Source organism: Carettochelys insculpta, chromosome 26 (assembly GCF_033958435.1).
Source record: "Carettochelys insculpta isolate YL-2023 chromosome 26, ASM3395843v1, whole genome shotgun sequence".
Taxonomy (NCBI): Eukaryota; Metazoa; Chordata; order Testudines; family Carettochelyidae; genus Carettochelys; species Carettochelys insculpta.
This window is the reverse complement of record NC_134162.1, coordinates 15809670-16032794: the sequence shown is the minus strand read 5'-3', so window position 1 is coordinate 16032794 and position 223125 is coordinate 15809670. Positions and strand designations below refer to the sequence as shown.

The 223125-nt window shown below is 43.0% G+C and overlaps 2 protein-coding genes across 12 annotated transcripts; one reads left to right on the top strand and one right to left on the bottom strand.

Annotated features, from left to right (window-relative positions):
• The first annotated feature begins 6669 nt into the window (after positions 1–6669).
• Positions 6670–28225, top strand: PHTF1 (putative homeodomain transcription factor 1). Of its 7 annotated transcripts, none has more exons than XM_074977895.1 (19): positions 6670–6777; positions 7338–7413; positions 8698–8754; positions 9951–10020; positions 13533–13691; positions 15154–15316; positions 16021–16149; positions 16861–17014; positions 17883–18056; positions 18136–18213; positions 19515–19724; positions 21536–21580; positions 22780–23052; positions 23716–23847; positions 24051–24137; positions 24810–24965; positions 25332–25427; positions 26052–26177; positions 26625–28225. In XM_074977895.1, the coding sequence occupies exons 2-19, from the start codon at positions 7369–7371 to the stop codon at positions 26643–26645; spliced, it is 2175 nt and encodes a 724-aa protein (XP_074833996.1). In that variant the 5' UTR covers positions 6670–6777; positions 7338–7368; the 3' UTR covers positions 26646–28225. The 7 variants fall into 7 exon arrangements, with proteins under 7 accessions (XP_074833996.1, XP_074833995.1, XP_074834001.1 ...); XM_074977894.1 differs by having other exon boundaries at positions 21536–21664; XM_074977900.1 differs by lacking the exon at positions 13533–13691 and having other exon boundaries at positions 21536–21664.
• Positions 28226–28365: 140 nt separating this feature from the next.
• On the bottom strand, positions 28366–222417 carry MAGI3 (membrane associated guanylate kinase, WW and PDZ domain containing 3). Of its 5 annotated transcripts, XM_074977892.1 has the most exons (23): positions 222038–222417; positions 123567–123683; positions 112756–112875; positions 108427–108636; positions 107505–107679; positions 104891–104970; positions 99129–99186; positions 89157–89261; positions 88595–88689; positions 87412–87600; positions 81972–82580; positions 77964–77995; positions 70929–71085; positions 65311–65402; positions 62782–62974; positions 59154–59342; positions 50387–50572; positions 40949–41051; positions 39444–39570; positions 38699–38842; positions 33913–34051; positions 31768–31857; positions 31196–31330 (listed from the first exon to the last, which is right to left on the bottom strand). In XM_074977892.1, exons 1-22 carry the CDS (start codon positions 222366–222368, stop codon positions 31808–31810), a joined length of 3501 nt encoding a protein of 1166 aa, XP_074833993.1. In that variant the 5' UTR covers positions 222369–222417; the 3' UTR covers positions 31196–31330; positions 31768–31807. The 5 variants fall into 5 exon arrangements, with proteins under 5 accessions (XP_074833990.1, XP_074833992.1, XP_074833991.1 ...); XM_074977889.1 differs by lacking the exon at positions 31768–31857 and having other exon boundaries at positions 28366–31330; XM_074977891.1 differs by lacking the exon at positions 31768–31857 and having other exon boundaries at positions 28366–31330; positions 222327–222407.
• Positions 222418–223125: the final 708 nt, after the last annotated feature.

Here is a 223125-nt window from a genome sequence, read left to right as displayed (position 1 = left end):
ACGTCAAATAATTATATCATTTTCCTCTTCCTTGAATGTCCTAGTTCTTTCTCTGCAGAAACTTGACCTGTTTGAAATGTATTCTGTAGCTCTATAGTTATATAATTCTATAGTATTCTAATAGCTCAATTCTCTAGTGTTGAAAAGTTCTCTTCCAAGATGGAACACTCACTGAAGTGTTCCATGGGGATATGTAATCTGTACTTTTTGCCATACAGAAAAAATGTTAAATTGTCAACTGTTTTCCTACATGGAGTACTCATTCCCAGTGTTTTCACATATTTCTAGTTTGTCAGAGCTGTATGATAAATACAAACTCAAGTCCTTCATTTTACTCATTCTGCCATTCACATGCTTGAATTTTACTGGGCGATAAGCACTTTACATTTATTGTTATAAATGCTAAGTGTACGTAGCCATATTGTTTTTTTCTTTTCAAAAGCGCATGAGGTGTGGGAGGAATATTGTCTTCAGCCAATGAAAAGGCACCTTTTTTCACCTGACAGCTTGTACTGTAAAATAACTTGTGTTGATCTGAAAGATTTCTAAACATTATGGCCTTCCATTCATAGATATAATTGTTATGATCAAATAGCACATGTAGCTGAAGAGTTAGTATTATTATAGTACTCTTCAACTGTCTAAAGAAATACTTATATTTCTAATTTCTTTGTACAACATGTAAAGAGATTTCTTATATGATTTTGTGATTTTAATTTGATTGGCAGCTAATATATTTTCTGTGGGTTTTAATTTATCTCAGTTCTTTGCATAGAGAGGACACATACAATTGCCTGGAAGACTGTTTGCTTTGTGCGACCCTAGTATATTTATTGACATTTAACAGGAAAGTTTTAAAGAGGTTTTTATAATGTGTAGTGTAAACAGAACCTCTGTGTGAATAATCCTTTCACCCGTGTATTTCTTTCAGTAGCTGACTGTACAAGTGTGTCAAACTGTTAAGCTATTTCTTTGTAAAATAGTACAATGGAATGCATAGATTTTTCCCTGTAAAGTATTTTTTTAATAAACCTGATTTCATCCTTTACTTCAGTCACTCTCGTTATTTAAAACTTCTTTAAATTAATAGCAATTACTCGTGTCTTGTGATCAATGGCAAAAGTTTAGACTACAAAATTATCTTCTCTTCTAGGTACCTCTGAATGCTTTCTTCAAAGATCAATGAGGCTGGTAATATCTGAGGTTGATTTTGTCCCCAAGACCTCCTATCACCTTCCTTTTTCATCTCCTGAGGTTAGCTTGTGTTTCACTGGGATCACTTTGTAGCATGCTGTAAGTACAGATAAACAAAGAACCCTAAGATTTGGCTTTTAAACCAGAGAAACGTGATGGCTTGTGGATGGACATCACTTTGTACGTGATGGGGAAATGGCCCCTTCAGCTACATGTTCTAGTCAGACATATTATTAAAGGATAAAAGAAATTTAGGGGTATCTCCCTACTGTCTGGTAAATGCTGGCTACATGTAACATTGTATTCTTAGAATGGGGCTGTTAAAATCCTCTAGTAGTCCAGAAAAAACAAAATCTAAGCCAGTTCAAAGCAAACAAAATTAGTGACTATTGTAAAATGTTTAACTCCATACCCTATTGAAAAGGTAGAAAACTAAAGCCTGCCATCACTGGATCTTTTAGTTAGGAGGGGAGAAGGAGAAACTACTGTTGTGGTGTGTTGCTTAAAATGGCAATCCGGGAAAGGTGCCAACAATTCTAAGGCTATGTCTTATTCACCGCAGCACTTCATTAGTATTCTCCGATCAGGATGATTACCATGCCCCCTCCGAAGACAGGTGCAAGTGTAGACATAGGCTAATGGAACTAAAACCTCTGCAAGGTTTGATTTTTAAGTTAATGGAGCCTCTGCCAGAATTCCTTTTCCTGTATCCAAATATTGCAGACCATCCCTGCCAGGGATGACGACAATGATAATGATCTCTTATTCTTTCAAAGTATTGGGAGACAATGTCTGGCTTTAGAATGCACCATAACTGCACCAAATTGCATTTTTGGAAAACTCCCCAGAGCCCTACAATGGATTTATCCCAATTCCTTTCTAGTCTACTTCAGTTTGAACACTGTGTAACAGTACATCTCTCTCCACAGGAGGTCCTGCTTCTCCTTGGATATTTTAGTTAATGTTTGTAAAAATGTAATGCAAAAAATGTGAACTGATGCTGAGTCAATATTTCAAAGTGGAGGAAATTATTGCATCTGCACATGCATGGCTGCTGCTGATCTTTAGTCTGCTTACACTGAATGGCCACTACAACAGTAGGTAAAACCTGTAGAACACTGTCTCTACTACGTTCTGTGAAATAGCCGCTATTCACTCATGGTGTTATTTATATATGGCAAAACAGCATATCTGCATGTAAATTAAATGTGTCACAGTCTGTTCTCTAATGTCCATGGTAAGGCATACAAAGTTAAGAGGGCAATTTCTGTTGGCACATCACAGAATTTCATCTAGACTAGTAAGATATTCATGAGATAGCGTAACTTCAGATGTGCATGCATTCAGAAAGATCAGCGGGGATAGCTTGGTGGGTATACGCTGTTATTTATAGTCATAGGATTGGAGAAGATCTCAGGTCATTGAGTCTAACCCCCTTCTGAAAGCAGGACCAATCCCAGTTAAATCATCACAGCCAGGGCTTTGTCAAGCCAGGACTTAAAAGACCCCTAAGGAAGGCAACATAGACTTCCCCCACTGCTACTTGAGACCATTGCTCCTTGTACTGTCATCTGTCACCACTGAAAATAGCCACTCTCCATCCTCTTTGGAACCCCCTCAGGTAGTTGAAGGCTGCTATCAACACTCCACCCCCTCTTTTCTTGTGTAGATTAAATAAGGCTAAATCTCTCAGCCTCTCTTCTTAAATCATATGCTCTGTCCCCCTAATCATTTTTATTGCCCTGCACTGGACTACCCCCAGTGCATCTATACCATTTCTGTAATGGGTGGGGGACCCAAAATTGTATGCAGTATTCCTGATGCGGTCTCACCAGTGCTGAATAAAGGGGTACAATCACTTGCAATGCTCCTACTAATGCACCCCAGTATGCGGTTAGATTTCTTGGCTATAAGGGCACAGCATTGGCTCATATACAGTTTCCCATCCAAGGTAATCACCAGGTCCTTTTGTGCAGAACTGTTTAGCCAGTTGGTTCCCAGCCTGTAGCGGTGCTAGGGATTTCTCTGTCCTAGGCACTTGTCTTTGTTTGAACTTCAGATTTCTTTTGGTCCAGTCCTCCAGTTTGTCTAGGCCTATCTGGACCCTATCGCTACCCTCCAGTGTATTAAACTCTCCCCCTAGTTCAGTGTCATCTATAAATTTGTTGAGGGTGCAATCCATCCCCTCATTCAGGTCATTAGTAAAGATGTTGAACAGAACCGGCTCCAAAACTGACCCTTGAGGTATTCCACTGGACACCAGCTGCCAACCATAAAGCCTTTCATCACTATCTATTGAGCTTGGTGATTTAGCTTGCTGGCAAGGATACTGTGGGAGGCCATATAAAAAGCTTTGCTAAAGTCAAGGTATATTATATCCACTGCCTTCCCCATAGCCACAGAAACAGATTCCTCATCATAGAAGGCAATCAGGTTGGGCAGGTATGATTTGTCTTTGGTGAATCCATGTTGACTGTTCCTGATCACTATTCTCTCCTTCAAGTGCATCAAAATGGATTTCTTGAGGATCCCTCCATGATTTTTCCAGGGACTGAGATTAGGCCAATTGGTCTGTAGTTCCACAGATTATCCTTCTTCCTTTTTTTAAAAGATGGGCACCACGTCTGACTTTTTCCAATCATCTAGGACCTCCCCCAATCACAAGTTTTTAAAGATGATGGCCAAAGGCTCTGCGATCACATCAGCCAACTCCCTCAGCACCTTAGGTGCATTTGATCCTGCACCAGGGATTTGTGTGTTTCCATCTTTACTAAAAAGTTCTTAACCTGTTCTTTCTCCACTGAGAGCTGCCCACCTCCTTCCCATACTGTGCTGCCTAGCATTCTGGTAGCTGATCTTGTCTGTGAAGACAGAGGCAAACAAAAAGCATGGAGAGCTTCAGCTTTTTCTAAATCGTCTGCCACTAGGTTACTACTCTTATTCAGTAAGGGTCCCACACCCTCCCTGGACAGCCTTTTATTGATAATATGCCTATAGAAACCTCTCTCATTCCTCTTTACATTCCTTGCTAGCTGCAACTCCAGTTGTGCTTTGGCCTTCCAGATTACACCCCTTTAATGCTTGTGCAATATATTTAAACTCTTCTCTACTCATCTGCTCACGTTGCCACTTCTTGTAGGCTTGCTCTTTGCATTTAAGCTCATCAAAGATTTCTCTGTTAAGCCAAGATGGTCATCTACCATATTTCCTTTTTTGTAAATGCACACAGGGATGGCGTGTTCCTGTGCCTTTAATATGGTTTCTTTAAAATACAGCCAAGCTATTCAATTATCTGAATTACTTTTCTCCGGCAATTTGTGGAGCCCTGCAGGTGTTCTATTATCTTTAAACAGAGAATGGTTTCCTCCTCAGAGGCACTTATGGATCCTTTGACATGCTGAAAATATATTTTGCAAACGTACAATGACTGGTATTTAAATTCAGATGAGAATGGTATGCGGAAGATTTTTGGACTTTTATCAGAGTAGAAATTTTTGCTTGAGTTACAAACACAGATAGCCGTAAGTGACTGGTAATGTTAAATCAATAGCATAAAAACGTACATTAGCTGACAAAACTGTACACTGTCATTTCAGTCAGAAGCCACCAATTTCCAGCTCTAAAGGCAGCATTGCTGCCAGCAGCAGTGCAGAAGTATGAACAGCAGTACCACAACTCCTCCTTATGATAACCTTGCAAGCACTCCAACTCCTTTTTGGGTCAAGATCCTATAATTACAGCCATAAAATTTCAGATTTAGATAACTGAAGCCATGAAAATTTCAATGAACATGGGATTTTAAAAATCATAAATTGACTAAAACAGTCTGTCAATTTGGTTGGGTCCTACCTATAGTAATCTTGAATGTCTTAGATTACTATTATCTATTAGTGGGCATGTCATATTTCTGTAGATGCTCTGAAGGATATTCTCAAATTTCTAAGGGATTATATAGTGGCACAGTAACTTCCATAAACCTTCTATCCTCTGTGTTAGAGTCTTTTTGGAAATCTAAAACATTCCAATAAAGTAGTGACTGCCCTTTGATCAACAGTTATATAAATGTTACTATTTGATCTATACATTTCTCCTACTGGAACCTTGTTTGTTCTTGTCATGACTTTGACCTCTTTCTTTTTTTCTATTTAGAATATGTGTAAATACTTTACATGGCCTACACAGCTACTGAATACCCTCCTGGTTTTACACTGAGTTCTTCTTTGGGTAGCTTTGCCATATAGTCCTTTTGTTTTAATAACTAAGTTAGTGTATATGCAAGGTCCATTTTATACATGTACCTGTGCCAAATTATATTTGCACTTTAAATCACTCTTTACAGTAAATGTGTACAAACTGCCCACCATTTCAGTACTATTTTTGCTATCTTCCTCTTTAATCCAGTGGCCTACAGTACACAATATAAAACAAAAGCTGTCAAGGAAATCAGAAGAAAAAAGCATATACAGGTTGAACCTCTGTAATCCAGAACTCTCTCATATTGCAAATTCCATAATCCAGCATGCTTTTTTTAACTGGATGACCACTTATGATGGGTGTGGCCTCAGTCCTGGCTCTCAAGAGTTCTGTACTGTTATTTAGCTGAAATTTACCTCAAATGTCTTTTCAAAGCCCAGTAAACAGAGGAAGTATTTGTAATTGTACACGACAATATGACCTCCTGTGGCCCAACAAATTCTCTTATCTGACACCTGTCATGTCCCGGGGTGCGAGATTAGAGAGGTTCAGCCTCAAGTTAAGACATGCTTTTGTGTTTGCACACTGCACTGCACCTGTCTCTTGTGCCTGCTACTGCCTGCAGTTCCGGTTCTGTTAAGGCTCACACTCTTGGATAATCCTCTCCAGTGGCACATTAACCACTGGGACAGTGTATGCAGCACAAGTAGGAGCCCTGAGGAAAAAAAGGGCACCCCTGCCTCCTCACTAGCCCGCCTGCTGGGGAAGGGGGAAAGAAGCCCCAGTGCCCCAAATCTGCTTCGTGGTTAGAGCACAGATGGGCACAATAAGTATCCATACCCAAGCCCATCTCCCAGGCAGGAAGATTGGGGACGGGGACCCTCCCCCACTTGCCCTGGTGCAGAGCCCTACAGACCCCCAATATGCCTCCGACCCTCTCCGATCTGGTCGGTGCGCACTGTGGTTGCTGCTGCGCGTTCTGACTCTCGTCCCTCCGTGTGCTGGTGTGTGTTACCTGGAGCAACGAGGGCGTTAACTGTGCTCAGAATTAACTTACAGCGCCCGCGCCCGCGCCCGCAGAATGACCTGTAGATTTCTTCGCAGGAAGACGCTTTTCGATGCAGTGGAAGAAGCTACCGCTTGCCGAGAGCTGCCCGCGTCCCGCGAAGCCCCCGGATTTAAAGCGGCTACTGCAGACCGCGCCGTACGCACAGGGCTATAGGCGAGTGGGCGGTGCGCAGGCGCAGTGCGCGCAGTGCACGCTGGATGACGTGGGCACAGGCTGCGGGAGTCACTGCCGCCCCGCAGCCAGCGCTCGGGGCCGGCGCCGAGGGGTGATGGTGCTGCGCGCTGTGGCCGCCCCGCCTGGGGCTCCCGCGCGTCCACTAGGTGAGTTGGGCTCTCCTGGAGACGGCCGCGTTCTGGGGAGGCGAGCTGCGGATAGGTATTCCGCTGGTGTTGTCTGCGCTCTCCTTCCTCCCTCTTCGGCCGGGCGAGTGCGATGACTCAGCTCGCCCGCAGCGCAATGGCCGTGGGACGGCCAGGCCGAGGTAGTCGAGTGCCGCTTTACGAGCTGGGCTCGTGCTCGCTCCCTCCCTCCACTCTCTACTGTCTCCATGGTAACAGGAAGCCCGGCCCGGACTGAGGCCGCGCTGCGGCCGGGGCGTGGTTGGGGGGGAGGCCGGAGCTGGGCAGGCGGTAAAGGGCCCTGGAGGGGGGCTGGACTGGAACCAGCCTTGCGCTGGGTCGGTGGGCGGCGGGCGGCGGGCGGGGTGCTGGGCAGAGGCGGTTGGGGGCCCGAGAGAATGCGGGTCTGTGCCGCGGGAAGCCTGCGGTGCTTGCGGAGCTGGGCCCGGCGCTCCCCGGGGATGGCTCCAGTCCCTGGAGCGGCGCGTCCTGCCCATGCAGGTGTGAGGGCAGCGCTGTGCGCCGTGTTCCCTCCCTTCCAGGTCTCTCGTCTGTCGGTGGCTGAGGAGCCCGATGGCCGCACGTGGCAGAGATGCCATAGCCTGGTACCAAAAGAAGGTCAGTGGCCGGGCGGCCGAGCCGCGCCTCTGCCCCCTCCGCTGAACCCCGCCCGGGGCGAGCTCTGTCGACAGCGAGACCGTCCCGCGACCGTTGCCGCAGCTTGGGCTGATTGACCCTGGGCGGCGCTGTCTGCGAGATGGGCGCGCCTGCCGGCGGGGCGGTTGTGCCAGCTCACGGTAGGGAGGAGCACAAAGCACTGTCAGTGAGGTCGGTGCGATTGTTGCCGCTCCAGCTCACCCCATTCTCCGCTCTGTTGAAAAAATGCCTAGCCCAGAGCATGGTTTTTTAATCTTACCCTATGTCGGCACTGGGGACATGTGTTTTAAAGCTATATTAAAGGGACATTGAAATATTGTTGCTTTCTCAGGATATTTGTCATCTTGCTGTCGTTGACGGATACTGGCTTGATTTAAATCAGTCAACTAATCAGATTTAATTGTTTTGCAATTATTACTGAAGCCAGTTCCTACTTCCATGTGCCTTTGCTCAAGAAAAGTTTGATTCTGCTTTTTAAGTACCAGTAGTGTTAATTTGCAACTAATTATAGCTATTATATTAAACACGTAAAAATGTGTCTTGTTCTCCTGAATGCAAAGAAGAGCACCAACCAAATGTAGCATTTATTTAAATTGTTAGAGCTTATGTTTTACTCTTGTTTATCAACTTTAATTTTGAGTAGCTTCAAGCTCTGGTGGGTCAGACAACTGTCAAAACAAATGTTTCAATTTTAGTAAAATAAAAGTACATTAAACTTGCTGCATGTGACTTTTGAGATCAAAATATTTTGGATTTTTAACTAGCGTGTTAAAATATTTGAACTGAATGTTTCTAGTTACCAGGTGGTGGTTCAGGATTTAATATCTAGTATCTCTCATTTTGCTACAGTTTATTTATAATTTGGAAGAGAATATAAGCTTTCCTGTTTTTCAAACCCCCAGTTGGTTTCTTAACTTTGAATGTTTGAAGTCATTAAACTCAATTGAATGTTTCTTGAAGTCTGCCCAAAGAGGCTAGTGCTGCCAAACTGGTTTAGCATCTTTAAGTTAGCAAGTGGCTTTCAGTTATCTGCCTTTTAAAAAAATTGGTGGGACAGGTGCATGAATTAATATGTAAACTAAATCACTTTAATAAGAGGATGGTAAGTTTAGGTCTTAAGCTTCCTAATTTAAGATTTAACTTAAAATTTAAAGCAAAATTAAATCACTTGCTAAAACAAAGTTTACTCACTGCTTTCTTGTAAGTTGAAGGATTTTGTCCTTTAAGGAGAACTTATTTTTTCAGATTGGAGCCTATGACCAACAGATATGGGAAAAGTCTATAGAACAGACTGAGATGAAGGTACCATTTTTTCATTTAAATTCTTTCAAATTGCTATTTGTCTCATGTCATTTATTAGCTACCTATGATGTGGCTGCACCAATTCTGCCCAATTTTGATCCCGGAATCCCATGCCATGAAAAACATTCCATGCTGTAGATAGTGTACAGTACAGTTTATTGGAAGAAAAATCCATTTGCACTTATTTTACACACTGCCAAAAGTGGTAGATATTTTACAGAAAACATAGAAAAACCTAGTTTCTGCGACGAAGAATTGTCTCATCAGATAGCTTAGGTATTACCAAACAACTAGTTGTAACTATTGGTGGTGGTTATGGAGGGTATTACCACAACTCTAATTTAACCATAACGTTCTTGATTTAAACTCAAAAGCTTAATAGTATTTATTCTGTTTCTCTATGCCTAAAATAAGCAATTTGCTACAGGCAAACAGTACCAAGTTTTTACGAGCATTGGATCAAGCTAGTTACAAATTGGTTAAACCCTTGGATCTGCATTAGTCAGCTCCCACTTGGCAAAGCATGTATTAGCAATGAAAAGTGTGGTTTTTTTCCTCTTCCCTTCTACCCGCCGCCAAAAAAAAACTCTTTCAGAAACAAGTGAAGTCACTGCCACTTACTACCAATCTATCCTTATACAATAACTCATTTGTGAGTTTAGATCTTCCCCTTTGCCCAAGCCCTTCAATTGGTAGGAGTTGCCAGTTTTGTTTTTTCCTTACCCGTAGTCCTTTTACAGCTCAGTTCAGGTATCTAGTGGATATCCTGAAGTGACACTCCCTTGAAGCTTTTGCCAGCTCTTGCTGCTCCCTGTCTGAGTGTGACAGCTCTTATCCATGCTTCCTGTATTGGATTTATCTTGTGCCTTTCCAGGGCTCATGTGCCCTCTCAGTATTATCTGGGAGTCAGCTGACCAATCATGGGCACACTAATCTTTCCTCTTAACCTTGAGGAAACTACAGGGGCTCTAATTGTAGTTGCTATAGTATGCTGATTTTTTTTTAAATAGAGAGGCAAAATAAGCAAATATTTAATAGAGGCTCTGACTATAACTTGTCTCCAGAGGTGCACTAGAAGTACTGAATGAAGTTCCTGAGGTTAGAGCTGGAGTTATGGTTTCTGAAGAAGTTGGAGTTGAGGGAGAAAACACTTATTTCCTTGACAGAAACTAATCCGTGTTTTTTAAATTTTATAGGGCTTCAAAAACAAACCCAAAAAAAAGGGCCACATACAGCCTGACCTGATAGATGTTGACTTAATTAGAGGTAGGTATCCTTTCAACAACACAGGTTACATAAAATGCCCCAGGTTAAATGAATCCTACACTACTTGCTTTATGCAGTAGTACAGAAGTGGAACTTTTTTTGGTTGAGAAGGCCAAAAAAAACCTTCAGATATGACACCCACCCCCAAGTGAGAAACAGGAAAAATGCACTCCCCTCAGCTCCAGCCCTGGGACAGGGTGGCAGGCACCAAAGGGCTTAGGTGTTATCCCAAGGGCCAGATCAACTCTTCTGGGGGCCCAGGGAGCCCCACAAAGCTTCAGGGTGGGGCAAAAATGTAGGGTTTAGTGTGTGAGAGGCTGTTGGGGAACAGGCTGGGATTGGGGATGTAGGGTCTGGGTGGGTGGTAGGACACAGGAGGGGTTTGTGGGTGGGGATGTCCAGGAATGAGGGAGGGTGCAGGGTCTAGATGTGGGGGTGGCAGGAGCCATATGTAGGAAAGGATATGGGAACAGGGCATCTACCTTGTGCAGTTCTTGGGTGGGGCACTGGTGGCAGTGCCTGAAGGGAGCACTTCACTTCTGGATGCAAAGCTGTTTTCTCCCCTTGCCATGCAGAGTTCATGCCAAGTCTGGCCAGCAGCTTACCTTGGTCTAGCCCCAAGGTCTTGGGGCTTTCCCCGACCAATAACCCAAAGGGGGAGCTGGTGCTCTGGCCATGACATCTCCCTGCATGCTGGCTCACTCTGTTGGAGGAGGGATGGCATCTTATCAGCTAGAAATCAAAGCAAGCTGCTAGCTGGATCGGACCTGAGAGCTATAGGTTCCCCACCCCTGCAGTGGTGGGGAGGAGGAATATTTTTACTTGTCTGACAATTTAATACCACAGTTTGGTTTCTGAAAGGACAAGTGTTTAGATACTGGGTCAGCAGAACTGGAAGTTAGAAGGCCCAGAGCTCGTTGCCTGGCAGAGGGACTAATGGCCCGCTATGACCAGTGTGTGTGATCAGCTAAGGATCTGAGATGGCAGAGAATGCTTTGGAGGGGAGGAGTGAAAGGCAGTTATTGCATGTTTGTTTTGGATGACAAGTTATTGCTGACAAAGCCAAACAGATGGAGCGCTGGGTTGAGCACTACTCCGAGCTGTACTCACACGAGAACGTTGTGGTTGACGCAGCAGCCCTCGATGCCATCGAGCTCCTACCAGTAATGGATGAACTGGATCAAGAACTGACTGTGGATGAACTGAAGAGAGCCATCGACAGCATTACCGCAGGAAAGGCCCCTGGTCAGGGTGGTATACCACCAGAGGTAATCACATGTTCCGCGGACACACTCCTGGAACCCCTTCATGAGCTACTGTGCCTGTGCTGGAAAGAGGGTGAGGTTCCACAGGATATGCGCGACGCTAACATTGTAACGTTGTATAAGAACAAAGGAGACAGAAGCGACTGCAACAACTACTGTGGAATCTCCCTCTTAAGCGTCACTGGTAAACTGTTCACTCGCCTCATCCTTGGCAGACTCCAGAAGATTGCTGAGAGGGTGTACCCCGAATCGCAGTGCGAATTCCGCGCAGAGAGGTCTACCGTTGACATGGTCTTCTCTCTAAGGCAGCTGCAGGAGAAGTGCAGGGAGCAGAGAAGGCCACTTTACATAGCCTTCATGGACCTGACCAAGGCCTTTGACTTGGTCAGGAGGGATGGTCTGTTCAAACTGCTCCACAAGACAGGCTGTCCTCCACGGTTACTCAAGATGATCCAGTCGTTCGACAAAGACGAGAGGAACCATCCAATATGACGGCGCATTATCGGATGCTTTCAGAATCAGGAGCGGCGTCAAACAAGGATGCGTGCTTGCTCTGACATTTTTCGGGATCTTCGTCGCCCTCCTCCTGAAGCATGCCTTTGGATCGTCAACAGAGGGCATTTTGCTGCACACAGGATCTGATGGGAAACTGTTTAACCTTGCAAGGCTGAAAGCTAAGTCTAAGGTGCGAGAAGTCCTCATCAGAGACATGCTGTTCGCAGACGATGCTGCTGTAGTGTCTCACACAGAAGACCAGCTTCAAAAACTGCTGGATGGGTTCTCCAAAGCGTGCAAGGACTTTGGGCTTACCATCAGCCTAAAGAAGACAAACGTACTCGGTCAGGATGTTGCTGAATCCCCATCAATCAGCATTGACAACTATACGTTAGAGGTCGTCCACGAGTTCGTGTACCTCGGGTCCACCATCACTGACACCCTGTCATTGGACACTGAGCTAAATAGGAGGATCGGAAAAGCGGCCACAACTCTGTCCAGACTCAGCAAGAGAGTGTGGAACAACAACAAGCTGTACACTCTCACCAAAATGCAAGTCTACAGAGCCTGCATCCTCAGCACCCTCCTTTATGGCAGCGAGACTTGGACCCTGTATGCCCGCCAGGAAAAGAGGCTGAACGTCTTCCACTTGCGCTGCCTCAGGCGCATCCCTGGAATATCATGGAAGGACAGAGTGACCAACACCGCCGTCCTCGAGCAAGCTGGAATCCCAACTGTGCACACCATCCTCGGGCAGCAGCGGCTCCGCTGGCTTGGCCACGTCCACAGGATGAACGATGGAAGGATTCCAAAAGACATCCTGTATGGCGAGTTAGCCTCTGGCAAAAGACCTCCCGGACGCCCCCAGTTGCGCTACAAAGATGTCTGCAAGAGAGACCTCAGAGAGGTAGACATCGAGCTGGACAACTGGGAAGAACTAGCAGACGACCGCAGCAGGTGGAGGCAGGGGTTACACAAGGGCCTTCAGAAGGGCGAGATGAAGATCAGACAGCTGGCAGAGGAGAAGCGAGTGCACAGAAAGCACAATAAGGACTTGCCAGACACCCACTACATCTGCAAGAGATGCAGCAGGGACTGTCACTCTCGTGTGGGTCTTCATAGTCACAGTAGACGCTGTAAATGAAGTCCTCAATTGAAACGTCAAAGGGCACGATCCATAGTCTATGCAGACTGAAGGATGCCTACTTTGGATGACAGCTGACTTGAGAGAGTTGGAAATGGGTCAGTGGGCTAAGAGAAGGAGTTTTATGCTTCTACAGTGGCTGAAATTTGGGTTCTTAAGTCAAACTTATACTGTATTATGAGTTTTGCCTAGGCTAGGAAACAAACTTAGAAGTAAGGTTAAGATTGTCAGCTCTTTAGTGGAGGTCACGGGCAATAACAAAGCTAGTTCCTGATTACTTAAACAGACTAAATGGAGACACAGCAGAGGGTCCAGCTTCCCCTGTCATTGGGGCTCTAAGGCTTCCCCTCTGCACGAATGCTGAGTGCAGGATTCCCCTTATTGCTGGCAGCAGCTTGGAGCTGTGGGTACCCCTCAGCACCCACTTGTAGCAGCTTGGTGATGCAGTGGAGTCCCTGACAGCTCCAGCCCTGCTGCTTCAGTGCTGAAATGAAAATGTCAGGTCTCTGGAAAGCATGGATTCTAGGACTTCTCTAATCTTAGTGACAGTCTTAATCTTGATTAGGTAAAATTTGCATTTGAAATGCTTACATATGTGTATTTTCAAGGGTCCACGTTTGCCAAAGCCAAGCCTGAAATCCCATGGACGTCACTAACTAGGAAAGGGATTGTGCGGGTTGTGTTTTTCCCATTGTTCAGCCATTGGTGGATACAGGTTACATCCCAGCGTATTTTTATGTGGCTTCTGGTGCTTTACCTCATGCAAGGTGAGCATTGGAGGGTGGTGGTCCATGATCTCTTGTTTGAAACATTTTTCAAGTACCATGCTTGAGTGACACTATCATCAGTGCTTAAATAACTGTGCTACATTTAATTCAGCAAAATGAATAAAGGGTGGTTGAAGCAGTGGATCAAGACACAATTCAAAGAGATCTGGGTTAAATTCCTGTGTAACCTTGGACAAGTCTTTTAGTCCAGTGGCACTCAACTTTTCCAGACCAGTATATTCCTTTCAGAATATGTGTGCGCCCTATATTTCACTGCACACTACTTGCTTAAAAATGACTTGCATAACTGTCATAGCACACTTACTGAAAAAGGCTTACTTTCTCATTTCTCCATTAAATCAATTGTAATAGAAAGATGCTTCCTTTTTCATACATGGTATGTTTAAACAGTATAAACAAATGATCTGTATTAAACTTTAGCTTATACTGACTTCGCTAGTACTGTTTACATAGCCTGTTGTAAAAGTAGGCAAGGCAGATGAATTGATGGCACATACTGGAGTCTTCCGGGGTACAAGGGATACACATCACTGGTTTAGTCAGTACATTCTTGAGTTCACATGTGCTAATGAATTAGTCCCATTTTACAAGTGGAGAAGCTTAGGAAGGCAGCACCATATAAAAATTGCTAAAAAGGGATTTCCAGTATATTTGGCTGAAGCTGCTGTGGGCGTAGTTCAGGCAACTTCATCTCCTTATAAGATATGCTCCAGCTCATCTAGAAGGTGAGAGTTTGCAGGAATTGGATGAAATTATCTGGCCCATTTTACCCAGGTGGTCAGTTTAGATGGTCAAAATGCCTTTTTGGCCTTAATCTGAGAATTCAAGTGGTGGTGGGGGCAGGGTGTGTGTGGTGTTTGTCTTGGTCTCCATGAATTTTTTTTTCATGTAGCTTCAGGGATATTTTCTGGTTCTTCATGCTGGGATTGGATTCCCTTCACCTTTTTAAGTGACTTTTCCAGGCACAGTGTGGGTGAAACTTGCTTTGCCACTTTCCATGCTGGAGCTGTTCTGTGAATAAGTTGCTTATCCTACGCTGCTTTAGCAGAAATCGTGAAGATGCTGTGTATCCTGACACGCCACCTTTCTTTGTACCAGTCCAGTTTTTGAAATAGACATTTCTTGAAGTGGTCAGAAATTGCATCCTCAGAGGAGTGCATGGCTTTCACAGAGCACATTGTGGCACAGCAAAGTAATGGCACACATTTAACACAGACCCACAAAAGGGATAATGTAATCACAAATAACACTGCAGAGAGAACGAATGAGTAGTAGTAGTAGTAGTGCCATAGTTATGTAGGATGAGGGCAGAGTTCCCCTTTGCAAAAACACTTAAGGTGAGCAATATAAACCACGGGGACAAACTAAAACAGACTTATTTCACCCTTTCATGAGGGCATTAAAAGTATAGCTTTTGCATTTCATACTCTCCCCTTTTCAGTGATAGCAGTTGCGTTATATTTCATGTTGCCTGTTGTGAGCGTGAGTGAAATCATTGGACCAATGTGCCTTATGCTATTGATGGGAACTGTTCACTGTCAGATCGTGTCTACCAGGACCAGCAAATCCCAAGGAACCAATGGAGGCAGCAGCAGGAGGAGGAGGTGAGATCAGAGTACTAATTGTGAGTCTTGGTAGGAATCAGAATAATATGTCAGTGTTAAGTCATTGGACAAAAGTACCGTCTTGCTGGCTTTAAATAAATAGTGAGATTAAAATGCAGGGGCATGTGTATTGCATGGTTGATCATGGATAACACCTCCTTTCCTCAACACCATCAACTCAAAGTCTGGCCACAATATTCTCTTTATTCTGTATATTGCAGTTGGACTGTTCTAGTCAAATCTCCGTAGTTCAGCTTTTCTGTAGTCAAGAGCAAAACTACATAGCACACCCTAGGGAGCTTGACCATTAATTGAGACCTTCCTTCAAAAGGGGCAAAAGGTGACAGAACTCTGCGACATGAGTGTTTGCTCATGTTTTGCTGCCTGGGAGACATTGCAGCTTTTATTAAATTTAAAACTGCCTCCTGTCAGTCTTGGTGGCAGACCCTCCCTCTCTCAGCAAAGGTAGCTGCCATGCTGACTACATTTACACACACAGTTTTCAGATGGTCATTCCACTGCATATTCTCCCCTAGGGTCATATACATAATTCTTGTTGATGCTAGTAATTATGTGCATATTGAAGGGGACTGATTCAGTATCTGCATGCCTAATTTGTCAGAGCAGCAAGTGCATTTTAATTTTTTTAGGGTTTTAAAGATGCTTTCTTGCAACTTAATTCTCACCACTCAATTTTTAAATAGAAAATTACGCAAACCTTTGGGAAGTGATGGGGGCAGAGATTCTGGGAGTTGGTCTTCCTCAGACAAAGCCAATAAAGAAGAAACTACATCCTTCATCAACAGCTTGGCTGACCTCTTCTTCCGTAGAAGGTACATATGGTGCATTAGGGGGGTGAGAGTGTTTGTTTGTAATGGTAGTATAAAGTTCTGAAAGCTCAGTACCAGTCACACATCCACAAGCTGCACATCTTACAGCTGTCAAACAAAATTCAAGTAGCAATGTCATTGGAGGAAGTCTGTCCTAGCTGAGTCCATACATTTGTCCTCATTCTGGATATAGCAAAAGTTTTGGTAGTCTAGTTGAGGCGCACAGTTGCAGAGGGCGTTAACAGACTAGAAAGCCCTTGGTGGCTCTCTCAAGCACATGTACTCAACACCCATGTAGGTCCCAAGTTACATAGCTCAGTTTAAAGTTAACTTACCCTTTGTTCAACCTGGGAACAGGAGGAAGCACTACTTGTTAGTCCCTTCTGTCTCTTCCCCACAATTTTTTTAGCCATGTGCTTAAACTTGCCTGATTGTTGAAGCCTCCTTCTGAGGCAGGATGAAACCAGGACAAATGCAAAGTACTCTTATTCAGAAGGAAGAAATAATTGCATACATACAAAACAGGTAATGAGAGCTGGCATTTGATAGGAGTATGTTTGTAGCACTTCATCGTCCTGCTTGAAATAGAAATAATTCTGTAGCCTCTCAGCTATTGTTTAATGCTACATCAGACAGACAAAGGACAATAAGTTGACTCTTGTCAAGAGCTTTGCTGTGAAGTCAGAGCCCTTCTGTTGCATTTTGATTCCCCAGGTTAAGGAAGGTGAAATTGGTGGCAGATAAAGGGACTGAAACCGAAGGTGGTGTGAGCTCTGTGTATAGCAGCATTAAGCACAGACTTCCCAGATCTGAATACAGGCTGCTGCACTTCAAAGAGAGACTCTCAGATGGGGAGAAAAGTCATCAGGTGAGACTGAGTCATTACACTTCTATATTGATTCTTCAGTGTTACAACTGAGTTGGTGCTGGCACCTTAACACATGTGCATATATAAACCACTTTAATTTGCAATAGAGCACAAGTATGCTAAACATAGAAGCCTGTGGGAAGAATTAGTGAGGCCTCTTTATACTGAATGATTGTTTCTCTGAATGGCATTCAATACAAAGATTGAATATAGACATTCTACCATGTAAAACATCTCTCCTGCAAACAATTCAGTGCATTTTCCTTCTCTTGGAAGATTATTCACTAATCACCTGATGGAATTTTTAGATGAACTTTAGTTTTGTTTAATCTTTACAAAGCATTAAAATGAAGGCTTTGGAATTGGTGTAAGTCAGTTTCACAAGAACACGTGGAACTGATTTGCTTCAAAAGCCTATAACACATGAAGCATTTAGGCATTGAGAGAGGGAATAGATCTAGTGGATGGAGACAACTTATGTCCATGCAATCATGTCCTGTGTCCAGGGCTGCACAAAGCCTTGTGGATGTCACTAGTCTTTCAGACATGAGGTTGTGGAAATAGTTCAGTTCCTGATCCCTATCTCCTTTAGCTGCTGAAGTGTTGGGATATTTCTTCCCCTCTCTTTCCACTGCTGCAGTGAGACTGGTCTGGCCCATAAGTTGCAGAAGTTGTGAGTCTTTGACTCACTGTTCTCCTTGTGCTTGTAGATGTAGTTTCCTTCTTACTGACTACTTTATTAGGCTTGAATTCACACTTAACCACAGTATGGCAGTGATTAATGTTGATCAGGTACTCCTTGATGCAGAGCTGCTTAGTTTTATTAGCCCTGTTTTCTAGTTTGTTTAGATGGTTGCTTTTCTTCCAGGATGGCTGCACACGGATGGAGGGCCTTTCTGATGACCTGTCAAGTGAGGAGGATGCTGAGGCCATGGCACAGAGGATTTTATTGCGTAGAAGTGTAGAAGGGGCCTCCAGTGACAATAGCTATGAAGATGGGCATAAGAGACCTCTTAATACTTCAAACCAGTCAGTTTCACAGGTAGTTCTTTTGGGTTACCTTAAGATTCCACAAAGTTTACTGTTACAGGTACTCTATTTACTATTCTTATTTATGGCAGGTCACTCAAGCCATTAAAGCTACCAGAGAGTCTGATAGTGTGGCTGAATCGGAACTAGACTCAACAGCCTTTAGTCAGGTAAATGTGTCAAAATACCAGAGACCTTTTGAATCATTTAAGATAGAGTGGTTCATTTGTTTTGTTATAGGCTTTTTATACAGTGCTCATCACAATAATCAGTGCCTTGCAGTAGTGCATTGAACATGTGGTTATGCATCACTTCTGTCTCTTTCATCCTTGCTTCATGGGGATAAGCATATGCAGTGTCTTGCTTTGGCAGGATTTGTTTAAATAGCTCCATTGCTGTCTATTTGGAGCAGAAGCTTGTTGAATTTTGTGATGGTCCGTAGCTCCCTGAGGGGTGAACTTTGGTCTCAGACCAGTTTCTGAGAAGGCTGTGTTCCACAGGTGTATGTAACACTCAAAGGAGCAAAGTTGATCAGTCTTTATTCCAGAGCTTTAAGCAGCCTGCTAGCAGTTCTGAGCTGTTAAACTTCATGTTGTATCTACAGGGAAATGATCAGTGGGAAACCAGGACTTCTTATACAGACCTGTGTTAGTCACAGCTGCAAAAAAACCCCCCAAAATTCCATGAGCAGTCGATTAGGACATAATTCTGTGCGCTTGTGGATCATAGCTTTGCTTCCAACGCTAAGTGCTTTAATTATTAGATTCCATTGTCTGCCTGCAAGTCCAAAAGGCATAGTGGTTGCTGCAGTATCCAGGGAGAAAGGGTAAATGTGTCTGACAGTGGGCCAATAACACTTCAGAGTTACCATCCAGCAGGAGACTTCATGGCCCTTGCCTGTGTGTTTGGGATTATAGTCTTTCCATGTAGCAAAGCAGGAAAAAAATTTAAATGAATATTCTACTGCTAAAAACTGAGGGTTTTTAGAGCTTTGCAACTGACCATTTAAAAAAACTCCATAATTTCTCTCTCCAGTGTTTTGAACATAACTATAAAATTCAGTTGGCATCAGCAGCAGAGGCATCTGCTCATTAGAAACTTCATGTTGGAAGGATAGTGTACTGGACTAAACAGGCATTCAAAAAATAAGTTTCTAAAAAATCTGGAAATGTCCATTCTAGGTGAATAAATTGTTAGTAAACTCTGTCCCGCAATGAAGACTGATTGATTGTTAACGTTGATGCTGTCTTTTGTGCCTTCAGAGTTTTCATGAAATTGAAGGTGGGGAACATTAATGGCTTGTTGCTGTGAGTTAAAGTTGCAAAAGTATCTTTGTAGATAGTCATTTTCTGTTCTAAGTTTATCATAGGGGGGTGGCTTTTCCATGAGATTGTGACATGAAGACTGAAAACTGATTTTTGTGATTGAAGGCTCAGTATGAAGTTAATCTTGTAAAAAATTTTTCTAAAAGGAATCAAGGTCTTGTTTTAGCGGTGGATCCCGGAGCTGCAGTGTGTCTCGGAGAGACTCTGAAAGCACCCGCCCTGACTCTGAGACAGAGGACATGCTCTGGGACGATCTTCTGCATGGGCCAGAGTGCAGGTCTTCCTACACCAGTGACAGCGAGGAAGGGAATGTAAAAGGAAGTAAACGGGACTTGAAAGAGGATGTTTTCCAACAGGTCTGTTCAATTGCTTGCAGTAAAAGAACCTATGAAATTTCTCAATATAACTTGCACCCTTCTAAGATAAGAAATTCTGTAACTTGTGCAAACACATTGCCAGATCATTACTTCACGTGATCAAAAGGGATAAAGTCATCAGCTAGTGTCTTTCCTGAGGATGGATGCAGTTGAGCAGACGTCAATACCTAGACTCTGGTTGGGTTTCTTTAATGTTTTTAACCACTTCCCCACCCTATTTTTTTTTTTTTTTTTTAAGGTGCAGGAATGATCTGATGCACAGACAAATTCTGGGATTCTAGTTAGAAAAACATGCTGAGGTAAATAGTTTACAAGTTCAAAACCCCAGCTGCAACAATTCTTCTTATAAAAGCATCAGCCTCTAAAATGTAATATTTATTTATACCCTTGTTCAAGGGAGTGCATATACACTAAATCACAGCTTGTGATGCTTTGAATCTAGCCTTTCAGTCTTCAATGTTCCTATCCTATCCCTTTGGGGGCTAGTGCTAATAGTGTGAAACTTGCAGGCAGATAAAGGCCATAATCAATAAAAGGGGATTTCAACTAACCGACAGCCAAAAATATGGGAATGTTACTGCAGAATGGGATGCAGAGCAGGTTTGACAAGTTAAATGACTGCTTCTTGGAGCAGTCTGTCTTGGAACCTGCAAGTGTAGAGTTGGTTCTTGATTCAGGCTTAAGGGCAGCACAAGATCTGATCCAAGAGGTGAATATAGCTGCGACACATGGTAATAGTGACTACAACAAACTTTAACAGCCAGCAGGGAACATCATGGTAGCATTTAAGAAGGTGAATTACACAGAATGGGAGGAAGTTAAACATAAGGTACAACGTCCAAAATCAAATTCCGTCAAGTTTCATAGAACCTTTTTTAAAGACCCCATAATACTCTAAATGCGTACACCAAACTAAACAGGACCGTGGCTAAACTAAAAGTAGTAATTAGAAGTAAAACTTAAGTCCTGAAGAAAATAAAAGGAGCATGAACTTTGGCAAGAGGATTTTAAAACAAAAAAAATCAGAAGCCTGTTAAACAACCAATGTGGTCACTGACTGAGAGGCTAATAAAAATGCAAGGATAAGGCTGTTTCAGGGAAAAACAGTTTCTCTGCATGGCAGGGAATAATGAAATTCTCAGACACAAGCCATTTTTTTTTTAGGCTACCAATCTGAGGAATAGGTCTGAGGTGTTTTTGGAAAAAATTGATTTAAGCAGCAAGTAACCAGAAACAGAGGTGAGATTGGATTTCTGAAGGAATGCAAATGTGAAATTTGAAAGTTCATGACTGGCTTCTAACTTACCATTTAAATCAGCTTCTGTACCAGGTGCATGGAAGGATAGCTTTAATGTCCATTTAAAAAAAAAAAAAGTGCGGTTGGGGTGATCCCTGCAGTTACAGGCCAGTAAGCCCAACTTTGTTACCTGGCAAATTGGTTGAAATGATCCTTAACAGAATGTTCATCTTTGAACTGGACCATTTTTGCTGGGAAAGAGTCAACATGGCTTTTGTTGGTGAAACAATTTACCCCGTCTGGTAGAAGTACTCTTTGGGGGCGGGGAGAGAGACATGGTCAGTGTGCTTGGCCTTTGACAACCCCTCACTAAAGGGTCTAAGCAGAGTATGCTGTCAAGGGATAAGAGGGAAGGTCCTCATGGATCACTAACTGATTTAAAAAAATAACAGGAGAAATAAATGGTCATCTTCCACAGTGAAGAGACATAGTTGTGCCCTCCAGAGCTCTGTGCATAGTTAGTCTTCAGTATGTTACATTTTTTCTTCTCCAGAACCATTTGTTTTGGCTTCAGAATACAAGCCCAGCATCTGCAAAAGTAAGTGCCCTGATTTGGGAAGGAAATGAGTGCAAGAAGGTGGATATGTCTGTACTGGAGATCAGTGGGATTATCATGAACAGAGTAAGGACTGATTCTTTTTTCTCCCCCACACCATATAATAAGGGTATGTCTGAACTAAACAGTTAAGTTGACATGTTTAGACTAATGGCTACAGCAGTAATTCACACCACAATATTTTGTCAGTGTTGTGTGTGCTTACCAAGTGCACTTGCACCCATCTAGTGGAGGAAGGGGGGCATGAAAAGCAGAGGCTCAGTTGTGCATGCCTCTTTAAAAATAAATCTCCTGCAGAATAAGGAGCTCTCAGCTGGGCAGCAAATGTCCAGCTGTCAATGCTGTCGGGGGGTCCTAGCTGGAACACCCTCCTCAATTTCAAAACAAACACTACAAGCAGTGAAATTGACACATTACTTCATGGCTCAGACTTTCAAGTTGCCCTGCAACAGGTGGTGCACATCATCTTGAGGTGAACTTACTCAGCAGGCATAGTGCACAAGTTAGAGGGGGAGGAAGAACGCTGTAGGGCATCTAGTGGAAGAACTGAGTTAATAAAAGCTGCCTTACAGTAAGAGCTGTGCAGGGTAAACATGCCTAAATTGTGATGTATCTACAAGCTTAAGTCAAAGTACCTTATTAAAGATGGCCCTAAAGACTCCTAATTAGTAGTTAAGAAATTTAAGAAAATACATTAATTGGAAGCAGATAGGACAGGACTCTGGAGAATAACAAACTGACTGTTTACATAGTGCCTTATATCAGTAGATGTCAACATGAAGCAAGTAACATTCCCTGTCCTGAGGAACAGGGTTGGAAGCTGAGTGCAGTTAAAAATTAGTGGCTCCTGGCTGTTGCTCTGCCCTACTTTGTTTTCCTGTAGCTTTTTTTCCTAGTATTTTCTAGTTTAATCTTGCTTTTTTCCCCATGTATTGTTATACTCAATGGAAGAATTCTACCAGAGTGAAGAGATGAAGTGTGTAATGGCAGAACTTGAGTTAGCTTAAAGTCACTCTGAAAAGAAACCATGTTTTCAATGTTGAAGCAGGAGGTTATGTATGTACACATTGGTTTCTTAAGAGTTTTGACTTGAAGGTTTTCTACATTGTACCTACAGTAATTTAAAAAAAATAGTATGTTAAAAACCAGTCTAATGCCAATGATACTTGCCTATTTTTCAGGTAAATGCCTATCAGCAGGGAGCAGGCTATCAGATGCTGGGCAATGGTGTCACCATTGGGTTAGCATTTCTTCCTTTCCTCTACCGGCTCTTCCATACAAAGAATCTTGAACAGCTACAATCCATTTCAGTGAATGAGCTTTTGAATATTTTTTGTGGAGCTCCTGCCATCACCCCTGTCATTGTCTTGGGGGTGATTAACTTCCTTGAGCGTCTGTGCCTGACTTGGATGTTCTTCTTTATGATGTGTGTTGCTGAGAGGACATACAAACAGGTTGGTCTAGAAGTCAGGAGTTACTTTTTTATGAACATACACATAGCTTCCTATCTCGAAGCTGTAAGACATGGGGAATGCTGCGGTATCTTGAGCTGCTGTGCTTCCCCCTAAGAAAGGCAATGACTAAGTCTTGGAAGCTTATCTCCTTTGTAGTATTCAAAGGAAATTAACCTTTAAGCACTTCTTGTTGTGCAAGTTTGAGGCTAGTTATAGCACCTGAGGAATTTATTAGCCCTATCAGTACTGGGAAGTCTAGTTACTTGTCTTGAAATGCAATAATGAATGTGATGTAAGATGGAAGATAATTGCCCTGCTCAACTTGATTGGCCAAAACAGGCTTCCTCTGTTGGGCTCCCACCATAAGAATTTGTATCTGCCATGTTAATCCATGTGGGAAGGTGGCCAGTTTTGCCAAATGTCCTACTGTTGACACTCTTGTACGAGATTCAACATGGAAGGCGTTATTGTTGATATAGATGTTAGGGGAATCACTTAAGTGAGCCAGATGCTAAAGCTGTCAGGGTTTCCTCTTGTGCAAGAGCATCTTTCCTACCAGTGGCAAGCACAACTTGTCGAACAGCTCTCCTATACAAGAAATACCTTTTATGGATGCTAAAAGAAATCAATGTGGATTCTTCACTGACATGCTTTTCCTTGCAGCGATTTTTGTTTGCCAAGCTTTTTAGTCACATAACATCTGCTCGTAAAGCAAGGAAGTATGAAATCCCCCACTTCAGGCTCAAGAAGGTAGAGAATATTAAGATTTGGTTATCACTGCGCTCCTATCTAAAGGTAAGTCCTGATCCAAAGAATGCAAGTGTGCAGTTAAATTTTAACAGACTAAAGTAAATAGTGTAAAAGTTGGTTCAAGGTAGATCCCAGCTGCTGGAGCTTAAGATATTGCAACTTCCTCCTGGGTAGCTAAAACCTATTGGTATACTTGGTCTTACTGAAATTAAGTTTTCAAAACTTGATTTAATCATTTGTTTTCACAGAGGAGAGGCCCCCAAAGATCTGTGGATGTAGTTGTGTCTTCAATCTTTTTATTGGCTCTATCAATTGCTTTCATATGCTGTGCACAGGTGAGATTAACATTTTCTGTGAATAATAAAAAGCCAATGGAAGAATTCTTCTATTGAGTATAACTGGTAAGGAGGTGGAGTTTAATCCTGAAGTAGATAAGGCTTTTTCCCTTTTTGTAAGCAAGCTTAGTTGTTAGCAAGTTTGCAGAATAGTTTTATTGTGCTGCAGATGAATAATGCATGCTTACTATGTAGTTGCCTATCACCACTGGTGGCTTTGTAGGGTTGGGATCAGATTTCATGGGTGCCGTGTTACTCAGGCAACCACTTCCTCTAACCTCAAAAAGCATTTACACTGTGCAGCACTTGTCAGTATCTAGCTGCCAGAAAGCAGGAATGAAGGGTATGAATTTTTTTAAACTTTCAGTGATGCCTGGTTAACTCAGCTGCTGTTTTGTAACTTCATGATTACTGTACACAATCACTAATAGAGTACAGCTGTCATGGTTCTAGTTCCTGTTTCCCATGGAGGATGACCTGTGTTCATCAGGTGGACAGGGGACAGACTGGTCTCCTCACTTTAAGGACTGTTCTAATTTTGTTCATGTGTGTTTGAGGTAGTGTATTGCTCTGACTGACCACTGTGATCACCTGGACTACAGCTGCTTCTATATATTGACATTTGTGGAAGGTGAATAGGAACACTGAGTTTCTCTATTTTGTTTAAAACAGGTTTTAAAAGGCCACAAAACATTTCTGAAAGCAGCTTACAATTGGGAGTTCCTCATCTGGGAAACAGCTCTGCTCCTCTTTCTACTGCGCTTGGCTTCACTGGGCTCTGAAACCCACAAAAAGTACAGTAATATTTCAGTGCTGCTCACTGAACAGGTATCACAGCTGCAGTTCACCTTCCCTTCCCTTGGGTCTACTGTCTTCTAGTATGAAAAGGGTCTTCTTTAAAAGTAGCTAATACAGCAGGCAAAGGGGAATGAGTCAGTAAAACTGGCTTTTTTTCCCGTTTTTGTTGTTGGCTGGGGGCGGGGTCAGAAGAACCCAATCCTCTGGGGGGAAAACGGGATGGTTCTGTTATCTGTTACTGCTGCATTTGAAGTCAAGATAAATGCTATTCCAGGGGTAGGATAATGACTTTAGCATAGGTCTCCACAGCTGACTCAGTTCCCTGTGTTGTAAACACCCTTGTGACTTGGGTGAAAGGCTTGGATATAAAATCTCTCAACTTCCTGTTTGTCATAGATCAATTTATACTTAAAAATGGAAAAGAAACCAAACAAGAAAGAACAGCTCTCTCTAGTGAACAATGTTTTAAAACTGTCTACAAAGCTACTGAAGGTGAGTGTGTTTAACTCTTTGCTATGCATTATAAGACAACAGGTCACTAACATGCTGAAACCAGTGTCTCTCATGCTGGTGCATATAATTGCTTGCTTGTACTCTCTGGGGTGGAAGCCACCCTTTACACAGTGCACAGCACAATTGTTGCCCTGAGGAACACACTTTGATGTGGTCAATAGAAAACTCTCAAATGCATGATTTCAAATTGCACTTAACTCCCTCTGGCCCATTGTGGCTTAAGTTCACCTCCCCATCTCCTCCATGGGTGTGGCCCCTAACCCCCCCAAACTTACCTTTCCAAAGGAGCTGTAGGTGCTCCTGCTGCTTCCCTGGCTGCATAACTTGCATTCTGCTTGGGAAAAAGCCCCTCCCCCCCAACTTATGCAAGGGTGTGTGGGAATGCAGCTCTCACATAACTTGAGGGACTACTGTAGTTGCTGTACCCTCAGGGAAGAAGCACCAGACACCAGATGTACCCAATGGGTTTTGCAATATCTGGTTGGCAGAAGTTTGTCTAGGGTATAGCAGAGGTAGCCTTTTTGTTTTGTTATGGTAGAGTAGGCTCCCAGTGTCACTGACAATGCAGTGTAGGTTTAACTTTTTTTGTTTTTTTCATTACAGGATTTAGACACACCATTTAGACTCTATGGCCTGACTATGAACCCTTTAATCTACAACATCACAAGAGTTGTGATCCTGTCTGCCATCTCAGGTGTTATAAGTGATCTTCTTGGCTTCAATATCAGAGTAAGTGCAGCTGCCATTTGAGGTGGTACGGAGCATGTCCTTAGACTGCCTACTACCCATTTAACTTTAGGAAGACCTGGCTCTTATTCTAGTTTTGCCACTAACTTGCTGTGTTTCAGTCATTTCACCTCATCTGTGCTTTGGTGTTAGTCAGGATGGCAGGAACAGTGAGTGAATCAAATCACATGAGCACACAGTTTTTTTGGGCTGTAGTAGACAGTCCTGTAAACTTCAAGCTTTTGGCTCCCTTGGAAGCAGAACTTTACTGACTGTTAATCTGCTTGCAGGCCTAGCCCATTGTCTGTGTAATAGGATACATTTAACTCTGCTTCTGAAAGAAAGCAGTTGCATATTCCATTTTTTTCCACTGGCTTTAATTCATAGTATTTCTTGATGTGTTTTATTTGAAATGTCAGCTCAGTACTAATTCCTCATATGTATTTCCAGTTATGGAAAATCAAACCCTGAAGTGGCCAGCTATCAAGGCTCAGCCCTCAGTGCTGGAAGGACTGTTGGACCATCACAGAAGCTCACTGGATAGAGCAAGATATTGGCTTGAGGTGGTCCTAAATCTGGCACATCTTATACATGTCTCAAAGGTGTTCTCACTTGGCCTAGCTTCAGAGCCTATAGAATAAATTAGTTTTAATATGCAAGGGTAACCGAGGACCTGCATCCTAAGTAAAATGTGATTTATCTGTCTGCAGTTGAAAGGGCATTTCTGTACTAACAGCCTGGAAGTCTGTACAGAATAGCTCAGCCATAGTCTTGTTAAAACATATTTATATGGACAAATCAGTTGCTGCAGCAAGTTGCTTGTTACAAGGTTCTCCATTTCCTGTTTAATATGCAACATTAACTTCTGCAGTAGGTTAGTACTGTTTCCTTATTACTACTCATGTTAAAATAGGGTGTTAAGGCCTTGACCTGAGCACTCCATAACTATCCAGACAAAAGCATTATAGCTCAACAGAACATTCCAGGTGCTGAACTTTAAAATTCTATATTGATACTAGCTTGATGATCTCTGTTCTTAATCAGCTGCATCCTCCTCCAGTGCCCTGTTAAGTGTGGATGCCTTCTAGCTTCAAGTAAAACAATGTTCAATGGGATATAGCTGCAAAGTTTGCTTTGGACTTTGCACCTTCATCCTGTGCTAGTGTGGCTTCTTATGAAGGTTAGTCCACCCAAGATAAATATCAACTCCAAGGGCACTTAGCAGTTAAGGCTCTCTTTCATCTCCATACAGGGGGAGAGGTAATGTCCTATAATCTTCAAAATGTTACTCTTGGATAAGACAATGCGGGGGGGCGGGCAAAAGATTCTTTAGCAGGGAATATGGAAACACTTCTATAACTGGCCAATCTGCAAAGCATCAGCATATGAACAGCTTTTTACCACGCAGGTGGCAAGTAGAAAACTTAAAGCAACAGTTGTGTAACACTGAAATCTTTTGGTACTGATTTGATTAGAGAGGTGGGTCAACGGAGCTGTTAAAGTATTCTGGTAAATATTAATGCTCTATCTATACTGCCTTACCTTTCTAAGAGAGGTAAGTATTCAGATGTGGAAGAACAGAAGATTCCCCTGTTCTAATATGCAGCCTTCTAAAAGTATAGCAACCTTTTATGTAACACTACTGATTACACCTTGGATAAAGGAATAAATGGTGCTCTGTGATAGAGACTGAAAACCAGCAAGAAGGAATCTAGTACTAATCTCAGATGGAATGGGAGGCTGACAGTCATCACAAGTGGCAAAGGAAAGAACTTGAAGGCCTCAAGGGGAAGTTCTGTACATGCAGCTTGCGGTTTTTTTCTTATGCTGGTGACTTTACTGGTTTCTCAAACTAAGAAATAGGTCAGAGGACTAATATTGGCAGAGAGAAGGATAATTTTAACTCCATTCCGTCTCAAACCATAAAGGGACAATGACCGGTCTTTTTTATAGCAAAGTGTTTATGCAAAGCTATTTTCTGTACAATAAAAAGTGACATATTAAAATACAAATAAACTCATGGCATAAAATGCCAAACTACTGACACTGTACTTTGCATAACTGTAGTTGAACTTTTTAATGACAAATGGAAAAGATTTATGGGTAACTTGGGCCATACTGCTCAAGGATATTTTTCAACAATGCTATCTTCTTTTAAACTGATATTACAGCTAACATTTTACAGTACAAAAATGAGCAGGCTCTGAAGGGGAATTTTTTAATATCTATATAAAAATAATGAGCAATTTACAGGTCTCTAATCCAAACCTCAGAAGTATATAGAAAAGTGCTGTACAATATATAAACATTTACATCCAGTACATCCAGCTGTTGCTTAGCATTCCAAGGCCACATTGCTAAATCATATACAGTAAGTACAGATACAAGTTTTTTTGGAAAAAAGACTCAGGACACCAAATCAAGTCACTATGTTAACAAACAGAAAACATCATTTGGATGGATGGGTACTTAACCAGTTCAAGGGTGCTCATTCATTTTCTGAGTTTGGTGCAATGTTCAGAACAGGCACATACAACTTACTGAAAAGAGGATGCCACAGGGTCATCAGTCAAGAATACAGGATTAATATCTACATTGTCGAACCAAATTTTCACAGTCGTAACACTACACTATTGAGGATTTGTACACTTTATGCTACAGAAAACTGATGGCTGCATAAAATGTGAAACAGCAAAGGACAAGTACAGGTGTGCTTGAAAATCTGTTTTAGAACTGTTGGTTTTAAAGCCTGCTGCTTAGTAGTTAAATTCAAGCCTTTTTTCCTTAAAGTTTGAGGTTAACCAGTTTAAAACACTTGCCTATATTCTTAATGCATAAATCATTAGCTTAAACAAAGGTCCAGCAACTGAGCTTGACTTTCCTTACCTTTTATCCCTGGTGTAGTCTTTGAAAATCTGACAGATCAGGAAAGGAAATCATTAAGAATGCTACTGAGTTAAATTAATCCCTGAAATTCCTACAGACTTAGTATAATTACATAACTGATATACAAATAGCTAACATTCCTTAATGTTAAATACATTGAAGTCCACACTAGATATTAAATTTCATGTACCCTGTATGTCATCTCACTCAACTAAAAAAATTCACAACACAAAGGAGAATACTAATAGGCACAGGTTCAAGAGACTTTTAAAAGAAGCTGTTGGTTGGTTTGGTCTTGGTTTGCAAGAGCAGGATTTGTTTTAAATATTGCTTTTATAGATAAGTACAGGACATTTCAAACAGTATGTGGTGCTCTGACACAGCAGCAGAGGGGGGTTGGAAAGCACAGCAATGAGTCCAATCCTTAAGTCCACAGAACGGACAAGATGAAATTCTGGCCCCACTGAAGCTAATGAGTACTTTTCTTGGAGTAAGAATTCACCTCTTAGTCTTCAAAATCTATCTTGCAGATAATTAAGTACCTTACATGAATAAAGCAAACTATATATATTCTGGTAATAAAAAGTATAACTGCAACACCCCATCAGTAACACAAACAGAATTCTTTTAAAGCAATTTCTCATATTAGAAACTTGGAAAAGAATCTCATGGGTCAGCATCAGTGGCTCATTTGCTGCCATGGAATTGATGGAACCAGCACACTTAGCTGCTTACTGAAGACATGAGCACTTGAAGGATCTCTGTACAAACATGCAACATGCCTTTGAGGAGGGAAAAAAGCTAATTTTCAAACAAACAATCTTGGCTTTGCTAGGTCTGGAGAAACATGAGAAGGATGAAATTGATTGGTTACAGTAGATAACTTGGCACAAGAATGCGAGTCATGATCACATTGACAATACAGGCATTGAGAAATTTTGTTCAGACACTCACAATACTATCTGAGAAAGCCTTAGCAGTGCAATGGAGAGAGAGCAGCAGGATACTGCCTTCAAAAGGATGAAGGGGACAGCAGCTTATAGAAGAGTTGCTCAGAAGCAATCCAAAACATCCTTCATGCAGCTTATTTAAGAACACATACAATGGACTTTGCAGCTGTATGTACAGTTTCTCAAAAATGAAAACCTTGTGGGGAAAAGATACGTTTAATTGACTATTAGAAACCTGATTAAAACACGTTCTAAAAGTGTTTGTCAGTTAAACCCGTTTTTCAGTGATACCTGTTGCTTTTGTGACTTTACTGGCACTTGGTACCTTCCAAGGCCCAGGAGTTATTGGTGCTTTCTTGACTGGAGAGCTGCTTTCAGGTTTTGAAATTCCATCATCTTTGGTTTCATCAACTGGCTCCAAGTCTATTTCTGGGTGATCTTTATTCAGAATAATTAGATCTTGTGTTTCGAGCTTGTTTTTTTCCTCTTGAAAAAGCTGTGAAATATCAGAAAGACTTGTAGCTTTAAAGTTGCTACAGCTTGGCTCTTGAGCATTGGCTTTCTTCACTTTTTCATTATCTGTTTTCCTAGGCTCTGTGGTGTTACTTAATGGAAGAGTCTCTTCATCTGTTTTGTGTGTGTCTTGAGACCACATCTCCTTCCTTCCCGACATGGTGGTCTTTGTGGCTTGTTGTTTTGCTCTTGATTTTTCTGTTCCATCTTTGAACTGCTCAGTAGTTTTATCAGCACCAGCTGCTTTATCTTCACGATGTAACTTTTCTAATTTGTCCCAGCTTTCTGCTTTTTTAGGATGCTTTTGCAGATTGACCGATACGCCTTGGTTTCCTCTGGAATTTTCTTGTACATAAACACTGTTCGAATTGATTTCTGAGTGTGGGCTCTTGGAGTGATCTGCAAGATTTGTCTCTCTCTCAGCTCTTCTTGGACTGTGGAGCCCTACCTGCTGAGAGGCCCCAGCTATGCCCAGTTTTTTGGGATTCTCAGATCTGCTTCTAATGGTGTCATCGGTTACTAATTCTACATGGCTTTTTGTCAGCTTGTACCCTGAAGTGGTAGACAGGTCCCATCTCTTCACATGCTTCTGGGTAGAAGACAGAGCCTTCAGGTCAGATTGGTTTTCAGTTAAAGTGCTTTTCTTTTCAGGCACAGTGTTATTCTCTTCTTCCAGTTTCTCAGATATGTGAACATTCATTGAAGTGTCTTCCAATACTGGTAAATCACAGATTGCACATGTGGATAATGGAGACTGTTCATCATATATTATATTTGCAGATGATGGATTAAAAGTCTCTTGATCATCTGGAAGGGAAGAAGCAGAGTGGTATGACACAAACACATTTAGCCTATATTCACACCAACATTTATCTAAATGGTCTATTAGTAGTAATTTCCAAAATGTAATCTAACCACTAGGGTTTGTTTTTTTTTTGTTAAAGTAAATATTAATTTGTATCAACACTCTAAACACCACACTTCCTCAATTTCAAACATTGTTTTTGTAAAAATACAGCCTAAGAATAGAGGTAAGATCTTTTGAGGCTGGAAAGATCTGCAAGAACAGTATCAGGGTGCATCATAGCTTTAAGCCTTACATAGCAGAATCACAAATTAAAAATCCCTAACTACACTGTTGCAATTGATGCTAAAAGAAACAAAGGTAGTGAAGTTATTTAGTGTTTTTTTTTTTTTTTTTTTTTTTATTAAAAAAAGATGAAGCACAAGACATGCAGATTTACCAAATCTTTAAGGAAAGACCAAGAAAAGCACTGAAAAGCCTTAATGCTGCTCAGGTTTCACGTAGGAGCACAAACTGGAAGGAGCCAGACCTGAATGAGGGAGAGAAAAAGCCCAGGACTATATACCAGAAAGCAAAAGATTTCACTGGAAGTGCACAAATCAAATGCAGAACACAAGAGCCAACATAGTGATAGCATAGAAATGCCACCCCCACCCCTTAAATTACGTGACAGCAAATGAAGAAAAGGGGAATATTACTGATGGTTACCAATATACTTATGGCTTTGCAAAAAGGAAACCAGCTCTCAAGGCATATTATGGTGAGCTTAAACACCTATTGTCCAACAGAACTGAAATTAATTTAAGGGTGGCTCCTTTCTCGTTTGTACACACAGATTTGTTTTTAGGGAAGACAAAGGCATACAAGATTTACAAACTACACACTTACAGAATCTGGCCTAGCCTAACAATTCAGCAGTACCTTAAGAGATCTGTTTTCATTTTTCAAAATACTAATTAACTGTGCCTTATTAACATAAGGGCAAACTCACTAGGATACATGTGATCTCAGTATAAGTCACTTGAGATCATCTCACAAGATAGTAAGGCTGCAGTTACACTACACTCCCCTTTTGGAAGGGGAATGCAAATGAGGTTCTGATTTACATGCTGTGTGCCTTATTTGCATAATAGCAGCCACTCATTGTTCTAGAAGTGCCTTTTTTGGGAAACAAACCAAGCAGTGTAGATGGGGTTCCACTGAAAACAAACCCCATTTTTGAAAGAACCTTTCTTCCTGAAAAATGAGGAAGAAGGGTGCTTTCGAAAGCCAGGTTTCCTTTCAAATGAACTGCACCCATAGTGCTTGTCTCTCCTCCCTGCCTGTGAAACAGCACATCGGGAACAGCAAGCAGCATTCAATATGTAAATCAGTGCCTCATTTGCATTTCCCTTCCAGAAGGGAAAGTAGCGTAGCTGCAGCTTGTCTTCCTACCTGAAAATTCAGAGATAAACTTTGCTCCAGTGCAACTTGGCAGTGCTTTTTTAGAACCATCATGTTCCAAAAAAAGTTTTTCTCTACCTGATTTCAGGAGAAGGGAATAATATAAGAATAACCATTTTTGAGCAATTTCTCTTTAAGCAGATGAAGAATCTTCCACTGTATGCTAGAATGCTCCAGACAAATTTGCAGAAGATAATGTATGCTTGAAAGTTCAAGTGGCGGGCTTTAATTCATGAAAAGCATGGGCTTTTGTAAGAGGAAAGTGGCTCTGTTTCAATTTTACTACAGAGCTGTTATGCCAGGAGGAGGATCCTTACATAGTTTAAATACTTTTGTGGTAAAAGCCTGACAGCAACTGCAAAGGACCAAAAGGATATAACTGGCAGTGGGAGGAATAAATTCTCTCTCTCTCAAAATGCTCTCCTTTGAAATATTTCAACAACCACACGCAGTTTTGATTTGTGATGTTGGAGCATGCCCTAAAGTCAGACTCAAATTTTAATCAGTTCTAAAACACTGTTTTAAGCTCTTGCAGGCATTTCTGCCCAAGCAATATGCCTGTCGATTTGTGCTTGGTTTTGCACATCCAACAGCAAATAGTGACTGTTAATGTTTTCTACTCCAAGAACAAAACTTTCACTTTTCCTTCAGAAGCTGGTTTTGAAAAAACTGATGTTATAGTTTAGAAGATTCATAAGAGAAACTAATGCACCACAGAAATAATCATCTTTGCTGTGAATTTTCACAGAAGCCCTTTAACGACACCATGACATTTTTATTCTAATGTAAAATTAAATTAATGCCTTTAATTACTATATGTGTGGAGGGGCACAGAAATCAAGTTGGAAATAGACAGGCACCATCAAACCAAATAAGGAATACTTGTAAAAACATTTCTTCCCAGGTATTGCCACATAATACAGTTATTTTGCTGAAGAGTTTTTTTTTCTGGCCCCATTCTTTGTGCTTGTATGAAAACAGGCAGCTCATCAGCAGAAATGGCTTGATATTCCTAAATGCTCTTAGTGTACCAGCAAAACAGCATCCAGCCTTTTCAGATATTTATTTTAGCCACCTTCCCATTTCCCCCTCCATCTCCTGGAATCCCATCCAGACAAACTGGCGCAAATCTGTAACTCACCATGATCTGGTATTAAGCCAGTCCCTGGTCTCAGAAGAAGAATAACTTTATTTCCTCCTGCTTGAATCAGCTCAATAGCTCGTGTATGAGTGATACCTTGGGTGGGTTCACCATTGATTTCAACAATCTGGTCACCAACCTGAAAAGACAACAGACAGGTTAAACTTCATGAAAAGCTGCTACTGAACCTGGATCCTCCTTCAATTTAAGAAAAGCCTAACTACAGCTTCTCTTTTCCCGAGTCCTTTCCCTTATTTGAAACCTGTACTCAGTTCTAGCACCAGTGATCCTAAAGCTACTAATGTATAAAATTCATACAATTCAACGAGCTGGCTGTTCAATGAGTTCTTCATGTAGATACTCTGCTGAGCTGGCTTCACGGAAATCTCTCATGTCCTTGAAATGAATCTTCTGTTCAACAGATACATCCCTCATCTCCAATACATTTTTGCTCTAGAGAAGTAATTTGTTGATGCTCTGATACAAACATGCAACATGTAGCTACTTGAAATCATGTTGTGTAGGTGCTTAAAATAGATTATGAATCTATTCTACAATTATTATGAATCTCCTTCTACAATTAATAAGCAGCCAAACTTGCTTATTTAATACTAGCAGATTCACCCTGCATTGCTCAGGTCCTTAAGTTGTTTTTTTTTTTTTTTTTTGGGGGGGGGGGGGGAGGGGGGAAGGAGCTCATAAAAGGAAAATGTAGATGCTTTATTTAAATAATTGTGTTTTTGCAAAACAAGTTATTTTTGTGAAGTTAATTTTTATTTCAGATTTCTTTAAAAAGGGATTGTTTATCTAATTAGCTATTTTTAAAAAAATGGGGATTCTATTGTGTTTTTTCTTCTTTCCTATAAACTCATTCACTATGGTTTATCAAAAAGGGCGACAGTCAGTTTGGTTTCTAATAACATTTTCTTCTAGTTTTTAAACTTTAAGCATTGATTTACCTATGCCAATACAAAGCGCTGCTCCTAATTTCTTTGTTCATCTCCCTTCTGTAAACTGAGAAGCAATTCTCATCCAGGTTCATCTTATTTTCTAGCTTAGCTGGGTTCAGTCTCTTTCAACATTACTCTGGCCTTGTGTACACTAATCCCTGTGTCAATCTACTTCACCTACACAAGCAGTTTGCTTTAGCTGACACAGTGGTGCCTTGCAAACAGCAAGGTCAGAGGGGGATGCGCTCCTGTCAATGCCAGCTACTCTTCTAATGTTGCTGGAGTACCAGCGTTGACAGGAGAGCATTTGGAGACTTGATATATCTAAGCAGACATGATAAATTGACAGCTAGTGGATTGATCAGTGCAGCACTGATACCTTGGCTTAGCGGGGACAAACCCTGAGTAATGTTGATTTTGATGAGTTTACTTGACTTGGTGATTGTATACTCTGTGTGTGGTTTTAGAGGCAGCCATCCCATTCTTCTGGTACAACCAACCCTGGCATTGCTTTAAATCAGAGGAAGCTGCATATCAAATTTTTTTTGGTGGGGGGGGAGGGATGGTGGGGGTTGGGGGCAGCATATGTCTCCTATTAAGAAAGGATTTATTCTGAGTGGGAGAGATCACTGTATGACAATACTAGCTCATTCCTGATTAGTGAGACATCATCTTTAAAGACACACATTTGTTAATTTGCACGAAACAGATAATGGATATCAGAAAGCATTTGGGTTCTAACCCGTGAGAAACCATGAGGTCCATCTTGAAATGAAACCGATTTTCCATTAGGTGGCACTATTGCATTAATGTTGCAGCTCATAGCACATGTACCTTGGGTCAATTCCATAAAGTTTTCCTGAAGAAAGTAATTAGTTACTATTGCAGAAGTGAAAGTCTAACACAGTCCCATACAGACTCCTGTGATCATGGAGAGCTAATACAATCATAAATGAATTAAAAGAACACAAACCCATTTGGAAAACATCGGGTAAAGGTGACAATTTACTATTTAATGTTCAAACCTGCTACAAACTAGTTTATTTGAGCTCCTGTCCATATCAAGGCTCCCTCTGAAAATATAATTTAAATTAGGTGTGGGGAAGGCATAGGGCCATTTCAGGACTTGAGCTGGGAAGACAGGAGAGCACAGAATAGTCAGTCAGCTTATTTAGGCACTCAGGCATGCTGCTCTGGCCAGGGAGAATCTGGAGGTACCTCCTGCTGCCGCAGTCCAGAACCAGCTCCGTTTTCACTAAAATGTCACACTATGTTTTGTCATGATCATTATTTCCTTTCATCTCTCAGCTCTGCAGCAGCAGCTATGAGAAGTGGCCCTTGTAATATTCAGGTACCATTAGAGATGGTTGCAAATATTTTCCAATGCATGGCATGTAACACCACTACCTTCTCTTCAGGCTTGATGGTCCTTGGGGCTTAAGATTCCAGTGGGGATGGCTCCACTGGCCTAATCATTGAAAACACTGATACTGATGGGACTCAGCTGTCTGCCTACATTAGTGCTACCACTGCTGAAGATGTACGATGATAAACAGGTGCCAGTCTTATCTAGGGAAATGCATGATCAGAGCCCAGTGGGCACAGAAAGCAAATTCACCAACCTTTTTCCCTTTCAAAGGCTTGGGGAACACCTCCTGCTGCCAGGGCACAGGGATGAGGCTGTTTCCTTAGGAACTCATTTTTCAGGATTCTGTAGTTCAGGTGTGAGACTGAGTGCTTCAAGCATGTGAACAGCTTTTAAAACAGCCAGCTAATCCAGAGGGAAACGGCTTAGCCAACTTCCCCTGTGTGGCAGCCAGCTAGCATGGAGCTCTAAAACGGAACACTACCTGGCTCCATAGCAGACTGCTAACCATAATAGCGGGCTGCTCCAAGCAGACTGCTAACCATGAAGGGAACCCTGCTAAAACCAAACGCATCCCTTATTTTCGCTGAACAGCATCTGCAGGGAAACATGAAAGAGCTGGATGCCATCATCCAGTGAAAGTGCCTTTAAGGGACGAGAAGGGAGGACACCATAGTTTTGCTTTCTCTCTGTTGAGAGGAAGAAGAGCTCTTAGGCCTGACCTATTGGATTGTTGGAGAAATGAGAATGTCACATAAGTAGTAGAACAAAACAAAGAGGTTCCAGCGTGAGGAAGAGCATTTGAAAAGCCTCAGTCAGGTTTACCCTCCTGCCCACCCCCACTCTTTGGGACAAAAGATCTACCGGAAAAAACAGCAAAGTGTGCTGGGGTCATTTTTGAGAACAGAGCTCAAACAATGTCTACAGTAGACAGAGTTTATAAAGCTGAACACAGCCAGAGTTCAGGGAATTGCATATATTTGATTCTGTTTACTGCTGTGAAATTTCTCCAATGGAAGTCCAAGACTTCAACCTGAGAAGTCTTCAGCTGCTGGCAACTTGAAAGCAAAGCTCTGTAGCTTAGCATAATCCCACTTAAAAGGGTAGTGCAAGAGAAAACAGAAGCACGGCCCTAAGACTCAAGCAATCTCCCAAGCATAAGAAAGTCTTGAAAATAATTAATTAGGTTAACAAAATGGTTTATTCGGTGATGAGCTTTCATGGGACAGACCCACTTCTTCAGATCGATTTAATTTCCAATACAGACTGACAAATACGGAGGACCAAAAAAAAAATTGCAATAAAAACAGACAAATAATTATTTCAGACAGGACAATTAACATCCCCCACCTCTCAGCCCTTCCTTCTATCCTATTTGATTTGTCAGTTTTTATTACAATTTTTTTCTTTTCCTTTTTTGGTCCTCTGTATTTATGTCAGTCTGTATTGGGAATGAAATCAATCTGAAGAAGTGCGTCTGTCCCACAAAAGCTCATCACTGAATAAATCATTTTGTTCGTCTTTTAAGTGCGACATTTCTGCTGCTTTGCTTTGTTGGAGTACAGACTCACACAGCCACCTCTCTGTTACTAATTATTGTAAATGGTAAGAATCAGCACATTAGTTAGAATTTTGCATCCAATTAAGCCTGACACTGGCCCTTAAAAGTAGTTGATGATTAGCATCGTTTTACTGACTAGAAAACTGACACCAAAAAAAGATGGCGTAACTTGTGTAAAGGGGGTATGAGCCATGTCACTAGTAGGAATGGAATCAGAGCTCAAGAGTGCCTGATTCTTCGTTCGAGGCTCCAATCAGTAAAGCATCATTTGAGGGACAGTATTTACCGAATAGCATTTGTTGCCACCCTGCCGCCTTTGCACAGATTTGGTTTGTTTAGGAGACAGTATTTAAACATGGAGATCCTGAGACACAGCACACAAGAATTAACATTAGTATCTCTTGGTAGGAAAGGAGCTTGGTTTGGAAACATTTTAAAATCCTATGAACAATGAAAGCTGAATAGAAAAGCAGAAGGTTTAGGTGCTCTCACAAACCCACATTTACCCGTGTTCTGGGAACTGTCCAACCAACTTGCATTTCATTGTGTTATTTTTAATCTGAGCTTCAAAACACACACATTCTGGCAGACTACTGGCTATAAAGAAGACTTCATCATTGGAAACATCTATCATTATGACTTTAGAGGAGATGGCTTCTAGCTTTCTTGGGGAGTGTCAGTGCTGCACAAAGAGCAGTTTTCTTTCCCCCTAATATGTTGCTGTAAAATTTATTTCCTGAAATATTAAAACTATCAACACAGTTTGCTACATCTCTGCAATTATGACTCTTACTCTGGCAGCAGTGTAAGTAACTGTTCTGTGTGTGCTGAGACTAACCACTCAGGGAAACAAATTCCTTATGTGGGTAATTAACATCTTTGAAGTCATCAGTGATCTCTGACACTCACATGAATTCTTCCATCCTTAATGGCAGGCCCATCTTCAGCTAGTCGAAGAATGAATAAGCCCATGTTGTACTCCTTTCCTCCACGAAGACTGAATCCAAAACCTCGAGGGCCTCTTTCCAGTTCCACTGGATAACAGCCAAGACTCTGCATAAGAATGAAATAAGCAAGGAGAACAATTGTGAACTGAGGAATTTTAACTCATTATAAATTTCCAACATTTTCAGGAAAGGAAATTTAATAAAACCAGAGGAATCATTTCAGTTTCACATACAGGCCAGGTGTTAATACAAAGCTAAACAGGGATGTGGTTTTCATTAAGTGTAACATGCAATTTAACCTGATTCATCAAACTCACAGTTCAGTATGAGGCAACTGTACCCAGCCAAAATCTGCAGAGCTGTAGTTTATGTATGTAGGAACTGTTTTTCCATAATAGAATGTTCCCAAAATTTTAGCATAGTTAAATTACACAGGTTTGTTGTTTCTTTCATAACTATAATGATCAGTAACATTAAACAGGACTAAATTTATAACAAAAATATGAAGTGTTAGCAAATCTTATCTTCCCTACTGTTAGACACATGGCTAGTCAGCAGCACATTCTTCACATAAAGCGTCTTCTCAGTACCATACCTCTTAAGGGAAAGTTTATCCCATACTATTAGCATACAAATGTCAGTGGCAAAGAAGTTCAATAACACCAGGATCTTGCAGAGACTCCTGACTACTAAGGATAAACGCCTACCTGAGAATGACGGCTGCCTACAACCGAGAGAACATTGCCATCAGGCTGGGACAAGTACTTATGCTCAGGCCAGAGAAGCCTGTAACTGTTGGAAGGTTCTCTTTCAGCTTCATCTTCTGCGATTCCCCTGTAAATGGAAGAAAAATCAATTGTACAATAGCATTTTCTTATGCAAAGTTTATACATTTCAAAAGGTATTTGGAAATTGTTTTTTTATCCGTAATTTATAACTTTAACCCACTGCAGCACTTTCAACAGTGAACCATCAATTATCAGTCTGTTGGTGGGCAGAAGAGGTTGGATCAGCTGTTTCATCCCGAATTAGGAACATCTGACACTAGAGTCTTCTCTGAACCGAAAGGTTGAAAGGGTACAAAAAGTAGCAGTTCAGTTTTACTCTCTGTATTCTGTGCTCTGTCCTTGTTTGGATAGAAACCCTCTCTCCTCCCTCACAGGTGACAGTCTCAACAGTCTATAAACATCCTGTTAAACATGAGCTCAAGTGTCCCCAAATCACATACAGAATGTGATCAGGTACTTCTGCATAAGGTAACAAACATGCAAAATCCTGGAAACAAATCACTCTTGAGGATTTAATCCCTGACACTCTGCCACCATCACAATGATTAAACAAAATCAGTGCGCACCATCCAGAAAATGATCACATAACTGCTAAGAATGGTGCTATGTCAGCATCAGGGCGATTTTTTAACTGTAGCAGATAAGAACAGGTCATTCACACAGCTACTTGCAGTAGTGCCCAGGGTAAGTGCTACAACACAAACAGGGTATGGCTGATGTGGGGAAAACAGAAAATCTAACATGGACATCTATTCATTGTGGTACAGAACATACATTGGCTGTGAAACTTGGCAACGGGGTAGCCGTTTAAACACCTTCCCCACTGTCAACATCTCTGGGATCTCATAAGCCGTTTGTTGATTGGGATTTTACTGCGTGATTTCCACTAAGAAGTTGTCACTCCTTGGTCTAAGAGTGCTGAAGGGATGAAGTATCACCTCTGATCAGAGCTAGCCTTAAATATCTGTCTTCTGATTTTTGGTGGCACTGAACAGCCTAGCCATACAGGAATGACATATCCAATTTCTACTCAACCCCTTCAGCAGACACCCTTCCTCCTTTAAACAGGATAAGGACAGTTTTTAGTTATGAGTGAGCATACTCTGTATCACACATCACCACAGTGTGTACCAAAGACAGGGCATAGCAGCAAAATGAGATAAGGGCCAAGCTATTACTGAGGCAACAATTGCTCACAATGTAAAAGCTCCAGTGAGATCCTCAGAATGATGGAATGGTTCTGCCATTTTTAGATGCAGTCAAATGCATTGCCCTGGTTGATGCTCCCATGTGCTAAGATGAGGGCTTGCTGCAGGATACAGGCAATGTACCTCCTTTCCCCTCACTGCTGCACTACCACACCATCCAGGCTTATTCTTTGTTCATTTTTGGTTCCCATCTGTCTCAAAATAAAGGCATCCTACCTGTCTGCTGTTGCAGGGTTGGCTGAGGGTGTTCCCATAGGTCTGTGCTGTGGGGCTGGACTTTGTCTGGCAGAATTTGTTCCTGAAGGAGGGCCACGGGGTTCTAATAAAGTCAAATGAAATACAATTACAGACAGACAGACCTCTAAAAGAGAAGTTACTCACCGTAGTAACGATGGTTCTTCGAGATGTGTCCCCGTGGGTGCTCCACGATAGGTGTCGGGATCGCCCCGGCTCCGCAGGTCGGATCTTTCCAGCAGTTTCTGCTGGACCGCGCGTGCGCCGCTCCCTTGCGCGCTCCCGGCCACGTGCGCAATCCGGTCCTCGCCAGTTCCTTGACCAACCGCCTCAGATGCTCCTGAAAAATACTAAACAGAGATCCGAAGCGGGGAGGATGGGCGGGTGGTGGAGCACCCACGGGGACACATCTCGAAGAACCATCGTTACTACAGTGAGTAACTTCTCTTTCTTCCTCGAGTGTCCCCGTGGGTGCTCCACGATAGGTGACTACCCAGCAGTAACCCAAGATAGGAGGTGGGTAATTGGTTTATGTGCAGCTTGTCCCCGAGAGGACTGCTGTCGAGAGACGGGTATCCTCTTGGAATACCCTGTGAAGGGCATAATGCTTGGCAAAGGTGTCATAGGATGACCAGGTCACCGCTCTGCAAATGTCTTTTAGCGCAATGCCCTTGAAAAAGGCTGTTGATGCCGCCACCACCCTAGTGGAGTGAGCCCTAGGCGAGGCCAGCAAAGGAGTCTTTCTAAGTTCGTAGCACATTGTTATGCAGGATACGATGTGCTTCGAGATTCTCTGCAAAGAGAGACCTTCTCCTTTTGATTTGGGAGCGAGAGAGACTAGGAGTCTATCCGTTTTCCAGAAGGACTTAGTCCTGTCTATATAGAAAGCCAGCGCCCTCCTCACGTCCAGGAGGTGTAGGCGCGCCTCTTTGTTGGAGTTATGAGGCTTTGGATAAAATGAGGGTAAAACTATAGGTTCGTTAATATGAAACTCTGAAGAAACTTTGGGAACAAAGGCTGGATGCAGCCGTAAGGTTACCGCCTCCTTGGAAAATACTGTGCAGGGTGGCACTGCCATAACTGCTGCAAGCTCGCTCACCCTGCAAGCTGACTTGATTGCAAGAAGGAAGGTCGTCTTTATCGTAAGGAGACGGAGGGAAACCGTGGCTAAGGGTTCAAACGGTGGTCCCGTTAGCACATTAAGCACCAGGTCCAAGCTCCACGAAGGTGGAAGCGGTTTCCGAGGGGGGTATAGGTTTACCAGCCCTTTGAGGAACCTGGTAACCATGGGATGGGCAAACACCGTGTGCCCTTCCTCTTCATGTCTGAAAGCCGATATAGCGGCAAGGTGGACCTTCAACGAGGATAGGGAGAGTCCGCCTCTCTTGAGGTCCAGTAAATACTCTAGTATTACAGGTATAGGCGCAGCAAGGGGGGCTAATTGCTTGGTAGAACACCATGCAGTGAATTGAGTCCGTTTTTGCTTATAGGTCTTCCTGGTGGAAGTCCTCCTGCTACTTTCTTGGACTTGTTGCACTCCCTCAGTACACGTGCTCTCTAGCGAGCTGAGCCATGGATTAACCATGCTTGCAGTCGCAGGCCTCGGGGGTGTGGATGCACTATGGACCCCTGGGCTTGCGTGAGCAGAGCTGGCGCCACCGGGAGGGGCATCGGTGGACGGTCCAACATGCGCAGGAGTAAGGGGAACCATTGCCGTCGATCCCACGTTGGGACTACTAGGATCATTCGGGCTCTCTCTCTCTCCTGGCTTTCTACAAGACTTTGTGGATAAGCACTGTGGGAGGAAATGTGTAGAGCAGGGGGTCCCTCCACGAGATCGCGAATGTGTGCCCCAGGGACCCCCGTCCCAGTCCTGCCCTGGAGCCGTATTGTGGGCACTTCTTGTTGCGTTGAGTGGCAGACAGGTCTACCTGGGGAAAACCCCATGCGTGAAAAATCGGAACGGATCTGCCACTCGTGTGTGAGTGCGAAGTGCCTGCTCAGCTGGTCTGCCTTCACATTGCAAGTGCCTGGTAAATACGAGGCTTTCAAGGTAATATTGTTGGCGACGCACCAGTTCCACAATTGGACTGCTTCCGCACATAAGGCACGGGACCGAGCCCCTCCTTGCCGATTTATATAAAACATGGTGGAGGTATTGTCTGTACTGATCCCGACTACTTTGCCTTGTATATGGTCTCTAAAGTGTTTGCAGGCGTTCAACACTGCTCTGAGCTCCAGTATATTTATGTGCAGTGACTGTTCCGTGGAGGACCACAGCCCTTGAGTCACCTTTTCGCCCACGTGTGCTCCCCACCCTATGTGGGAGGTGTCGGTAGTGAGAAAAAACAGATATTTGTGGTTGGTGAAAGGGCACCCCTTTTAGCATGTTCTTGGGGTTCACCCACCATTGCAGGGATCTGCGCACCTCTGTCGTGGGCGACACCACCCTGCAGACGGTGTGTGCTGCCGGTTTGTAGACGCTCGCCAGCCAGTGCTGCATGCTGCACATATGCAATCGGGCGTTCTGTACCACAAATGTTGCTGCTGCCATGTGGCCCAGCAGCTGTAAGCATGTCAGAACCGGCACCGTAGGGCTGAAGGTGATGACTTGCACGAGAGAACCAATGGCGCGAAAGCGGGCATCTGGTAGATAAACCCTTGCTGTGATGGAGTTTATGCGTGCTCCTATGAACTCTATGTCCTGTGCGGGGTCTATCTTTGATTTTGCCAGATTGATGACCAGGCCCAGCGAAGAGAACGTGTCTGCTGTGACGCGTATCATGCACAGTACCTCCTCCTTCGAGGCCCCTTTGAGTAGGCAGTCGTCCAGATATGGGAATATAAACACCCCCTGTCTGTGCAGGTAGGCTGACACCACTGCCAAGGTCTTGGTGAAGACCCTGGGGGCCGAGGAGAGGCCGAACGGCAGAACCTTGTACTGAAAATGTTCTTTGCCTACCATGAACCGGAGAAAACGCCTGTGAGCCAGGTGAATAGTTATGTGGAAATACGCGTCTTGTAAGTTGAGAGCTGCGAACCAATCTCCATCATCCAGTGCCGTAAGCATAGAGGCGACTGTGATCATCCGAAAGCGTTGCTTGCGCAAGTACCGTTTGAGGCCTCGAAGATCTAGGATGGGCCTCCAGCCTCCTGTCTTTTTCTCTGTGAGGAAGTATCTTGAGTAGAACCCTTTCCCTCAGAGTTGCTCCAGCACTCTTTCCACTGCCCCTATAAGCATAAGATGGTCTACCTCCTGCTTGAGTCTCACTTTGTGGGAGGCGTCCTTTAGGTGGGGTCTGGGTGGAGGTCGTGGCGGTGGGAGCGACTGGAAGGGAATTGCGTAACCCGTGGCTATGATCTCCAGTACCCATTTGTCTGTGGTGATCTTTTGCCACTGGTCGTAGAATGGTCGGAGGCGATGGTGGAATAGTAGCTTCGGATGACATTGCGCGATGGTAGTGATAGTGCAGCCCTCCATCTGTGTGTCAAACTTGTGGCCTTTGGCCCTGCCCCGAGGACGCACGGCACTGTTGACAATGTCGCCTGGGAGTTCTGTACTGTTGGTGCTGTTGATGTCGCCCTTGCTCGTAGCCCCTGTGGTACTGGGGACGCTGTGGTTGATATTGGTATCGTCTTTGTTGGGGGATCAACGATCTTCGCCTGCAGATCCCTCGGGATACCCGATGTCTGGAGCCAGGACTCCCTGCGCATGACCACTGCCGTAGCTGTTGAGCGTGCTGCCGTATCTGCTACGTCGAGGGCGATCTGAACTCCTGTCCCCGAGGCTGCGTGGCCTTCCTGCACGATGGCCTTGAGCACCAGCTTCTTGTCCTCTGGAAGCAAGTCCATGAGGGAAGTCAGCCTGGAGTAGTTGTCGAAATTATGGTTCACTAGATGCGCTGCGTAATTCGCCATTCTCAACAGTAGGGTAGAGGAGGAGTAGACCTTTCTGCCAAACAACTCTAGTTTCTTGGCATCTTTGTCCGTTCCCCCTATCTTGTACTGGGAAGTTTTCGACCTCTGTTGAGATGATTCCACCACCAGAGAATTTGGTTGCGGGTGGCTGAACAGGAACTCCATGCCCTTCGCCGGGACAAAGTACTTCTTATGCGCTCTCTTGTTTATAGGCGGAGTGGACGCAGGGGTCTGCCATATTGTTGTGGCGGACTCCATGATTGCTTCATCAAGCGGAATAGCTGTTTTGGAAGAGGCCGGAGGTTTCAAGTTTTTAAGGAGCTTATGGTGTTTCTCCTGCACCTCTGCTGTTTGGATGCCCTGCGTGAAGGCCACCCTTTTAAACAGCTCTTGGAACTGTTTGAGATCGTCCGGAGGATGGACGTCCCCTGGGGCTGTGGCCTTGTCAGGGGAAGATAGCGAGGAACCGCTAGGGTAAGCCTCTCTGGACCCCTCTGGGTCCTGTTGACGGTGATACATCCTCTCGCTAGATACTTGTGAGGGAAAATCTCGGGGTTCCAGAATCAACTCCCCCTGAGATATCTGCGTTTCCGTCCCCGTCCGCGATTGCCCTCGGGGATACTGAACCGTCTGGGGGGATCTGTCCCTGGGAGTATGCCTATGGTGTCTATGCCCCACGTGATAGGGGCGACCATGGCAACACGGGCACTGTTCCGGAGATGGAGACCTGGACCACTCTAGAGGCGCATACCCCCTGCGTCTGGGGGAGCGAGATCGTCTGGGTGATTGAGATAATGGAGAGACTGATTTGTGGCAGTACTCCAGGGGTTCAAAGCCCAGGAAGGGCGATGGTGGTCTGAGCCACGGTGATGCTGGCTGTAGGAACGGGGATGGGGGCTTAGGGTATACTGGAGGTGACCCCTGCCGCCTCATTGGAGTCCGCAGCATAAGTGGAGGGCTTAGAGCGAGTAGCCCTGCGGCCCTGTCTGGAGAACTGCTGCGGTGCCAGGTTTTCTGTGCTGCCTTTCCCCTCCCCTGTAGGGCTGGCTCCGCCCCTTTCCGCATCGGGGATCTTGGCCCCGCTGTCTGCGCTGCGCTCGGCACGCTCTGCTGCGGTGCTGCGCGGGTGGTCTCCCCCGGTGCCTGCAGGCTGCGTGCCTGCGAGCTCTGCACCGCCGGTTCCCCAGGGGTCGGTGCCGCCCGTTCCGGCGCTTGCCTGGCTGCTGCCTTGCCTGCGGTGCGGGGCGACTGTTTGATTATCGGAGGCTCAGCCTCTGCCACGTGTGTCTCCGCGCCGCCGCCGCTCAGCTGTGACTGCGGCTGGGGGCTATGCTCTCCACCCGTCCCGCTTGCTGTGGTTGCCGGCAGGGATCGGGTTGGTGAAAGTTTCCTCCCTTTTTGCGCTGATGGGGTTAGGGAAGCAGCTTTCCTTTTATGGGCCCCTGTGGGTCCGTCCTGCTGAGGCCGCTCCGGTGCGTCTGGCTGGAGGGCCTTGTCACAGAGCAGCATTTTCAGCCGCATCTCTCTGTCCTTCCTTGCTCTGGCTGTGAGCTTTGCGCAGAAGGAGCATTTCTGGGTGACATGAGATTCCCAGAGGCACTTAATGCACTGACTGTGCCCATTGGAGGCCAGCATCGCTTCGCGACATGACTCACAGTTTTTGAATCCTGAAGAGGATATTGTGGTGAGTCTTTGAGTTGTTAATAGGGTACTTAGCACCTTCTCTGTGCCTGTTCCCCTCTCGGACTCAGCCTGCCACGGCAGGAGGCCTAATGGCCTTACGTCCCCGGGCCTCCACTGCTCCGCTTGCTACTAAGGCTGCAAAACTTTAGTTTTTACTCTCTTTTCTTTCTTTTTTTTTTTTTTTTGAAAACAATAACAAGCTAACTTAACCTAAAAGACTGAAAAAGAAACTCTAAACACTTTAAAAACATTAAATACGCTAACTCAAGCTGTAGCCTGAGCGGATTCCATCTGCAGCCGATGGCGGTTAAAGAGGAACTGGCGGGGACCGGATTGCGCATGTGGCCGGGAGAGCGCAAGGGAGCGGTGCACGCCGGCGCATGTGCAGTCCGGCAGAAACTGCTGGAAAGATCTGACCTGCGGCGCCGGGGCGAGCCCGACACCTATCATGGAGCACCCACGGGGACACTCGAGGAAGAAGACCAGAGTTGCCTCAGGGTAACAAGCCACACAAGAGGATTAATTGCTGTTGAGCATTCCTGACTCCTCTCAGTAAACAGCAACTCTCGCTGTCAGCTGTTCATACTGAGAACCAGGGTTTTTAAATGTAAAATTTCAGAAGAAACCAAATTTCTGTTTTTCTTACAGTAAGTTACGGGCACGTCTGTGCTATGCAGCCAAACACACACAATACATCTCTGCTGGATGACAGCAAACTGCAAGACTGATGCTGTGCTGAAGAGGTTCAGAAAGCATGAGTGGAGATTTCTAGAATCAGTTCCAGAAATGAGGGTATTTGGTTAAGTTCATCCTTCCCATGGAAGGACTTTCTGCTACATTAAACTACATTATTCTAGGAACGACAGTACAGATTAAGTTGGCGACTCAAGTGGATAGACATTTAGATTGTGATCTGGTAAAGACAGTGTCAGAGCTAGGCACAGTCACCAGGCAGACTGTTCCTCACCACCCCCAGTATCTCATGGTGATTTAACAAAAAGATCAGCGTAATGCCTGCCCCACCTCTATTCCAGCTCCGCTGTTGAACAGGGTTTGAGCCCAATCCAGCAGGGGCCATGCAGCTGCTACAGATGGGACAGGGTTAATTCATAGTGGAGAAGACCAATCACAGGCACTCTTAAAAGGTTACAAATGGTTCCTGAAACTATTGAAAGGACCAGTCTATTCAGTATTTTACCAGCCAGCATATCAGAATGTTCTCCCTCTCCTCAAAGAGCATCAACAGGCAATTATCCTATAATGACATTTTAACAAAATCCTTAGTAGCTTTCCCAAAGCAAACCTGTCTCTGACACAGAAAACATTTACTTCATGTGTCTGATCAAATGACTTAAAAAAAAATCCACATTTTGAAATACAAAGTGACTGCTGCTCAAACAGCAGAGGAAACTATATTCCACCAAAAAGCTTTCAGAAACTTAAGCACTTGCGTCCAAAAGAAATTTAAAGATTACCACAGTGTCCCACCACCCCTGCAAACTGCCAGGGACTCACTGGAAGCCTCCTCATCATGCAAGCTGGCCCACTGCTGCCAAAGGCTGCCTGCACCACATGAGCTGCCCTGCCCCACCACCAGAGGTCTCCCCCTGCTGCTGGAGCTACCACCATGCTAGGGCTCGCACCACAGGAGGAGCCACGTCCGCCACTGCCACCATGTGTGCTTGTTCCACCAAGCGGTGCACCACATATGCGGTTCTGATGAGCCGCTTCGCCACACCACGGTGTTCAATTTCTCTCATGTGGTGAACAGAAAGCATATTGTACACCATGGTCTTAAAGGGCAAACATTAGCCTGGAATGAACATTTACCAACTCTGAAAATAAGGCTTATGTCAGAAAAACATCACAGGTATCCCATCCAGTGTTGCCACGAGTGAGGGGGGTAAATTCATTTCTGTGTAATAAATCAAAACACACACACAAGTAATTATGCACCTTGAGATAAAGGAAAACATACTGCTGCTTCTCAGTATGGATTATTAAATTAGATTGCATTTCTCAGCTATGCCAGACCCTGCAGAGTTCCTCAAAGGGCTGTCCGGCCTTATTGCTACGATATGTCTTGAAGAGGGTTTTCCCCCTACGGAGACACTTTGGCCTGGGTTTATAATATGTTTTTGCCATGTTTTTCCAACACTGATTCCCACTCAGGTCCATGATTTTTCTTTGATTTTATCTGCAAATCTCCTTTCACTGATGAATGCAGAGAAGCAAAGATTAGTGTTTCTACATGGTGTGAGAGAAGGGGTGTTACATTCAGATATTAATCACAGAGAGAAGGTTGATTATAAACTAGATAGAAATGGACTTCAGCATAACCTCAACTTAAACTTCAACTGCATTAAGAGCAGGATGATTGCTCTGAGCCGCATCTCTCTGGCCTGAAATAAATTAGACTTGATAAAAACAAAAATTTCACTGAAATATAATGGATTTTATAAATGAACATTAATGAGTTTCAAACATTAATGAGTACGTAAATTAAGTCTGATATTCTATATGAAAGTCTGAGATATCATGTTAAATATTTGCAGTGAATGTGAAATGAGAGGAAATAATCTGTTAGCTTTATCCTCATGCTGCCTTTACATTTTATTCAAGAGCGAAGAAAGCCATCTTACTGGCAAAATAATTATAGCAACTTTAATTAAGCCTACAAGCAGCAATCCAGAAAAAATGCAATAGTAAGCAGGGTTGGAAAAACAGTCCCTCTTCAAATTATTGGATTTTATATATTTATAGTCAACTACTTGTGTAGAGAATAGAGTATTGAGAGCAGTACTGCATGGGAGCTTTCAGTAGAAAATGCTGTCTCTGAAGGTGGAACTATGGCAACACATCATTTTCCTGCTTAGAAGATTTGACTGTTTTGTATGTAAATCTGCTACCAACTTGAGAGGCTTGGCAGAAAAAAACCCAGAAAACAGGAATTGTATGATGAGACAAGGCTTTTCTCCAAATGTATTTTTAGAAGAGCTAAGGGCCACAAAATTTTTCCAACATGTCCCAGAAATGCAGCATCAGGCAAATCTGTGCATTTTCACAGAGCAAAGAGAAAACTGACAGTGCCCAGCAGACAAGCATGTCTAAGAATCAGATATTTACTAAGCTTTAGGGTGCTTGATTTCCATTTGTTGATAGGGCCCAAGAGGTACAGCGGCCCCCATGCTATTGACAATGCCTTTCTAGGCTAGCTGGCAAAAGCACCACCACAATAAGAACCTTTTAATTCTGGGGCAGGGGTTCTCCTACTTGTGAATTTCTGCAGTAGCAGAGCACTAGGATTCCAGGTAAGATCAGAAATTCAACCCAACTTTTCACTGACATCACAGAATGCAGGAAATTTCTTCCCCATTCTTCAACACAAGGATTCAGATCTCTCACCCTGAAAAGTGCTAGAGCTGGATGGGGAATAGTTCCAGCCATGACCACTCTGTCTCTCTCTCCCTCTCTCTCTCTGACCTATATGGCTGCATATTCATGAGAGTATGATTCTCAATGCTTAAGTCTTGTCTTTTCAATAAAGCCAACTCTGCATCTGTCTCATTCCCTCCCTGACTCCTCTGCATTCGTGTACAACTTCCATCAAGCAAATGCAAAGAACTTCACTTTGTGCCACTCACTAGGTGGATCATACTCCTAAAACTTCTGACGTCCTTGTGTTACCTCCTTTGCACTTTGTTAGTGAAAGATATAAAACCAGATTCCAGGCTTTAGTGAAATACTTGCAGCTCATTTGTCATAATGCTCCAACATTAGTGTCTGCACTGGGGAGAAATAGGCATGTATTCTCCTTACCTTCCTCAGCAATGACAGTCAGGGTGACCACATGGCCTGCATCTTTAATCAGTTGCACTATACTGTCATGGGAGAGCTCTATGATTGACTGTCCATTCACAGCTGAGATACGATCTCCCACTTTCAGCTTCCCACACTGATCAGCAGGGCTTCCTTCAATAACACGCCCAATCTTGTGAGGAATCACTAGGGAACCAAGAAAAAAGGCACGTCAGCTTTTTCAGCATACATTTACTTTTAACAGAAAGCCATGGCTACTGTTCATTGATATGAACTACTAAAAATGTAAAGAACTGTTGTTAAACGGTCTCAAATCAGAGTGGCTCTAACAGTGAGCACTTACACTTTGAGAGGAACTAGGTATTCAGTGCCACTGCGACCAGTATATTGGAAGCTACCTAAATGGCAAAGACAGGGTTGGGACAGAGAATGCCACATGCTAGAGATGGATTTTGTGATGGCATTTCATTTTGTTGACAGCGAGAGTTCATTGCTGTTATATCAGAGAGCAAGTTAAAATCAAGAGCCTTCGTAAAAATGGGTATGAATTACACAAAGTTCTCTCTCCCTAGTTTACATGGAAGAAGGCAGTATGACAGCTAATGACAATAAATCAACTCTGTTACACTGATCTGCAAGACCAACAGGAATGAGGAAAAAAAGACTTGATCTGAGTTTCTGTGTATGGCTAAACCTGTAACTAGATAAAATAGAGTGAAAGAGGTAAAGCACTGTTGGTTTCATGTCCAAAGTGGTTACTTGGTGCATCAAGCTGACAGATTACAGGAAACACAACATTACTTATGCATATCCGTTCTTCAAAGATTTTAAAGTTTGCCATTATGAAATGTGGTTAAGTTTCTTACCATACCTCCTTCCATTTCTGGGTGTGCAATTATAGGCCACATGGCTATAATCACATCCTTGAGGTGACATTGATAAGAAACTTTCACCACTGCCAGTCAAAATCCATCTCTGGCTTTCAGGAGACAGCCATCGTGTGAAGAGCTGCAAAGGATCCTGTAGCCCAGACTTGCCAGATATCACATGATTGATGGGGTAAGTGGGTGGCTTTAAACAACATCTAACACCCTAAAATTCCTTAGCCAAACTATCAGTAGTATTTTCAGATTTGTCACCTGATGTACATAAGCACTACATTTATAGGGCTCCACTGCAGCTACCTATCCAGACAAAACTCAAGTCTTACAAGCCATGATTTAAAAGGACTGCAGCCAATAGGTAACATGCCATGGCACAGAAGCAGGGGAACAACAAAATAAAGAATGATTTCAGGAAAGCAGACTGACAGATTCAGGGCACTGGTAGGTAAGTTTGCATGGGAAGCAACACTAAGAAAAAACAACTGAAGACAACTGGCAGTTTTGCAAAGAGATGTTATTAAGAGCACAAAAGCAAACTATTCCACTGCATAGAAAAGATAGACACTATAGCAAGAGACCACCCTGGCTTACCCAGGAGATCCCAATGAGCTAAATATCAAAAAGGAGTCCTACAAAAAGTGAAAATTAAGTCAAGATACAAAGGATAAATGGACAGATAAATATTCAGGGGCAAAATCAGAAAGGTCAAGGCATAGAACAAACTCAAACTAGTGTGATAGACCCAGGCCAGCTGGCTGCTGCACTCGAATGGAAGGTAACCAGTAACCAGGACCTAGACCAGTGCAGCACAACCTGGCAGGCACCTGCTGCCCCTTAAGACTTGCTGGGGGTTTAAAAGGTGCAGGGAGAGTGGGAGCCTCAAGTAGAGAGGTGCAATGGGTGAGAATTGAGGACAAAGAGTATCATGCAGGAGTAGGATGGACTTTCCAGGTACCAGAGGAAAGGTACTGAGAGGGAGTGTTTGGGGAACTGGCCCAGAGAAGAAGCTGCCTGACTGGGAGTAGGGAAAACCCTGTCTGTTGCTGCTGTCTGATGGTCCCTAGGATGGAACCATGGAGTAGCAAAGTTTCCCCCAACCCTCAACAAGCCGCTGCATGATAAGAGAAACCAGGACAATGGAGGGGTTTTCACCCCAAAGTGAGAACTAGACAATGATGAGGAGGGCTCACTAGGTTGTGACCTTTGCTTCTAGTAAAGGCAAGGAGGCTGTGCGGACGATGACAGTGAGTCTGGGAGGTAGACACTATCCACCACGTGCACATGGCAAAAGCTTTGCAATGCCAGCTAAAGACAGAGAGCAACAAGAAAACAAAATCTAAAAATACATTAGAAGCAAAAGGAAGACCAAGGACAGGGTAAGATAGTTATTCAATTAAGAAGGAAAAAACACAATCTGTGGAAATGGGAGAAATGCTTAATGACTTTTGTTTCCATTTTCACCAACAAGGCTGGTGGTGATTGGAGGCTTTACATACTGAATTCTGGAGACAATGAGGTAGGTTCAGAAGTTAAAAGAGGAAAAGAACAAGTTAAATATTCCACCCTCGGCAAGTCTGCGGATGACACAAAACAAGGGGGAGAGGTAGATATGATGTGCTTAGTGCTGCCGTAGTGCAAATACCTGCTCTCAAACAACTGTACATTTTCGGTGACTTCAATCTGAGAGTTGGAGCCAATTGTGACTCATGGCCTTCCTGCTTAGGCCACTTCAGCGTGGGTAAAATGAATGAAAACAGACAGCGTCTTCTCAAACTTTGCATATACCACAATCTGTGCATCACAAACACATTTTTCCAAAACAAGCCACAGCACAGAGTGTCATGGAGACACCCACGCTCGAAACACTGGCATCAACTACATGTGGTCATCGCTAGACGTGATAACCTCAAAAACGTCCTTTTGACATGCAGCTATCACAGTGCTGACTGCGATACAGATCGCTCGCTAGTTTGCTCCAAACTCAAGGTGATTCCCAAGAAGCTGTACCACCCTAAACCAACTGGAAGGCCCCACATTGATGCCAGAAAGACAGCAAACTCAGAGAGAGCCAAAAAGTTCAGAAAGACCCTCGAGGAGAATCTGTGCAGCAGCCCTGGGGCTACCAATGTGACATCCAGATGGCAGCACCTGAGGGATACAATTTACCACATGCCCTTGTCGGTGTTTGGAAGAAGAGCCAGAGTACCCTGCAAGCACTCAGAGCAGCCAGAAAAACAGTACAGCAGACGGCCAAGCGCTGTGCCAACAACTACTGGCTCTAGCTATGCAGCAGCATCCAGACCAGTGCTGACTTTGGTAATCTCAGGGGAATGTACGAGGGCATCAAGGAGGCATTAGGACCCACCCAGAACAAGATGGCACCTCTGAAATCCCAATCTAGTGAAGTCATCGCTGACAAAGCCAAACAGATGGAGTGCTGGGTCGAGCACTACTCCGAGCTGTACTCACGTGAGAACATTGTGGTCGATACAGCCCTCGATGCCGTCGAGCTCCTACCAGTAATGGACGAACTGGACCAGGAACCAACTGTGGATGAACTGAAGAAAGCCATCGACAGCACTGCAGTAGGAAAGGCTCCGGGCCAGGATGGTATACCACCAGAGGTAATCAAGTGTGCCACAGGAAACTCTCCTGGAACCCCTACATGAACTACTGTGCCTGTGCTGGAGAGAGGGAGAGGTTCCACAGGATATGCACGATGCTAACATCGTAACCTTGTATAAGAACAAAGGAGACAGAAGCGACTGCAACAATTACCGTGGAATCTCCCTCTTAAGCATCACTGGTTAACTGTTCGCTCGCGTCATCCTCGGCAGACTCCGGAAGATTGCTGAGAGGGTGTATCCTGAATCACAGTGCGGATTCCGCGCAGAGAGATCTACCGTCGACATGGTCTTCTCTCTGAGGCAGCTGCAGGAGAAATGCAGGGAGCAGAAGAAGCCACTCTATCTTGCCTTCATCTACGTAACCAAGACCTTCGACTTGGTCAGCAGGGATGGACTGTTCAAACCGCTCCACAAGATAGGTTGTCCGCCACGGTTACTCAAGATGATCCAGTCTTTCCACGAAGACATGAGAGGAACCGTCCAATACGATGGCACATTATCGGATGCTTTGAGCATCAGGAGCGGCGTAAAACAAGGACGTTTCCTTGCTCTGACATTGTTCGGGATCTTCTTCGCACTCCTCCTTAAACACGCCTTTGGATCTTCAACAGAGGGCATCTTTTTGCACACAAGACCTGACGGGAAACTGTTTAATCTTGCAAGGCTGAAAGCTAAATCTAAGGTGTGGGAAGTCCTCATCAGAGATATGGTGTTCACAGGTGACACTGCTGTAGTGTCACACACAGAAGACCAGCTTCAAAAACTGCTGGATCGGTTCTCCAAAGCATGCAAGGACTTCCGGCTCTCCATCAGCCTAAAGAAGACAAACGTACTTGCTCAGGACATTGCTGACCCTCCATCAATCAGCATTGACTACTATACATTAGAGGTCATCCATGAGTTCGTTTACCTCTGGTCCACCATCACCGACACCTGTCACTGGAGACTGAGCTAAATAGGAGGATCGGAAACGCAGCCACAACTCTGTCCAGACTCAGCGAGAGTGTGTGGAATAACATCAAGTTGTACACCCACACCAAAATGCAAGTCTACAGAGCCTGCATCCTCAGCACCCTCCTTTACGGCAATGGGTCTTGGACCCTGTATGTTCGCCAGGAAAAGAGGCTGAACATCTTCCACTTGCGCTGCCTCAGGCGCATCCTTGGAATATCATGGAAGGACAGAGTGTCCAAAACTGCCGTCCTCCAGCAAGCTGGAATCCCAACTAAGCACACCCTCCTCAGGCAGCGGCGGCTCTGCTGGCTTGGCCACGTCCACAGGATGAATGATGGAAGGATCCCAAAAAACATCCTGTATGGCGAGCTAGCCTCTGGCAAAAGACCTCCCAAACATCCCCAGTTGCACTACAAAGATGTTTGCAAGAGGGACTTCAGGGAGGTAGACATCGAGCTGGACAGCTGGGAGGAGCTAGCAGACAGTCGCAGCAGATGGAGGCAGGAACTACATAAGGGCCTTCAGAAGGGTGAGATGAGGATCAGACAGCTAGCAGAGGAGAAGTGAGCCCACAAAAAGCGCAGTAAGGACCTGCCAGACACCCATTACACATGCAACACATGCAGCAAGGACTGTCACTCTCGTGTGGGCCTTCACAGTCACAGTTGACGATGCAAATGATGATCCCAAATGGAACTACAAAGGGCGTGATCCATAGTCTACGTAGACTGAAGGATGCTACTGATACTGGTATAAAAATATCTAGGATAAATAGCTGGTATAAAATATCCCACTTTTACTTCGCCATGCGTTCATTTTAAGATGTATGTAAACAACTTGGAAAAGGGGACAAACAGTAAGGTGGTAAAATCTGCTGATGACACAAAATTACTCAAGATAGTCCAAAACAGACTGCAAAACGAACTCATTAAACTGGGCAACTGGGTAACAAAATAGGAGACAAAATTCAGTTTTGCTAAGTGCAAGGTAATGTGCACTGGAAAACAATCCCAATTATATACACATAAAATGATGGCTATCGTGGATAGTTTTTTGCAAATACATCTGCCCAGCGTGCAGCGGCAGACAAAAAGGTTAACAATGTGAGGAAGCATTAGGATAGGAATCGTGACTAGGACAGAAAATATCATGGCACTATGTAAATCCCTTGTTCACTCACACCTCAAATACTGCATGCAGCTCTGGCTACTTCATCTTAAAAAAAACAAACACATTAGAATTGGAAAAAGTAAAGAGAAAATCTGAAGGGGATCTTACCCATGGGAGCTCATTACTTAAATAAATCAGTAAATAGTCTTTAAGGTGCTACAGGACTGCTTATTTTTTGTGAATCTAAAGATTAATGGGACTACTACCTCTCTGAAACAAAAATGACAAGGAATATTAAATAGCTTTAATTAAATATTTAATTAAATATTAAATAGGTTAGGACTGTTTAGTTGAGAAAACGGGACTGAGAAGAAATAGGATAGAGGTCTGTACAAACATTAATGGTATGGATAAAGTGCATAAGGCAGTGTCATTTACACCAACTCATAACACAGGAACAAACGGTCACCATATAAAATTGTTTGGCAGCAGATTTAAAGCAAACAAAAGGAAGTGTTACTTCACACTGCTCACCACAGTCAACCTGTGAAACTCTATGCCAGAGGATGCTGTGAAAGCCAAGACTGCAAGGGCTTCAAAATAGAGCTAGATAAGCTGAGCATGCCTAGCTTCATCAATGACCAATCAGCCAAGATGGTCAGGGTCTCTAGCTCATGATCTATGAGCTGAGCCTCTGACTGCCAGAAGCTGGGATGAAAATGACAGAGGATAGATCACTCAAACTGCCCTGTTCTGTTAATCCCCTCTCAAGCATCTGGCTTGGCCATTTTCAGAGGAGAGGGCTGTGGGACAGACTATTGGTCCGACCCACTATGGCCATTCTTACATAAGATGGGGCAAAGAGGTTCCGGCCCAATGCAATACACTGATATGCCAATGCTTCTTGTTTACAAGCATTAAAAAGAGCCTGGACTGCCACCTTAGCACTTCCAATGCTGAAATAGGGATTCAATTATTTTCCGCTATTTCCCATGAAAAACTGATTTCATTCAGTGCTATTCTCCTGTTGTATACAAGGCAATACTGCACACTAGACTTCTGCTTATTAATCATTTTGCTATCATCATCATCATCATCCAGCATTGACAAGGCAACAGAAAATCAATCCAAATAGGTAGTTTTCTGACACACGGCACGATAATAACCCATCAGAGGGTGACAGCTCCTGTCCCAAGTGTTACTATCACAACTGATTTTATAAAACAGAAGTCAACATCTGAATATCGAGCTAGCACTGTAGTAATATTCAACTCCACCAATGCTGACTTTCACAATCTTCACTGATACTTTACACTTTCTTTTAAACATTAAAGATATTCTGCTTTAGCCAAGTCTTCACATCATTTCAAAACAAAGTATCTATCACAAACACAACAAAATGAGACTTTTTTCCAGTCAATGCTTTTGTCTGCATTTTTGTTTTTCTCATAGTATAATTAACAGAGAAATAAGGCAGAGCAAAACTTCAATGTAAACTGCGTAAACGTAAACTGCGTAAAATGTGTCAATGTCAAGGGAAACCCTTTGCTCATGCAAATATTCAAGTAATAGTCTCCAAAAGCACTCATTAGGGCACTTACTGGGTAAGTGTTACACCGCATGGGACAAACAATTTAAGTATGGTATTTGAAGATCACAAAGGTAATAGATGTGTGTATTGACATCTCAGTGGGAAAAACAAAGTAATTTGCCACATACCTGGGTATATCCACTAGCATCCCTTTTGCATTGCAAAGCTCAGCCCAGCTTGAAGTTCTTCATTCTCTATGAACTGAGACACCCAGACCCATCCCTCCATTTCTCATAAAGGGCAATAATACAAGCTGTCAACCCTAGTTATAGACGGACAGACATACGTATGTCTCTTTTCATTTTAAAGGGGCACTACACAAATTTTGGCCAAAATTATGTGCGCGTGGGATCACTCAATAAGGTCAAGAACTGTTTTTGAAAGGCAGGAGGAATATCTGTCTCTGCAGAGGTATGATAACTGCTACCTACCTGGCCAGGCCTTGGGAACGTGACAGCTGTGATCATAATTAATATAAAATGTATTTGAGGAGGACTCGATGCTACTTTTAAATTCATCTAGTACTAGGAGTCAGATTTTCCCATTAGAGAGAATTTCAGATGCCTCCCTCAAGCTGCTTGTCTCCTCTTGCTACTTACAAAATACTTTATGATTTTCACTTGGTCCACTCCACTGTTCATCTACGCAACCAATCCACCAGCCAAATCCACATGAAGAAACTTAAGACACGCTACATTTCTAAGGATAATACTTCTGGTTCCTATCATGTCACAAGGCAGATGCAGAATGTTCTTCTGACAGTGATTCCTGCACTGCCTCTTTGAAGTACTGAGACCTGAGAAGCCAGAGACCTGAGTAAGGAGCTATATACCCTGAATGGATGTCACAGATTTAAGTTTGGAACTATGCTTCTATCAGCGAGAGATTTATCCATGCACTAACTACCCAGAACACAATGAACCTCTCTGCTCTGGGCTGACTGCTGGGAGCCCAGCAGAAGTCATGAGCGAAGGCTGTGATGAGAGTCCAGGTGCTGGGCCTGATGGCTATGAGAGGAGCGTGGCTTGGAAAGAGGTGGCCCCTTAGGAGTGCCCATAGACCACCAGCAGAGGGGCTGGTATTTACTTTCCCTGGTCTGGCAAACTCCTTTGTTCAGGACTGGTCAGTTCTTGAGGGTGCTGGATGAGGCAGATCCAAACTGTAGATGATTTTATCTATTGGGCACTACTGCCATGAGAGTGTAAAGTGTGTATATATTTCTTCTCTGCATCCAGTTGTGTGGTAGTAAAAAAAAAAAAAAAAAATGGGCAAGCTAATCTAAACTGTGTATTCCCAAATGAATGGTGAATAAATTGTTTACCTGCATCTATTCTCGACTACACTGGTGTATCCATTCCCACATCAAAGTATGAGCACCTTACACACCCTGGAAGTTATCAGGTCCCACCAATATATTTTTTTCTTCTCCCTGCCCAGTACTGGTAATGAATGTCTTCCCTGCTCCCTCTTAAATTGTCACACATGCATAACACTGACTGTTTGCAGCTTTGGTAGAAGGAAATTGAGTTAAACCAATTCATCTCCCCACAGTCTGGCAGCAGTGGAGCAGGCGACGTCAATATACAGGGTTCAGCCCTTACCGCCAGGAGGTGGTTTGTTTTTTGAGGTGAGGATGACAAATCCAAACCCTTCATTCTCTTTCCGCTGTAGGAGGACATCATAGGCCTCTGGGGACAGTCTGCTTGTGACCTCTACCCGGCTCAGCTGGGGAGATCCATTCTGAGTGGAAATGGGCAGGTGTGGTGACTCGTCCTCCAGCTGTTTCTCAACTACAAATACGACACAAATAAAGCATAAGGTAGAATCAGTAAGACAGCTATAGAGCTGGGTATCTACAAAGACAAACAGAATCGACTGTTAACAGAATAGAGAAGCACTTCCCCTCCCCAAGGGCTGATTAACAAGGTAATTGAAACCAGAGGAAATCAGACCACAGGGTAGAGTCATTTACATTTTAGGCCAAGATGGCTACAGAGGTTTAAGAATGTGTATGCAGAGAGAGTTTAATGTTTGCCAACTCTATCCTGCAATATGCACTTATAACCAGTGGTGAAAGTAACTATTTCTTCACAGCACGTGGAGCACAACAGCTCAGGGGGAGCTACATGATCTCCATGGAACTTCACCCTGCTCGAGGCTTGGGACCACCACACTCTTCTCCTCTACTCCCCATCCCACAGTTCTTGTGGGACACTGCTGCCCCATCCAGCAGAGAAAGAGAGGAACCCCTAGCACCCCCCACCCCCTACACTTCCACTCAGTGGCATCAGTGGAAGTGGGGAGGGACAGCTCAGTGGTTTGAGCATTGGCCTGCTAAACCCAGGGTTGTGAGTTCAATCCTTGTGGAGGCCATTTAGGGACTAGGAAAAATAGATGTCAGGGATGGTGCTCGCTCCTGCGAAGAGGGCAGGGGACTGGACTAGATGACCTCCCAAGGGGGGTGTGTGTGTGTGTAAGTAACTTCACTTTCAGAGGGAGGGAACTTGTTCTTCCTTGCCTCTGAGGATAGAACAAGAGGCAATGGACTTAAATTGCAGCAGGGGAGGTCCAGGTTGGACATGAGGAAAAAGTTCTTAACTGTCAGGGTGATCAAACAGTGGAACAAATTGCCAAGGGAGGTGGTAGAATCTCCATCACTGGAACTATTTAAGAAGAGGTTAGATAGATGGCTGTCAGGGATGGTCTAGAAAATGCTTGGTCCTGCCATGAGGGCAAGGGGCTGGACTTGATGGCCTCTCGAGGTCCATTCCAGTCCTACTCTTCTATGATTCTATCATGCATCTCCTCCAGCTGCATACAGCACCAGCCCTACTGGAGGACAGGTGGTGTTTCTACTCCTTCCCACTGGAAAGGGGCAGCAGCACACAGGCGAAGGAGCAGAACAACATCAGCTACTGTGCCACTTCCAGCCTTGCCCTCCTATGAGGCGGCTGCTGTACAAAACAGGAAAAGATGCAGCTCCATAGAAGCATAAGGGGTGGGGCTGGGGTTTCTGCTCCTTTCACCATTGGAAAAGGCAGCAGCAGCATGCAATCAGCAGAATTCTGGCAGCTCCTCCAGCTGCTGTACAACTCCAACTCAGACCCCCAACATCCTGTTCTCCTGAGAAGCAGCTTGTGGAGTGGCTGGGGGCGTCTTTCCAGTATGCCATGCTGGCTACAAATAAATAGCTTACTGGTATGGCATATCGTTCCAGATTCCTGAACCTTCTCACTAAAGCCCCCCACGTGCTAGTAGATGATATCTCAATTTTATAGACAATGACCCAGAAGCCACTTGATTTGTCAAAAAGCACAGTACGTCAACGACAGAATTGGAATTTAGGACCTTTTAAGGCATACATGCTCATACATAGCCCCCTAGGTCATGCTGCTGGGTCCTATTGGCTCACTTTCACCTCTGCTTCTAACTCAGAAGGGAATATTCTGGTGTACGGCTGCCCAGAGGCAGCAGAGAGCTCAGCTGCGGATGCCCTTAATGCTAAACTCACCTTGGCTGTCTCTTTAGTTGCTTGTTTTTTCTGTTTGGTGTAAGCACAAGCTATAACAAACTCACCTTAAAATGGAACTACTGTTATTTTCATTGCAGAGAAAGTCAACTATTCATTTTAAAATGCATACCAATACTTTAAACAGCCATTCAAACGTTGAAGTACAGCTTCTTGGATGGAAAACTAAAAATCCCAGCCCTGAAGCACTTTCTGTGAGGGTAGGCCACATCAGGAAGTTCAGAGTAAAATAAAGATGTGCAATGATGGGATTTCTCTTTCTTTCCTTTTAAATTAAATCATGGAGAAATAAACAGAGCCCAGAGGCAGTACTGGCCCTGATGCAGATAAAGCCAGGTAAGCTTTTCAAGATCTGTGAATAAGAGTCACTCTTTCAGGAACATGTTACAGTGTCAAAAATCAACCAGAGAGGTAATGCAACTGGAGATGTAACAACAGAAAACTTATTTTCCTGTGATTAATTTCATCTTTTTTTGAGCCTTTAAGTGGCCTCTTCCTGTGGTTGGATGAATCTGCTCTCCTGGCACAGTGCTATGACAGGCTGGCAGCAGCCACCAGGTACAGCACCAATATAATACAGCTGTAGTTACCAGGTGGATAATACCTAATTTAATACTTGATGTATTTTCACTTGAAACAAAAAATGAGAAAGATGGGCTCATGAAGTGGCTGCAATCTGCATACAAATACACAGGCATAAAAGGTCATTGTGACTTGAATCCCTGCCCATTTTGGTTTGGCTGGTTTCTTTGTGGCACCTGGTAGAAACACCAGGATTATATTAACTCACTAAAAACCCCCATGTGCTAGTAGATATCATCCCAATTTTACAGACAGTGACCCAGAAGTCACTCAATTTGTCAAAATGCACAGTACATCAACAGGCTTGGAACTGGAATTTAGGACCTTTTAAGGCACACATGCTCATACATAGCCCCCTAGGTCACGCTGCTTCCTGTCTTCATGAAAGTGAAATGGAAGATGTTATGAAAGTGATACGCTTTGTATTTTTTTCTAAATTTATAAGATTATAGTTATCTTGACTGCAAGAGCCATGAAAGGCAATAGGATTTACTAATGACATGGTCAGTGACAGCCCAGCTGCACAACAATCCTTCTGCATCTGTAAATTCCATGGCCACCAAATTGCCTACACAAGGCTGCTCTAACTACCAAATGAATTTTTGCTTTTAACTACATAATGCACTTAAACTTGCTGCACAAATTGTAACAAACCTCAGAATGTAACGTGTCATAATGCAGAAAGGAGGTGTGTGTGTTACTGCTGAGGTACAAAGAGCCGCAAGTGGCGTTAGTAACTGATGTTTCTGAAGTACTTTCAGATCCTCCAGGCACTACAGAACAAGAGGGTATCTATCTCAGATGGGGATTCTCAGAGCCCCACACCAAATGGGCACCCCGCTTTTTAACCCCACCCTCTTTACTCCAACAGTATTTTCTTGCTACAATGTTATTTCACCCCATTCATATGGAAGGAGAGCTGACACTCAGTTTAGGACTCTGCTCATTCCTGATCTAGGTCGTTCTGTTGTTGTTGTCCAGCTTCACAAAAATTATCTGATTGTGTCCACAGAAACATTCCTTTACACTAAGTCCAGGAAAAGGGGCTCTAATGGCCACTCTACCAGTCTCTGACAAATCTAGTGTAACTCAATTTAGTCTGGACACCTGTCACATACCGCCAAAGAAGATCTTCCTCCGGACAGTGAGCAGCACCTGGCCATTGCGTGCAGCACTAGTCATTAAGTCCAGAACCTGTTTGTGTGATTTCCCTTTAACAGGGATTCCGTCGATGCACATCAGCTCATCTGCAGCTCGGAGTCGACCATCCTTCTCTGCTGCTCCCAGTGGAATGATGGCCCCAATGTATATCTGTCAATGGAGCGTAATCATTGGTTTTGAGGGTGTAGAACAGACTGTGTAATATCTCAATCCCCAAATAAAGAGGATCTTTCTACAGGGTTTCCTTTAAAAATTTTCTCCATTTCAATTTACACAAGCCACAGAAGGCCAACATCATTTGCATGTATAGAAATGAGCAGAGTGATGATCCTAAATTGCTCATAGCTCCACATTGCAGTCAGGGCATTGCTATGACTATTACCAACACAGCTACAGCTGCTAAAACCACAAAACAGTAGAAGACAAAAAGGTAAACTGGCTTATATCCTCTAGACAAAGCACACGGTTCTTCCTTTCCTTAAAGGTAAGTCAGAAAACCAATGGCACTGGAGCACCAAAGTGAACAGAGAACACATTTTAAATTCACATGAAAGGACGTGCTCTCTCATTCTCTCTATCCCCAAAGCTTTAGAACCTCTGAAGGATGGTGGTAGAGGAAACACTCATTGCCACTTGCTCAGGGACCGAGTTCTACTTTTCTGGGTGAAGCTGTACCTCGGCAAGTGCAAAGCAGAGCAAAATTCCATAGAACGAAGCACAGCATGAACAGGGGTTCTGCGAATTTCCATTCTTGTCTTTGCCAATCTGCATCTATCCATATCACCCTCGTAATCCTTGTCAGAAAATCCCCTCTTAAGCAGAGGCTGTGGCAGCTTTCTAGAAAGAAGCCAAAAATCTTAACCAATGACCTAAATACCATATCTGAACTCTAACCTCCAGAGGCAAATGGATTATAAAAACTAAAAGATTATAGTCTTCTGCTTGCTTCCTTCCCTTCTGATATACAGTAACATAGGCAAGATGGTAACAGAGAAAGTGGAAGGTGACTTTTCTGGCCTCTCCACTTGTTTATTTCCCAGTTAAACTGACTGAAATGAGCATTACCAGCATGCAATGGTGCCAACTCTATTACTAAGATTCGATGCTATAGCGTGCAAAGGTTTGGTGCCAACTGCATCTTTGAGAGTGTTCTCAGGACAAAACAATTAGAGTGTGTATATGCTCGATGGAGAATTACTGCTGCCAAGATAGATTCTAGACAAACCGAAAGTGACAGAGCCTAGCGGGACTGAAATCAAGCATGAAAAGGAAAGGCAAGAAAGGTAACAAACCATTTTATCTCCTTCTGTTGGATTTCACTGGCACTGGATTAAATCCCTGTTTTTAAACAGAACTGTTTCTTTTTAAAATCTGATCTCACACAGCACACCAAAAAGCTCCACCTCGCAACTTACTTCATTAACTACTGCTGTTGGTCCTTGCTGCTGTTCCTCATCAGCATTCTATTGAGAACCAAGCCACATTCAGATCTCTCGGGACAGATACAATACATTTGCACTACCGGCAGGAACACAGGCAAGTTAAGTGCCAAACAAACAGAGAAGTTTTTTTTCCCAAATCGAATCTAAACCGTAACTTTTTAAATGTGCTTGTAACTGATGCCCTTTTCTCTCCATCAAGATACCAGTGCTGCTACGGAGGAGTATACCAGTGACACTTGCAGAAACCCAACAACTGCTGACTTTGAAAAGGAATTGTCTGATCACTGAATAATTATATAAGTTAGCCAAGCTCCTCAATAAATATAAAAGGACAGCCTGGTCAATTTGTTTATCCTTTTTAAAGCTTTAGCTCAACATCTGACTTCTGAAGTACTTATTTTCAAGTTGCTAGAACAGACCTGAGTTCCCAATGGAACTTGTGGAAGGATGTCCCCTAGATGATGAGCTCCTCGTTGAACCAAAATTCTGTGAGTTTTAATCAGGCAGCATTTGAATATTGAGTGACAGTAGTGACTGTTCAGCCTGCATGGGGACCAAGCAAATGGGATTTTGCCCCAAGTTTCTCCAGCCAACTAAACATCATGAATGTCATCAACTGAATAAGCAATGTTTGTAGGTCCTCTCCTAACATCCAACCCTACCACCTTCCCATTCTGTTGGATGATGTGAAATTGTACTTTGAAGGTTATTTTTCTTTAAAGCTAAAAAGGCAGAACCAAAGTATCTTTGACTTCCATTGTCAATTATCTACTGCCCGCTGGTAACCAATTTCCAGCACACTAGCTCTCAAAGCATTTTGAGAAGGCAACCTGAACCAGGAATGAAGTGGTATAAAAACATACTGCATCTGTTTAAGGTGACTATGGTATCAACATACAAATAGCAATTTATGATGAAGATGGAAATGAAACTCACCCTCTTAAGTCAAGATGGGGAAAAAATTTAAACTATGGCATAAAGAAGACATTACAAGAACTGCAGCACAAGCTCCCAAAGTCCAGGTAATGGATTAAGTTCACTTACTGACTGGTCTGGTCCATCCCCTCCAAGCACACGGAAACCAAATCCAGACTCCTGTTTTCGCAGGAAAACATCCAAATCCTTTGTGTTTGGAGCTAGTAAAGACCAAGTAATATGAAGAGTTGATAGGAGGTTACAAGTGATTATTGGAAAGGTGATCACAATGTGTTTATATCTTTGTGGGGGGAGGGACGCGCAGGAGCCGCCCTGTGGCACCTTAAAAGCTAACAGATTTATTTGGACATCAGGTTTCACGGATACAGCTCACTTTGTCAGCTACAGCTGACAAAGTGGGTTTTACCCACAAGACATTATGCCCAAATAAACCTGTTGTCTTCAAGGCACCACAGGACTCATTGTTTTTGCAGATATAGACGATTACAGTTACCCCATAGATTTATATTTTGTTTAGTCAGCGCAGCTGACAACCAATTATAAGTTTAGAGCATTTCACTGGACAGAACAGAATGGTCAGATGGTGACATTTCTTACCAGAACAAAGTCCTCAGTGAAATTATCTTCCCAGCATCAGGAGTGAAAAGTGTAACCAGAAACCTGCAGACCTCTGTCACTCTAACACTACTTCAGAGATGAAAACACCTTCTACCATTGTGTTTGCATGGTTGGGATTAAGGTGCTGAGCTATCGAGAAAAACTCAATGTACACAAATCCATGGGTTCTGAGGGAATTAGCAGATGTCATTGCTGAACCTTTGGCCATTATCTCTGAAGACTCTTGGAGATCGGGAGAGATCCCAGATGACTGGAAAAAGGCAAACATAGTGCCCATCTTTAAAAAAGGAAAGAAGGACAATCCAGGGAACTATAGAGTGGTCAGCCGTACCTCAATCCCTGGGGAAATAATGGAGGGGATCCTCAAGGAATCCATTTTGGGGCACTTGGAAGAGGGGAAAGTGACCAAAAGCAGCCAACATGGATTCACCAGGGGCCAATCCTGCCTGATCAATCTGGTTAGCTTCTATGATGAGGCAACAGGTTCTGCGGACATGGGGAAGTCAGCGAAAGTGATATACCTTGACTTCAGCAAAGCTATTGATATAGTCTCCCACAACATTCTTGTCCCTAAGTTAAGAAAATATGGATTGGATCCTTGGACTATAAGATGGATAGAAAGCTGGCTTGACAGTTGGGCCCAACGCGTAGTGGTCAATGGCTCAATATCTGGATGGCGGTCAGTTTCAAGCGGAGTGCTGCCAGGCTCGGTGCTGGAGCCAGTGTTGTTCAACATCTTTATTAATGATCTGGATGAGGGACTGGATTGCACCCTCAGCAAGTTGGCAGATGATTCAAAACTAGGGGGAAAAGGTAGATATGTTGGAGGGTAGAGAGAGAATCCAGAGTGACCTGGATAAATGGCAGGATCAGGCCAAAAGAAATCTGATGCGGTTCAACAAGGGGAAGTGTAGAGTCCTGCACTTGGGGCAGAAGAATCCCAAGCATTGTTACAGGCTGGGGACTGACTGGCTCAGCAGCAGTATGATGGAAAGGGACCTAGGGGTTATGGTGGATGAAAGGCTGCATATGAGTAAACAGTGTGCCCTTGTAGCCAAACAGGCTAACAGCATCCTAAGGTGCATTAGGAGGAGCATTTTGAGCAGATCTAGAGAAGTAGTTGTTCCCCTCTATTTGGCATTGGTGAGGCCGCATCTAGAATACTGTGTCCAGTTTTGGGCCCCCCAGTATAAAAAGGATGTGGATGTGCTGGAGCAGGTTCAGCAGAGAGCAACAAAAATGATTAAGGGGCTGGAGCACAAGGCCTATGAGGAGAGGCTGAGGGATTTGGGCTTCTTTAGTTTACAGAAGAGAAGACTGAGGGGTGATTTAATAACAGCCTTCAACTTCCTGAAGGGGAGCTCTAAAGTGGAGGGTGAGAAAGTGTTCTCAGGTGGGTCAGGTGGGACAAAAAGGAGTAATGGTCTGAAGTTGAAGAGCAAGAGTTGTAGGTCAGATATTAGGAAAAACTACTTCACCAGGCGGGTGGTGAAGCATTGGATTGTGTTGCCTAGAGAGGTGGTGGCTTCACCATCCCTCCAGGTTAAGTCCTGACTTGAGAAGGTCCTGGCTGGGATGACCTGGGGGGGGGGGGGTTTGCTCGTGGTTGACGCATGGGGCTGGACTAGATGACCTCCTGAGGTCCCTTCCAGCCCTATGATTCTAAGTCTAAGGACATGATAGATATGATTTTGATAAGAAGAAGATGGGTAACATCTGCACAGCAGTGCTGAACTTTCCAAGGAGCTGATATAGACTTGGACCACAGTCTAGTGATCACAAATGTCAAGATAATACTCAAGAGAAAGTGTAAGACAGTTTAAGAAAAGAAAAGACATAGTGAGGCTAGGCGAGGAAGAAATAGGGCATGCGTAGAGCAGTGCTCAAAGAGAACATTAGGAATGAGGCCACAGAAAGACCTCGATAGAGTGAAAGGGATAGCCACAGTGATAGAAGAAGTAAGTGAGCAGACTGTTCTGGAAGAAGACAAGATCAATAAGAAGTGGATTATGCAGGAAACACTGACGCTGGTCCAAGAGAAGAGAGCGTTGAAAATCAGAAGGGATATTTCTGACAGGGTGGAATGCAATGAGATAAGGAAAGCAGCCAGAAAGGGTAAGGCGAAATGGTTAGAGGAGCAGTGTGAAGATATAGAGAGACATTACAGCAAACGTAAGACCAGGAAGGTGTATAAAATGATTAGGAATATTAATACGAAGTGGCAGCTGAAGCAGATAGTGATCAAAGATGAGAACGAAGGGCTGCTCATAAACAAGAAGATTGTGCAGCGATGAACAAGACATTGCACCTCTCTCTACAAAGCACAGTTGGACCCAAGTGTCTCAGAGACTGATCGAAGAACTGAAAGAGATAGTTCCATTGAGCACTGAGAGCGAGACTGAGATTTCAAAGAAGGAAGTCAAAAGAGCAGTGAAATGACTAAACAACAACAAGAGATCTGGAAATGACAAGATCACGGGAGAGATGATTAAATATAGCAGAGAAAGTAGGATTCAGGAAATACACTCATTATTTAATGTATCATGGAAAAAAGGGAAGGCACCTAGGGAATGGACAAGATCCATGCAAGTGACAATACACAAGAAACGAAGTGCACTGGAGTGCAAGAACAACAGAACAATAACCCTAACAAGTCATCTAGGCAAGGTGCTGATGATGATACTGACAGAGAGACTAAGATTGCAGACAAAAGAACATCTAGGGGATGAACAAGCAGGGCTCAGGAAAAAATACGAGTACCATACAGCGGATATTGGCGCTAAGATTGGTAGAGGATAAAGCTCGATCAAAGAACAAGAACATATACACTTGCTTTGTTGATTTCAGAAGGCACTTGACAAAACAGATTAGAAAGTGACTTGGGCAGTGTTAGAGTCATACAGAGTGGATAGCAGACTGATATGGTTATTGAAGGATAGTAATGACAATGCAGAGGCGAGAACATGAGGAAAGCTGAGAATCTGGTTTAGAATGAGTAATGGTATGAGAAAAGGATCTCTGATATTGCCCAGTATCTTCATCACACAACAAGAGTGCACGATGGACAAGATCAAGGAAGAGGTAGAAGGGATATCTGTGCATGGGATAAGATTTAAACAACTTGAGGTTCATGGATGATATAGTTATCATTGAGGAAGATGAGGAGAAGCCTGCAAAAATGGTGCAAGTGCTAAACGAGGAACGGAAGCAGAACAGACTGATTATGAACATCGATAAAACAAATACAATGGTGTTTGGAGATAAGGAAATAGGAAGGCAGATCTGTGTAGATGGGACTGAAGTAGAGAAGTTCACGTACTTGGGGAGCAACGTAACATACGTTCAAGACTAAGTAGGAAATGGGGAGTAAAATAGCGAAAGCAAGAGTGAGTTTGAAGGTGATGGATAAGATATGGAAAAGCAAAGCTATTAACTTAGGAACAAAGCTGAACATCTGGAAAATGCGGGCATTCAGCAGCATGTTGGATGGATGTGAAACATGGGTGGTAACGAAAGATTCAAAAAAAGGTTGTTATAGAAAGATCCCGAGAACAGGATGGGTGCAGAAGGTCACCAATGAAGATTTATATAGGAAGATACAGCCAAAAGAGAACCTATTACAGAAGGTTATACAATGGAAGTTACAGCCATTTGGGCATATTTGTAGAATGAATGACGAACAAAAAGATGAAGACCCTGATATTCGGCATAACAGACGGTTCAAGTAGGAGAGGCAGACCCCACACAGAATGGGTAGAAGATATAGTAGATTGGTGTGGAGCTGGTCTACAGAAACTAAGCCACCCCTCGCTGGACAGGGAAAGATGGAAGAAAATAGTGAGAGAGGCATCAGACACCAATGGTGCTGAGCCCATGATGGTGGTGGTTGATGATGATCTAACCCACAATGTTAAATTACACATTTTCCTCCAGATACGCTTTTGCTCTGCTCTATGGCCATTGAAGTTACGGTTCAATTATTACATAACAAAACACTGAGTATTTAGAAGTTGTACTTTTATTAAGTGATAATGATTCTGATTATTTCATTATGTGAGAAGCCTCTCTATAGTCAAAGTAAAGTCAAATTTCGAAGCTCGTACTTGAAAAACTGTAAGAAGTGTGGACAGAAAGAATGGGAGTAACAGTAATAAAATGTTGTCGACAGTTATGTAATATTAATAAGGTCAGTGTTGGAGAACCTAACTACTGATTTCCAGTTTCATGAATCAAACTTATCACTGGGTAATACATGTTTATCCAGGGAAAAAAGGTGAAGGTTAATTTTCCTCTCAAGTCAGATGTACTAAAATGAAGAGAAAGGAAGAAGCTGCTTATTGGGGTACCAGGCTAACATTTAGTACAGATGTTCCGTACTCCAGGCCACCTGCTTAGGGAAAGGACATTTTTCTGGGCATGGAAATTATTGCTTTATCCAGAACCAATCTTTCAGACAAACAATGCAAATCCCATTACCAGCATATTTACATCATTCTTCTTAAACACTATATAAATGTATGGCTGAAACACTGCATTTGTAGCATATTTGTTTACAGCAATAAATTCACAGGCAACAAGCCCTTGGTCTCTGGTGAAACTGCTATGCATCATGTGTAGTTCTGCAACCTTTTATTTTCACATTGCAGCCCATTTGCTGAGGCAGCACCCCCTCCCTTTTACTATAAAGCATTCCTGACTGGCTGTTGTTGCGAGTACTTGAATCCCCACAAATTCTTCCAGGAGTTGGATTTACTTTATATGGCATATCTACCATACCACATGATTTTGGTTCATCCAGTGTTTACTGTCAAATTAGGCAGCAGTCCTGTGTCTGCATTTGTTCTAAAACACTGTAAATCTTTGCTAGTATGCAGGCTATGCTATACACGTAAACAGAGTACTGAGTTTTGGTCTCAATGGTATCATTAGCTAGGATATAATCACACAAAATACTAAGCTTATTTTACCTCTTCATATTCTTTCTGAATATGCCCTGAAGAGCACCAAGCTTCAGACTTCCGTCTTCAAGTGGGTACCCAAGAAGGAAATACAGAACACATCCAGTTGTATTACAGCATATCCCCAGTATAAGAGGTCTGTGTACTTACGCTTATCTTCAAATATTGTCTTAGACTTCAGATAAACTTCTGAAGGATCTAGTTTCGGAGAGCCTGACCTCACAGCAGCAGGTGGAAATGGAATCGGCTGTGGAATGGAATCACTGATAGCCTCTAAGCTTCCTGAGTTTTCCTGCTTATCAGTTTTCTGAAACACAAATAGCAGAGTAAGAAAGGTATTGTTAAATTCAAACCTGTAAATAAACTGGTTTAAATACGTTAAAAAAACCAAGTAAAATAGTCAGCTTGTAATACACAGCATACAGCAACAACATTTACTCAAGTTCAATCCAGCAACTCTCAGTAAGACATGGGCTTCATACACTGTATGCTTCTGTTCAGCCTGTTCAAAATTTGAGGAAACAACAACTCTTCTGCCGGAGAATGGGCCTGGAAACAACATAGCTGAAGTGGTCATATTCAGTACATGAGCACAGTTATGTCATTTCCCAGGTACATTGCCTATATTGTAACGTTCCTTGTGTGAAAGCATTAATTGGTACATACAACTAAAGTCAATAAAAGGACTTAACATATGAAAAGGGTAAGGTTTTTATATTTTTCTCCCAGATGATCCCAGATCATCTTTCAGGCTGACACCTTCCAAACTCTGGTTTGCAGAATACTACAGGTGGGCAGCAGAGAGCTGTCTGGTCACCTTGTGCTGGTCCTCCTCATTCGAAACTGACAAATAGCATCAGAAAACTAAAAAAAAAAAAATTTAAGTTCTTCACCAATGTCAGTTTTCCAAATATGTATCTGATGCAATCATTAACTGTGGAAAATATAACTAACCAGCAGGCCCCATGTTTTCCACACTATGGAAGTTCTGAGTCCATAGCTTAGGCCGCCCCATACAATCAATTTATATGACTCTTAATGAGCTTTTTAAAGTGGTCTTTTTGAACATATCTTCTTTCAGAAGGGCACTGAACTATGTTAATTTCATTTGTTTCATCTGAAGGTGGAAAACATCATTAAGTAGGTTAACTTGGCATTTACAACTGAAAACAATTGGAGTATGTGTTCTGAAACTTTGCACCTTGTCAAAGCAGGTGCTGATCTCTGATCAGTGTAGAGATGGGCAGCATGGAGGTAAGGAGTTTTGTGGCTTTTTCTTACTTACCTTCTGCATGAAAATGGCAACAGAGTACTTTCTACACTAAAGCAATCTCACCAGAAAATAAGGGATTAGTGCACTAGAAAAGGAGAAACGCTCTCGGCCATTTTCTCTCCTGAGCAGCAACATGTTTTCAAAAGAAATGGATATTTAACACATGTAACATCTGTAATTAATTGGAACTGACTAAACTGCCGCAAACAAAACACAGTAGTAGATTGAGGACTTTTTGCTCAAAACATCTGAGCTATGGAGTTCCACTGGAGAAAACAAATATCTACCTATGTTCTAGAAAACGGAGAGCAAGTTGTTTACATTTGGCCCCCCTTTCGGTCCCTGCAATTAGCTGCCGCCCCACCTGGCTAAGAAAATTTCTGTTATGCTCACATGAAAAACAAAACCCTTTTGGCACGTGCCAATCTATGTGAGGTGGCAACAAACTGCAATGGTGCAAGGATGATGCACACAATGGGAGAGAGAATACCCACTGTACAGATGGAGGTAAAGTATGTTTGAAAAGCCACCTTCCACAGCCCTCCCAGGTAAGTATTAAAATTTAAAAATCACACTGTTTAAAGAGCCCTCCCAACTCCAGAAGTCCCAGGCAGTTCCTGTTCCTGTTTCAAGAGCCCAAACCAGCTTGGGGGTGGGGGAGGACAGCTCCCTGTCCCGACCCCCCATTTTCAACAAAATTGCACTTAAAAAAAAGCCTGGACATTCTTGGAAAGCTGAAACAAGGGGCTGTGCTGGTAAAAGCTTATCCCCACTCAGCAGCCTCTGCAAAATGTGAGAAGGGGACCAGAAACAGCAGAGAGGTGGGCCGATGAGCCAAGAGAGGGCCCCCACAGGTGCGGGAGGGAGGGAAGGAGAGAACAAGAAATTAAGATGGCTTTCTGCCAGCAGTGAGGCACGCTGCACAACACACGAGAACAGCTGCGGACAGAAGCTATAGGGAGGCAGTGGAGGGCTCCCAGGGGGAGTGGGAAAAGCCACTTGTGCTGCACCCCTCTTTTGAAATGTCATGACCCCCTCCCCCCGGGGATGGCCCCCACCAGTTTGTGCACACCTGTTCTAGAATCTGAATCCTGGAAAGAACTCTGAGATGCAGCAGGAAGCCAAGGGATAAGCATAAAGTCACAATGTTGACTTTCTGATGTCTGAGTTTGTTGCTAATGGTCTCTTTTAAATTAGTGCTCACAGTTTCATCCATTTGCTGCACCCTAGAAATTTTAAAATCTACAGCTCTATTCTAGCTCCTCTGCAGAAGCTCAGCATTCATTAGCACAGAACTGAGGTTTTGTTTTTATATGGAAGCCAGGTTCTGCTATTTTGCCTTCACTCAAGAGCCCTTTAAACAAACACCTCATCCTCGGAAGAAAATCACCCTGAATGAGAGGCAAATTATTCAGGAGGAATGAAAATAAAGTTAAAAAAAAGCTGAAACACTTAAAACCGCTCTTAAATATGAGAGCAGGAAGGAGTCAGAGTACTACACACAAGTTACATTGCAGGCATCGCCATGGTTTCAAATCCTCATTTCAAAAGGCATATATAGCAAGACGACTATTTGCTCTGGGCAGAAACCCAACGTAAGTTGTCTCCGCATGGCAGGGCATGTGTGTTTTAATATAAACAAAGTTAGAACAGATTCAGCTCTGCCCTTTTGAGAGCACAAGAAAACACTCCAGAAGGTTCAATAGTTTAAGAATTTTTTACGTCTACAGACATAAAATCTTGGCCTTTTTAAGCTGCACTAATTCACAATGAGAATGAATGCCACTGGGCATCTGATTTTATTCAGGGTAATTGCCACTGCACATGCACCATGTCAGGAATACCATCCCTGATGTTACCACAGCAAATCTGGTGGCTGACCGACATAACTTTGTTCTCACCCACAATTATTTCCAATTTGGTAACAATTTATATCTCCAGATTAGCGGCACTGCTACGGGAACCTGCATGGCCCCACAGTATGCTACCATTTTTATGGCCAACTTAGAACAATGATTCCTTAGCTCTCATCCCATTACCCCTCCTTTACTTACGCTAAATCGATGACATCTTTATCATCTGGACCCATGGTAAAGAGCCTCTGGAAGAATTCCACAGAGATTTTAACAACCTGTATCCTATCATCAATATCAGTCTTGACTACTCCTCATAAGCAACACATTTCCTGGATAACAGTACAGATCTCTGATGGTCACATCAACACCACTCTCTGCGGGAAACCCATGGACTGCTACACTTACCTACATACTTCCAGCTTCCATTCAGCACACACCACACAATCCATCTATAGGTCAAGCACTTACCTACAAATAGCATCAGCTCTGATCCTACTGACAGAGACCAAAAACTACAAGACATCTACCAAGCATTCATAGAACTTCATTACCCACTGGGAGAAGTAAAAAAACAAATTGACAGGGCCAGACAAATACCCAGAAACCAGCTACTTCAAGATAGGCCCAAGATGATCAGTAACAGAACACCACTTGTCATCACCTAAAGCCCCCAACTCAAACCCCTGCAACGCATCATTAAAAACCTACAACCTATTCCGGATCATGAGGCTATACTCTAGAAGACCCTAGGTGACAGGCCTGTCCTTTCCTATAGGCAACCTCCTAACCTGACATATTCTCACCAGCAATCCCAGGCTATATCACAGTAATACTAATCCTGGAACTTTTCATTGCAACAAACCCTGCTGCCAACTTTGTCCACATATTTATTATGGGGATACCACCACTGGACCCAACCATGTTAGTTACAAGACCAAATACACCATTCTCATGCACTTCCAGCAACATTATATATGCCATTATGTGCCAATAATGCCCTGCCACTATGTACATTGGACAGACTGGGCAAAACCTTTGCCAAAGAATAAATGGATACAGAGCAGACATCAAAAAACTCAATACACAAAAGCCAGTCAGTGAACATGTCAGTGGAGTGGGCCATTCTGTTAAAGACCTGAGAACTTGTGTCCTGGAGCAAAAACAATTTAAAAACAGATGGGAGCAAGAAATTTGTGAGTTGGAATTAACATTCAAGTTCGACACAAACATGTGGTATGAACAGAGAAATCAATTACTTCACGCATTACAAGGACTGCTTCCCTTCCTTTGATGCTTGTAATTATCTCAGGCAGGACAATTAATATCCCCCCGCCCCTCATCCTCCTATGTCAGTTTTTATTGCAATTTTTTTTCTTTAAGTCCTCCATAATTATGTCAGTCTCTATTGGTAGTGAGAGTGATCTGATGAAGTGGGTCTGTCCCATGAAAGCTCATCACCAAATAAATAATTTTGTCTGTCTTTAAAGTGCTACATTTCTGCTGTTTTGTTTTGATGCACTATAATGTTATTTAAGCATTTTTACATGTGCTCAATATAGCATATTGACATTGACCCACAGGTGTTTTAAACTGAAAAGTTTTTATCTGGAAAATAACTTTTCATCAGTCTTTTTTCTGTTAAGGAATTAAATTAGCAAATGTTTTGCAGTATATGTATCAGAGGGGTAGCCGTGTTAGTCTGGATCTGTAACAGCAATGAAGGGTCCTTTGGCACCTTATAGACTAACAGAAAAGTTTTGAGCATGAGCTTTCGTGAGCACAGACTCACTTCATCAGATGCTGGTCATGGAAGTCTGCAGGGCCAGGTATAAATGAGCCAGAGCAAGGCTGGGGATAACAAGGTTAGCTCAGTCAGGAAGGGTGAGGCTCACTACCAGCAGTTGATCTGGAGATGTGAACACCAAGGGAGGGGAAGCTGCTTTTCTATTTAGCCAGCCATTCACAGTCTTAAACAAAGGCTTATTTATACCTTATCCTGCAGATTTCCATGACCAGCATCTGATGAAGTGAGTCTGTGCTCACGAAAGCTCATGCTCAAAACTTCTGTTAGTCTATAAGGTGCCACAGGACCCTTCGTTGCTGTTGCAGTATATGTTCCCTTTTAAATGTGGAGAGCTGACACATTCTTGTTATCTCTATCATTAACTGCCAGCAACAGTCTTGCCTTCAGGTTAAACATGAATTAACGTACTTGTACAGTGCAAACATGGCTAAGAATTTACTTCTATACCTTGGGAATGGAGCATTTGTTAAAATGAAGTGAACTGCACTGCAGAATTCTTCTTGCTGAAATGATAATTCCGGAAGGCTTTTTCTACCTCCATTAGAAGGGCATTTATGGGTTTTAATGAACCCTATGCTGAAAAGCAGTCTCTTCAACAACATAAAAACATAAGGTTCCCTGTTAACCTTTATTCTTTGTTCTCCAGTGTATTTCATTATGTGAAAGGCTGTTGAAGAGGGCAGGGATACCTGAGTGGTTTGAGCATTGGCCTGCTAAACCCAGGGTTGAGAGCTCAATCCTTGAGGAGGTCATTTAGTGATTTGGAGGAAACAGAATTTTCTTTCCACAAAATCCAATTTAAATCAAAGACATCCCTAGTCAACCAATCTTTTCCAACAACAATGAATGTCAGAAACAAGGACACCTTCACGACATTGGGAAATACAGCATGCCTACTCAAACCTAATAGTAAAGGGTGATAAACTATGCACTCAAGAGGGGAACACAGAAGTTTATTTTTGGAGATTTCCCATAGGTAAAAAAAACAAAACAAAATTCTTTCAAAGCAGAATGCAAACTTCTCAAGGAAGCTATGAACACACAGCGCATGCAATTAGAAGAGAAAAATGAAACATGAGTTTTCCTTTCAAACAGCCACCCTGCCAGCTTTTACAAGGGACATTAATTTTCACCAGGTAGCAATGCAAATGATTATTTTTTATTTTTTTTTTAATCAAAACTGACTCCTACAAAGACATCATGACGAGGGTGACAGACTGGAGTGTGAAAATCGCATAAAGTACGTACAAGGGCAGGTGTTCTATTAGGGGTTTACTTTTTTTAAATTCATACATGGTTTTCAGATGTAGTTTAAGTGTCAGACTCAGGAACATGAAGATACTGGAGTCAGAATGTGGTGTTTACTTGCAAGCCACCAAAGCTATCTGCAACCTCACAATCAAGCTCTTTGTACCTTTCTTGTTCTTCCCTGATTCACTAAACCTGGAAATGATTCCTACTTTGACAAAACAAAACAGCAGAAATGTAGCACTTTAAAGACTAACAAAATTATTTATTCTGTTACTATCCTACTTTGACAGTGAATGATGACTGATTCAGCTTCTCTTTTAAATGATGTTGGTACTTTAAAAGGAAGCTCACAGCTGTGTTCAAGGCTGCTTCATTTCTTGCATGTCTATCAATATGAAAAATCCTGCACTTCTCTAAAGGCAGAAGCACAATAATCAAGTTATTCGAGTTTCTAGACAGGGCACACAAAGGTAGCTTCCCTTTCTCCCTATTAACCATCACTGTCAACGTAGTGAGAAACAGTTCCGTATACTGACGTGACGTGCACAATAAACTGTGATCCTTAGAAGTGATCTCACTTACTCCCGTGAGGTAGAGGGTAAATACAATTTCACCAGATACACTGGAGGCCTGTTTCTGATGAAAGAGAAAAATAGGAAATTTTTTCCTTACAAAGGTAACAAGCAAAAGCCCCATCCAAAGATGTGGAGAAGCAGAATGTAACTGGACGACTAAAAGCCACAAACAGCCTGGTACAGCTGATCAGAATTCCCTGCATCTTGTACAAACAGTACAGAAATCAACAGATGTGTATTTTAGCACATTCCATGCCAGTCTGGCAGAGGACACCTGTCCCTGAATATATAAAATAACTCAGGGATGAGTAAGTTAGTTAACTGGTTGCTGTGGAGACCCATAAATCTCTTATTTTGAGTGTGAAAAAACCAAGTCCATCCATCAGCACTGAACACAAACAGAAACCGAACAACATCAATACTCACCACTTTCGCAGCTTTAGCAGGTGAGGGTGGACCTAAGAAAAACAGAAAAGTACCTAAATATGAGAAGCAACTATTTATTAAAAGCCTCACCATTCCACATCGAACAGATCCAATACACTCAACTCTTACTCTTGGCTTGAAACTAAATATTTTTCATTCACTTCCTCTGTAAAGGAATAAGTTTTATAGTATATTTGAAGATTCTTTCCAAATTCTAAGTGAATATTTACTTGGCCAGCAATACTGACTGGCAGAGGACCCCTTAATTGAAATAGCCCCAACATGAAACATTCATTTCTAATGCTGCCAAGGCTCATGGTTTGATGAGATTTACTAAGGCAAGCTAATGAGTTTGACAGGTAGAAAACAATTTACCCACCATGGAAATCCGATTTATTTCCTCTTTGCTAGTCCAACTGGCAATAGTAACACATATAGCAAAGACTTCGGTGTCCTCGCAAACACTTGGTAGGTGTTTTGAGGTGGTTTTTCCTGAGGCTGAGAGAAGAGCCTGAAAGAAGCTGCAAGGGTCAGATTTCACCTCACAAAACACTTCCTGTAATACTGGTCATCACTGACAAGGCTCTGTTGTGCTGCCCACGGGGCCATTGTTGAATCTCTGGTAGCTTTCCAGATGAACATATATTAAGGAAGAGGAGCTCTCATGATAGTTGCTTGTTCTTCCAGGTTCTCACTCAAAAACGAATGAAGTCAATGGTAATCCGTTCGTTTATTTATTGGGCATTGGATCAGGCTCTTGCCTATTCTTTTCCAACTGGGTTAAATATGAGCTAGGCAAACGTGTTCTTTTTTAGTCTCTCCACCTTTTGTTATGTTTGAGCAGCTGTCTCATAAGGTTACAGTTAATAGTACTCACTGCCATGCAGGGCAGCAGAGGTGTAGAAAGTATCCAAAAAGTTTTAAGTTATATGAGTAAAAGTGCAGCTAGGATGGATACAAGTTACCGGTGTCTCCCCGGAAAACTACATGAGAAAAATTACATGCACACCTCACATCTAGACTGTACTCAAGTATCCAGAAGTGGTGCTTTTCCCACTTCTGCAGGGCATTAAGGGTAGAAGGGGGGCTTTCAGGGTTGGTGACCAGCATAGCATCTTTACCATTTATAAATATTCACAAACCACTAGTCAACATGAAAGTAGCTACAGTGGAACTGAATTCTGCCCTCCTAAAATGCAGATGTGAACACTGTGCTTGATTTCTGCTTATCAGAAAAAAGGCAACTTTATTATGCTGGCCTCCAGAGTATTAACAGGTAGTCAGTCTATACCTTAGAGTAGGCGACAGAGGGAAAGTAAATGCTGTGGTTGTTTAGTTGGGAAAAGCAAATCAGATAAGCACTTTTCCTCTGAGCAGAGTGCTGAAATGGCTACAACACAGCAAAATGAGTATAAACAATAATACAGGAATGATACTTTACTATAAATCTTATTTGCTCCAGCCAGCACTTCTGAGAGGTGTACAGAGAAGCAGAGACAGAAGAGTGAGCAAAATAAAAGCTTCTCACAGTTTGCTTCTCACAAAAGATACCCTATTTGCTGACATGAAGGCCATTCTAGAGTTAACAGCAATTCAAACATCAGCTGCTCAGAAACAGTCTAGAGCAGGCATGTCAAAATTAGAGCCTACTGAGGGCCGCACAAATGAAAACTGATAGCTTTCAGGGCCACCAAAGAAAATGTACTTCTTTTGGGAAGGTGCAATTATTTATTTTTATAGATTATGTTTTAGGTATATTTTATATTTCTTCAGGTCTTGTTCGAACATAATACAATAATATTGAGAATTTAATCCTTAATATGAATTTTGACTGCCTTGTAGGAATGGAGCCAAAATGTACATTTTCTTGGTTCAACAGAACACATAACAAAAAAGGTTAGTTAAGCATACATTTCTCTGAAACCTATTGCTTTCAGTGACTGATAACTGCATAGAAACACGTGAGAGAAGTGCCAGGTATCACCAGCTTAAAACAAAAACCCACACCTGAATTGTGCCCAGAACACCTTGGTTCTTAAAGTCTAATGACGTCTTTTCTGGAGAGTTTGTCTTCAGAAAACCTTTCATACTCAGGACAAGACAACCCAAGCAAAAGTGTCACCAAACACTGCCACAAATCTCCCCTCACCGATACGCTAAAGGGCAGATGGGCTGGCAGACAGAGGGTGGGGCCTTGATCGGGCTGGCACCCAAAAGGGGACGTGGCATCTTGAGAGGCGGGTGCTTCGCTAAAGCATTGGCACCTGGGGCAGGGCCTGGACTAGCTTCTTTATGGCTCAGCCATTATCTACTGCCACTGGCACCATCTGAATCCTTGTGAGAACTGACTGGGCTTGACCCCTCTGTGAGAGCCCCTAAGCACTTACCCTCAGAGTGCAGTGACTGGTGACCCCCTCAGCCTATGCTGGCGGTGCAGAAACTTAGCGGGGATAGTTTGTGCCAGCTGGACAAACATGAGCAGCTGGACAGGTGTGGGCAGACTGACCCCTCCCCCCTGCCAGGAGCTGTTGTGGCAGCCTTCTGAGGCTATTGTAGTTGAGGGATGCAAAACAAATTCAATCAGGACACACACAGCTCACAAGCCACATGTTTGTCATGCTTAGTCTAGAGAGAGACATCTCTTAGGACAATGCTCTGGAGAAGAGAGCTAGGATGGAGGAATTCAATTCTTTTTCTGACTATGCTGAATTACTGGTATGACCTTGAATAGAGCACTAACTTCTGGGTCTGTTTTTGCAGAGGCGGGGCAGGGGGGTATTCATTATTGTAAACCTAATTATTATAAATAATTAAGTATTTTGAGATGTTTGGACAAACCAGGTCATATAAATGCAAAACGTTATAATTACTACATTATGTATTCTCAAAAATAGCCAATTATTTTATGGGCTGATATTATACACTGTTTTTGTGGCAAGCCCTGTGAGGGTCTTGAATAAAACAGCTTGTGCTCTTTTTGTCTGTCTCTGTTGGCAACATAAAGGGTGACAATATCTGCAAGATATACTATTGCAGCAACGTGCAATATGCTAAGTACTAAACATCTTTAAGTAATGTGTAAATATGCTCAAGCTTCAGGTAACAGATATAAGAAAAAAAACAAGGAGTAGAGGGTACCAATTACCTCAGTAATAACCAGAAAACTGCACAGAAAGGACCCTGTCTGGCAGTGAGCAGCCCGAACCTTCAGGCAAATGGATGTTACTTATCAGCTAGTGTATATGTGGAGACATCAAGCCAGACAGCTGGGAGGAGCTGGCAGGAACTATACAAGGGCCTTCAGAATGGTGAGTTGAGGATCAGACAGCTAGCAAAGGAGAAGCGAGCCCACAGAAAGCACAGCAAGGACGTGCCAGACATCCATTACATATGCAACAGATGCAGCAAGGACTGTCACCCTCATGTGGGTCTTCACAGTCACAGCCGACACTGCAAATGAGGATGCCAAACGGAACTATGAAGGGCGCGTTCCATAGTCTACGTAGACTGAAGGATGCTACTACTATATATGCGGAGAGCAGACATTCCAATCTGCAATGAATGGCAATCAAGAGAGATATATAGAGACAAAAAGGAGAACTTTACAGAGTTCCAGGTGGCCAGGCCTGTGTTATCTTAAAAGAGGCTTCCCACCATGACACCTGTGATCATTTTCATACTACAAACCAAAGCCTGTCAAAAGCAGACAGAAGAAACCTGATTTACTGCTGTCTTTAGGTGATATATAGGGCATACACCCTTCACCCTAATATTCCCTGAAGAGAGATAACATGCTGTGTATTCAGTAGCAGCTAACAATCAAACCTGCAGTAGACCAGAACAGGATGCCCAATACCAGGGGTGTAGTTGAAACTTAGAGCTATTTAGCAAATTGAGTTGACAGTCCCTTTTCTACTTACTGAAGATCTGTACAGTGCTTAAATACCGCATTCTTAATACCTTCATATTAGACAGGTTATACTGTAATGAAGTATCATTCCTACTCACCTCCCCTTAAGATAAGCAATGGGACTTCTGCTCCCAATGGAAACTGCTTCAGCACTTCTACCACCTGCAGATGTGTCAAGTTCTGTACGTTCTGATGGTAAATCTCTCTGATTACATCCCCCTTTTGAAGGCCATGGCACCACTGGCTGTCTAAAATCATCTTCACTTTCTGGCCTGTAGGGCTGTCTGCGATTGCAAACCCAAACCCTTTAGGGCCCTTGACCAGAGGAATAGTGATTAGTTCTGACTGGGAGCCTCCTGTAGAGGGCATGGAGATCCTCTGTTCAGTTGGGTCCATGGAAGGGCTGTTCAAGCGACCATTGACCAAAATGTGACCTGGTTTCCCATTCTGGTCTAAAATGACTGTTCCAGGTATTAAATCTTGGCTGGTTACACAGACATTTCCCTTGTTCACTGGTTGGCCATTGATAATGGGTGTAGCTGAAACAATGTCTACAGCAGGGTCTTCGTTGTCGTCAGGAAGTGGGTAACCGCGACACAAAGTCATATTCACATATTGGTTAACAGGAACTAGCTGAAACATCTGCACAACATCTGCATGGGTATGGCCAAGGACACAGTTGCCATTTATGTCTACAATGACATCACCTGTTACAAAAATGAGTTGAACATCATTAAAATCAGAAACCAAACCATATCTACTTTTCATATTTTCTAATTAAAGGCAAAGAATGAACCAATGACTATCCCCTTAGTAACTAAAAAGCAAGCGTCTGGACAATTATTTAAGATTGTAATGATTAAGGGGTTGTGTCATTCCCCTTACCCACATGATGCCAAAAAAGTAGTTATTTTCTCTTAGCTGAAAAATGGACTAAGTTAAACACAGTTCTAAATATATAAAATTTAATCTGCCACAGATTTAGAGAATGACTCTATATGGGCTTCAGAAAAGGCAACAGTGCATACATTAGCGCAAGCAGCTGTTGTAATCTTTAATTCATATTATATAACAGTCTGATTATGATTATTGAGTTCAATCAGGTTTTTTTCCCCATTGGGCTGGCTGAACTCAAACTAAGATTCAAAACATACAGGTCCCTGAGAATCTCTTTGTATTTTGATTTTCCTTTGATGGAAAATACATTCTCATTTATGCATATTAAATAGCAGAAAGTTAACATTTTGGAAGTCTGTTTCACCATGTCTATATGCACCTTTGAACATGGAAATATTTGCAGAGAACAAACTGGCCAATCACTTAGGCTTTTTTTTCCCTCATAAACAGTAACCCTTATATAAGCATAATTATGTATGGACATGTTTGTGTGTGTGAAGATCTCTAAGCACCATATGATAATGGTAAAGTACTATCCTCATTTTTATATGTGGGAAAAATGATAGACCAGACATGTACTTTGCCAAGGTCAAAGCACAAGTCAGCAGCGCAGTTAGGAATCAGCAACCAAGGGTGGTTTTTTTTTTTTACAAGATTAAGTTACTATCACACCACTATTACTACTACTACAACATAACACTATCCAGTTATTTTCTTACCCAAACAAAGTGCTTCCAATAGACAGGGATATAGGAAGCAAATTTTAGCAAAGGCAGTATAAATTATAGGTTTCAAAGACCATTTAATTAAGCCTTTGTAATTAATATACATTATGTGTTTAATTCCTCACAGGGTTTTCTCAGCCATTTTCCTCCCCACTTGCCCAGTCTGTGTTGCTGTGTTCACTCCTGCTTCTGTTCCATTGTCAGTTTTAACATCTGGCATTTCTCTTCGGATAGCGACCACTCAGAACATAAACATGGATCCAAATTTGCTTTGAAGCAAAGAAAACGTTCTGTTTTGACCTTACATGTATACAGGGAGCAAAGACCATTCAGTAGCTCAGACATAAATCTCATGATTTTTTTTTATATCAGTTGTTTATACAAAAGATTATTCTTTTACCGCTCCTTTAAAAAGCGGGCAGCACAGCTGAAATAAATCCTTACTTTCCAGGGTGAAGACCACATAGTCACAAGTGTTAATGGAGCAAGTAACACAAGTCTATTATACAGCACTTTTCATTAACAGATGTCAAAGTGCTTTACAAAGGAGATCAGTATCCTCTGTGCACCATACTCCCCATCATTTTACAGATGGGGAGGGTGGGGCACAGAGTAAATGGGATGTTCCCAACTCACCCAGTAGCCTAGCAGCAGAGGCAGGAATAAAATTCAGGTCTCCCAAGCCCCAGGCCTGTCCTCCAACTACTAGACCTCAGGAAGCCACAGGAAGTGTTTCATTCAAATAATGCAATATTGAATAAGTATTCCACTGATACATTGACAAACTGTTTTACACTTTTTAAAAATTTAAATGAAAGAACTTGAGAAAAATGGAGGACAAGCAACATAGAAAAGGAAGATGTAAGACAAGTTCTTCCACGGCCTTCACATAAGCAATTTAAACATACAAAAATAATATGCCATGCCATATAAGCTTACTGTTATGTCATGTATGGGTAAGATAAACCAGAATTTAAAATTCAAAAATCCTCCAAGAATGAGGAGCAGCTGTGACCTTTCCCAGCCCAGCCCAAAACTGGGAAAAGGGGAGACAGGGAGGGAATCAAGAACTGAAATAGTACGTGTCAACAGTCTTGAAGTTACCTCAATCCTTTAAAATAGTGGTTACTACAGGTGCCTTTGAGGGGGAAAGCATGTTCCTGAATAACCTTATTGTTTATTATAAAGGCTACTGGGGGAAATCTCTATTTACTGTATTATTCACTGGTATTAATTAACAAGCACTTACAGAAGGTGAAAATCTTGCTTGAGCTGAAAAATGCTGCTCAGTGTTTGACAGCATTTGAGCAATGGAAACAAAATGCAGTGCTGCTCAATCTAACTGTCCAGTCTGCACTGTACAGGAAGTACAGCTACCTGCATTTGTTTAAGACACTATTGTCTTTATGGAATCAAAGAGTTAAGTGATACAGGGACTAAAAATCCTAGTCACTACGCAGAAGGAGTTGCTAGTAGCATCCAGTCCGTACTGTCCTTGCTTCTGTGTTCTGTACAGAAAATGACGTACAGTTCACACATCTCAAAAACCCAAATGCTGAGGACTAAAAAAGTCTCACCAACACACTGAGTTCTTAACATTTTTTCCATTAGTTTCTAACATGTTTTCATTCATTCATTCACATGGCACAAGAACTACTCAACTAATCTAAAGAATCCAATGGAAGACCATTTACTCAGTGCCTGAAATTCCTCAAGGCTCTCTAAGCACATGAGTTCAGAGCTAAATTATTAAGCAATCTAACACAGGTAAAAAAAATTACATACTGACACCAACTGAATGTGTCATACAAATTATTTCCCTGGTAGCAATAATGATTTGGTGAAAGGAACAGAACACTCAAGAATATATCCATATTTCTAAATGTACTTAAGGAAAAAAATTATACACTAGACAAAATGTATATATTTCATCTTATGTGGAAGCTACACTTGTTAAGAATCCCAAGGAAGACTGTGGTGGTCTATTAAAAATCAACATGTATGATGTAATCAGTACACAGCCTTCATTGACCGAGATCTGTTTCCAAATACTAGACCAGTGATACTCCAACTTCAGGAACCACATTACCCATCAGCATTACTCAAAAGAACTTGAGTAGCATTGATTTACTTACTGTTTCAATATACACCTGTAGTATGTGAGTGGAACACAGTAAATTCTTTCATGTCTGGCATTTTGTTATCCAGAACTCTCAAATAACTGGCATTTTAAATCGTAAGTAAATTTTAGTTACATTTTCCATAAGTACAGTATAGTGAAAGTAAATACAAATAAATACAGCAAATGCAGTATAAGTTTACAGTGTATATTACTACTGTTGGTAAATAAAGCACTCTGCATATATTTGTTTAATATCTAATCTCATTTTTCTTTAGTATTATGCATTGCTTGGTATACCTCTCTATTATCCAGAATATTTGAATATCTGGCAACCTCCTGGTTCCAGGGCTGCTGGCTAGGAAAGTTTACTTAGTTTTTATATATGTATTTATTTTCACAATAAAATGACTGACCAAACATTTTATCAACTACAATTAGTTAATACAGTAAATACATCTTGACTGGTTAATAATTAAATCAGCGTTTATCATCATGTGGTGCAAAGAGATGCAGGATACATATTAAACAACTACTTTCGGCTCACAAGCTTCACACTGAATATCACTGTACTGGAGGCAAAATCCGAACAATCTAGCTGTGACTAGGCAACGTATATGCATTAGACTGAGAACTAGACAAACTAGGCCAAACCTGCATCAGAAGCCAGTCCAATGTCATGTTAAAACTCTGTAAGAAAATCACTTTAAACACTTCTAGATTCACCAACTAGTTTAACAGAACTAAAAACCCAGGTTTGTCTTGGCAATATTATTACATTGCCTACAGCCTCAGCATGAAAACCCTGGAAGCTAATAGGTCTCCAAAGAAACATTATAGAACACTGGATTTCAACCTTTAAATTCTAAGCCTATCAGCTTCAACTTCGTTAGTAACAATTATCTACAACTGGCAAAGGAAACAAAGCTCAGAAAAAGCCTGGAAAAATAACTTGTTGCAGTTTATATCAAGACAAAAATCAGACATAGGAAGTCAGGTTTAAAGATTTACACTACAGGTTGAAGTGCTCTAATCCAAACCTCTCTTACTTGGCAATATCCATTTACGATGGGTGTGGCCAAGTTTCCCCATGGCCCCACACAGTTTGTTTGCAGCCACCAATTCTGGCTCTCAGTATTTGCTGCTGTTTTTTACCCATGTCTTCTAAGAGCCCAGTAATCAGTTAAAGTGTTGGTAATACCGATAGACAATATTGACCTCCTGTAGTCAGGCAAATTCTCTTGACCAGAACCCATCAGGTCCCAAGGGTACCAGATTAGAGAGGTTCAACCTGTACTATCACCTTGAGCTAGCTCATTAAGGACTATGATGTAATAAATATTACATAATTATTCCTTCTCCACTCTATTTGTTAAACTCATTTAGTGGGTCTTGTCCTAAATTAGAGCATAAGTTTTTGTGGGAATGGACTGCTACTTTCTGCTCCAAACAAGAAATACCAACAAACAAAAGGACCACAGGATAGCTCAAAAGGATCCTTCACCTGGTCCACTGGTTGAGCTCAATCTTTAACAAGTAGCAAAACATCTGTAATAAACAGAAGCACTGAACTCAAAATTTTCAAGATACAGAACTATATAAAAATATTTGCATCTCTTCCAGTGTGTGTGCATGCAGATATTGCATAATATTTTCCCTACTATAACGAACAGCTCCAGGTTAGGGAAGGTTTCAAAAGGAACGTCTGGAGGTGGAATCATCTATTTCCCCAGGGCCCATCAAATTCTCTCTCATTGGCCAAGCAGCATCACTTGAAATGGAGAAAAGCTATTTTACCTGGTGCAATTTTCCCATCCTGTGCAGCAGGTCCATCTTTTAGCACATTTTTCACCTGGAGGAACTCATCAGGCCTGTCACCACCAATGATCGTGAAACCAAATCCCATAGTGCTTTTCTTCAACGATGTCTGGATGAGGGCTCCCATAAGTTGGTCTGGATCTCTGGTGAAAAATGATTTCTCCTGTTCTGCACATAAAGAGAATTCAACACATTTGTCGTCATGAGCAATGCCACTGAGAAGCAAGCCATGGGTACATCCAGATAGTTTAACAAGGTAAGAAAAAAAGGTCGCTGAAAATACCAAATTAACTTAAGGTTGCCAAACAGGATGGAGGGAGACGAGATTTTTTTTGCATGTTTAACTAAAACCACCACCAACTTCTGAGTTATGGAGAGTGGGAAAAAGGCACCTTTTCAAATCATGTCAGTTTTGAAAGGATTAAAGATTGACAATGGTATGGTTATAACCCACTGCAAAGGTTAGTGTATGTACTTGTTTTGAAAAAAACTGGCTTTGATTTGAGAAAATTAGGAACACTTAAAATTGTACTGGAGCACGCAATATTCCTTATTACATGTTCACACATGCACTCGGATGTCGTGTGTGTATAGGCAACAACAGTGCATTGATAAAGCTTTATAATGTTTTACATGCACAATGCACTTTACAAATGGTTGTTCCGTGGTTGCCACCAGGATATGTTACAGATGTGTTATGGGAACCGATCAGTTAAATGACTTGTCTCTAGTTCCAGTTCCCTTTGATTATGTGCTCCAACATCTTAACATGGCCCAATTCAAACATGGTAATGATCAGAAACCGAAGAGTTCAGTGCTGCTGCTGATTCACAACATGCACTCTGACTGGTTCTCCCAACTCCCTTGTTATCTAATCAATCGGTGGTTTACAGAATGGTCAAGCTACTTAAGACTACCAGCTTCAGAATGGGTTAATTGCTTAAGCAGCTGTAAATCTTAGATCAGTTTCAACTGCAAAAAAGCATTCGCAAACTAATATGTCAGGAAAAAAAATTAGGATCACACTGAACAGTTAAACTAATGGCAAAAAACACAAAATGAAGATCTACTTTAAGTAAAACCCACAAAATTTCACTTTTGAGACTACTCTCTACTCATAATGACAATACAGCTACAAGTGAAGAACAGACATTTGAAGTACCTGGTTTTGAAAGACGAGCATCCATCTGTCCCAGCTGCTTTTTTCTCTTGGCTTCCAAAACTGGATTTTCAAACTGGGTTTTCTGGTTAATGTGACTGCAAGAAGATAGAAACAATGTTAGAATATCAGGACAAAAAGCTTTATTCCAACTTCACATGAAAACCAACCCCAGGTGGTTTTAGTACAAATATTTTGCTTTATCTTAGATACCGAAGAGTGATGAACACTAAGATATTACATTTAATTTTTTTTTATCCAGACACGGATTTACTTTTCAAAGCCATTGATGTTTTTAGTGCCTGTAAGATGCTTGTAGAAGCAAAATTAATCAAGTTCAGGCACCGCAGTAGCCTTTACATATTTCAGCAAAAACGAGCTCTTCACTAAATTCCATTTTATTTTACAAAATTTGTGACTTGGCCTCATTTTTAATGGATGTGCAATGTTATTAATAAAGAGCTCCAATTATCAAATCACAGAAAATGACTAAGCTGGCACTCAAAGCTTCCTGAAAGTACAGGAAATTGGTTTGTCTTTAGATAGGCTGAACCTATGCACAAACCTGGTCATAAAGCTCTGAGCAAGTCTGGCATTTAGACCATAGAGGGAGAAGACAGTCTGGGCAAATTTCAGCTTGGTGAACACAGGCTTTTTGTACATCTCTTTCCTACATCAAGGGAAAAACACACTATATTAATAAGCTAGTATTGTGCATATCCCTGTGCGGCACAAGAGATTATAATACTGGGTTTATAGTCCAGCAACGGTGCAAGGCTGGGGAGCTGGAAAATCGGCGGTTGCATTTTGTGTATACTTGAGAGGCTTAGGCATAGTACTCTGGTAGTTCAGCTGGCTGTGTGACACCACCTGCTGTCTTGTTGGGTGACAACAGGGCCTAGGGGTAGCTGGCTGAATGGCCAACAAAAACGCGTGAGAGGGATCAGCCCAGCTAAACAGTAAGGTTTTTATGGATAAGTCTACAGTAGGGAAATAAGTTGATTTCAGATATGCAAGTCTAGCTCTGGCATTTGTGTAGTCAATCAACATATCAGAATTCACTTATTTCGAAGCCTGAGACTCTTTAGTCTAACATCATCCCTTAACGTGATAGCATGGAGTACAGGGGTTCATGGCTGAGCCCAGAGAGGTCAATTCTGCCATAGCTTCACCAGATCTGCAAAATCAAACCCCAAAAGATTGACTGAAGCACTTTGATTTTTGGTCAGTACAGAGAATGCCTATGAGCATGACATATGCTTTACCCTTAATGTTTATTAGATCATTATTATTTCTTACGTTACCTACGCTCTCATTATTGCAGATGGTATAATCTAGTTCCTCTTATTTTCTTTTAAAAAAAAGTGACTGAATTTTAAACCAGGAAAACCATAAAAAGTATACAGTAATAGAATTTTTAAAAAAAGCCAAAGATTTTATCCCTGAACACTCAACTCTCCCTCATATCCAGTGAGATTTGAGGGCAACTGCACCTGTATTCCCACTCTATTGTCCTGCAATGGAACCTGTTCTTAGGGTTCTGACTTCTCAGCTGTTGACTCTCAGAGACATGTCTCTCTCCACCTCTTGAACAGGGTTCTTGCAGGCTGTATAGCTCCATGACTACATACTGCCTAAGATGACCTGCTTGATCTCTCTTCTTAGACACATTACACAGCTTACTTGCCAGAGAGCTCCTTCTAAATGCAGTTAAGATGCCACAAAACTCTAAAAGTACATTTATTCTTAATGTAAAAGCATTACAGAGAAAACATTAACAACAAAAGAACCTACAAGCATACAAATAAGTTTACTAGAGATCGCTCCAACAAGGGGTCTGACCAATGAACTCCTTCTGCTCAGAACAAGAACATCCATGGATCAGTGAGTTACTTCTTCATGCCACCAGGGCCTTTTGAGTATGGAAAGAGGTCATTTTTTACACAAAGATCACCTCCCTGGGAAGAAGCTTCAGAAGATCATTGTTTGCATTCCCCATCCACCTATGAAACCAATTTAACTAACAGTTTGCTATTGTTTAAAAGAATCCTTCAAAGCTAATAACACTTCCAAGATATAAAATCAGTCACGCCTCCTAGACAAATTACATACAATCCCACACTAATACAAACATTTGCATTTTAATGCAATGAGCTTGAGATGCTCCAATTAAATTGAATACTGCAAAAAAACTACAATGACTGTCTGTTACAATCTGTACAAAGTTCTCTGAACATATGGACAGAGGTTATGTGATTTGACTAAGGTCACACAATGATGCAGTGGCAAGGCTGGAACAGAAACCAGATATAACTAATCAGTCCCAATTCACCATATTTCCAATACTTAGCACACTATGTATCCAGTCAAACAGACAATGCCTATGCATTTTCTGAACAGGTCTTGAAAGATGAAATGACTGAGTTGTTGCTTTACTCCTTTTTCAATGAAGCAAGGAAGAAGAAAATTCTCTCGGTTCAACCATTAATTGGACCTAAAGACTTTTTGATGTGGTAGGTCCCAACTCAGTCCTCCTATGCATTATTTAAAAAGAACAAACACCCTCTGCTATTCCAACATTTAAAAAGATCTAAAGCCCTTCCAGTTCCAGCTCACAAACAGGAATGTGGATTACTTCTGAGCTAAAAGGAGGAATTTAAGCACTTCATATTGCTAATGATTTACATAGCATGGGATTCTTCCTACACTAAACCACTGGCAGCTTAAACATACTGGCTATGTTTGTACCACCATTCCTCTTTCGAAAGAGGCATACGGATGAAGGAAATTGAAAATACAGTGAGGCACAGATTTACATATCTGGCACCTCATTTCAATATTCTTCTTTCAAAAGAAAAGCAGTGTAAATGAAAGAACCAAGAGGGGGGTTACTTTCAAAAGAGCTGCATCTACACTGGCTTTTCTTCTTTCAAAAGAAGCTCTTTCAAAAGAATGTGCAAATGAGGCACCAGATATGTAAATATGTGTCTCATTTGTATTTTCAATTTCCTTCATTTGCATGCCTCTTTCAAAGGAGGAATGGTAGTGCAGACATAGCCACAGTGACTCAGTTTCAGATCTAAAGGGTAAAATCAAAAGACAGGCCAATTCTCCATTTCCATTTCAAGCACAACCAAGATAATAGGCTGTGACTGGAAGCTAAGCAATGTGCGAAGTTGACAGTTGTACTAGGATGAAAGGAAGTGGATTTCAGAGCAGTACAGACATCACAGGTAACTTGGTCTATGAGGACCTCATTATGATGGAGTTCTGCAACAGTAGCCTTTTTTTCCAGTTACATAATAAGATTTTAGAGAAACCTCTTCAATGTACATGTTTCTTAAACAGATTACTGCATAGTTATTAAAAGCTGATTCATTTATAGGCCACAGTGAAATGAAGAGGAATTATTTTGGCTGATCTGTGTATTATTCAGAATGCAGATACACGTTTATATTTTCCATCTACATGGAAATACTCCAATGCGATTTTTGAAGGAAATCAGAATTTAGAAAGTAAATCACTCTGAACAGGTAGGGTAGAAGCGGAGCCATCTCAAAATAATTTCAAAGCAGCATCTGAAGGGCCATTGACCCTGCAAGATTATCAATTTGATTTCATAACAGATAGACTTCTCACAGTAAAAGCACTTCATGATTATTTTGGGGCATGACTAAGAACTTTCAAACTCAGACACTAAACTGCCATCATAAATTTAGTTTAGCTTCCTATTTTTTGCCTTTGTTCCAGCCTTTTAAAAAAGCTTTTAACAACAGATAATCTTTAAAGATTAGGTTTAAAGAACAGCTATGTAACAGTTTTGCCTTTAGCTATCTACTCAGTAACAGCAAAGGAAAAACTGAATTTTACCTTTTTTTAATTGTCACTTTTATCTGAATCCTTATAAATCCCAGGTTTTGCTCTGCTTTTTGCGCCTACCAGGTTGAATATTTCTGCTTATAAAATATGGCCTTTAAAAGAAGCTATGACATTTTGCTCCGGGCTCTAAGGTTCTCAGGTGTGAAGATCTCCCTCCTTTAGTCTCCCGCTTAATAGGCAATCACCCAGTTTTCACTTATTTTTCTGGTGACTCCCTATCATACCAGAAGCAGCATGAGCAGTAATGTCACATTTGCACAGTAGAAATGATCAATAAGGATTTATTACCCCTTCAGCTTCCTTCAAAACACAAAACCTTAAGTTACTCTATCACATGGTAAAGAACATTGCAAACAGCATTGTCACTGTAAGTTAGGGTTAAGCACACAAAACGTGCAACAGGTATGAGTATCTCTTAAATAAGGAATCTTTCTAAGAATAAATCAATATCGCCTCTATAGCGTATGTGCATGTATGCACCATCTTGATTAAACCCCTCTTAGTTTTTCATCCAAAAACATATGAACATGCCAGAAATTTACTTACAACTCACTGAAGAAAACAGAAGCTGTTGACCCATCTAGAATTACTGAAGCAATACTCCCTCTGAATGCTTTTGGAATATTATGACTCGTACACGTTTTATGAGTCTACAAAACTCCAAAAAAGGAAGTTGTGCACCAAGCATCAGAAATCTGTACTACTGCATTTTTCTGCAAATTTTCTGTCAATGTTATTCATCTTGAATTTTAGATTTTCATCCATGCTCCTTCACAAATCAAAACCATTGGGTGTCACTATCAGTAAACACAAGGAAGCCATCTGGTGTAACAAGTACAGCTCCAGGGAGCAACCATTCAAGCAGCAGACCTTCACCTCCATCAGTCTACTCACTGCAGATTACTGTGCTGTTGATGAAAAACTTCAACAGGCTGGGAATCAAGTCAGTCTCCATAGTGCACCCACCTCTGCTCACTTATACCCTGAGCACAGCTTGGATTGTGAAAAATCTAATACATTACTCTATCACAAAGCAACTTGCCCTAGTATGGGACTGAATATCCCAGGGATTTCATCTAGGAAACAGGCCCTTTCCTTTCTGACATACTGATTTCAATACAGATAAAGTTAGTATGACTCAAAGTCACTGCCATACCAGGCTTCTTGTGTGCTGTGATGACATAAAATACTTTTTGCTTAGTTGCAATTTGGCAAACATTTCCATCACCAGTGGCAATAAAGGACAGCCATGTTGGTAATCTCTTGAGAGCTGAATGTAGTGTTCCTCACATCTGGGGGACACTGGACTAATTCAGGAGGGCTTGGAGCAGAGGGAGGATCAGTGCATGTGCTGCTGTATGTTAAGAGAATACTACCCATCTCCTTACTTGCTCCTGTCGTGACTGTTAATACAGCTGGCTGCAAGAGCAGCTCACATTAGCAATCCAACAGAGCAAGCTTCTCTTCTCTGTTCCTTTGGAATCCAGATCAACATTGTTTGACGCCAATCAATGCCTTCCATGCACACACTGCAAGCTTCAACCTTGTGATGATGGTGGGGTGAGCAAGGAGGAGAATGGTTAGGGAAAGTGGGGAAGCAGAGGAAAGTCAGAAAAAAAAACCTCAGAGGAGAGAAAAAAGGAAGAAAAAGATGAGAGAGGCCAAGCAAGAGAAAAATAGAACAGGAGATAGAGCTGCTACTGTGTGAAGGCATGCTGTGAGAAGACAGTGGAAAAGGAGAAACATCTCTTCCTCCCAGATTAATGAGGTAGGGATACTGGGGGCAAAATCTAACCCCCAAAAAGTTTAATGATGGATTAGATTTTAAGGCGGAATCCTCCACTCCCACTCCCCTTGTATCCCCCGGGGACAGATACATTTGAGTTGACAGGGAAGTGAATAGAGAAGCTTGCACTTAACCGTGCTGTACCTATTTTGGGTTGCTTTCCAGACCTGTCCGCCTGAAGCCTTTCACCAGCACTAACAATTTTAGACAATATTTTCAAATGATAAATTACCTTTTCCTTTGCTGTCCCAGAAAATTTACAGACTAAGTTAAATTTTAATATACAAGGTGTGTAAAACAAGCTTGAAGAATACCCTCCTTATTTTGTTCAGATCTATTAATGAGTACCAAATAAAAGGATTTGTTATGAGAAACAAAATCCCGTGCTGGTCTGGTTTCTTTGGGACTTACATCCCTCAAGATAATACTGAAGTTTTACCATCATCTGATAGGATCTCTCTAAATATCAATGCAAAAGGAAATGGATCCCCAGTCAGAGAAAGTCAAGATGATGCCAAAAAGGTCTCATGATTTGAAACCCAAATATTAATCAGGCCTCAGTTTTTTCCAGAGTACATTAAACTTTGTATTGTTAGAAGACGCTGAAACCTCCAAAAACAACAACAGGTGAAAATACTTCCAAAGTGAATGAGATGAGAGAATTCTAAATCTCGCTGGTGGCAAACGTTACTACTAGTAATGAATTTTTATCTGCTTCTTTGCATTATTGCAAAGGGCCCATTTAAGTTTCTATACAGACTGAAATTTCATTCATCATAGCAGTCTAACCTCAGGAAGTGACACAATGGGTTCTCCACACCAGAAAAAGGCCTCATCATACTTCTGAGGATTTTCCCCCCAGAAACAGAGTGGAAAAGCAGACAAACAGGAAAGATTCTTAACACTGCAGCCCACTCAGTTAAGGTTTTTTTTTAAATGCATAGATTTAAGCAAAAATGCAATATTTATCTTTGTTCAATAGATAATCATAATTAGAAATAAAATAAAAGGGAGGTTTCTAGAATTTAAGGGGGATGACAAACTTGGCTGATCTATCATTCCAGAGTGACCCAATACAAAAAACTGGTCCCTCAAAGTTTAGGCCCACGTCCATGTGTCTCAAGCGTCTCAGAAGCTCTGCACGTGAAGTCACTAGTGCCATTTTACTTTACACCTGCATAATTTATATAAATATTACCTGCTTCATCCAAAAGACAAACAACCTTGGCAGTTCTCTGATGCAGCAGAGCAATGAACACACACACAGCATCTCAAATTTCACACTTTGGCTACGTCTACACGTGCCCCAAACTTCGAAATGGCCATGCAAATGGCCATTTCGAAGTTTACTAATGAAGCGCTGAAATGCATATTCAGCGCTTCATTAGCATGCGGGCGGCAGCGGCGCTTCGAAATTGATGCGCCTTGCCACCGCGCGTCGCGTCCAGATGGGGCTCCTTTTCGAAAGGACGCCGCCTTCTTCGAAGTCCCCTTATTCCCATGAGCTCATGGTAATAAGGGGACTTAGAAGTAGGCGGGGCCCTTTCGAAAAGGAGCCCCGTCTGGACACGCAGCACGGCAGCAAGGCGCGTCAATTTCGAAGCGCCGCTGCCGCCCGCATGCTAATGAAGCGCTGAATATGCATTTCAGCGCTTCATTAGTAAACTTCGAAATGGCCATTTGCATGGCCATTTCGAAGTTTGGGGCACGTGTAGACACGGCCTTTAAATCATAAAGCAGATCACTTGAGGGATCAGTCACTAATGAGCCACCCTGCCCCCAATACAACATTGTAGAAGTAGACTTGTTTAAGTCTACAAGGTTGGGTGCATGAACAACTATACCTGGGCTTAATTTTGCATCAGAATTACAATATAGGATTAACAGGGTTAACAACTGACCATCCAAACACTTGGTGAAGCTCAAATATGACTATAATCCAAATATTATGTACAGTAACTAGCGGGTAAAAAGGAATCTACATTGCCAAAAATAAAAATCACCCAGTCATAAAGATCACCTTTTTTTTTTTTTAAATCCTGTGGCCAAGTGCTCTCTCTCAGTTATTTTCCATTAATAATCATGAATTTATCCTTAGAAATTGTCAAGATGGCTATTCACTATGGGTATTCCTCAATTTGGAGAGCTGTTCCTGGGTCCTGATTTAATATCATACCAAAAGAAATGTAATAAATTAAATTTAAAGATCCTGTATTTTCAGTATTTACATGCCAGACGTTTTATTCTGGAATCCAGACACAAGAAGTCTATCTAGACTTTTAATCACATCTGAGGCGTTAACCCAGGAGCAAACTGGAACAAAATGTTAAATGCCTAAGATGTATACAGGAAAAGAACCCACATGACAAGATGAGAGAGAGATCCAAACAAAAACCAGTTCAGATGAATGCATCTCCATATAGGAAAGAGGATATACATTTTCAATTTATATAGTTCTCACACACCATTTTTACATATTACTGCACAATTGGTAATGATTCCAATTAGGATTCATTCAGCTTTTACTCATAGGAAGGCACTTGGTTGGAGATGCTGCAGGGAGAAGGGAATATATTTGCATATGTGCTAGTTACATCTTTGGCTTGGGGTGGAAGTTAGAGATTCACCTAGTAAGAAAAAGGACAGCTTCCTTCCCATGAATCCTGACCTGCTTGCTTATTGCATATTTTTGGGAAAAAAAGGTGACTTCTCCCATGCAATTCTGCTATAGTGAAATAGAGTCTGTCCTTGTAATAGAAAGCTTTTCAACCAAGTATGCACCCAAGAGAAATGTCAAAAAGAAGATAGGTATTTAGAAATCTGATCATCCTTTTAACTTACACAGAAAAGCAGGATTCCCCAGACTGCAAACCAGCTCCTTTAGTCAGGTTCTTTGAATATTACCCTGATCCTGAATAAGCTATCAGTAATGTACAATGTGATGTTCACATTTTCTTGTAACTTTGACGTGATAAAACATACACACACACCCCAACTTTGAGATACCTACTTGGAACAGCAAAATTTTTTGAGTCAGTTGCCAAATACTATCCAATCCATACCATATCAGAGAATGCTGCAATGTTCATGCTCACACTGCTTCACTTCAACAAAGGAATAAAATTAAAATGACAGCTTCAACAGGGGGCAGGGGCAAGAGTAAATCTTCATTCTCTTGTCATGGTCCAAATTCTAATACTTACCTTTTTTGTTGCTACTCTTTCAAAACATTGTATGACTTACGTCACTTGAAAAATTTGTTCTTTTATTGTACTTTTTATAAACATGACCCAGTTTGCTAATGCAATAAAATGTGATGCTTGGAATTTACTCTTTTCCTGTAATAAGAATAGTAGAATGTAAATTCTACAGAACTGAATATTTAAGAGTTTACATCACAGTCATGAAATCACAGAAATCCAAATATTCTGCTCCTTTCTCTCAAAGGGTAACTGCAATTGAGAACTAGAAGTTTAGTTTAAAAAATTTTACAAAACCTAATCTTAATAGCTTGTTTCCCTGTAATACATGCAACTCAAACAAGTCCTCTGCCAATTCACAAGAACAAAGAAATTCAGAATGAGTAACTTATTTTCATTATCTAAACAAAGGAAAAATTAAAAGAACACAATTATGACCAAAAAATCAGATCAGAATCAAAAGGAATTTCTACTAAGACTTCAGGAAAGAAAACCTGCTTGTTAAAAATACAGAAGTATCTTGTTCACCAGTTATATTCAGTTCAACTCCAAATTTACCTGTACAAAGGGGTAGAACCAACTGTCTCCCCATGAGAAGCTCAAAGATTCATCTTTGAAGCATACTCCACCAACTATTAATTTCTTAATACTTGAAACAGAAATGCAACTATAAAATTCAGCCTAAAGTTTTGAGCTGCTTTTGACATAATATGCTTATTACTCAAAATTCACGCTACCTATCTTAAATACCACTTTGTAAATTTCAAAAGGGCAGCTGTAGATGTTAATACTGGGCAATAAGAAAACAGCTTAGCAAAACCAACATTTATTTCTTCTCCTGGCACCAAATGGATGTACCTTACTTACACCCATGGTATTTATTGCTAACGACTGGAGTATCAAACTATTTATTAGTCTGGACAACATTAAAAACAACGGTGCTGGCTCTGCAGATCTCTCACTAACGTTTTTCCCAAGAAGTGCTAATATTTTCAAATCTCTGCTAATCCTTCTCTTGATTGAAGGTGGTTTTCCTTCAAAAAAAAGTTAGCTGAAGAAGAATGAGTAAGTCAGTCACAGTAATTTAGGGGGTTTCTGCTCTGGTGCTTTGGAGCCCCATAGATAAGGAGAGAGCAGTTTCCTGCTGGTTTGTGAATGGCAAATGTTACTGTTTTAATCAAGAAATTCTATTTTAAACCTATTTTAGAACAGAGATAAATGCTCTGATCTTTTAAAAACAGATCATGCAGTGTCTTGAATTATGACAATAACGATGTTAGGAATTGACCTCTTGGGCAAGTTATTAGTGCCAGATAGAGTTCCTGTTGTAATAAGCTTCCTTAGTTTATAAAAGAGAAGTAACATGGACAATTGTCAGGCAGCGAACCAAAGTGTATCTTAACTGTTTTTCAGGGCAGTGTTTAGTATTGCTTCCTCTTCTCCAGAGGAGATATCCGTGGGTCTCACTTTGCATGAAGGAAAGCTACATGCAAGATTATCCTACATATTAGCTTCCAGTAATAATGCACAATTTGGCCACCAGAACTGATTCTAAATTTGCACTTGATAGACAATAACTAAACAAGCTACATTATAATTTCCATTTATTGCTCCATTGTGCCTCACCCTACGTGATGTTTAAAAGAAGTGAATAATTGATGTAAATACTTACTCAACATAGTATGTTCCATATTGAGGGTCTTCGATTTTCTCCCAGCCATAAGGAAGCTCTGTAATTAAAACAGAACAATCAACAAAATTCTGCACCTTAGTGGAAAAGTATTTGAAAATGTCAAAGTTCATCTGAAAAAGCAAGAGACAAGATTATGGACTGGTTGGAAATATGACATTTATATATTCTCATGGGTTACATGCTTCCATTTCCCAGAGGGAAAATGCCCCCTGCCCCCATCCCTTTTGCTGGTCCATCTGAGGAGACTTATACTATAACAAAAAAACAACAACAAAAAAATGAAGTGCTAACTTGCAGATAGAAGCAACAAAATAGCTGAAGTAACAAAAGGAGGAAGAGACAACAAAGGTCTTATTTTACTAGGTGAAGCCAATTATAGATCAGGACTCCATGTTTGTCATGGAGGTCACGTATTCTGTGACTTCCTGAGAGAACACCATGACTTTTGCAGTGGCCAAAGTATTAAACCTCAGGGTAACTGCTGAGACAGCCTGGATCACTCTGGAGCAAATTATTTGGGAAGCTGCTACTGTGGCGGCAGCAGCAGTTAGCTGGCCCTGGGGACTGCCCAAGTAGAGATCAGGAGGGAAGCAGAAGCTGTAGCTGGCTTCCCTGAGGTTCAGTCCCAAGGCAGCAGCTGGAACGGCCAATGGACCAGAGTCTTCCCCCATTGCAGTGGTCAACTTGGCTACATCATGTTACAGAAATCTTTCAAAAGAATGGGCCAGAAAAAATAAATAAATAAATAAATAAATAAATCAATCAGGTGTCATGAGGACTGCTCTTTCAAAAGAAGGGCCCAGCAGAGCATCTACACATTTGCTTCTAAAAGAAGGTGCTCTTCTTGAAATGGGAAGAGAAGAGCGATTTCAAAAGGAGTGCCATGTTCTTTCGATTTACTTTCAAAAGAACACTTTTGGTGTGTAGATGGCTCCATGGGATCTTTCGAAAAAGCCCTCTTCTGCCACAAAAACTTTCCAAAGAACTTGCTAGTGAAGACACAGCCCCTGAGGCTTCTTCTCCCTCCCAGTGAAAAGGACAGGGCACAGTCTATGATACATTTTTTTTCTTGTCCCAGCCCTTGACTTTTATTTAAAATACCCACAATTAAACTATAACCTTAGTTATAACCAACTTCATTTGTGTACTTTTGCTTTTAACTCCCCAGTCTGCAATTAAAGGAGAATAATGTCTATGGCTGACCCATAGTTTGGAAAGAAAGAGCTAGACAACCTTTCCCAAAGGGGCACTTTCAGTCCACCTCATCCATAAAACAGTCACACTGTGCTTCCAGAAACTTCTACTGAGTGGCCTACATTCAGATCTGCAACTTCTTTGTTACTCCAGTTTTACGCACACATCCCCCTTAACTCCAGTGATTTTCAAGCCTGACCTACAGTGTCTCTTGCTACTCTACACCTAATAACCTGAATCAGAATCAAAGAGGCAGTACAGTGGTAACAAGGGCAAATGAAGATTAAGAACGTGTCATCCGCAAGCTCAGTTCCAGTTACGATGGTTATTATTTGAATCCAACTTTCAAGAGTAACACTGTGCATTGTATCCACCCAACACCTGTTACAAATCGGGACAGAAACCCATATCCTGAAAGTTGCATGAAAAACAAAAATGACACCTTTACCAAATAAACGTTCATATTGAAGCAGCGTAAAAATCAGAAAGTTCCCTTGCTTCTCAACTCCAGCCACATTTTTACAGGATGGCTTCTAGAATCAGCGTATTACTGGCTGAATTTAAGGAGCTGTCACCACAAAGGCTTGATTGTTACAGCTTTGTTACTTTAATTTGGACACAGAAATGTAAAGAGAGATGCTGTTTGAAACGAGCTCAGTTTGGAAGTTCAGACCAAATGGAAATATTGTTCCATGTGCAACGCAAATTGCCTTTTATTTTTCTTCAGATGTCTGATTATTTTGAAGGGTAAGATTTCTATGTAATTATTCTGTTTGTTGTTTGTGCCTGCTCCAGGCTTGAAGTTAACATGAGTTTTCCTCCCCACGTGGCAGCATGTTGCCAATTATGAGTATCAATATAGCTCTGCAGAACTTGATAAAAGCCCCAGTGGGACGGCTCATTTAAGTGTTGTTCATTAGGATGTCTCGCATCTCTCTCTTTAAAATCCCTTTTTTATCCCACCTTCTCTCAGTGGTGGGCTTTACATATGTTTAATAAAGCAGCAGTATGAAAAAGTGGCTCAAGATGGCTTCATTAAGAATATTTAGGAAAATGAGAGGTTATTTTCAGCCTCCCCTGAGTACCTATCATCACTTGTAACATGGGAGATGATTGCTGCAGAGGCAGATTCTCAGTACATTTTTATTTTATTGGCTGGCTACCCTGCCCCACTGACTTGCAAATGTCTGCAGGATTTGCCTGTAGGTTGATTACCAAGATTATCACGGATCAGATTCACATTGGCTGCGGCCACACTTGTCCAAAACTTCTTCAAAATGGCCATTTGGAAGATTACTAATGAGGCGCTGAACTGAATATTCAGTGCCTCATTAGAGTTAGGACGCTTCCGGCCGCAGCACTTCGAAAGCTCTGCTTTTGAACACTCGAGACTCAGCGCGGCTGCATGGGGGTCCTTTTCAAAAGGACCCCGCACCTTTCGAAATCCCCTTATTCCTCTCAGCGGAGGGGAATAAGGGGATTTTGAAAAGTGCTGAATCCTTTCGAAAAGGACCCCTGTGTCGCCGCACCAATCCGCGAGTGTTCGAAAGCAGAGCTTTCAAAGTGCTGCAGCCAGACGCGTTCTAACTCTAATGAGGCACTGAATATTCAATTCAGCGCCTCATTAGTAATCTTCCAAATGGCCATTTTGAAGAAATTTTGGACAAGTGTGGCCGCAGCCAATGTGAAATCCTGATGCAAGAGGTGAACATAAACAAGTCAGCTCTGATACTTTCTACAACCAAATTATGGCACAGACACCTTAGTTACCTCCTGCCAGAAAACCTGCCAGATCCCTGCATTATTTTAAGAAAGCCAATTGGAGTACAAAAAACTAAAAAGAATAGAAGTCTCTTGGATTTAGTGTGGAAAATAATGTATTGAAGAATTAAGTGGAAACACTGCTGGATCCCTGCTTGAGCAGTCTTAAGGAAACAGGAACGTGGATGAAATGGAAGTTGGACCATGCATTAGCAGTATCTTGAGCTGACTACAAATACAGTTTGGTATTCCCTGAAGCCCTGAACAGGCTAGACCAACATTATTTCAGGCAAGTCACAGATTCACTCTCTCAATCACCAAACTGGTATCTATGGGAACCCCTCTAATTTGGCACCCTCAGAAACTGCCCTGTGCCAAACATGAAAATTTGCCTGACCATGGGAGGCCAATACTGTCTAGCAGCATTAACAAACATTTCCACTCCTTTCTGGGCTCTTAGAAGACACTTAAGGGTAAATTACAGCTAAACAACAGCACAGGACACAGAACTAGGACTGGTGGTTACAAACAGACTTTATGAGACCCTAGGAAATTTGGCCACACCCATGATAAGTGGTCATCCAGCTAACTAAAATTATGCTGGATTACAGATGTTGCCAGGATGAGAGGGTTTGGATTAGAGAGGTCTGTACAGGTTGAACAGTGATATAAGAACAGCTCAGGATTAGCATGTTTGAAAATGATTAGCTGTGGAAATTCTGTATCACGGATGAACAAGCTTCGTAACACACAGGACAAAAACTGCCGACTCTTCCTTCCCCTAACAGTGACTATAGAACAGGTCATCTTACCCATGGAACCGAAGAACCAGTTGCTATCCATGTTATTTCAAGATAACAGTTCCAATAGCACTGAATCATTACTCAGGGTCAAAATGTACCATATTTCTAACAAAATTAGGTATCTAGTTGGTACTGCAGACTGGCATTTGCCTCTTCTCTATTTAAAGGATACAATTTTGCTTGAAAAAAGAAAGCACGATGGATAAAAACTTTAACCTGGGAACCCTGCTTAAATTATGATTTGCAAACATCTGTCACTCTATAAAGCAGGAAAAGTCTGTTTGTTTCCACCCACTAAGTTTTACTGAGAGAACGCTTAACCTCTGCCACCATAGGGAGCCATGAGACAGCTGAGGAAAAATTAATTCTCCTGAGCACTTGCACATCTCAAAGATTCAGACTTCTGTTAAAAAATTACTCACATGAAACCTGACAAAAAGGGAAAGTTTAAATCAAATTAATTTCGACAGGGTTGAGATGCCAGAGGGATATAAAGAGTATAAGGATTCTTTAGATATGTTCTCATATTTTCCGGCATCTAAAATATGTAAGTATTTATATTGTATTTTAGGGCTCTATCCTAAAAGGAAATAAGACACCAATGCTTAAAACATGCAAGCGTTGCAGAGATTTTAAAATACTCCTACAATAAATCCATCTGTTATTCAGCAGTCTTGCTCCCAAGTATTTAATGTCTAGTGCTCTTGGCCCAATAAAAGGTAAATTCCTATGAAGACCATAGACACTCCCATCTCTTCAATTAAGGGCTACTGTTTACCTTAGTAGCTCTCATAAGCTACGTCTACACGTGAAGCCTACATCAAAGTAGCTTATTTCGATGTAGCAACATCGAAATAGGCTATTTCGATGAATAACGTCTACACATCCTCCAGGGCTGGCAACGTCAACATCAACGTTGTGCAGCACCACATTGAAATAGGCACTGCGAGGGAACGTCTACACATCAAAGTAGCACACACCGAAATAAGGGTGCCAGGCACAGCTGCAGACAGGGTCACAGGGCCGACTCAACAGCAAGCCGCTCCCTTAAAGGGCCCCTCCCAGACACAGTTGCACTAAACAACACAAGATCCACAGAGCCGACAACTGGTTGCAGACCCTGTGCATGCAGCATGGATCCCCAGCTGCAGCAGCAGCAGACAGAAGCCCTGGGCTAAGGGCTGCTGCACACGGTGACCATAGAGCCCCGCAGGGGCTGGAGAGAGAGCGTCTCTCAACCCCTCAGCTGATGGCCACCATGGCGGACGCCACTATTTCGATGTTGCGGGACGCGGATCGTCCACATGTGCCCTACTTTGACGTTCAGCTTCGAAGTAGGGCGCTATTCCCATCCCCTTATGGGGTTAGCGGCTTCGACGTCTCACCGCCTAACGTCGATGTTAACATCGAAATAGCACCCAACACGTGTAGCCGTGACAGGTGCTATCTCGAAGGTATTGCTGCTACTGCGAAGTAGCGTGCACCCGTAGACACGGCTATAGTATAGTATCCTCTTGCCAACAACCACCAATACCCAAAGCATTGGAGTGTGGCACAGAAGCCTCTTACTAGAATAGCTTAAGGATTCATTACTGGCAAAATCCACAAATAAGGCCCCTCAAACTAAGTCAAACTGACTAGATAGCCAGTTTTGGTCAGTAAACAAGCAAATACAGCTGATTTCTTAGGAATTCTATTTGGTTTCAGATGAATTTGACCTTGAAACAAGAACTTACATAAACTGCTATTCCAGGTTGCATTTGGAGGCACAACTGAGTTATTTGGTTAGTCTCAAGTGGCAGAAAAGAAATGAAGGCTCTGGAATAAAACTAACACCATTCTAGAAACACGTTTTGTGCCTTCAAAAACTCTACTGGTAACGTGCAGACTGGGTACCATGTGAGCCTTGTTGTCATGTAAGAAATACAACATCCAAAGCGTGCAAAAAATGTAGAAGACAAACAGAATTCTGAAACATCTCACCTCCATCCTCACAGTCTTCAGGAGCTTTGGCTTTCTTACAGAGCCGAGGATCAAGCCAAGTGGTTGTCTTGGTGTTGTGACTGTAGAATATAGGACAACTCAGTGAGGAACAGAAAAACAGAAGGAGATACAGGAGAGACGTGAAAAGATGCCCAAAACACAGGATTTAACCTGTTACACTTGGCACCTCTCTTCCTACATCTCCTTCCACATGCAAATCTTTGGTTGTAGCTCAGTGTGCCTGAAGTTGTCACCTGTCACATCAAAATGCTGCCAAAGAAAGATACCACTTAAAATAGTTACTACTACACACTGGAGGCTCGTCACTGACACGGGAAGTTACAGAGTTGCCAACATTACTTAACAGTGAAAAATATTTCTAAGGTGCATATTAACAACCACAGCCTAGACAGTTTTACTCTGAAAGTAGCAGGCTTGATGGGCATGAGGTAAGCCTAGGTTACACCTGTCAAAAAATATTAGATACCTCAATAGTCAATACAATCTGTGTATGGGGCAGAACTCAAGCGGCTCCGCAGAGCTCTGTAGCTGTACCTGAGAGTTCAGTTTAGAACAAACAGAGGCAGTGCAATAAGAACCCACTTAATACACCTGTCCCTTTTGGTTCTCATCAGAACAGACCCAAAACACAAACTTTTTCCTTGTGTGTCTTCAAAAAAATTAATTCTGGGGAATAGACAGTAGATGTTTTGTAATCTTTAAAAATGTGTTAGACACACTGATCATGAAAAGAACTTTGGGAAAGGGAATAGAGAAAAACTTGTTGAGCTACAATAGCATCTCTTAACAGTTAAAAAGTTAATACACTTGACCTTCTTTAATTAGTAAACTAGGTATGCTGTATTTTGCCAGGCCAGGGAGGCACTGTGGAGTCTGGACATGAGAGGGATAGGGATGAGGTGCTTATCTGTCACCCCACTCCCAGGGGATGCATGGCTCTGTCTACCCTGTTGCTTCTAGGCACTGCCCCCTGCTGAAAAGCAGCTCTGTGCTGTTGTTTCCCCATCTGGGGGAAGGCCACGCAGTGTTCCACAATTAGTGACACATGGGATACGGAGGTTCAAATGTACAACCTGAGTACTCCCAAAAACAAGTTTTTTTTTTTAAATCACAATATGAATATAGGTGTAAAGGATGCTACCATTCTGAATCAAAGCACACAAGAAATTGCCAGTAAGTTTGCAAGATTAGTGATTTTGTTCTTCCCATTACAAGTAGCACTTATTATACTACAGAAATATATGGTACTTGTTAACTCCAAGTCAACACAGTAATGCAAGTGAGCAGGGTTATCTAAAAGCTGGTCTATTGATCCTCTGATTATAAACCCCTTTTCTCTGGGATTTCTAACTCTGCCCTATAAATCAGCGTTAGGTAGCTCAGTCCATATGTTGTTCTCCGTATGATTTATTTTTCCACGTACAAAGTATGACAAAGCCTTCCAGACATTGATCATTGACTCTACAACAAAAAGTTAGAGGAAATCAAATACTTTTCACCTTGGAGAAAAAAATCCCTAACTTCTGCCTATGCTTAGCCTTTAGTGTGGTCTGTTACTTTATAATTCATGAAACAAAATATTACACAGTCTATGGGTTGCTTTTCATATTCCATTACATACTAGACTTCACAGGCAGAACACAGAGAATAGGGGAATCTCATGGATTACAACGAAATTGTGCACAGCAACAGTACATAAAAATAGATTTTTATTTAGGTAGCAACACACAACCTCAGCTTGACCTTCAGTATGATGCAGACTGCACACCATAATTAACCGGACTTTGTAGATGAAACCATTGTGCTTTCTCACCTAATTTATTTAGGAGACAAATAATTCTCATATTAATAGCATTTACACAAATTCTTTCCCCATCTGGATTATGTATTTTATGAAAATAAACACTTCACTTAGGTCCCTATATATGGTAGCTAAGATCCCTGTGCAAGTATCCATCTACAAAGATTGGCAGAAAGGAAAAGATACTTGCATGACAATGCTGATGACACCAAGTAGGGATACTGTGATATGCACCTCATTCCTGTAGCTTATCCCTCAGATCAAGATCCCTGTTATCACAGAATCACAGGGCTGGAAGGGACCTCAGGAGGTCATCTAGTCCAGCCCCCTGCTTCAAGCAGGATCAACCCCTACTAAGTCATCCCAGCCAGGACTTCGTCCAGCCAGGACTTAAAAACCTCAAGGGATGGAGAATCCACCACCTCTCTAGGCAACAGATTCCAGTGCTTCACCACCTGCCTGGTGAAGTAGTTTTTCCTAATATCTAACCTACACCTTACCCTCTTCAACTTCTGACCATAAGTTATCACTGACATTGTTATAATCTTCACAGGAACCACCATGAAGTCAACACACAAAACTGGTGATTTGGTGAGGATCACAGAGTGGGAACAGATTGAGACTTCAAAGCCAGAAGATGTTTTCATGCAAATACATAAGCAAATAAAAGGTGGGTAGGCAAGAAGACAAAAATGAGCAGACATTTCTCTGGATACTAATTACAGACTCTCAGAGCTCATGCATTTCAGGTAGCAAAGTTAAAGCTATAATGAATACAAAACTTCTACTTACTCTATGAAGTAGACCATGCCTGTGTCTGTGTAGGCCATCTCCCAGTTCGTGGGTAGAGGCTCTAGGCTCTCATCCCTTGACAAGTAATTTCTGAAATCCATGGAACTGCTTGTCTGGTTGTAACTAGGAACAGACTTCATCCAGTCAGAAGAATGTGAATGTCTCTCTCTGTTTTCTGAAGTTGTTTAAAGCAAAGTGTTACAGGTAAGATTTTCATGCTGCTTTGCTCACAAAGACACATCCCTTTTGTTCTCACTATAAGACAATGCCCAACATCACAGTATTTTATCTTTTTTTTTACCATTAGGTGGGATTTTTCCTGTGAACTTTAAAAAACTGAAGCGAACACAGTAAGTTCTGTTCTTCCCTTGCCAAACAGGCATCAGCCTCATACTTGTTTCAGCCTAGGCTGAAAAAAACAACAACATTGGAACAGATCAAGGCAGACTACTTACTGCATTTCCCATCAAAGGGAACATCTACACTTACTGGGAGATCGACCTGGTTAGGAGTTCGATTTCATGCACCTAGTGGGGACATGCACAATGAAACTATCAGGACCTGACAGTTGACCCCTGTACTCCTCATTAATGTGAGGAGTAAGGGAGGTCAGTGGGAGAGATTCTCCTGTTGACCTCCCTTTGTGAGGATGGCCATATAAGTCGACTGAGTAAGTCAATTCAAGCTACCTAATTGTTGTAGCTGGAACTGCATATGAAGAAGACTGACTCATGGCTAGTGTAGACCTGCCCAAAGAGAACAGCACTTGCACTGTTCCGTAGAGAATCTACACCAGTTGTGTCCAATCAGTTCTGAAGCATGTGAAAATGCTCTTATCCAAGTTAATCTGAAAATTTTGGAGCGAAGATTTGGTTGATTAAAATGTTGACTGCCATTAGGAATTTCTCCCGTTGTTACACACCTGTACCACCACTGCCATTAAGTGCTTCCTTCTCTTCCTCCTCTTCCTCCTCAGGGAGAGAGCTATCCATTCTTTCCATCTTGCTGACCGATGTAGTTCTTTTCCTCTGGGATTCTGCATCAAAATCATTGTCAAAAAGAACTTGATCCACTGGGTCTGGCTGAAAGGGACTGGGTTCTGCCGGAGGCTTTGGGGTACCATAGAAGTTACCTGGAATTAAGCAGCAGATCTATTTAGAAGCAGTAGTATCTGCTGAAGATCGCTATGCTCACAGAAATCACAGTACATATTCTACTGACACAATGTCATAGTTTGTTGGAATACCTGAATGAAAATATAATTTACTACAGTATTTAAGAAATTGGCATTATCAGTTAAGTGATGAATGTTCAAAGACTAATTTACAGCTTCACTTTTTCTGCTAATGCTCTCATTCTGCATTTGGGTATAAATGCATTTACTTATAAATTTGCTGCTCTACATGGGTTTCCAAATCAAGAGACTGATTTGTCCTGTTACTTTGCGTTCACAAATGTTCCAGAGACTAACAACAGATCTTGGTAGGAGTAAAGTGGGGGGTTACTATGAAAAAATCAGAATAATTTTTGTTCTAATGTACAGCATATAGTAATTAACTAATCGGGAGTAAAATGAAGCCTGTAGGCAGCTTAAAGCTAACAAGGATTTTTTTTTCCTGATATGTGAAATATCTATTTGAACAAAAGCAATTTAAAAAAACTGATTTCTTAGCGCTGTAGTCAAGTTTTCAGCTGATTATTTGCTTACCTAATATAGCTATTAATAAATCAATTCAGTGTTGAATTATACCCAAGAAAACCAAAAACACTGATTCTAATATGTTACATATGTTAAGGATCAGCTTCCCTCCTCCGCCCCCAATAAAATAAATACTCATACAGAATTTAAATAACTGGCTGTCTTCTCTTCATTAGTCCTATGATTTTAACCAGAGTGTTGAGCACAGAGTTTAGCTGGGTTAGCATTTGGTAATTTATTTAATATTTTATCCAGTCAAAACAAAATCTATATTCCAATATCATTAAGGATCAGACTTAAATGGGGGTTAAGGTGAAAGCTTTGAGTAAGCCTGGCTTGTGAGGTCTAGTTGCTGAGGTGCTCTCCAGATCCCGGACAATTGTGTATACTTATGTGCTGAAAAACCACAGCACAATTGGAAGAGCTTGGATTCGAGAGACTAATTTTTCTTTGTTTGACAGAAATATACATTTATTTTATTTTTCATATTAGTGCAGGATTAAACTTTACAAAAATGTCCAATAAATCATAATAGTACTTTAGAAATGCCATCATTTGCGCAGAGAAGGTTTCACACAATTTCTAGTACGCATTTATTCTAGAAGCAGCTTCAGTCACTGATGTAATCACTTGAAATTTTTCACGAAATCAGTATTAATACAGATTATGTAAATTCCAGTGCATAAAAGTAGCTTTTTACTTCAATAGTTTTCATGGAATATTTTGTGCGTGTGTGTATGTTTTACAGAGAGGCAGGCAGGCAGGCAGGCAGGCATGCCAGATTTTTATTGAAAGAAACAAACAACATGAATTAAGGTTATCTAGACTAAGATGTTTTAAATATATTCTAAAAAATCCAAAACTAAAATTAATAAGTTTGTTCCCACTTAGAAACCTTCAGCACCAGGTTTTAACCCAGAAGAAAACTTCTGAGGAGCCAGGTTATTATGTTCTACATAAAAGATTACATTTGAGACGCTGATTTAGCTACTGTAGTTATCTTCAAAAACAGAGTTTATGTCCCTCTTCAGTAACAGTTTTCACCAAGAAGGGTGAGGGTGACTGGATACCCAACAGTTAATGACAGTGAAAATGGGGTAGGTTCAAAAACTAAAGCTGGGAAGGAAAAAGTTAAAAATTACTTAGAAAATGTAAATGGTCTTCAAGTCACCAAGGCCTGATCAAAGGCATCCTAGAACGCTCAAGAACAGACTGGGGAGATATTTGAGCCATTGGATATTATTTTTGATAAGACATGGAAGAGAGGCGAGATTCCAGAAGCCTAGAAAAGGACAAATATAGTGCCCATCTATAGAAAGGGGAATAAGGACAACACAAGAATTACAGACAAGTCATCTTAACTTCTGTACCAAGATAGATAATAAAGCAAATAATTACGCAATCCATTTACAAACATCAAGAAGATAAGGTGGTCAGTAACAGTCAGCATGGATTTGTCAAGAACAAATCATGTCAAACCAACCTGACCGCTTTCTTTGATGACATAACAAGCCTTTGAGATAAGGGGAAGCAAATATGGTATATCTAGACTTCAGTAAGTTATTTGATTTAGTCTTGCATGAACTTCTCCTAAGTGGGAAACGTAACCTAGATGGAGCTACTATAAAGGTGGGTGCATAACTGGTTGGATAAGCATTTCCAGTTAAAAAGAGACACTGAAGACAATTAAGATTGCAGAAATTTTATGCAATAGAAGTCAGGAGACTGTATATCCAAATGGGGAAGAACTTATAATTACAAGTACAAAATGTGTAAGGGTCCTTAAAGGACTTACATATGCTTGGACAATTTCCTAATTCAGGTTTTGATTCTGTAATCTGATTTGTGCATTTGGAAGACCTTGTTGACGACAGAAGACCAATTCTTTGACTCACAGATCAGAGTTAACAGTAGCTATGACAATATCATGTGTGCTTCCACAGCTATTTAATTAAGAAGAGGATAGCTTACATGGGAAGGCCGTGATTTGTACTCTTCTACCAAAGAAGCACCTTTATGTATACATGCACATACATGTTTATAATGTATTAGATCAAGGTTAGCTGACATTTAGATAATGCTTCAGTGATCCAACACACCAAGTCATAACATGATGAGCAAGATCAAATGCTAGGACTGCAGGGAAGGCAGCCATACGGAGAGGGACTGCCAGCAGCTTCCAGGCCAAGGCTTTCTACAGAGACCAAGATGCCATAGTTTTCCTGGTGTTGGCTTGGGGGCTAGTGCGCTGTGCTTCCCACTGCTTCATTTCCTGCCTGCAGTCTCCTTGAAGGGAGTGGCACTACATACTTATGTCATGTGTGATCCCTGTGTGCAGGCAAGTTCGCCTGTCTGTAGCCTAAAAAGCAGCAATGGGATGGATGGGCCAAGTACTGACTGCAGGCAGGTTTGGGGGTGACAGCCAGAACTGGCAGGCCCCACCTAACATTTTCTTCCCTGGCAGCAGCCACACAAACCAACTTGCAGGTGGGGTCCTCCTTCAAAAAGTCACTATAAAGCAGTATACTGTTGCAAATACTCAGATACTGTTGGCACTTATGCTAATCAGAGGGGACTGGTTGTCATTAACTGGAGGCTGATAGTGTCAGGATTGCTATTAACTGGAATCTCCTGTATTTAAATTTTAATTGACAAAGTCAGGAGTTAGTGATGAAAGCTAAAAATCAAATGTAGAGAAGTGTTCTTATTGGAGAGACTTTTCTTAATTACAACCACCAATCAAAACAACCACGATAGTAATAAAAACAAAGCTAGCAATTCATTAGGATAGCTTTTAGCAAATATTATCCTAAAATACTAAAAGTGGAAAGGTGACATAAGAGGATTATTAATTAGAAACTTTTAGAAAAACTTCATCATAAATTTCATAACAACCAAAAATTAATGCCACAGAAAATTTTCCACACACAGTCTAGAGCAGAAGTCAAGGAAACATATGTACAAGATTTTAGAATGACTGTAAAGCACAATGGTATGCAAAGGCAACAAGTGTTAAAGTGAACTGAACACCTGCCAGGACACATGGGTCCTACGACTGGGTCCCTATCTAAGGGTGAGCTGGGAAAAGACAACCACTTTGTTCCACAGTTACCTCATCAATATAATTTGGATAACAGCGCTTTGCAAGGGTACAGAACCAGTATCTACTCTTCAGGAGTATAAGGATCTAAATTTAGGACTTGGCTAAATTAAAAATACTGTAGCGGCATGCGCACCACTGTAGCACTCTAATACAGATGCTACTTACGCCAATGGGGACAAATCTCATTCATGTAGATGCCCTACTCCCCCCGCCCACACAACCCCCAGGAAATAGTAGTTACTGAATAGAAGCCCTTCCACCAACACACTGCTGTCTACACCTGGCGTTAGGTCGGTGTACCTAAGTCAGAATTACGGCACACCTTTGAATGACAATTATACTGACATACATTGCTAGTTTAGAGCATGCCTGAGACAAAAAGAATGAGGACTAACACCATCAAATTCCTCAAACTGTGTAGGTTTTTATGTTCCTATTGTGTGACATACCATCATACGTTCCACTTTCTAGCAAGGCTCCACTTTCTTCCAATGCTTTAAACTGCTCAACAGGAATGAAATTGTAGTCCACCCCTGGGACCTCTCCACCCCTCGGAGCCCGTGTAGTGCCTGAAAAACAAAGCAACAACTGTTGTATGGTTTGTCTTGTGCTGTTGATTTACAAAAATACTCTCTCTTGCAGAATTCAACATAAAAAGAAACAGTGGGTATTTTAAGCTTTGCACAGCTACAGTACTATTTGGGCAAGATAAAGATCAGAACAGTCTCATGAAAGTGAACACTCCAGTATGTGAAACTAGGTCAATAAATTATGCAGGAATAAGAAAGGGTATTTTAAGAAGAAATAGAAGGCCTCATAAATTTATTAAATCTAGTGTTATGAAGGGCATGCAAAAAGAAATTTTGATACCAGCATTTAAACTTCCTAAAAACTAACATTCAAATCCCAAAACATTAGCACCTTGATTTTATGAATGCCATCCTGATCATCAGCCAGTTACAGGAATCCTTTTTCCCCAACTGAGGGGCAAAAAAACCACCACTCACATATCTAAAGTTATGTCTCTGACGAACAAGTCTACATCCTTTCACATTCTGATGTCTGCAAAACATGGGGCATCATTTTGCGCTATTATGAACAACAAAAAAGCAATAGTGCTCACAATTCCCCAACTTACTTCTGGTTATTCTACCTTTCTTCTATTATTCAGGGTCCAGTTGCACGTGCATCATAAGCTCCCATGTTAAGATTTCATTATTAACACAAACAATTGTTCATTGCTCTGCGTTATTTTGGGGATATAGTTTATACATATTTCTAACATTCTTATGGTCATGGCAATTTTTCTGGACAAATCATGTAAATCCATAAATGAAATATTCCCCCCACTATCAGATGCTTTTTGCTCCCTGTAACAGCTCAAAAGCTATGGTTACACTAGCAAGTTTTGCCAACAAAACCCCAGTTTTGTCAACAAAACTTATACGTATACACACAAAACACGGTTTGTTGCAAGTATCTCAACACCACAGTAAATTTGCTGGCAGTGTTCTGCCTCAAAGCTTTGACACATAATGCTGCTGTTGACAGATTTTGTAAACAAAAAAGCTGTGTGGACGCCCTGGGTGGGGGGAAGGGGAGGGGAGAGGAGTTGTCAGCCCTTCTCTCGAGAGACAGGGCATCCACAACAATGGGTAGCCCTGTCTGCTGTGCTTCTGGGCACCTGTTTTGTCTGGCTGTTCTGTCAACAAAGGAGAGCTCTCCTGATTTGCTTGTGTGCGTGGCTGCACTCTGTCGACATAAGTTTTGTTGGGAAATTTCTGTCAACTTAGTGCTGTAGTGTAACCAAAATGCATGAAATAATTTTTTAAATCAATGTCAAATTATGCAAATAAGGTGAACTTTATCTTGCTGAGATAGTTCTTTCAAGGGCAGGAATGGTGTCCCTAGCCTCTGTCAGAAGCTGAGAATGGAATACATGGGAGGTATCACTTGATGACTGCCTACTCTATTCATTCCCTCTGAGGCACCTGACCTCGGCCACCATCAGAAGACAGGATAATGAACTAGATGGATCCCTGGTCTGATCCAATATGGCTATTCTTAAGGTCTGTTAAGCACATAATGAAGGTATGCCACAGAAGCTGCAAGCTGAGAGGCCACACAGAAGGACCTGTGCATGCTGTGGAGGGATATCTACACCAGCTCAGAGAATGCCAAAGGGCAGCCACATCTTCATAGTCACCAGCTCTGGTACTCAATACAAATGATGCGAAGGAACTAAGGGCCTAGTTCTAGCATACAGGCTAAGTAGTAGCCATTTTAGCAAGGACAGTAGGTTGCACTATAGCTGTGAAACTGACATGGGCAACAAGAACATGCATTTTCTTATCACCTACAAAACTGTTTCCACAAGTGTGGCACACGTCATCACCCACATACTTGAAAGGATTTCAAGAGGTATGCAGCAGAAAATACATGACTAAAAATCAAGAAATAAGTACTGGGACAGCACTGGGAGAGAGGGTATGTTCATAAGGCCAAAGTCCCAAAAGGGGTACACAAATGTTCTAAATTTGGGAAACTCTGGCATGGCACATGGGATAACTGTCTACCTTCATTTCTAATGAACCCAGAGCAGTTTTAAAATACTAGCGTATCATATTTGACTTTCATTATATGTTTTGACATGCATCTTACCTCCATCTATTAAATGAAAAAGGCTTTTGATCTTAAACTGAGTGTAGAACTAAAGTGGAAATATCTTAAGAATAAAAACACATGGACTTTTATGAAGTAATTCATCCAAAATATTCAAATAGTTTAAAGTTAACATGATTCAATATGGAAGATACAGCCAACTGAAAATAACTTCTGCCCTTCAGTATATCACTGTCACGAATTCCCTCAAAGTATTTTAACATGTCTAAAATGAAAATTAGTTACTGTTTTTGTGCCCGTATGACAAAGAATGCCTATGAAACAAGCAATCCTTTGCTCCCCGCCACCAGTGAGCAATTACTTTCTCATCTCATGCTTTTGTCTAGATTAACAAGCATTACTGGCAGACATTTAATACAATTCATAGTAAATGTGATGACAGTGTAGACTTTATACAACACTATTTAAAAGTTTGACACCATGCAAAACGTGCTCTATTACTGTACATAAATTGAAGACAGAAGTTAAGGGCTTGTCTACCATAGAATCATAGAATGCTAGGACTGGAAGGGACCTTGAGGTCATCGAGTCCAGCCCCCTCCCTCATGGCAGGATCAAGTACTGTCTAGACCATCTCTGATAGACATTTATCTAATCTGTTCTTAAATATCTCCAGAGATGGAGATTCCACAACCTCCCTAGGCAATTTATTCCACTGTTTGACCACCCTGACAGTTAGGAACTTTTTCCGAATATCCAACCTAAGCCTCCTTTGCTGCAGTTTAAGCCCATTGCTTCTTATTCTATCCTGAGAGGCCAAGAAGAACAAGTTTTCTCCCTCCTGCTTATGACACCCTTTTAGATACCTGAAAACCGCTATCATGTCCCCCCCTTAATCTTCTTTTTTCCAGACTAAACAAGTCCAATTCATTCAGCCTTTCTTCAGAGATCATGTTTTCTAGACCTTTGATCATTCTTGTTGCTCTTTGCTGGACCCTTTCCAATTTCTCCACATCTTTCTTGAAATGCAGTCCCCAGAACCGGACACAATACTCCAACTGAGGCCTAACTAGCGCAGAGCAGAGCTGAAGAATGACTTCTCGTGTCTCTTTCACAACACACCTGCTAATGCATCCCAAAATCATGCTTGCTTTTTTTGCAACAGCATCACACTGTTGACTCATATTTAGCTTGTGGTCCACTATAACCTCTAGATCCCTTTCTGCCACGCTCCTTCCTAGACAGCAACTTCCCATTCTGTACGTGTGAAACTGATTGTTCCTTCTGAAGTGGAGCACTTCGCATTTGTCTTTGTTAAACCTCATCCTGTTTACCTCAGACCATTTCTCTATTTGTCCAGATCATTTTGATCCTATCCTCCAAAGCAGTTGCAACCCCTCCTATCTTGGTATCATCTGCAAACTTAATAAGCAAACTTTCTATGCCAATATCTAAATCGATGAAGATATTGAACAGAACTGGTCTCAATGCGGAACCCCACTCGTTATACCTTTCCAGCAAGATTCAGAACCATTAATAACTACTCCGAGTATGGTTATCCAGCCAGCTTTGCACCCACCTTACAGTAGCCCCATCTAAGTTGCATTTGTCTAGTTTATTGATAAGAATATCATGCGAGACCATATCAAACGCCTTATCAAAGTCTAGGTATACCACATCTACTGCTTCTCCTTCATCCACAAGGCTCATTATCCTACCAAAGAAAGCTCTCACATTGGTTTGACAGGATTTGTTCTTCACAAATCCATGCTGGCTGTTCCCTATTAGCTTACCACTTTCCAAGTGTTTGCTGATTACCTTAATTACTTGTTCTATTATCTTTCCTGGCACAGAAGTTAAACTGACTGGTCTGTCGTTTCCTGTGTTGTTCCTATTCCCCCTTTTCATAGATGGGCACTATATTTGCCCTTTTCCAGTCTTCTGGAATCTCTCCTTTCTTGCATGATTTTCCAAAGATGCTAATGGCTCAGATACCTCCTCTATCAGCTTCTTGAGTAGTCGAGGATGCATTTCATCAGGCCATGGTGACTTGCAAACATCTAACTTTTATGTTATTTTTAACTTTATTTTATTTTATCTTCTAAACCTACCCCTTTCCCACTAGCATTCACTATGTTAGGCATTCCTTCTTCAGACTTCTCGGTGAAGACAAAAACAAAGAAGTCATTAAGCATCTCTGCCATTTCCAAGTCTCCTGTTACTGTTTCTCCCTCCTCACTGAACGATGGGTCTACCCTATCCTTGGTCTTCCTCTTGCTTCTCATATATTCATAAAAAGTCGTCTTGTTTCCGTTTGTGCCTGTAGCTAATTTGAGCTCATTTTGTGCCTTTGCCTTTCTCTTTCTAATCTTGCCCCTGCATTCCTGTGTTGTTTGCCTATATTCAGCCTTTGTAATTTGTCCTAGTTTCCATTTTTCATATGATTCCTTTTTTTTACTTTGAGATCATGCAAGGTCTCCTGGTTAAGCCAAGGCAGTCTTTTGCCATATTTTCTATCTTTCCTACCCGACACAATAGCTTGCTTTTGGGCCCTTAATAACGTTCCTTTGAAAACCTGCCAACTCTCCTTCGTCATTTTTCCCCTCAGTCTTGCTTCCAAGGGGCCCTACCTATCAGCTCTGAGTTTACCAAAATCTGCCTTCCTGAAATCCACTGTCTCTATTTTGCTGTTCTCCCTTTGACTCTTCCTTAAAATTGTGAACTCTATGATTTCATGATCACTTTCACCCAAGCTGCCTTCCACTTTCAGATTCTCAGTCAATTCCTCCCTATTTGTTAAAATCAAATCTAGGACAGCTTCCCCCGCCAGTAGGTTTTTCAACCTTCTGAAATAAAAAGTTGTCTCCAGTGCAGTCCAATAACTTATTGGATAGTCTGTGTGTCGCTGTGTTAGTTACCCAACGTATATCTGGATAGTTGAAGTCCCTCATCACCACCAAATCCTGGTCCCTGGATGGATGATTGTTGTTTAAAAAAAAAAAAAAGCCTCATCCACCTCTTCCCACCTAGGTAGGTGGCCTGTAGTAGACTCCCAGTAGGACATCATTCTTGTTTTTTACCCCTTTTAGCTTAACCCAGAGACTCTCAACACATCCGTTTCCTGTGTCCATCTCCACCTCAGTCCAAGTGTGTAGATTTTTAATATATAACACAACACCTCCTCCCTTTTCCCCATCTATCCTTCCTGAGCCAGGTGTACCCTTCCATACCAACACTCCAATCATGCCTATTATCCCCATGTCTATACTTATTAGAAGGTCAGTGCGCTGCTATCAATCTTCCGGAGTTTGATTTAGCGTGTCTGATGAAGACGCAGCAAAAATCAACCTTTCTGGGCTGAGCTGTTGACCCCTGTACTCCACACTATCGCATGGAGTAAGGGATGTTGATATGAGATGACAGAGGTTCGGACTACACTGGGGAAGTAAGTCGATTCAGATATGACAATTCTAGCTACACAAATCCCGTAGCTAGAACTGTTTATCTGAAATCAGTTTATTTCCCTAGTACAGACTTACCCTGGCTGTGTCTACACTACAAAAATTACTTCAAAAGTAGAACTTCGAAGTTGAGCGTCTACACATGCCCTATTTCCAAGTAGGGCACAAATCATTACCAGGAATGACTAAGGACTTTGAAGTTGGGCTCCCTACTTTGAAGTTAACTCCTAAGTAAAGGAAAATGTCTGTAGACTCTCTCCTGGCTACTTGGAAGTAGCGCCTAACTTCGAAGTTAGTTCCTTGCATAGACACACCCCTTAAGTTTTATCCAATCCAGTGGTAACTAAGTATGTGAGGGAATGTATGCTGAAACACAACATTAAATGTTAAATCACTTGAACTTCTTGAAATGCTTCCTTAACTAAAGATTTTTAAAGTACACAGCACAACAAATTAAGTACGGAAAAACAGCAACAATCTAGAAAGACACCATCCCAGATCAGAATAAATATACAGTAAGTGAAAATAGCAGTAAAGGATAGTATGAGATTTCAATGAGATCTACTTCCCTGCCAAAAATAAGATTCATTAGTGAACCTGAGTTTTTAGTTTAATTTCTACTTAATCAAAAGGAAAAGGCCTCCTCATTTCACTTATATCACTAGGGTCTCTTGATTTTACAGGGAAAGGAGAGATGTAGTTCACTCACACTATTCACAGCTCAATGAATTTTCTACCCATTCTTAATGAGTTTTCTAATTAATGTTTTTTCTTTCCTCAAATTATTCGCCTATTATACCAGTGGCTCCCATTCTGCAATGATCTTATTTATACACGTGGGTGCTCCTAATTTTTCAATGTGTAGCATTAACAAAGCAAACTTATGGCTGACAAGAGTTACCTTGTGAGTAACCATTAATGAGAATAAAAACACATTGTAATAATTAAAATTACTTGAATGTAACTTTCTGTGAAGCATTATTTAAAGAATAAAATAGAGCTCTAGAGTGCAGGCCTACACGAGCATACAAGCACACACTGTTTAAAAGATGAGAAAATAGGAATTAACAAGGAAGCATCTTGCTATGATGATGGGAGGAAGATGAGTTTAGAAATTACAAATTACAGTAAGAGAAAGACAGGCGAGAAAAGATGGAGGATGAGGTGACCTGAAGAATAAACGTTCACACATGCTGAGAGCCTAGCAGATTTACTGTACAGAAATTGGAGACTTGGGCCAAAAAAATATTAAGAGATTTTGAGGCTGAGGATGTTCTAGAATAGCTGTATATAGTCTGCCACCATTATGATGATGTATCATCTCCTTAATGTACTTGGAATGCTCTTGGGAATTCAGTAATGAGTGAAGTCACTAAAAATGCAAAATTGACTTCTGACCACCTTTTACATAATAGGGTTGGATCTAATTTATTTTGGTCTTTATAGTCATTTGCATGCCTGTACACTATATTAGATGAATTCACTTCTACTTTTATATTTCAAAATGAGAATTAAGTGTGTAAATCAGTATGGAACCTGGACTTCGATGAGTCTTGGCCACTGCATGATTCTTCCTCTGAGCAAACAGTGCTGCCTAGCAACAGACAAACTTTCAAAGCAATCTAGCAAACTGGTTATGCTAGTTTCAGAAACTGTCAAAATGTGCCAGTCATGCAAACAAGAAAGTTCTTGTTAAGATAAGCAAGGATAGCAGCAATTCATTATTCTATACCATCTAGTTTAACCTCAACAATCTTTTAAAAACTAGTCAATTTTACTCCAAAGAACAACGTCAACAGTACTATCATTATGTGAACCTCATTTCTTCATTGTTCCCCTCCCACGAATATGGCCTGCTGGTTATTTTTAAACTCATTTTCTCAGAAGATTAAATGGATATTTTACTTTCCATGGTGTAAGTCCTGGGCATGCTGGATGTTAGAAAAATCAGTGTTCAAAGACACAAACCATCAACTACACTGGTCACAAAACAGCTAAATAAAAAATTATGCCTAAAGCTACCAATGACAAAAATGCTGTAAACATTAAAGTAATAAATTCTAAGGCAAGAAAAGACCACTGTGATAGTCTGACCAACTCTATGACATAGGCTCACATGGCTCTTCTCTGAACCCTTCCACTTAAAACTCTTTTCTGAATTGTGAGCATTAGAACTGGTCACAGTATTCTAGCAGCCATTACACCAGAGCAAATATGGTAGTAAAGGAACTTTTCTTCTTGGGACTCCTGTTTGTACACCCCAGTGTCCCATTAGTTCTTTTGAGCACCATGTCACAACTGGGAGATCATGTTCAGCTGGTTATCTACCATAACATGCAAATATATTTTTCAGATTCAACATTTATATACATAGTACCCCTTGTTTATGTATGGTCTACATTCTTTACTCCTATGTATACATTTACATATGTTCATATTACAGTGCATGGTGTTTATGCTCAGTTTACCAAGTGGAAGGTACAGCATCACTTCTGGATAACAGAAATGCAATGGCATGGTAATGTAAAAAAGCACAATTCAGACAGGAATTTCAGTAATTGCTAGGATGTCCTTTAAACTGATAGATACCCACTGGTAAGCTAAACAAGTCCATATTTTTATCCAAGATGTCAGTTTGTGGTAGTTCTAAAAGCTATGATAACCCCACTGGGATCCTCCTAACTCCCTAAAAATCAGGTTGCATTTTAGAATTGCTAAATGATTTTCAATATCCACGAACATTCATATTTGTGAATAAAGATGAGGTGCCTTAGCTCTTATGCTTGGTCAGAACTGTCCTGTAGCATTCATTTAATGAATGCCATGTGTGCTCCCTACAGTACCTGTTGGCACCAGAAAGGCGTTCACTTCAGCAAAGCTTTGCCTTGGCTTGTTTGTTAAACAGTGAATTCTTGCTTCAAAACTACACTGAACACTTGGTGGTTTTTAGGCATTTTAAGTAAAACAATATTAAAATGCACCACTCCAATAAATAATTTTAAGGTAAAACATAAGAGCCAAATAATATTGTACAAGCATGCAAAAATCATGAAGTGTTTTAATCATATTTATAACCTCTGAAGCTGATCAGTGATGGGTGACTTGAATTAAACTAAATAAAAGCTATGAGGAGTCATTTTAAATGAGTAAATATCTCGTACAGCATGGCTCGAGTAAAAGAAATTGAATGGCATTATAATACAAAAAGCTGATGAGTGAAATTACAAAAATGTCTTTTTACTCAGGTTGCAGGAGCAGTAACCTGTTAATGATACCTGGTTGAAGACTTGCTAACTGGTGGGCTTTGCAGAAGGGAAAACGCTACCAGATGCCAGCGATTACAGCCCACAGGAGATTAAGGAGTGAGGCTCATCCCATGATGCCCTCTCCTTAATGCTAGCTGTGCAACTCTACTCTTTCTGTTCTATTTCAGGAAAGTTGTTTCTCTTTTTCCCAAAACATTCGGCCAGTGTTTCTCAACCATGGGTATGTGTACCCTTGGGGGTGCAATGAGGACTTCATGGGGTGCATCCACCTATCTAGGTATTTGCCTTAGTTTAAAACAAGCCACATAAACAATAGTAGTTAAGTCACAAAACAAAAAGAGCAGTGCTGTAGCACCTTAAATACTAATATCATTTATTAGTACTAATAACATTGAGAGTCCTTAAAGATGCTGCAGGGCTGCTTTTTGGTTTTGTAAAGACACAGACTAACAGATACGTCTGAGACCAGTCTGTACTATCTAAAAGTTCATTCAGACAATGACTCGTTTTTACTGCTTCATATGCCTTACGCTGAAATGTTAAGTACAATATTTCTATTCCAATTCATTTATTGGCTAATAAGATGATAGAAAGCCAGCAAGTTCTCAGTAGTAGTCTTCTGTGATATTTTTACACTGTTTTTATTTGTATTTTTAAGTGAGGCGTAACTTGGTGGCATGTAAAACAAATCTCACTTCTGCAAAGGGTACAGAAATTTGGACAGGTTGAATAGTTCAAGACCATGTTTCTCAACCAGTGGTATATGTACCCTTGGAGGTGCATAAGAGAAGTCTGGAAGTACTTTGTTTTTTAAAAAAATAAAATAAAAATTGAGAAACATTGCACTAGGCCATGCTACAATTTCGCCCTTCATCCCACTAATTTCAGGTTTAGACACCTTACAATTGCACTCCTAACTTCCCCTTTGCATTCCACTGCATTATTTTCCAATAGGGTGTACTTCCTCACAAACAGCATTTCTACAATTGGACCTTCTGTTCCATGCCCTTCCCATTTTCTGCAACTACCAGTGGCCACCTGGTGGTCTTAATCTCCCCTTTATGCAAAGTTAGAAAACTGCCTAGGTAGCATGTATGTGCACGTGAGAGAGATTAACAAAAATCCATGGTGAGCATTATATTACACTAATTACAGTAACAATGTCTCACTCCTCCCTACTCTTACTCTGACATTACATTGTTATCTACTGCATTCTGTAATAGATTTCAATCGGTGGTACCAACGAATTTAAAAGAATGCAGACACACTTGAATTCCTCTGTATTTGGAATTTTGAGGCTTTAAGTAAAAATAACTGTGGCTGAAGCTACAAACGACAATAAATGCTTTAACACATAATTCATAGATTCTAAGGCAAGAAAAGACCACTGTGATAATTTTGATGTGTTTGCTGGTTTTAGGCTTGCTGATGAGAGGAAGGGGGTACACAAAAGATGCAACTGTCCTAGGGCCCAGGGCTCCTCATTGCTGCTGCTGCTCTAACGACTGGAGCCACAGGCCCATTAAATTGCTGCTGCCTCCTGGCTGTGCAATGTGGGTGACACTGAAGGGCTAGAGGAGGAATACTAGCCCCAGCTTTTCCCCTTCCAGGAGCATGGAACTGATTAACCTCCACATTGCCCAAGAGACCAGCGATTGTCAGCTCCCCAGCTGGTATGTCAATCCTTTAAGTATGGTTTATCAATAGACTAATTTCCCATTGTGTACCAAGTTAACTCAACATTCTTCATATGGATGGTAAGAGCCCACATAAAAATATCCTTTATGCAAAGGAATTCCTATTGAAATGGAGAAGAGTGAAGTAACAGGATCAAAGGAAAGAAGATTACAGGATTCTATGCGAAATTTTGATTGAAATAGATAAATTTATGCTAGCATTCTACATACTTACATGGGATGGTTCTCAAGTAAAGATTGTCTCTGATCACCTGTTGAAGTTTATGGTCTATAGACCCCTTCTGGAACTGCAGGCTCAGGTAGTGTCGCAAGTCTTTGTTGATCACTTTTCCTTTAAAATTAGAAAATATCATGAAAAACTTGCAAAAATATTTAAGATGATGCTCATGCCAACTAAACTGCATTTCAGTACAGTAAACATCTCTGCCAAACTAAAACAGAAAGAAGCTACAAATAAGTTCGTTTAGAAGCACCACATTGGGTAGAATAGCAGCAAGCTCCCAGAGTCAAGTCCTCAGCTGGTGTAAACTGACATATTTCCATGGACTTAAAATGAAGTCAGTAGAATCGATTCATAACCAGCTGATGATCTGGTTCCCGGATTACCACCTGTCCTCCTGACAATGAGAAAGAGTATCTGTGACCAAGACTGACTGACACCTTATACCTCCAGATTAGTGGCACATCTACAGGCACCCGCATGGCCCCAGAGTATCCTAACTTTTTTGGCCAGTTTAAAACAATTCCTTCCTTCTCATCCCCTATTACCTCTCCTTTACTTATGCTACATCTATGACATCTTTATCATCTGGACCCACAGTAAAGGGACTAAGAATTCCACAGAGATTTTAGCAATCTGCACACTTCCATCAATCTCAGCCTTGACTATTTCACATGAGAGATAAATTTCCTGGACACCACAGTGCAAATCAGTGATGGCCACATCAACACCACTGTACCGGAAACCCCGATTGCTGCACTTACCTACGTGCCGCCAGCTTCCATCCAGCACACACCACACGATCCATCATTTATAGTCAAGCCCTTGCACACAATTGCATCTGCTCCTGACAGAGACCCAAAACTTCAAGACATCTCCCAAGCATTCATAAAACTTAATTACCCACTAGGAGAAGTTAAAAAAACAGATTCACAGGGCCAGACAAATACCCAGAAATCAGCTACTTCAAGATAGGCCTAAGAAGATCAACAACAGAACACCACTTGTCAACACCTATCGCCCCCAGCTCAAACTCCTGCAACATATTCTAGATCACAGGGCCCTAGGTGACAGGCCTGTCCTTTCCTATAGATAACCTCCTAACCTGAGAAAGATTCGCACCAGAAATCACAGGCTGCACCACAGTAACACTCATCCTGGAACTTTCTTGCAACCAACCCCATTGCCAACTTTGTGCATATATTTATTCTAGGGATACCATCATAGACCTAACCATGTTAGTTACAAGATCCATGGCTCATTCTCATGTAACTCGACCAATATTATATATGCCATTATGTGCCAGCAATGCCCCTCCACTATGTATATTGGACAAACTGGGAAAACTTCACCAAAGAATGGACACAGAGCAGACATCAGGAATCTCAATACACATAAGCCAGTCAGTGAGCACTTTAATGGAGTGGGCCATTCTGTATACGACCTGAGAAAGTGTGTCATGCAACAAAGACTTTAAAAACAGATTGCATAAGGAGATCTGTGAACTGGAGTGCATATTCAAATTTGACACATTAGCACTTAGTATGAAAAGAAGACAGCAATTACCTTACATTACAAGGTCTATTTCCCTTCCTTTGATGCTCATAATTATCTCAGGCAAGGCAGTTAACATCCCCATCACCTACCTCCTTCACTCCTATGTACTTGATTTGTCAGTTTTTACTGCATTTTAATTTTAAACCTCTGTACTTATATATGTCAGTCTGTACTGGAAATGCTATTGATCTGATGAAGTGGGTCTGTTACACGAAAGCTCATCACCAAATAAATCATTTTATTAGTCTTTAAAGTGCTACATAACTGCTGTTTTGTTTCCTTTTATGGAAGACAAATGAAATATTAAGGCTTCAAAACTTCACTAAAAGCTTGGAACAGAAAATTCTCAGGCAAACCATAAGCCATATTTATGGGTCAAAGAACACATAACAATAAACCTTCTGCTGTACAAAATTTTGATTTACCAATTCTCTCAGGATTCTAGTTACTGTTCTATAAAAGCCAGTCTTTATCAGGTTTAAAAAAAACGAATATTTGAACTAAGTCCCTATCAAAAATTGCACGTGCATTCCAATAACCGTTTCATATTTTGTAGTGGGAGATGCCATATAAATTCAACCAACAAGTGACTATGTCTATACTTGCGGGGGGGGGGGGGGGGGGGGGGGCGGGTTTCAGTGCTGTCGCAAGGAGTAAGGGACATTGATGCAAGTCCAAAGAACTGATCTACAACAGGGAACAAAGTCAATCCTGATGCACCAATTCTAGCTATGCAAATAGCATGGCTAGAATCGCATATCTGGGATTGACTGATCCCTACTGTAGACCAGACCTTAAAGACTACCCACTACAGTAGCCACTCTCGCACCCCCCCCGATTTACCCAGGGGTTATGTTCTCACAACCCCTATATAAGTCAAATTTCCCGTGCAACTAGGGGAACCAGGGACCAGGCAAGCAGCCTGGCTTCCAGCTCCCCTCCACTTGTACAGCTGGGAAACTGACCAGGGCTGGTACCCTCATCAGTTTCCCCCTCTCCAGTCTGGGGCAGCAGTTGTGTTAATGTGAGACAGGTGCAACTCAGTTGCACATATCTTGGGAGTTTAGTGTATTACAGTACAGTGACCAGGCTCTGTTAAAAGTAGAAAAGCTTCACCAAAATAAGCAGCTCAACAAAAATGTGAATTGTTATCATAGTGATCCCATTTCAAAATACCTTACAGAATGCATGTCTCAACCATGACAATCTGGGGTGTGTGAAAAAATTAAAGTGAGATCACTTGAAATTAAACAACATCAAGCCAATTGCAACAAAAGACTTAACTACTTGAATTACATAGCTGTTCTCTGTACTAAAAGAATAGTTAGCGCATTTGTGGCCTTTATGCTTCTGGCAGCTTACAACGGAATGTGGCACAGTAAATTCCATTTCCTCCCCACTTAAAAGGCTTCCACTGTGCAAGCAGATTTTTCTGAAGCACCTTCCACAGACTTATCTACGTTGATGAGTGTCTGTAATTGAAGACAAAAATGGATAAGATAATAAAACAATGTTTAGAACACAACAGAAAGAATCAGCTCTGAATAATCAAAGGAGCCAAATGTATAAGTGGGAAAAATCAATGAGTCAAGTTAATCAGGAAAGGCAGCTGTAGCTTAACAGAGAGCTCAGATCAGGTAATAAGACCTAAATCCCATCCCTAAATATCATCACTGACTCAATCAGTGCTTCTCAAATAAAAGCACACACATCCACGGGGTACGCGGAACTCTTTCATTAGGTACACATCAACTCATCTAAATATTTGCCTAGTTTTACAATAGGCTATGTAAAAAGCACTAATGAAATCAGTACAAACCTAAATGTCATACAAATGATTTGTTTATACTGCTGTATATACTTTACATTGAAATGTAAGTACAATATTTATCTGACAAAGTGGGTCTTTGCCCACAAAAGCTTATGCTCCAATATATCTAGTAAAGGCTAAACAAAGAGACTAGTAAAAGCCGTGTTAAGTCTGTATTATAACAAAACAAACCAGCAGTCATGTGGCACTTTAAAGACAAACAGAACAATGTATTAGGGGATGAGCTCTTGTGGGACAGACCCACTTCCAGATCTGAAGAAGCGGGCCTACCCCACAAAAGCTCATCACCTAAAACATTATTTTGTTAGTCTTTAAAGTGCTACATGACTGCTGGTTTGTTTTGTTACAATATATCTATAAGGTGCAACAGGACTTCTTGTTCTTTTTTACAATATCTATATCTCCATCTGATTTAACGGGATTTTGGGCATGGATCTATCAACTGATGTTTTATTGTAGTGGAAAACCTTGCACATTTCACAGGACTTCCTTATCCTATTTGTAGCTCTCAAAGCACTTTTCAGCGACATCACAGCCTTTTTACAAGTGATTTAACTTGAGCAGAGCGGTTATAGCTCATGGTGGCACATCTTGTCCAGTAGCTCTCAACCTTTCCAGACTACTGCACTCCTTCTTCAGGCATCTGATTTTGTCTTTTGTACTCCCCCAAATTACACCTCACTTAAAAACTACTTGCTTAGACAATCAGGTATAAGTGCAGAAGTGTCAAGCACCCCATAAAATTACTCACTTTCTCATTTTACCATGTGCTTACAAAATCAATTGGAACATTTGTTACTGGAAGCAAGCAAATAGATTATGCATCTGAACCAGACCAGTTGTCAAACGGGATTCTGCATTTGTGGTGTGTTGAGTAGAGATTTTTCTTTTTTAAAGTATTTTTTCAAGTATTGTGTTACTTTACAATTATTCCTTTGTGACACTGCTGTCAGGTACCATTAGCAAACCTGTGATATCGCCAGATAACCACTGCCCCTCTAGCACACAAATAACTGAGACCTTGTTTTACTGCTTTATCCCTCTGACAGAAGAGTAACAAAGCAATCTATTGTATGTTGTCATCTTCACAGAAAGCATACTCACTAGGGTTCAGTGAGCTTTGCAAATTAAAGTTATGTACTTTGGTAGAATGTCTAAATCTTAAAGCACAAGAATTTTAATGATCATTTATTTTCAAAGCCTATAAAAAGGAGAGCTGATAAGATGTGTGTAGAGATGTGTGACAGGAATCACAGCATAAGGGCACTAAAACTAATAGCTTTGCAACTTACAGTACAGACTATGTACCTGTGGGCCTAGTAATGTCACCAGTAATTTGCACAAACCAAACAAATTATTAAATAAAAATCTCTTTAAATTACAGTCTTAAAGGAGTCAATGTCTCATGTGTTGTACAGCCAGCACAATGGGAATCTGATCCTGATCTGAGGACATAAGGCTCTGCTGCAACACCAATGAACAACTGTCACAGTACTACTCTACTCTGCTATAACAGAATGAAGAATGGGATTCCAAGGGATATTATTCAAAACTAATTTTGAGTCCTTATTTATCTACATCTAATAAATACTCAAAAAGGCTATTGAGAGCTAACTGGTCAAAATTCCGTTTCAGAATGCACCAAGTATAGCTGTCTCAGTTTAGTCATTTATATCCCATTGCTGAAGACTTGCAATTGTTTGTAGTTACAATTATAAAAAAAACATTTTGTACTTTCACTGTGCTCCAGCTCTATATTTAAAAATCAGGTTAAGTTATTACAGAGGCAAGTGGACTTTCTACTTTGGGTGAGTTAACATTTTGCTGACTCAGGACTAATATAATGGGTAAGTCTTGGTGCGTTATCAAGTGCTGTCGGTATAAAAAATTACACTCAAGGTTGCCTGGAGAAAGGGTGACAGATTAGATATGGGAAATGGAGCACTGGTACAGTAAAGGCTGTGGTCTTCCTTTCAGAAGAGAGTCAAGGGAGGAGTTATGACTATGACTGCAGGACAGGATGGCTGAACACCACAAAAGTCCAGAGCAATACTATACAACCATGAACCACATTTTCCTTGGAGAGAAAAATCAGGTTGATGTAATAATGAGGCTATTTTAAAATCATAGCAGTCAGGTCAATTTAGAGTGATTTCTAAGTGATGAGGAGGGGAAAGAACAGGTCTGCAAATTTCCTTTTCTGAATGCAACATCAATCAAGAATTTATGAGAAGATTCAAAATGTTATTGAAGACACTGGCAAAAATGCACACAGAGTTGAACAATTTAAAAAACACCATGTTTTAAGTATTCTATCTGCTGTGCACAATCAGCAGCAGTACTGTCAACATTCTATCAGTGAAAACAGTTTAATTCTTCAGCATCTTATTTTAGATCAGAATGGACACAATGTCTTATCATTCTGCAGAAATAAACTTTAGCGCTCTGTTTATGGCTAGATTTTGCTCTGGTCTCAAAAGTGGCCCTCAAGACACCCAAATGGATATTCCTCATCTTATTATTTAGAAAAACAGAATATACTTAACTAATCCCTTCCTGCTCCGAGGCTGTGTCTACACTACAAAAATAACTTCAAAGTTGCTTACTTTGAAGTACAACTTTGAAGCAAGCAACTTCAAAGTTGAGCATCTACACATGCCCTACTTTGAAGTTGAACTTCCACGTAGGGCACTACTTCATTCCCAGGAACCAAGTAAGGACTTTGAAGATGGGCTCCCTACCTCGAAGTAAGTGGGGAAAAAAAAAAGTGTGTGTAGATTCTCTGCTGGCTACTTCGATGTAGTGCCTAACTTCAAAATTAGTTCCTAGTGAAGATCCACCCCTAGAGCTCATCAACAGGAGACCTGGATTATTTCTTAAAAGTTAAGGAATACACATGGTACCTTTATTTGGTGTTAATGGTGCTAGTTTCCTACTTTGGAAACAATGTAAAATTCACAGCACTCATGAATTAGGTGGCCATTAACTTTCTCCAGTATGCACAAATCCCAGTACTTAAGAGGCAAGATGGCTGTTTTCCAAAAGAGATTCATGATCAGAGACTATCTTGTTAACATGCAAAAGTGACTGCATTGATTTCACGTATACAGTGTTATAGCTGTGTCAGTCTCGGGATAGTAGAGACAGGACATATCTTATTAGTCCAACTACTGCTGGAGAGAGAAACTTTCAAGCATAAACAGAGCTCTTCTTCAGCTATCAGAAACTTATTCAGAGCTCTGTGTATGTTTTCAAGGTTGTCTCTCCAAGAAGTGTTAGTACAATAAAAGGTATTACATCTCCCACCTTTGTCTCTCTAGCCCTCAGTTACTAAAGGAGGGAGTAACTATTCTTCCAATCTTCAGTGGAACTAGGCCAGGCATAAACAGAAAAAGGTAATTATTTCTATATCTTTCATGTTAATAAGAAAGATGATGAAACAAACAAGGGAAGAAGAGCTATGCTAAATTTAAAATGCAGGCAGTCTGGGGAAATAAAACCATACAATTCAATTACTCCTCTCAAAAATAAACTGTATAGGAGATCCTGTCAGCACTGACATTTCATTTCACACCCTTAATACAGCGTAAGACTAGAAGAGCAATAAAGCACGTTTTCAGACCTGACAAGGTCATCCCATTTTGGTGATGTATTACAATTTCATGAGTTGTTGTGGGACCTTTAAGAGCAAGTGAGGAAGACAGTCATTGTTAAATATTATAACTTCTTGAATGCAATATGAAAGTCTGGGCACTATTTCACACTATATAATGCATGCTGATGTAAACCTTAACACTTAGTAGAACTAACATTTCCCATATACTTACACATCAGAATTGTCAATGCAAAGAGAAGACCCATAATTAGGGCCCTACCAAATTCCCTATCCATTTTGGTTAATTTCATGGTCAGAGGAATTTTAAGATTGCAAATTTTATTATTTCAGACATTTAAATCTGAAATTTCATGGTGTTATTGTATAGGACCTGGCCCCAAAAAGAGAAATGCTGGCATGCCCCCTGAAATCTGTATTGTACAGGGTAAAAGCACACAAAAGGCTATATTTCACTGGTGGAAACCAGATTTCACAGTCTAATACGTTTTTCTTGTTATTTTTCATGGCTGTGAATTTGGCAGTTCATTAGGAGGGAGCAGGTTTAAAACAAACATTAAGACACATTTCTCACACAATATACAGTTAACCAGTTTGACTCACTACCAGGGATGTTGCAGAGGCCAGAATTCTAACAGGGTTAAAAAGGAATTAGATAAATTCATGGAAGATAGGTCTGTCAATGATGCATCCCCATTCTCTGGGTCTCCCTAGGCGTATGACTGCTATTTGATTACCATATTCTGTTCATTGTCTGAAGTATCTGGCATCAGTTTCTGTCAAACAAACAGGACACCGAGTTAACTGGACCATTAGTTTGACCCATAAAGCCATGCATATTCTTGCTTGTGGAATTAAGTATTTTCCAAATGCAATGAAGTTTAAGAAATGACTGCTTTTTATATGAATTAGATGCACAGGCCCTAGGAGGGGGAAGTGATGGAACCCCCAACATGCCCCCATCTCCACTCCATCCTGCCTCTGCTCTGCTTCACCCCTCCCCTGAAACCCATGCCCCACACCTCCTCCTGAGTGCACCCCATTGTTGTTCCATACAAACAAAAAGAGTGGTAACACTTTCCAACTTAAAAACACAAATACACCATCACTCTTCTTGGTTAAGCATTCTTTGCCATGGCAGAGTGAATATTATGAAATTTAAACCTCAAACTGAATTTCCTTTTTTGCTGTCAAACTATCTGCACAAAGTTTTGGATTTGCTTCCTGCAGCATAATGAGCAAGACATGTCATGGGAAATGAAAATAAATGATGTAATCTCCAGCACAAAAAAATATTTTCCATTTGTTGGAACACACTAGTTTACTGCTTGCAGACAAGCTGATTGCTCAATATTGAAAAAAATGTTTCACTACTGAAATGGCACGTCTACCTTCAAGTCATAGTAAAATTTGTTACGTTTCACTTTAACAGTAGAAGCATATTTCAAGTTCGATAAACTAAATGTTTGGTATCTGGTTCAGACTTCTGTATGTTCTGAGAAGCTTTATGTAAGAGATAAAATATACAAGCTGAACCTCTCTAATCTGGAACTCTCTCATCCCGCAACATCCATAATACAGCATGATTTTAATTAGCTGGATGACCACTTATTATGGGTATGGCCAAGCGTCCTGTGGTCCCATCAAGTTTGTTTACAGCTACCAGTTCTGGTTCTTAGTGTTCTGTGCTATAATTTAGTTATAAAATTACTCCTAAATGTCTTCTAAGAGTCCAGAAAGCAGTTCAAGTGTTGGTAATGTGATACACAATATTGACCTCCTGTGATCCAGCAAATTCTCTTGTCCAGCACTGGTAAGGTCCCCAGGAAGCTGTATGAAAAAGGTTCAATCTGTATAAAGATAGTTTCCTCCTGCCCTCCACCCCCATAGCAAATGCAGTGCTACTCCCTAAACATTTATGAATAAAATATCAACATGCATGGCACAAAGTAAAAATGAAGCTATTAAACAGACTAGCATGAAAGAGACTTAAAATACAAAAATGTACAATGAAAGGATTTGGCTGTATTCTCAGAATAATTCAGGACTAAATTACTGTACAGAGCCTGAAATGATTCCCCCAGAGAAAAAACAGAAGAAAGGCATTGAAAACACTGAGAAACAAAATGCCAAAAACCAAGCTGCAGAATAGTAACATGAATTAGAAAGAACAAAATAAAGAGGTAGCATAGATGTTTTAGGCAAGCCCTGAAACCTATTCTTATGTAAGAATAGTTACCACCACTCCCAGAGAGCCACAACAGCTCTTAAAAACATCCTATCCCCCCTGGGACAGCACTGCAGACATTTGGGATTTCTATTCATTCCGTTACAAAATTATTCCATGACATATAACATAGGAGCCAGTAAAAGAAAGTAATTTATTTCAAACATGCTTTGGGACATTCAGACTCTGTGTGGCAAAGCTTCTTCTATTCTCTCCACCTAATGGGGCTATCTACACTTGCAGTCCTCTTTCAAAAGAGGTATGCAAATGAGGGAAATCAAAAATGCAAATGATGTTAATATTTGGCACCTCATTTGCATATTTGTATTTCAAAAGAGCTTCTTCTCAAAGAAAACCAGTGTTGATGCTGCTCTTTTCAAAGCAAACACCATCTTTGAAAGAATTCTTCTTCCCTTTATTTAATGGGAATTAAATTATCCCATATGATTATTTAATTATCCCATATTTGATGTGGGAAAGTAGGATACAGCATAGAGAACAAACTGCACCATTTCAGTTAGCTGCAGTAATAGAAATAATTAACAAACAATAATGATGTTGAACCAACTCACACCAGGTTGGAATTTGATCTGGAAAAGTTAAGTGTCTCATTTAAAGCCTCAGAGTAACTTACTGCCTGAGCCTTGTTCTTGTGGGAAGAAGGAATCTTTTTAAGATGGTTTACTTTCAAAAGAGCACCATCTACACTGGTTTTCTTCTTTCGAAAGAAGTGCTTTTGAAATATGCAAGTGAGGTGCCAGATATGTAAATATGCACTCTATTTGCATTTTCGATTCCCCTCATTTGCATACCTCTTTCACAAGAGAATGCAAGTGTAGACGCACCCAATGTGTTTTTACACACTTCTTCCTGAAGACACCCTATCTGTAAGGTTTGATTTCCATCCTTGAGAGAGAACGAAAGGCTTAAAAAAAAAAAACTACTACTCTTAAAGTTTCAATTATTAGGTGCCTTCTACACCTATTGAGATATAACCCTACCATAGCATGAATAAATCATGTCAGAGATAGCAGTAGTGTGATCTGGGCACAAAATGGAAAACCAAGAGCTTCCCGAGATCTAATCCCAGGCTCAAACAATAAATTACTCTGAGGCTCGAAATGAGACACTTAACTTTTCCAGATCAAATTCCAACCTGGTGTAAGTTGGTTCAACACCATTATTATTTGTTAATTATTTCTATTACTGCAGCTAACTGAAATGGTGCAGTTTGTGTTCTCTATGCTATGTCCTACTTTCACACATCAAATATGGGATAATTCTTGCCCTGCACAACCTGAGAATTAATATCCTAAAGCAAGATGGCATTTATATCGGGTGTATAAACATCATGTTATAATAGGTGTTTTAAATTCATTACTCTGTTAGGGTATGCTTACACACCAGCCTTATTTCACAATATACTATTCCAGAAGAGTGGATTTTGAAATAATGCTGCTATTCACAAAATGGATTTTCAAATAGCACGTCTACATACAATACAGACCATTTCAAAATAGAACCACCTGGACACACTATGGCTTGTTTTAAAATAGGCTCTATTCCTGTCCACACAGCCCCTATTTTGAAATAGCTATTTCTGGGTTTGCTAGCTATTTGTTCTCTAAAGAGATTAACAATCTATCCCCAATGCATCACAAACTTCTCTAATGGAATGAGAGACTACAACAAGTTTATTAATGAAGAAAAGCAGTCATTGCTGGAACTACAATGGTATCCAGCTCCCCAAGAGAGCAACCTTCAGATAAAATGATGGAAAAACTTGCCTTATGTCACACCTTCTCTATTATAATGAAGTCCAATTTATATTTTGAACATGGGCTGAGTGTTCAAAGAGCAGCCAGACTTCTGAATATTGCCACAGCCTTGTAACAGAGCATTTGTTCTTGGCTAGAATGGTGTAGTAAATGAATGCCAGCAAACATACGTGCACAAATTATTTTCCTATTTCTAGTTCATAGTAATGAAAATAACCATTTCTTCTACCTCTGGGGAAACAAGTCAATATATAAGGACAATAGTGTACATACTTTGTATATAGAAGACAAGTTGAGCGTTTGGTTTGGTTTAAGAGTGTGCGTGAGAGAGTGAACAATGACAACATAACTGAATCAACTGATGCAAGGACTGGAGGCAAACAAGGGTGTGATATAACACCTCTACTATTTAATACCTTCCTGGCAGCCATGCTCCAGGTTATCAGAGACAAGCTGCCAAGTGGAGTCAAAATAACCTACAAGACAGACAATAGCCTCTTCAGCCTTGGTCACTTCAGAGTCAAGACCAACACCACATCATCAGTGGTAAAATTCCAACTATGCCAAGGTCAGTGCTACATCAGAAGATAGTTTCCAACCACCTACATTTTCACCATGGCCTGCCACATATTGCGACTGATTCTCAATACACAAAAGACCAAAGTTCTCTTTCCGCCTACATCTGCCATGCAACATCAACAGCTCCCTCTACCTTGGAATCAATGTGTCTAGCAACACTGACACTGATGATATAATCTGCCTACAAGTTTTCAGTGCCAGTGTGGCTGATGGTCATTTACAGAGACAAGCCTTTAATGACCGTGACATCAAGACACAGACCAAGACTCAAGTCTACAATGCTGTAGTCAACCCTTTGGTGCTACATGGAGCTGAAGCCTGGACTCCCTACAGACACCACGTAAAAGATCTAGAGAAGTTCCACCAAAAGGCACTTGCGACAATATTGGGCATCACATGGCAGGACAGATGGACCAATTATAGCATCCTCACATTTTTCCCCATGCACACCCTTTCCCCAGCCACTTCCAGTCCCCATCTTTAAAACTCACCATGATCAGAATTCCTCCAGAGGTCTGCATCTGCCTGTACAGGACCAGGAACAGTGTCAGGTTCTCTTCAGAGGAATGTATTTCAGTAAAATGTTTCAACCCTGTAACAGGGCTGCTCCAGTCACTCGTTAATGGTTACTTTTAGCAGGCCCAACCTTGAGAAAGCAGCCAAGTTCCATTAGACCATCTTCATAATCTCAGGGGGAAAAAAAACCAAGGGACAAGAGAGGACCTAGTGAGTGAAGTTTTGCAATATTCATTGCTCCAAATGGACAGAAGGGAGTAGAGATGGGCCAAAGAGACGAAAGACAGAAAAGAAACCACTCAACACATGCTGAAGCTGATGGAGAAACCAGTCTGACATGCTGAGGAGTCTAAGATACCAAGCAAACACAACTGGCAAAGGTTTTCCCTGCCAGCACATTTGCCAAAACTCTATCCATTAATCCTCCCTCTACCCCCTTACAGAACTTTCTCTGGCAGCACATGGATAGAAAGGTTACTCACCGTAGTAACGGTGGTTCTTCGAGATGTGTCCCCGTGGGTGCTCCACATTAGGTGTCGGGCTCGCCCGGCGCCGCAGATTGGATCTTCCAAGCAGTTTCTGCCGGACCATGCATGCGCCGGTGCGCGCCGCTCCCCCGCGCGCTCCCGGCCATGTGCGCGATCCGGTCCCCGCCAGTTCCTTGACCAACCGCCTCGGATGCTCCTGCAAAACACTAAACAGAGATCCGGAGCGGGGAGGATGGGCGGGTAGTGGAGCACCCACGGGGACACATCTCGAAGAACCACCGTTACTACGGTGAGTAACCTTTCTTTCTTCTTCGAGTGTCCCCGTGGGTGCTCCACATTAGGTGACTACCCAGCAGTAACCCAAGATAGGAGGTGGGTAATGGGATTATGTGCAGCTTGTCCCCGAGAGGACCGCTGCCGAGAGACGGGTATCCTCTTGGAATACCCTGTGAAGGGCGTAATGTTTGGCGAAGGTGTCACAGGATGACCAGGTCGCCACTCTGCAAATGTCTTTTAGCGCAACGCCCTTGAAAAAAAGCTGTTGATGCTGCCACCGCCCTAGTGGAATGAGCCCTGGGCGTGGCCAGTAAAGGAGTCTTTTTGAGTTTGTAGCACATTTTTATGCAAGATACGATGTGCTTAGAGATTCTCTGCGAAGAGACACATTCTCCTTTTGATTTGGGAGCGATAGAGACTAGGAGCCTATCCGTTCTCCGGAAGGACTTGGTCCTGTCCATATAGAAAGCTAGCGCCTCCTCACGTCCAGGAGGTGTAGGCGCGCCTCCTTGTTAGAGTTATGAGGCTTTGGATAAACAAGGGTAAACAATAGGTTCGTTAGTATGAAACTCTGAAAGAAACTTTAGGAACAAGGGCTGGATGCAGCCGTATGGTTACCGCCTCCTTGGAAAAACAGTGCAGGGTGGCGTTGCCATAACTGCCTCAAGCTCGCTCACCCTGCGAGCTGACGTGATTGCGAGAAGAAAGGTCGTCTTCATCATAAGGAGGCAGAGGGAAACCGTGGCCAAAGGCTCGAACGGTGGTCCCCTTTTCGCATTAAGCACCAGATCCAAGTTCCACAGAGGTGGAAGCGGTTTCTGAGGGGGGTATAGGCTTACCAGCCCTTTGAAGAACCTGGTAACCATGGGATGGGCGAACACCGTGTGCCCTTCCTCTTCGTGTCTGAACGCCAAAATGGCGGCCAGGTGGACCTGAAACGAGGATAGCGAGAGTCCTCCTCTCTTGAGGTCCAGTAAATACTCTAATATCACAGCCATAGGCACCAAAAGGGGGCTAGCTGTTTGGTAGAACACCATGCCGTAAAGCGAGTCCATTTCTGCTTGTAGGTCTTCCTGGTGGAAGTCCTCCTGCTACTTTCTAGGACTTGCTGCACTTCCTCCGTACATGTGCTCTCTAGGGAGCTGAGCCATGGATTAACCACGTTTGTAGTCGCAGGCCTTGGGGGTGCGGATGCACTATGGACCCCTGGGCTTGCGTGAGCAGATCCAGCGCCACCGGAGGGGACATCGGTGGCCGGTCCGACATGCGCAGGAGTAGGGGGAACCATTGCTGTCGATCCCACGTTGGGACTATCGGGATCATTCAGGTTCCTTCCCTCCTGGCTTTCTGCAACACTTTGTGGATGAGCACTGTGGGAGGGAAAGCGTAAAGCAGGGGGCCCCTCCATGAGATCGCGAAGGCGTCCCTCAGGGACCCCCGTCCCAGTCCTGCCCTGGAGCAGAATCGTGGGCACTTCTTGTTGTGCTGAGTAGCAAACAGGTCTATCTGGGGAAAACCCCATGCGTGGAAAAATCGGTTGCAGCAGATCGGGACGGATCTGCCACTCGTGCGTGAGTGCGAAACGCCTGCTCAGCTGGTCTGCCTTCACATTGCGAGCGCCTGGTAAGTACGAGGCTTTCAAGGTTATATTGTTGGCGATGCAGCAGTTCCACAACCGGACTGCTTCTACACATAAGGCACGGGACCGAGCTCCTCCTTGCCGATTTATATAAAACATGGTGGAGGTATCGTCTGTACTGATCCCGACTACCTTGCCTTTCATTTGGTCTCGAAAGTGTCTGCAGGCGTTGAACACTGCTCTGAGCTCCAGTATATTTGTGTGCAGTGACTACTCCGTGGAGGACCACAGCCCTTGCGTCACCTCTTCGCCCATGTGTGCTCCCCACCCTATGAGGGAGGCATCTGTAGTAAGAAAAACCAATACGTGTGGTTGGTGGAAGGGTACCCTTGTTAGCAGGTTCCCGGGGTTTACCCACCATTGCAGGGATTTGCGCACCTCTGTTGTGGGCGATGCCATCCTGTGAACAGTGTGTGCTGCCGGTTTGTATACGCTCGCCAGCCAATGCTGCATGCTGTGCATGTGTAACCTGGCGTTCTGTTCTACGAAACGTCGCTGCTGCCATGTGGCCCAGCGGCTGTAAGCATGTCAGAACCGGCACCATAGGGCTGAAGGTGAAGCCTTGCGCGAGGGAGCCTATGGCCCGAAAGCAAGTCTCTGGTAGATACGCCCTCGCTGTAATAGAATTTATGCGTGCCCCTACGAACTCTATGTCCTGTGTGGGGTCTATCTTTGATTTTGTCAGATTGATAAGCAGGCCGAGCGAAGAGAACGTGCCTGCTGTGACACATATTATGCGTAGTACCTCCTCCTTCGAGGCCCCTTTGAGTAGGCAGTCATCCAGATACTGGAATATAAATACCCCGTCTGTGCAGGTAGGCTGACACCACTGCCAAGGTCTTGGTGAAGACTCTGGGGGCTGAGGAGAGCCCAAACGGTAGGACCTTGTAAGTCGAGGGCTGCGAACCAATCTCCATCGTCCAGTGCCGTAAGGATGGAGGCGTTTGTGATCATCCGAAAGCGTTGCTTGCGCAGGTACCGGTGAGGCCTCGAAAATCTAAGATGGACCTCCCCGTGAGGAAGTACCTCGAGTAGAACGCTCTTCCTTGCAGTTGCTCCGGCACTCTTTCCACTGCCCCTACAAGCATGAGATGGTCTACCTCCTGCTTGAGCCTCGCTACATGGGAGGCCTCCTGGAGGTGGGGCCCCGGGTGGAGGTCATGGCGGTGGGAGCAACTGGGAGGGGATGGCGTACCCCGTGGCTATGATCTCCAGCACCCATTTGTCTGTGGTGATCCTTTGCCACTGGTTATAAAATGGTCGGATGATGGCCTTGAGCACTGGTTTCGTGCCCTCTGGAAGCGAGTCCATGAGGGAGATTAACCTAATGTGGTTGTCGAAATTATGGTTCGCTAGATGCGCTGCGTAATTTGCCATTGGCAACAGTAGCGTGGAGGAGGAGTAGACCTTTCTGCCCAACCACTCTAGCTTTTTGGCATGTTTGTCTGTTCCCTCACGTTGCGACGACTCCACCACCAAAGAATTTGGTTGTGGGTGGCTGAACAGGAACTCCATGCCCTTCGTCGGCACGAAGTATTTTTTTTTTTTTTTCGCTCTCTTGTGGACAGGCGGAATAGTCGCAGGAGTCTGCCATATCATAGTGGTAGACTCCAAGATTGCGTCATCAGCGGTATTGCTATTTTGGAGGAGGCCAGAGGTCTCAGATTTTTGAGGAGCTTATGGTGTTGCTCTTGCACCTTTGCTGTCTGGATGCCTTGCGTGAAGGCCACCCTCGTAAAACAGCTCTTGGAACTGTTTGAGATCGTCCGGAGGATGGACGTCCCCCAGGGCCGTAGCCTCATCCGGGGAGGAGAGCGAGGAACCGCTGGGGTACGTCTCTCTGGACCCTTCCGGTTCCTGCTGATGATGGTACACCCTCTCACTAGAGGTTTGCGAGGAAAAAATCTCGGGGTTCCATAACCAGTCCCCCCTGAGATGCTTAAGTCTCTGTCCCCGGTCGCAATTGCCCTCGGGGGTACGAGATCGTTTGTAGGGATTTTTCCCTAGTAGATTGCCGATGGTGTCTATGCCCTGCGTGGTCCCAGCCAGGGTGAGGCTGGTTGCAGAAATGGAGAAGGGGGCTCCGGGTAGGCTGGGGGGGGACCCCTGCCTTCTAGTTGGAGTCTGCAACATAGCGGAGGGCTGTGAGAAAGCAACTCCACAGCCCTGTGCGGAGAGGGGCTGCAATGCCTCCTCTTGTGTGCAGTCTTCCCCCTCCCTTGAGGAGGTAACTCCGCCCCTGACATACAGGGGATCCCAGCCCCGTCCGCACCGAGCTCGGCACACTCGAAGGCGGTGCCGCACGTGCGCTGTCCTTCAGTGCCGGCAGGCTGCGTGCCTGCGCGCTCTGCACCGCCGGTTTTCCGGGGGTCGGTGGTACCGGTGCTTGTTTAGCCGCCGCCCTGCCTGCGGTGCGGGGCGGCTGGCTGATTATCGGAGGCTGAGCCGCTTGCACGTGGCTCTCCGTGCCGCCGCCGATCAGCTGTTGCTGCGGCTGGGGGCTGCTCGCTCCTCCCGTCCCGCTCGCTGTTGCTGCCGGCAGGGATCGGGCTGGGGGGCATACAGGGGATTCCGGCGTCCGCACCGAGCTCGGCACGCTCAAGGGCGGTGCCGCTGCCCACGGTGCCGCCGCCCTGCCTGCGGTGCGGGGCGGCTGGCTGATTATTGGAGACTGAGCCGCTTCCACGTGGCTCTCCATGCCGCCGCCGATCAGCTGTTGCTGCAGCTGGGGGCTGCTGGCTCCTCCCGTCCCGCTCGCTGTTGCTGCCGGCAGGGATCGGGCTGGGGAGCGTACAGGGGATTCCGGCCCCGTCCGCACCGAGCTCGGCACGCTCGAGGGCGGTGCCGCATGTGCGGTGTCCTCTGGTGCCGGCAGGCTGCGTGCCTGCGCGCTCTGCACCGCCGGTTCCCCGGGGGTCAGTGCCGCTGCCTGCGGTGCCGCCGGTACCGGCGCTTGTTTAGCCGCCGCCCTGCCTGCGGTGCGGGGTGGCTGGCTGAGTATCGGAGGCTGAGCCGTTTCCACGTGGCTCTCCGTGCCGCCGCCGATCAGCTGTTGCTGCGGCTGGGGGCTGCTTGCTCCTCCCGTCCCGCTCGCTGTTGCTGCCGGCAGGGATCGGGCTGGAGATACTTTCCTCCATTTCTGCGCTGATGGAGTGAGGGAGGCAGCTTTCCTTTTAAGGGCCCCGGAGGGTCCCTCCTGCTGCGGCCGCTCCGGCGCTTCTGGCTGGAAGGCCTTATCAAGAAGCAGCATTTTTATCCTCATCTCCCTGTCCCTCCGTGCTCTGGTTGTTAATTTAGCGCAGAAGGCGCATTTCTGTGCCACATGGGACTCCCCCAGGCACCTTATGCATAGACTGTGCCCATCGGACACTGGCATTGCCTCTCGGCAGGACTCACGTTTTTTTTTTAAAGCCTGAAGAGGACATTGTTGGTGAGTCTTTGAGTTTTTAAGCGGGTACTTAGCACCTTCTTTGTGCCGTTTTCCCCATGCGATGGCCTGCCTTAGCAGGAGGGCTGATGGCCCTAGCTCCTGGCCTCCGGCGCTTGTTACTGGGACTGGCTGAGCTGTCCCTCTCGTAGCTTGTTCGTTTTTTTTTTTTTTTTTACACAAAATAACAACCGGCTAGCTTATAGTAGCCTAAGTGCCTGAAAAAAACTTTAAAGAAAAACAGATAAAGTCGTTGAATACGCTACTTGGCCTTAGCCTAGTTGGATTCCGTCTGCAGCCGACGGCGGTTAAGAGGAACTGGCGGGGACCGGATCGCGCACATGGCCAGGAGCGCGCGGGGGAGCGGCGCGCACCGGCGCATGCGCGGTCCGGCAGAAACTGCTTGGAAGATCCGATCTGTGGCGCCGGGCGAGCCCGACACCTAATGTGGAGCACCCACAGGGACACTCGAAGAAGAACCAGCAATCTTTCCTCTGCCCACACAATCCTTTTCATTATCTGGGGATGATCATTCTCCTTTGCTGCTGAGAGACCATGATTTGCACTGATGAGAGGAAAGGAACAAGCGATGTGACGGTCAATGACTTTATTTTGTTTTACAACATCCCTACCAACAGCGGCACGTTCTGTGAGGCAAGGTGAGAGAGGGACCCAGTTCCACAAATCAGAAGCATTCAGCCCTCAGTGCCAGCTGGATCCCATCACTGTTCCCCTGCCCCCGACTCTTTCATAGTCGCACAGAGACAGAACAGCGCTGCCGCATCACTTCAAAAAGGGCCCAGGGCTCTGGCCACAGCTGCTGCCAAAGTAGCTGCAGCCAGAGCTCCAAGATCCTTTGAAACACTGGGCTCCAGGGCAACTGCCCCCTTTGCCAATCATTCTGGCTCCAAGGGAATTCTGCAACATCCCTTGGTGTAATTGGCTAGCTCTGCTGGGGTGGTGTGGTGGGGAGAGAACAGTGGGATGAGGCAGAGAGACAACCCCAAAACACACAGCTGCACTAAGTTCCCACAGCTCTTGGTCAAGGCATTGTAAAGGGTCAGTAGATAGGGTTCAGCTGTCTCCTTGCCACCTTCACAGTGATAATATGCTCCCTCCTCAGCACTATTGACTTCTCACTGCACCTCACCTTTGCTATTGGCCACCATCAGTGAAACCAGAAGCAGCTTTGGTTTCACATGATGGCCCCTTTAAATTGAAGAAATTACACCAGTGAACTAGCATAAGGATTATATTCTGTCCCTTTGCCAGTAGGTGGTGAGAAGATCGATGTTATGCATTGAGAAGTCCCTTGTTCTCCTTTGAGCAACTGTCAAACAAGATCCTCATTCTTGGGGAGCTGAAACTGCAGACTGCTCCAACACCCAAGAGCCTCTGAAAACGTGTGTCATGAAAGATGTCTGGGCCATACGATTCAACATTTTGGCTGAGGTTACATTACAGGCCCCCAAAACCCTTACTTTCTTCTAGCTATGAAACTGGAACTATACTGATTATCTATCTACATTGGACTCACTTTATTTTTTATTTGATACAAATGTGGTTTTCTGGAAAGCTCTGTGAACAAGACCCTCTATGTGCTTGAAAATCTGCATTGCTTCTGGATTCTTTGCTAAAATTTGACACTAAACCATTTTTTTTTATTTAAATTCCACAGTCAGATTGAAAATATTTCCTGTAGCCCTTCTTGTGGGTGGAGCATTAAAAGCAATCAATGATCACTGATTTAAGAGAAATTTCTGGGTCAGCCACCTATACTCTATCAAGTCAAATGGTGATCTAGGGCAGAGGGTAGAAGGAATTAAAGAATAAAAAAATTCACAGCACACAGGCAACTAGGTCTATTCAATTATGTATTGTGCGACTGTTTGAAGATCTTGTGATGACAAGTTAGATATGATAAGAACAGGTCACAGTGAGAGAGGTAGGTGAAGCAGAGCATTAGAATTATGGTAACTGATATCTGGTAAAGTGCATGCAGGGGACACCCTGAACTAAAGTTTTCTGATCTTAATGAATTATGAACAGCTTATTGATGTTAGCTTCACTTAGCGTAAGAACTATTGCAAAGGGCAGTGGCTCTGTCATCAAGAAATAAACCTGAAAAGAACAGTGCTAGATTCCCTCATCTCTTCTGTTTCTCTGAATGCAGAATGGAATCGCTCTTTTCTGTGACTGAGCAGAGATAATCCAAAGAGAGGAAACAATTTGTTTTAAATATTTCTTCATGGCTTGTGGCCTTGGTAGACATTCCATTCTATATTTTACACTGGGTCAGAGCAGCAGCAGGATTATCTGCAGTTCTTATTCAAAACTGATGTGCATATTTGCCATTCAAAATGTGAGGGCAGGACAGGAAGCTGCATTCAGAGACCAACTAACTTCATAGGAGCCACAGTGTAATTATACTGAATGAACATGTAACATCGTGAAAGCCAAACTTGCAAATGTCAGGTTGAGTTTAGCATTTGCACTGTTGAGAAAAGAATTGGGAATGTCAGTTTTGTCAAGAGTGAAAAAAATAAACTGCTTAAAAACAAACATTATCTTTATCATCTGTATTTCTGTACCACCCAGAGGCCCCAATCACAAATCAAGGCTCCACTGGACTAGACACTGGACATGCACATAGTAGGACATGGTCTGTGCCCTGAAGAACTCTCAAACTAGACAGATAAAACACAAATATGCAGACAAGATATAAAATTTACCAGAAAACAATTCTTTCCCAAATTGTCCTGACTCCACCTTTCCCCACTGAGTGAGACAGTCAGACTCAGTGTCCACTCAGTGTGCCCTCTTGTTCAGAAAAACAGATTTAGGTTCATGGAGAGTGAGCATATTTATAAAAAAATATTGCTTCAGGCAGTATCTTGACCTCTCTAGCCTTTCTGCACTCCTTACTGGCAGCTCTCCTCACCCATACCACAGCATGGTGCCAGTTGTTTAAGTTCTGGTTTAGCCTCTTGAAGACAAGCTGCAGAATAAACTTCACTCCATTCCTGTCTAATGAGATCTCAATTCCATTTTCTCGCCTCTCATCAGCAATGACATCAAAATATTTCACAGAAATGCATAATCTTGGATTTTATTTACTAGAAAGATTTGCAGCTCAGAAATATTCATGACAGCAAACCGACTGCAAACAAATCATAGTGTTCAGTTAGATCTTTAATTGTAGGTCTGAAACTTACAAATATAAAGAAAATCTTTGTATGAACATTCATTTGAAGATGATGCCACCAGGACTTCACAGAAGTCAAGTGACTTGGATATACAAAGCTGATATTTCCTGCTGTATCATCAATCAGTCCCAAAAATACTTTATACAATTTGTATTTTGCAAATAGGTAAGTTTGTTGCATTAAAAAAACAACTTTTTTCTGCTCGGTGAAATTTTGAACTCCTTCCCCCCAAACCTTACAGTTCATCTATATTAGTCCAGAAAAATATACCCCAATCACAATTCTACATATTGGTTGTTCAAACACTTCATTCCTTAAGTGGTGAAAGAAGAGCAACTAAATAAATAGAACATCAGTATCACCAACACAAAACCTGCTGTCTCAAGTCTTTATTCTGTGTACTTCAACAACACTTCTGCAAGCTATGCTTATATGAAGAGGCACTCTGTCCACCTCTCATGACAGGATCACATAGTGTGTCTACATCACAGCTGGGAACGAGCTTCTCAGCTCAGCTAGACAGACTCATGCTAACTGTGCCTGAACTAGTGCCCCTAAAAATGGTACAGAATGGGGAAATCAAACCACTACACCTCACACAGCCATATTTAGCATGCTATCTCCAGCTGCAGCAATGTGGATCTGTCTTTCTGCTGGGAGGCTCACTTCCCAATCCAGTGCAGACACTCCCAAAGAGGTTTATGAATCTGCTGTTGGCTTTCAGTCAACAGGCAGTAGAGGATCCTGTTTGTATTATTCAAACTCATAGGCATGACTTACTGCAGTTAACGTTACCAAAACAAAAAAGCAGTGAAGTAGCACTTTAAAGACTGACAAAATAATTTATTAGGTGAGCTTTCGTGGGACAGACACACTTCTTCAGACCATAGCCATACCAGAACAGACTTAATATTTAAGGCACAGAGAACCAAAAATAGTAAAGAGAAGTTACTCACCGTAGTAACGGTGGTTCTTCGAGATGTGTCCCCGTGGGTGCTCCACAATAGGTGACGGGCTCACCCGGCGGCGCAGATCGGATCTTCCAAGCAGTTTCTGCCGGACCACGCATGCGCCGGCGCGCGCCACTCCCTTGCGCGCTCCTGGCCATGTGCGCGATCCGGTCCCTGCCAGTTCCTCGACCAACCGCCTCGGGTGCCCCTGCAAAACACTAACAGAGATCCGAAGCGGGGAGGATGGGCGGGTAGTGGAGCACCCACGGGGACACATCTCGAAGAACCACCGTTACTACGGTGAGTAACTTCTCTTTCTTCTTCGAGTGTCCCCGTGGGTGCTCCACAATAAGTGACTACCCAGCAGTAACCCAAGATAGGAGGTGGGTAATCGGATTATGTGCAGCTTGTCCCCGAGAGGACCGCTGCGGAGAGACGGGTATCCTCTTGGAATACCCTGTGAAGGGCGTAATGTTTGGCGAAGGTGTCGTAGGATGACCAGGTCGCCGCTCTGCAAATGTCTTAACACAACGCCCTTGAAAAAGGCTGTTGATGCCGCCACCGCCCTGGTGGAATGAGCCCTGGGAGTGGCCGATAAAGGAGTCTTTTTGAGCTCGTAGCACATTTTTATGCAGGATACAATGTGCTTCGAGATTCTCTGCGAGGAGAGACCCTCCCCTTTCGATTTGGGAGCGAGGGAGACTAGGAGTCTATCCGTTTTCCGGAAGGACTTGGTCCTGTCTACGTAGAAGACTAGCGCCCTCCTCACGTCCAGGAGGTGTAGGCGTGCCTCTTCGTTGGAGTTATGACGCTTTGAATAAAACGAGGGTAGAACAATAGGTTCGTTGATGTGAAACTCGGAAGAAACTTTGGGAACAAAGGCTGGATGCAGCCGTATGGTTACCGCCTCCTTGGAAAAAACAGTGCAGGGTGGCGTTGCCATGACTGCCGCAAGCTCGCTCACCCTACAAGCTGACGTAATTGCAAGAAGAAAGGTCGTCTTTATTGTAAGGAGGCGGAGGGGAACCATGGCCAAGGGCTCGAACGGTGGTCCCATCAGTGTGGTAAGCACCAGGTCCAAGTTCCACGAAGGTGGAATCGGTTTCCGAGGGGGGTAGAGGTTTACCAACCCTTTGAGGAACCTGGTAACCATAGGGTGGGCGAACACCGTGTGCCCTTCCTCCTCATGTCTGAACGCCGAGATGGCGGCAAGGTGGACCTTTAACGAGGATAGCGAGAGTCCTCCTCTCTTGAGGTCCAGTAAATACTCTAGAATTGTAGGTATAGGCACCGAAAGGGGGGGGCCAGCTGTTTGGTAGAACACCAAGCCGTGAAGCGAGTCCATTTTTGTTTGTAGGTCTTCCTAGTGGAAGTCCTCCTGCTACTTTCTAGGACTTGCTGTACTCCCACTGTCCATGTGCTCTCTAGGGAGCTGAGCCATGGATTAACCACGCTTGCAGTCGCAGGCTGTGGGGGTGCGGATGCACTACGGACCCCTGGGCTTGCGTGAGCAGATCCGGCGCCACCGGAAGAGGCATCGGTGGACGGTCCGACATGCGCAGGAGTAGGGGGAACCATTGTTGGCGATCCCACGTTGGGACTATCAGGATCATCCGGGCCCTTTCCCTCCTGGCTTTTTGCAAAACTTTGTGGATCAGCACTGTGGGAGGAAACGCATAAAGCAGGGGGCCCCCTCACGGGATCGTGAACACGTCCCCCAGGGACCCCCATCCCAGTCCTGCCCTGGAGCAGAATCGTGGGCACTGCTTGTTGTGCTGAGTGGCAAACAGATCTATTTGGGGAAAACCCCATGCGTGGAAAATCGGCCGTAGCAGATCGGGACAGATCTGCCACTCGTGTGAGCGCGCAAAACGCCTGCTCAGCTGGTCTGCCTTCACGTTGTGCGCACCCGGCAAGTATGAGGCTTTCAAGATTATATCGTGCGCGATGCACCAGTTCCATAAGCGGATTGCTTCCGCGCATAAGGCATGGGATCGAGCTCCTCCTTGCCTGTTTATATAAAACATGGTGGAGGTATTGTCTGTACTGATCCCGACGACTTTGCCTTGTATGTGGTCTCGAAAGTGTTTGCAGGCGTTGAACACTGCTCTGAGCTCCAGTACATTGATGTGTAGTGACTGTTCCGTGGGTGACCACAGTCCTTGAGTCACCTCTTCGCCCATGTGCGCTCCCCACCCTATGAGGGAGGCATCTGTAGTGAGAAAAACCGATATTTGCGGCTGGTGGAAGGGTACCCCTGTTAGCAAGTTCCTGGGGTTTACCCACCATTGCAGGGATTTGCGCACCCCGGCTGTGGGCGACACCACGCTGTGAACGGTGTGTACTGCTGGTTTGTATACACTCGCCAGCCAGTGCTGCATGCTGCGCATGTGTAACCTGGCGTTCTGCACTACAAACGTCGCCGCTGCCATGTGGCCCAGCAGCTGCAAGCACGTCAAGACCAGCACCGTAGGGCTGAAGGTGATGACTTGCACGAGGGAACCGATGGCCCGAAAGCGAGCCTCTGGTAGATATACTCTCGCTGTAACCGAGTTTATGCGAGCCCCTATGAACTCTATGTCCTGTGTGGAGTCTATTTTTGATTTTGCCAGATTGATAACCAGGCCAAGTGAGGAGAACGTGTTTGCTGTGACGCGTATCATGCGCAGAACCTCCCCTTTCGAGGCCCCTTTGAGCAGGCAGTCGTCCAGATACGGGAAAATAAATACCCCCTGTCTGTGCAGGTAGGCTGACACCACTGCCAAGGTCTTGGTGAAGACTCTGGGGGCCGAGGAGAGGCCAAACGGTAGGACCTTGTATTGGAAGTGTTCATTGCCTACCATGAACCGGAGGAATCGCCAGTGAGCCGGATGGATGGTTATGTGGAAGTACGCGTCTTGTAAATCGAGGGCTGCGAACCAGTCTCCATCGTCCAGTGCTGTAAGGATGGAGGCGATCGTGGTCATCCGAAAACGTTGCTTGCGCAGGTACCTGTTGAGGCCGCGAAGGTCTAAGATGGGCCTCCAGCCTCCTGTCTTTTTCTCCGTGAGGAAATACCTGGAGTAGAACCCTTTTCCTTGCAGTTGCTCCGGCACCCTTTCCACCGCCCCTATGAGCACGAGATGGGCCACCTCCTGCCTGAGCCTGGCTACATGGGAGGCCTCCTGGAGGTGGGGCTTGGGTGGAGGTCGCGACGGTGGGAGCGACTGGAAGGGGATGGCGTACCCCGTGGCTATGATCTCCAGCACCCATTTGTCTGTGGTGATCCTTTGCCACTGGTCGTAGAATGGTCGGAGGCGATGGTGGAATAGCCGCTTCGGATGACCTTGTGTGATGGTAGTGATGGCGCAGCCCTGGATCTGTATGTCAAACTTGTGGCCTTTGGCCCCGCCCCGAGGACGCACGGCCCTGTTGTGAGCGTCGCCTGGGGGTTCTGTACTGCTGGTGCTGCTGATGTCGCCCTTGCTCGTAACCCCTGTGATACTGGGGGCGCTGTTGCTGGTACTGGTACCGCCTTTGCTGAGGGTAGTACCTTTTCTTTGTGTATGGAGGGGTGTAAATCCCCAGGGTCCTGAGTGTGGCTCTTGAATCTTTACTGGAATGAAGGACCAAGTCAGTTGATTCAGCAAACAGCTTCTGCGAGTCGAAGGGAAGGTCAACTATCTTCGCCTGCAGATCCCTCGGTATACCCGAGGTCTGGAGCCAGGACTCCCTTCGCATCACCACTGCGGTTGCTGTGGAACGTGCTGCCGTGTCCGCAACATCCAAAGCAATCTGAACTCCCGTCCTCGCAGCCGCGTAGCCTTCTTGCACTATGGCCTTGAGGACCGGCTTTTTGTCCTCTGGAAGCGAGTCCATGAGGGAGGTTAACCTGGAATAGTTGTCAAAATTATGGTTCGCTAAGTGCGCTGCGTAATTTGCCATTCGCAACGTTGAAGTGGAGGAGGAGTAGACCTTTCTGCCGAACAGCTCTAGCTTCTTGGCATCTTTGTCTGTTCCCCCTGTTTTAAATTGAGATGTTTTTGATCTTTGTTGCGAGGACTCCACCACCAAGGAGTTTTGGCTGTGGGTGGCTAAACAGGAACTCCATGCCCTTCGCCGGCACGAAGTATTTCTTATCCGCTCTCTTTTGGACAGGCGGAATAGTTGCAGGGGTCTGCCATATCGTAGTGGCGGACTCTAAGATCGCTTCATCAAGCAGTATTGCTACTCTGGAGGAGGCCGGAGGTCTCAAATTTTTGAGGAGCTTATGGTGTTTCTCTTGCACCTCTGCTGTCTGGATGCCTTGCGTGAAGGCCACCCTCTTAAACAGCTCCTGAAACTGTTTGAGATCGTCCGTAGGATGGACGTCCCCCAGGGCCATAGCCTCGTCCGGGGAGGAGAGCGAGGAACCGCTGGGGTACGTCTCTCTGGACCCTTCCAGTTCCTGCTAGTGATGGTACACCCTCTCGCTGGAGGTTTGTGAGGGAAAATCTCGGGGTTCCATGACCAGTCCCCCCTGAGATGTTTGAGTCTCTGTCCCCGGTCGCAATTGCCCTCGGGGGTACGAGATAGTCTGTGGGGATCTTTCCCTAGTAGATTGCCGATGGTGTCTATGCCCCGCGTGGTAGGGGCGACCATGGCAGTATAGGCACTGTTCTTGGGAAGGTGACCTAGACCACTCCCTTGGTGCGTACCCTCTGCGTCTGGGGGAGGGAGATCGTCGAGACACTGGAGAGAGCGATTTCGCATAATAGTCCAGCGGTTCAAACCCCAGGCAGGGTGAAGGTGGTGCCAGCCATGGTGAGGCTGGTTGTAAAAATGGAGAAGGGGGCTCCGGGTAGGCTAGGGGGGACCCCTGCCTTCTGGTTGGAGTCTGCAACATGAGCGGAGGGCTGTGAGAAAGCAGCTCCACAGCCCTGTCCGGAGAGGGGCTGCAATGCCTCCTCTTGTGTGCAGCCTTCCCCCTCCCTGGAGGAGGTAACTCCGCCCCCTGACACGCAAGGGATCCCAGCCCCGTCGGCACCGTGCTAGGCACGCTCGAAGGCGGTGCCGCACGTGCGGTGTCCTTCTGCGCCTGCAGGCTATGTGCCTGCGCGCTCTGCACCACCGGTTCCCTGGGGGTCGGTGCCGCTGCCGCCGGTACCAGCGCTTGTTTAGCCGCCGCCCTGCCTGCGGTGCGGGGTGGCTGGCTGATTATCGGAGGCTGAGCTGCTTCCACGTGGCTCTCCGTGCCGCCGCCGATCAGCTGTTGCTGCAGCTGAGGGCTGCTTGCTCATCCCGTCCCGCTCACTGTTGCTGCCGGCAGGGATCGGGCTGGAGAGACTTTCCTCCGTTTTTGCGCTGATGGAGTGAGGGAGGCAGCTTTTCTTTTAAGGGCCCCGGAGGGTCCCTCCTGCTGCGGCCGCTCCGGCACGTCTGGCTGGAGGGCCTTATCAAGAAGCAGCATTTTAATGCGCATCTCCCTGTCTCTCCGTGCTCTGGTCGTTAATTTAGCACAGAAGGCGCATTTCTGTGCCACATGGGACTCCCCCAGGCACCTTATGCATAGACTGTGCCCATCGGACACTGGCATCGCCTCTCGGCAGGACTCACATTTTTTAAAGCCTGAAGAGGACATTGTTGGTGAGTCTTTGAGTTTTTAAGCGGGTACTTAGCACCTTCTTTGTGCCGTTTTCCCCGTCCGATGGCCTGCCTCAGCAGGAGGGCTGATGGCCCTAGCTCCTGGCCTCCGGCACTTGTTACTGGGACTGGACTGAAGCTGTCCCGCTCGTAGTTTGTTTGTTGTTGTTTTTTTTTTTTGTTGTTGTTTTTTTTTTTTTTTGCAAAATAACAACCGGCTAACTTGTAGTAGCCTAAGTACCTGAAAAAACTTCAAAGAAAAACAGATAAAGTCGTTGAATACGCTATTTGGCCTTAGCCTAGTCGGATTCCGTCTGCAGCCGACGGCGGTTAAGAGGAACTGGCGGGGACCGGATAGCGCACATGGCCAGGAGCGCGCAAGGGAGCGGCGCGCGCCGGCGCATGCGCGGTCCGGCAGAAACTGCTTGGAAGATCCGATCTGCGGCGCCGGGTGAGCCCGTCACCTATTGTGGAGCACCCACGGAGACACTCGAAGAAGAATCAAGGTTTACAAATCAACCTTTGTCAACCTTGCTTACTATTTCTGGTTCTCTATGCCTTAAATATTGAGTCTGTTCTGATATGGCTGTGGTCTGCAGAAGTGTGTCTGTCCCACGAAAGCTCACCTAATAAATTATTTTGTCAGTCTTTAAAGTGCTACTTTACTGATTTTTTGTTTTCATCGTATATAGAGTAGGACAGCTTTCTCGTTGTTACTTATCAACATGTAGTTAACACTGTGGAAACAAAACCAATATATGAAACTGAAGATTCAAAAATATAGAAACAAAACCCAGAATTCCATACAACCAGTGAGCCATTTTTTCCCCAGTAAACTTATGTACGTTATATCTGCAATATATGCACAAAACCTAAAAAGAACTGAAACATGGTTTACCTTCAGAACACCTGACTAGCTCAGTTAGAAAGATGACCAAGTGGAAAACCCTAAAAAGTTTTAATTAAATCTGGAAGTTGGTATAACTCTCCTCCCTACCAAAACAGGAAATGAGCTTTTTTTTTTTTTTTTTTTTTTAAAAAAGGTGGTGCAGTGATTTGATAGGATTCTAAGCACATACCATTTAGAGCTACAAATTAAAATTATACAAATGAGTCAGGCTATATTATGAAACCCATGTTGAATTAGTGTGTAAGATTGATTAACTCTTGAGTTATAGCATCCTGGTTTATCAGGAATCAGACTGTCAAAGCACACACCCCTTCCTAGGATCAAAAAAAGAATAAATATCAATGCCTTCAAGAAAAGGGAAAGGAAAAAATGGGGCATAATATTTTTGTTTTATGGAGAAAAACCAAGATATTGTCTTACTACACAGTGCACACTTAAAAAGCTAAACCTTTAAATGTATCATTAAAATAGAAACTGTAGTTTGCAAACAGGTTTTGAAATCAGTTTATCCACAGCATTATTCCTGCTGCAAAAGTAAATGTGTTCCTCTGAGTACATAATTTCAAGTTAAACGTAAATTAGATGAAAATGTTTTGAGATTATGAGCACCTTGTATAACACTAATTTCTTTTTTACTTTTCAGATCCTGTTTATTTTATCTGTTCTGTTTATCAATTTGGTCAATGGGAAAATTCTGTTATCTATTTACTCTCATCATCAATAACCGTGGGCTCAGGGCCTGGTGGTGTCTGATGCCTCTCTCGCTATTTCCTTCCATCCTTCCCTGCCCAGTGCAGAGTGGCTTAGTTTCTGTAGACTAGCTCTGTACCAATCTACTGTATCGTCTATCCATTCTCTGTGGGGTCTGCCTCTCCGAATGGAAGAGCACATCATGCCAAATACTAGGGTCTTGATTTTTCGTTTGTCGTTCATTCTGCAAATATGCCCAAATAGTTGTAGTTTCCGTTTTATAACCTTCTGCAGAAGGCTCTTTTTCAGCTCTATCTTTCTATAAAATTACTCATTGGTAACTGTCTGCATCCATCCTATTCTCAGAATCTTTCTATAACAGCTACTTTCAAACACCAATATTCTTCTTTTCAAATCTTTCGTTATCACCCATGTCTCCTATCTGTACAACATGCTGCTGAATACACATTTTCAAGACTCAGCTTCGTTCCTAAGCTAATTGCTTTGCTTTACCAGATCTTATCCATTGCCTTCAAACTCGCTCTTGCTTTCGCTAGTCTAGTCACTATTTCCTTCTTACAGTCTAGATCATGTTATGTTGCTCCCCAGATATGTGAGCTTCTCTACATTTTCTAGTTCAATACTATCAACAACCATCTTCCTTTCTATTTCCTTATCTCCAAATACCATTGTTTTTATCAATGTTCATAATGTTTGTATTGCTTCTCTTCTTTGTCTAGCACCTGCACCATTTTCGCTAGCTTCTCCTCATCTTCCTCAAATGACAACTACATCATCTGCTAACCTCAAGTTAATTCTTCTCCCACGCACAGATATCCCTTCTATCTCTTCCTTGATCTTATCTTCATCACACATCTCGAGAGCGCGATGGACACTTGGCGATTTTGGTCCCTTCTCTCATACCTCTACTTGTTTTAAACCAAACTTCCCAACCCCCTACATGTTCTCACTGCTGCCTCCGCATTGTCATTGATAACCTTCAACAACCTTATCAGTCTGCTATCCACTCCGCAGGACTCCAACACTGCCCAACTCACTTTGGGCTTGTCTACACTACCACCTTCCTTCGAAGAAAGGATGGTAATTAAGGTGTTGGGAGTTCACTAATGAAGTGCTGTGGTGCATATGCAGCACTTTATTAAGCATATTTCCCCCTGCAGCAACTTTGAAGTTTTAAACTTTGATGTACTGGCGCACGTCTAGCAAAATTTAGAGTAGTGAAGGGACTTTGAAGTTGCCCCCGCACTTAGAAGTATCAGCAGGTGAGCCGTGGCTAGACACGTGCCAGTACTTCAAAGTTGAAAACTCTGAAGATGCCGCGCGGGGGCGGGGGGGTGGTGTGGTTGCTTAACGAAGTGCTGCATATGCACCGCAGCACTTCATTAGTCAACTCCCAACACCCTAATTACCATCCTTCCCTTAAGGAAGGTTGTAGTGTAGACAAGCCCTTTTTTGGGATCTATACTGTCAAATGCTTTTGAAAATCGAAAGAACAAGAATGTATAAACTTGCTTCGTCATAGAGCTTTCTCCGCTAACAGTCTTAGTGCCAATATCTGCTGTATGGTACTTCTACCCTTTCTGAACCCTGCTTGCTCGTCTGCTAATGATCTTCTATATGTGATCTTAGTTTCTCAGTATCTATTTACTGTACTCTTGTTTATTTATTTAATTTCTACTACTGAAATTTAACTTCAATAATCCAAATAAATGTTGACTATATCCTATCTATACCTATACATCTGCACAAAAAGGTGTTTTTCTTCAGAGTAGAGGTTTGCCTTTGACCCTTACTGAAAACTTCACTGCAGGACCCCATCACAACTGCTACAATGTTTTGGAATTTTGTCAGATGGAAAGATCTTATGCAAATGTAAAAAAAAATTAAGTTTAAAAAAAGGAAACTTACAATTTCCAAAACAAAGAAGGGCATCACTGACACCTCAAGTGAAAAGAGAGAAGGTCAATTACTCAGGTAACAGGAGAAAAAAAAAACAGTAAATTCAATTGCTACTGGTAACTTTATATGCCTTGCAACAAGAGCTCCATTTATCTGTACATAGCTCATGGGGGGGGGTGGGGAACAGTAAGAGAAAATTCAAATGTTATCTGAGTGGAATACTATTTCTTGGCAAAACAGGAAAACTAAATGCACTGGTCAATTATGAAAAATGTAATGGTAAAAATCTGAAGGAACACAGGAAATGCCATACTGAATCAGATCAGTGGCATGTCTAGTCCTGGCATTTTAGAGTAGCTTGCAAAAACCCCATTAGTGGGTAACTGCAAAGTAACCTGCCCTTCTGATACAATTAATGTATCGTTATGGCTATTTTTGCCCTTCAAATTGCCTCTCATTCTTCTTAATTTCCACTTTATATTTTACCTGCCATAATTCATATGCCCCTCTATTGGCTCTGTTAAGGTTAGATTTCTATTTTCTGCAAGATATCTGTCTTGAAAAGCCTCCTGAAACTTGCCATTTAACCACACTGGTTTTTTTCCCTGCCTTCCTACCTCTTCCTCTTCATACACAAACTTTCTGTTGGTCTTACAGTAGGTTTATATAGCCTCCAGTGTGAACTTAAGAAACTTTGTGACTAGTTTTCTCCCTGTGATGTCTTTGTCTTGAGAGGCTTGAGGCCTGAGAGTCTTCACACAGCTGCAAAATGCTAGCCTCCACCCAATGCCTGCTGAAGTGCAGGAAGAAGGGGCTTTCAAGGAGGAGGACCTCCTTCTGGAAGATCACCCAGGGCTGCCCCTCTACATGCTGGTTTGGGGTCCGGAAGAGCTTCTTCCATACTCCAAATCATGTGACCCTATGTTAATGAGGACCTGAGAATTTACATCTGCGCCTCATTAGCATTTTTGGGCCGTTTATTACCATGCCACTGTGTAGAAGTGGCCTATGAAAGCATGCACCTGATGAAGATCAGACATTAAAAATCTTACTACTGGTACCGGACTTTTTTTTTTTTTCTTTTTTTTTAAAAAGTCTTCTATAATTACTGAATTTTGCAGGAGACTTGGGGAAAATGTACTGAACTGTAATATATCTATTTTATTTCAACAGCAATATGTAAAATGGGTATATAAATATTTTCCTGTCTTGTAAGAAAAAAATTTAAATATATTATGGCTGTTGAACGGTATTGCTGAATGATATTAGAGAATCTAAAAGTAACTTAGAAGCTTAACAATTTCTTTGTAGTTTTCACTACTTGTAGAGTAACAGAGTAATTGGGATAGTACACAAAACCAAATTTTCAGAAAAAGTATTTGCATTGACAAAGTCAGTACACAGATGGAGAAAACACAGTCATGTGTCTATAATCTGTCACCCAGTGTGAGCTACAATACTTAAGATCAGATGGAAAAAAGCTTAATACACAGCTACTGAACAAAACAAAGTAAGATTAGACTAACATGCTAAGAGAAAAGTTAAGGAAGTTGGACTTTTAACTGAAACCAGAAAGCCTGAAACTCAAGTTAATAATATGGCAAAACTGGAAGAAATTCCTAGGTGTGTTGTCAGTCCCACAATTCCCCCATCAAATTCCAGAGCATTTACAGCTTTTTTATGAAAATTTATATGTATATCACAATTACAGTTGTGGATGAAGGGGATTTTTTTTTTCTTTTTGTTACACATAGTGCAGCTTCATTACGTAAATTAGGTGGATCAAAACAAACTGGAGTTTCTAATCAGTGCTGGGAGAAATTCAGAAGACCATTAAAACATTACCTGAAGGAAAAGTTCTTTATTCTAGATGCTACTAAAACAGAATTTTATTAGAAGACAACAAAACTCACTAGTAATGCTTCCCTTCATGCTCAAGAATCTTCCTGATGTTATTTTTAAATTCCTTCCTATGTCACATTATATTTTAAAACACTGATTATAGAATTTACGTCAATTATCCCTTTAAATGAAGGTAAAACTGAAATTAATCAATTGTGTAAAATCTTAATCTGCTAAATATCAAGATTTTCCAAAGGGAACATATTTTGCAAAACAGCATGGGGTGGCGGGAGGGCTCATCGCTCCAAGAATTTGGGAAGTTCTGTAAGTGCTGCACTTTTCTACAGGACCGTTGCAGGTTCTGAGGTGGAGATTAGGTTTAGAAGGGAGCCTAGGGTAGAGAACTGGGATGCAGGAGAAAGTGGAGGGTCTAAGGAGGAGTTTGGTTGAAGGAGGGGGTTGTGACCTGGGGCAAGGACTTAGGGTGCTGGGTCTGGGAAGGGATATGGGTGCAGGAGAGGATTCTGGCCTGGGGACAGTGTAGAATGGGTACAGATTCTGGAAGTGAGTTGTGATCTGGGGAAGCAGGGTTGTAGAGAGTTTGGGTGGTGACCTGTGACAAGACATTGTGGGGAGGGAGGGGCTAGGGTGCCAGAGGCAGGCTCTGGCCAGGAGGTGGATTTCCTGGGTGACTCCTGGCCAGCTTACCTGCAGGACCCTGAGGCAGGCTCCCTGTCTGCTGCAGCTCCAGATAGGTCAAACGCATTGCCTGCTACATGTGGCTCTCGATTCTAAAAAGGTCCAGACAGGAGAGCTACATGGATCGGGAAGCCACTTAAAGCAGCATGGAGCTGCTCTGAAATGCAGGCCCACAAAAGCTAAGCTTTATGAGTTAGGGTGCTCATCGTTTGACAGGGTTCAAAAGGGAATCTGCTGATAAGTCACAAGACTTTTCTGCTGAAGGAGATACTGAGCAATAAAATTATATTTCAATTTCTTCAATAAAGGTAACTGAACTGTAAATGCACATTCATAAGAAGAAATAATTTCTTAGCAATGAAACTAATCTACTGAGGGACAGTTTCTATTGATTACTGTATAATAAAAGGCGGTTTCCTGGCTAAAAGTTACTTGAATCAATCTCCCTTTAAGTTAATTAAGGATCTTTCATGTAGTTCCAATATTGATATGCCATTAAAGGTATGTTGCCATTTCAGGAAAAGTAAAGCGTCAATATGTCAATGGTCTAATTACATCCACAAGGTAACTGCAGAACAATTACCCAGAGAACTTACAGTCTTTCGTTGAGGAAGATCTCAACGCCCATTAAAACCCCAATATTCCATTAACCTGATTCACATACCAATTGAAAGCTTAAAAATATTAGAAAGGTTTACTTAGAAAGTGCTTGTTTAAATTTATTTCATTATATCATGCCAAATAAAACCCTGATAATGTTTTCAGGTTTAAAATGAGTACACACAAGCATCAGACTTAATTTATCAACATTCTGGAACAGACAGAAAACAGCTTATAGTCTCATTAGACCATTTACCAAGAATGGAAGAAAAACTGAAATCTTCTTAAATGCTGTATAGTGTTTATAAAGTAAAAGAAAGCATTTTAACAACAAAATATTCAAGTACCATACTCAAAACAGGTACTTCAATTTATTCTGGGGCTCCCTCCAATTCTTTGTCAGCAGCCTGATGCTGCCATGACACCCATCCAATTGCCCCTTTTATTACCTCCTATAAAGTCAATCTGAATAAACAAAGATCCAAAGTAGAACTCAAACTGAGCCTTTATTTAGACTATTTTGGCTAATTTTTTCTTCAATATTTTCTACCTATACACCAGCAGCATGGCTATTGTCACTGTTGTAACATCACAAGCTACAACTACACCAGAAACAGGAAGCACCCATAATTCTAAGACTTTTTAAAATTCTCCAGATTTGAGAAACTATTTTATAATAATCAAATTTTGGACTTGTATCTAAACAAGCCTTTTGAGAATTATTTTTCATAAAATTTCACAATCCAAGCTGAAGACACCACAGATATTCATTTAAACTGAAACAAAAGAGTCACTTGGGAACAATGATGAAAAGTGGAGCCTGTCATAAAAACTTTGCTCATCCCTGTCTTAGACAAGGAGTTCCTGACAACTACATGTAAAGAACACAGATTATAAATAATACTTTATTTGCCAAAATATCTGAAAGAAACTCTGGAGCTGAGCTGGGAAAGCAATCAAAATACAGCAGGAGCTTATACTCAGACCTTTAGCAAAATGATAGCCAGTGCAATACTGAAAGAACAGAGTCAGCTGTGAAAAGAACCTAGATTTTTGAGGATCCACAGCTGAATTCCCCATCTGTTATAAAAGTGCTTGCTTCCTTCTGGAATAGAAGGAGAACCAGAAAAATACTGGCAGAGTGCAGACAGCGTCACATGGATTCCCTGGAATGCCATTTGGCTGGTGTATGAAAACAGCATGTTATCCAACTAACTCAACAGCTGCCTCAGTCTTCAAATCAGACATAAAATAAAACTCTGCAATGCTTGGGAATAAAGAACAACAGGACTGGCTTTTCTGAACTGAACAGGTTTTAAATGTTGCTCTCCCCTCCTCCTCCCCTGGCTCTTTAGCGAGAAACCATTTGCCAATAGCAACATTTTGGGGCCAATGAGCTGTCATTTACACAAAACACTCTATATAATGGTTGGCAGCAACTGAAATAGAAGCAAAATACACCTCCTACTATAAGCCAGCGACTATTCTGCATGAAATTCATAGTGCATAAGTACAGATACAGTCTACATAAAGGAGGTCTTAGTGCACTAATACAACCAGAGTGTTCTACATTTCTCTGGTTTTAAGGTTTGATAAAGTTTTAAACGTAACACATGAAATAGATTTTTGGAAACTAAATGAGCTCTCTGCCCTTCCAGGAGTTGTGTGCCTAATCTTTTGATGCTGTGCATTTTATATTGCCAACACTGAAATTATAAATTATAAAATTCCAAGTTACCAGGGACTTATGAAAATTAAATGCCTTGGGAAAGGGAGAACCTCTGGTATCAGAAACCAGAAGCAGATTTTCACAGGATCAAGTCCTAAATCTGCTACAAGCTCCACTATTTTGGAGTTTAATAAACCAAATCAAAACAAACTTACCTATTTAGATAGGAATCCTTTTTAAAAGAACCTGGCACAACATTTTGAAGAATTTTCTTTATTTCCTTTTGCAGCATACCAATTAATGTGCTCTTCCCATGCTCTAGGAACCCTTAACACATTCGTAAAGCTCCACCATACAGACATCATGAACTTCAGGAGCCCTCCTTGTAATTGTAGTCTACCATAACCATGACAGAAAGTATGAAGATGCATTAAAAATTCTTTTACTCTTAACTTTAATCTGTCCCAAATTACTAATAAAGTATGGAACAGTAACTGGAAGGTTAACAAGTCTGAACTAAAGTGGACATAAGAGGAAGCAATTTCAGAGTGCTGAGGATTTGGTGGAGAGCACCTTCACAGGAGCTGTGCCTCTTAGAAGGCATCACTGTGGACCTCACCTCCACCAGTATGGCACAAGAAGAGAGGATGAACAATAATAACCCTGCTCTTATTTACCTTTTCCCATAATACAAGAACTACGGGACACCAAATGAAATTGATGGGTAGTAGGTTCAAAACTAATAAAAGGAAATTTTTCTTCACACAGCGCACAGTCAACCTGTGGAACTCCTTGCCCGAGGAGGCTGTGAAGGCCAGGACTCTATTAGGGTTTAAAAAAGAGCTTGATAAATTTTTGCAGGTTAGGTCCATAAATGGCTATTAGCCAGGGATAAAGTATGGTGCCCTAGCCTTCAGAACAAGGGCAGGAGATGGATGGCAGGAGATAAATCACTTGATCATTGTCTTCTGTCCTCCTTCTCTGGGGCACCTGGCATTGGCCACCGTCGGCAGATGGGATGCTGGGCTGGATGGACCTTTGGTCTGACCCAGTATGGCCATTCTTATGTTATGTTCTTATGCTCTAAACCATTCTAGACACTGTAAATTAAAACCAACAGCAAGAACTCCACCATGAAACACACAGACAAGAACCACCACATCAAGTATACCACGAGACAAAGAATGCATTAAACAACTGAAGGTACTAGTTACATGACAAAAAACTGGCTCTAGCACAGAGTAGGTACACTCACATGCATCAGTGAAAAGGAAGGCTAATATGCATTGTTAATGACCAGCCCATTTTTGCACCTACACCACATTACACAGCAGCTGACAACTGCGCAGACCTACAAATAGTACAGGAAATGGGAGCTGGAGGGGTAGTGCAACAATTTTGGAAGGTCTGAAAAGATATGTTAATGTGTTGTGGTGTAAGTTATTTACAGAAATTAACAAGCTGAAAATCCCTCAAGACTGACTATACTGGGGGGAAAAAAAATTAAAATTCTGCACAGCTTCCCTGAGATGGGCACAGCCAGTTAAGCTTACATTTTTTTCCCCCAGTAATGGAATATTCAGAGAAGTCAGAAGTCATCTAAAAAGCAGGGACTATTGGCTTAGCATCTCAGCACAATATGATTAAAAATTAATCAATCAAGAACATGTCCTGCTTGCTAATATTCTTGCATATTTGCGATCACTCTGTGTACCATTCTACTGGCATGAACATCGGCAAAAATGCCTGAGATGAAGCCTTGCTGGTGTAAAGGAGAAGGGATGCTGACTGGGCATTTTCTCTAATGCCTTCATTAGTTTACAACTCATATCTTTGTCTAATTACCACCAAGACATGCTACAAAATGCATATTTTCCTTAGGATTCTGGAACACAGGAGAAGTGCGAATAGAGGGAGTTTTTAGACAAGGCTGGTTTTAGCTTTTTATTTGCCTGGTTTACACTATGTATGGCCAAGGTGACCATCAGTCCTGTATTAGGCAAGACAGTCCCATATTTGGGATGCCAAAAAGGCATCTCAATTTATTTTTTTAAAAGGGACTCACTGTCCCATATTTGAGCCCTCCGCCACTGACCTTTTCACTTCCCCTGTCACCCCATCTCAAAAAAGATATACTGAAATTGGAAAAGGTTCAGAAAAGGGCAACAAAAATGATTAAGGGTATGGAACGCCTGCCATATGAGGGAAGATTATTAAGACTGGAACTTTTTAGCTTGGAAAAAAGATGATTAAGGGGGATATGATAGAAGTATATAAAATCATGACTGGTGTGGAGAAAATAAATAAGAAATTGTTATTTACTTCTCCTCAACACAAGAGCTAGGCATCACCAAATGAAATTAATAGGCATCAGATTTAAAACCAACCACAAAATATTTTTTTCACAAAACACACAGTTAACCTGTGGAACTCCTTGCCGACAAATGTTGTGAAGACCAAGACTATAGTAGAGTTTCAGAAAGAACTAGATAAATTCATGGGGGATAGATCCATCAATGGCTATTAGCCAGGATGGGCATGGATGGTGTCCCGGCCTCTGTTTCCATGCGTCTGGAAATAGGCAACAGGGAATTGATCACTTGATGATTACCTGTTCCACTCATTCCCTCTGGGGCACTTGGCATTGGCCACTGTTGGAAGGCAGGATAGTGGGCTTGATGGACTTATGGTTTGACCCAGTGTGGCTGTTATGTTCTTAAAGGCATTTAAAAGAAAAAATCCACAAGTTTTCAAGCGAGAGATGAGTTTTCCAGTCTCTTGCAACACATGGGCAGTCAACTTCAAAACTGTTACTGGAGATAACATTGCTGAAGAGATTGGGACACTGTGGAATGCTCTTTAAGCGGGATATCCTTATGTTTATGGCTTTAAAAGGTATGTTATGACTCAAAGTACCACAATGAGAGAAAATAAACTTGGCATGTATGGAAGTACATAGAATATTAGAAATGAAGAAACTGATCTTTTCCACTGAACAGCATATCCCCTGCTGCTTCATCACTATTCATTAAGAAAGAATTATGTTGGAGTTATGGCATGCAGGGTTTTCAACTAAATGTGAAATGTCACTTTCCATATGAAGCATGAAGAACAAGACCAACCAACAAGGAAAATGATAGCTCAGGTTTCTGGATCATATTGCTTTCTGCCAAACAGTCAATAGTTAAACAGTAATTACATTAGACAAAACTTTTGATTATAAATAAGTAAATATTTATGGTCCCATTTGTAAATTCAAGGGCACAAAAGACTGATTTTATTTGTCTTTCACCAGTGTTTGACTTGGAAGGAAAAATGCATTGCACAATTAAATATTGATATTTATTTTGAAAGCAATCAAAATACATGGGTCTTACAAGAATAAGGCAGTACCACAGGTTTAAGTGTAGTTACAGTAGAAACTCAGTTACCAACACCTTGGGAATGGAGGTTGCTTAACACTCTGAATAAAACAGTATGGTGATTCTTTCCGAAGTTTGCAGCTGAACACTGACTTAATACAGCTTTGAAATTTTACTATGTAGAAGAAAAAAACCCACTGTTTTTAACTACCTTAATTTAAATTAAACAAAAGCAGAAATAAAATAGTTTCCTTATATTGTCAACTTTTAAAAACATTTCCTCTTTTACATACAGTTTAACATAATACCGCATTTGGGGACCTCTTTTGTTTTGGTCTCTGCTGCTCCGACTGTGGACTTACAGTTTCAAATGAAACACAGGGCAGTCCAACAGTTCCTAACTATGGTGCTGGTAACTCAGAGCTTCTACTGTATTTAAAGATACTTCCCACAGAGAGAATTTCAACCTCATGACTGGCATAGAATCCATATGAGTTTAGTAACAGAGAGTAAGCCGTGCTAGTCTATACACTATCAAAACAAAAAGTAGTCAAGTAGCACTTTAAAAGATTAGCAAAGCAGTTTATTAGGTGAGCTTTCGTGGGACAGACCCACTTCTTCAGACCATATCCAGACCAGAACAGACTCAATATTTAAGACACAGAGAACCAAAAACAGTAAGCAAGGAGGACAAATCAGAAAAAGATAATCAAGGTGAGCAAATCAGAGAGTGGAGAGGTGGGTGGGAAGATCAAGAATTAGATTGAGTTAGGTATGCAAACGAGCCCCTATAGTGACTCAGAAAGTTCACATCACGATTTAAACCATGTGTTAATGTGCCGAATTTGAATATAAGTGTCAGTTCGTCCACTTCCCTTTCTACAAAGGAGCGATAATTCCTTTTCAGTAACACACATACCTTTAGGTCATTGACAGAATGCCCCATTCCATTAAAATGTTGACTAACTGGTTTGTGGATCTGGAGTGTTTTGATGTCTGTTTTGTGCCCATTGACCCTTTGTCTAAGGGAGTTAGAAGTCTGTCCAATATACAAAGCATCTGGGCATTGTTGGTACATGATGGCATATATGATGGTAGTAGAGGAGCATGAGAAAGTGCCCGTGATTTTGTGAGTAACCTGGTTAGCTCCAGTGATGGTATTTCCAGAGAAGATATGTGGACAAAGCTGGCAGCGGGCTTTGTTGCAGGGAAAGGTTCCAGGACTGGTGTTCCTGGGGTATAGACTGTGGCTGTTAGTGAGGATCCTCATGAGGTTGGGAGGTTGTCTGTAGGAGAGAACAGGCATGTCACCCAGGGCCTTCTGGAGTGTAGCATCCTGATTAAGGATAGGTTGTAGGTCTTTAATAATTCGATGCAGTGGTCTGAGTTGGGGGCTGTAAGCGATGACCAGTGGTGTTCTGTTCTTGGCTTTTTTGGGCTGATCTTGGAGTAGCTGGTTTCTGGGTATGCGTCTGGCCCTGTCGATTTGTTTTTTTACTTCTCCTGGTGGGTAATTTAGGTTTATGAATATTTGGTAAAGTTCTTGTAGTTTTTGGTCTCTGTCAGTTGGATCAGAGCAAATGCAAGTATACCTAAGAGCTTGACTGTAAACCATGGATCTAGTCACGTGTGCAGGATGGAAACTAGAAGGGTGTAGATAAGTATAGCGATCAGTAGGTTTTCGGTACAGTGTGGTACTGATCAGGCCATCCTTGATTAGTACTGTAGTGTCCAGGAAATGTATCTCTTGCATGTTGTAATCGACGCATAAGTTGATGGTGGGGTGTAGATTGTTAAAGGCTCTGTGGAATTCTTCTAGAGCCTCTGTACCATGGGTCCAAATCATAAAGATGTCATCAATGTATCTTAAGTAGAGTCACTATAGGGGCTCGTCTGCATACCTAACAATCTAATTCTTGATCTTCCCCCCGACTCCTCCACTCTCTGATTTGCTAACCTTGATTATCTTTTTCTGATTTGTCCTCCTTGCTTACTGTTTTTGGTTCTCTGTGTCTTAAATATTGAGTCTGTTCTGGTCTGGCTATGGTCTGAAGAAGTGTGTGTGTCCCATGAAAGCTCACCTAATAAGCTACTTTGCTAGTCTTTAAAGTGCTACTTGACTACTTTTTGTTTTGATATGAGTTTAGTTATATCTAACATTCTACATAATCTTTTACAGATTCCCTGAAAAAACCAAACCTCACTCATGCATCTGACACAACGGGTCTTTGCCCACAAAAGCTTATGCTCCAAAGTATCTGTTAGTCTAAGGTGCCACAGCCCTCCATGTTGTTTCTGAAGACACAGACTAACTCAGCTACCTCCCTGATACTTGTCACCATGCAAGGCACTGCATTTAGCCATACTAAGTGGAAATCCAGCAGCCTGATGAAAAAACTTGTACAGATACAGACAGACATTATCTTCCTCTCCAAATGCAAACAGATGGACATCATACGTGAAAGGACTGAAGGTGAAAAATCCGCTGAAATCAACATACTACAGATTATAGTGAGACATTAGGCCACACACACTCTAAATAAACTGAGTAACCACCTGATTAGCATCCTGTACAGCAAACAAGAAAACAAAAAAAAAGTTCTCAAATCTGGAGACTCATTAAAAAAAACAACCTTCCATACAAACCTCCACATGGCTGGACTTTACTAAAACAAGACAGGAGAGTTACAATGCACATTTCTCTTCTCTACAGAAGAAAACGGCTGTAAACTACCTCAACTCCTACTTTCCACATGGGGCCACAATAGTGGTACCCTTAACCCACCCACCAATATTGTTTATCTATTAAACTACACACACAGCCCAGCAGAAGAATCTGCCCATTCTCTGGGACTCTCTTTTTGCCACAACACCCCCACAAACTTGATACAGTTGTGTGGATCTGGAAGCCTTCTTTCGTCATCTCTGACTTGAGGAATACTTTCAACACAACACTGAACAGTGCACTGACCCACAGGTACCCTCCCACCTACAGTATAAGAAAAAGAATTCTTCATGGACTCCCCAGTGGTCAAAATGACAAACTGGACCTATACATAGAATGCTTCCACCGATGTGCACAGGCAGAAATTGTGGAAAAGCGGCATCGCTTACCCCATAACCTCAGCCGTGCAGAACGCAACGCCATCAACAGCCTCAGAAACAACTCTGACGTTGTCGTCCAAAAGGCTGACAAAGGAGGTGCTGTTGTCATCATGAATAGGACAGACTACCAAAAGGAGGCTGCCAAGCAACTCTCCAATACCACATTCTACAAGCCACTGTCCCAGGATCCCACTGAGGAGTGCACAAAAACTACAGCATATGCTCAAGACCCTCCCTATAAAAACACAGGAACCAATCTACACAAACACACCCGCCCAAGAACTCCAACCAGGTTTATTCTACCTTCTATCCAAGAGCCATAAACCTTGGAATCTCTGACGCCCCATCATCTCAGCCATTGCCACTCTCAGTACAGGATTGTCTGGATAGGTGGACTCTACTCAGAACCCCTGCTACCAGCACTCCCAGCTTTCTTCGAGATGCCACTGACTTCCTTAGGAAACTACAATCCATTGGTGACCTTCCTGAAAACACCATCCTGGCCTCCATGGATGTAGAGGCCCTTTATACCAATATACTACATGGAGATGGACTTCAAGCTGTTAGGAACATTATCCCTGATGAGACCAAGGCACAAACGGTGGTAGAGCTTTGTAACTTTGTCGTCACCCACAACTATTTTAGATTTGAGGACAACTTATACCTTCACATCAGTGGCACTGCTATGGGCACCTGCATGGGTTTGATGGGTTTGGTCCTGCTTAGAGCTGGGGACTGGACTTGATGGCTTTTTTAGGTCTCTTCCAGCTCTACTGTTCTATGATTCTATGGCCCCACAGCATGCCAACATCTTTATGGCTCACCTGCAACAACACTTCCTCAGTTCTCGTCCCTAACGCTCCTCCTCTACTTGCACTATATTGATGACATCATCTGGACCCATGGGAAAGAGGCTCTTGAAGATTTCCACCGTGATTTCACCGGTTTCCACCCCAGCATCAACTGCAGCCTGGACCAGACCACGTAAGAGATCCACTTCCTGGACGCAACTGTACAAATAAGCAATGGTCACATAAATACCATCCTATATCAAAAACCCACAGACCGCTATGCTTTTCCACACGCTTCCAACCTCCATCCAGGGCCCACTACACGATCCATTGTATATAGTGAGGCATTAAGGTACAACCGCATTTGATCCAATTTCTCCAATATACATCTACAAGACCTTTACCAAGCTTTCCTGAAACTCTAATACCCACCTAAGGAAGTGAAAAAACAGATCGACAGAGCCAGGAGTGTACCCAGAAGCCACCTGCTGCAAGACATGCCCAACAAGGAGAACGAGACCACCACTGGCCATCACATACAGCCCCCAGCTAAAGCCTCTCCAGTGCATCATCAGTGATCTACAACCTATCCTGAGCAACGATCCTTCACTCTCGCAGACCTTGGGAGGCAGGCCTGTCCTCGCCTACAGACAGCCCACCAACCTTAAACAAATTCTCACCAGCAAATATAGACCACAACACAGGTAGCTCTAAACCTGGAACCAATCCCTGCAACAAACCTTGCTGCCAACTCTGCTCACATATCTACATCACAGGACCTATCATCAACCATGTCATCAGGGGTTCTTTCACCTGCACATCCTCTAATGTAATATATGCCATGATGTGACAGCAATGCCCCACTGCAATTTACATAGACCAAACTGGACAATCTCTACATAAAAAAAAAGATAGACATAAATCACACATCAGGAATGGTAACGTACAAGAACCTGTAGAGAACACTTCAATCCCCCTGGACACACAGTAACAGATTTAAAAGCATCAGAGAGGGTAGCCGTGTTAGTCTGGATCTGTAACAGCAACAAAGGGTCCTGTGGCACCTTATAGACTAACAGAAAAGTTTTGAGCCTGAGTTTTCGTGAGCACAGACTCACTTCATCAGATTTAAAAGTAGCAGTCCTACAACATAATAATTTCAAAAATAAAATGGAAAGAAGTTTGAGCAACAATTCATTTGCAAATTTGATTTCATCAAGCAAGGACTGAACAGGGACTGGGAGTGGTTCACCCATTACAAAAGCAGTTTCTCCGCTCTTGATGTTTTCATCTCCATATTAGCATCTGACAATGGGCCACATTTCCCCGACTGAACTGACTTGTTTTCTCCTCTTGATGTTCACAACTCCACATTAACTGCTGATAATAGGCCATTTCAACCCTGACTGGATAGACCTTGTCAGCTGTGGCCCTCCCCTTTACTGAGGCCCCCCTCTTTAAATCTTCCTCTGAAACTTCCCCTGTCATGCATCTGACAAAGAGGGTCTTTGCCCATGAAAACTTATGCTCCAAAATATCTGTTAGTCCGTAAGGTGCCACAGGACTACTTTTTGTTTCTGAACTATTAAAATGACATCCTGGGTCACAAATTGTTTTACAATAAAATCAGAATATGTGATGTGTATTTTCCATAGAAAATCATACATTTGATGAGACGCACTCAATCAGGCAATTAAAATGATAAAATAATGGTCACTTGTGTGTAGAGGTGGCCACTAAAACCAGACAGACATGTAAGTGTCAAATTCCTTTGCCATTAAAGGGTTTAATGGTTACCCAGGTCCCAGGGGAGTCAAGTGGATTACATTTTTGTTAAATACTCAGAAGCCCAGTTGATGCTGTGAAGCAATTTACAATTGCTATATATAACCTCATTATTGAGATGTTTCATGTATGAACATTGCTTTAGTTTAATAGTTTATTGTAAGGAAAACAAACAGAAAAAATGATTCAAAATAATTTACAAGGGAGTACACAGGATAAAAACCTAGAGCTGGCCCCAGGTCAACAAACTCAGGCTAATGGCATTTGAGCTCTGGAGTGGACAAACTGCCGTGTATACGTGCAGGATCATACTAGAGCCCTTAGTCCGGGACCTTGCAGGGAAACCCTCACAAAGCCTGCTTCACATTATTGGAGGCCTGAAGGCTGTGTATCAGGGAGTGCTGGCAGGACAGTATCTGGGAAGGGTCAAAGCCAATGGGATGGTGATGCCTGTACAGAGCTGAATGTGGGCATGTCCCATGCCACGCTACTGCCTGGCTGGCCAATATGTCTCATGCTGTCTGAAAGGTGTCCAGCATAGACAGTTCCCCCATGTGCCAAAGGCTTTAATCACTACTTAACAAGGCTGTGGGATGGGGAGAGCTTGGCCACTCCTCCTGAGCCAGCCCCCAACACCTTGTTGTTCAGCTGTTCACCACAAGCCTGGGGTCTCCCCACACCTTCTCCTTGTGGCAATCTTGGGGAGTGCCCCCTCACTGTGTGTTTTATTTTCCTTGCTGGGAACTGCAAGGGGGAAATGGTGCTTACCTGATAATGGCACCAAAAGTGTGTCCCACATCAAAGTTACTGCAATCGAGGCTAAGCCCAACCTGGTCTCTGGTGCCATGGCTAGTGCACACTCCACTAGGAGCAACCTGAGACAAAAGTTCCTTCCTTTCTTCACTGCAGGCTTGAACAACATGCAAATGAGGCACTTGTTACTTATGTGCCTCCCAGGTAGCTGTTATGCAGGACAATAACCAACACTGGACAGTAGTAGGCATCCTTCAATCTATGTAGATTATGGATCACGCTCTTTATAATTTCAATTTAGGACTTCATTTACAGCGTCTACTGTGACTATGAAGACCCACACGAGAGTGACAGTCCTTCCTGCATCTCTTGCAGATGTGGTGGGTGTCTGGCAAGTCCTTAGTGTGCTTTCTGTGCGCTTGCTTCTTCTCTGCTAGCTGTCTGATCCTCATCTCGCCCTTCTGAAGACCCTTGTGTAACCCTTGCCTCCACCTGCCGCGGTCGTCTGCTAGTTCTTCCCAGTTGTCCAGCTCAATGTCTACCTCTCTGAGGTCTCTCTTGCAGACATCTTTGTAACGCAACTGGGGGCGTCCGGGAGGTCTTTTGCCAGAGGCTAGCTCGCCATACAGGATGTCTTTTGGAATCCTTCCATCACTCATCCTGTGGACGTGGCCAAGCCAGTGGAGCCGACGCTGCCTGAGGAGGGGGTGCACGGTTCAGATTCCAGCTTGCTCTAGGACAGCGGTGTTGGTCACTCTGTCCTTCTACTTGCATTCTAAACACGGTTTAAAACCTGGGGACCAGGGCTTACCCTGTCTCTAGGCTAAATTTCCATCCAGGGCACTAACTAAGCTACCAACTAACACTATGGAGAGAACCATACACATGAAGACAAGTGCTTTCTCAGTGAAGGTGAACTGTCTAGAGTACAGCAGTTCTAATGCACTGTCACTGGCAGCAAGCAGCAACTGAGGATGTGAAGTGCACAAAACACCTGTTCTGTAACTGGTGATCTTTGAGATGTGTTGCTAATGTCCATTCCAATTTGGGCATGCGCCGAGAGCATGCCCCAGTGCCGGAGGCTTTTTGCCCTAGCTGGTAGCCGTAGGGTCGGTGTGGCGTCCCCTTTAGTGGCTCCTGTTTAGCCACCCATATATGCGTCGCCCGCCCTGTCCCCCGCTCCGTTCCTTCTTGCTGGCTACTCCGACAGAGGGGAAGGTGGAAGAGTTTTGGAATGAACATAAGCAACACATCTCAAAGAACACCAGTTACGGAACAGGTAACTGTCTTCTTCTTTGAGTGACTGCTCATGTGTATTCCAATTTGGCTTTCATTCACCCAATGTCTAGGAGGTGGGGTCAGAGCCCCGAAAGGAGTGCAGGACAGCCCCGCCCACAGCAGCGTCTTCCCCTGTGTGCTGAGTAACTGTAATTTGCTGCAAACATGTGAATGGAGGACCAAGTGGCCACACTGCAGAGATCCTGGATAGTGACCTTGGCCAAGAACGCTGCAGAGGACGCCTGTGCCCTAGTGGAGTGAGCCTTGATCCGGGGGGGGTGGGAACCCCCATGTCTGTAGCACCTCCTGATACAGGTCACTATCCAGGAGGAGATCTGCTGAGACAAGACTGGGTGCCCCTTCATCCTGTCTGCCACTGCAACAAACTGCTGCTGCAACTTCTGGAAGGGTTTGGTCCTGTCCATACAGAAGGCCAGTGCCCTCCAGACATCCAAGGTGTGTAGACTCTGCTCCCTAGGGGAGGCATGGGGCTTTGGATAAAACACCAGTAAGGTGATCTCTTTGTTAATGTGGAAAGGGGAGACCATCTTACGCAGAAATGCCAGGTGGGGTCTCAGCCTGACATTGTCTTTGTGGGACACTGTATAAAGTGGGTCCACCATCAGGGCCCTGAGCTCCGACACCCTTCTGGCTGAGGTAATGGCCACCAGGAATGCCATCTTGTAGGTAAGGAACAACACGGAACAGAAGGCGAGGGGTTCAAATGGGGGAGCCATCAGCCTAGACAAAACCAAATTACAGTCCCATGTTGGTGGGGGGTGGGGAGGGGGGCTGAACCTGTGGTTTGACACTCTCCATTCCCTTCATGAACCTTTTTATCATCGGGTGTGAGAAGACCGAGAACCTCCTGTCCCCTGGGTGAAATGCCAAAATAGCTGCCAAGTGCACTTTTAGGGAGGACAGCGACAGCCCTGTCTGGCTTCGGGCCAGCAAGTAGTCTAGGATACTTGGTACTGGGGCCTCTCCCAGGGACAACCCCTTTTGAGGGGCCCATATGGTAAACCTTTTCCATTTGGCTATATATGCTACCCTTGTAGAAGGTTTCCTGCTATTCAGCAATACTTCCCTGACAGGTTCGGAGCAGGCCAACTCAACCGGTCTCGACCATGGAGCCCCCACGCTGTGAGATGCAGCGCCTGGAGACTGGGATGCCACAGTCTCCCCTCCTCCTGCATCAGCAGGTCCGGGCGCAGCAGACGCACCTCCGGGACACAAGTGAACATCTCCAAGATGGTTGAGTACCAGTGTTGTCGAGGCCAGGCTGGGGCCACCAAGATAGCTGATGCTCAGTCCGACCAAATTTTCAACAGTATTCGGTGGATGAGTGGTATCTGTGGGAAGGCATACAGTAATGGACCCAACCAACGAATGCTGAAGGCGTCTGCCCAAGAGGCTGGACCTCAGTTCTGGTAAGAGCAGAATGTCCTGTACTTCACATTGAGATGCACAGCAAAGAGGTCTACCTGGGGACGTCCCCACCTCTGGAAAATTGAATTCCGTACTTCGGTGTGTAATGACCACTCGTGGTTCATGAAGGACCTGCTGAGGTGGTCTGCTCGGGAGTTGAGAGCCCCAGGCAGGTAGAATGCCCTCAGGAGAATCTGGTGCTGGATGCAGAAGTCCCAAAGTGTGAGAGCCTCTGCCTGTGCATGCACCCCCTTGTTTATTTATATAGTACATTGCCATAGTATTGTCTGTGCTGGCTGACACACACTGCCCCCTCAGTTCGTTCTGAAACACTTCGAACGCCAGCCAAACCGCTCTGAGCTCCCGCACATTTATGTGAAGCTGAGTGTTGGTCTTGCTTTACAGGGCCTGCATCTGGCGGTCCCCCAAGTGTGCCTCTCAGCCCAGGTCCGAGGCATCTGTGACCAGGGAAAGGAAGGGTTGCAGTGAATTGAAAGGCATGCCCACGCAGACCAATCTGGCTTCTAGCCACCAGTGTAATGCCTTCAACACTCTTGGGGGAAACTGTGACTAACTTCTCTATGTTGTCCCTGACAAGTCTATATACTGAGGTGAGCCACAGCTGAAAGGGGCGCATTCGTAACCTGGCATGCTGGACTACGAACGTGCACGCCGCCACATGGCCCAACAGTCTGAGGCATCCCCTGGCCATTGTGGTTGGGAAACTTATTTGGCCTTGGATGCAAGATGCCATAGCTTGGACCCTGCTCTGTGGCAGAAAGGCCCCAGCTTGCTCTGCTAGTCATGTGCCCACAAACTCCATGACTTGAGTTGGGGCTAGCACAGATGTTGCCTCGTTTACTAGGAGGCCTAACATGTCGAACGTTTTTCTTATCAGCTGTACGTTTCTCAACACCTGTTTCTGTGACCAACCTCTGATCAGCCAGTCATCTAGGTAAGGGAACAGGTGCACTACCTGCCTGCGTAAGAAGGCTACCACTACTGACATACATTTGGTAAAGACTCTCAGGGCTGGGGAGAGTCTGAACAGAAGGACTGAACTGACAATGATCCTTCCCCAGCACAAACTGGAGGAACCTCCTGTGAGGTGGATAGATTGCCCCTCTCAACTTGCAGGACACTTCTTTCCATGTAGCAAACCAGTCCCCTCGTTCCAGCATTGGGATGATTATGCCCAGGGATATCATACGAAACTTTACCTTTTTTACCAATTTGTTCAGGTTTCGCAGGTCCAAGATTGGCCGTAGCCCCCCTTTCACTTTCACGATTAGGAAATAGCGGGAATAAAATCCCTGTCCCTGGAATTCCTGGGGAATTTCCTCTATAGCCCCCTTTGAAGGAGAGCTCCTACCTCCTGCCTGAGAATCATCTTGTGAAAGGGGTCCCTGAAGAGGAATGGGGAAGTGGGTTGTGAAAGGGCTAAGAAGAAAATTGGATAGCATACCCCTTTTCTACTGTGCAGAGGACCCCCTAGTCCAAAGTTAGACTGCACCATACATGGTACAATGGGGATAGGCAGAACGAAAATAAACATTGAGCTGGAACTGTGGAGGTGGCTGGTGCGTCACTTCCGATCGCCCCATCAAAATTGGTGTTGACCCCAGTGGGGGTTTAGGGTGGCTCTGGCGACCTTGACGCCTCCCATTACGACAGCCCCTTCTCCTGTGCCCATCCCTTTGTTGTTGTGGGAACTGTCTGAACTGGGGCCTCGGGTAAAATGTCTTTTCTGGGTCGCCGGTGTGCACAGACCCAGTGAGCATAGAGTGGTCCAATATTCCTTCATACTATGAAGTCTCTTGTCAGTTTTTTCCAAGAATAAGGAGGGGCCCTCAAAGGGGAGGTCCTGAATGGACTGCTGCACCTCCTGTGAGAGTCCTGAGACCTGAGGCCACGACCCTAGTGGCCGCATCAACTGCCTCTAGGGTGGCCTGTAGTGCTGCTCTATATATGAGTCTCTGCTCCACTAACAGAGCCATAAATTCCGACTCGGTGTCTGGCGGGAGCAGTTCAGCAAAACAGTCCACAGAGCTGACCATATTGTACGCATACCTGCTAACCATGGCCTACTGGTTAGCAATTCTCAACTGTAGGCCACCTGTAGCATAAACTTTCCTACTGTAAAGGTCTAGTCTTTTGGCGTCTTTGTTTTTAGGGGAGGGTCCCTGAACCCCCTCTGCCTCTCCCTATTGTTCACAGCATCCACAACAAGGGAGTCAGGGGGAGGATGGGTGAATGGATGTTCATTTCCCTGGGCTAGGACAAAATACCGGCGTTCATTTTTCCTAGCCGTGGGCAAAGCTGAGGCTGCAGTTTGCCACACTGTCTTAGCTGTGCTGGCAATTGTCTTTATAATGGGCAGTGCCACCCTGGACGGTCCAGACATTGAGAGGATATTTGTAACAGGGTCTACCTCACTCCTGACCTTTTCCACCTGCACCCCCAGACTCTGGGCCACCCTCCTCAACAGCTGCTGGTACGCTTCTCCATCCTCCAGTACCGGGGATGCAGAGAATCCAGCTAACGCCTCATCTGGGGAGGATGAAGATGAGGGCATCATGCTCTCCAAGCCCACCAGCACAGGGGGGTTCTGGCACCTCCATGTGAGTCCCCAGCACCGTAGTCTGTGATGCCGTGCTCGGTGACTGGGGAGAAATACCAGGGACCACTAGGGGGCTTAACGCCATGAAGACAGGGCCACTCTGCACCTACGATGGCACTAGTTCTGTCAGTGCCGGTGTCCACTGCACCACAGCTCCTGGTGCCTGCAGGAGCAGCGTCCATGCTTGGGTCACCTCCAACTGCACTGGTGCTGATGTCAGCGCCGGTGCTGACAACTCCGCTTGCTCTCTTGGCAGGGCTCCCAGAGCAGCAGTCGGTGCTGATCTCAGCACCTGAGGGGTGCCAGACGCCCTGAACAGGAGTCCTGCATCCTGCCCCTGTGCCTCGTGGATCGCCCACCAGATCCAGAAGGGCCACTGTGGTGCCCCTTGGGGGGGCCTTTGCCATTCCCCTTCTGAGGGCCATGAGGATGACCTTGTACTCCTGCTCCAAGTTGAGCTGGAGTAAAACGAGTCTAACTCCAACGTGGACCCTGACGCCGATGACCATGGTGGTATTGAGGGTCCCATAGCTCCCGCCAGTTCCTGCACACTCTACCATCTGCCCAGCACTGAGGGAGGCGACCGTTTCCTGGGGTCTCACCAACGTCAGAAACTGTGCCAGGGTCCCTAGAGCCTAACCAGGCACGATGAAAGCTCCTGGTGCAGCGTCTGTGGCGGCACCGTAATCTGCAGGAGACCTTGCGCAGCGTTGAAGTCCTCCAGTGTTGAAGGCAGCCCGGGAGAGCGCGGGCTCCTGCCTCACGCCGGAGTCAACGCTGCACTTCATGACCCTGGCCACAGTGCGATCTGGCAGACTTCCCCAAAGCTTGTCTTCGCCCTCTTCTCTCCTGGATTGACCCCCGGTCCCGTCTTCTCTTTCTACATGGCACCGGGGACTGGCTCTTATGGCGCCAGTAGGTGCTCGGTGCCGAGACCTGCTCTCGGTGCTGGGAACTTTCTGATGGCACCAACAGTGCTGGAGCGCTCGACACTGACGATGCAGCGCTCCGATTTCCCGCCGGGGAAATGTCTGGGGACAAGGCTGATTCCATTAGAAGAACTTCAAGCTGTTGAGCTCTACCTTTTAAAGTACTGGGCTTGACAGCCTTGCAAACAGAGCAGCGCTCCCGCAGGTGACTCTCACCGAGGTAACTCAAACATGCCCTGTGCGGGTCACTTTCAGGCATACGTTTGCCACATTTTGAACAGTTTTTAAACCCCGGGGATCCAGGCATCCCCTGCCGCTATTTACAACTAAATTAAAACAAAGGCTACCAGCGAACTCTCAACAAAGTAGGAGCTCCAGCAACCTACAGCACTGGGAGAAGGAACTGAGTGGGGGGGGAGGGTGGCCGGTGCTAATATGGGTGGCCATACGGGCACCACTCCAGGGAGCACCGCACCGCACCGCACCGCACCGACCCTAGGGCTTCCGGCTAAGGCAAAAAGCTTCCAGCAACGGGGCATGTGCTTGGCGCACACCCAAATTGGAATGCACATGAGCAATCACTCAAAGAAGAAGTGCTCCTTAGATCCTGTTCAACATATTTATCAATGACCTGGATGAGGGGTCGGATTGCACCCTCTGCAAGTTTGCGGGTGACACGAAGCTAGGGGGAGAGGTAGATACACTGGAGGGTACGGACAGGGTCCAGACTGACAAACTGGGAGACTGGGCTGCAAGAAATCTGATGAGGCTCAATAAGAGCAAGTGGAGAGTCCTGCACGTGAGCTGGAAGAATCTCAAGCACTGTTACAGGCTGGGGTCTGACTGGCTCGGTAGTAGTTTTGCAGAAAAGGATCTGGAAGATGTAGTGGATGACAAGCTGGACATGAGTCAACAGTGTGCTGATGTAGCCAAGAAAGCTAATGGCATATTAGGTTGCATCAAGAGGAGCGGCGTCCAACAAGGATGCGTGCTTACTCCGACATTGTTCGGGATTTTCTTCGCATTCCTCCTGAAGCATGCCTTTGGATCTTCAACAGAGGGCATCTTGCTGCACACAAGATCTGATGGGAAACTGTTTAACCTTGCAAGCCTGAAAGCTAAGTCTAAGATGCGGGAAGTCTTCATCAGAGACATGCTGTTCGCAGACGATGCTACTGTAGTGTCTCACACAGAAGACCAGCTTCAAAAACTGCTGGATGAGTTCTCCAAAGCGTGCAAGGACTTTGGGCTTACCATCAGCCTAAAGACGACGAACGTACTCGGTCAGGATGTTGCTGAATCCCCATCAATCAGCATTGACAACTATACGTTAGAGGTCGTGCACGAGTTCGTTTACCTCGGGTCCGCCATCACTGACACCCTGTCGTTGGACACCGAACTAAATAGGAGGATTGGAAAAGCGGCCACAACTCTGTCCAGACTCAGCAAGAGAGTGTGGAACAACAACAAGCTGTACACTCACACCAAAATGCAAGTCTACAGAGCCTGCATCCTCAGCACCCTCCTTTATGGCAGCGAGACTTGGACCCTGTATGCCAGCCAGGAAAAGAGGCTGAACGTCTTCCACTTGCGCTGCCTCAGGCGCATCCTTGGAATATTATGGAAGGACAGAGTGACCAACACCACCGTCCTCGAGCAAGCTGGAATCCCAGCCATGCACACCCTCCTCAGGCAGCGTCGGCTCCGCTGGCTTGGCCACGTCCACAGGATGAACGATGGACGGATTCCAAAAGACATCCTGTATGGCGAGCTAGCCTCTGGCAAAAGACCTCCCGGACGCCCCCAGTTGCGTTACAAAGATGTCTGCAAGAGAGACCCCAGAGAGGTAGACATCGAGCTGGACAACTGGGAAGAACTAGCAGACGACCGTGGCAGATGGAGGCAGGGGTTACACAAGGGCCTTCAGAAGGGTGAGATGAGGATCAGACAGCTAGCAGAGGAGAAGCGAGCGCACGGAAAGCACAATAAGGACTTGCCAGACACCCACCACATCTGCAAGAGATGCAGCAAGGACTGTCACTCCCGTGTGGGTCTTCATAGTCACAGCAGACGCTGTAAATGAAGCCCTCAATTGAAACTATAAAGGGCGCGATCCATAGTCTATGCAGATTGAAGGATGCCTACTGCTACAAGAGGAGCATTGCTGGTAGATCCAGAGAAGTGATTATTCCTCTTTATACGGCTTTGGTAAGGCCGCATCTGGAGTACTGTGTCCAGTTCTGGGCCCCCTTTTATAGGAAGGATGTGGATACACTGGAGAAGGTCCAGCAGAGGGAGACCAAAATAATTAGGGGGCTGGAGCATATGACTTATGAAGAAAGGTTGAGGGAATTGGGACTGTTTAGTCTGCAGAAGAGAACACTGAGGGGGGACTTGGTAACAGCCTTCAACTTACTGAAAGGAGGCTGCAAAGAGGCTGTTCCCAGTGGTCACGGATGGCAGAACACGGAACAATGGTCAACTTGTGGTTGGAAACGTCCAGGTTGAACATTAGGAAAAAAAACTTTCACTCAGAGGGTGGTGAAGCATTGGAATGGTCTACCCAGGGAAGTAGTGGGGTCTCCATCCCTGGAGGTGTTTAAGACTCGCCTCAACAAAGCCCTGGTGGGGCTGATCTGATGGGTTTGGTCCTGCTTGGAGCGGGGGGTTGGACTCTATGGCTTTTTTAGGTCTCTTCCAGCTCTATTTTTCTGTGATTCTGTGATTGTACCATGGAGGCACCATTCCAGGGCTCACTATAACCACTACCATCCTGCAGATACAGCTGAAGGAAAAACTTGCAGCAACAGTACATATATCCAGCATATACTACTGTGGAGCGGATATGAGCAAGCACTTGAACTAGAGGGTCTCTCGACAATATCACTGAAGGCACTTCTCTGCAACACAAGAGGAATTAATGCCTCGAGTTCTTGTAACTGGTTCTGACTTTGATTAACCTAATAATCAAAGTGCTAAGAGTAAGTTAAAAATAACTTCATTTGCCAAAAGAGTTCTCCCAAATTTGTCCTCAAAATATTTTGCCATATGAGATAATTAACATCTGTGAAAATATGTACAGACCGAACCTCTCTAATCCCGAACCCTCTCATCGGGCAAATTCCATAATCCAGCATGATTTTAGCTAGTGTGGCTATTTATAAAAGTGTGGCCAAGTTTCCTCTGGTCCCATAAAGTTTGTTTACAGACACCAGTGTAATAGGATTGGGTTTCTGGGTACAGCTTGAGAAATCAATTCAGGTACCTTTGTTTAAAATCCAGGCCACTTACGGCCCCAAACTGGGATTTCCTTCTTACTAAAGCAAATTCAATCAGCCACAAAACACCCCTACCAGCCCACTGGCCAGCAAGAAGCCACAAAAGGAAACCCACAGCCTTCCAGCTGCTACAGCAGCCCAGACCAACTCCTCCAACTTAAGGTGAGAGGCTCTTCATAAGCCTATTTCACCAAACACCACACAGATTCTTCCAGACCCCAAAGGGCCCAAGCCTCAGACCCCGGTCAATATGTACTTGGATCTTACTCAAACAACACGCTCACTAATTCTTTAGACCTAAAATCTCAAGATTTATTAATACAAAAGAAAGAACTGGTTAGAGAGAAGAACTGTTAAAGCAATACTTCACATGCAGTGATGTTGTTTGCTGATTCTTGAAAGTCTCTGAAAGTTCATTTCAGGATACACAGATTGTCATAGGAGCATTGTAGATCCAGCCCACTGGGGTCCACATGCTGCAACATGGACCCTTGAAGACCACCAGACAAAAAAGATCCAAGATGGACACTATTACAGAGGGAGAGGTACAGGTAGGATACTAGGAAAAACTACTTCACCAGGAGGGTGGTGAAGCACTAGAATGCGTTGCCTTAGAGAGGTAGTGAATTCTCCATCCCTAGAGGTTTTTCAGTCCCCGCTCGTCAAGGTCCTCACTGAGATGACACAGCTGAGGTTGAACCTGCTTGAAGCAGGGGGCTGGACTAGATGACCTCCTGAGGTCCTTTCCAGAGCTATGATTCTACGAAATCCACATCATCCCTTTGAGGGATGGGCCCCTCGTCCAGACAGGCTTAACTCATGAGGACTGAAGAACAAAGCAAGTCCCTGCCAGGGCCCTTCTTATAGCTTTTCCAATGCGGAGTGAAACTTCGGTTCTTCTCACTAGGTCTTGGCTTACCACCTGACCAGGCGGGTCACTGTGAGGAGTTTCCATTCCTTACAGTCCCAGTTCGAAAACCCCACCATCACAAAAGGGCTAGTGGCTCTCTGGGCCTGTGCTCAGTGTATTGTCCTGGTTGCGGTGAAGATCCACCTCCCATTGTGAACCTCAGCACTCAAACACTTACCATACAGCTGCAGAGCTAAAAATCTATCATTTTACATACATTAATGCCACAGACATAGATTCAGGGCATCATCAGCTTTCATTAGATGCTACACATGGCACCCCAAGCACAATATTTAGTGCCAAGAGCCATACTGGGCACATAAAATTGCTTCCAGACCCAATATAGAAGTCCAACCATGTGACAATCAGTCCTGACTCTGAGTGCTCTGTGTTGTTATTTAGCTCTAATTTACACCTAAATGTTTTCTCAGAGCCCAGTATGAAATGGAAATTTTGATAACATGATAGAAAATAATGACCTCCAGTCATCCGGCAAATTCTCTTGTTCCACACTGGTCAGATCCTGAGGGTGCCAGACAAGAGAGGTTCAGCCTGTACTTATATGATTAGTAGCGACCGAAAGTTATATTTCTTTCTGAAAGACAGGTGGAGAAAAAGAAAAAGAAAATGCATACACAAGCTAGCAGCTGCTCATTTATTTTTCTAATGGCTGTTTGACCTACCTAGTAGGAAAAAAATGGAGAGCCTTTTTGGGGGTGAGGAGAAGGTGAATACTGTTCTGGAGAGCAGATTACGGTAAGTATAATCACCTCCTCTTCAGCTGTACAACTGGAATAAAGTTACACACACTCGCACACTAGGCCTGCAAGTGGCCAAATATATTCCCGCAATTTTTGTATTAAACGGCTGCCCACCCTTTCAGTTCTTCAGTCTTCTGAGAGCCTTAACACTACATTTTATCGCAATTAAATAAAAGCAGAGCCTTGTATGCAGCATTTTCCTTCGTTTACCGTTTGTGTTCAAATCTCAGTTTGTCACTTTATTCATTGAAATGATCAAAAGGAGTCTGATTGCACGTTCAGAAACTAGGAACAATAAGTTTGCAAACACAGGGTTAAAGATTGCTAAGTCGGTCAACTGACCTTGATGGGACTTACTAAAGAGGTGATTGTGTTGTGGGTAACACAGATGGCTGACTCCATGCTGCCAATGTTTTAAGCTCAGAAAATGCTGTTTAAAGAAAGTATTTCCCCATGCTGTGTTTACGGTTTTACACATGCTTCTGACTGCCAAGGAATTGTTAAGTAATTGGCATGAGATTCATTTTGTTAGTACACAACTGAGTACTTTAGTCATAGAGCATCTGCTTCTCAACGTTACTACTTTTTTCTTTATCAATCGTTTCAATACTTAGAAACAAACGTATGAGTTTGACAACAATATGTGAAGATAACTAGCCCTCATTTAACTATAAAACACACTGAGCACTTCTGAATACTGAAAGCAAGTCTGCTTCAGCTCAACTTGTTAACTTTTATTTTGCTTGATGAGATTTTTATTTACTTCAATCAATTTTTCCATTTCTTGCCTTTCAATTTCACTGTTCTCTTTATTCTTGAATGATCAGAATGTAAATAGGAATACAATTTACCTTCTTCTTAAGATTATTTTGTGTACAACTGTCTTGTCTTCTTCTCTAATAAGATCCACACTCTAACTCATGAGACCAGGAATGAATACAAGTTTCTAAATACACATATTGTCTCTGGACGCCTGTTTCTGCAATACTTTTTTCGAGGTGCGATTGATAGGAAACCATTTTCCAATGCCAGTCACAGACACTAACATGCTTTAAGTATTGAGTCTGCTCCTGTTCTAAAGGAAGTAAACAGAATTAAGCAGCACTAGGCTTGGACCAATTATGAATATTACAGTCTGCACAATGGTCACATTTCAGGAAAGCACTTAAGCACATGAGCAAGAATCCATCTAGCACTATAAATTGCCTCTGCAGTGCAGACTTGCTGATACGATTGCTAACTAGAGCTCAACAAGGGGAAAATTTCAATTTTAACAGATCCCACAATTGATACCCATCTTTATTCTCCTTTGGTTTAAGTGTCATGTTAAATTTTGTTCTTTTTAAAAAACCTCTCACTTACTTTCACCCTATATTACCTCATTTTAAATAGTTGGTCATAAAATCATACAACTGGGAAGGAACCTTGAAAGATCACCAAGCCCAGTCTTTTAAAATCACAACAGGACCAAGCACCATCTCGATCAGGGGGTCAGCAAGCCTCGGCACAGATGCCAAGAGTGGCACACAAGCTGATTTTCACTGGCATGTGAGGCAGGAGTTCAGCCCCACCCCTCCTTTTCAGCCTTGCTCAAATGACAACTTGTTCCTTGCTCAAAGCCACGCCACCTACAGGTTAACAAAATACCAGCTAATGCTACCACAAAGTTCTGCATCTTAATTTACTCATTACTGAAACTAAAGGCAGTCAAGTAGCACTTTAAAGAACAGCAAAATAGTTTATTAGGTGAGCTTTCGTGGGACAGACCCACTTCTTCAGACCACAGCCAGACCAGAACAGACTCAATATTTAAGTAGTAACAGAGAGGAAGCTGTGCTAGTCTATACACTATCAAAACAAAAAGCAGTCAAGTAGCACTTTAAAGTGCAACTTGACTGCTTTTTGTTTCAATATTTAAGGCATAGAGAACCAAAAACAGCAAGCAAGGAGGACAAATCAGAAAAAGATAATCAAGGTGAGCAAATCAGAGAGTGGAGGGGTTCGGGGGGAGGTCAAGAATTAGATAAAGCCAAGTATGCAGACGAGCTCCTATAGTGACTCAAAGTTCCCGTCCTGGTTTAACCATGTGTTAATGTGCTGAACTGAAACAGTGTAGAACACATCTTGTTCGCATATAAAGCAGGAATTTTTAGCAAATTCCATCTCTGGGGATCCAGAGCCCTCCCCCCTGAAGTCCCCAAGAAAGAGACTGACTAGCTCTCAGAAACCCACCATCAGTTATACCAGTTGCTACTTCTGTCCTTTGCCTCTTTCCCAGGCACCTGACTTCCACCTCTTGCTTTATTCTCCAACTTCTTCATCTGGCTTCCCTGAGGATGGACCTCCACCCTCAGTTGCCAGGATACAGAACGTTCACCCATTGTCTGAACCCAGGCACTCACAGCTGCCCTCTGGAGTTCCAGAATTAAAAAACACAGGAAGAGACCTAAAACAGAGCCACCATGGCTTAACAACCATGTAAAAGAGGCAGTGAAAGATAAAAAGGCGTCTTTTAAACTGTGGAAGTCAAATCCTAGTGATCAAAATAGAAAGGAACATAAACACTGCCAAATGAAATGTTATAAGAAAAGCCAAAAAAATTGAGGAACAATTAGCCAAAAATTCAAAAAACAATAGTAAACTGTTTTTCAAGTACATTAGAAGCAGGAAGCCTGCTAAAAAAGCAGTGGGGCCCCTGGACCAGAGAGACATAAAAGGAGCAATCAAGGAAGATAATGCCATTGCGGAAAAACTAAATGATTTCTTTGCTTCAGTTTTCACGGCTGAGGATGTTAGAGAGATTCCCAAATCTGAGCCCTCCTTTACGGGTGACACATCTGAGGAACTGTCCCAGATTGAAGTATCATTAGAGGAGGTTTTGGAACTAACTGATAGGCTAAACAGTCAAGTCTCCGGGACTGGATGGTATTCACCCAAGGATTCTGAAAGAACTCAAATGTGAAATTGCTGAACTATTAACCATGGTTTGTAACCCATCCTTTGAATCAGCTTCAGTACCCAATGATTGGAAGACAGCTAATATAACACCAATAATTAAGAAGGGCTCTAAATGAGACCCGAGCAATTATAGACCCGTCAGTCTAATGTCAGTACCGGGCAAATTAGTAAAAACAATAGTAAAGAATAAAATTGTCAGACATGTAGAGGAACATGATTTGTTGAGCAAAGTCAACGTGGTTTCTGTAGAGAGAAGTCGTGTCTTAGTAATCTTTTGTCGAAGGCGGGAGATGGATGGCAGGAGACAAATCGCTTGATCATTGTCTTCGGTTCACCTCCTCTGGGGTACCAGGCATTGGCTACTGTCGGCAGACAGGATACTGGGCTAGATGGACCTTTGGTCTGACCCAGTATGGCCATTCTTATGTTCAGAACCATTACACACTCTTGGTCATCACCTAGATATTTGTGTGCATGCCTCAGTTTCCCCTGTTTATCACACAGTATTCATGCAAACCTATATGAAAATTCCTATTTTACTACCTCTTCTAAAAGTGGTTCATTTGTTCAGCTGCAAGGCTGTGCATGACATTTGATAAGAATATAATAGTTTCAAAACAAAAAGCAGTCAAGTAGCACTTTAAAGACAAGCCAAATGTCTCAAAGACAGCGACCTTCCTCCTTATACCTTCAACCATTTACCAGTGCACAGGGTGTCCCAGAAGGTTCTGATCTAAGTCAAACTACGTGATCTTAGCTGACTGACTGAAGAAGTGGGTCTGTCCCACAAAAGCTCACCTAGTAAATTATTTTGCTCATCTTTAAAGTGCTACTTGACTGCTTTTTGTTTTGATAGTATATAGACTAGCACGGCCCCCTCTCTTAATAATCATTTCAGTTTCCCTTCAAACATACTTTTAGAACAAACTACTGACAACAGTAAAACATACTAACTTCATTCAAAGGCAGCTCCGTCAGTGCTCAAACCAAAATAAAACTGATAAAAATTAAGAACATCAACCATCAGGAAACAACCAGAACACTTTTTTCAGCCCACGTCACCCAAGTGACAATGCACAAATAAGTGGATTAACTCTTTAAGGCAAGAATACAGAATCTGGGTATTGAATTTAGGGAGCTAAAACCATATTTAGATACCGACATGTAGGGTGCGAGAAGACATTTTAACGGTCGAGAGTGCAGTCCAACCCCTCTGTGAATCCTCAGGAGAATCTAAACAGATCAGTCTGTGCAAGGTGAAAAGCTGTAAAATAACTGTCATAAGAACTACTGCAGAACAAGCTGCGCTTGCCAAGATTTCAAGGCTACGCTGGCAGTAGGCCACAAGACATAGTGATAAGAAATGCATAGGCAATTTTAGGCAATCTTATGTTAATGAGTCCATCTTTATCAGCTAGCGTTAGGAGGCCTGTTACAGAGCCTCCCCCGAGCGAAGCTCCAACGCATCGGGTCTTCCCCCACTGGTGACTGCGGCGTCTCCGGGGTCCTGTCGCGGGTGTTACGCGCTTTCAATAAACCAAATATAGCACTCGCCTTTTGGGTGCAGCCTCGTCTCTGGGGAACCCGAGCTTGGTTGGCTACACTACATCAATAGATTGATTACTGAAAGGTGCTTAGCATCCATATTTCAATTGACAAACAAGAGCTGTGCACAGCAGCACCTCTAGAAAAAGGAGGTTGCTTGTTTAGGATGCTGCAGTATTAACTCAGGTGCCTGATGCTAGATATCCAAATTAGAACACAAGAAACCATTTCAAATAATAAGGTCCCTTTTAAGGAAAAGCCAGTCTACTCTCTATTCTCTATCATGAGTTAACTATGCATACACCAAAAGGTAGGGGAAAAATACCTGATTAGCCATTTGCTGTATTTACTGCGCAGAATAAACCATAAAACATTATTCCCCATGCTGTCACTCTCTGCAGACATAGGCTGCTGCTTTTGAACACAGTAATTTTTTAAAAAGCTCTATTATCTCCAAAGCAGTTTTTCCACAAAGCAAACGTATTAAATCATAAACTGCCCTTTTTCTTAAAAAAAAAAAAAAAAAAAAAAAATTCAAGAGCCTGTACTCAGAGCTTCAGTTGATAATGCTGTCATTAGAGGAATGGACTCAAGCTTCAAAAACAATACACTCCCCCGAAGATCCAGGTTCTGAATGCTCTGAAGTGTCATTTCTTTGGCGAGCAGTTCCACAGCCAAGGTCCCATGGCAAAAAATGACCCACCTGACACTAAAAAAATTCTAAACTATGTCTTTTCCATCAATATCTTGGTGTATCTTGCAACTTGGTTCCAATTCATTAAGCTATTTGCATGATAGGGCTTGGATTCTGAATTTGTTCCTGAAACAAAGGAGTCCATAGAATTCACAGAACACACAGCTGTTGAGCACACTCAATTAACCTAGGACATGTAAGTCTGCCTTGTAGCTTCACATGGCAAAGTTTACAAAACAACAGGTTTGGAGGGGATGGAGTAGCACTAAAACTAGCTTATGAATGATTTCAGCCAGCAGTTGTAGTACTGGACACAAATGGGTAATTTAAAACGTGTTCTAAAAGTATGACACTTATTCTGCTCACCTCATGAAAAGGTGCAATGGTTCTAGAATATTAACACAAAAACCTGACTTTTCATGATTCATTCATAAATAGGATTTAAGATTTTTCTTCAGATTCACCATTGCTACAGAAACTGGATTTGGTAATTCGGAAGTAATTCTGAATTCATAAAGACACTTAGAATGCAAATGATGCATTTCTCAGATTTTTTTATTTATACGAACACACACACAGACTTCTGTCGACCAGTAATATTAAAGAGAAAAAGTTAAGTAAATTGGTATTTCTGTTCTCCAGACATTTCTTTCCGAAAGTCCCTGAACATCTACTATGATGGAGATTTTTTATAAATATATGTTCTACAAATGTATGAGGTTTATTGGCATGATTAACAGCACATCTTTCTATAATTACTATCTGTCCCCACTTTTAATTTAATTGAGTGCCCCATAATACAAGAAGAGGGAGACATTCAATGAAATTAAAAGGTGACAAATTCAAAACTCATAGAAGGAAATTCTCTATTACAGCATTTGATCAGATAGTGGAAGTCGCTGCCATAAGATGTCTGCGAGTAAGACTTTGGAAAGATTAAAAGATGGGTTGGACATTTATATGTACAAGAATATCCCAAGTTAGACTAGTTTGACATGATATGGTCATTCCTACATTGCTCTCTATATCATGAGCTTTTACCCACATTAATGCTGACGCATATGAAAAACAGAAAATCTGAATAGGTTATTTCTCCTGGCTGCATTTCTGAAATACGAGACATCACACTAAGAAAACCTCTATAGATTCCAGTTTAAAACAGAGTACTGTGAATATCCGTTAAATAGCAAAATGATCCTGCAACAGACACTGAAAATATTCTTGTCTTCATAATTCACTGTAACATGAATTTTCCTGTCTGATTTTAGTGATTCAAAAGCCCTGCAAGGATCAAAGTATTTTTAGTAAACCTGAAACCTTAACAAATGGCTTCTTTAAAATGTCCTTATCTATTAGACATCTGTATGACAATTACACACCTCCATTATGGACTGCTGGAAGGGTTTTTCATTATTAACCATATTTGGCATAAATCCATACTCTCCAAAGCATGCAAGGACTTTGGGCTCTCTATCAGCCTAAAGAAGACAAATGTACTTGCTCAGGACATTGCTGATTCTCCATCAATCAGCATTGACAACTATACATTAGAGGTCGTCCATGAGTTCGTTTACCTCAGGTCCACTATCACTGACACCCTGTCCTTGGAGACTGAGCTAAACAGGAGGATCAGTAAAGCAACCACAACTCTGTCCAGACTCAGCAAGAGAGTGTGGAATAACAACAAGCTGTACACTCACACCAAAATGCAAGTCTACAGCGCCTGCATCCTCAGCACCCTCCTTTATGGCAGTGAGACTTGGACCCTGTAAGCCCACCAGGAAAAGAGGCTGAATGTCTTCCACTTGCGCCGCCTCAGGCGCATCCTTGGAATATCATGGAAGGACAGTGTCCAACACTACCGTCCTTGAGCAAGCTGGAACCCCAACTAGGCACACCCTCCTCAGGCAGCGCCGGGTCCGCTGGCTTGGCCACATCCACAGGATGAATGATGGAAGGATCCCAAAAGACATCCCGTATGGCAAGCTAGCCTCCGGCAAAAGACCTCCCGGACGCCCCCAGCTGCACTACAAAGATGTTTGCAGGAGAGACCTCAGGGAAGTCGACATCAAGCCGGACAGCCGGGAGGAGCTGGCAGACGATTGCAGCAGATAGAGGCAGGAACTATACAAGGGCCTTCAGAAGGGTGAGCTGAGGATCAGACAGCTAGCAAAGGAGAAGCGAGCCCACAGAAAGCACAACAAGGACCTGCCAGACACCCATTACTTATGTAACAGATGCAGCAAGGACTGTCACTCTCGTGTGGGTCTTCACAGTCACAGCCGACGCTGCAAATGAGGAAGCCAAACTGAACTTCGAAGGGCACATTCCACAGTCTACGTAGACTGAAGGATGCTACTACTATACTCTGATATTAGAAATACAAAGTTATTGAACAAACATATCCCCCATTATATCTAAAAGTTAATGGAAACATGAACAATGATCCCATGACAATACCACAGTATTTTAGTAATCTTTTAGGATTAAAATTGTTTTAATTCATTTTATTGGCCACAATGATTTACTGCATTACAGAGAACATGACATATTTGCCCATTTATATCTTGTGTTCTTTTTTTTTTTTTTTTTGTGTTCACTAATCCTTAAATACAAATGGAAACCTAAATGTACCCCAGTTGTTGCCACAGTATCATCCCATCTAGCATACACTCCTCTCCGAGGTGTCACAAACCTTTACTATCTGACCATATGCTGCTCCAGCATGAAACTCTTAACTGAACTTTAGTACGACTGTCTCACTGGTTTGTCCTGCACTGACAGAAGGGTTTCCATATGCTATGAAGTTTACAATTCAAAACACAGCTAATGGGGCTAAAACAAATTTGTCTATAACAGACTCTCTCTCTGTGGCAATGTACTTCAGAAAAAAATTATGAATTGTACAATTTAATAAAACCATTTAAAAAATAAAAACAACATAGCATGGTTCATCCTGGCTCCACTGGTCCATGAGAGAGTCTATCAACATATAGGGTCAGGATTTCACAAAAATTTGAATGCAGGTCTCATCCAATAGATGTGTACACGTTACAAATTAAAGATGACAACACAAATGGGCAGTTCCTCAAAGTCATTGTTTGGACCTCTGCTCTCTAATCCACCCATCTGCTCACCTAATTCCAGCCTCACCTTTGTCTCCGACTCATTTACTTCAATAGAACCCATTCTCTCTGCTCTCTTTTGAAGGGCAGAAATTGAGAGAGACTGGCTCATTGCTCATCTATCCCAGTGGAGCTGTTTACACAACTTCACTTTTAGTAGGGATCTCTCCCAGACTTTTACAGTACTTCCCAGGAGTTTTGGAAAAATTAAACACCAAACCTGTCTAAATTTCAAATATAAACAACTATCTTTTGAACCATTTCTTATACTAGTGCCAATGAGTCATACAGCAGGTTTTTCCTCCCTCTAGGGGACAGCAAGAAATTTCAACCTGTTCAGGGCTCTCACACACACTAAACAAATCAAATCAAAGAAAGCTTGGTCAGGAATACATGTATGACGTTGCTCTGCTCAGCTTATATCAGTGTGGGCAAGGACAACAATAAAAAGGAAAACAAACAAGTTTTTTGTGATTATATTTGGATGTGCAGTGATTTGGGCCTTTGAAAGATGTAACAGGTTTCTTTTTTAGGCTTAAAATCAGACATTTGGATCTATGCTATAGAAAAACTTTCAAGCCCCAATATTAAGACTTAGCAGTGCCCCTCCAACAATTAAATTCAGAAAAGAGAAGTTACTCACCGTAGTAACGATGGTTCTTCGAGATGTGTCCCCGTGGGTGCTCCACAATAGGTGTCGGGCTCACCTGGCGCCGCAGATCGGAAACTTTCTAGCAGTTTCTCCTGGATCGTGCATGCGCCAGCGCACGCCGCTCCCTTGCGCGTCCGCGGCCACTTGCGCAATCCGGTCCCTGCCAGTTCCTTGACCAACCGCCTCGGATGCTCCTGAAAAACACTAAACAGAGATCCGAAGCAGAGAGGATAGGCGGGTGGTGGAGCACCCACGGGGACACATCTCGAAGAACCATCATTACTACAGTGAGTAAACTTCTCTTTCTTCTTCGAGTGGTCCCCGTGGGTTCTCCACAATAGGTGGCCACCCAGCAGTAACCCAAGTAAGGAGGTGGGTAATCGGTTTATGTGCAGCTTGCCCCCGAAAGGACCGCTGTCGAGAGGCAGGTATCCTCTTGGAATACCCGATGTAGGGCATAATGCTTGGTGAGGGTGTCACAGGATGACCAGGTCGTCGCTCAACACGTCTTTTAACGCGATGCCCTTGAAAAAGGCTGTTGATGCCGCCACCGCCCTGGTGGAGTGAGCCCTAGGCGGGGCCAGCAAAGGAGTCTTTCGAAGTTCGTAGCACATTTTTATACAGGACACAATGTGCTTCGAGATTCTCTGTGAAGAGAGACCCTCTCCTTTTGACCTGGGAGCGAGAGAGACTAGAAGTCTGTCCATTTTCCCGAAAGACTTAGTTCTGTCTATGTAGAAGGCCAACGCCCTTCCTCACGTCCAGGAGATGTAGGCGTGCCTCCTTGCTGGAGCTGTGAGGCTTCGGGTAAAACTATGGGTTCGTTAAGGTGGAACTCTGAAGAAACTTTCGGAACAAAGGCTGGGTGGAGCCGTAAAGTTACCACCTCCTTTGAGGATACTGTGCAGGGCGGCGTTGCCATAACTGCTGCGAGCTCGCTCACCCTGTGAGCTGACGTAATTGCAAGGAGGAAGGTTGTTTTTATCGTAAGGAGACATAGGGGAACTGTGGCTAAGGGTTCAAATGGTGGGCCCGTTGGCACACTGAGCACCAGGTCCAAGTTCCACGATGGTGGAAGCGGTTTCCGAGGGGGATACAGGTTTACCAGCCCCTTCAGAAACCTGGTAACAATAGGATGGGCAAATACCGGGGGCCCCTCCTCTTCATGCCGAAAAGCAGATATAGCGGCAAGGTGGACCTTTAGCTAGGATAGGGAAAGCCCGCCCCTCGAGGTCCAATAAGTATTCTAGTATTACAGGTATAGGAACGTCAAGGGGAGCTAGCTGCTTGGCGGAACACCATGCAGTGAATCAAGTCCATTTCTGCTTGTAGGTCTTCCTGGTGGAGGTCCTTCGGCTACTCTCCAGGACTTGTTGTACTCCCTCCGTACATGTGCTTTCTAGGGAGCTGAGCCATGGATTAGCCATGCTTGTAGGCGCAGGCCTTGAGGGTGTGGGTGCACAATGGACACCTGGGCCTGCGTGAGTAGGTCCGGCGCCACCAGAAGGGGGAGCGGTGGGCGGTCCAACATGCGCAGAAGCAAGGGGAACCATTGCTGTCGATCCCACACTGGGACTACTAGAATCATGCGGGCTCTCTCCCTTCTGGCTTTCTGCAAGACCTTGTGGATGAGCACTGTGGAGGGAAACGCGTAAAGTAGGGGGACCTTCCATGAAATCGCGAATGCGTCCCCCAGGGACCTGTGACCCAATCCTGCCCTGGAGCAGTACTGGGGGCACTTCTTGTTGTGCTGAGTGGCAAACAGATCTATCTGAGGAAACCCCCAAGTGTGAAAGATCGGTCGTAGCAGATCGGAGCGGATCTGCCATTCGTGCGTGAGTGCAAAGCACCTGCTCAGCTGGTCTGCTTTCACGTTGTGAGCGCCCGGCAAATACGAGGCTTTCAACGTTATATTGTTGGCGATGCACCAGTTCCACAGCTGGACTGCTTCCACACATAGGGCACGGGATCGAGCTCCTCCTTGTCGATTTATATAAAACATGGTGGAGGTATTTTCTGTATTGATCCCGACTACTTTGCCTTGTATGTGGTCTCGAAAGTGTCTGCAGGTGTTCAACACTGCTCTGAGCTCCAGTATATTTATGTGCAGTGACTGTTCTGTAGGGGACCATAGTCCTTGCATCACCTTGTCGCCGATGTGTGCTCCCCATCCTATGTGGGAAGCGTCGGTAGTAAGAAAAATAGAGATTTGTGGTTGGTGGAAGGGTACCCCTGTTAGCATGTTCTTGGAGTTTACCCACCACTGCAGGGATCTGCGCACCTCTGTCGTGGGCGACACCACCCTGCGGACTGTGTGGGATGCCGGATTGTAGACGCTCGCCAGTCAATGTTGCAGGTTGCGCATATGCAATCTGGCGTTCTATACCACAAACGTTGCCGCCGCCACGTGGCCTAGCAGCTGCAAGCACGTTAAGACCAGCACCGTGGGGCTGTATGTAATGACTTGCACTGGCGAACTGATGACGCGAAAGCGGGTGTCGGGTAGATCGACCCTTGCTGCAATAGAGTTTATACGTGCCCCTATAAACTCTATGTCTTGTGTGGGGTCGGTCTTTGACTTCGCGAGGGTGATGACCAGGCCCAGCGAAAAAAACGTGTCTGCTGTTACGCGTATCATGCGTAGTACCTCTGCCTTCGAGGCCCCTTTCAATAGGCAGTCGTCCAGGTATGGGAATATAAATACCCCCTGTCTGTGCAAGTAGGCTGACACCACTGCCAGGGTTATGGTAAAGACTCTGGGGGCTGAGGAGAAGCCGAACAGAAGAACCTTGTACTGGAAATGCTCCTTGCCGACCATAAAACGGAGGAAGCGTCTGTGTGCCGGGTGGATCGTTATATGAAAATACGCATCTTGTAAGTCGAGGGCTGCAAACCAATCTCCATCGTCCAGTGCTGTGAGTATAGAGGTGACTGTGATCATCCGAAAACGCTGTTTGCGCAAGTACCGGTTGAGGCCTCGAAGATCTAAGATGGGCCTCCAGCCTCCTGTTTTCTTCTCTGTAAGGAAGTAGCGTGAATAAAAACCTTTCCCCTGGAATCACTCCAGCACTCTTTCCACCGCCCCTATGAACATAAGATGGTCCACCTCCTGTTTGAGTCTCGCCTCGTGGGAGGTGTCCCTGAGGTGGGGCCTGGGCGGAGGTTTCAGCGGTGGGAGCAACTGGAAGGGGATCGCGTAACCTGTGGCTATGATCTCCAGTACCCATTTGTCTGTGGTGATCTTTTGCCATTGGGGGTGAAACGGTTGGAGGCGATGATGGAACATTAGCTGGAGGTGGCATTGCGCGATGGTAGTGATAGTGCAGCCCTTGACCTGCCCATCAAACTTGTTGCCTTTGGGCCTGGCCTGAGGATGCGCGGCTTTGTTGAGAACGTTGCCTGGGAGTTCTATACTGTTGCTGCTGTTGTCGCTGCCCTTGGTCGTAGCCCCATTGGTACTGAGCACGCTGTGGTTGGTACAGGTATCATCTTTGCTGAGGGTAATACTTTTTCTTCCTATATGGAGGGGTATAAATGCCCAGGGTTCTAAATGTAGCTCTGGAGTCCTTACTGGAGTGAAGGACTGAATCAGTTGAATCTGCAAACAACTTCTGCGTGTCAAAGGGGAGATCAACAATCTTCGCCTGCAGATCCCTCGGGATACCCGATGTCTGAAGACAGGATTCTCTGCGCATGATCACTGCTGTAGCCGTTGAGCATGCCGCCATGTCCGCCACGTCCAGGGTGATGTGGACTCCTGTCCTCGAAGCCGCGAAGCCCTCTTGCACAATCGCCTTCAACACCGGCTTCTTATCTTCCGGAAGTGAATCCATGAGAGAAGTAAGCCTGGAGTAATTGTCAAAATTATGGTTCGCTAGATGTGCTGCATAATTTGCCACTCTCAACAGCAGGGTGGAGGAGGAATATACCTTTCTGCCAAACAGCTCTAGCTTCTTGGCATCTTTGTCTGAACCCCCCGATTTGTGATTAGAAGTCTTTGATCTCTGCTGAGACAATCCCACCACCAATGAATTTGGTTGTGGGTGACTAAAGAGGAACTCCATGCCCTTCGCCGGGACAAAGTATTTCTTATCCCCTCTCTTGTTTATAGGTGGAGCAGAAGCCGGGGCCTGCCATATGGTGGTGGCTGACTCCATGATGGCTTCATCGAGCGGGATAGCGATTTTGGATGAAGCCGGGCGTCTCAGATTTTTCAGGAGTTTGTGATGCTTCTCCTGTACCTCTGCTGTTTGGATGCCTTGCGTAAAAGCCACCCTTTTAAACAGCTCTTGAAATTGTTTGAGGTCGTCTGGGGGAGCAACGTCCCCGGGGGCCGTAGCCTCGTCGGGGGAGGACAAGGAAGAACACTAGGGTAAGCCTCCCTCGAACTCTCAGGTTCCTGCGGTCGATGGTACACCTGCTCACTAGAGGCTTGCGAAGGAAAGTCTCGGGGTTCCAAAATTAACTCCCCTTGAGACAGCTGTGTTTCCGTCCCCGGCCGGGAGTGTCCACGGGGGTATTGGATGGCTGGGGGGGGACCTGCCCCTAGGTGTATGCCTGGGGTGTCTGTATCCAGCATGGTAAGAGCGACCATGGCAGCACGGGCACGGGTCCGGGGATGGAGACCTGGACCACTCTCAGGGTGCATACCCCCCGATGTCTGGGAGAGCAAGATCTCCGCGATGATTCAGACAGCGGTGAAACTGGTTTGTGATAGTACTCCAAGGGATCCAATCCCAGAAAGGGCGAAGGTGGCCCAAGCCATGGTGACGCTGGTTGGAGGAACGGAGAAGGCGGCTCTGGATAGGCTGGAAGAGACCCAGATCTTCTGGGTGGCATGCGCAGCATAAGGGGAGGGCTTGTTGACAATAGCACTGCAGCCCTATCCAGAGAGGGGCTGCGGTGCCGGGTTTTTGCTCTCGCCTTTCCCCTCCCCTGCGGGGCTGGCACCGCCCCCTCCCGTGCCGGGGATCTTGGCCCCCCCATTGGCGCCGCACTCGGCACGCTCAGCTGCGGTGCCGCGCGGATAACGTCCTCCGGTGCCTGCAGGGTGCGTGCCTGTTGGCCCTGCACCGCTGGCGCCGCAGGCGTCTGTGTCACCTGTGGCGGTGCCGCCGGTTCCGGCACTTGCCTGGCCGCCGCTCTGAGTGCTGCGCGTGCCGGCTGTTTAGTAATCGGAGGCTCAGCCTCTGCTATGCGCGCTGCTGCGCTGCCACTTGTTTGGGTATGCGGCTGGGGGCTGTGCGCTATGCCCGTCCTGCTCGCTGTGACCGCCGGCAGGGATCGGGCTGGAGAGAGCTTCCTCCGTTTCTGCACGGAGGGGGTGAGGGAAACCGCCTTCCTTTTATGGAGCCCAGGGGGTCCCTCCGGTTGAGGCCTCTCCGGCACGTCGGGCTGGAGAGCCTTATCAAACAACAGCATTTTCAGCCGCATTTCTCTGTCTTGCCTGGCCCTGGCTGTGAGCTTAGCACAATGGGAACACTTCTGGGTAACGTGTGATTCCCCCAGGCACCTAATGCATTTACTATGCCCATCGGAGGCCGGCATAGCTTCGCGGCAGGACTCACACTTTTTGAATCCTGAAGAGGACATCGCGGTGAGTCTTTTGAGCTGTTAATAGGGTACTTAGCACTAGATTCGTGCCTGTTCCCCTTTCGCGGACCCCAGCCCGCTGCGGCAGGAGGCCTACTGGCCTTCACGTCCCCGCGTCTTCTCCGCTCCTCTCTCTCTTTCTACTATATATTTATATAAATTTTTTTTGTCCTTTCTTCTTTTTTTTTTTTTTTGCAAGAAAAGAAACCAACAATTAACACGAAAAGCTCTAACTAAGCTGACTCTGGCCGTAGCCTGAGCGGATTCCGTCTGCAGCCGATGGTGGACGAGAAGGAACTGGCAGGGACCAGATTGTGCATGTGGCTGGGGACGCGCAAGGGAGCGGCGCGCGCCGGCGCATGCGCGATCCGGGAGAAACTGCTGGAAAGTTTCCGATCTGCAGTGCCGGGCGAGCCCGACACCTATTGTGGAGCACCCACGGGGACACTTGATGAAGAAGCCATAATACCATAATGCCAGCAATAGTGTTATCTTAAATTTTCTGGAAGACTAAATAAAATGCCCAGTTAGGCAAGCTAGCAAGTCAGCAGAAAGAAGCATATTATTATATAACCTTGTACTTACACCTTAGGGTAGAACTCCAAATGTTACGTGCTGCTACTTAGCCACATGCAGTAAAATAATTCTCACTGGGGATACAAACTACTGTCCATGTTATGAACATCTCAGTGAATTATCATTCATAAAAATACGACTGTTCAAGGGGTGTGAGAGGTTGTCTGTATTAGCAGGCCCAGAAAACAAGAGTGTCACGATGTTCTTTTTAAAAGATTCAGTATTACATATTTCAAGGACAGGGACCTTCCTCCTTATACCTTCAACAATCGAGCAGTGCACAGGGTGTCCCAGAAGGTTCTGATCTAAAGTCAAACTGTTTCATCTTAAAACAGACTTTTACATTGACATGCAATCAGTCAATCAGCTAAGTGCACTGCTGTTAAACGAGGCTTAGCTCAGTGCAGAAAAGATTTCAGTTCTCATTCAGAACTCAGATAGCTCAAGTGTTCATTGTGATTTGTCCTTTACATTGAAAGCTCAACTATCAGCAACGGTACAACTAAACCAACCGCTAAGAATCAACTGTGAAATAGCACTATTTCCAAATGTAGCCAAACCTTGAGACCATTTGTGGGCACAGCCGTTTGTGGCATGACCACGACAGCATTGCAAGCTGCAGCCTGCACATGCCCCGTGCACGATTAAGGCTTCGCTACCCAATCAGAACCAGACATGCCAGCGTGCACTGACAGACCTATCCAAGGCACTAAGGGCTTAGTCATATACACGGAAGCGAGACCACCACCTCATCAAGCATTAAAAACTCCTAAAAAGGGCAACTCCTAAAGGGGACAATGCATTGGCCCACCGGGTTGCTTCTGTGTCCAAACCCCAATAAAAGGTAAACTCCCCCCCACCCCACCCCCAAAATCAGGATGTGTGTATCTTGACAAGTCCATCAGCTGGCCCAAGTCACTTGTCCCTCCCGCTGAAAATCAAGACCCTTTCAGCTAGATGTTGGTGTGGGCTCTGCTCGCCATCTGCGGTTTGGTAACTGCCCCGTAAGTATGGGCTTTCCCCCATCCATCACCCGACATTGCGTTGGGGTAGACAGCTAGAGCACGCTAGGTATCCCCTCTTAATTCCCCTCATAACACTGAGTAAGCCGCCATTAATAAAGCTTTTTTATGCTCACTGCTTGTATTATCTCCATCCACCACTCAACCAATGAACACCTTTTACTCCCGGAACACCACGCTGCCTTCAGATGCTTCTACGGCCACGCAACTCAGAGTTAAATGACTGTGCAAAGCAAATGACAAAAATCTGTCTTTTAACATGCTATATAAATTTTATATAGTTCTCCAAAGGTCCTTAAAGATAGCGTACTGGGTAATACAGCCTATAAGCAGGGACAACACAGTGAACCTCTCTGTGATCTCATTGCAAAAACTCGATTTTGACCTTTAGGGAAGAAGTTTTTCAAGTTGGACAAACAAGGTAAACATAACAAATTTCAAGCAAATTAAGTCATATCAGAGAAAATCATGGCACTGTTTTTAACTCTCTACTCTCCTAATTATGATATACTGAAGACCACTATGACAGGTGGTCAGCCAAGCCACTATACCGATTACACTTGTAGCCTGTAGTTCCTCAAAACTGTAGTTTCAGAGGTGAACAAATTTTGTTGTCTGTACCCTATCTACTTGCCAAACCCAAATGAAGGGCCTAATCCTAATAGGAAAGCAGTCCTCAAAAGCCTAAATTCATCCATTCAAAGATTTCAAGGATAAAAGGCTAAACCACTGTGATCCATAGGCACCAACTCCATTGGCACACTAGGGCTAGAGCACCCATGGAGAAAAAGCAAAACAGTGGGTGCCCAGCACCCACTGGCAGATCACAACAATCAACCTACCTCCCTCTCTCCAGTGCCTCTTGTCTGCTGCTCATCATCAGGTATGTGGTGCTGGGAAGCAGAGGCAGCAGCGGGGGCAGGAAGAGACAGAGCAAGAGTGGGAACTGCTTGGGGGGAAGGGTGGAGTGACACTGTGTCCAATATTCTTTGCAGTGACATGATATAATGATGAGTCCCAGATCTCTCTCTCTCATTTTTTTCCAAGATCACCGCCAGGCCTATAACTACCTAGGTCATCCTGCTTACTTTTTATAAAAGTGGAAAAATTAGCTCTCTTCTAGTCTTTCAGAACTTCCCCAGTGCTCCAAAACTTATTGGAAAGAAACAAACAAAGAAAACCATTCATCGTCCAACTCTTTTAAAACTCTTTAGGCACAAATTATTTGGACCTGTTGATTTAAATGCTTTTAACTTTTGTAGCTTCTACGTAACATCCTCCAGAGCATGGTTTCCCATATGGGGGGTGCCCCCTTGTGGGGGAGGCATGAAGAAATTCTGGGGTGGGTGCGCAAGGCAACCCAGCCCCCCGATCATTCCCTCTACCTGAAGCAAGAGCCAGCCTTTGCTTCCAGCTCTCAGTCCCTGCTATTTTACGCGGGTGACCTACCACAGCCGCTATAAAAAGCAGGCAGCTGGTGAAGACCCATGTGGAGCTAGCTGCCTTCTGCAAAGATGAGAGAGTGCAGGCTGGGGGAGAATGGGGTTAGATGGGAGGCTGGGAATTTGGATGAGGGGGGTGGGGTAAGAACAGGGGGCTAGTGGTGCTTGGCTTTTGGGATGGGAGGGTCTCCAGTGAGCAGCTGGGTGAGCTTGGGCACCCAGCAGGCTTGTGGGACTTGCAGTGCTTCGACAGCTGGTCCTGGCATGGCAGGTTTCAGGTGGCTTGGGCTGGTGACTGGTCCTGGCAGCACAGGGCTCAGGCAGCTCAGGCTGGCAGGTGAGCAGCTGTCCCCAGTAACTTGAGGCTTGGATATCTGGCCCCAGCAGTGTGGAGCCTGAGCAGCTCAAAATGGCAGGCTGGTGGCTGAACCTAGCAGTGTGGGGCTTTGGTGGGCAGCTCGGGCAGCTGGCCCATGGCTGGGACACAGGCAGCTGGTCCCAACAGCGTGGGGTTCAGGCAGCCAGACCGGGTGACTGGCTCTGGCAGTACAGGGCTCAGGAGGGTGACTCTGACAGCACAGGTCTCAGGCGGGTGGGTGGCTATCATGGTCAGTTCTCGAGGATGTTATGGGGCTCAGGTAGCTAGCCAGGTGGGGCTTCTCCAGGCACCTTCAAGGGGCCAAGAAAAACTATTTGTGCTTCTTTTTAGTAACTTTTTACATCAAGTTGTGTTTATTTTAAATTAATTGATTTTTTTGTAAAAATGGGGAGTTGAATGATGTTAAAGAGGAGGTGGGGGTGTATGAAGGTTTCTCAAAAATTAAAGGGGTGGCATGAGATCAAAAAGTTTGGGACCCACTCCTCCAGAGGTATTGATGGAACGAGAAAGTGTCATCACCATAGGAGGACACTATCCTCTGTTTTCCTCCAAATACTGAACAAAAATAGTTATTGAATACTACCATCATCTCTGCATCATTACTGGTAATTCCACTATTTCCATCTAAAAACAGGCAACAACATTATCAAGAGTCCTCCCTCTCCCCGTCATCCCACACATTCATTGTCCTAACCTCTGCTGGCTATAGATTTCACCTTGTGTCTGCACTTCCTCTTATCAATACATTTAAATTCCTAAACTTCCAATTCATATTCATTACTGTCTAGTTTAATGTATTAACAACCAATTATATTGTGGTTTTAAATCACTGTCATAGTGACCATGTGAAATTAATGCAATATATGTGGTTAAAAAGTGTTTGGTATAAACAATGCACAGCATTTCTTTGCACTGGATGGAACCAAAGGTATAATTAAATTGCATGTGAAGCACTACACACTGCATAAACCAAAACATTTGACAATGTATTTCGTATAAAGAAATTCATGGTCAAGGAACGAAACAAAACCCTGGGTTTTGAAAACAAATGTATTCATTTCTGTCTCAAAGATCCCTTGCCAATAAACTCATTCTGCAGCATTTACAGCCATTTGATATGTTCAATCTTTAGAGTGCAGGTAGGTTTTGTGCACAGTGAAACTTTGTGTACACAATTAGGGAACATTTGATCATGCATACTGTATACTTATTTTATTGGGGGCACACAAAATAGACTCATTTCCTCACTCCCCTGCGGCATCTAACCTTACCAACATTGTGTATTCATTTTTAAATCACTTCATGTTGTTTCCAATCAGCACAGGTGTATACAATTGATAATGGACAGGAAACACTCTCAGTCAGCTGACAGTAACCAATGTGGAACACTCCATGGGCTTGTCCTTATTCCACATTTATTACACCACATTAAACTCTGCTGCAGGTAAAATGTATTGCATTTTCCTCACTGCCTCAGAAACAAACAGTGAAGAAGCTATCTACATCAAACAAAATTTTGTGCAACTGCTTTCTCTTCCATTTCCTATCTACAACATAAAAAGGTATCAAAGAACTAATTCTGCCAATTACATGACTATATTTTATTACTTTTTTTTTTTTTTTTTTTTTTTTAAAAAGAGTGTTAAAAATGCCCATCCCATTACTGGAGTCATGTTTTACCAATGTTTCATTTCCAGACTATTGAGTTATTCAGAAGCTAAATTCATGTTACTGTTAGAATTCAATTACACAGAAAATAACTTAAATACGGGAAAAAAAGGAGAAAAACTCTAGAAGATCAGATCAGAGCAATTTTCTTTTTTAAAAAATGTAATACCTATGGACAAAAGAAAACAATATACATAATAAAATACCACCTGAAAAAAGTCACCATCTTTTAACAGGTATAGCCTTTCTTTAGAATTGTCACTAAAATCCACACTGAGTTTTGGAAACCTAATAGATCAGGAAGAATAATGAACCTTCAAATGAGCTTATTGAGCCTTTTTTAAAAACCCAAAAAAAAAACAGAAACAAAAACCAAACAACCAAAAAACCCCAAGGTTTCAGAAATGTAGTTTTCAAGATGAAGCAAACTCTCAGCATTTCTGGAGAGACCTGGTTAGAGGTTTAACTCTGGGTTAAAAACAGTATATGCCCAGGTAATTCAATGAAGCACAAATTGATTGATAGCCCATTTGTTGTGCTGCATTTCCTTCCACATAAAAGGAGGGGTGAAATGGTCAACAGAATGAACTTTCTCAAGTAGAAAATGATGTATTATTCCTGCAATATGCCAGGTGGCATTACACAGAGTTGGATGACTGAATGAAAGGCCATTCCATTTTTAGTAATCTTTTGAACTAAAGAGCATAACAGTTGTGATTTCTGAATACTTTAAAGTTTCCCTGTGGAAAACTGCGTGCATTTTTATGCATAAATATAGATTAGATAGAAAGATCAAAGAAACTCCACTGACCTTGTATCTCAAGACCAGTACCTTCTCCCTGCAGGGACTTAATCTTTTAATTAGTGACAAGGAGCCTTCCATTTGTTCTAGGGACTCAGTTTCCACTGGCTTGGCACTGATCTACTAGCTACAAATTCAGGTCTTCCTCTCATACTTCTTGGTCTACAACAGAAGCAACCCACCATAATTTGATTTATATTGTCTGGCAAAGAGTTCTTCACGAAGTGCCCCATTCGCCTCTCTTGGTGAGTGCTATTTACCTCACATCTTTTTAAAGATCCATATAAAGCACCGATACTTCTGAATCATTGCTGCAAATCTGTCATGTGTATTCCTGAGTCTATATATCTATTCTTTACCTCACTGGATTGTAGATGACAGTAAGACACTTTGGCTGTGTCTACACTAGCCCTGAACTTTGAAGGGGGCATGGTAATTAGGGTGTCAGGAGATTACTAATTAAGTGCTGTGGTGCATATGCAGTACTTCATTAGTCAAAAATCTCCACCGCAGCAATTTCGAAGTGTGAAACTCTGACGTGTTGACTCGCATGTAGCCATGGGTACTTCAAAGGCCCCCGCTCCTTCAAAGTCCCCTTACTGCTTGAAATTCTTTTTTAAAAAAAAAAAAAAAAAAAAAAAATCTATATATTATAGTCCTTTCATAACCAATTGGCATTCACCAGGATCCAAATGACCTGCTCATAGAGGTCCATTTGTTCACTTAGTTGCCATGTCCACTCGAGAATAGGTGATGCTATACCATATGCTTCTATGTAAATTGACTGCCAATATACTTATATTCATGTGCATACAGTGCATATGCCTGCTAAGTCCCAAATAAGCTGGTTAAGTGGCTTGTTACATTAATATCATCTTAGTGGGACAACTACTTTCTAATACAGAAAGCTTAATATCCATTTGGGCATTCAGACTTAGAAAAAGAATGTACATTTCCAGAGTTCAGCTAGTTGGAAGCACACAAACCATAAAGCGAAATATTTCTATCTCAAGAATCATACCATTAGCACTTAAATGATTTAAGGCTCTGATGGCAAGCAGTTTACAATCTATTTAGATCTGCTTCCTTTACACATAATTGGCTGAAGGCTGTAAGAAATTTTTAAGAACTTTCACAGAGATAAGCACAAAATAGTGCAGGACCACAGGCTGTAATGTGCATTACAGAAGAAATATACACTACATAGAAATCAACTACCATCACTGCTATTTTGATTAATGTTAAATGAATTCATTAGCACAGAGCACTTAAAATTAAATATTAACAACATTTCCTAATGGGCACTCAATTAAACCTCCCCTCCCCCCAACACTTTCATCTGCATTAGAGAAAAGTAATTATTCATCTCTGTGCTACAGTGAGGCAAATGAAATCCATGGGATTAGGTATTCTTATATTGAGTAAGTAGGGCACATACAGAAGCCTTTAATTCAGAAAGATCAGTTAGTGCAGTTTTTATTTCCTCTGAACCCCAGCAATATGGAATATGTTGCAGGCAGTGGGAGAAAAACAGTTTTCAGACTGTCTTCAAATAAGTTACAACTAAATGTTATTAGCTGTTCAAAGGTCCATGCAGGAGGCCCTGCCAATCGTCATCTTAAAGAAACAGATGGACTAGTAAGTCAAGAACTAGCATGAAAACACACTTTGTAGGAGTCACCTCAGTTGTACCATCTTAGACACTAGTTATTTATTGCTAGAATTTCATGATTTACACCCTTCAACAAGCTACACAGCAAATACATTAAAATGGAAAGAAAGCGTCTCCGTAAAATTGAAGTGTTATTTCTAGCTACAGTATACGTGAACCTTTTTCAGATAAACGTGTCATGTATATGTAGGAAATCTGAAGGCACTGCATGAACAAAAATCTTTGTTATTTGACAGAAATCACATCTGGCTTGGCTGGCTCCAAGTGAAAAAGGATTTGTGATCTCAATCTAGCCACAAGTGCATGACAGCTCTGTAAATAAGATGGACTGCTCTTCATCTGGGGAAAATTACAAGTCAGAAATTGAGCAAGCACGATTTTATGGAGCTCAGGGCACCCAGAATATAGCATAGAAGTATTCCAGCCTGTCTTAAAAACAAGAGTGACCATACATTTTTAAGGCAAATTGAAAAGCCAGTACTACCAAATTGGGTACACTTGATTTATGTATTAATTACAATGCTCCCTTCTCTGTGCAGTTGCCCTGGGAAGCTGTGTGTTACAAGTGTTTACAGGTCTCAAGAAGGTTTGATGGATAGCTATGTGAAGACAGCACTGCAAATCTTTGTTCACAACTAAATGATGTAGTTCAAAATACTCAGTCCAATACCGTCAACAAATGACAAACTCCTCTGTCACATTCAAAAGCCATACTAGAATTCTGTTTCATTAAATGCTCAGGGCTTGTCTTGCAAATAAAGTGAGTAAAATTGAACCAATGCCCAGCAAATGCAAATATCTCACAATACTACTTAAAAATAGAATACCTGCAATAGGAACGGGTTTTACTACTTATTACCATGAAAGCACCCACATTAGCAGGGCACTATTCATATACACATAGGCCATGTCTACATTAGCAAGTCCTTTTGGAAAATCAGTCCCTCTTCCAAAAGAGCAAATGAAGCACCCACATATGAAATGCTCTCTTTCTGATTCCTTTCAAACAAATGTGGTGCTTTTTCCAGAAGACCTCTTCCTCTCCCAAATAAGAAGGAGCGCCCTCTTCCAAAAGATTCTTTTGCATAAAAGTGTGTGTAGATGCTCCAGGTGCCCTTTGTTCAAAAGGGCAAGGGCTGTGTGGATGCTCTTCTGAAAGAGCAGATTGCTCTTTTGATCTGCTTTTTTTGCGTGTGGATGTGCTTTTTTGAAAGATCTTCCAGAAGATCATTTTTTTCAAAGATCACCATAGTGTACACACAGCCTAATAGAGAGGAAGGTAACTTCCTGCATACAGTGTTAACAGTCTAATCTCATTGGAAATATTAGTGAAATTACTTCATGACAGTAGTTTCAGCAACAGAGGTAAAAAAGGTCAAATACTTTTGGTGATCTAATTTCTGAACTATTAAGAATAAGTGACAAAAAAACCAAAAAAAGCTATTAAGCACCATTCCACTGGATTAAAATTAGACTCTGCTTCTCTTGTACCAAAGAGGATTTCAAAATCCTCTTAAGTACATACATTAGGAGGAAATCACTTTCACAAGCCTCAAATTTTAGGTTTAGTTATTTTCGGATAGTTATGTGGATGTACAGGAAAAAATGAATGCTAATCCTCTAGGATTTAATGAGTTACATGAGCAAACTTTTTTAGTTTATTGGTGATTCCTCAACTTCTAGAGAGGTCACTTCAGGGCTCTATGTAGTTCTTATTTGCACAAGCACCTCAAAAGAGGGGAAAGCTTAAATAGTTGGCAATGAGCCACACCCTACCACCTGATTAAATCCACATCACTTACATGCCTAAGAAAACAAAGTTCAACCACAATATTGAGTATCAAAGTTCTCAAATCTTCTTGACATTGTTTTCATGCTTTTGTACTTTCACACTTGGCCTTGTAAAGCATTTTAAAATTTATGGATGCCAAGTAAGCATTTAACAGATGAGTTAAGACGAGACAGTGAGGCTAAAATGACTTGCTAAAGGTTTTGTAGAAAAGTCAGTAAAAATTGGGATGACTGACTCAGCTGCCTACTCAGACCAGTAGCCCACACCTGTGCGAACACAGAAAAGCTGCCAAATAAGGAAATAAAAGGGTAATTGTACTTCTGTCATATTTGTACTGTAATCTTTCAAACAATTCTCATCCAGAAAGGCACTTGATTCTATCAGTTTTTAAAAGGCCAAAGGAATGATTTTTGCTTAGATCCCTAAAATTTTACTTTTGGCACTATTCAAGATGCTATTTATCTGGACAATAAATTATATAATTTTTGTCCTGTGGCACCTTATAGACTAACAGATGCATCTGACGAAGCGGCTCTTTCCCCACAAAAGCTTATGCTCCAAACTAACTGTTGGTCTATAAGGTGCCGCAGGACTCTTGTTGTTTTCGAAGACAGACTAATTTAACTTCCTCTCTGATACTGAGTAATTTTTGCATTTTATTACAAATGGACTTGATCATTCAGCTGCTACTTATGGAGAAAAGCATCACTTTTCAGCAATTCTCAATTTCTTGCAGCCCTTTTCTAAAGCAGTTTAAGATCCTGTTAAGTAAAAGCCAAGTATTATTCAATATTATTAAAACGCCGCTTTCGGGGTTCAAAATTGACCCCGGAACTCCTCACAAGAGGCAAGGAATAAGGAAGGGATAAATGCTCCCATCAACTTTCTTCCATGTAGACAGACATGACAGTCCATCACCTATAAGTCTATTTTAGCTATGCCATTGGCATAGCTAAAATTGCATATCAGCCTCAACTTCTATCTCTAGTGTAGACATAGCCTTAGTTAACATGTCATTCGACAGCAATGGGCTAAGCAGTGAAGCCTCTGAATCAGGCTTGCACTAGCCCTTACCGTTTGTTTAATAATATCAGAGAGATAGCCATGTTAGTCTGTATTCTATCAAAACAAAAAGCAGTCATGTAGCACTTTAAAGACTAAAAAAAATTTTATTTTAATTATTTTGTTAATCTTTGAAGTGCTACATGACTGCTTTTTTGTTTTGTTTATTCGTTTGTTAAAACGAAATGTCAGAGAGGATGTATTCTAACTACAAATGACACAACTATTGTGCCCTGTCCAAAGCAGGTTATCATTCAAGTTTCTTACACCTTCGTCCGAGCCATCTGGTGCTGAGCATCAGATAAAAAAAGCAGACAAAATACACCTCAAATCTGATAAAGTTTATCAGTTCCTGTTCTGATATGAAAGTTAAAAATGGCACAATTTAATTAATCATAAAAATGTGCCCATACAATATAGTACAAATAGATATGGTGAACTAATCCACCAAATTATTTAACACCACAGAAAAACTGTCAGAACCAGCATTCCCTGTAATCTGGGTGCTTGTGTGTCCACTCAGAAGATATTTAAATGCCACCTAGTTGACTAGCAGAGCACCCAGAGCTAAGCACCCATTTCTGCTGGTGGTGCACGTTTTCACATGACTCAGTGCACATAAAAATTTATTCTGTGCATGAATGAAAAATGATTAGCGGGAACATGAATTAGGACTCAAACCAACCCCTACAGTATTTAGTATACAACGCTGAAAATCTAACAGTCAGCCCTTGTACAGCAGAACCTCAAGATATGCGCACTCAAACTGCACAAATCTCAGGTTAACATGACTGAGTGGTGGGGAGCTGGGAAACTGACCAGAGCAGCAGCACTCATCAGTTTCCCGTGTCCTGTGAGGAGCAGGGAGCTGGGAGCCAAGCTTCAGCTCCCCATGCTCACAGGGGAGGGGAAACTGACCAAGGAAGCAGCACTCATCAGTTCCCCTGTCTCCTGTGAGTGGCAGGGAGCTGGGAGCCAGACTCCAGCTCCCCCCACTCACTGGAATGGGCAAACTGACCAGAGCTGATGTGCTGGTCCTTTTCTTGGCTCCCCCAAGTAATGTGAAACTTTTCTTTCGTGAGGTTGCACAGGAACACAACCTCTGCGAAAGTCAGGGGTCTCCTGTACAAGTTTAATTTCTGAAATATGTTGCATATTATAATGCAGGACTAAAATCCAGAAAAATTTAGTTCTACCTTACTACACCATAGAAAATCTCAGTTAAGTGACAGACTGTTGTCTTAGCTTGTTCACACAGTATGAACACATACACATCACAGCTAAATACGTTTCTTTCAATAGCACTTAAATAAAAAAACAAACAAAAAAAGGTACACATTCCAATGAAAGATTACCTAACACTGTTGAATCCTGGCCAACAAAGGAAAAAAGGATCCACCTTCAAGAATTATTGATTTGTTTCTTGTGTGTGAGCGCCACCACAAAGAAATTATAAGTAGATCAGTTCTCTTCTCCTGAAGAACTGGCTAATATTTTTAAGCCCACTTTTAAAAACAAAACCAGTAATTCAGATGTCACACTGGCCTGGGCATAACGTCCTCTTGTTTAGAAGGAAGGAACAACCAGGATGGGAATGGAGCACAATTATATCAGAACTAGAGAGTGAATAACCACTTTGAATTTCCCTCTCATTCTGCCTCCTCACCCCCAACAACTTGAAGAAATTCAAGGGTGGGTTGAGGGGTCACCTGTAGATTAAGGTCTTCTTGTAATTTTCATACAAGCAACCCTGACATTTTCTTGGAATTGCTGCATCTATGTTGGTGATCTTCTCCCAGTTGGTATCCACAGTGACTCCGTTAAGGCTCAAGATAAGTAAATAGCCTCTCAAATTCTCTTTAAGCAAAGAATAAACAATTGACTAAAACTAATTGCCTTGGAAATCATTCCAAAGCCATTCACTTCTTTGTCAGTGTCTCATCTGGGAGCACATCCCACTCCCAGTGTGAGCCACTGAACAACTGAAAAGATTAATTCAGTACAGGTTCAAATAGCAATTAACAATTCAGAACTACCTTGGTTCAGATTTCAGCAACTGGCAGAACACATCAGCACTGATCAACCATTCTCTGTGCCACCTTATCCCCTCCTCTTGTTCTCTGTCCTGATTGCATTTAAGAGTGAACGTAGATTCGGAGAAAAACCACTTGTTTTCTAAATCAAATATAGTACTCTTAGTGATGTTAATTTAAAACAACCATTCGCTCACTGAACAGATTATGCAGACTTTGTAAAAAGTCAACAGATTTCAAAGGATGTTTCTTTAACACACATAGCAGCCTTATTTCAAATAAAGTATTCTGGAACAACTTATTTTGAAATAATGCTGTTACATGCAAAAATTCATTTTTGCAATTTCGAAATACAGTGTCTACACAAGTGGAGCCTATTATGAAATAGAGCCATTGGATGCACTATGGTTTATTTTGAAATTCAGTAGTCCTGAGTTATGCGAGGGTTGCATTCTCACTCCCCTTAGCATAACTTGAATTTTGCATGAGTTGGGGGGGGGCAGTTTTTTTCTGAAATGGAAAGCAGGTTCTGCAGCCAGGGAAGCAGCAGGAGCACCTAGAGCTCCTTTTGAAAGGTAAGTCCTGGAGTTTGGGGCACAGCTGGGGAGGGTTAAGCCTTGACATGGGTTGGGGTCAGGGAAGTGGGGGGGGGGGCAGACATGGAGCTGAGCCAGAGCCATGCGGTTGGGGAGGGTGGCGTGGACAAGACATGGAAGAGGTGAACCAGGCCATGGGGGTTTTGAACCGGGGCCACGCAGGTCCAGGTCAGTACGATTTTGAGTTGCACTTAACTCATGTTATGCGAGTTAAGTGCAACTCAAAAATCATGCATTTTGACAGATTATTGTCCTCTGTCCTGTACTCTCTTCTGTCTACACAGCCACTATGCCTCACAGAATTAGGTTAACTTATTTTGAAATTATTTCGATGTAGTTACATTGTATAGATGCTACGGGAGTTATTTCAAAATGGCTGTTATTTCAAAATCACTTTGCTGTGTAGACCTATCCACTGAAAGAGAACAATCCAAAACATCACTGGACCTAACCAGGTTATGCACAGAATCAAGGGCACACTCTTGTTCCTCAACTAACATCATATATGCCATCATGTGTCAACAATGCCCAGATGCTTTGGATATTGGACAGACTTCAAACTCTCTCAGACAGAGTTAATGGGCACAAAACAGACATCAAAACATTCCTGATCCACAAACCAGTTAGTCTACATTTTAATGTAGTGGGCCATTCTGTTAATGGTTTAAAAGTTTGCGTCTTATTGAAGAAGAATTTTCACTTTGTTTTGGAAAGAGAAACTGCTGAACTCTTTCGTATTCAAATTCAACACATTAACATGTGGTTTGAACTGGGATGCAAATTTTCTGTGACACTATAGGAGCTCTTTTGCATACCTGGCTGAATCTAATTCTTGACTCCCCCTCACCCCCCCAGCCCCTTTGCTCTCTATTTGCTCACCTTGATCATTTTTTTCTGATTTGTCAACCTTGATGTTTTTGGTTCTCTACGCCTTAAATATTGAGTCTGTTCTGGTATGGCTATGGTCTGAAGAAGTGGGTCTCTCCCACGAAAACTCACTTAATAAATTATTTTGTTAGTCTTTGAAGTGCTACTTGACTGCTCTTTTTTTCTGAATTAATATTATAGTTTCTCATATAACCCAAAAGAACCACCTAACAGCAAAACTATTAAAACCATCCGTAATGGTAGGTCCAAACTTCAAGACTTGCACTTACAAGTTGTAATATTACATCATCTTTTTTGACTGGTAGTTTTAAACCAGAAACTTATGAGTTGCAACTTTTGCTTTTTAGCACCATCAAGATCTAAAAAAGCTCCGAGGTGCAGTACATTAACTGCTCTCTATTTTGGCCAAATAATTCAAGTATTTGAACTAATTAACTAATGCTATGACAACTTACAAATAAGGAATTCCACATAAAAACTGTAAAAGGAAGCAAATCTTTTGTAAGCTTTAATAAAAAGGAAAATTTGGTCTCATTTGTAACACTTTAATTTCAAAATTCCTTCATAATTTCAGTTGAAATCCCCAATGCTAATCAGGAGTCATTTTCTGTTATTTTCTGTTTAGTTTCCATGAAAATAAAATAGCTTTTCCCCCTTAGTGAGAGGAGGATCTGCTTAGAAAAAAAACTCTCCCCACCCCCCAACAGAACTCTTTATATTGCTCAATCTGATTTAGGTTTAGGAAACACTGCCTTTTATCAGGGCTGTCTTTGCATTTTTCTGATCTGCTGTGAAAAAGTTCTCTCACACACACACAGGCTACGTCTACACTAGCCAAAAACTTCAAAATGGCCATGCAAATGGCCATTTCAAAGTTGACTAATGAAGCGCTGAAATACATATTCAGTGCCTCATTAGCATGCGGGCGGCCACGGCACTTAGAAATTGACACGGCTTGTCCAGATGGTGCTCCTTTTCGAAAGGACTCCGGCTACTTTGAAGTCCCCTTACTCCCATCTGCTCATAGGAATAAGGGGACTTCGAAGTAGCCGGGGTCCTTTCAAAAAGGAGCCCCGTCTGGACGGGCCGAGTGGCAGCGAGCCGTGTCAATTTTGAAGTGCCGTGGCTGCCCACATGCTAATGAGGCGCTGAATATGTATTTCAGCGCTTCATTAGTCAACTTCGAAATGGCCATTTGCATGGCCATTTCGAAGTTTTTGGCTAGTGTAGAGATGGCCATGCTGGGTCTTCATCTGAGACTGCTGTAACACAACACAACACAACAAAGTGGGCAAAACAGAGCAGGAGACAATCCTTCTGCAAGGAATTCAGCCACAAGTGTAGTAACGCATTTGTTTTTTAACTGAGCATCAGCATGGAAGCGTGTCCTCAGGAATCGTGGCCAAAGCATGAAGAGGCACTTGAATGTTTAGCTTACCTTGCAATAAATAGCTTGCAACTCTAGCTTCAAAAGTGCTATGCAAATACACCATCTCACTTTCTGGTAACACTGTAAATAAGAAGCAGGCAGCAGTATTTCCTATCAATATAAACAAACTTGTTTGCCTCAGCAAATGGTAGAAGTAGTACCTGAGAGCTCTAAAGTTCTATAATATTTTGGTTTTGAGTGTGGTTATGTAACCAAAAACTCTATATTTTTAAATTGCTTGTTCACAATAAAGAGATTATACTACAGTACTTGCATGAGAACTGAAAAATACTATTTTATTTATCATTTTTACAGTCTACATACTTGTAATCAAATATAATCTGAAGTGAGCAGTGCACACTTCATATTTGGTGCTGTAATTTAAATCAATACTGAAAACGTACAAAAACATCCAAAATATTTCATCTTTTAACACTGCAATTAACTCAAATAACTTAATCATTAGTTAACTGTAATTAAATGCAAAGAGATGGCTGAGTTAGTCTGTATCTTCAACAACAAGAAGAAGTCCTGTGGCACCTTATAGGCTAACAGATATTTTGAGCATCAGCTTTCATGGGCAAAGACCGCTTTGTCTTTGCCCACAAAAGCTTATGCTCCAAAATATCTGTTCCTTCATATGGTGCCACAGGACTTCTTGTTCTTTTTGTAACTAAATTAACAGCCTTACTTCTTATTCTTCATAGATTCCACTAAGCCTTTCCTAACCAACATCAATATATAATGTCACTGTCTCCTACAAGGAAGAGAAAGAATCTAAGTCCCTGGCGGGGGGTGGGGGGGGGAAGGACAAGTTAAAAAACAGTGTTGAGTGGTTTAATGATTTTATTTCTTATTTGTTGGCAACAGGAACAAAGGACTGGTGTACTATCTGAAAGAACCTACAGGTTTTGCAATGGATGGGAACATGAAAATATTAATTTTTTTGAACTGTTAAGCAATCCATATTACCAATATCCTCCTAGTTTCCACAGAGTTTTGAGAACAAAAGTAAATTCAGTCAACATTTATTTTTCCCACTGAAAGTCAAGAAAATTCCAGTCGTGTTACCATCTAGAAGACTACCTTCTAATGCAAAGAACAAAATAAAGTCAGGATATTAGACTGTTTTTAAAAAAAGCTAGACAACTAAGATTTATTTGCTGAACCAATATACTGGCCTACTGCCAACTTGCAGAGAAATACCAAATCAACATAATGACTTTCTTCATAGAAGTGGTAATATCCCAGGGCATACATGTTGTCAGCTGGCTTTTATAAAAGGTGCATTAATTATTTTGCTCATTGTGTGAGCAGCCTCTGAATTCTGTAAGCATTACACCTCTACCATTTAACTGCAATCCTGTAAAATGTTTGCCCCACAATGAGATTTTATATCCACAGCGAATACAACAGAAAATTTAAATTGAGGTCTTACGTACTCAGCCAAGTATTACAAGCTCCAGTGTCGAATACTTTTGGGGTCAGTGTTTGTCACCTTTATTACCATCCATCCTTATTCAGAGGATGGGCAGAGTCAGAGCAGTGCACAGTTTACCGTTCTTAATTGGAGTATGTTACTACTTATATCTGTATAGCCTCAAATATAGTTGTACTGCTCTTATTCTCAAGATGGAAGGAAGATATTAAGCGATCTAACTCCAGGCTAGAGAGTCAACAGCAGAAGGAGATTGTAGAGCTCCTGATTCCCAGGTATCAGTCCAATAGATCACAGTCTATAGCAATGAGGCATCAAGTTTAATAAAACTAAATGGACCTAAAATAACTCCAGCTAGCAAATACTGATGACTGTGTGTGTTAGAACTAACAAAGGTGGAATAGCAGATATTACAGAACAGCTATTCAGAAATATTCTTGGCAAAAAATATCAAATTTCTTTTTCAATGCTCATGCTGTCTGCCCCCTTGCAACACACACTTTGCATTCTTGGATAATTAAGATGGACAGGTCAGTTTCACCTTCGTTAGCCAGTTTCCAGTCTTCGCATTTTTTATTTCTTATGCATTACTACAATGCTACATTTCCTTACAAAAACACCAAGTTATAATAACCCAGTGCTCCCATGAGTTGTGTCATTTTATTTTTATAAAAACAAAACTTCAGGAATAACACGCACAAAATAAAGACAAAACGGGAGCTTAACGTGACAGCCGAGAGTGGGTGTGGCCCTGGAAAGCTTTGCAATTCTAAGCAATGAAACATTTTTTCTGGTATCCATTTGGTGAAGATCTATGTATTATTAGGACATAAAGCCGATACATGCCCTTAATTTCCACTAAAGTAAGCTCTATATACAGCTCCCAGGTTCTATTCAAGAAGAATACATTTCATTTTTGGGTATTATACTTTTATTGGACTATTTCAGTGTGAAGAATATTATGAATAAATAGTGAAGAGATCAGATCAATCATCAAAGGAGCAGTCAAAAGAATTAACAAATGTCACGCACATTATTTTCCCATTTTGCAATTACTACTGTGTCAGAAGGAAATTAACCTGTAAATTGGTAAAACAACTGCCATAATAAAAGTTCTAAAACCTCGAATTATTTGTTAGATTAGACCACATGGCTTCACAATGTGTTGAATTTTGTATTCTGCTAGCTTTAATAATTAATTACCCAAGAGGTAAATAGTTAAGATATTCACAAAATTTCACACTGGCTTTAAAAACTGCATTCCAGGTTGCCAAGCTTTCTAAGAAAGCTAGAGTAGAATTACAGTTCTTCTACACATTTCAAATCTATACTTCAGCTAGTAAAGATGAATATGTCTATCAAAGCTGTAAGAGGCTGGGAGTGCCAGGGTCCACTACACAGAGCTTTGGTCCTACAGTCCTGCTACACACAAAGCATGGCCATGATTGGTCTAACCCTCTTCTGGTCAAATTATAGACTAGTATTAGAATTAAGAAAATAAAAACAGCCATACTGCACCACACCAAATGTCCATATAGCCTAGAATCCTCTCTTTTGATGACAGGCCTGTGCTTGTACCCAAAGAAGGACTGAACAGAAGATACAATCCTCAAGTGATCCATCCCCAGTTACCCATTAACTTCTGGCAAGTATTAGATCAATTATGGACCCGCTTCCCCTCTGAGGAAAAAGTGCTGTAAAACTGACTGGCCTGGTCAAGCTAAGCAAAAAGCAAAGAATGTTTAAAGGACAACAATGACCGCACAATAAAGCGCTCCAAAACTAGTGTACAACACTGAACAAAACATATAGAACATCTTCTAGAAGATTTATGATGTCCCTTAAAAGGAAAAAGGTGACAATATCAAGGCACACCTCAACTTGATAGTGTGAAAGAATATGATCAACCCCTAAAATAGAACACTGAAGTTTTTCAACTGATCTCACAACTAGAACTCTTATTCAGAAGATGTACACTTACTAATAAACACAAAATTAAAATAGCAACTGACGAGCACAGCTATTACTAATCTCAACTTAGGTGAAATTAATCAAGGGTATGGAATATTCAATATTCAAAACATTCAAGCTGGCAGACTGCATTCATTTTTAAATATTGTAAATACAAATCACAAAACATTCCTGAGTTTATAAATGTGATGCCAAGTGGGGAGAGGTGGGCAGGGGAGGGAGAGGAAGAATTACCAAGAGTTCCAAAAACAGGAACTTTTATACAGAACAATTCCTCCTATCGTAGTTTTAAAGACAACACAACTGGAAACACAGACATGAATTAAAAATATTTCAGAGAAGGGACACTAAACATGGTAAACTTTACCAGTGCCAGTCTCACACTCCGTGTCTACACGAGCCCCTTCCGAAAGGAAGGGGAATGTTAATGAGGTGCTGCCACGAATATGCAGCACCTCATTAGTGCAATGGGAGCTGCAGCGATTCGAAAGTGTGGCTTTTCAAATCATGTGCCACCCGTGGAGACAGGACCTTCCGAAAGGACCCTCCCAGTTTTCGAAAGCCCCTTCTTCCTAACACCAGATAGGAAGAAGGGGTTTGCGAAAACTGGAGGGTCCTTTTGGAAGGTCTGCATCTCCATGGGTGGAGTGCGATTTCGAGAAGCCGCACTTTCAAATTGCTGCAGCCGCCATTAGCTAATGAGGCACTGCATATTCATGGCAGCGCCTCATTAGTATGTGTCGAACCCGCTCACTAACATGCCCGTTCAGAAAGGAAGGGGCTCACGTAGACCCAGCCTCTATGAAGCTGATCTCAATCCTTCATTTTCAGGTGGTGGTTCTTAAAATTCTTGTTCTAAGAATGCCAGTTTTTAAGAGGCACTCGTTGCTCTTTGCAGCTTATTCATATTAAACCAGTTTGTGTCAGAGCCTTCTACAGCAACAAGTTACATCATAAATGGGAGATACCAGTAATAATGAAGAAATCCATTTATGTTTACAAACATCATGTTTGCTAGTCTCATGTATTAATATTGATGGTATTGCACCATTTTTGATGTAACAGCAGAGTGCTCAAAAGATGCAAAAGCAAACTTAAAAATCATAAATCATAAAATATAAATTCTGAATACAATTAACCCCCAAGCAAAAACCTCAAAGTCCACCACTTCTACACTAGCAGAAGAACTTAAATTTGCTTAGCATCAGACACATTTTAACATCAGGTTACTCCAATCTAAATATGGTATGCCAACTTTCCCAAGAATCTAATCCAGCACTTAAACTGAAGAGCCCCCAGGTGTGCTTTTCAAAGGTTTTAAGGGCAGTAAGGTACTTCATTCCTATTGAAAAATCAGAATGGGGTCACAAACCCATTTGACTGTGAAAGACTTTTGATGCTAACAGATGTGGATTTGATAAACACACATTCAAAACCAAGTGTGATCATCTGTGCAATGACATTGAGATCCTAAAAGTACCTATAATGTAGTCTGTATACTAATGTAGTGTAACAGTAATGTGTTTTTTACTGAAGCAGGGAATTCCAGAACATTTTTACAAATAAGATGACCACCTGAGCTAAAGATTACTATATGAGAACGCTACCGATTAAACAGGGATTGAGTGATTTGTCAAAATTCAAACAAGAAAAGACTGACGGACACGGAATCTCAGAGTTCTGACTCCCTCTAGCCCAGCCATGGCCATACTGCCATAAAAAGAACCTATTGAACAGCACAGGAAAAATAGCTTTCCCCCAACCACAGAAGAACAGTGTAAAGCAGCATTTCCCAAACTCTGTTCTGTGAATAGATTTTGATGCTAGGGATAAATATCAGAGGGGTAGCCATGCTAGCCTGTATCTTTATTTTAAAAAAAAAAAAAAAAAAAAAAAAAAGTCCTGCGGTACCTTATCGACTACCAAATTTTTGGAGCATAAGCTTTTGCATGCAAAGACCCACTTTGTCAGATGTGGGTCCTTCTCCACAACAGTTTATGCTCCAACAAATTTGGTAGTCTATAAAATGTTAGCAATATTTTTTTCCTTCTAAAATATCAAAAATCCAAGGAACAACCACCTCTCGACAGAGTACCATTGACAGAAGTGCAGTGTAGACACTTCTTTCGACACAGAGAGCTTCCAATTGCCAAGCAGTCCTCTCTACAGAGCTGCCATTCTGCTTTCTGGCACCACAGGGCAGTACAGTCTGGCAGTTCTCTGTGGACAGAGCAAGCTGTGTGTAGATGCAACCTGCTGACAGAGGTTCTGTCAAGATTTCCATGTAGACAGTTAAGTTCTGTTGACAGATGCTTCTAATGTAGACAGTCTAGGGGTGCATCTATACTTGCATTCCTCTTTCGAAAGAGGCATGCAAATGAGGAGTAAAGAGACTTCTAAGTTGCCCAGGCACGTCAAAGTACCGGCGGGTTAGCCGCGGATACAGGCGAGCCAGCACTTGGAAGTTTAACACTTAGCAGTTGCCGCAGGGGAGAATTAGCTTAATCAAGTGCTGCATGTGCAGCACAGCACTTCATTAATAATCTCCGGACACCCTACTTACCATCCTCCTTTGGAAGTAGGAAGGGAGTATAGACAAGCCCTTTGACATCTATGTATGATCCAAGCACAGGTAATACTTTTACAAGTCACTAATAGTCCTAATTCATTACAAAAGCTTCATTAATCTAGATGCAAAGCTTTACTGTTTAGGTGGTGGTTGGCAGCATTAGCAGGTACTTCGTTAATCCACAGGTGGTATGGCTTTGAACAAACACTTGGATGCATGAGGGAGAAGCAGCAGTGCTGAGCTCCCCTCCAGTGCGCTGATGAAAGTGATTCACGTGACCCTCTACACTCCTGCCACAAGTTGCTGACCCCCTGACTTAAGCATTCACAATATCTGGGTAATGCTCTGGCAACTGGGCTTCATAACCTGCCTAAATATTTGGGAAACTGTGGATGGAAACTTACTGTGGCCAGAAGGCTAATTTTTAAGTAAGCTCAGTGCTAAGAGACGTTCATTTTACTGAAGTGGAGGCTAAGTTCTCCACTTATTTTCTTACTAGTAATAGCACAGACAGCACTGCAAGCTTAATCCATGTGCTTTTTTACCAATAAGTCTCCTATATACTGAGGAAGTGAAAGTGAATTCTTAGTTGATGATGGAATAATTTGGTCTCCATGGCCTCTATTGCTCCTTAGCCTCACTGTGGAATCCGTAGGCTGCGGACTAGCTGGCAGCCACAATTAAACAACAATATATTCAAGTATGAGGCAAAGTTCACCTCAAGCACACTATGTTTGACATAGACTGTTTTGGTATTTATACTGTATGGTTAGATGAAGCCTTACACATCTGCGTCACTACTGTTCTCAACTTACAAAGGATAGGTGTTATTCAACTAAGCAGCAGACCATGAATTTGAACCAATAGCAAATAAAAATCAGATAAGTGCTTATGGTAGTAACTAAATGAGGGCAACAAACAAAGGACACTAATTTTTCCATCTGTGAAAAAGGTCATGCCTTGCAATGTTAGCATTCATATCTTTCATTAAAGCTAAGCTAGATCCTGAAATTTTCATTTTAGATTCATTAACAAGCTTGCTAGAAATACCCACAGCAAATTTCTTTGATATCAACGAAAGATACTGCCTTCCTTAAGGAAGAGCTGTGTCGCACTACCACACTCAGGCATCCCCAAATGCCTGCTCAAATAAATGCAATCTGCAGTGTTCTAAAGGATGAACAAATTTGGATTATTTTGAACCACAGAATGGGGGAAGGAAGCAAATTTTGGAATGGGAAACTAGCTGAAACGTTTTCACTGACTGCAACTGTACCAGTATTACACAGACAGAGAGTGATGTTTCAAAATGTTGTATAAATGATTAAATCTAATAAATACTGAAGTTGCCAGAGAAGTATCTGTATCCAATATTTCTATTTAGCTTAACTTTCAATTTGACTTAGTACAGAAGAAAAAACCCTAAGCTATATTCCTAGTTCAATTTGCTCCAAAATTTAATTCTAAAAAATCCCCTCAGTATTAATTAGAAAACCTAGTTCTCTTTTCACTGCTGTAGCAATACATACTGCAGCAGATACCATTCCTTGCTTGTCAAGTTATAGCCCTAACGCATTGTGAAGCGCTGCGCATATGACTTTATATGGTGGACTGTTCTTCAGCTAGGACAATGCTTCACACGCAAATGGTAGGAGAAACCACCCAACTGAGAAAAACTGATGTTGAATCTCTCTAGTCTGGAAACATCTGTGGTCCAGCATGATTTTAGTTAACCAGATATCCACTTATCGTGGGTGTGGCCAAGTTTCCTGTGGTCCCATTTTTTTTTTTTTTTAAAAAAAAAAAAAAAAAAGACAGCCACCAGTTATGGCTCCTAATGTTTGGTGCTGCTGTTTAGCTGTAATTTACTCCTAAACGTCTGTTAAAAGCCCAGTAAGCACTGTAAGTGCTAGACAATATCGGCATCCCTTGGTTCAGCAAATTGTCTGGTTTGGCACTGGTCATGTCCCAAGGGCACCAGACTAGAGATGCTCAACAGGTCCAATTCTGCTCAAAAATTTTGCCAGGGAAATGTAAAATGTATGTATGTTGGAGAACTACCTGGGAGGAGACTTGGACCCTGAATGCTGAGATTCTAATAACATCCTCTGCAGAGATATAGATAGGAGAAACTGAAAGGATGTAAATATGCCTAGCTCAAGGTCAGTTTTTATAAACAGGTGACTGAGTAGCAGACAAAGCAATAGAAGTGGGTTCTACATGTAACTAAGACACAGATGAAAATTGAGTGAGTTAAATCACGACAATATTGACATTTAACAGTGTAGGAATCAAAAAAATAGGAAGTTCTAAGAAAAACCATTCATAATTAAAATCTGCTTAAACTTAATATTCATACCTATATTGTGCAGAATTTGAGAAGCTGTAATGAGCTTCAGATTTACAGCCATTCATCATTAGTCTGTGACTGAAGGCAATACTATTTACCATTCATTTGACATTTGAAATCCATTTGAGAGAATTTTATTGCAATATGATGTGATATTCTTGGTTAAATATATTCAAATTAATTCCATTCTGTGAGTGAAAGCTGAGTTTTCTTTGGAAAGCGAAATCATCATCAAGAAATAGCAATAGGGAATTCTAAGAATGTTCAACAACTGAGATTTAAGAGTTTTTAAGTAAGCAGTACACATTAGTATGGAGGTAACTTTCAGAAAGTCAATTTCCTAGTTTTGCTTGTGACACTAGGTCTTATCAAATAGAGCAGTGTTTCACAAACTGGCATTTGTGCCACCAGTGGTAAGCAAAAGGATGTCAAGGGGTATGTGGCAGAAAATAAATTACTAAAAAATCAGAAGATCAGCACTGGGACAGCATTGGGAGAGGGGTTACGCCAATACGATCAAAATCCCAAAAGGGGTATTCAAATGTTTTAAGTCTGGGAAACACTGAAATAAGAGTAACGCTAAAATCAGTCCCAAGCTATCTTCACATGTCATGTTATAGCCAAAAGAGAAAGCTCTGGTAGGGTACGAGACACAACAGGCAATCAGAAAATAATCTAATCATTTATTTAGAAGTCTCTAAATTTCACATGACTCCAAGTGATTCTCTGAATTTCATGCAGATTGGTATAGACATAAGCTATGTACCTATACATTCACATCTTTGTAGCCATAAGAATAATTGCTACTTCAAAATCATCTTCCTCTAGGTTAATCTCTACTATTATAATTTTCTGTGTAGTGCTTTAGACCTGCTGTTCAGTACATACAAAAAAGCTGCCTTAGTACTACTACTAAGTACAGCTGACTGTAGTTTAAAAAAAAAAAAAAAAGCTAACCACCCTCCTGTCCTTTGTAAATCTCAGATAAAAGGAAAACAAATAAAAGTGGAACATCCTTTCTTAAAATTCTGCATTCATATTTATCAAAGACATTCAAAATTAATCATAACAGCACAGAATCTTCTACTTCCCCAGGGACATCTGATATTTTACTCCCAGACATGTTCTATATTTTAAAAGTAGCCAATGAATATTCCTAAGTTTTTTTTTTGAGGTTCTTCTTTTAGTTTTTCAAAATGAAGATGAAGAGATTAAGATTTAATATCATTCTTGCACCTTCTGATTATACAGCTGTTAATGCAGTAAGAAATGTGACCAGGACCAAAGACAGAACTGACTGTATTCAAAAATACACATTTGCTCATTTGGAAAGGAAGGGCATTCTCCCAGATGCCACTCATAGCTACAGCAGACACCTTTTGAAACTAAAAAGTAACCTTAGGTATAATACACAAACTTCACACGTTTGGGAGTGTGAAAGTATTATGTCATAAGCACTCAAGTGAACTACAATAGTTGGTTTGGCTTCATTCAAAATGAAGCGGCATGACCCATGGACAGATAGAAGCACAAATGACAAACCTCTCAGGAGAGCAAAATTATAATGTTGAAACTATAAAAGATACCTGCTGAAAGAACAGTCTATTAGGAGACTAATATCTTGCATATGGATTGGCTTTCATTGGCAAACCACAAGACAGTCTTCAAGTAGGTACATTTGGACTCGTGTTTTGTGAAGAATAAAGCTCACTTTACTCCCAGATGAGGGAAAACTACAATAAATTTAACTTTATCCTGTCCACCCTCTCTCCCTCAACTGCAAAAGAATCCATTTTAACAAAAATATCTGTAAACCTATTCTACCTCTTTTTATACATTCACGTGATTCTTGCCAAATAAAAATGCGATTCTCTAAAAAGACCAGATTTTACAATAAACCCACTACTGGCCTCAGCAAGAGCCTTTTCTGACTCCATGTCCCCTGCCCTCCCTCAAAGATTACCATGAGCTCTCAAAAAACAAGTTTCCTGCAAACTCCACTCAGACAACAAACAACTGGCTTCCCAAAGTGTGTTTTGGGAGCATTGTATCATGTATAAAATAGAAAACTGGAACAGAAGTTGAAATACAAGATAGTCATTCCACTACTGCACTGAAATGACTTCATATTCTGTTGGATTTTCAGTTCTGAAGTTCTCCTAAGAGGGCTACAGGGCCCACACCAGGGACAGACAGACACCTTGTGAGAACTTGTTTGCTCAACCACAAACTTAAATTACAATTACAGCAGTTTATCCCAGGGATTCCTCCCAAGATAGAAACAGACAGATGCAAGAATTCCTGTCCTTCCAAAGCTCAAATAAAATGGATGATGGAAACAATCCTGGAACAGCCCTCATAGAATTTGAGAGAGAAATGGTTTTAAAAATCCAAGTAACCACGTAACATAACATGCATCAGATTACAGTGGGCATAAATCCCTCTAGGAAATGCAATAAGCTCAATATACCTGCACAAAACAAACCTAGTCTTGAAGTACAGAAATGAAAAACAATAGCGATGGAACTCATATTTTTGACTACAAATTCCCTCGGTTATAATTAATAAGAGCAGAAAAAACCCACAGAAATGAAACATGCTAGAAAGTACGTTTCCACCAAATATCATTCCAGAACAGACTGGCTCTTAAGAAGGGCTCCCATGCCTCCCACACCCACCACACAGAAGAGGTGCTCATTTTTCTAGCCAGACTAGTACAGGGTGGACAATGATTAAACCAACTTTACAGAAAAGCAGGCCCGCCCAGCCGCCAGGTTAGGTGCAGAGTCCACTGGGCCTGGGTGTGGGGGGACAGACCCAGAGTTCTTCCATAACCACTTAACTAGTTCAGGTATAAGAAACACGGGACCCGACACAAACCACGGCCCCACGAGGCCAAACGCCCGGGCCAGAGGAAAGAGAAACATACAAGCACACAGCCCGCCCGGCGGCAGAGAAAGGAGACAGGCCCCGGGTGCTCCCCTACGGGCAGCGGTGCGGGAGGGCCACGGCGGAACCGAGCAGGTCCCGGGGAGAGGCCAGGCACGCCCTTGTCCCAATGGCAGCAGGGTGGGGCCGGCCCATGGGGGCGGGGGAAGGCGAGGCGAGCCGAGCCGAGCCGAGCCAAGGGAGAGGGGAACGCGTCCCTCTATTTGAAAGCCGGGGCCGGGGCCGGGGCCGGCGCGGACTCACCTGGGCGCACGGTCTTGAGGCGCACGGGCTCTCTGAAGTGGCGGATGACGGCCAGCGTGTCGCGGTGCGTGAGGCCGCTCACGGGGGTGCCGTTCACCTCCAGCAGCACGTCCCCGGGGCTGGGGGGCTTGCCGGAGAGCAGCACCGGGCCGGGCCCGCCCGGCTCCCCCGGCGGCAAGCGGCCCCCAAGGAAGGGGAACTCGCCGTGCTCGGCGCCGCCCCGCAGCAGGTCGGGCTCGGGCGCCCCGCCGGGCGGCGGCGGCCCCCAGGACACGGCGCACTCCTGTACCTTGCTCAGCCAGTGCCGCTTCTTGCGCAGCGTCTTCGACATGCCGCACCATGGGGGGGCCGGGCCGCCTCACAGGGCCGCTCGCGCAGCCAGCCGCGGCTGCCTCAGACTGGCGCCAGTCAGCCCGCCCTGCGCTCCGCGCGCCGGCCACGCCCCCTCCCGCAGCCCCCCCGCCCGTGGTTGGCCCCGGCCCCGGCCCCGGCCCCGGCAGGGCCACACCCCCTCCGCCGAGAGCCCGCCCACGCCGCCAAGTCCGGCCTCGCAATAGCCGAGCACTGGAGTGGCGTCACAGGCCCTGTCCCTCTGTCCCTGTCTCGTGCCGCTGGCGGGGCCCTGCGCACGCCGTTGGGGCGGCTCGTGCACTCGCCGCGGGCGCTGTCATCCTCCCTCGCGGATTTTTTTAAATTTATTTGCCCCCCCCGTGGCCCCCTGAAGAATCGAACTCAACGCTGTATGCAGCAGGTTAATGCTCAACCCACCGAGCTACTGCACGGGCGGCATCAGGGCTGTGCCCCCCAGCTGCTGCCCCTGCTCCAGTGTGGGACAGCTGTCTGCCCCCACGCGTGCTCCTGCCCTACCTTTAGCCTCCCAGCCCGGCCCTTTAATGGCTATGCAGTCCTGCATCTAGGGTTGCCATGCAGCTCTAGGGAGCACTGAAAAGCGATGCAGGTGCAGCACAGCTGCCCCGTTCCTGCTGTTGGTGCACATCTGCACATGCCTTCCAGGACACAGCTGATTCCATCCGCGGCTAGGAAAGATGAAAGAGAACATTGTTTCCCAACCCTCGCCTGTTACAAAC

Excerpts from the sequence above, each read along its gene's own strand:
- PHTF1 (XM_074977894.1), top strand. The coding sequence starts at position 7,369 with ATGGCCGCACGTGGCAGAGATGCCATAGCCTGGTACCAAAAGAAG. Across the intron at positions 18,214-19,514 it reads ACTCAACAGCCTTTAGTCAG|GAATCAAGGTCTTGTTTTAG; the intron begins GTAAATGTGTCA and ends TTTTTCTAAAAG. Across the intron at positions 24,138-24,809 it reads CTTTCATATGCTGTGCACAG|GTTTTAAAAGGCCACAAAAC; the intron begins GTGAGATTAACA and ends TGTTTAAAACAG.
- MAGI3 (XM_074977889.1), bottom strand. The coding sequence starts at position 222,368 with ATGTCGAAGACGCTGCGCAAGAAGCGGCACTGGCTGAGCAAGGTACAG. Across the intron at positions 123,684-222,037 it reads CCTCAAGACCGTGCGCCCAG|GAAAAGTGATCAACAAAGAC; the intron begins GTGAGTCCGCGC and ends CTAATTTTAAAG. Across the intron at positions 108,637-112,755 it reads AGAAAGTGGAACGTATGATG|GTAACTTCTATGGTACCCCA; the intron begins GTATGTCACACA and ends GCTTAATTCCAG.